This window comes from Cinclus cinclus, chromosome 10 (assembly GCF_963662255.1).
Source record: "Cinclus cinclus chromosome 10, bCinCin1.1, whole genome shotgun sequence".
NCBI lineage: Eukaryota > Metazoa > Chordata > Aves > Passeriformes > Cinclidae > Cinclus > Cinclus cinclus.
In genome coordinates, this window is record NC_085055.1 from 22,599,438 (window position 1) to 22,887,795 (window position 288,358).

Genomic DNA, 288,358 nt, shown 5'->3' on the forward strand with positions numbered 1-288,358 from the left:
GTCCAACTAGTTTCAAGGCAATAATTTCACACCACTTGGCTGAAGCAGAACTCCACAGATCATCAGTCAACAAGTGGAAAAATCACTTTTTTCTAAAATTAGTTTCTTTTCCACTAGTGAAGATACCATCAACCCCCCGTCACCAGATATTACTGGAGGCCTGTTTAGTGTAGAGGCCATGCACAGGAAGAGGTTTCATCACAGAACTCAACTCTCACGTTGATAAATTCTCATTTTCACTTAGCAGTGCTCACCAAGATTTGGATATACAACATTACGTGTAAATCCTGTGCATACATGTTCTTAATGGAGGCCACAGACATGGTCTGTGTGCAATAAATGTGTGTAATAAATGTGTTCAGTTGTAAAACAGCAAACAGAAAGCCCAAATTATCTCTGCCAGCCTGGACCTCACCCTGCAGGTACAGGGGCATCTCCCTGACCTACCTGAACCCTTCCCATCCTGTGGTGATTTTTCCTACGGTTCAACCAACAGAAAGATGCTCACATGAAATACTTCAGTTAAAGCCTGTCTGGCTTGGAGGTTTGTCTGTTAAGGCAGAGTGACTTACCTTGCAAAGCAGGATGTGAGCAGGGGTGTGTGTTTTATCACCAGCTGTTAAAACCAGCTGGGGCAGTGTTCTTTATCTTTTCCACAACCCATCCTTCCTCCAGGGAGAGATCTCCTGTTAATGGGCCACTGAGTCCCACTGCATGGCTGATAAAATTCCATCAGCCCATTGGGAGATGCTCCACCCAGGGGGAGGAGCCAAGCATTTCCTACCTAGATAAAATCTGAGATTTGGAACATCAGAGCAGCCTTTTTCCACTGGGTTCCAGAGGAAAACCAGACCCTTGTACATCATCACTGGACCTTCAGAGGAAAACTGCACCTTCTCCAGGAGCACTGCTCCAACAGAACCACATCTGTCACTGCAGGAGTGCAGCCACCATTTAAAATGGGACTGCTGCCAACACCCTGACTGACTGATGGGGTGTCAGCTTGGATTCTGACTCTGTCAGTGCTTTGGGATTGTTTTTTGTAATGGTGCATTTTTATTTTAATTTTTCCTAGTGAATAACTGTTATTCCTCTTCCCGTATCTTTGCCTGAGGGCTCCTTAATTTCAAAATAATAATAATTTGGAGGAGGGGGGGGTTTACATTTTCCATCTCAAGAGAGACTCCTGCCTTTCTTAGCAGACACTTGTCTTTCAAAGCAAGACAGCAGGTTAGGAAACTGCATGCAAGCCTCTCTGATCTGTAGGAATACCAGTTTCTGCAATCCCTCCTTGGCAAACAGAACGAGGAAGTGCAGCCTGGTCTGAGCACAGCTGGGCTCTCCACAGTCTTTAATAAAATCACTGCACCTCTGGTATCCCTGCAAATCTCAGCAGCGAACTTGTTTTTAGGTTTTTCAATCTAAGTCACATTTAAAGTGACAACCTCACCCATGAAGGTGCAAATTTTAAGAAGTCTAATCTTGCAAGGAGCAGTGCTGAGGCTCAATCAGGGTAAAGCCACCTCAAAGCAGTTTCACAGCAGCAGCTGTGCTGATATCAAAACACCCTACCCTGGTTATTCTGACACCCCAGCCTGGTGAGAATTCCACAGACTCTAAGATTCAGAGTTACTCAACACAAGCCTATTCCTCATGCAGTTAAGGCATTCCATATGGCGGCACACAATGATCTTGAAAAACCTGAATTATTAGCCTTCTAAAATAAAAATTGAATCCTGCTGCTCTAGACTGTTTCCATTCCAAAGGCAGTAGCCAAGCAGTGGCTTTGCTTGCATTCATATCCAAAATCAGTAGAAAATATCCGGGAAAAAAGATGCACAGTAAATTCCCTGAAAACTGGCTGCAGTTCAAACTTGTCTTTGTAATGCTGGCACCTTTATTATCCCTTAATATGGTGCAGGAAGTCCAAAGTCACATGTCTGGTCAGGCTCCTGTGGGCATCAGCATCTGAGGGAAGTCAGGGCATTGTGGGCACCAGAGAAAACCCCAGACTCCAGCTAAGAGAGAGGATTTGCTAATTCCAGCCTTTTCCCACCCATCAAAAATGGGCAAATTTCTTGCAAGTGCTGTAATCTTAATATGAGGTTTGGCTCCAGTGGCAGAAAAAGTGAACATAGGAGCCAAGTTTTCGAACCTAACCTGGAATATGGAACGTCCTGGAGATCTGCATCCCCTGCCTTGAGTGGTGCTCAAACAGCTGCTCTTGCCAGCCTAGGAAAGAATGTCTGTGAACTCTGATGTTCTATCCAGAGCTATGGACATATCCATGGTTTTGCACAGAGTGAAACCATTCCTGCAAATGTGAACAGCTTTTGGATCAGGACCCTAAATTCTAGGGAACATAGATGCTTGTGTCATACTGGTTAGGCTGAAAAGAGCTTCCTAAAAACAGTCTGTAAGACCTGACAATGTTCATGTGGTGTGCAAAGACAGCAACTTTTCCAACAGAGCTGTAGAGGACACCACCTGATCCTGCAGTGCCCTGTGCACAGGATCTGAGGCCCCTTTATGGAACTGACCCAAAGCTGAACTGTGTCTTTCTAAGCAGACCATGAAATCCAAACATTTTACTCAGGCTTTATGCCAGGTGCTCTGCTTTGTACATAAGCATCAGACCACACTGACCAAGTTTTTCAGACAGTCTCAATATATAGATGGATTCAGGATCTCATCCTCAGTTCTGACCTGCTCTCTCTTCCCTCCCTGACAGGCCAGGTTCCCATGGCTCTGTGCACCTGAGTACTTAAGGTGAAGCCTTAGGATTTTAGCTTTTATATTTTTCATATATTTGTAATCCTGAAGTTCTTTAGTGTGTAACTAAACTCCATACACAGTGTGAGCTGCTGCTTTCCCGTTCTGGTCAGACACAACAATTCCTCCCCAGGCCTGGCAATCAAGGACACCTCACTGCCTCAGGTCCTGAGAAATGTAAACAGAAGTGAGTTTGGGGGAGAGCAAACTTGGGGTAAATGACTTTATTACCTGAAGCTGTAATTGGAAGATTAACCCCCAATGTGCAAATGGACCAAACTTACAAAAGTGTGAAAACCTGTGACCCACTGTCCATTCTTGGGTGTAGCACCTGGGTTGGCTTCATTCACCCAAAATGTACCTGAAGACCCTTCAATAAATATAACTGCTTTTTATTCCCTTAATTTTGTCTGGCCTCAAAAAGGCATCACAGGAGCAGTGTCACAGTTGCTCAGCAGCTCACGGATGGGCAGACAGCCTTCCAGACATGTCACTTATCCCAGCTAGCTTTAAACACCCTTTTCCTTCTTCCTCCTCCCTCTTTTTTCAGAGGAGTGTTGTTTTTCTGCCTCTGGGGCTGAAGGGCAGGGAAGCAGTCATGCATGCTCACATCCAGCAGCTAACTGTGCGTGATTCCCTCTGGCAGTCCTGTCAGGACTGTGGTGTTTGTATCCATGAGATGTCACTCTGGGAAAGGTTCTTACACCTGTTCCAAGCCCCTTCAGAATTCATAACCAAGAAATACTCATTACAACCCCAAAGTCTTTTCATTCCAATTCTCATTCCTGGTTGATTTTTTTCTTTCTTTTTTTTTTTTTTTTGAGAGGAGCCCAAGATAAAAATCATCTGTGGTCTTTGACTGCAACACATGCATGTTTTCTGAAGAGTTCTGAAAAAAATGAAAACAATTTAAATTCCTGCAGCAAAATGCATCACCTCTCCCTGGCCTCAGAAAACAGAGCTTACCATGGTGTGTCTCAGACCAGCAGTCTACAAACTCCTCCTGTGGGAAATTCCCTGACCTGGAAAGGAGATTACTCCTTGGAGTTTCAACCAGAGGAGATAATTTTCCTTCTCACCAGCACACTTCTGAAGAGAGAAGCATGAGTAATTGTCCATCTCTCTTTTTCTTTTTAAGCATGCTTAGAGTTGAACAGAATGCTCTGAGGACTGAACACAAGCCCCTGTGTTTTCAATTCTAGCAACAAACAGCAGGCACTAATACTTCCTCAGGCCTTCCAAAATTACATTTGTGAGCCTTCAGCAGGAACAATCTCACATGAAGCTGGTGGAAATGCTCTCAAACTTATTCCACATTATAGCTTACCTGATCTACAGAGCAGGTAATGAGCCATAATTATATAATTATATATTCCACAAAACACATGAGCACTTGCTCAGTGCTGTGTATGGAAGTAGTTCCTACTCAGCTGTTTCACCTTTGAAAACAGGAACTGTCTAATCCTTATTTAAACTCTGACTTCCTTTCTCTGCCACAAGAGAGGCTCACTCTGCTTTTCAGAAAATTCACCTGTTTCCACAATTTCTGCATGAACTTCTCCCAGGAGAGTCAATCTGGACTGGAAATTCTTTCAATACTGCGTGCTGTGCCAAGTCTCAAACAGTAGACCAGGGGGTAATTAAAAGGAGCAGATAATTTTGACTGAAAGGCAAAAAACACAAGCTTTGAAGGGAGCAAGGAAGGAATAATTTGCAAGAAGCTGTGCTGTGATAACTCAAAATAAGCAGGTAACTTGCAGCAGGATAATGTGCTGTTGAATACACTGGTTACTGGACATGCTGGTTGCTGCAAAGTTTGTGTAGCAGAGCAGGTTCATGGCCAATCTCTAAGTTCTCCTCTTGCAATTGAAAAGAAACCCAGGTCTGGCTCCCCACTCCTTCAGTCAGCAGCCACAAATGACTACTGAAAACTGTCCATAGTTGCACATGGGCTTGAATTCTCCAATAAAAACAAGGAAGCAATCTACTTATCTGCAGCTTTACAATTAAAACTCTTGCTGTTGGGGCTGTCCCAACTTCTCAGTTTAATTTTGTAGTGGTTTCAAAGCAAAACCAGTGAGAGACGCCAAGTCAGAAATACAATTTAATAGGAAAAAGGAGAAAAATAAAATACATGCAATAGTACAAAAGAAAACCATGAACAAGAGTCAGAATACAACCTGACACCCTACTAGCTGGGGTGGTGGTAGCAGTCCAGATGAAGTGGTCTTGTTGAAGTAGTGATCCTGTAGAAAGGTCTGGTAGCTCTTGTCCTCTGGAACCCAGTGGAAAAAGGCTGCTCTGATGTTCCAAATCTCAGATTTTATCTAGGTAGGAAATGTTTGGCTCCTCCCCCTGGATGGAGCATCTCCCAATGGGCTGATGGAATTTTATCAGCCATGCAGTGGGACTCAGTGGCCCATTAACAGGAGATCTCTCCCTGGAGGAAGGGTGGGTTGTGGAAAAGATAAAGAACACTGCCCCAGCTGGTTTTAACAGCTGGTCATAGAATACACACTTTTGGGCACATCTTTACATTGTAACCTAGGACAGGTTTCTAGAGCTTCTCCTCTCCAGCTCTCCCACACCCACGCTGTCCTCTCTTACCCACATCAACAGGGAGAGCTGCAGCCCACAGCTCCCTCTGACTCCCACCTTCTCCTTCCTTCCCTTTCCTCAGCTCTTCCTCCTGTTCTGCATGAGGTTCCAACTTGTTTCCCTCAAACTGTCCCCTGCCACATCCCACCCTCTGCCCAGCTAACAACATGAACCTTCCTTGAAGTCACTCAGGTGTCCCAAGTTTCTACCAGCTTACTAAAATCACACCATAATGTTTATAAAACAGATAGCTGGATTTGGGGTAATTGTCCAACTATGCTATATCTGTTACCTTCAATTTCAGGATTTCAAAATTATGTAAAAATACAAAATTCAAATACCCACATTCTTCACCAGCCTTATAAGCTTTCAATCCTTAGGATATAGGAAATTTTCTGCTGCCTAAAGATCTGAAAAAACCCCCAATCTAAACCATCAAACCCCCCCAACTCCCTCAGATGAGAAAACCTCCTGCCAAATTGTTGCCAGCAGCAAAGTGAGAGGCAACATGAAATTTTTACACCATATTTGTGATCATTCCTCAGACCTAGCTTGCTCTAGCAGTGTTAAGAGGTCTGGATGCAAACCAAGGAAATGTTTAGGTTGTTAAAGTGGGTCAATGTTTTTGAACTGAACACAGGATAGGGAGATTAAGCGTTTGCAGGCTTGGAAGGAAGATTTCTCTCTGGAGAGCAGCTGCTACATAAAGTTGATTTCCAGTTCCCTCAGATATCCCACTTTTTTGAAAAATACTCCATCTATAAAATTAAAATCCTCCTCCAGTCCTACCAGAGCAAGCAGTGGACAGCCCCAGAGACAGAACCCTGGGTCTATCCAAGCAGTGTACCTGCTGATATTTACTATAACCTCCAATACTTGAGTTCAGCTCTCCCAACAACATCCAAGGAAAGTCCGGGCCATCCTCCCCCAGATTCTCCTATGACCTGAGAGCCCAGAGAGCCCAACCATACTCTTAGAATGGAGGAGTTTTTCCAAGTGAAAGCTCCCAATCCTCTCTCTATAAATCAGAACTCATAATTTTCTGGGTCTAATTGCCTATGAAACTCTGTAGTAGTTGAAAATCCTGAAGCTGTAATTTCAAATTTTTATTTGCATGGAATAAAGTATAACCCTGGGAAGTTTTTACTCAAAGAAAAGAAACTAGTTTTTCATACACCTATAAAACCTTTACCTTGTAATATGAGAATGTTTTGAGGGAAGAGGTAAAACAGTCCATCTGGAGATGATAATAAATCTGACAAGAGACAGAAATTGTAGGATTAAAGATAGAACTTCACTATATTAGGAAGAATGACTAATTAACTTGTGATTCATGCACCCTAATGGAGTTTGAGAGCCCCATCAGTGTCATCAAATCATTGTTCCCTCAAAATCATGGCTGACTGCCTGCTCTGTAGATGGAGAGGAAAACATGAATGGGTAACTGGGCATTTAAACAAAATGGCAATAATATTAAGGAGGAAATCTGCATTTTTACATGCCCCAGATGGGCCAATTTCAAAAATACTTTCAGGAAAATATTTTAAAGTTAGTAACTTTATTTTTTTTTCAGGGGGACCAAATATAAATCTGACAAGAGGCAGCTTTTATTTATTCTTAATGAGACAAGGCTGCAGGTCCTTACAGTGTTGATGGTGAGAAGCTCCTATCTTACTTTCCCATTAAAATCACAATGATGCCAGAGCCCAGGGGCAAGGCAAAACCAATTCTCCTTCCTCACGATCTGTGTTACAGGGCCCTGAGGCAGGGGCTCACTGTGTTCTGGGTTTTTATGACACAACCAGGGCACATTTGATGAACCAGGATACAAATCCTACAATGCTTCAAAATAACAGGATGAATGAAACCCTGCAGCATTTATTATGTTTCAATACCCCCAACAAGAAAGGTCTTTTTTGTGTTTTTTTTTTTTTTTTTTTGTTCAAGAGTAAAAGCTCTGTAGTGAGGGGAAACTGAACAGAGTTCTAAAACAAATGAAAAAAAAACCACACTGACCTCCTAGGTCGGTGTTCTAAGCACATTTCTCTGCAATTCATTTTTACAACACACCACCACTTAACAATATGAAGGACCTTAAATACGACAGGAAGAATAATTTGGCTCATGCTCAACATTTAAATGGAAGCTGCCAGGATGAGTCAGACGTGCTTGTGATTACCAAGGTGGCAGAGGGCTCGAGACAGAGTAGGGGAGAGGAGAGAAGGGCTGTTAATCAAGTCTCCATTTATTTTATCCTGGAGCATCTCCTCTGCCAGCACTTGGGTTCCATCCTACCCATAAAAAGTGGGACACAGTTTGGTGACTACCAGCTCATCTGTCTTTATCCCCTTATGCTCATCCTCTCCAACACTCACCATCCAATTTTCCAAACATTTCAGCATCATTCCAGTGACAAAAAATTGTGCCTTAATTACTGAAAATAGTATGTAAGTGAATATATGGAAGTGCAGAAAGCATCAGACAGCTTACAGGCAAAGTTTTTCCCATGAGGCGTCTGTGCTAGTAAAAAAGAAATTGAACATTAGTTGGAGAAGAAGGCTTGAGGGGAAAACACCACAGACAACTCGAAAACAGATTTTGGAGGGTGAGAAACACACCTAAGTGCTTTTAAGCACAAAAGGCTGTTCTGGACTATCTAAGAAAAGAATGATAGAGGCTGTAAGGAACAAACTACTTTCCACCTACCACCTTCCCATGCAAGAAGACAACTGCTTCACATCCTTTCATTGCCAGCTCCTGTGGGTTTGGCCAGCCCAGACCTGCAGGCCACCTTTACAAAAATGAAGAAGGATGACGAAACAAATGGTTTTCACAGATGCCACAGTATAACAAATAAAAAATTTTATAAAAAATAACCCGCAACCAAAAATGTAAGACAGCTAATGAGATTCCCAGACAGAGAGAAAACAAAAAAAGAGAAATATGCTGATATGGTTTGTAATTCTAGTCCAGACACAGATGTTACAGGCGCTGTGAATTGCAAGTGCCTCTACTTAAAAGAGTTCTTTTCTCTTGTCAAGATGAGTAAAATATACACAAAAGCAAGAAGAGGTCTAGAGCAGAAAGGCCCTAATAAGCAGTTGCTAACAAATGTCAGCTCACTTGATGAGGAGACAGCAAAGCCTGTTGGGTTGGCATGTGTCTTCCTTTCAAAGACAGGTGTCTGCTAGGGAAGGCAGGAGACTGCCTTGGAATGGAGAATGTAAACCCTCTCCCTCCAAATTAGTAAAATGTTGAAATTAAGGGGCTCTCAGGCAAAGATATGAGGATAGGAATAACAGTTCTTTAACAGTATGGATAACAAAACAACTATGTATAGCAACAACTATGGAGTTAATAGTAAACAGAACCAGGAACCCAGTGACAGTCCTCTCAGCTGCGGGCACTTTCCCTTGCAGTTACTGTCACAGCCAGAAGGGATGAGCAAAAATCTGGGATGTGTACAAGATGTATCAGGAGTTCTGTTGCAGTGGCTGCAGAACATCCTGGGAAGGCAGGAGGGTGTGGGTACCATGTAGAGAAACTCAAAACAAGAGCAAAAAACCAGCATTGGTCCAGCTCTGAGCAGGGCAGGGAGAGGTGAGCTCAGGTTTCCTGGAGCACAGGAGAAGATGGTGTCTTGGGTTGCAAAGCAGGATGTGAGCAGGGGTGTGTGTTTTATCACCATCTGTTAAAACCAGCTGGGGCAGTGCTCTTTATCTTTTCCACAACCCATCCTTCCTCCAGGGAATATCTCCTGTTAATGGGCCACTGAGTCCCACTGCATGGCTGATAAAATTCCATCAGCCCATTGGGAGATGCTCCACCCAGGGGGAGGAGCCAAACATTTCCTACCTAGATAAAATCTGAGATTTGGAACATCAGAGCAGCCTTTTTCCACTGGGTTCCAGAGGAAAACCAGACCCTTGTACATCATCACTGGACCTTCAGAGGAAAACTGCACCTTCTCCAGGAGCACTGCTCCAACAGAACCACATCTGTCACTGCAGGAGTGCAGCCACCATTCAATGGGATTGCTGCCAACACCCTGACTGACTGATGGGGTGTCAGCTTGGATTCTGACTCTGTCAATGTTTTGGGATTGTTTTTTGTAATGGTGCACTTTTGTTTTAATTTTTCCTAGTGAATAACTGTTATTCCTCTTCCCGTATCTTTGCCTGAGGGCTCCTTAATTTCAAAATAATAATAATTTGGAGGGAGAGGGTTTACATTTTCCATTTCAAGAGAGGCTTCTGCCTTTCTTAGCAGACACCTGTCATTCAAACCAGGACAGATGGTGACAGGTCCTTCAGGTGCTGGTGTTCTCCCTCAGTAAGCAACAGCCTGGATGTCCTTCTCTGCTGCTGAAGAGTGAGAGCAAAAAAATCCACAACTGCCCCAGCCTCGTCCTTTACCTGCTTCTAATATCTCAGAGTCTCTGTCCCTTTGAGAGAAACTCCCAATAACCAGAGGGGTTTCCCCTCCCCGCCATCTGAAGCACCCACCCATTTTAGCAACTCAATGGGAAAAAATTCCACAAGTAACAAGGAAAGAAAAATAAAGAAATCCCAACCCCCAACAGCATGCAAGCCAAAATCTTTATTTACTGCTGTAATTGTTCCTCCCCACACTGTTCCTGTGGGTTTATGGTTTGATTTTCCTGTGAAGTTGTTAAATGTAAAAATCGAGACACCATGCGCACATTTCCAGAGCTTGGTTGGCAGGCCAGCAGCCATCCCTGCTGGAGGACATTGCTGTCCCCAGAAAAACCCACACCCACAAAGCTCAGCTTGGCCAAAGTTTTTGTCCACTGAGGCTTATTCCTCTCTCGGTGTTCTGCCTTGGCAGAGCTAATCCTGGGTTTGTCCCCCATGGACAAGGCTCGTGCCTGTCAGAGCTTGTGGTGTAGCACATCAGGACAGAGATGGATAGGCACACAGACAGCAAAAATTACCTCTAAATTACCAAAGACACTGCAATGAAAACCCCAAAAAGCCTGCATATGTGCTCAGATTAAACACTGTTTCCAAAAGGTTATGATGTCTAGAAGGTTATGATGTCTAAGGGCAACATGGAACAACTATAGATGATGCCATGCCCATGGGAGCCAGGACTTCAGTTTTGCACTTTGCTTTGATAAGCATTTCCAGTGGAAAGAAAACAATAGTATTCAGAATAAACACATGAAAAGCTATGAGGAAGAGTTATGTTGAAGGCTCCCTTGATAACATCAGCTTAGGCTGCTCCTATCAAAATGTTTCTCCTCCACCAGGACCCCTGTTTCTATTTTCACCTCCAAAACAGCTGAATGTTGGTAATTTCAGCAGCTTCAGAAGGCCAGACTGTCCTCAAAACAGAACACCACATACCCTTAATTCTTTTCATGACTTGACACTTGATCTTGAGCAAAAATCTAACAAGCAGCAGATCCCTGATCCCAGAAGGTTGCACACCTCTCCCAGCAGCACATTTTTCCAAGACCTAGGTTCTCCAGCCAGAGAGCAAAGCCTTCATTAATTAACTCCAGTAGCAGCTTGGCTTTAGCATTTCCAGTAACACAAAAAGAATGATCATTCATTAACCCAGTAAAATTTAAAAGCCTAGATGAAGTTGTGGCTAATTGGCTTCAGTTTATAAATTCGCCCTTAGCACCAAAATATTTCATATTAAGGGAAGAAAGAACACATGATGAGTATAAACCAGTCCTGATGGGGGCTGCTGTAGTATGCAAAACATCTGAGCATTCACCAATTTGGCTGTGAGATCTATTTCACCAATCTTGTTCAGAAAACAATGTCTGGCACTAATAATCCAATCCCACAGAAAGGGCTCTACAGGAAAGTTATTTACCATCTCACAGACGCTGTATGATTTATGTGTGTTGTCACTGCCTGTGCCAGAAAACTGATGACTGATTGATTACCACATTCATTTGAGGATCAGGTATCCAACCTGAATTAACTAGATTAGGCCATGTGGAATTTCTTTACCATTTACAGCACAACTGAGTATAACATTTGGTTTAAGTCAATAAGGAACTTTTTAATGGAACCCAGTAATAACCAGAATATGTTAAAGCCACTTGAATTACATGGTTATTATTCATCACTGTTATTCATTGCACAAACATCTGAATTCCATGACCATAATCTGATAGAATGCATTAGTGGGGAAGAACAAAATAAATATATAAATAAGAGCTAGTTCATTAAACATTTGCAAAGCACTGCTACCCCTTATCCATTCCCAGCTCCTAGAGGATAGGTGTCCAACATTTCCCTCATGCTGTTAGCTGGATGTTGATTAAAAAGCATCTCAGTTCTGCAGCTCCTTGTACAAAGGTCACAAGAATCCTGACTGAGATACTGCATGACCTCCATCTCTGGCGACAAACCTTCTGTGAAGCAGGAAAAGGAGTGGGCCAGAGTAAGGCAGGGACATGAAAACACTCAGGAGTAAAAAAGCTTATGAGAAGAGCATCACCAGAGAGACCCAAGTGAGTAAATTCACATTAGACAAAGAATTTCTAAGTCCTGATAAACAGCAACACATACAAAAGCTCCTGCTTGTGCTACAGCATGATCTGGCCAATAAATAGAGACTTACTCCTTTTAGACTTGTAGACGTTTGCAAAATATGGATGTCTGCAAACTACGGATTCTTTTCCAAACCATTTACTCCCCAGATCAATTAAAGCAGGCAGGGCTTTGCAGCTTTCCCCACTTGAACCTCTGCTTTAGAAGATACGTAGCAATGACCTATTAAATACTGCTCAATTAATGAATAATTCATTGACTGCACCCCCTTTATTTGAAGTTTATGAAATAACTGCTATAGTAAAAATCAAACTGCTTTACTGTTAAATCCACAATATATTATTTTATGTATGAACGTGCCTTGGCTACCCCCTGCAGCAAAGATGAGCTGATATGCCCAAATCAGCAATGAGCATTTCCAACTGCAAGAAAGACCATTATTTTATCTGTGTATAAATTTATTTACATCCCTGGTCTAAGTGCCACTGAAGTACTGCATCATAAAATGTTACAAACTGCAAGTCCCATGACTCTCCTAAAATCTCTCCACTTCTGCAAAAATCCACAGAAACATGCAGTTGCCACTAAATACAAATTTAACAATGCAAGGACATACGTCCCTCTTTCTGCTCTGTGACACTGAGGAAGTTCAGCATCACAAGGACCCACACATGGATCCTCAGAAAGGCAAAAAGGGAGCCTGCACGACCCAAAGAGCAATGTGGAAAAGCTTTGGCATTGCAGTGTTAAAAGCATATTTGCTTCGCTTTTCCTTGTCCTCTAGATAGTGGCAAGAAAGGGGTTATTAAAGAGTTAAAGTAGCTCTGTGCAAGTTTGTGAGCCAGAGAAACAAAACACAACCTCTGACAAGATCTCAGCAGCACCTCCTCTGATACAGCAGAGTCGGGATCAGCTTCTCCATTCAGGAAGAGCAGGCTGACACCTGGGGCAGCAGAAGAGCCAGGGGCTGTTCATTGTTAGGGTAACAGCAGGATGCAAAGGAGGGCACTTCCAACTAACCCGAGGCAGCACATTCCCCACGGGCAGTTCTGGATAGTGTAAAATTACCAGGTTGAATAGAAACAGGAACATTTAGGACACAAGCATAAAGAAACTGAGTAGTCATCGGTGTAACCAAGAAAAATACAATCTGTAACTCTGGAGGTTATTCCCTCAGTAATTTCTCTGCTTCTTTTAACCCTCCTTTGAGCATCCATTCTGTTCCTTTCCCCTTCTGCAATAGCAAAAGCCTCCCTTCCACCTGCTGGCGAGCAAGCTATCCTCTCTCTTTGTCCCTCTTCTCCTTTTCCTGGAGGCTCCTAGCATGGAGAGAAGAACCATTTTAAAGGTGGTGTAGGAAGACCACTTGGAAATTAAAACATTTTACCTGCCCAGACTTCTTGTGGCAGAGCATCCTCCTGGCTTTCGGGAAGGTCAAGGAGAAAAACAGTGCTTTGAAACAGGAACAGCAGGGCTCCCACACAGCAAGATGAGCTGTGCCTGCACCTTGGCTGCCACTCTGTCCAGAGAAATTCCTGGTGTAGCTCAGCAGGACACGAGGGCTCCTGGGCACAGCCAGAGGGGCTGTCCCGAGGTCTCTGTCAGCTGAGCCCTCTTGGGATCACAGGTGTTCCCCTCACACCATCACTTACCTGAGTCCACCAGCAGCACCTGCATGGCCCCTCCTGCCTTCCAAGTTTGAGCTGTGGTGATGCTTTGGTAAAATCACAGCTTTGCTACTCGCTACACTTGTGTAAGTGTCTTGCTGCTCTCACACTTGTATCACTGTCTTAGGTTGCAATGCAGGATGTGAGCAGGGGTGTGTGTTTTATCACCAGCTGTTAAAACCAGCTGGGGCAGTGCTCTTTATCTTTTCCACAACCCACCCTTCCTCCAGGGAATATCTCCTGTTAATGGGCCACTGAGTCCCACTGCATGGCTGATAAAATTCCATCAGCCCATTGGGAGATGCTCCACCCAGGGGGAGGAGCCAAACATTTCCTACCTAGATAAAATCTGAGATTTGGAACATCAGGGCAGCCTTTTTCTACTGGATTCCAGAGGAAAACCAGACCCTTGTACATCATCACTGGACCTTCAGAGGAAAACTGCACCTTCTCCAGGAGCACTGCTCTAACAGAACCACATCTGTCACTGCAGGAGTGCAGCCACCATTTAATGGGACTGCTGCCAACACCCTGACTGACTGAGGGGGTGTCAGCTTGGATTCTGACTCTGTCAGTGCTTTGGGATTGTTTTTTGTAATGGTGCATTTTTATTTTAATTTTTCCTAGTGAATAACTGTTATTCCTCTTCCCATATCTTTGCCTGAGGGCTCCTTAATTTTAAAATTATTATAATTTGGAGGAGGGGGGGTTTACATTTTTCACTTCAAGAGCAGCTCCTGCCTTTCTTAGCAGTCCCCTGTCTTTCAAACCAAGACAATCACGATCCTCTAAGCCCTAACTTACAGTCACTCCACAAAACAGGTCCATAGCTCAGTTCAGTGACACACAACAAAGTACTTCTGAGCATGAAACAAAAAAAATCTGTTAATTATTCAGCAATATTTGGGGTAACAACCTCTGTTTATTACCTGCAAATGTGTTTATTGCAGTGACTCTGAAAAAGAGAACTAAAAAGACTGTACAGTATCAATGGTAATTTTAAGAAGATTATAGGTTTCATGAGGTTTAAGGGCTTTTTGCAATATTGGCTCAAATATAACAACAGGTATGACCAGACTGCAGTTTCTGCTTGAGTATTTCTTGCCCAGGAGTCTGTTTTTGTAGCAGAAAACAAATATTCTCCATCAACTGCACTGGCAGCTTTATCTCTCTGTAATAAACAGCCAAGACATATTACACTGAAACAGCATCCAAAGTCCAATGCAAGGACAACACGCACAACAGATGCTCAATCTTAGGGTTTATTTCATCTGCTAACACTGATCCTTGATCTAGACAAAACAATTAGATGAATTTTTTAAAACTTTATTTTTCTTGTGGAAGAAAAAACCTTTTAACACTTTCTGTAAGATGCTATAAATAAATATATAAAGCTTTAAGTGTTACTTGGCTCAATTTAAACAGTTGCCTTTTATTTTTTTGTTGTTTTTAAGTTCGTGAAGTGGGGGGGGGAAGTGCAAACCATACACATTCAGCCCAATGGAATGAGTCCAGCCACAACCACTTTCAGTGAAGCTGAATCTGTTTGATCTACAATATGGAGAATGGGAGGCAGGTGGGGGGACAGTTTTAATTTTTTACTCTCAGTCACACAAGCCCTAGAGGAACTGAGTTCCTTGGGAAGTAAAGCACACAAAATAGGGGAGAAGAATAAAAAGAAAATCCTGCCTGCATTGCCCTTTCCCTGCTCTGTGCAGACTGTGTAGCAGAAAGGAGAGACAATATACACAAAGTCCCAGATGAATAGAAATAACAATGAAAAACAAAATCTGATAGCTGTAGGGACGGTGAGAAATCCTCTGCCTGTGGCATGTTTGACTGGCAGACTACACATAAACACATAGGAATTTCACACTGAGAGAGAATGGGGATTTTTGTCTTCTCCTTGTGGGGGAAAAAAAAAGAGATTAAAAGGGGCAATAAAAATAAGTTAAAACATATTCCAATATGTACAAAACAAATCATGCTCAGTAAACGTTTTGAATATAAAATTATTCATTATAGTACAACTCTCTCAACCCGGTCTCCAGAATTGACACCTGGGGGAATCGAACAGGGAGGGGGAATTGTGGGGCTCTGAGGAGACAGACTCATTTGCAAATATTTTTTTTTCTTCAGCTTGCATGGCTATGAATTACAGAGCTGGGACAACACAGGCTTTAACACCCATGTGCTTATCAGGGCTGCATTCACCTTGGCAGAATTCTTGTGGATGGGGTAAAACAAACATCCATGGATAGCTGGGACTGTGTGCCCTGGTTCACCTGAGCTGCTGCTCACTGACCTGTGCTATAAAGGCTTGGAACACTCCTGATCAGGCAGTGGATCCCATGTTCACTACTGCCTCTGGAACAGGATCTGCTAATATTAGTGAAAGTGAAAACAAGAATAAAAAGAGAACGCAGCCAGTGCTGTGATTTGAATCCAGCAGGCAGCGTCAGCTGCATGCCAAGCTCTAGCTCTGGGAATAAGTATTAAGCACAGTTTGGGTGATGAATTCCTGTAGTGGTACCCCTTTTTCGTGATGACTGGAAAAGTCTGTGGGATAGGAGGGGGTCTGGGTAACTCTGAACACCAGTAAGACACTAGAGATGCTTTTAACCCCAAGATACGAAGCTGTGATGTTATCATCACCTCTGCAGCTGTTCACTGCTCTCTGTGAAGTGACTTGATTGGCTCAGAGGGAAAACTTCCTAATTGTACTGCCTTGGTCACACTCTCAGCAACTGCACTGCTCTTTGTTTGCTCTAGGACAGGACAGCCCTAGGAGAAAAAATCAAAACCTTATTGGGTTCTTTCTTATGCTGCTTTCATTGTCATCCCAGTTTTGTTAGCAAGTAAGGGACTGTGGGGTGCAAAAACATCAACTGAAGTGCTCCTCATTTATTCCAAAATGCTGGGCATAAAGGGAGAAATTCAGACAAGCCAGAAATTCACACTGATCCTATGCTGACTTTTTCTTTTTTTTCTTTTGTTTATGACTTTGAACCCTATGACAGCCTGGGCTGGCAGCCCTACCAGCCAATCCTGCATTTTGTGACCTGCACAGGGCACAAGGTAGCACCTCACTGTCTGGAAAACTTTGGATGAGGCAAACTCCTTCAACAGAGGATGAGACAAACCAGCAAGAAAATGTTTTCTTCAGCAACAACACCCACCAAGCAGTGAGGTTTACAGTGTTTAGGTGACTAAAAGCAAATTTACTTCTTAGCCCTAAGAAATCACGAAGTCCCTAAGAGACAAATCTAATCTTGCACCTGCCTGCACTGCTCCCAGCACTCTCTTAACCTGACCTGGATCATGATGCACAGACAGACCCCCCCCTGAAGAAACACTTCATGTACTGAAGGTCTTGGTGTGTCTGGAAGTCACAGGAAAAACATTTTGGAAGAAAGGGGCAGATACTGAACAAGAATCTACTATCTGGCCACTACTTCTGCCAGAGTGCCTTAAAGCTGTTGATCTCCATTCATTTTATAACTACACACACACTTTTCATGTTATTGTAGCATCAAAATATCAGTCCTAAAAAAGAAAAGAAATAGGACCACTTCAAAGTGTGGTAAATATAAATCACAAAACAACTACATTCACGTTATGTTAAAAAAGTTCCCTTGCACCCACTCAAGGAAGAAAATAGTGCCAGGTATGTCCTGCAACCCATGTTCTAGTACACAGCACTTGAAATAAATTAACACATGGCTTACAGCCAGAAGCAGACCAGCACAGCAGTCAGGGTGAGGAATGGCTTTTGGGTGATTCTGTTCATTTCCATTACTCAGAATGTGTTTCAAAGTGCCCTACACTTTTCATACCTTGGAGTACCCTTTTAGAGTCCATAAATTTGTTACTGCCAGTGTAGAGGTGGAAGAACTGAGGCATTTGCTGGGTGCAGGATTTTAATCTAGAAACTTCTGCCACAGTACTAAGTGAGGTCAGCCCTCCTTTTGTGGTTGAAATGAAACCGTTAACCAAAGACAATTTTCAATATAATTTCATTTCTTCTGCTCGTTACTGCAATACATTACAAAGAAAATGTTGGAACAAGGTCTTCTACTGGCATGCTTCTAAGGTCAAAGGCTGCTTCTGATTTTGACAACCCTGCAGACAGATTCATTAACATCCAGCTGGTTACTCAGAGCCTGTGACACAGGAGCAGCTCAGGAGACACAGCCTGATCACAATACTGGTCTGGATCACAGTCCCAGCAGTGCCACGCAAACAGGGATTAGCTACAGGAACCACTTGTGCCTTATGGATCCGTAACACAGGGCACACCCTGGAAAGCTTTTGGGGAAAGGTGGAAACTGTGCATGTAGAACAGCTGCTTTTTACATCTTGTGTGCTGGTTTTGTGGGTAAACAGCCTGCAAAGTTGCATTTTTAAAACGCAAATGCTTTCTCTAGTTACAGCAAAATTTAAAAGTACTGGCAACTAGCAGACATAGCTTCTTCTAGTCTTGGAATTCAGGGATGAGCAAATGGATTTGTAATACCTTCTCTGCCCCCAAGCCAACCACCAAACACTGCTTTATTTTGCTTCCCAGTTTTCATCCAGGAGGAAATGCTTATGGCCTCAAAGACATGGCCACCACCAGCACATCCTGGTACTAGCCAAATCTGTGGGTGACAATGTCCCGCTGTGCCTGCAGACAGGCCAGTGTGTGCTTGTGCACTCTGCAGCAGCAGGATGCAGACCTGACCAAAATCCACCTGAAACCAACAGGAGAGACATCCTCTGAGGCTGGTGGACTTTGGCTCAGGGCTGTGACAGAATTGTATTTGAGCCCTAAGTGCTCTTTGAATTTTCTCAAGTTTTCAGCTGTCTTTACTCTTCAGAAGAAAGTCTCAAAGAGCCATGTGTATCCCCCAGGAGAATAAAGAAGCCCCTCCTTTGCAAAACTCAGTCTGAACTTGAAACTGTTGGAAACAGAGCACAGAGGCAGAGAAAGAATTTAAATACAAACTAAGCAGCACATCAGTGGATTTGTGTGATGGGGGAAGGATGCTGTAAATGAAATGCTTAAGTTGAGTGCATCAGCTCTCTGCCTCTCCTCCAGTGATTTCAATGCCACATTTGATTTGCAGTTAACATGGCCTTTGAAAATCAAATCATATTCCATTTGGTTCAGCGTTTACCCTAAACAATAGCTGGTTCAGGTCTTACAGGCTGAGTAATAACAGAGGGAGACATGAACCAGGCAAAAACTACTTCATTTCCATGCTTCCAACCAAACAAAGAAGTGCTTGCAACAGCAAAAAAATAAGCCATATTTTAATTTGGCAAGTGGGAAGAGGAATTAGAGAAGTCATTGTTATTCCATGACTCAAAAGTCAGTAAGCAGAACCTGGTTAGACTGTCCCCACACTGGAGGATTAAACTTACATGAGGCCCTAAAAAACAGCATTGAAAGAATTCTGCTTTGAGAGTGGTCTGAGACTAAGAAAACACTATCCATGATTCCCCTTTCCAGTTTTATGAACACAGCTTGTTCATTTAAAGTAAGGGCTGCAGAACAGGCACCCTGCCAAAAGACAATGTGCACTGTCTCATAATTAATTCAGACCCGTAGTCAGAAATTTTCACAGCTCTGGAAGAGAGCCCCATCCTGTTCCCACTTAAATCAGTTCTAGTGACTTCATTGGAAGCAGGCTGATGCCCATTACCTCTTGATAAAAGCAAGTAAAAATAACCGAAATAATACAGATAGAGTAAGTCTGTATGCTTTTTCTGGGTCAGTATTTCACATAGCAACAAACAAAACAAAATCACCCCCTTGTCGCATTCCCATTAATGACTTATCATTTGCAGGGTCTGAACTTTGTGCAGATTTATGAAGGAGTATTTAAATTTTTCTTCCTTTGTTTGGTAGTATGTAGGATAGGATTTTCATGTGCTGTTAACACACTGTACTGATGGTGGGTTGAGGGGTAGTGGTGTAAGCAGACAGGATAACATGTGAATGCAGGTTTGAGTCTATGGTTGGCTTTTAACTTGTTTTGGGACCTGTCTGGGAAACAAACTTGGGAGTTTTGTGTATGAATTATGAATTCCCTATCGTTTTTGTGACGAAGCTGCATATGTATATGTGATGCATTTCCCAGGCCACAGTCCATTTGCTTTAATGTTTCTCATCCTCTGACTGGTTTTCTTTCTTTCTTTTTTTTTTTTTTTAATTTTTTTTTAATGGTGCTCTACTTACTGGCAGTGGCTGCCAGCTGAAATGTTGCGACTGCCTGTGTACTCAGATCCCAGCCTGACAGGATGGCCCATCCTCAATTTAGTCACCATTATCAGTTATTGACAAACAATGCAATTCCCATCCCACCTCCCCCATAAAAGAAAACCTCTGTTTCCTTGTTTTATTTCAATTATGCATGTTTAGATCATTACAGTCAGGGGATTAACAGATTTTAAAAATCCTACTTCTGCCATTTGTATTAAAATTGTGAGGATAAGAAACATTCTTCTGTATTTGGCCTTATGAGTGGGGTAACTCCATTTGTGCATTTTTTATCTCTGCATGAGAATGTTGACCATTTTTTATTTTTATGTATTTATTTTTCTTTTTTTAAGAATCTCATCGGTCTTGTAAGAAACAGTAAAAAGACCCTATGCTTAAGGAAGCAATCTATCTTCTGTTTTACAGACTTGTTTTTAAATAAAATATTTTTTGTTGTTTTGTTTTTTTTGGTTTTTTTTTTTTTTTTTTTTGTGATTTTACTTCCACGATCTCTTATACGGAAACCCTAGAATATCATTAATATAAAAGTCTGCTTAGGCTACCACTTCTCTATAATATGGCTCATGTAGTCCTCAGTGGGCAAACGTCCTTGCTCTTCGGTCTCTTCCTTGGGAAGCGCCTCGTTGGACCGGTGGAGAAGCCTCTCCTCCCGGTTCTTTATCCTCTGCTCCATCCTCTCCAGCTGCCGTTTGTACTGGTAGCGCTGTTGGAAGAGGTCCTTTGCATAGTCATAGAGCTGCATGTCCAAGTCATTGAGCTCCTCGATCCGGCGGATGGTGTCGTTGTCCACCTCCACCCCGCCCGCCCGCGTGCTGTTGTACTGCATGAAGGGCCGGATGAACTTCAGGTTAAAAGTCCTCTCAAACAGGTACTGAGTCTTTCTCTGGAACTCTGTCAGGCCGAAGAAGGCCATGTCTTTGAGGTTTTTTTTGGCGCTCTCCAGCAGGATCTGCGCTCGCTTGTTCTCCGGGATGAAGGACATGTTGTAGCAACCCACCAAGCTCAAGTCGGCCAACATCCTCACCTGGCGGTTGTTGGCCAAATTATAGGGACAATCCATGAACTCCTGCAGAGTGCAGCCCGACCAGTCCGTGCCCTCGTAGCACGAGGGCAGCTCTTCAGGAGTTGGTGTCCTGCCATCACACATGTGCAAGGAGGTCTTCCACGTAGCTCCTCGTTGGACATGACGCCACTCGCTGAGATAACGAGATACAGGGTCTCTCAGCAGCGTGATGTAGTAAAATTTTCTACAAGAAGAAGAGAAAACAGAATAAATATTCTGCTAGTAATGGGACAGATGCTTGGCAAGAAGAGATCTACTGCAGACAGTGAACAACTGGGAGTAAATCAACATTACATCGTCCATTCCACCATACTCGTGGGTTATTTTTTTCTTGCAACATCTCATACAAAGCAGTTTGTGCAAGATTAGACCCGTGTTTCTCCATCTCATTTTAGCCTTGCCAAGTAGCAGCACCTTCCACCAGGATGTCCATTCCCAGCAACAGACTACAAAGTCAGAACAAATCACCAGGACTGAACCTGTTTATTGACTTCAGAGAGCAACTGTGGCTCCTGGTACTGCCTGGCCTTTCCCACCAAGCACTGTGTGCCTGCTGTGCCAGCCAGGAGCTGCTCTGAAGGACAGCTCAGCAGCCTCTGTGCTTGTCAGCTGGGCCTATCACTTCCACTCCATGCAGATGCTGACCAGGACACCCACTGCTTGACTGATCCGTCTGCCAAGCTGAAATCTGGGAGCCTGCGGTGAGTAGCAGGACAAAACCACAGGAACGTAAATGAAAAACAATGGGAAATCAGGAATGCAATATGCTTTGCAGAAAAAGAGGGCTGAGATGACAACCAGAAATAGCAGCAATAGTTTATTCTCATTTCAGTCAACCTTGTTTTAAATCAAACAAACTTCAGACACACTTCTGGCGTGAGAATTTCCCTTCTATTTAGAAGGGAAAAGCGAGACAAGCAGGAAGAACACACATAATGACATGGGGCATCCTTGCTGTTCTAAGAATAGTGAAGTCCCCAACAATACAAGCTGTCCCTAGAACTGAAAACATGACAGCTATGACAGTCTCTAACAGACACCCTCTGTCTTCAGCCCATAAAGTTCTGGGACTGAAGAGATGGCAGTCTGCAATGAGGGAAATGAGTCTTTTCTTCACCAACTGCCAGCAGTGTGGGAATGAAGTGCCTTTGTGTTTCCAGAAGGAGGAAATACCTTCTCTAGCTCCTAAAGCTCTCGGAAGGAGGAAACACCTTTTCCAGCTCCTAAAGCTGGCACGTGCTTGCAGGGCGTGGGGCTGTGTGACACTGTGCACACCTGGCTTTGGCAGGGAACACACACGTGCAGCTGGAAGTGTTTCACACAGGGGTGGTGGAGGATTTATCTCCCCATCAGAAATGCACCTTCTGAATGCTGCTCATTGCCCTGCCAGCACTGCTCAGGAACACTGAATGGAATGGCCATTGAGATGGCAGTTTTTTGAGGAAAAAAGTAGTAGAAGTATTCTGTTCGGGCTAATTTTAGCAGATCTGTGTTTTCCCAGCTGTACCTTCAGTACTATTCCTCCTAGTAGTAACTTAAATTTCTGCAATAAGAGCTATATAATTTTAAAATAATACATCAAAGCCATTTCCCAGGAAGTCTCATGTTAAGTAATGTTTGCTTTCCTAATTCATTATAAACTTGCTGAAGGGCTGTTCCAAAGCAGTCAATTTTTCCCAACAATGGCAATAGGAGTCCACTCCAGCTCCAATTCCTCTCCTGCTTTCTGCCTTTATAACTACGGCTGGTAGAGACATTTGTTATTTTTGGAAACTATTCCATCTCTCTTCTATGGCAAAAGTATCTCTCTGACTAATAATACTGTCCAGTACTGTCTGTGTACAGGGAGAGGGGAGAAAAAGGGGAGCAGACACTTTCCTTCAGTCTACCTCTTTTTCATTCCTTTACCTTGGAGCCTGCATTGATTCCAGTACCCTGACTGAAAGGCAGCCATAATTCATACAGGCTGAGCTAAGAAACCTCCAATAGATGGGATAAAATAGGGCAGTGGAAAGAAAAGGAAAGCAGTGATGAATGCCAGATGTTCCATGACAGACATTGGTGCTAAACACTATCAGCAGTTTTTGACTTGTGAACTCCAGTGGACTTTTTATTTTCACCAATGTAATCCAAAGGTCGCATTTTTCACTGAGCAGGTCAAAGCCATTTATTATTTTGTGGCTACAGAAGCAACTACAGGGTTGCTTCTCCCTGATCCCTAGGATCAGGGACACATTTGTATGTGAGGTATACCCACAGACAAAGCAGGAGCTGATTCCTGTCCAAACATGCCACCTACACAGGTATGGATAGGGAAAAAAGGGAAGAATTAGTATCTGCATTTGGCAGACAGGGGAGCCACAAATGTTAAATGATGTGCATAAAATCAAACAGAAGTGTCAGAGCTGGCACGAATCTGACTCTGGCAAGCCTGAGTCCAGCTTATCTTTCTCTTTCTGTCTCTGTTTAAACTTTAGGAGACTGTTAGTAAATCAGATTAATAAATAACATTCAAAGCTTGTAGAGTCCATTGAAACAGAGACATTGAACAGGACATGGATTGGGAAAAGTTTAAAGAGCAGGTACTGCTTTCTTCACACCTGCACTGTAAGAGCTATTACCTTAGTGGAGGTAAATATTTTACCATGAGTGATCTTTCTGAAAGATCCATCTCAATGAATAGAAAGCACAGGAAAGTTACAATTATTGAAATTGTACTGAATCAAATTTGTTCCTTTCCAGGTCTGTCACACAGGAAAGTGAAGGAAAGAGCTTGTCTTCTAACTCAGAAATCAGATTTATCTTTGGAAACTGAAACCAGGCCCCTGGAAGTAGTTAAGGAAGCTGCCCCAATGGGGCATAAATAAAATAAAATAAAATAAAATAACCCTAAACCCCAAAACTAAACAGAGACTTTAAAGCAAAATAATAATTTCAACTGCCTAAGTTGAGATGCACCATTGACACAGTGAAAGTTATGCTCCCATGTTTGTATTTAGCTTTCTAGAAAGGCATTAGTTTCCAAGGAGCAGATTTCCCTCAGACCTCAGTACACCTTCCAAGAGACTGACACCTCAGGAGCCAGAGAGGTGAGCCACTTGGATATTAGAGGCACCCAAGGCACATAAGACACTGAAGTTTCTGTTCTTGTCCTTTAAGTTTAGAGAAGAATCAGGTAACTGTAAAGCATCATCAATTAGCAGGCAGAAAGCTGGGGGAATCTTTTCCAGCATGGCTGAAAACACAGGCAATGCCACTTGTCAACAGTGGCTTGAAATTCACGAGGAACCACATGACTAGTACTTTTTGTTCTTTGTCATCAGAGATAAAATAAACCCATAAACCCCATGCAGCTGTGAGTGCCCTTCATTCAGCATGGTGTCCCAGACAGCCACTTAATTTTAGAGTTCCTAAAGGCTCATTTCAGAAGTGTGGTCTTCTCCTAGCCCAGATGGTTCCACTCAATGCTGCCTCATAAAAAGCCCAAGCAGCCCTAGTTTGGTCATGCAGTGTCATATCTCACTGGCCTTTCTGCACTTAACAAGCTTGAGCAAGACAAATGGACACTGGAATCAGTAAGATTTTTCTTCCCACATGAAGCTGAGCAGAACAGCATTGCTGCTCCTGGAGGCTCCCCTTCTACACACCCATGGATGGGGCTGTGATCCCCAAGGGCACAAAGACAAGCAGAAGACAAAGCCACATCTCTGCCTTTTCTTGCATTACTGCTCCTGGCAGTCCCAACATGAAAATCCACCTGAAGCTCTCTGAGGTGTTTGCAGAGCTGACACTCAGACCTGCGTCCAAGGAAAGAACCCCGAGCATATTTATTAAACAGAATAGAATAAAAGAATGCTTTCGATCAAAAACCCTGTACCTGAACTGAAGTTTCAGGAAGAACAAAATCCAATATTAGAAAGGAAGGCCAATCTTGTGGCCATAATATACAAATGAATTCAGGAAACTTCACTTTAAGTGCCCATTCTGTGAAAATTAGCCTGCTTGCCCCAGACAAATCCCTCTCTCCCTGCCTCCGTTTCCCTTGTGTGAAGGGCTGACAATGTCTCCTTTGTCTGTTTTGGAAATTCAAAACACAACATCTTTTGGAGCCGGAGCCCTCTCCTTTGTGTGATTATGCAAAGCCCCTGTTTCAGCATGGATTGAGGTCAGAGGACAATGGTTAACTGGAGGCATATTTTCATGACACAGGCGTCAGAGGCACCACTGCCCTATAGGATTCCCACCCAGACCTCTCCTTCCCATTCTCACACAGCAGCACAAAGCAGCCTTAGTTTTGCCAGCAGAGTTCTGAGGTGATTTTTTTCAGCAGGGCCATGCTGCAAATGCAGTCACTGAGCAGCTTGGGGTTAAAAATAACCCTTTCTTTGCGTGGCTGAAGCTGCCATTTAGCAATATTCTGTCTAAATTCCTGTCAGCAGGTTCCTCAGCTAATGAAGGGGAAATGAAACCCTTCTTCCTCTAAAAACTCAATTCCTTCTTTTTAGCTGATAACCAGTCAAGATAATTCTGGTAAAGAGACAGGTTCTAAATATGATGCTATAATTTCTCTTCAGTTCATTTCTACTCTTTTCTACATGCCAGGGAATCCTTCTTACTGCTGCTGGTCTCTGAATTCTGCCAAGAACTGCTTATCTGACTGTGCAATTCCCTACTCTTTCCTGTGCTTAAATGATTCCTCCCACATGGCCATTTTTTTTATTTTTTTAATTTTTAATTTTTACAGGTTCCTTACTGAGCTTTCAAGCATTCCTCCCAGGAAAAGCAAAATATGTAACAAGTCCTTTCTGGCTACTGTGGTGGCCTTCCATCAGATAAAGAACAAAATACAGCTAGCCACTTGCAATCATAGATGCTTCATCTGCCTGCCACGAGGGGGAAGGGGAAGGAAGCTGCATGGGTCAGCTTCAGCCACATAACCCCAATCTGTCAAAGCAACATTCCTCCAGGCTACAATTTTTTCTACTGTTAAAAAAAAATAAATTAAAAAAATCATTCTATATCTTTGCTGAATTAACTGAGTTGGGGGGGGGGGGGGTCTGTCATCTTGCAATAATGAGGAGCACTGTGTTTTGTTTAAAGATGTGGTAATGTCAAATTTGTGGCTGATTTAAAGCATCCTTGTAAGTCAAGCCCACGTACTGTGCACTCCACAAATCCCTGGTGAGGGTCCTTATTCCATTTATGCTGGCTCTCACTGTAAGTAGTTTATCACTGAAACAACCACTGATTTTGCCTGCCAGCAGTGCAATGCACTCGTGCACCTTCCCTGCTCTCAGTCTGCAGGGACCAAGGGAAACAGAACCAGAGCACTCAGCACCCCCATTGCAGTCACCTAAACCCTCACTGGGCTGGAGCACTGAAGGGGATTGCCAGATAAGGCTTATCTCCACTGAAAATGAGCACAGTGTATCCTTAAGGAACAGGCCCTGCAAGGAATTACAGGTAAGTAATAAGTTCAGGTGAGTCAGGTGTCTCTAATGATGGATAACCTGAGAATGTGGCACGTGAAGGTTTATAAAGAATTGGTATTTTCATTAGAAAGTCATACTAAACGTTACCTACACATAGCAGGTGTACGAAGAACAGTTTCCCCCTTCTGCACAGACAATAAACTTCTGCTACGATGGCAAACTCTGGGTGACCCTCCAGCCCCCACTTGCTTCAGTAAAAGCTGCCTCCTGGCTTATTTACCAAACCCTACCATACCTACCACTTTTAAAGCCCAAACTTGCAAAGACTTCACATATTTCCCTGTTTTCCTCTACAGTCAGATTTCCTGCATAACAAGCACATTCTCAGTTAGAGATTGGAATTTAATATATGTACAATGATTGCTTCCTCTGGTAGCAAATAGCCCTAATTTTCTTCAGTCTATTTCCTCTCATCTGTTGTTCATTTAGGCTCTTCCTGCACTTCACACACAATAAACTCTTCAGTCCTTTAAAAGTCATAGAAACAGAAAGAAAACCCCAAACAAACAAACAAAACAAACCTATGTTTAAATAAAGATTGCAACACAAAACCCCCAAAAGCCAAGAAATAACAGCAAACCCAATCCTCCAGCTCTCAGGCTGGGTCAACACCTACACCAGTGATTTTCTTTGCCAGCAAAGGAGGGGGTGGCAGTGCTCAATTTGGGAACCAGGTTTGTTTTGCATAATTGTGTTTGCTTTGCCTGATGGTGTCTGCTCTTGGGACTTGGGTGTATTTAAAGAGAGGGCATTTGGAAATGCAACAACCCTCACACAGGCTCTGCTCACCCTCCAGATCCTCACTCTGGGAGTCATCCTGGGGGCTGATTTCACCGTGGGCCACTTCAGAGCCAGCCCTGAAGCAATGCTCAGGCTGCTCCAGGAGGTTGAGGCAGATGAGAAGAGCCACACCTCTCTCTTTTCACCCATGTATTTCATGAAATGTGGGCAGTTTGGAATGGTTTGCAGTCCTGGTGATGCAGCCTGTCCTCACGGTGTGATGGTACCACTTGCTGTGAAATATGTATTTTCAAGTTTATCTGCTCTTTGTACACAGGCTTTTGTTGCATTTTTATTTTCCATCCACCTGTGTCAAACTCCATACTCTATTAGTTTAGCTAAATACTATGATTTTTCTGTATGTACTAGGCTTGCATTAAGCAGAAGCAAAGCTGATTGTGGAGCGTAAATAATCTCCAACATGTCATTCTGAGCTTATTTAAAATACTGTAGTGCTAGAATTCAGAGAAAAGGGAAAATTTTACGTGAGCTCCTGTGTGTTGTACCTGTGTGCACCAAACACCACGGCTGTGAGCAAGCATAACAAAATCTGACAGCAGAAAAGGAGACTAAAGAGCAAGCAAGCAGCTGAGGCATTTCATGAGAGAAACACCCACCCCTCCATCCACTCAAAACAATCTTGAACAAGAGCTCCCTTCTGGTGTTCACAAGGCTGAGTCACGGCTTAAAAACACCAGAGACAGTCAAACACAACTGCAAGGCCTTCTCCAGACTGGGGGTGAAGAGAGCTGAAGACATGATACCCAGGAAAAGGTCAATCTGTGTGCTTGATCCAGCCACGCTGCAGCAGTACAGCCCTGATTTTGGGATGTGGAGGAGCAGCGATGCTGAGTGCCTGCAGCACAGTGTGAGCTGTCTCTATTTAAAGCTGACCTACAAAGAAAGGTAGATCTGCAAAGCAGGAGTTAGAATTGTATTGTGTGCATGTTCCTGTAACACAGATACTCCTCCTGAAATATACTGGTAAAGGCAGCAGGGCTGGAGGGGAGGCACAGAGGATGTAAGTCAGCCCCAAGGGCAGGGGGATGAGACCTGGTTTGTCACTAGGCTGGGAGGGCACATGGAGCCTTGTCACCCCTGTTGGGAGTGGCAGAGTGACCCAGGCTGTTCCACCCTGGTTGATATGTATGGTAATACAAGGGAGCATTTTCTGTCTGCAGTCAAATGGAGCATCAAGGGAGCCATGGCTGGGCATTCATTTCACTGAAACCATCAGAAATGGGGCACTTTCAGGACCTCTATCTCCATTTATCTCCATAAATGAAATTAAGTGCACTTCTACCTCAGATCTCAGTGCTGTGCAATGCTGGTACTCACTGTGTTCATACTACACTGCTACACACTCAGCCCCAGTTCAGATTTGTTGGCAATGTATTCATTTAGGCTTTTACCCAGGAAGAAAGTGTGGTTCTATCATCCTCGTGTCTCACAACTTTTTTATATCCAATTAGCAGAATAGACACAGATCGTGAGTTTTAACAACATCTCTGCTTTTCATAAAAAATGCACTGCTGTGTAAGCACCAGAATTTCCTGTTGAACTGTCTCTTTGCAAACAAGTTAATCTAAAAAAAGATACATGGCATGCTATGAACCTTAGGAGCGAACCGCCAGCTCATTTTTCAAAATGACAGATATGATGAAAATTGGACAAAAGCTTGGAAAAAACCATGGGGGTCAGGGTGAAGGGAGCAAATGGGGGTGGAGAGAAAGGCATTCCAGAGACCTCTGGAGCCTTGGGCTCCTCTAGGACCCATTAAAAGCTTATGTTACTCACACCATTTATAAACAAGCGCTTTCTTTTGCCATCATAACTTTCCTCATACAAGGAACTTAGGAAGTGTTGACTGCTGTCTTCTACTGAAGGGAGGCACCAAAAATGACAGCATGCTACAAATCAAATTCCTTTGATTTAGTACCTTTCTCGAGTTTTGGGAGGACTGTTGTGATTCCTAAGTGACCTCAGCAAACCCCCTAATCAATAGCACATTGGAATGCTGACAGATGGCAGAGGGAAGTTTCAGTGCCAGAGGGATTACATCAGTGCTGGCAGGGAACAGATGGCAGGAAGGTGGACTGCAACCTGTGCTTATTCTTCGCATTCCTTTGCTTCTATTATTGCCCCTGCTGTCAGCAAGGTAGGAGGTTTCAGGAGGGAAAAACATGGTTGTTCTCTGAAAGAAAAGAATTGACTCACTTCACTTACTGCTTCTGTCACAGAGACTTTCAGTTACATTGATTTTGGCATTATAAAACATAGAGAAGTCAGTAACACACTGCACCCATATTTACTATAAAATATTTGCTAGAAGGGTTCTATATACCTTTTTTTTTTTTTTTTTTTGACTATCTTCCTGTGTGTGGTCACATTAGAACTAAGCTAGTAACAAATTAGTCCCTGAAGAGCAATGACACATTTGCAGTGAGACACTGAACTTTTCGTCTCTGGGTCAGAGATCAAAGTCCACTGGACATGTAGCATAGGATAGCAGTTTTCACCCCACCAACAGATAAGTGGAAAGCATTTGGGGCCTCATTCCAGCTCCAGGGAATAAGTGCTGTCCCCTAACACACTCCAGTGCAGGCTGCCAAGTCAGGGAGCTTTCTGCTGTGTCAATGGGGTTGAGCTGCACTGGTTCTACACAGAGATCTGTGGAGCTTCATGCCTTGTCCTGGGAACAGAGAGAAGCCAGGCATTTAGCCTCCCCATGTGTCAAGATGGATGCAATGAATAAAACAAGTGAGCACTTTAATAAAGCATTATTTCTGCATCTGATGCCTACACACTTCAGGACACAGAAGAAAGAACGACCAGGATATTGCCAAACAGAAAAAAGAAAACCAGAAGCAGGTTGATACAGAGCAAAGGCAAAGCTGAAGTAACTATGCAGTACGTAAAGATATTTATTTGAAACAGCTGTAAATAAAGCAGATAGGCTAGAATTTGCATTTTCTTTGGAACTGCAAGTCAGCTTCTCTGGTGAATCACAGGAGCTCCACTGGCTGTAAGATTCAAAGAAGATTCAAGGAAAATGTAACAGCATGAGAGACAGGAAATATGGCTCCTTGAAGGAGATTAAGTTATAAAGAAACTATAGAGGAAGAATAAGGGAGCAAGAGTCCTCACAGGAGCAGATATTGATTGCTTATAGAGGACAAGCAAATTCCTTGGCAAAGGGAGGCAATATTTGTGTCAGGCAGCTGCAGCACAGCACCCCTGAGCTGCTCATTGATCAGTCCTGTTCCAATCAAAAATTGATGGACAGCCACTTTTACTGACCTTAGTGGGAAGATTCTGCAAACAGAATCGAGATGCAGAGGATTTTTAAACTGGACTGCCACGTCCTGAACATACAAGTAAACACTCTAACTTTCAGCCAGCCAGGGAACATCCAGAAACAAGGCATTCCAAGGAAGAAAACACAAACAGCAGCAGAACCCATCTCTGAAAGCAAGCCCAGTGCAAGGACTGGATTCCAAGGAGCTCTGCAAGCCACACATGGCAGCCAGGAAAAGGAAACAAAGCAATCAGCGTGAGCTGCATCCTGCCACACACCTCACAGCATCACCTAGGGGACTGCTCCTAATTCCATTTACCCAGCTCCTTCTTAAAATCGGTGCTGGGGGAGGTTCCCACATGGTTTTGTTTCTTGTGAATAGTCATACTAGTGGCTTACAAAAAGTACCCAACCTCCCTCTCCTCCCTTGCTCAGGAACAGCAGATGCTGTTAAGCAGCAAAAGATAATCCTCAAGAAAGCAGAGCTACTACTCAGTCACTTTAACATTTAAGGTCACTTGGAGTTGCCACTGTCTTACACTATTTTCCTAATTAATTGCACTGGAATGCACTTAAGTAAGCCCCAGATCAAAGAATCATATGCAGAGATTGAAATAAATCCTGTCTGTGTTGCTAATGCCTTGGAAATGGAGGACTTGCTAAGCATTCAAAATCCTGGGTTCTATGGCTCCAAACTACAGATAGTGTGAGATGCTTTCAAAAGAACAGATTTAAGGATGAAAAGGAAAAATTGTCTCGTAAAAGACAATTAAACAAAGGCAATTGTTCAACTAATTTAGTGTGAAGTTTGTCTATTTTAAGTTCCTTATTCTTCTCTTTCCTATCACCAGAAATCACAGTTCAGGAGTGCCAATTTTCATTACAGCAAAGCTTTTTCATCATTACAGATTTTTTTAAATGGGCTTTAATGAAGGGTTGAAATCTTTTCAAAGTTAATGATAAATAAAAATGACTGGGGCTGCATGTGTTACCAGTTGGTGCAATAAATCACTGTCTCTTCCTGCATGAGTCTCTTTCTCATGATCTAAAATAACATCAAAAAGCTTTGATTGATTTACAGTTTAGTAACCCAGCCATCATCGTCCATAATTCTGCAATAAACCACACCACTTAATGTAGCTGTTACAGATGTTCAGAAGTTCACTCCCTGCCTTTCAGGAGGAGATACTGGCACAGCAGCTGCAGACACCAAGATTAGCTGGGGAAGAAAAATTTGTCTTCGGCACAAGAAAACATCCCATTTTCCTCTAACAATAGCCTGTCTTTAAAGCTGAAAGACATGCTGCCAACCTTGATACATCCAGTTTCAATTATTAAACACCAAATATCTATATGCACACACCCACCCCCCTGCCAGCTGGCAGGAGTAACAAGCTGCCTGGCTTCTGTCTGAAACACAACATTTCCTGGGAAATCAAGACATAACTAAAAGCTGTGTGTAACAAACCCATCAAAGGGTGTGCAGTGAACAGCAGCTGATCTCAGGTCCTGCCAGCATCGAGAAGCCCAAGCTGTAGAGCACTCTGCACGTGGCACTGCCTCCAGCCAGTCCCATGGAAATAATTCCTGGGATTTTGCTCTTAAAATCACCCCCAGAGCCAGGCTGGGCAGGAGGCGCTCAGCCCCATGGAGAGAGGGATGCTCATTATGTTCTCTGTGCCCTGCCCCACAGCACCATGGGCATCATTATTCATTTTTCACAAATTATTGATCTGAAAACAGTAGGTTGATTCTCGGTCTGAACTGCTTTTGCTTGAGCCTGAAAACAATGCAGCATTAGCTGGCCTGCAATTCACACTTTTGTTAAAACCGCATCCTAAAGAAAAGGAGGATATGCAACATGCAAAGCACAAAGTGTGGGTATTTTATCCCAAACAGCACGAGTGCTCCCTGCCAGCCTCAGCAGCCACTGTTCATTTATAGCAGGCATACAGATATACCCAACAGGAATTGTCAAAATGATGGTCTAGCTACAGAAACAATTTCTCTAAGTGAATCACCATGCTGAGGAAGCTAACAAAGACTGCAAAATTCATTAGCTGAGCAGTGCTGGAAAGGGCTGCTCCAAATCCATCACTGGTTTGTCCTGACCAGCCAGCATCCTGTCTCTGACAATGACCTGTCCCTGGTGCTGCTCAGAGAGCTGCAAGAACAGCAAGGCTATTTCTAATAACAGGAATCCTCTTGCTTCCCCTCAGTTGCACTCATGGGAAGCACAAATCAGCCTCATGGTGTGGGACTTCAGATGGACATCTGAGTCTACAAAACTTCAGCAGCCTCAGGATTTCTCTGCTGGGTCATTCCTCAGACCTGTGCATTGTGAGGCTGAGAGAATTGTGGAATATCAAGTGGGTGTTTCACAGGGGCAGCACCCCTGCACTGTGAAGAAGGGATGTTTTGCCCTGACAAACCCTGGGCTCTTCTGAGGATGCTTAATGAATTCCTTACCCTGTGGTTAGCAGGAGCACTTGTGAATACCACAAAAGCAGCAATGTGTTGAACGTGACTTTAAAAATCTGATTTTTGATTAACAGATCCTTGAAATACTTTAATTTTTTTTTAAAATGCGGGCCAACATTATTCCATGTGAGGGACTCCAGAGGTGTTCCAGCTGGCTGAAAGGTGCTGCAGGCAACTTTAATTATGTGCTTAAAACGTATGCTGGCATCTCCCAAAGCACTGCTTTCTATTTGGGAAAACCTTGTGCCCAAAGAAAGCCACAGGGAGTGCACAGTGGGACTATTCCTGCTGCTGCTGCAGCCTGGGGATGCCCTACAGGGCAGGGCAGGGCAGGGCAGGGGGAACCCCGGCTGTGCCCCGTTCCCACTAGATGGCACCGGGCTGCCATGGAATGGCTCTGGCGGGGAGGGATGGCTCCTCTCACCAACACTGCCCTCCTCCTGGGGTTTGCCATGTCTTACACTGCCAGACCACAGGTGTCATTTAGCTGCTGGGAATCGGTCAGTGGGGCTGTTTCCCTCTCCACAGCGGCACTGGAGGCAGCGATGCCCGTGCGCAGTCACCTGGCTGGGTACCACTCGCATCCTCTGCTGCCATGAGCCAGCACAAGAGCATCCTCCTGAGGCAACCCTCTGCTCACAAAGCCTTCCTCCCTCCCTCCCGGAGGCTCTGACAGCACCTGCCCCGGGTATTTACATTTCCAGTGTCACAGCTATTCTCTGCTCCCAGCAGTGCTGCTCCCGCAGTGATGTGGCGCTGGAACACGCAGCACTGGGCTTTGCCTTGGGAGATTGCAATTCTGCACCTGCTGAGCCTTTTGCTTTACTCTCTGCTTTGGGCTCCACTGAGAAACACCACCTTTAAAAAAATTTGCATAGGCATTTTGTCCCTTATAAGCTTAGGTTACACGGAAGAGTTTTGCTGGCATAGCTCTACTGTGAGAAGTAAATAATAAAAGAACATTACCAGCCAAATAGCAATGCCAGCAAAAAAAGTTGTGGGTAGCAATATCTATGTGGTTGTGGGCATGGCTTATTCTGTCTGGGGAAATGGGCAAATTACGGAGCAGAGGATCCTTGCCAGTGTGAGTTCCTTCCCAAAAAAGGGTTTATCAGCACAGCTCCACTGAAATAACCACAGTTTGAATGAAGGCATGCACTTAGTCTCCCTGTAAAAACAATTATCATGGAGAGAAACTTTCTTGTGCTTGGTAAATTTTGAAGTAAGTGTGTGGCAATCCACATCCCTGGAGCATGCTGTGCTAAGCCTCTGCCCACTGGGATCTGCTGGGCTGGGGCCATTAGCTCTTTCAGAAACTCTGGCAAACTGCTGAGCTTGGAGAGGCTTTCAGATACCACCAACCTGGGGTGAATGAGAGCTGGTGATCTTGTTATATGAGGCTCCATATCCTACAGCTCCGAGTCATTCAATCCCCTGCCTGTCTCTTCACATAATAATTTATCTTTTCTTTGAATATTTTGCCAATGGGAGCTGGAAGGTAGCAGGCCCACTGCAATCCGTTTCTTTCAATACTCTGGGGGATCTCAGCTTGGTGTATTGCATTTTTTTCATCCTAAAGAGAGGATGTGAGCAAAAGCAAGAGATCTGGGAAGTTTTCAGCATCATGGAACTGCCAGCACTGCTTCCTTTGCCTGCTCCATTTAACCTGGTGATGTTTTTTATTATCAGTTAGCCCAAACACTAGAAACACTCTCAGTCACTGGTGGGACACAAATATTAGGCTTCAAACTTCCCTTGTTTATCTTTCCTAAAGCTGGGCTGATGCTTGTGTATCCTGTTATCCCAGTCAGCCTAGAGACAAGTGCCAGAGCTGGCATGAAAGGTATGTATCAGAGGTAAATTCCTCCCATGCTCGGGCTTGGTGTACCTGTTACTGCATGTGTGTGTGCTCCTTATGCCAGACACAACAAAGGGAGAAGCAGCTGTGGAGAGGGACAGAAGGGGGGACTACTAATGCAGAAAATTAATAGTGAAATAGTGAATACAGTGAAGATTCATAACGTTCATTCTGGGAAGACAAGGTGTACCTTCTGGAGAATTCTGCAAAGGGAGGAACAGTAGTGGCAGATTTGAAAATGATTAGGAAAAGAAAAAAAAAGGAAAAAGAAATCCAATCACATCCTCTATATTTAAAAATTAAAAAGACTACCAGATGCAATTACATTCATGATTAAAAGATCTAACAGAAGCATATTTAAATTCATTAACTTCGTCCACACTTTCCTACCTCAGGAGACCAGCTGCTCCTGGAATACAGGGCACCAAAATACAAACTACATCTTGCTTGCATTTGATCAAAACCTTTCCAAAGTTCCAGTGATCTGGCTGTTAACATCTCTTAGGTGATAATTAGGCTCTTGGGGCAGCAGACATTGTTTGGGAAAGAAAGTGCACAGTGGAAACACAAGTAATGGAGCTTCCTGCCTGTTGAGGCATCAGTTATTCCACTGTATAAAAAAAAGACACCAAGGGCAAAATGAGGCCATTTTCAAACAGAGCCTCATTTTTGCCTATGTATAGCAGCAATCAGCAGATGCTTTACCTCTGTGTAAACTGTTTACTTTAGGTTTTGCTCATTTCTTGCAACATATGTTTTAAGCAAGAGATTTCAGCCCTTGCACACTGCGGCTCACAAGCACGGCTCTCCTCTGGAAAGCAGATGCTGCATGGTTTTTCCATCATTCCTTGGCAGACGTTTGGTAGCAGGTACCAGCTGGGGCTGAGCAGGTACTTCTCCCAATTCCTGTTCTCTCAAGTCCTCTCTGCTCAGGGGTTGCTCCAGGTTGCACCTCTGGATGAGGTGCAGGGCATTTTCAGAGATACCATAAAGAGCCTCATGGGATGATGCCTGTTATCAAACCACGCACAGGTTTGTCTGTCTGTCCCAGGAGAACACTAAATTAACAGCAGAGGCACTGACTTACTTCCTTTCTGTTGCTGCCATGGAACCCATTTCCCTCTGATGGGACAGGAAGAGGCTTAATTAAAGACAACTGGGAATTTCTGTTTATGGTTGCATCTGACAGGTATCTGTCCTTCTCAAATCTCCCTCCAGGTGCTATGCCTGGTTTTGGTCTCCTCCATCCTGCAAAGCTCACCTCTCCTCTGGATAATGATCCTTCCTTCTCAAGAGATCCTTTAAACATTTTGGACAGCTGGAGTCTCTGCTGTCCTTCCTGCACAGCCAAGCACAAGAACATGAAAGGACAGAACTGCTCTTTCAGACAGGACAGCCATGCCTGAGTCTGAACTGTCACTTCAGACATTTTCAGGACCCACTTCAGGATTTTCCTCTTGTGAGTTAGTTATGCTGCGTGGCAGAGACCTCTGCACCGTGGAAGGGCTTGCTCCCCTTCCTCTGGGAAGTAGGGAGTGCCCCTGGGAATTTGCAGCATTGCTGAAGAACTGTAATCCACCCTGAAACCAGCAGATTCAGTCTCCAGTCTTTGATGTCATGTGGACATCAGTTCCTCACTGTCTGCAAATGTGCCTGAAGCACCCAGCACCTTCCCACATGGCCAAGGCAGCCCTGACCATGTGCAAGGAGCAGGAACAGTTTCCTGCTGTCTGTGTCTCTTCGTTCCAGTGAAGGCAGTGGAGTGTCCAGCAGTGCAATGTCCCACTCAACTTTAGACCTCCTTTGCCACAGAAGGACTGAAGAGAACTATTTCTTTTTGCCTCAAAAGCCAATAGAAGGCAGCTGACCTGCCTTGAAAAAAGTTTGAAACCCAAGGACGATTCAGGTATCAAAATCAGAGCTTCAGAATGTTCCCTTTTGGAGTGCTAGCCTGGAAGTATGCCACAGGTGAGAGCATGGAGGGGAGAGCTCCTGAGGGGATGGAGGAAGACATTCCTCCAAGACTGACCACATCACTCTGTGAACAAGCACATAGGGACAGAATTAATCAAAGAAAGTGTAACCTTAACCAAAAGCAAGGAAATAGTGGAAAAAAACATAGGGGAAAGCATGAGAAGCTGCAGACACTCAAACTCAGCTTTAAATTCTAAAACTGTTTCTGGTAATTCAACTCCAAACATGTGCTTCTGGATGTTTTTCTACCTCCTAAGTCTCAAATCTTTGTTCTGACACAGAGGAACTCCATTTTTTTCTTGTTATTTATGGGAACATGCATCATGCATATTACAGTGTGTTTCGAATGCACAGGAAAATTCCCCTTATTGCTGTATTTTTTGGGACAAGCCTTCATTCTGCTCCACAAGTCCAGAAAGTGCATGCTCAAGTCCATTACAATGTGAGATCACTTTCCTGAATGGGAGCCTGGAATTCAACCTGAGCTGAAGTTACTTACAGCAAAACTCCAACATATTTCATGCAATACCTGTGCTGTGCATGTAACCTTGAAAAGAATGATGATTTATTTTGTGAGGAATTTACATGAAAACATGAGTGTTTTTAACTCTTTCTAGAGCATTCAGCATCAGAGAAAATGGAGATTATTTCCACAGAAGAGCAAAATGCCTGTCATCTCCATGAACACACAGAACTTTACAGATGAGGTTTCTGGTGGCACTGAGAGGAATTGGGTGCCAAAGTTCCACACCCAGCATTGTGTCTCAATCTCATCATCAAGAAGCCTCTTATAAGGCTGCTATGAGCCTTGAGATAGGGAACTGAAAAAGATGGATGGCAGATTTATGAATCACATTCCCAATTTTTTTAACCCAAAGAATCCTCAATGCCTTTTGCTACCCTTTCCCCTCACAAGAATGTTACTGATTATCCTTGACAACTGATAGCTCCATATAAGCTTTCATCTGTCCCCAGTGAATACACTGGATTTTCTTTAACCACAAACTCTCATCTGTCTAAGCCTTCAGGAGTAGCAAAATGTTCTGGGAGAAAAACTCAGAATGATCCAGACAACAGGATGGGGAGGACAAGGAAGGAAGACAAGAAAAGAGGAGCTTGAGCTGAATTGTGATTATATTAGTTAAATTTAAATTAGATTAGATTAGATTTGTTAGATTAAATTTGCAAAACTATTTAAAACATTATCAGCCTTGAGTGAATCATCAGGTCAGTCTGGTGGTAAAACAAAGGGCTTCCCTTCTGAAGAGGGGAAATTAAAAATATTAGATATTTTCACTTTTAACACTAGTTTGTGCAGGAGGGGATAGGTTAGGCTGCAAATGACTCTCTTCAGGGTGAATATTTGGGTGAGGTTAGCTACATATGTCATCATCCAAAAGCTTTATTTTTAAAACTGTATTTACTATAATCTGACCTTTACTTTTTCTTTCTGTGGATAAGGTTTCCACGGGTCTTACTTAAAAACTGCACCGACTCCAAAGCGAGGAACTGTGATGATGAATTTTTCAAACGATTACCATGAACACAGGTGAATTACAAACACACCCAGCCTTTGTGCAGGCTGAAAGCTGAACACCTCAGAGGTCAGTTGTCACTTTTCATTGAATGAACATGCCCATAACTCTGACAGAGGAATTACTGGCATTACCAATGTTTTTCTGGGCACCAGGGCTGACCTCTCTTCTCCTTCCTGTGCTTGGCCTCTTGCACTCAGCTCAAGCTTTTCCTGCCACCATTGGTTTGCTGAAACCTTTCTCCCTGACTTAAGTCACAGCTAGTCTGTCCATTCCTCTGCCAAGTTTTCATTCCATTAGGGCACAATCCAAAGCTCACTGAACTCAGAGGAAAGATCTGTGTTCGCTCTTAGGGATTTTGGTTCATACTTCACCTGCCTGCCTGCCAAATGCTTTCCTTGAAGACAAAGCAAATGCTGTGTGTGAGTTCTCTTAGGAAAGAGTGACAGCTGCCAGGGGAGGAGGACACATGAGGAAACATGTGGAGAGAAGCCTGTGAAGAAACGCAGCCTGCAGATGACCCATGCTGGGAGCAGCAGTGACAAGAGCAGAGGAAAAGAGAAAACCAGTAAAAACTGTGGAAGAGGGTCAGACAAAAATGATTTCACCATTACACATCATACAAATTGATCCTACAGTTATAACACTTGATCCTGCCCTTTTATACCCAAACCCTTATTTAGAAGAATAATCTCTAGGTAAAGTAGGAACTTGGATCTCCATGTTATTTTAGGGCTAGGCCTTTTTCAGAAAGGGACAGCTAGGACCCCAGCAGGGTCCACTGTCCTGCAAAAAGGGCAGGAATTTTTAACTGAGAACACAAGGACCCTTTCCAGTCCATGTTAAAAGAAATCTTTTGAAAATCAGTTGGAGCTACTTTGTTTTCTGTAACCCTTAGGCTATGTCTGCACCATCAGATCCAGGAACTCTTATCCAGGTGGGATAACCAGTTTGTTCAGAGGTGCCCCAGCCAGGTACCCTGTTAGCAGGACAAAGGGATCAGGGTATAAGGAATTGCCACAAATCACACATATCTCATCCCCTGGACAGAAGCAGTGTCAAACATCCTTTGGAAGGACAATTTAAAGGAAAAAAAAATATATTGTCAAGCCTTGTTTAAGGAGCCAAACACCGTTTTCTCCCCAGAATGATGTCTTACCACAATGTCAACCTTCAGTGTCCAGTTGGTCACCTGGGACTCTGCTGATCTCATTGCCTTTGGCAGAAGCACTGCAGTCTCCCAGCTGTTCAGCAGCACCAAGAAAACCACACTTTCCCCTTGCTAATTCACTAAGAAGCTAAAAGGTAGAGAGTAAAAGCCTTAGCAGAAACTTCTCTCTGTTCAGCCTGTGCTCTCCCATGGAAGCAGCAGTCTGTCAATCCATTCTTGTGGCATTTTCTGGCTGTGATTCCCAGCTGTCCACATGTACATGCAAAGTGGGTTTTACACTCTTTGTGGCTAATGGTTATAAAGGCCAAAAATTCATGAATTGCCAGAGTCATGCATTCAGAAAATTTGACTCAGGCCCCTGGAAAACCACTGGATTGGCTGAAAAATTCCACCACATTAAGCTGAGCTCATTCTGCTTAACTGCAAGTACTCTGGCAGGGGAGCCCAGGATCCTACCAGCTCCAAGTCATTCACTCCAGTAACTCCAGGAAAGCTGTGGGATGAATTCTCTGCCAAAGCTCCTTCCTCCCAACAGCAATGCCTCTGCTCACCAGTGAGCAGTCTCAATTTCTGTTAGTTGTGGCCCAGTTCTGCTCTATTTTGGGACTTCTAGAAGCTGTTAAAAACTAATATCCTCTCACTCCCTCCTTCTAGAAACTCATTTATCACTCTGCCTCCAGCACAGCTACAGTTCTCTCTCTCAGCTGACAATTTCTCTCCTATGGTATGAATTTGGGGTGACCCTAAGGGGTTGTAAGCACATGGGTGCAGTGGACCAGATTACACAGTGGCAGGGAAAACCTTAAACAACTGGGATTGCTAGGCAGGGGGGAATTGTGCTAATTGGAAGGAAAAGGAACAGTAAACAGCTACAAACAAAAATGCAGAGGTCCTCAAGCAGAAGACTCCCCCCCCCCCATCCCCAGCAGTGGCAGAGCTCCCTGTGGTCTCTGACTCCTTGGAACAGAGCTATGAAATGCACTAATTCAGTGATAAATTCACTCTCAGAGTGTGTTCACTGTCATGCCTGCTGACTTGCAGATGTATCTCATGATAAGTATTTTTAAAGATAAGCAAATGCTAACTACAAGTAAGATCTGGAACTAAGAACAGGCACCTGGACAGGGAGCTAGTACAGGACAAAAGGAAGCTTTTCAAAACCATCCAACTAATTAGAGTAGGTTATTTCTGCATGTCAGCTAAAGTGACTGAGCTCTCCCATAAACAGCTCAACCAAGATACCTATTTACCTGTGTGCATGAGCACAAGGAGAAGCTTGGAGAGCCTCTTGCAGGGCCACTGCTTTCTAAGGTAGGATTCCAGTGAAGCAAACTGATTTCCCTCCCAATCTAACAGGGGCTTTTTCTCACTACCAGCACGAATCCCCATTCACTGATAACCCAGTGGCTCAAAATGTCATGGAGACAATTGCTCACAGGACTGTCATTAGGTATAAAACATTTGAATGCCTGAAACTCAGTCAATCACCAGCCTGCTCTGCCTCCAAGCACCAGGGCATGTCCATGGCTGTAGGCAGGAAGGGCTAGAGGTAGGAATGCCTCTGAACACAAATCTGCCTTATGCCAGTAGTAACTGGCAGCAGTACAAAGGCTGGTTTAAGTTTACAAGCTGTCAGGGGTACCTGTGGGCCAAAAAAGCACCAGGGGAACAGTGGCAGAGTGCAGAGAGACCCACTCCAGCTCCCTGAAAGTGCTAAACACAGACTCCAGGATGCAACAGGGCTCCCCTCTGCTGAGATGGAAACTCAGGGATCCATTGCACTGCTCTAAATTCCCCTTCCTAGCACCCATGAGAGTCCCAGTGAGCAGCATGAGACTGGTGTCTGCACCTGGAAGGGCATTGGAGGGTGCAAAACTCTGCAGCCCACCAGGTGCTGGACCATGGCGTGATGGAGAACACACTGACCACACCACAGACACCTCGGAGCCTCCCAGCCCATTCAAGACAATCAAGATTCCTTCTGCTTCTTGTTCACATTCTCACGCACAAAAAGCAAACAGACAAAGCCAAATTTTCCCTGCTTCTCATGTCATTACGGAAATTTTCCTTGCAGCTCACTAAATTTGTTCTCTCTCAGGTATGAGCACTCCCAGAAGCAGGTTGCCAGCAGCAAATTAGACAAGCTAAATTACTGGAAGTTTACCAAAGGAAAAGGAAATAAAGACTTCAAACACCTTCTAGATTTTTCTCTCCCTCAAATCAGTAGCTTGTTTATCCAAATAATAATAAAGCAGGCAGAAGGAAGTAATTAATGTCAAGCACAATTCTTTCCTGTTACTTTGAGGTACTAAAATCAAAACCAGAAAACCTGACCTTGAAACAACATACACACAAAAACACAAGAAAACTTTTATACGTATGATTTTCTAATTTGGGAATGTCCATGCACTATGTGAGCTGCTCAGCAAATTGAGCCAGGAAATACATTAACAGAAAGCTAATTTAGGGCAAACCTACTTTACCTCATGCTTGAAACTGCTCCACAAGGTTATTTCTCTGCAGCAAGGCAGAACAGTTTGGAGAGGAGGATGAGTGTGACAAGGAGAAGAGAGGAGATTTGCACTGCGGGTTTCTGGCTAAAATGGAAGGGAAGCTATTTCTGGTGAAGTGGACTCTCCCACACACATGGTTAATGGATAACTTGTGTAAGAAAAATATCTCCATCCCAAGGCAGACCCAATTATGTTCTGCATTAACTGAAACATATGGGAACATTTCAGTATAAACAAAACCTGCACTGTATGAGCTTTTTTCTATGAGCTTTCCAGTTCATTTAACCCTTGATATGATGCACATTCAGAACAGCCTTAGATTACTGGTGTAACGCTCTACTAAGTACATTTTGGCTCAGATAATGCAGATAATCTCCCAGCCTTTGCGGGACTGAGGGACTGCTTGGGGCTTTCAATCCCCTTCTTTGTGCCAATTCTGCAGCTGAAGGAGGTGGATGTTACAGTGGGCTTCCTGAGAGCACCAGGTTGAGCAAAAGGCAATGTTTTGAATAGAAAGATGGCAGCACCATGAAACCATCCATGAGAAAAATGTTATTCACATCAGCCTGATCTCCCAAATGGCTTGTCTGCTTCTCGAAATGCTGCCACTGGGTAATTCCTACATTCTCCTTCCCTTTCAGGACTGTGCCCTTTCACCTTCCAACTCTCTGCTGGTTACAAGAGTGAACACCAGGAGTCGTGGTGAATCAAGACGACTCAAGCCTGTGCTGAAGTGCACCTCGTGCACCTCTGGGGTTCCAGAACAGTGAGTCATTTGCTTGCCTTTTCATCTCCTTTCTCTCCTTGCCAAGACCTGCCCTGCTGAAATTATCAGCTGCTCCATCACCTTTTTCATCAGGTAAATGAGGAGCTATCAAGATTTAGACAATTGTCTTATGTTAACTAGTCAACTTATACTTCAATGCTAATGTTTACTATGTCAACTAGTTTGCTTTTCTCTTTGAGAGCTCACTGACATTAAATCAGTAAATGCACATCCAACCTCTCATATCCTCATGACTGCTAAACCAAGCAAACACCAGCAGCTTGGGTATAGCTCTAATGAAAAGATTTACTTTTATATTTTCATACAATGTGTGTGGCAGGAAAGAAGACTCAACAACCAAAGCAAAAAGGTCCTTCTGCCGTGGAAAACAAGGGGGATGAGATATCTCTTCAGTATCAAGTGACACACTGATGTTCATTTTCTGACCAAATCACTGTGAAACCAGGAACCTGTCCATCTCACTGTCATTCCTAGAAAGCAAAACCACAAAAGATTATCGCAATTTTCACTTCTGACTTACAGGGGTCGTTGGGTTTCTACAACTTTGCCTTTCCTTGAATTCAGCATGTATTATTGAAATAATCTTATTTCAATTGAACAATTGTCAGCAGTGCTCAACCTAGTACAATCCAGTGAGTTTTCTACAATCTTCAGCCCGTGTTTGTCCAGCTTCATCTGTCTTTAGTCAATTAGTCCACTGCCAGCCTGCTGTTCCCTTTCCAGACTGCAAATCAATGGCCCCTTAAGATTTTGGGTTGAACCCAACAAATTGTGCTCTACAAGCTTCTTCTGGGGGCCTGGTTTCCAGTCTTTTCCTTTCACATAATTTCCCAAGGAATCCTCCCCTATTTATTTTCTGCCTTCTCCAACTGTGGGTACCAGAGCTGAAGAGGGTGAGTGAATGCTACACCCAGAGCTGCAGGGATGTAGTCACAGTTCCTGGGTGGACACTTGTGGTTTACCTATAGCACCTCTCAAGAGGAGACCCATGGCTCCAGACCCCACTAATATCCCCTGGCCCCCTTCAGATGTTGTTAGGATAAGTGTCACGCTGCTGTCTGGGTATAAAAAGTGTTCATAAACCGATCCCATCTCAGCACACAGATTGACCTTCTCAGAAAGAGTATAAGTGAAGCAACCATAATGATGGAAATACTGACAGGGATATTCTGGACACATTTCACATTCTGCTACGCAGAGAAACAAGGACCTGAAATTGCTCAGGACTGAAAATGAGATGTTGCAGCATTTGGCTTCTGGATCAGGAATTCTAATCAGATGGAGGAGGGTAATGAACAAAACCTCATTATCATCTAGCAGCCACTAATGTGTGTCAGGAACTAGATGAATACAGGACTTTTCTGACTAGCAGTGGCATCTCCTATTTTATCAAGAGCTATGTTTATAAGAAGGTCTGGAAAAATGAGCCAAAATTCTGAAACCAAGTATTCCTTAGGTACAAAATTCTGGCAAATTGGCAAGTGTGGGGCGGCAACTTTTATTTTTAAAGTCACTTGCTCATAAACCAGATTAGAAAAAAACAGTGTGGGGAAGCAGTTAATGCTTAGTTGTCTGTGTGTAAATCATTTACTTGCCAGTCCAGAGGGCAAACACTCAGCGTGGAGGCCACGAGCAGCAGTTTCCCCCAAACCCATGGAGGGGCAGGTGTGACACTGAGTCAGCTGGGAGGTGCAGCACAGGAAGCTCCTGAGGAAACCTGGGGCACAGCCTCTGGTGCTGCTCCAGGTCAGGAAGTGCAGCAGCCCCCAGGCTTTTGCAACCATCAGCTTTGATAATTTTAATTTGGCTGGCTGGGAGGAGGGAAGGTCAGTACACTGCTGTCCCCCAAGCTACAGTCTCATAAAGATAACTGCACTCTCAGAGAGGACTTTCACTCCATAAACAAATGTTCTTGTCAAAGCTCTGTGACACAAAGGAGTGTGCCCATTTTCCCTCCAAGTGTGGACTGCTCTGGCAGTGCTGTGACACAGGCCAAGTCCCCTTCTCTCTCCCCTTGTGCTCTGCACTCACTGTTTCACTGCCTGAGAGGTTTTCACCATTTTTTTCCTAAATGTGTTTTTCTCTTTGGCTGTTTTTTCCTTCCTACATGAAGTGCAAGCCCAGTAATATTGAAGAAGATGACAACTGTCAGACCTACAGTGTTCAAGACAATGAAAATGCTGATGAAATTATTCTCCTTGTCCCCGATCTCCACTGCTGTCAGTTGTGGTCCTTTTTACACAGTTTGAGTTCACTTTCAAATGTGTCATCTTGGCTAAGGCAGGCTCTTTGGGCTCAGAATCACACCCAGACACCTTAAATCCTTGCATGCTAGAGCAGACTGCTGCTATGGAGAAGCCTTGACAGTTTACAGACAGAATTCCCCAAGTCCCACAGACACCCTTTGCACAAGGGTTAAGAGAGGAAGGGACTGTGCATTTCACTGCTCTGTCACATTTGGCAGCAATGACAAACCAAGAGAAAGAGAGTCAGGAAAGCCCCTGGGCATGAGTCCCGTTGCAAAATTTGCAGCAGAGGATGGCAATCGGAGAGAGAGTTTATGTGTCCTGTATAACTCTGCTGGAGCACTGGGAAGAGGAGCAGAACTCTTTCTAGGTATCAAAAATATTTTAAGAACCATCTCATAACCTTTTCTCTACACCAGTTAAACTTTCCTTGATGACCTTCTCCACTCCAGTCTGAAGCGTGGTGTAAATCACAGACATAAAATCACACAGAGTTCTGCATGAGCAAGCATTTCCACAACAAGTACAACTCCCTCCCTAGGTAACTGGGGATATTAAGAAGTTAAATCCTTCAAACCACTGTTGCGAACAGCAGCACTTGTAACCCCAGACTGGAATAATCTTGGACTCTGATCTACTCAAGCATCCTTGTCTAATAACTGCCTCAGGCTGTCAGGCTGAAAACCATGGAAAATAAAGCAGCATCACAATACAGAAAAAAAATTTTACTTGTGTCACTCCTGGGTAAGATCCTGCTCACCTTGAGCTGCCAGGTCAAACAGGCAGGTACAAAGAGCTGGGGGTATGGATAGCACCAGAGAAAGCAACCAGCAGTTGGTCTCTGAATGAAAACAATTCCTGCTCTCAGCACTTTTGTTTCAGAGTGTCACACCTGCCCTGTAAGCTGTGCTCCCCTGCTCAGTGGGGTGGGCTTGGCTGGAGGTGGGAGTCTGGCTCTGCCAGCCTTCACATCTACACTTACAGCCTGCTTCTGAGAAAAATGTACAGGATTCTTTTCTAGAGTATGCACAGGAAATCCCTGGATGGTGACATTTGGAAATGGGCTCAGGAGAGCCTGTTCTCTGCAGGTCTTGGAGCACACAGCCCTTTCTGGAAGCGAGCACGTTTCTGGAGAGCAGTGTAGGATAAGCAAGAGCCTCCAAAGCACAGGGATGCAACACATCAAATGGTCCCTAGAGAGCACAGGAAAACATCAGAGCAGCAGCTCGGAAACAAACAAGGAAAAATGAGGAATTTGGAGTAATAAATAATAATAAACTGAGGCCACACTCAAGGACAGATAAAAACTGGCCCTGCTTCCTGCTGGTGGCGAGCACGGTTCCCTGATCACACTGTTCCTCTTTAAAGCACACCACGAGCAGATTAAAACACCCCTTTGAGAGCAGCGGCCGTGGTTAGGATGTGCCTCACTGTCAGACAGGGACTTGCTGAGTGGGAAAGCTGGGCAAGGGTACACACAGGGCACAGGGACCCTGGGGACTGAGACTGCAGGACACCCCTTTGTGCTCCCATCCTCATGCTGAGTCCAGGACAGCACAGAAAAATTACAGCCTTTGGGGGCGATTTACCACGTGACAGGTGTAATATTCACAGACCTTCCTTCTGCTTTTCAACAGTGGCAACAGTTCAAGGAGACCCTTACAAATTCTTTTTTGTGCAGTGTCCTAAGTGCTGCAGCTATGCACACCCGCTCCTGATGGCATCTGGAAGTGTCAGCAACAGTCCCAGGGTTAAGTCCCTTCCCTTCTCACTGACAACAATAGTCCAAAGCTCCCCAGGAAATTCTTTGTTCCATATCCTCTACAGTGAAGCTGAATGAGACCCCAAGGCATCCCACAGTGATAATCCAGCCACATGTAACTTGTCTGAGGGCCTGTGAATTAACATTTGCAGTGACTGGGTGAGTAAAAACTTTCCTCTCAGCCACGTTTTGGCACTGTAACACTCATCAGAGCCTTGAGCACACCTACAGCTGCCACCACTGTGTCATGTTTATTATGGGTATTTTATTCTGTGCACACACTTTGGTAAAGATCCAGCATATGATTCCCCTACTCCTACCATGTTCTTCTGGTCTTCTATCAATTAGCTTTCTTGTAAAAACACCCCACCTCAAAGCCCATTATGATGGAGAAACCCCAACATTCCTAACAAGTTTTTAGTCTCTACTGGGCTTGAAGAACCATATCCTCAACAAAATCCAGGAACCTTCACACAGTTAATTTAATTTCTTGTGACACACTTGCAATTTCTGTCATTATGCCTCTGGCGCTGGCATCCAGCCGCAGTGGTGAGTCACTAAAAATTCCATTTCAAGGGTTAAATTTACATGTTTTACATAATGAGTACACACATTTTCCAGTTCCTACTAATTAAATTCATTGAGTCTTCTGTGACTCCACTGTCACTATGTAAATGAAGGCAACCCAACATTGTTGAGAGAGGCACAAGGCTACTGGGTCCAACCCTCTGTCAGTCAGGCTCTGGAACACAGCCAAGCCTTTGCAGGGCCGTGGAGATGACCCAGACAAAACAGCATGTACTTCTGGGAAGTGGGGGAAGTATAAAGTATGGAAAAATAATAGTCTTTTCCAGCTCTGTCGTAGACCAGGACTGTCTCTGCACAAGCTGGGAAGCATCAGGACTTCACTACTTGCCACTTGCTGGCTACATATAAAAGTGCTCATTAAAATAAAATTTCTCACTGCAGTTTCTGTTGCTTGTCTTCAGTGTAATTCTGTGCTTGGAAATTGTCAGAAAATACACGGTCCTGCCTTCCAGCATCTGCACATTTCTAAATTTCTCCTGCAAAACATTATTTTTCCTAAGCGTCCTGGTTCCAGAGGAACAGAAGGCACTGAAAAGGCATAAAAAGGCAGCAAGCTCTGGGAAGGACAGGCATGGAGATATTTCACCTCAGCCTTTGGCAGACTCCCAAGTGGCAGAAAATGCACTGCAAACCAAAGACATACTTGTACCAGAGCAATAGAAAGAAAACAGGGCCAGCTTTCTGGGACAGACAATGTCCCTGCCTGTCTCTGGACACCTCTCTCTGCATATTCTGCTCTTGACTGGCATCCCCTCTCTCTGCTGTCATTTAAACAGGCTGATATATGTGATCTTTAAATCACTGAGCCCCCTCTGAGCTCTCTGGAACTCCTTTGAGAAGGGTAACATCAAGTGGCTGTGTCTTGCTCCTGCAATCCTGGGCAGATTTGCTGTTTCAAGGCTGCTCTGATGCCCCCTCCAAGCTGGCAGAGCTGGGTGGCAGCAGGAGACAAAGCCCAGCTGGCACAGTGGCACCGTGTCCACCGTGCTGGAGGGCTGCCCAGGAAAACCCAGAGCATCCCTCCTTGAAGACAATGGTTAGTGAAGACAAAATAGGAAACGTTCTTCTTAACTGCAGTTCCTGCACTCCAAATGGCCTCCTCACCAACCTCCTCCCCAAAGAGATTTCAAGTTTTATTTCTGAAACATGTATAATACTGACTGAGGAAATAATAATCTTACCTTTAAAGTAATGAAGCAGACAGGATCACAGAGCGATATCAAAGCCACCAAAAGACAAATCCGGGTCAGATGGGAGAAGGAAAAGAAAAAGAGAGACAAAATACACAGTTAGATTTGTATTTCACTATGAGCACACCAGCTAAGCAGGAAAAAAAAAAGATAGACATTTAAATTCAACTTAGTTTGCTTTCTCTGATAAAGTAAAAACAACGGGACAAACGAAATAAGGTGACAAAAAGTGCCTTTGTCAGTGGATAAATATTTCAAAGATTTATGCAAATGATCTTCTACAAGCATTCCTTCATGACACTGATGTGTCATCAAAGGAATAACAGGAAGGTATTTTCTGTACTATGAAATTTAACACAGACACACACCATTCCACCAGAAGTCCTGGGTGCAGAGAGAGGGAAAAGGAAGGGTGTGCATCAATGGATCTGTCTGCACACACTCAGCAGCATTAAGCCCTTGGCAGATCTCCAGTTCCCAGTGGTTCCAGGCCACTGCATTTGCCATGTTATCCCAGAGCCCAGGGCAGAGTTCTAACATCCAGCCCCTCTTCCCTCTATTAGTAGGCTACTTCCAGCATAAACAATGGAAAAGGCTTTGGAGACCTGTTAACACTAAACCAAAAATCCATAAAACAACACAAGTTTGGTGCAATGAAGGTACAGAAAAGGCAAGGGAAGGATTACTTGCAAGAAAAGAAACAAAGACTGTTCTAAACCCAGAAAATCTGTGAATTTCCTGGGGAATTTATCAGCCTGAAAGGTTTCCAGTACTACTGAAGGAAGCAAGCAGGAAACAAGCTCAAGTCCTTTAACTGCCTCATCATCAGTGCTCCAACACTGTGGTAAAAGGTTTGACATGAGTGCCTCTGAATAAAGGAAAAAACCTAAGCAAATGGGAAATTCTTTCTCTCAACACCTGTGCCCACCCCACAATGCCTGCATATAAATGTAATGAATTTGGCGTGGCATGTTTGAATTATTCTTATAATTTTTTTCATTTTCAGTGATGAAATTTTTTTTTTTTTTAAATCCTAAAAGGAACCTTTTCTGGGAAAGTAAAATCAAGCTGGTTGAAATATTAAAACACTTTCAGTGTTTCTATTTTTTGAGCTGCAATGCTTGACCCTAAACGACACACAACAAAAGAGCTGTTCCTCCAGAGAAATTAAGGTCATAATGTAAGAGAAAAAGATTACAGACAAATACAGAAAACAACTGTAAATGTGCTGGGGTAGTACAGCAAATGTGTCTGCCATGGTGGCTGGAGGAAGACGTGCACTCCCTGCTCATCCCAGCCTTGAAGGGATGTAGGGAGACCCTTGGTCCAGCTGGGTCAGGTTGCTGGCTGCAGCTCCCAGGGCAGGAATTCCCTGTGCCAGCAATGAGCCTCTCCTCTCCTCTCCTCTCCTCTCCTCTCCTCTCCTCTCCTCTCCTCTCCTCTCCTCTCCTCTCCTCTCCTCTCCTCTCCTCTCCTCTCCTCTCCTCTCCTCTCCTCTCCTCTCCTCTCCTCTCCTCTCCTCTCCTCTCCTCTCCTCTCCTCTCCTCTCCTCTCCTCTCCTCTCCTCTCCTCTCCTCTCCTCTCCTCTCCTCTCCTCTCCTCTCCTCTCCCACACATGTGGGCAGGCAGCAGATGAGTTTCAGAGATGATGCTCACTCTCACCCAGTGTGAGGCTGGGAGGAAAACCAGAGCCTTCTGCCAAAGCATTTCTGCCAGAGTATTCTTCCATCCACCTTTTTTCTGTTTATGAAAAAAGACAGGAGGAAATGAAATCTTGGATAAAGTCACTGTGCTGAAGGACCCAACAGGGTGGAGAGAACAGAGCTCTAAATGAATTCCAGTTATGATCTCACCCCTCAGTAACTACTGAGCAAAGATGAATGAGAAATGAGCAAGGGCACGAGTAATGAGACATGCATTTCATACGGTCACAGAAGTAAGTGGGAACATGAACTGTGTCTGACTTTCTCCCCAAAACCTTCACAGGCTGGCTGTTACTGCCTTGACACTCGTCCATGTACTGAATTCGCTCAGAGAATTCAATCTTTGACAAGGATACAGTGAGAATGGAGGAAAGTGGTTGGAAAAAAAAAAAACAAAACAAACCACAGCAATTCTCAGAGCCCTGTAAGGCAGGAGAGCCCAAAGGGTCTGGGGTTTGAACAGAGTTGGTCTGACAGCTCCTCCCTCCCACTGAGATCTGTCCCCAGGTAGTTTCTTGTCTCTGGGCTGGGGGAAAACCAGCTGGTGTCTGAAAGGGATGGGGAGTTCTGTAAGAACTTCTTTCACAAGTTTATTTATCTTTCCTTCTGTCTCAGCAGAGCCCTGTAGCTCAACTTCCCCATGAGGAGCTGGAATGAACTACGGAGCACACGTCCTGTGCTGTGGAGCCTGGAACAGAGCACAGGAATCAAGGAAGTTTACTCTCTCAAAGATACTCTGATGCTTGGAGGTACAATACTGAGGCTGCTCTACAGAATCAGCAGAGCCCTACACAACTAACTCCACAAAAAGATCCCATATGTAATGTTTTGTGTGTCTCCAGTTTTGCTTCCAGCTGTGGGAGATGCTGCACTATTGAAAGATTACACATAAAGGCAAAATGGAATTGCTAGTCTTTATTCCCAGGCCAAGCACTAAACGAGCTCTGTGAACATGGATGCTTATAAAGGCAACACCATCTGTGAGAACACCTTGACACTTCAGAGCATCTCCTACTGCAGGGTCAGAGGAACCTTGCTGTACCATCCATAAAAACACCCTGCAGGATCCTTGAGATACTGGCAAAGACCAGCAATTCCACGAGTCAGGCAGGGGAGCTGAAGCCTGAGAGAGGCTGATCACTAATTAAAGCGACCCAGGAAGGAGGTGGATGCAGCAAAGCCCTCAGCAGGCTCCTGGGCCAGCTGGGGCTGATGCCATGAGCCAGGCAGGGAAGGGCAGTCGGGCTGTGGCAAGGGGCTGGGGAAGGAGGGAAGAGTGACACATGGTGACAGCTGAGACCTGGCACCGGGAGCACCCTGCTGCCTGTGTCCCCACCATCTCCAGCTTCCTCGGGCTGCTCCCACCTTTGTGACCATGGGCAGCAGAGACTGGGGAGCCAGGAGCCCTTGGGACAGGGGTGCTGCTCTCAGTGCATCCTTGCTGCTGTCTGGATCACCCCGTACCAGCTGTAAAGGAGTAGGAAACAATAATCCTGGCCATTAAGGAGCTCAGTTCAAGCTGTATTTTAAGCATCATCACTGTTCCTCTGGTGCTGCCACACGAGCCAGCACAGCTATTTATACCCCAGCCTTGATCCCAAGAGCACTGCAGCATGGCCATAAAGACTGCTGAGGTATCAGAGGGATTTGTAACTTTATTTTATCTCAAATGGCATGGTACTGATGGAAATACGTTCTGTTACTGGAGATGAGCTGAAGATAATGTGGTTTGTATGGAATTGGACATGCACTCTGTCTCCAGTGCTTGCTCTTAAACAAGAAAGCATTGCTCTCTGTCTGCTGCACTTCACTCCCTGCTGAGCCCAGGGCAAATTCCAGTCATTCCAAAGCTCCAGACAGTTTTAAGGGTCTAAGATGCAAGCACATCAAAACTCAGTTTTCCTTTTAATTTATTTCCTTTTATCTTGTGCTGATGGTCACAGTGTCTCCTATCAGCAAAAATAAGAGCATCACCCACTAAATCTCTTTCCAGAGGTCAACATGAGAGCACAGAACAATTGTCTAGGGAGAGTAAGATTATTTGCTTAATTCAAAACCACTTTTTTTTTTTCATTAGCTGGCAGAGAAAGGGAAGGAAGTAGGAAAATCAATAAATATAATAACTTTACTAATAATCACATAGGAAACAGTTGAAGTTAAATAAATGAAGTTTAATAATGATTTTTTAATTACAGGGGCTTTCATTTCACTTTTCAAATGGATCTTAAAAACCTTGCCCTTGGAAGCCTGACTGTATTTATGAAACAATGAATAATTCAACACAGCTGCAGTCGACACTTTACACACCACTGATGGTAATAGCATTGCTGTGATCAATCTGCAGAATGCCTTTCTTTAAAGTTCCTACATCTGGCTGTTAATACAGCTCTGAGTCACAATGCCTTTTGCAGTCCCTAATTTTGTGAAGACATGCACGGAAGCTGAACTGAACAACTTCCTAAGCTTCTGTGTGCCAGCTTACAAAGGCTGGATTGCTCCATGAGACATTTCGTTCAGGGCTGGAGTTGGAAGCATCAAAGAGTGGGATTGGAAATTAGAGCAGGATGGATCCTGGTTCTTGGCTTTGGGCAGGAAGAGGAGAATGCTCAGGAATGTGCCTGCAGGACAAAACTGCTCCGATGTGCCCTGGCACGCCAGCTGAACAAGCCAGACTTTTGTCTCTCTCCCAGGACAATAATTTCTGGAATCTTACCAATCTTACAAAACTGTTTTTAAGGTCTGAACAGCAGAGTGAAGCAAGAGGAGCTCCCTGCTCGATTATCATACCACAAGCCTGCCCCAGCCCCTTTTCCTGGAATACCCCTCCATCACCAATGCACTGAAGCATTGCTTGTATTCAGCAAGGACCAAGCTGCACGTTGCTGAAGTGAGCTCTTCACAGACTGGTGGGGCTGCCAGTAAGGTACCAGGGATGTACAACATCCCTTAAACATAAAGGAGATGGAAGGACTACCACTAAAAACAGCAACAACAAAGCAACCTCCAAAAAACCAACGACAAAGACATTCAGATTTCTGAAGGAAGTTTTCCCATGAGTGACAGAGCTCTCAGTATGTTTGATGACAGTAATACTGGATACAGCTTGAAAGTTCTGCCTTAACCAGAAGCAGTGACCTGAGAGTGTACTGTCTGTACTTCATGCTTTTGTTTTTAAGTGACCGCAAAATTATTAAGAAATTGTGTCATGTTGCATATTAATCCAGTTTTTCAGATGGGGGACTTTTAACTCAGTCATAGGGACAAATTCAAGCCACTTGAATAATTTATGCACTTCATTTTATGGACATTTGGAACCTGAGGAGTTTACAGTGCTCTGTGAACAGCCATGTGGTTGAATAACTTCATTCATATGATGTGATTCACTGGCAAGTTCGTGTTGTAAAATGTGCTCGTTCATTTTGACTGGCATGATTGGGGTGCCTTGCCATAGACATGGGGGGGAAATAGGGTGTGACTGTATTTCCTGGGGTTCAGAAAACTACTGACAGCTTATTAAAAAAACTCTGTTTTTTTTCTCATTCCCCTTTGGAATGAAGCTTGACTCCAGATGTTGCTTGCTATGCAGCAGCACCAGAAGCAGTGCTGTCTGTACATCATTTTGTGAGTTGCTTCCATAACCACATCCCACAAGTACCAGGTGAGGAGGAGTTCAGATTTCTTCCAGAACCCGCTTGTGGGAAATCCAACAAGTCTTCAATTTTGCTCAAATTCAGTTACTCATTCCTTTGAACTTACTTTCTTGACAACTGATCAGAAAGGCCCTTCAAAACAACTTGTACACTTAACTTTCAATCAAAATTTTAAAAGACATCTAGATCATGGTTAGGAAATATTCCAACAGTAACAGCCTTTTCATTTGGGGCTAATCCTAGGGAAAAGCCCTAGGTCTCTTGGGAGATTTCAGGTTTTACTGATCTTTTGAAAATTTAGAAATTTTATTGTAATTCATAAAACACACTTTGGATGCTTGTGCTCTCATTTACCTGTCAAACTCAACAGAGAAGTAATGCTAAAGCTTACCAGGCAGGTGAAAATATATCCTGAACACCTATAGGAGAGAAATTTGTGGTGAGTCTTTTAGGCATGCTACAGGGAGATGAGTATGGGCTTTGCAGTGGATCTGTCAAGAGTCCCTGTGCAGACTCAAGAGGTTTCTGTAATGCTTCCCTGTAAGGAGCTCAGAGGTATCTACTGATACAGAGAGAGGAGAGGTTGTGCCTTGTGCCAGTGATGGAAGGATCCATCACCAACTCCAGCAGGGCAGCAGGAAGAAGAACAGACTGTTCTTCTCACAAACATTTGGGATTTAACTGTTTCTGTCACTTTTTGTCTCATGCCAAATGGGATTTCCTCTGTTACAGGGCATGAATAGAGTATTGGTTCTAAAGTTTGGCACATAACTGCAAAAAATGGTTGGAAATGCTCTATTGTTTTCCTTTCAAAATTAAAAAAGAACCAACAAAAAAAGACCAAGAAAGGGGGATTTAAAAATGAACCCTGCTTTAGGGGCTGGCCTTCCGTGTCTCCTGTGTGAAGTCACCCTTAACTCCAGGGAATGCTTGCAAAGCCTGGGAGACCACAGAATTCTGCCACCAGCTGGGGATCTTATTGTTACAGTTTGGCCAGAGTGTATGGATGAAACCTACCTTAAAGGCTAATAAAAGAGACAACTCCATAAGCAGCCTTCCATGCTGATGATGCCACGTGAGTTTTGGTGCAGCTCTCCCCCCAAGAGCCAGTCCAGCAGCCTCTTCCAGCCAGGGTTTTAGCCCTGCAAACTGTGCTATTCCATTGCTAAGTTGTTTACCCTGGGCACAGAGCTGACATCCTACTGTGTTTTAGACAGACCCATGTATTAAACAAACCTTACTAACACATCCATGAAGTCACTTGAGACTTCATGAGTGCAAAGCTCTATCACTTACTAAGCCAGCACTCACTTTACAGGGGTGCAAATTTCTCTAAAATTGCCTTTAGATGAGAACAGAGTTTTGAAAAACTACTGCTTGGGAGGCAAGCTTTGGTTCTGCAGCACCAGCTTCTCTGATTTTTCTCAGCCAAAGGAAACAAAAAGCAGAAAAATCTTGACTGAACAGATTTTGTTTTGTTTCTTTTTTTCCTCTTTCCTTCAAAAGAATTGCTGATGTCAAAAAATGTCAAAACACAATTAGGGAGGCCTTTCCCCCCTACTGTACACTTTCTGACAGCATTGAATAATTACCTTCCAAATTAGTATCAGAATGATAATAAATAAATGGGGGGGAATAAAAAGGGCTAATGCTCAGTTTGAGCTTCATGTGCACTGATTCTGGCAGGTCTTCCACACATGCTCTGGCCCCTTCCTGAGAGGATGGACTGTTCACTTGAGGTCTCATGGAATTTTGGTGTTTCAGGAGAGCGCATCATTACATAAATGAATTATATATACACATCATTATATAAATGAATGCTGAAGCAATCTGCACACAGCAAGTCTGATACTACAAAGCCCTTGTATTTTGAGAAATAGGAAGACAGACATTGTCTTTAAGAGAAGTCTGCAGCTTTCAGCCCAAGGTAGCGCTGCCAGTGCAGCAAAGATCAAACACAAACCTCACTTTTTGCCTTTTGTCAGGACTCTGATGACAGCCACCAACACAGGGAGTTCTGCCATAAAACAGGGTTTCAAGAAAAGCTAAAATAAATAAGCTTTCTGACAAGAATTGGGGGTTGGAGCATGGTGGGATTGACATGGCTTTGCCAACGTGGCATAGAATAAGAAACTGCATTTTGAAAATATTGACCTCTCTTCAAAGAGAGCTGTGTAATGTTCTTCTGGGTTCAGCACCATTGCTGAGAGTCAGGCCAAAGCATTCTGCATCCCACCTGAGTGAGAGAAAAAGAAGCTGGCTTCCACCTACTTTTGTTCTTCTCACCTGCAGTCTTAAGCTCCTGCAGACAGCTGCAGTGAGCACCCACTCAAGGGACTAATTTCTGGCAGGCAAGAACTCAGCACTGAGCTACTTTCCAGCTATCCTCCTCTCCCTACCTGGAATAATTCTGCAGCACGTCCTCTGGGCTAGCAGAGCTTATCCCATCTCATGCATCTCCCTGGGCTGGCAGCAGTTGAAACTGGTATTTACAGACCTTATAAAGCAAGCACCTCCTTGTCCATCCAGGGTGCCATATAAATCCAAACAATCACTTCACTTGATGCAACTTGGTCTTCTGTTGCTAAGTGGAAATGTTAGGGAGAAAATGGGGGAGAAAAAAGGCTGTTTTTTTAAACACTCTCCAAATTGCCTGGGTCTGCAGGGTGGCATGTAGCTTTCTCTTTGGGAATCTTTCTTTTTATGAGACTTAAGGTCATGAATTTGGTCCTCACACAGAGTACCACTTGTAAGGGGTTAGCTGCATCACCTAATTAGTGGCTTGTCTTCTTTTTCTTCTGCTTTCACTCAGAGCCAGGATTAAAGCATGGAGCAGATGAATTTCTCATTTGGGCTTGGTTATTCATTAAATCTTATCTGAAGTACAGAGAGTTCTGCAACACCTCTAGCTACCATCTAAAAGCGAGCAAAATGGAGGTGAATCTGGCTAGTTACAAGGTCTTTAAAAGCTCAACAGTCCAATAGAGAATTAACACTTACATTATTTACACTTTTGACCCAATAACCAAACTACTGTGACCCACATTGCGGGATTTTCTATCCAACCAGAAACCACTACCTGAAATCATGAAGAAGAAGGAAGAAGACAGAAAGGAGACAACACCCAAAACCCTCCATCTTGTCCCATACCTATTACTAGATTCCAAAAAACCTAAATTCCAAACTCTTCACCATGTGAAATCACCCACTTCTATTTAACTGCACACCTGTGATTTTAGCTTCATCACTCAAATTTGGAAGATTTCTTCAAGGCCTCAGGTCAAAAGCAGTGTTCTCCAGGGGGTCAGTGCCAGAAAGCACAGAAAGCTCAAAACTCCCAGGCTTCTGGGATCCAACATTCTTCAACACTTACAGCTCCATCATTCCCAAAGGCATTAGACCCCTTCTATATCAGTCTCTGAAATCCTAGTTAGAGGACAGGAACCTACCAAAGGCAGAGCAAACAAAGTGTGCAGCTGGAGGGCAGAGGGGCAGAAGAGCATCCCCCAAATTGCCTTCCCTGCTGCTGCAGCCTCTGCTGCTTCTCAGAGGGCAGGGCTGAGCTCACAGCACAGGTGATGACAGCACTGCTGCTGGTAACAGATTTGGGATTAAGGAGCTTTGTCACTTAGCTCTCAAAACCTCTTAACTGAACAAATCAGGGAATAGATAAAATCTGATCAGCTGGATGGGTCTATCCATACCACTGGGGACAGCAGTGCATGGGCAGGGTCTGGAGTTTTTTCTCTCAGGTTACTCAACTGCATCAATTTCATTGAGGATTTAAGCAGATCAGATCCCCCCACTGTCTCCTCCTTGCACATCCATGTACAGCAGTGCCAGGCCAAGCATGGAATGAGCCAGGAGCCTCCACCTACAGACACACCTGTACAATTGCGTACACAAAGGCCCAAATTCTAAAAAAGTTCCTTCTGCTCCATAAGGGGAGTCCAAGGTGAAAGTGCAATTTCAGCAGCTGAGATATAAGGAAAAACTCTACAGTGGTACTGTTTAAATAGCCTCCAATTAGAAATGCTACTATAAACATACATACTAGCTGCTGATTCATGGGTGTGTTTCAACTAATTCAACTTAGTTTGCTGGAACTCAGTGTAACTCCCCTCTGTGTACAATAAAGAATGATACAAGCACTACTTCTTACATGTGAACTCAGTGTAGTCAATAATTAACTAAATATATACCTTTCTATATTTAATTTTTTTTTATATGTATATATTTTTCTCCCATCCTTCATTTGTAAAATACTTGTGAATGCAAGTTTCATCCACAGAAGAAGAAAGGAGACAGAAGAAATGCCCCGGCAGAAGAAGGTGACAGAGCTGTGACCTGCAGTTCAGAGTTTCTTCAAGCTCCTTCTTTAGTCAGTTCAGCTGCCAGTGCTGAAACACTTGCCCATCTCCAGAGCTCCAACCCAGCCTCAACCTACACTCCCAGGGTTTCTTCTCTTTTCCATAAGGAAGGCAGGAGCTTTTTCCTCAGAGTGAAAAATCTCTGTGCTGAAGATTTCAGATAAATGCAAAAGGCAGGAAATATAGATTGGCCCGCTGAGGCAACAAAGCAAAGTTTGGGCTATGTCCTGACAATGTGCTTAGGAATGATCCCTGATGAAGTGACAAACACCCAAGTGGAATTTCAAAAAACCCCTAATGGCTCAAATTTTTGGCAGTTTCATCACTAACTGGTTCATGCAGAAAGGTAAAATCAAATAATTTTTAGAGACAGAGGACACAGAAGTTGTTTAGCTGCCTGATGTGATGTGCTGAAATGTGCTTAACCACTCAGAGCATTCAGATTTGGGATTGTTCTGGGATCTGCAACTGCATTCTTCCCTCTTTGACAATCTATGGTCACATTATGCTTTATTCCAGTTCAGGACTCTTTCAGAGACATCCCACTCTTCCATGTGTTGTGGGGCTGGCAGACAGCCCCCAAACCTGCTGTGGAATGCAGTGCAGCAGAAGTGGCCAACACACACCCCAGGAGGAGAGAGACAAAGACCTGAGGATTTTCAAAAGACCTTTGGAGGTAATTTAGGGCATACATATAAAAATTAGACCATGTACAAGTGAGGCTGTGCTCAGAGCTGAAGCAGAAAGAAATAACAGAAAGAAAAGGTCAAAGCTACCCAGTACTTTATGACCTCACTTAGAATCATGTTTTCTTATGCACCAGAACATACTGAACCTGCAAGGGACTCCCAAACCCACATTCTTGAAGAACTTCCTATTTTTTTTTGCCATAGGTCTTCCTTCCATTTGTCACCTTCTGTCCCTCTGCAGTGGGCAGTGAGAGGAGATGAATGTGCTACATTACATCTTTTTCTTTTCCTTAGAGACACTTTTGGGGTTAGCGAATGATGACAGTAAAAATATATGGAAAGAAATAGTGATCTGCTGGCACCAAAACATGAATTTTCTGGCAAGCTTTGATGAAAAATAATAAGAAATACATGCAGTCATGGTCATATCAGCCAGTATTGAGTCTCTTGGACTAGTTACCAGAGGAAATCATGCCCTGGAATGCAGGCTGCTCTGCCAGAAGCATTATTTCTTTCTGGAATTCAGTTTTTCAACCCAAGAAACAACCACTTTCTGTCTAAACTGAAAATACCAGACAAGAATGTCACATTTTAAGCATGTACTGAAATCTGAGTGAAAAGGGAAACAAAAAACCCTTCTGCCCCTTTACCTAGCTCTGTCACTTAATTCAAATACTCCTTTCAGGCCATAAAGACCAACACTTTGAGAGATCTGGCTGGCTTCCAGCATGACAGAAGTCAGACACAGCCTATTCTGCTCCACGTTTCCTTTAAAAGGAGGGATCTTCTGGAATGGCACCAGTGGGGGACACAACAAAAAAAAAGAATGTCAGTGGATAAGAACTAGTGTATCGTTTTGGTGATGGTAGAACACAGGAAAATGAGTGAATGCTGGTGATGATGGACTTCTTAAAAACAAGAAAAAATTGGTAAACTGGCTGGGAATCACACTGCAAACAACTGCAAGCTGTTTCTGGTCACCTAGGCAGGAAAATCAAGCCCGAAGATTTACCAGGTTATTCTGCATCTCTTTGCTTGAATGGGAGTAAACTCCCAGGTCAGAGAATGAGCGAGCTAAGAAGCAAAGCAGACAGAAACCAGGTGGCTGCAGGATGTGCCAGTCCCTGTGCAAAAGTGAATGTGCTTTAATTGCTGCCTTACTGAGACATTTCTGTTGTCCCACACCTGAGAGAAAGCTCCTAGAACACGAATAGAGTGGGGACATCACTGATATGAGCTCTACATTTGTTTCCTTTGGATGTTATTTGTTATGTGTTTCCTTTGGATGAAGCTGCTGCATGCAAGCAAAGCTGTTCAGTGAGGATGCAATATTTGGAGACTGTCAGGGAAGGACTGAGAGCACGGGGCATAGCTGAGTTACACTTGTTTAGGCTGAATACAGGGATGAGAGGGCAGCAGTGACTCTGCAGGGAAATACTGCAGGAATATCCCTGCTGGAGCAGTTTGTTGGGGGGACATGCTGTGGGAGCTGAGGCCAGAGAGGGTTTTGGGCTTCCACAAAGGTGGCTGGAGAGAACAGAGAGAACACGAGGAAATTTTCAGCTTTTTTGTGGGGAAGTGAAAGCAAGTGAAAAATGAGAGTGGTGGCAGGACAGCCTGATGGGTGTGCTCTGCCTTCAGCTACTGCAGAACTCGGAGCTTTATCAGGTAAATCAAGGGAGAGTGAAGCCACAACTAAATGGGACTTCATTTGTGGCTGTGCCTTTGGAGGGACAGGCCATCCTTTACATTTACCTCTCTGTATTACAACGAAGCACCAGACAAGAGCACTTGATCTTCACTTGGGCCAGCAGGAGCCTTTTTGCACTAACTGGTATGTCAGAAATGTCCTGCCTTTGATACTGGAAGGGCAGTGATTCCCTTGCAGCAAATATGCAAATATTTCATGGAGGTCATGTGTCCAGAACAGGGAGATAGGAAAGGAGAAAAGGGAGACAGCAGCAATCTTGCTTCTCTGTGCCTTGCTGTGTTCACAGTCCAGGAGAACTGATACCTGAACCACTGAGAGGAGCCTCGCTCCTCTTGGGACTGCAGCAACCATCTTCACATGGAAACCAGCTAACAGCATGCTACATGTCAAAGAGCTGATCACCAACTGCTTCACTTGCCGACCTTTAATCTAATTTCTTTATGATTATCTTTCCAAAAATTGGATCCAGCTGTTCAGCAGTCTTCACTGGGAGGTGAATGAATATGCTGAGCTTGCAGAACAAAAGTTGAGCTTCAAAAAACTTCTGGGTTCATTTTTAATGAAATGTTTTAAATTATTTGCTTTTAACTATCTTGCAAGCTTCAGAAGTAGCCCTGGCATCCTTTTATCTTGCTTACTTGATATTTTTCCTTAAAATAAACTCAAAATTCTTGTATTAAAATGCATCATATTGTTACCCTTTTAGCCCAACCAGTATGCAAAATTCAAAGCCCTCCTGTCTTGTTTCCATGAAAAATTGGTATGGCTGCAATATTCTTTTTGTAAGTAAGGGAGGACTGCATGAGAATCCACAAAAAGTAATCTTTTTTCTCCCTTCTGAACATACAAGAGGTAAAAAGAAGGACTGAAACTACTCCTGGAGGCTGGGAGGGTGTTAGGGGCAGGTACCCTACACACCTGACATATTCCTGGCCATCCTGAGCACCACTTCTAACCACTGCTAGGAGAAGATGGATGTGGCCTGATTCAGTGTAGCTGTTCTCCACCTTTCCACACCTCCCCTTTCTCCAGCCCTGCCCTGGTGCTCCTCAGGATTACACTTAACCCCTTTTCTCCCTCCCTTTCCTTCATGGCTGCTCTCACAGAAGGAGCCCAAGAGAACCTGAGAACTCTCTAACACAGTGACCCTGCCTGGCTAAGGAACATCCACAGAAAACATTTGGGACTTAGCTTTGGCTCTGACTTTCCTTGCCAGGCTGCAATGCTGGCAGCATCTTCTGGTATGAAATTGTTACCAAGAAAAGAGCATTTAAACGGCTTCACTATTTTACCCTCAACATAGAATGTTTACTATATATATATATATATGTATATTTATATATAGATGCTTGCCAGGTCTGTGTCTGAGGGCTAATTTTATCTCCCACCACTGTCATATATTTTTTTTTCCCAGGAAAAAGGGAATGCAGCAGTGTAACCACGTGCCTGTTGAACATTTTACTCCTTGACAAATACTGCATGGCTTCCTCCACACCCAGGTGTTTCTGTTTGGAGAACATCTCACCTTAACACACAGCACAGCACAGCAAGAGCATTTTGGAACATGTCAGAAAGAAGCTTCTGTCCCCAGACCAGCTGATACCTTCATCAGTGTGCTTTATCTTGCTCCTGACTTAATGAGCAGCTTCCACCTGTGAATACTCAAGTTGCACAATTCTAGTGGCCAAAACTTTACCAGAAGGGTCTAATTATCCATCTATTTACTATTGTTATTGTACCCTCTTTCCTTCACAGACAAATTGTTTGGGTGACCTGTGATTATACACCTTTGGAACAACCCTGCTTTAATTCTATATTCTCCTTCTCTTTTGCATCCCTATTTGTGAAATTCACGGGGAACTCTTATGGGTGGAGACAAACTTTTACATGAGGAGCATCACTCCCTCACTCGCCTTCAGGACTGGCACCAGGCACAGCACCACAGATGGCTGTGCTGCCTGTTCTCTCAGGCCAGTTTTTTTTCTCTGGCTGTCTTGCTGGCCTTATGAAACCATTTGGCCAAAGAAATCAGCAGCAGTTCTAATTGATGCTCATCCGTGTCACTTTTGCATTTTCCAGCACTGTGCATTTGCACGTGGACCTTTGTGGCAGGTTTATTACTACCCATGTTTATGTCCTAGGCAAATGCCAGCAGGAGAAGCGTGCTCCTGCTTCAGTCCCTACTGGCCAACTTCTTGCCAAAACAGTTTTGCAGGATCTGAATGCCTTTGGGTCAGCTCCACAGTCCTTTGGGGCAAGGCAGTTCTCCTGTCTGTTTATCCCTTAACTAAACACTGGCAATCACAAAAAGGACACACCATCTTTCTGCAGGAAGAAGTAAACTGACCTTCAACCTGGCTTTGCCCTTTGCTCTGTAAAATAATATAAAAAAAAAAGTAAGAAAAAATATGTACTTGGTGCACAGCTCCAGTGAATTTTCAGCAAATCTAGAGCTGCAGTGCACGAGTGGACCCAGTTTATTACAACTCTGGCATTTTTACATCGGTTTACTATCAACAGGAAGCAAACTGTTTGAGAAATGCCAGACAAATGGCTCTGTGAAATCCTGCAGCCTCCTAAGAAATGCTTTTAAGCAGCTAAACTGGGGAAATCTCTCAGATAAAACTAAGCAATAGCTTGCAGTCAGGATGTGCTGACAGAAGGAGAGAGCGTTGTTTCAGCCACAAGAAAATCCACTCTGCCATCAAGTTAAAGCTGCAGTTGGCTAATTATGAATCCAGATAACAATCGTAAGAGAAAGTGGGAGAGAATGTTCCCCGTGAGTTGTAAAATGCATTTATCCTGCACAGAGCCCCTGTAGGCACACAGACCTGCATAGGAACAGCTCATTCCCAGCTCAGGCTCTGGGGCTAGGGTTCCTCTGCTGCTTGCCCACCCCTACCTTGTGCCCCCTCAAAATCACTGCTCAGGGGTACAAGCTTTCATCTCCAAAACCAAGATGAGAGTGGGAATTCAGCCTGTCCCAAGAAAAGGCCCAGCTCAAAAGCCACCTTTAGATAATTGCCTCTGGGAGGTAAGCACTCATGCTCAGACCACAGGGGTCACGTTTTGCTGGGAATACACAACACATGGGGGATGCATAACACTCTGATGGATCTCATACACACAGACATACAGTTCTTCACCAAGACTGCCAAAATCACATTTTTGTAACTTCTTTCATCTTTGGCTTGGACTGCTCGGTAGCAGCCACGGGGAAGGGTGAGCTTTAAAATACTGCAAAGATTTGCAGTGGAAAGGTATAGTTAACCTAGCCATAGTTAACTATTGCTACTATGCTATGGTAACTGCATTTCTTTCTTGCAAATGGAGAAGTCCAATTTAAAATGCTTGTGTACATAATATTCTCCTTCCCAGGAATATTCACCAACTGGTGTGACAGCACTCAGCATTGCAAATTAATAAGGGCTAGCCTCCAGTCATCCAGTGTAATTGCTGGACACTGTGGTAGTATAAACATTGGCAAGGACATCATAGGTGGAAAAAGCCTTCTCATATATAAGGCTTACCAAGGTCTCACTCTAAACTGACATTTAGCTCGTTCATAATGGCAATAAAGAGCTTCACGAGCAATATGTATTTCAAGAGCAGCTCTGGTACTCAAGAGTAGGCGCACGGATTTAGAAAGATATAATTTACACTTTGATTCCGAGTACATGCAACACTCACTGTACAAAAGAGTTGGCTTGTCCTCTATAAATATTTTTGAGGTGACATCAAAGGCCAACTGGAATCTCTTCTGTGGAAAATACTCAAACTCTAGGATTACACACGTGGAGAGAGAGACTCAACTCGGGGGCAAGCTAATGAAGAGCCACACTCTCCTCCCAAGGTCACAGCCCCACGTTCAGCCTCAATAGATCTTCCTACCTAGACATTGATCAGGGCCTGACATGAACTGGGGCACTCCTAATCCAGTGCCTAGGCAACAGATATCTATGTTAAAAAACAAACCCTGACAACTTGGTGGACAGCGACTGCCAAAGGCAGGGCAGAGGCAGAGGAATGAGGACATGAGAATTAACGACCACTTTGACCTACATGCATCCTCATCATTGGAATAGCTCAGCTAATGTTCTTAAAAGGCTTTCTTCACTTCTAAAGAGGAAACTCACTGCTTGGGGACTGCAGGGAAAACTGTTCTTATCTCCATCATGAGTGTAAATGGTGAAGAGGGAGCCCGTGCACCAGCGTTCTCAAGGCACCACTTCTCTGCTGTGCTGCATTCCAGTGGAAGAATGATCTACATTTATTTTGGCAGCAAGGTCAACTGAAGCAGCTCCTGCCATCCATCCTTGCCCTGCACAGTTCTTCTCCACCCCCAAAGCATTCACTTCAGCAGTGTCAGAACAACTGCTTCACGGGGATGAAACTTGGGCTTGATCAAGCAACTGAGACAAGTTAAAAATAACCCAGCAAGGAAGGGAGCCCTGCCTGCTCTTCCAGCCCAGTGCAGCCAGCAGCTGTGGGAGGCAGGGAGGGCAGCAAAGGAACTGTTAGCCCTCGAAGCCACCAATAATTAGATTTTCAAACCATGCCCTAATTGGATCCTCACATCCTCCAGCCTTGTGGAATTACACTATTTTTTTGCCTCATTTTATACATTAAGAAAATAATGAGTTAGTTGCTAACCAGAAGAGAACTCCAAAAAAACATCATATGAAACTCCAGCCTCCTTACCACCAGGTTTTGGGGTTTTCAGAGTCAGAAAAACTGGGTCTCTCTCCTCCTTGCAATTCAGCTGCACCTTCCCCACACAATTTTTCCATGGGTCCAACCAAATACATGGACAATGACATGCTAAATATTCACCAAGCAAATGCAGAATTTCCACCAAGACCACTCTCAACCTGCTACAGTATTACAGTCCCTTTTCTAGATTAAGAAACAGGCTCAGAATTCTTAAACAGACACCCAAGAGACTCTGTTGAACGGAGAAGACTCAGAAATACCACAACATGGAGTTGCACGGAGCATCTCAACACAGAAAGAGCCTGGTCAACTTCCAGGGTTACACACCAAAGGCAGTCATCTACCCAACCTGTATTTATTTCTGCTGTGCAATCCTGTGCAGGGCAAGGCAAGACCCAGTGACAGGACAGTCTGCTGTGGGCAAGTATCCAGCCAGCAGCCAAAGTGACCACTGGTAGGACCCTGGGAACCCCCACTGTCAAAAGCTTTAAGAAGAAGTTAGCTGAAGATGTGTCATGAGCAGTTTATTTTGAATGGATCCTGCTTGGGGGCATCAGAATGGAGCAGACCTCCTGTCCTTCCTAGGCTGATCTTCTGGAATTCTGATGAAAGCAGAGAGAGTGGGATTCCGATCCTGATTCTGATCCTGTCTCTGACACCGGCTTTTCATTCATCCTTGCAGCTACACCATTAGCTCCTCAGAATGCTGTCCTTGCCATAACACTGGGATTAAAGCACTTTCTAATTAATATGAGTATATAAAGTGCATAGCAACACAGACAGAAATACATACACGATGTGTATCTCTAGCTCAGTTTGTATTTTTAACCATTTGTCTACAGAACATGCATGCATTGCTTCTAAAATGTCATTCCAGAGAAGCATGAAAACAGCAGATGAGAAAGAAAATGGAAAAGCATTAAGGCTAAGGATGCAATAACAATAATTCCATAGCCTGTACTTAGAAGTGCTATTTTTGTAGCAGAGGCGCTCCACCTTGGACTAGCAAAACTTTCCTGAGGACACAAGTGAGTTATTAGATCTCCTGACACCAGAACTAACAATCCACTGCCGTGGCACACTGGAACCCGTGTATTCCAAAACATCACACCTACCAGGAGTACTCCCTTTCGTGCCAGGTTGTGCCAAAATGATGACAGGACGAGCTCTAAGATAAAGGAATATTTCCAGCTCATGCCATACTGAGAGGCTGTATGAGAGGAACAGAGTTACGTGACAAAACTTCTGTGTCAAGGCCCCAGAAGGCAAAGAAGCTGCACTTTAAAGGATGCTTTTCAATTAATGCCTGAGCAGAGCAGGCATTTAAACTTCATTAGAGCACTCCAAGGAACAGGAACAGAGAACACAGAAGAATCCTTCTTGGCTTATCTGTTCAGCTGCCATTTCAGCGTGCCAGCAGCTGGACTATGCTACACAGTCTTGCATCTTACACAGAAAATGCAGTTTACTAAATACATTCTACAGGAACACAATGCAGGATTCATACATAACAACCAGCCTCCACTTCTACAAACACAGGGCAGGCAAACTTAGCTGCTGCTTGTTGAATCACGCTGACTGTAGCTCAGAATCTGCCTCTGCTCTTAGCAGAGGATGCACACACAGACATTGCAGGCACATTCATCGGGGCCAGCTGAGCTTGCTGCTGTCCTGCATGCATCTACATACATTAGCTGTGGCCATGCAATAGCTGAATAGTTCAGACTAACAGCACACACTACACAAGCACGTTCCTGCACAGATTAGATGTCTGTTCTTGAGAAATGACAGGAAACGACTGGGGAAAATTTATGAAAACTGAAATAATCACCGTGCAAATCACCAAAGTGGGTTTGAGATGCAAAGGGATTTAATTCATCAATTTGCACAGATTAAGCAAAACTGAAATTCACTGCATTAAGAGCTCCTATTTATTTCTTAAAACCTTTCTTGGCAGGGATCCATTAGGTACTTGTAAAAGATTAGAATTATTGGTGTTTGATGGGCTCTCCTAAAAGGAACAGAGGGAGAAAATCGCAGACTGGATTCATTAGGATCATCTTCTGCTAACTCCTGTATTTTACAAAAATACACTTTACAAAGCATAAATAGATGACAAATTGCCTATCACCTAGCATGATTCCCGGCCATCTGCACTCTCTGTGAGCACATTTTTCCAGGCAGACCACCTGCACTCCACAAGTGTTCCTCCCTACTCCTGTTGACACATCCCATAGGCTGAAAGATCCATTTTACAGACAACTTAGTTTTGTTCTGCCACATGAAAACACTCAGCAACTCCTCCATTGCTGAAAATCAGCATTTCAGACCACCAAGCTGGCTCCCTTCTTCTTTTCAGCACTGTAAGTGGGCTGACTTCAGTCAAGATGCAGGACAGTTCTCCTGGCTGCCTTGCAAACCTTCCTCATGAGCATCTGTCAGCACAACCCCAAAAAATCAGCAAATCTTCCCTGCTCTTCTCACCCCAGACCCTGCTCCCCTCCTCCCAGATATCCCTCGTTCCCACTTCTAGGGAAGAACCACAAACATTCCAGCCAGCATGATTTACAAGCTAGGACCTCATCTCAGGTTTTTATTGGGTGAGAGATTAGCACCCTGGCCCATTTCATTAACTGTGCATCAGCAGCCCCAATCTGGTGATTGACTGAAGTGATGTGATTTGTGAGGCTGGTGGGAAGAAATGCTTATTTTGACCTTGTAGTCCAAAAAAAAGAACAAAACCAGCAATTTCTAAGGCAGTTCTACAACAAAAGGACATACCCAGAATAGACAAAGCAGTATTTTGTGATTTTCGAGGTAATTAGTTTTCAAAATTATGTTTATGCAGACCTCCTATGTTTTATACTTTAAAAATGTCCTTTAACTTGCCTTCAGTGTTGCTTCTGCACTAGAATATACACTTGAGAAATAATCAGAATCAAAGTGCCTCATCCTGCAAAACCTGATTTTGAGCCACCTGCTTGACTTCAACACATATGGGACTGAGTCTGAGACTGGGGTCACTGATTATTCCAGGAAAGTGGTCCCAAGTCTAGTTTCTCATTGTGTTTTTTCTTTCCCTTAATCTGTTGGTCAGCCTGAAAAATGGTTTGAATTGTTGTACCCCCTTAAAGGATTTATCTTTTTTCCCCCCCAGATTTTGTTTTCAAAGAATCTGAGTGCTTCATAAGAAACATTCCAGATGAGGGTGAAAGACATCACAGATTTTGAAGTTCTCCTGCCAACAGAAAGATTTTAAGCGTTAGCCCAGCCTATCTCTGCTGCATTATCACTGCACTGCTTATTGCAGCTCCTACAGGCACTAAAAGAGAAATGGCTAAAACCCTGTGTCAGAAAAAACGAATTTGTCATGAGCAGCCTTAGCCACAGCCACGTGGCCATTTAATTCTAGTGTTTTGTGAAAATGAACTGTATACTGACACTTCCTGCTTGTTTTATAATTTACATCAGGTGCTAATAGTGACTAAAGTAGAACTAAAATAAGGGATGGGATAAAAGGTGGCCCACTAAGAGGAGATTTGGCTGTGAGGCAGAAGCAGTCAGCAGTAATCAGCTGAGGAATTGCACATCTCTGCAATCTGCTGCACTGCTGGAGGCTCAAACCTCTTCTACACACTAAAAAGGTTTCCAGCCTTGCCATCCATCTTTTAAGATCAGTCAATAGCATGAAGGAATCTTGCATGATTTGCCAAAGTGTTCTCTTTCTTACCTTGAGACCTTCCAAAGAGACCACATGGGGCTTGTGCTTTGTAGGATAAATAAACAAAGCTTAAATGCTATGGAGTTCTGAGATTTTCTTATTTTGCTAAGTTTTTCCTCCTGCTTCCTATGTATAATACAGATTTATGCCTTGCTTACTTTGAAAGGTCGTGCTAACGCCAAAAATTACCACAGCACATGAATCAAGAGAATGAAAGCTGTGTAACAGAGAAGACATTTCAATTTAGAGTCCTTAAAAGCTCTAGTATTTAGTTTAAAATTCCAACAGTTAATGAGCAATTTTTGAGAAGGGATGTCCTTGTCAGGAATTCAATAGCTCTACTCTTTCAATTATCAAGTAAAATCACACTCATGCTTGAATACCTAGGAGCAAGAATGGGTACAAGCCACGAGCACAAGAACATCCTTTGAAAAGGTCACTTTTAAAAGACATTGCAATACAAGGCAGCTGTGTTACCTCCCCCAAGAGCCTGACATGTTTTCAGTCCTTTTAAACATAATTCTGGGGAAATGAACAGGCTTCATTTTTCTCCTTGGCTTCGCAGAGACCTTAGCCCTTGGAACACAGGCACTCCTGTTTTTCGGCACCCACATTTTGACATTTATTCTAAATACCTGTGCTGGGAGCACAGGTACAGCCTCCCTGGCCAGTCAAAGGAGAGAAAAGCTCCCCTGGAAGGTGATAAAAGCACATCAAGCAGAAGCCTCTCTCTCTCAGATAACAATATAAAGAGCCTGAAGTTCAGTACTGAGCTGCTGTTATAGCTGTGATGGTCTGAAGTTGCACATTTGCTCTGATTTAGAGTGAATTAGTAGGAATATACACCCCTGTGCTTAAGCACCTTCAAACCCAAGGCCCTTTCTGGAAAATGCTAGACTAAATTCAGCTATGGTTTACAAATTATGCTTATATATACATAGGTACAGCCTGTGTGTGTGTGTGTTTGGAAGTTTTCACCCTTTCATTTGCTCCTGAGTGTAACCAAAGGCACCATAGGGCAGGGAGCTGCATGGGGAGGGAACAACTCACTGCTGCACTTTCTTCTCCTCTGGATCTAGACTTATGGCAAGGAAACAAAAACATATCTTTTGTTAGAAACAGATAACAGTGAGTAGTTTGGGAGGTGCTGTGTTTTTGTGTTTTTTTTTTTTTTTTGATTGTTTGTTTGTTTCCTTTTGGATTTTTTTTCCCATTTCGGTTATTATCTGTATTTTGGAGTTTATTTCTTCAAACTGTCACAATAGATAGCATTTGAGACACAGAGGGGAAAAAAAACCCACAGTATTTTGAAACTAAACAGCTTTAGGAAAAGCTACAGTCACAAGGATAAGTGGTACTAATAAGATGACAGCTTGGAAAGAAAAAAGCACAGGACTGAAACTGTGATTCACATTGGTCTGAGACTTCAGACAGCAGCACCATCGTTCTGTTTCCAAAGGATACTCCCAAGAAGCTGCCCTTACTGCTCTGAGTGACAACAGGAAAGACAGAAACAGATGATGGGGAGAGGTTAGACTGTGCTATGATAATGTATTGATCCAGCACATAAGCTGGGTAAGGTTGTTTTTACTCATCTTGGAAAAGTTGAAAAGAATGAAAACTTTGCAAAGGTTTTATGGGATAGAGAACCCTGTCACTGTTATGTCTCTGCAAGCTCACTTGAGGCTTTCCACTCTGAACTATGGGACAAAATGACCTAATTAAAAAAAATAAACCAGTGGAAAACAATGCCCAAAGGAACAAAGCCAAAGTATGTTCATTAGCCAAGTGTGTCCAGCTCCAGTTTATATAGTGCCATATCCTGGGGAAACCAGCTGCTGGCTGCACAGGGCTCTCAGGTGCACACAAGGAGCTGGCAGATCTTCCCCTCACTTCTCAGGAAGGAGGAATCAAAGCCCCACATGTATTTGCTGTTGCTTTCCCAATCTGTGACGTGCAAACTGGGGAAGGGGGGCCTTGCCAGGAACCAGCTGCTGCTGCTTCTCTGTGCTGTAAAAGAAAGCATGTGTGTTCCTGCATGTGTGTGTGCATGGGCTTGGACAGAGAGGGAGGATGAAGTAATGATTCCCACCCTCAACCCAGGCCAATTAACATTCCCTTGGAGGTTTTTAATTAAAGCCAATGTCTGCCCAACAAAGAGGGTGAGTCTGGGAGGTTGACATCTCATCTCCTCAAAAAACACACACAGACACACCTCCCAGATAAAGGCTATTTATTATCTGCTCAAGAGACTTTCTGGGATCCATTCCCCTCTTTTGGCCTCACTGTGGCCAAAGCGTCCCTTTCTTATCTGCCTGACAGGTCTATACAATACTTAATTGACTTGCCTGGGGTCTTGGGTTTTCTTTAGGGAAAGCAGAGCTTTGGGGTGGTTGATGGAGAGAGATCCCATCCTTTTGGCTTTTAATGAAAAGAATCACATAATAATGCCATCCATTTGCAACCATGACCCCCTAGAAGATACTGTGTGGATAACTGTTTTCCTCCCAGTAGGAGCTGGGAAAAACACAGTGCTGAATTCTCAAATACTTTGGCTTTTGTTCCCCTAACACTGCAAAAATACAGCATACAGGAGATGGAACTTCCCTTATGCTGAAGCTGGATTTTGCAAACACCAAAACCTTCCAAAAAGTCAGTCTTGCTCAGATGCAGGCATGGCTGACAGCAAACACACTTTTGAAGTTTGACACAAACTTCACAGAAGTTTGAGAAGAGGCAGCTATTGCTGATATCACCTTCAGCTGAAGGTGCCTGAGCTGAGTATAATGAATGTTCACAGACCCACTGGAATGAACACAAGAGCACTCAGTCCCAAGCCATGGCAGCACTGCCCTTACTAATGCTCTGGGGAGATGCAACTCCTGCCAAAGGAGCTTGGGATTCACTCAGTTTTTCCAGAGCAGCACTGGATGGCAGCATGGACCCTGTGAGCATGTTCTGATGGCAGGAGCTGAGCCACCCGAAGAGCCCCTGGCTGCCAGCAGGACCCATCCCACCCTGGCACATGAGGTCTTGCCCTCTCCTCCTGCACCAGCACCCAGCTGATGTCCCCTTGAGCCAAGCCAGCACATCGAGATTTTATGAGCAAACCCACATCAAGTCAGGGAGCAATCTGCACCCTCACTGTTTTCTCAACTGTTTGCCCCCAGTTTAGTGGGGCAAACCCACTCACTGAGATGCCAACCACACCCCTAAGTCAGTGCAAAGGAACAGGCATGCACAGAGTGGGGAATGGAAGACAAGAAAGCCACATCTGCCCCTTGGACAGCAAGTCATTAGCTGCCACTTCAGCTCAGACATTCTGAAGTGACCAAATCCCTCACTAAGTGGTGCCAAGCAGCTTGCCCACAGCAGACTGATCCAAAACTTTGCCATAAATGTAGTCTCAGTAACTGCAGATGAGAATATGCATTTATAAAACAACCAAGGCTGGCCCGTGTGGTCCCTGGCTCCCCCTGCTCCCCATCCTTCCAGCAGAGCAGGGCAGCAGCCAGGACACACTGCTCCTGCCCTGTGCTTGTAGCCCTGACCAGGGCCAGGGCAGGGGAGAAGTGAGGAGATGATGGAGTTTGCATCCCTTGCTTTTTTTTTGGCTGCTGCTGTAGCCAGACATTGGTGAACTCACTGCACCTGGTGAAATCTGATTGCTGAAAATTTGCTTCTCTTGAAGATGAAGAAGATGATGAAGAAGAAGATGAAGAAAAGAAGAAAAAGGGGAAGGAGGAGGAGGAGGAGGCTGATGATGATGATGATGATGATGATACTAGCCCTGCTGGAAGTGGGGGCAGCCCACCTCACCCACATATTGCCCCAAGAAATTATTTTGTCTTTCAATCTGTGGTTGTAAACTTCAATTTTCCCTACAGGATCCGTGTGGAAATGGTGCATCAGAGGAACAGTTCTTGAGGAGGGAGGGCTTGAAGGAACCTTCCCCTTCTTGCCCCTCATGGCTTTAGGGCAGCACTTTGGAGAAGCTGCTGACAGCACAGGGAATGAGCCACGTGTTGAGGTGACAGCAGAGCACTTGCCATATGTGAACTGATTCATGAGCCTTTAATACACCCTCGGGCTGGGTGAGGTCTGTACACACTGCTAGCTGTGTGGAATGAAATCCCAGAAATTCTCAGTAGAAACCAAGGAAAACTAGGATTCTTCTAACTACTTGTAGCCCAGAGAAGTGGTCAGTGATAGTTTGTACTGGGAGTAAGAAATTGTTCTCATGACTTGCATTCAGTAAATACGCTTAGTGTCTAGTTGCTGCATTAAAATAAATGTTCATAATTAGATAACAGAAAGGAGAAAACAGAGAGAGACAGGAACTCTGCATGCATGCTAGGGAAGCACCCAGATAATGTAATAAATCCAAGAGGAAATCTGCAGTTAAGAATGAGGACATTCCATTTATCTAACGACAGCTTCGTATCTCTTCTACCTTGCATTCTGAAATTAAAAGATGCTGCTTCCGCATCCCACCAGAGCTTCCCTTGCTGCTCTCACACAGCAATGTAATTCCATACCCCAGAACTGTGTCCCAAGCTCACAGCTGTACACTGTGTGCATACACCAACCAGTCTGCTCCCAACGTTTTAAATATATAGCAGGGGCTTTCTAAAGGTCCCTGTCCTCACACAGCATCTTGAACATACATAAAGTGTACTGAGATTCTCAGGTGAAAGTGTAAAAATGCAAAGACTAATAATTACAAGCAAAGTTCAAGTCCGTTTCAGCAGATAAATGCATCATATATTCTATGTTTATATATTAATGTATGATAATTAAATCCCTGCAGCACTAATGCTGGCTTGGCCTGGAACCAAAGCAGCTGTCTTGGGGGATTCTCTGCATGGTACTCCCTCTTAAATACACTAGAAGCAGACACTTATCCACTTTTAGGCCTTTTATAACGTTTGCATGGACAAAAATAGAGAAAGAAGCAAAGACGGGAGGCATGGGGAGAAAAGAATAAAAACAAAAAGAAGAAATGCAGGCTGGAAGTCAGGAGAAGCGAGTTTCCCGCAGCAGAGCTCCGGGGGTGCTTTCTGAGGCTCTCAATGGGGATTCAGAGAGCTGACACTTACTGCAGGAAAGCAGGCTAAAGAGATTATCCAAGTTTGCAATTGTATATTGGTTTGGTTATTTTACATGCGGCCTCTGAAGTCCATTTCTATTGCAGACAGAGCTAAAAAGCTCGGCTTTGTTTGCTCCCCCTCCGAAACGGGGATGTGGGGAGGCAGCTTTTATCAATGTTGCCGTGCAAAAAAGTTCGTAATCTCTCTAAAGTCCAGCCTTACTTTTCTTTGTCCCTTGGCCTTTGTCTGCTGGCATTTCGAATCGACAAATTCCAAAATGGTTTCCAATGTACACTTTAATGGGGACACTTTAATCTGACACTGCACTAGCAAAGAGTCCTGTTATTCAGCCTCTCAAACTGCACCTTGACTCGAGCCAAGGAAACTGCAAGGAGCCAGGCACAGTGAAAGCAAATATTTTGAAGAAGAACAAAATTATCTATGCAGAAAACACAGCAATTGAATGATTAGTAATGTATTTGGAGCTCTGCATCAAGCAATATATGCAGCACTGTATTCATAAACGTTTCGGAAAGAAAGGAAACTTGAGACCAAAAGTGTTGAAGTTCTCAAAAATAACGTTAACCATTGGTTTGCCTGTTACAAATAACTAAAAATTAAGTTCAAGAAAATAAGTCAGACAGAAAGAGTCTCATTATTAGGGGTGCAGATGAGAACTGCCTTCTCCCAAAAGATTTCTGTGTCAGAGAAACATCCTCTCTTGCCGTCTGAAAGACTGAAGTGCTGCTGCATGAAGTACAACAAAGGGACATCCCCACTGCTATTACCTTGTCTTCAGAGGGACCAGACCTCCCTTTATCCTGGTGTCATGGTTCTGTGGGTAAGTTCACCCCCCTGATTGTGTACCTTGTGGTTAAACCAGTTTATTTGGAAGAGTTCACCATTTCTAAAACTTCTCTCCTGTGACCACTTCCACCTCTCCCTGACCTACTTCTCCTAAAGGTTTCAATTTATGATATATAAAAATAACTTCCTTATAAAGCATCCAAAACCCTACTAAAGGGTCTACAACCTTTACTGGCATTACTAAAAGCTCTCTGGATTTTGTACCAGCCTTCCTGGCTCTGCAGGCTGGCTCTGGCTCCATCCCTCTGTGCAGAACAGAAGATAACAATTTGTTGCTAAATGTCAGCATTATTTTTCAAACCATTTAGGGCAGTCAAATAATTTTCAAGTATGTGAAGTAGCAGTATCGGGGCAAGGGATTTCATGAACTATCCTGTCACATTGTTTTATATAAATGGATTAAATTATTGCAAGCTGACTCTGTCAGTGAGTTATTGCTCTCCAAGCTTCATCCATATGTGTAACAGAGCACAGGAAGACACAGAGAGATTGAGGTCTCATTGAATAAACAAGAATAAGCAGAAACCCCAAAGCTCTCGGTGTCTGTGGATGGCTATTTACAACCCTGCATACTGAAGCAGCCATGAAAGATCCACCTGATACTTGGGAAGTTGGACACAGTCCCAGGTGCAACACAAACAGTGCCCACCCAGAACAGGTGAGGTGATGATTTCATCTCAGCTCTTGGGGAAGATCACTTTTCCAAATCTTGCCACACAGAAAAATCAATCCACAGGCCACAACCCTTAAAGAAACTGGGGTTCATAGGTTCTGCTGCTCACAAAGTGACTTCTGTGCAAAGGCAATAGTCTGGGACAAAGCTTTTTTTTTCTCACACAACATCCCCTAGATGCTGCCACTGGCAGCTTCTGCTGAAAATGGCAGTGCTTCATTGCATCTCCTTCACCACACAGGAAAAAACATTGACTTCCACTGAAGTCACTGTTTGTGGAATCTGAATTCCCTTTGCCTAGCACACACTATAGATTAGGCAGAGTGACAGTATGGTGTATCAAACTAAAGCCAACTAAACTAGCACAGCTCGTTTCTTTTTGTATCTTTTACAATAGCGGCAGCTAAAAATAAATGTCAGCTACTGACATACCAAGCACTAATCAGAGTCCACCCTTTTTTACTTCAGGAGAACTTACAGTATTCGGTTTGCTTTTTGTCAGAAAATTTCCAATCTCACATCTTACATCTGCTAAGGTTAATAAATCTCAGCGTGTCATCCTGTTCTGCTCCTTATTCCTCCTTTTCTCTCTGTGCTCACGCATGTTTGGAGAGCTGTGCCACTGTTATTTATGACACTCCCAACCCTCTTGTCTGTTCAGACATTTTTATGGCTCGTGGCCACATTCCAAAGCACAGCGTTAAGGGGCTTAATGGCTGTGGCAGAAAACTTTTCAGGTATTACACAAGTGTCAGCCTAATATTTTAATCATGCTGTGCTTCAGGTACAACACTTTGCCCTCGGGGGACTGTCGGGTTACAGCACACTGATATATGTTTCAACAACTCTTTGCCTCAGGAGGGCTTAATCAAAATTTATAGTGGGGCAGTGCGTTCTGTTCAAGGGCATGAGCAGGCACGATTCTTGCACTTTGATCTGCATCATGGTTCCTGGCTTGCAGTTGGCTTTTTCTGCATGGAAACAGTTAATACACCTGAGTGAGCAGTGGTTTAAGAGCTGGCTCCCATTCCCAGCACTCCTTAATAAAGAGTATTTTTTGATCTGCTTGCAGCTGGGGTGACATGGATGAGGCTGTCCTTGAGAAGGGTGTGAGATCTTGAGATTCTCCTTGTGCTGGGAGTGCTGTGAGAGGAGCAGAGGAGTGATGGGGAACGAGGCACAGACACCCATCACTGGCAGAGGGATGTGCTTTTCTGAGAGCTCCCCACTTAGGTGACTCTGCACGTGTCTCCAGCATTTTATAAGACATTAAAACAGAAGTAGGTGGGATTATAAACCTGACAGCTCACACAGAAACACAAGCCACAGCCTGAGCAGGATGCCCTAGAGCTGCAGGCAAGGCCCTGACTTGACCCTTTCAGTGCCATTTGGCCATTTCCAAGCTCTGGTGCCAGAGAGTTTACAAAAAGTGTCTTTTGAAAGGCAACTGAGACTGCAGAAAGCCTTGAGGCACGGACACATACCCAGCCAGTGTCACTTCTCAGCTCTGAAGGCACGGCTCGAATTATAACAATCATCTTTTAACTGATGGGGGCTGTTCCCCAGAAGTCCCAAAAACACCTCACAGGCATTTCCCCTGCCATCTGCCCAGCCCACCACACTACATAATTATGCTCTGCTCAAAGGTTGGCCCCAATTGTGCAGAGGTGAGGCATGAAAAGGAGGATTAACTCTCCTGACTCGAAAGCTTTGTAGGAAGGACTGATCCAAGGTCAGGCACACACATCTCTTTCCCACAATGCCCAATGGAAAAAAAATGAACTGCAGATTAAGAGAATGGCCAACAGCGTGGCTGTTGTTATTACTTTTTTCAACCTTCTAAAAACAAAACCTGCACAAAAATTAAAATAAAGTATGCAAGCAGGAAAGAAATGTCTCCAGACATTTGGAATTGACCACATGCTTCAGTATCTGAACTGGGACTGGCTCAGAGGAGAAGCCTGAGTACAAAACACCCTAAGAGAGAAGACAAGCATGCTCAGACAGGCCCCATTTGGAGAAGACCTTTCCCAAAACTAGTTCCTGGGGCTACATTTAACACAAATATAATGACAAAAACTTTTATCCACAAAGCTGTTTTCTGCCTCAGGCTGCTAACACACCTGCCTACGAGCTGCTGTGACTATCAAAGCTGGAACCTGCCACTCTTTCTACTGTAGAGCCCAGTGCAAATTCACATTTCTTAAGAGTATTTCAGATACAGGCTCATTTCTAAATATGAGCAACATACCACTAACTTCAAAACTAAATTAATACACACTACAGTAGAAAATAAACAAAATCAAAAGGGCTCTGTTTAAATGTTACAGAACAAAAGGGTACCAGTTTTACCTGTCTTCTACTTTTACCAGCCTTCAGATTGAAAAATCACTACAAGAATATAGTACTGATTGCTCTTGGCCCCTTGTGTCCCAGCATGCCAGCCTCCAACTGCAGCTGCTGATCTCACACTTGGAGTAGAAAGTCTGACAGTGGATTTGGACAGAACAAAAATTACTGGACATTTTCTGATGTGGTTATCCAGCTCCCAGCACAGTGAGAGTCTTCTGCTCCCTGAGCTCCTGTGCAGCACTGCAGTGGGAACATGGGCAGCAGAGCTGAAGCCAGTGTTGGACACACAGCTCATGTACACTCACATCTCACTCCTGATCCAGAACCTCCCACAGTACAAAATGAATATGGAAAAAAAAACCTAAAAAAATTAAAAAAAAAAGGTCACGTGCTCTCTGCATTTGTGACACTAGGGATGTGCAATGAATGCTCCAGACCAAACCAATATTCCTCAATGAGAAGGAGGAGCTGGAGGCAATGATTGAGAAAGAAGGAAGCATCCAAACCAGCACTTCTTGCTGGGAAACTGCATGGCACCAAGGCAGCATTCAGCACAGCTTGAGTGCAACCACCACTCTGATTCCGAACGGGACAGAAAAAGACCTGGTCTTTGAGGGGAACACAAAGAAACACCTCCAGCCTTGGTGGGACAGAAAAAGGACTGTTCAGCCCCCAAAACAACAGCAGAGACAGGCCACTGAGGAGTGCTGCTCTCTGCAATGTTCCTAGCTCTTACAAAAAACTGCAGGAAATAGAAAGTAATTCTTAGAGCACAAAGACTTAGAGAAATGCAGTGTGGCAAGCCCAGCCTCCCTCCCCTGCAGAAAGCTGCCTGCTGTTCTCAGGCTCAGCTCAGATATGCCCTTCCCTGTGCTGCCTCTCAGATGAGACACTTCTGCCACCATCATCCTGATGCAGAGAAACTATCTCTGCCAGCAAATTGACAGAGAATTTCAGTCTTAATAATCATCCTGCCCTGCACTTCAGCCTGATCCACATCCCAGAAGCAAGATTAATCCACTAAGCCTCTCAGCTCCTAGAAACGATACTTACAGGCAAACAACTATCCCCACTCATTCTCTCACTCAGATGATAATCAGAAAAATGTCAGTATTTGGCTCACTATGACAAGCTGATTTGAAACCTCCTAAGGAGACAAGCTTGTTGGCTCTGGGATAACCCTGCTTGTCCCTTTAGCCTGGCAGCCTGGGGAAGAAGAACCTTCCAACCTTTTCCAATCTTAACAGCTCTGTTTCTGTGGTCTGTGGAAGGGTTAAAGCAAGCTGGTTACACAAACGCTGATCACTGCACATCCCAGCATGGCAGGTACCTCCATGGAAGGGCCAGCAATCACCCAGCTCTTTCCTTCTCCCAGACAGAACAATCACAGGTACTGCTCCACTTGACTTCAGTGTTTCCATCCTATTAATGCATTCTTCTGATTTGCAAAGTGACAAGTAGATATGAAGAATTTATGGACATCTTGGCAGCTTGGTGAACCAGAATCCATATTTACAATCAAGTCTGAGGTTGATGGCTTGTTAGGAACCAGCTCAAGCTACCCTTACAAAGAGATGAATACCTCTGAAGCTTTATCTTGTCACACCTTAGTTTAGAAAGAGTATTTTGTTTAGTCTTTGCAAGGATAAGAAAACAAGTGAATAAAGACATGAAACAACATAGTCACAGCATTTAAGAAAGAACTGGCTACCAGCTTTTTCTTTTTTTTCTTCCTTTTAATTCTCCATTTTGAGGCAATTGAGCTTTATCCTATGAACTTCAACTTTTTCATTCTTTAGCGTTTAAACCATTTGAACAATGAAGCTTATTTTTAATATATTTATAATAAAATATTCAAGCTGTTACAGGGAGCTAGTAAGCCATACATTTTTTTTTATATGTGGATAATATGCAAAATTTCTGGTGAAAGAAAATTGTCTTTCAGTATTTTATTTTCCCTTGGAACCAAAAGGGCTGGAGAAAGACAAGACAGGCAATAAAATATACGAAATGCACAGTTTGTGATAGTGTGTGGCTGCTTCACATTAAGAAGAGTTTAATTAGATCAGCAATATAAAGGAGGTGGCAGTGGAAATTGCAAATACTTATGCAGAAAGGAGAAATAACTTGTCCAGCCCTGCCATGCACTCAGCAGGCCCCAAGGCTGTACAGCTAGAACAGATGGCCAAAGAGTTATGTCCTCTTAAATCTTAGTAAATCTTCCTCCAGCTTTGGATTCAAATGCATGGCAAAACAGGCCAAAGCAAACCCTGCATTTCTGGGAGGGAAGGTGAAGTTAAAAGGTACAGGTAACTCAGTAATTTTGTTCTAGAGTCAAGAGTTTTCCAGATTTTTGCCCACTGAGGAAGGTTCATCATGACATTGTCTTAGGAGATTTGGCACATATGCCAGCTCTGGAGGAAGCTGTGTCCTCCATTTGACAGGTATAATGAGAAGCCCTAGGAAGAAACTGCAGGCACCTCATTGCAGCAAAATGAAAATGAAAGTGGATGTACATAGGAACGATGGGACCAGGAGAAGAATTTACTGCTAATGTTTAATTACCTCACAGCTAAGCAGATTGGGAAAGCCACACAGATATAACAGGTCTTCATCTAAATGACTGCAAAAGGAAACACTTTTCTTTCAGCAGCTTCATGTTTTGTTCTTGCTCTTTTGGCAAAATGCTTAAAATTTTTAGGGATTGACTGTACATGATCTGAAGGTCCCAGAGCATACAAGCCAGGCAGGTCATTCAAGAAAACTGTGAACTTGCAATTTTTTCTCATTTATTTCTTTGTACATTGCTCTGAGAAGCCCTGATTACTTCAACACCTTCCTAAATCATGGTCTCTGACATCTTTTGCAAACTCACACCCACATTTTGTAGTCTCAACAATAATCCATTCTGCAGTGAACCGGGTAGTTTCTAACACATTCTCCCACTCCAGCTGGGCTCTTTTAAAGATAAGGAATCATTCAAAGGGCTTTGCTGTAACTAATCCTTCTACCCTTCAAACAATAAAAATCAGCAAGCTCAATAAAACTAATGGTAAAAAACCATAAGCCTGGAACAACTGAGTTAAACAGAAGATTTTAGAACAAACCTTCAGCCCTCCAGTGCTGAAATCCAACTACACAGGAGGGCTCCTTTTTCCTCCTTGCTTTTCTGAAGGCTTTCTTGATAAAGTTCTGTGACAGGACTAATTCTGTGTAGCCAGAATGCGCTAATTGAAATGCAACCCATCATTTCCTTCTAGGTGATTTGTTCTTAATATCTGTTCTGCATCAGGGTTTTGATACTTAGATGCACCCACTGTGCCATTGGGAAGGAGGAAAAAACCCTCCTAGCTGTAGCAGAGACCATGAAAAGCAGAGAAATCAAAGGGGAAAGGAGACAGAAGGCTTTCTCTCTTTAGTCAGGGCTGCTCCTTATTCCCCATGACTCTCCAAAGCTGGGCCAGCACAGACAAGCTGGCACTTGGTGCCCTGAAGAAACAGGCTGGCAGTTTGGCATGAGGTTTGAAAGACAGCCTGGGTTTGGATCCCATCCTTGCTCTCCAGCTGACACCTGACTTTGGACAGAGCTCAACAGGAAGCAAGGCATATGGAAAAAAAGCCTTGTCTAGGGAACAATGAGAAGCTAATAGAGAAACCTAAATGAGACATGACTCAATTAATGAGAGCTGATGGGGCTAATGACTAAACAGATGGTATTCCTAAAAAAAGATGAGGGAGAGGAAATATAGCTGTGATAATGGACCTGCTGTAGTGTGGATGGCAACTCTAATGCTGTCTCTTGCAGAGCATTGAAAGCTCTGAGAAAAAGGAGAGCTCTTTGCCTCAGCTGCAATACAGAACAACCTGAAAAAGGAAGCTTACCTTGATTAAGGCACCTCATCCCTCCTTCCTGCAGGTGGAACATGATTTTATTTAAAAAGTCTTCTACTACAGCCCCCAACAGGCAGGCAAAATTTGGTGTTACTAGCATATTTTCTGTCTCTCCATACACCCACCCTTTGTTTTTGACAGACTACAGTAGAAAAGTCAAAGTCTTTCAAAGTCAGAAGTGCTTAGAGCCGAGACATGGCTCTAACTAAAGGAGCTTCTAATTGCAAAGCACTACAGAGTGCTGCTGTCAGCATCTTCCTGCAGTGGTCACTCAAGGACAGACAGACAGACTGATCTCTCCTGAGACACTCCTGTACATTACTGGAGCAGCCCTGAGAAGGTTTGACTGGATTTGATCCCACTTAATGCCGTAACTCTGCAGAGATTACAGGTCAGATGTTATGGGCCACTGGACTGTCAAGGTAAGTCAACATTAGGGCAAGGAGCAGCTTCTGTCCCTTTTGATGATCTGTCAAATACAATTATATTTGTGACAATTTATCATAGGCCTAAGAAACTGTAATGAGCTCAGCCTTACAAATCTGACCCAAACACACTTCCAGTTCCAGCCAGCAGCCTCCTTTCACGTGTTGCCCATGTGCTCACTCACCAGCCCCTCTGTGATGGAGCTGCTGTGATCAATGCATGCAGTTCCTGCTGATTAAATATGCCACTGTAGCATGTCTGCTCTGATCACAGCTTTTACAACAATGGGCCCCTCTCTGGTGTTTGCCAGCAGGAGGGAGGAGGGAAGGTTCATGCTGCCCAGTGATGTGCTATGACTGACAGGAGTGTCTGCTCTGGGATGGACTTTGGATTTCCTCCCTCTATCCCGACACAGCACACAGCTGCCTCCTCCCACCACAATGCAGCCAGCATTGCAGCCACTCACATCTCCTCAGGCTTTTGCATTTAGAAACAAGCTAGATGGCAAAAAAACCCAAAAAAACACAAAACAAAACACAAAACAAAGAAAACCAAAAACCCAACAGAAACAAACAAACAAAAAACCCCAACAAAAACAACAAAAAAAATTTAAATGAAGTTACTACTCCTGAACATACAAAAACACTTTCCTAAAAAGGGTAGTGTCCTGTGCATCCATTTTCCTATTTATGTGCACCTCTGAATTTGATAGTCTAACGTCCCTTCTCACACAGGCCTTGATGCTGCCATTGGAGGGCACCTTGCTCTGACCCTCAGCAACCCATGAGAGCCTGGCCACAGAAGAATCACCAGCACCAGTAAACCTGCCCATTCGATCAGGTTTTTCTTCCACAAGAGGAAAGGCAGCAACAGTTACCTGTAAGTTCCAGCTACCAAGTGCAGGATATCTCTATCTCCTCAACAGGGGTGTATTAGGATGTTTGGGATTTATAGTTGAGCCATAAAATAACATCTTTTCAAGGAATATTTGAACAGCTGCCATCCATCCTGATTTCTAAATGCAATTGTCTTGATATGCCTGGTGACTTGAGACAGCTTGTGATAGGAAACTCTCCTGAACACAAATGGCCTCACCAACTGCCAATAACGTAGTGGACACAGTAATGAACTATTTTATGATTAAAATGGGGAAAGGAGTTGCTCCTCAGGGATGATTCTGGGATGAATCTGTCAGGTGACAGCAGCGAGATTCTGCTCTCCTGGCTCTCCTCAGCTCTGACTGCTGGGATGAAGCTAAGGGGAGGTCAGCATGCAGATTCTGCCACTGTCCAGACTGGACTTTTAGCCTTCTATTTCCAGAAGGAAGGAAGGAAGGAAGGAAGGAAGGGAAAGAAAGAAAGGAAAGAAAGGAAAGAAAGGAAAGAAAGGAAAGAAAGGAAGAAAGGAAGAAAGAAAGAAAGAAAGAAAGAAAGAGAGAAAGAAAGAAAGAGAGAAAGAGAGAAAGAAAGAAAGAAAGAAAGAAAGAAAGAAAGAAAGAAAGAAAGAAAGAAAGAAAGAAAGAAAGAAGGAAAGAAAGAAAGAAAGAAAGAAAGAAAGAAAGAAAGAAAGAAAAAGCAGCACGAGTACATCTAGGTTTGAGTTCTTTCTGACAAAATAACATTAAACATGATCATTCAATTCAGAAAGATTCAGGGACCGATGTAGATGCAATTTAGGAAAGCCAAATAAAATTAATTCTCTACTTCTGTTCGATATCTGATTTTGAGTGAGTGCCAAAAGCCAATGAGGCTGACTTGCATGACCATTTCCACTGACTGTGGCAGCAAGGAGCATTGTCCATCTGCCTCCCAGGGAAAGAATGTATCCACAGAAGTTAAAAATGAGTGTTTGTGGGGAAGGACCGGAAAAGAAACCTCTCAGAAATCAGACTGAAATTACACACAATAACGAACGATCAATTATTGTTTCAGTCTTAGCTATATTAAATAATGAAATACCCAAAAAATATAAATAATTAAAAACGTTATAAATAAAGAATAAAAAATAAATAATAGCAATGATTTAAGCAAAAGAAATTATATAAACATTCAAAACTCTATAAAAATAGAATATTTTGTTTCTTTGTTCAGACTACAGAACAAAACAAAGAGAATCCTAGGCAAAAAGCATAGAGAGGGAATTCTTGGACAGAGGCATAGAATTAAACTGAACATACTGGCACAGCATCAACACATCTTTCAGAGAAAGCCTGACAGTCCTGCACAATAAATCTGCTCCCTCATCATTACAAGCCTGTCTGCAAGAACACTCTCCACTAAAAGCACTGCTACAGCAAAGTTCTATTTATAGAAATCCTTGTGGCAATTCCCTACTTCTCCTCCTTCCTACCCCTTGTCAACAATCACAATCATTATCTCTCTTAAAATCTTATCTATCTTAAAACGAAGGTGAAGCTTGTGCTTCCCTATTTTAAGAAATGCTATGTATTACACAGAAGGACCAACCAAAACATACTTAACTAGTGATATTCATGCTTAATTTGCATCAAGTCAGTTCATGTGCATGATTATTTTGGTTTTGCCCCTCCCCTCCTGTGATTATATCCCTCCTGGAGCAGAACCAGCTCCATGGCTTCTTGTGATGCTCTGGGGAGAGCACATGCAGGTGCCTGTCATGCCATGAGTGTGTGTTCAGGTGTGTTTTAAGGCAGAGACTTTTTGAGGGACTCATCCCACACCCCTGACTGATAATTGCAATGTGTGTTCCTCTTTCATGCAGGTACAGGTACAGCAAAGACAACAGCAGCACAAGATCATCCCCCCAACTTCACTTGTGCTGATGAAAGCCTGCCCATTCTTTGCAGCTGTATTAATCCAACAAAAATACTAACTATCCCTACAATCCTTTTTTCTTTTAAATCTTTTGATCATTATGGCCATAATATTCTCACTGCTACAACTGATCCTGTCTCACCAAGGGAAGAGTGGTTTGTGTTCTTTATTTGTTCCCTTCTTGATCTCTGAGCTAGAGCAGCAGTCAGGAGTGTGGCAGGTGGCAGGGGAGCTGCATGTGATTCCCCCATTTACTACAAAATGGAGAACTTCTTCTTCAGTGTCTTTTTAATGAGCAGTGAATCACCCAGCAGTGAGGCTGTGTGCGTGCAGTGAGAGTCTCTGCCTTCCCCCTTTATTCTCCTGTTTTCAAAATCACAGATTCTTCTTTGCAGTCATATTCTCCACATGTGGATTGAGTTTCTGGGCCAGGACTGCCTGCATTTGAGGATTACAAAGAAAAGCAGGGCAGGGACTCTGTTGTGGTGGTTCTGACCCTTAGGCACAGGTTATTCCATTGCTGGGCAAGAAAAAGTGGAAGCAGAATACTCATTATTTTGCTCTGGGGAATTTACACTTCTGAACAAAGATTCTGCTGACACACACAGGTTGCTAAGCTTTCTGTTTACTGGGTGCAGCTCCAGCTTTAGCACTCCAACAAAAGCAGCTGCATCCAAACATCTTTAGATGCTGTTTCCTCTAATCATTCCATCCTGGATGAGTGCTGTCCCCCTGCTTCCCAGTAGATCCAGGGACCTTAGAAGTCATCACAAACAGCATCACAAGTCCAGGGCTAAAGAAACCCAACCTGAGCAGTGAGGGAGCAGTATCTTGGTCAGCCAAAGGGCAACCCAACAACCAGAAGCCTTTGTGAGAACAGGGAATGAATGAGGGGGTTTAAAGGGAAGTAAAGCATCAGTACTTTGGGATAAACAAGGGAATAGCTTCACTACCTATGTATGCCTCCTGATTAAATTTTCTACTCTACTATTTCAACTCAATTGGTATTCTCATTGTTCTGTGGATTAATTAAAATGCAAAGAATACCCCTTACAAATATTTAAAACACGTGATGTTTCAACTTCCTCTGATACAGGCAGGTATCTGCTTTTCCCTTAGAGCTACACTTTCAGTCTGGTACTTTTGTTAAGTAACTCACATCCAGGAACACCAAGTTTCACTGTAAACAGCAGGAATGAGGTAGAAGCACTTTCCACATGGGCTCCAGCTGCAGCCTCAGTGTGTTCTTAGGACAGGGATTACAAAGACCTGCCAGGTGAGTTCTGCATTATTAAAAGGAAATTTGCCAAATGCCAAGTAGACCGGCTCTCAATGACTTTTTTCCATCCATCTTCAGTGTTGTTTAACCTCAGATTTGTAAATTAGCAAAAAACTTTTGTGTTTTTAAGAGTTTTCAATTATTAAATAATAACTAAAGAAACCACAGAGACAGGCAGGCGAGACTCACAATGAAACTCCAGCACCTTCTGGAGTGTGAACACTGCCTTGGGGAGCACTGCTGTTACTATAATGTGGATTTAGTCTCCATTTATAAACAAGGCTGAACAATCACTAGCGCAAAATTTCCTCTTGTCATGACAGTTAACAGAAAACAAACTATCATGAAGGAATGAGATGTCCCTGGATACTGATTATGCACACAATGACATCCATTTGGGTTTTGTTTTGGAGTTTGAATGCAAAATTGTTAAACAATACTGATGCTTTTCAGTAACCCCCTGGCAAGCGCTTTGCAATTTCTTATCTTTCTTACAGTAAATGAGACTACTCAAAATTACCTGTTTGGGGTTTTTTAACCAAGTGACAGTATTTGCTACTACTCCTTATAGATGATAGAATCTGAAAAGTAATTTCTTCCACTTTCTTGACTCCTTATGGGAAAATTGTCCTTTTGTGCTTGTACTCAGCAAAGCACTCAGCCTCAGTCCAGCTGTAACTGACACAGAAGCCTCCAGCTGGGAAATCCTATAATACAAATTTTCACTTACAGCTTCAAACACTGGTTTAATAAGCATGGATTTAAAACAGGAACTCAGAAAATGAAGAAACATACTCAAAACAACAACATACAGGATTAATGAACATGAAAATGCTTCCCTGTTGAATTTCTTTTGATGCTCAGCAGTAGCTTATTTGCAATCAGAAAGAAAGGTGCTACAGATGATATTACACCTTCCTCTACTTATTATATCTGTATTTTCTATACAAATAAGAAAGTAATATTAACCTTCCCCCCTTTTTTTCTTTTTAATTTCAAGATAATATTCTTTTCATTTAGTTCTTTAATCCCCAAAAAGTTTTTGCATTGTTTTAAAGATGGGGGGAAGCAGAAGTCACATTTGTACTGCCAGCAATCACTGTAACAGGCTATTTAGCCAAAGCTGGGGGGATGTAAGTCAGGAGAGCTGCCAGACCTGGCAGCCCCACTACCTGTGGCAGGTTCCTGACCCCCAGCACTGCTCCTCCTGCTGCAGCTCTCTCCACTCCCAGGAAAGGTGAGATAAGCTGAAACAAACCTAACCCTGCAAGGTTTGAATGAAACATCAATTAAAAAAAACCCCAAAAAACAAAACAAAAAAAAACCAAAACAGGGCTGTGTTTTAATCTCTACAAGTATTTCAAAGCCTGGGGAAGAAAATAGAAATAAATCAGAATCCCAGGCTGTAAAACCTGTTAAGGTAATGAAGGATTAAGCCCATTAATACAGGCAGGCTGCCCCCAGCTCCTTGGCACAGCCCCACTCTGCTGTGTCAATGCCCATCTCCAAGGGGCAGCAGATGGGAAAGTGGAATGATAAGACCAGCTAATGCTGCCTCCCTCACAAAAATGGCACTATTTTAACATGGAAGGCTGACTTTTTGTGCTTAATCTCCAGCCGATTTTATTTCCTGAAGAGTTCCTTTGAGAGAGGTGGTTAATGAGAAAGGAGCTATAGAAATGAAGAATGCAGCTGATTGCATACGCAAATCAGCGTGTGCATTTTCTTTGGGGAGGGGGATTTGCAGATGAATGGGTTAATGATAAAAGCCATTGCTGGCTTTTTATGTTTTTTTTGTTTTTTTTCCCTCCTCTCCCAAGCTCCACAGCTGAGCAGGATGGGATGTGAGAGGGGGAAGGATGGTTAGGGACAGAGAGAGATTAAAAAGTACAAAGCCATTTTGACTGCTTAAAAATATTTTCTGGCAAGTCTGATAGCACCGGTTGTGGGAGGACCTGCCTTCAGGCAGGAGCACCTGCTTCAGATGTGACTTCCAGACAAGCTTTTTCCTCCAACTTTTCATTGTTTGAAAATGTGACAAAGAGCAAGAGAGGAGCGTGCCAGCGGAGGGGACCGAGCAGTTATTCTTGTGGTCTGCTAATGGGAAGGATACCTGCGTTGGGAAAGGCTAGAAAGGAATCAAGAAACAGAGAAACAAACAGAGAAATTGGAAAAGCAGGAGCCTGAGCCCTCCAGAAGCACTTTCCTTTTCTGCGGTATCTTTGGAAGCTGCTGCTAAGGCATAGTGAAAAGGGTTTTTTGTCAGAAGCCCTCCCTGCAGATGTCTTCTGATCGCTTTGGAGGTATTTCAGCCCCTAATACAGCTGTCACTTTTTCCCCACCGCCCTAAGAAAAAAAAAAAAAAAAAAAAAAAGGGGGGGGAATCTCATAGCAATAAATTTCTGCCTAAGGGAGCGAGCTGCCGCTGGCAGCCACCCACTGGGGACTTTGGCTTGCCCAGGACACCCCGCTGGCTGAGAGAGGGGCCCCGGGCTTTAAACTGCTTTTTAAAAACTGCTTTCACATCACGTTAACACCCTGCCTGGCAGGAGCAGGATGGAGAATCCAGGGCTGTCTGATGCCCTGAGCTACCCGGAGCTGCTGCTCTCTCCCACCCTCGGGCTCCCCTGCCTGGCTCCCCACAAGTGGAAATGAGCAATAATTCTCTCTCCATGCAAATGCCAGCGAGAGGGAGGCAGAAAGCACCTTACCCTCACCCCTCCTCTACCTCTCCTTCCCTTGGAGAATCCAAGCACATAATAGTGAAAGCCAAGGCCCATCTGTGGCTTCTGAGCAGACTTTGTCCCAGTTACTTAGGCTCATCTCTAAGCCTGCTTTAGGCTCCCTGCAGTTTAATGCATCTTTAAGAATTGTCGTTCTATCACTCCCTTGCTCTGCCGCCTCCGTGCTCCCTCCCCTGTTCCAGTCCCGCCCGCTCGCAGCCTCCCTTTCCCCCCAGTTAAAAATTCTTCACATCTAAACGTCTGCATTTTCACCAGTCAGCTCAGAAACAGGCCCTCCCCCCTCTCCTTCACATCCATCCTCCTGCTGAACAGAAACTGGGCTGGAGGAGCTCTTTTCACGCATTATTTATTTAAAAGCTCTCGCTTACATTTCGTATGGAGCCCTCAGTGTGCCTTGGGACAGCCTGGCAATGCTCACAAAACCAACACCTTAACGTTATCAATGCATTTGAACATCTTCGAAATTCAATTCTTCTACTTTTACTCTCTCACCTCATGCTGCAAAGAATTGTAAGGAAAATGAAAAAGCAAATTTTCTTGAGGATTATTAACTTCACTTTTTTTTTCGCCCCAGTGGTGGCTAGGGAATATTGAAGGTTCAATCATTTTTAAAAGCACCTAACACATGAAATTAGTGAGAGCTGCTGTCTGGGCTCAGCACCTCTGAAGAGCAGGCACAAGTTCATCATGAAGAAAATCCCTGCATTCCCTTTGTCTGGAACTATGAGCATTTATTTGTAGCATCCTAGCAGCAAGACAGACAAAACCCTGCCACAAATGGAATATATTATGCCCATGCCATTGGTCCCTGATGGGGGCAGGGACAAAGCTGGTCCATGGCTGAGATGAGGCTCGTTCCTTTGTTCTGCCCTGCCTAGAGCAGGGCACGGAGTCCTTGAACAGTGAGCTCAGGTTTTACTGGACAAACCTGTGCTTGTTCAAGGACCTAAACCATCAGTGATCCCCAGAGTTTCAGGCTCAGTTCCTCAGGGAACTGGAAGGCACTGGGGCAGCCTGGAGATAGCTCTGCACCTGAGGCAGGTGTGTCACAGCAGAGTATGGCTACCTGCACCTACAGCTGAAGAGAGAACTTTCAGTCCTAGGCTCCTAAACAGACAAGGCAGAAAGAGGAGAAGAAGAAAAACAGCACGTTAAGGATTAAGAGTCTTCCTGAAAGTCATGGCAAAGCAGGGGTAGGGCAGGGAATGAAAGTCCCAGTCCAGTTTTTGAAGATTTTCTTTCCAATCAGGATCACCTCAGTTTCAGTGGAGGGAGAGTGGGAGGGCTCCAGCACAAAGACAGATCCTTCAAGGGCAAAAGCTCCATGCTATGTGAAAAAGTCTTATTTCTTCACATTAGAAATCTGTGAGGGAAAATACCTTTCTCCAAGGCATGAAAATCGTTTGAGCTGTTAATTGAATGGCAGATCCACTTAATTCTGAAAGCTGGAGAGCCACCTACCTGACCACTACCCCTGATCTTCCCTCTCTCACATGGAGTCAGACCTCTGATTTCAAGACCTCTTAAGTGACAGTTGCCATGAGCATGGAATTAATGATGGGAGTAGATTTCCTAACTAAACATCACAGGGTCCGTTCCAAAGTTGGAGAGTGCAGCAGAGCAGAAAAGATGCTCACAACCTAACCTTAGGATTCACTTCAACTCCTAACAAGCAGGAAAAGAAACCAAGTCATTTGCCTCCTTCCCTCCTGCTGCCCAGCTGCCTGCCTGGCACTGACACAAAGCACCAGCAACTCTGACAAGTCCTAAGCAAATCCCAGACTGCATTTCTCTACTTCCTCAGCACTGTGGTTTTGACAAAGTTCCCATGACACTGGCACGACACATTTGCAAAAACCCCAGCACAGCATATTCCTCGACACAAATGAAAAATGTATATGAAAAAAATTGTAATGGATATGCAGATCAGAGAGAATGACTCTGCACTGGCACAGAACAGCACAGCTTCCTCTGGATTCACTGACAATGCTGCTTGATGCATGGGAGAAACTCCTCTGGATTTGCTCAATAGACTCGATGCTTAAGTTCTAAGACCTCTTCGTATTCAGGATAGATATGAGCAAAAGGATATTATTCTGAAAATACACCCATTTGTAACGTTTCTTGCACACGGAACGGGGCTGACAAAAAATGGGATGATCGATACCTACTTGGAGAGAATTGGGGAAAATTTATTTTGTGCTGTTATGGAGGGAGAGAGGGAACCTGTGCAAGAGTCTGTATGCTCCCTCTCAGAACATGCAAAAACAATGATCTATTTTCTGTCTCACACTTCAGAGCTGACTGAAAAGCAAGTAAGAAATAACAAATTACCAGCAGTGTTACCGCTGCTTTGAAAACATATAAAATTAGCTGCTCTTCACAGTCCACACATATTTGGTATTGCAAATATATGACATACACTTAAGCTGTAAGAGGGGAAGCTGTCTGAGGCTGCAGTTTCTGGCATGGGGCAGTGTGACAGATTCTCTGAACAGCATTTAGGGGCTCAGTTTCCCCACACAAACCTTTCCCATGATGAGCACAGTCATAAAGCACCAAATCATCACTGTGGTATAAAAGAGCTTGTTTCATAAAAATTTAAGGGCTGATGGCAATTCACATCAGCAATGATCTGGTTTTATTCTGTCTGCAGTCTAATGAGGATTACAGGATTACCTACCTGTACAAGTGATTAGTCAATATAAATATAAGACTGCAGACCTTAAATGAGGCTAAAAGGTACACAAAGTAAGGCTCTCAAGACCTAAGTCACAAAGTTCACTTCAATGACTTGAGAAAATTTCATCTACTGGTATCTATGTGCTCACAGTGTCCATAACAACTGTGGAGTGAAGCAGGTGGGAAGTGCACTAAGAGGCAGGAATTAATAGGTTTAGCAAGGATTAATAGCCAGACTGACATTGAGAGGCTGGGGTTTGTGACCAGCACTGTACCATCCTACACTCAGTGTCACAAAGACCTCCAGAAACATGGATGAATAAGCAATTCAGCCTAAATTCAGGCCATGCACATGTGCCAGGTGTCTGCTGGCAGAGGCCTGTGTGAAGGTGGGAAAGGTGGGGCTGTGCAGGGCAGGGCTGTGCCAGCTGAAGCCCCTCTGTGCAGACATGTTTATCCTGGCAGCACATGCTTTTGGCTGCAAAGTTCATTTCATGTGAGTGCTCCACTCCAGGCAGAAATGTTAGTGAAACAGCACGATGCTGCTCTGCCAGTGCAGCCAATTCCACAGCAGGAGCACTTCATCTGTAGGGTGGCTTTTCCCCTGAAAAAGCACTTTCAGTGTAGTTCTCCTAGCAAATCTCAGGTTAACCTCAGCATTGACTCCAGCTTTCACCCAGCACTTTGAACTTGAATTTGTAAAGGTAAAAAAAGCTCCTTTAAAACAAACCACCTCAACCAAGTCTGCCTTCAGGTCAAGCTCTGTATCTTGGACTGATGCTCAGCAGCTGTGTGATGTAATTAGTACTCAGTGCTCAGACACACGAAGTGACAAACTAAAACCTGAACCCCTGAGTACCTGTAAGGATGGACTGCTGTCAAGACATCAAACCTCCTTTCCAGATGAGAGTATCTGGGCAAGCACTGAACCACACCACTGTGCTGCCTTGGCCAGTGCTAATTATAATCATACTTCTAGTTCCCCACCCTAAAAGAAGGCAGTTTAGGTGACAGAATGTATTACAGTTGACACTGAAATGCAATGTATTAAACCCCCAATTCTCTAGAAAATAAAATTACAGGATCTCTAAATAATGTATATCAGCTGCTAACCCTTTGAAATGGGAGGCAATCTTCAGTGCAGCCTCAGGATGGAGACAGAAGGAGCAACTTCTGAAGACAGACTCTCTGTGGGCTGCTCTGAACACTGTTCCTGTCTCATTACCTCTCCCAGATTGAAGGGAAGAATCCAATTGGCCATCAATTAGGAAGAGTTCCCACTGAACCTGCAGAAACTCAAATTCACTGTTAGCTCATTAAATGTGCTAGCATTTGTAAAGGTTCAAATGGGCTTTTCAGGCTTCAGCCCAGCAAGAGAGCTATTCCTGTTGCTTGTTAGATAATTGTCAATTAATGAATTTAAATGCTATGTGGCAGTTTAAATGAGAAACTAACAGCTCTTCACAATCTAATAAAAATCAGATGAAATTAAGTTAAATCAAAATGTTTTACACAGCATCCCAAATAAGTGACACTTAGGAAAGCATGTGTATAAAAATGTATGATTTCAGAGTCTCTGAGCGGTGCCACTTCATGGCTGTATCCACCAAGAAAGGGAATGAGATGCCATGCTACATTTCCAAGTGGCAATGCATCCAGGAAGACGTTATAAACCTCTGGTACCTCCTTTATCTTGTTCTTACAGACTGTTTCAAGGGCTTGAAGAGTTACAGCCAAATAATTTACAACCCAAATCGCATGCAAGCTTCCCAACATTGTTTTTCTTCTCGTTCTCACAAAACATTACTAACAAGAGGCATTTAGGCAGAACTAGTCAGCCCAGGGCTGTACCCACCACACATCACTCTTCCATGATCCCATGATCACTTCCCCTACCTGTAGACACCTAAATGCCAAAGCAGGAGTAAGATGTACAGCACAGGGAAAAACAGACTGGGGTGTTAATTTAGGAAATCAGCATCTTTGTGAAGAGAAGACAGGTAAACATTTTGCCTGGGCCACTGGCAAAATACACACACACACACACACACACCTTCCCCAAGTGAATCAAGGGCTCAGAGTTCTGCAGCAGAATGTGCTGCAGGTCCACTGTGCATAATCTCCATCCCTTCTGCCCTCTCAGCTACCTGGAGGATGCTGCTAGGGGTCAAGAGCTGTCTGCTCACCCCAGCAGACCCCCTCCCACACCAAGAGGGGTGAATTCTGTACATCCCAGACACTCTTCATGCTGAATTTACTACCTGGCAATCAAAAAGGAAAGGGCTAGATAGTGGGCAAAGCATAGTAAAAGACAGAGATGGAGCCAAAGGGGGAGGAGGGAGAATGTACACGGGCTTCCACTACTTCAAAAAAGTTAGATCTAATAGATTTTAGATTTTTTACTGCTTTTAGGAAATTGGAAGGATCAGCAGAGCAGCACATTTGGCTTAAAGAAACAGAAAAACAGAAGGGCAGCTACGGCATTCTGTGATAACTTAAAAGAACCCGCACCAAAATGGTTAGATAATTTAGCTCGTAAAGATACAAGAAAATAATGTAAAAAATGGATCTAGTTTATGAAAAACTAGATCAGTTCCAGTCTCTGAATCACACTTTATTCTAAAGGTGAACTGAGTAATCAAATCAGACTGCAAGCTTATCAGAAGTTCAGTAGTTTCCTTCACATTGCCTGTGCTCCTGCAGAATATTACCTATTACTTGTAATTTTGAAGAGAAAATATCCTGTGATGAGAGAAGCTGTCTCAGAAACCAGCTCCAGAAATGTCAGTGGCCGAGAACTAGAACCACTGAACTTCTGCCTAAGCAGATGTGGATAAAAATTCAGCAATGCTGTCCTCAATGGTTTTAACTGCTAGAGAGGAGACCAAAGGATGTCTGCCCCCACCAGTTATGTAATCAAGTTTGAAGACCACCAGTCAGTGTTCCTGTCTGGAGCACCATGAGATGCCACATCAGCAGCGTCCTGGAGAGATGGCTTGGCAGAGAGGACAGGCACTATTCCAAACTCTCACCCAGCTTTTCCTGGTTTCACCACCCCAGGGAGATGCCTCTACCTAACAAGAACAGCTCTGTGGTTGCCAGTTTTCAACTACTACTGTCCTCCAGGACCCCAGGCATGTCTGTCACCTTAAGCAAATAACTGCATGTTCCAGCAGTCTCCTCTGCTTCAAAACCTGTAAAAACTCCAGTGCTCTACCTGCTGGACTCGAAATGAAGATGTATGATTCAAGTCCCAACAGTCAGTCAGGAGCTCTAGCAGCAGGCTCTAATGGTTTATTGTCTCCCTGTCTGCCTGGAAGCTGGAGTCAGAACATCTGATTTTTTACTGACCTGCTACGTGCAAAGCACACTCCTTCACTGTCCAGTCATTTCTCCTTCTGCCTCTGGCCTGGTTTTTTTTGGTTTGCACTGGAGGTTGGTTCTGCAGAGAAGTCTCCTGGTGCATCCAGCCACCAGGACCACCTTTTATCTGGACTGGGGCTGTTCCTGCCAGTCTCAGTGTAACAGCAGGGACACCGTGCAGAAGGTGCAGCATTATGGAGCAAATTCCACCAGCTATCTTAGACAGCAATGTAGGCACCAGATGACTGATGGAAAGTTACTAAAAAACTTCACAAGGTAGCAGGACAAAGGACTCTGAAATATCTTCTTCTGCACAACCTGCAGCTTAGCAGTGGGGAAAGGAGTGAATTAATTACAGGAGCTCATTTGATTTCTAGTGTTTAACATGCAGCAGCTCTTCAGTCTGGACTTCTTGCCTACAATACCTAGGATTGCCAAGCAGTCTCTCACCCATGTGTTGGCTAAGCCTAAGACAGCTTGCTTTCCCAGATCAGCAGGTGCACTGAGCCCACAGTAATCAGAAGAGCTTTGGGGTGTGCCCCCCAAACCCCCTAAAGCTACTGCTCCATAATGGGGCTCTTCACATTGTACCTTCTGCTTCCTTACAGACAGCTGTTCCCTTCTGCTATTACCAATATTATTAGCACTGAAACTTTACTGTGCTGTGCAGTTTACAAGCAGATCAATACACCATTTTCTCTCCCACTAGAGCACCATGTTGTTTATCCTCTGCCTTTAATGCACTGTTTGACTTCAGAGGCAGGGAAAGCTCAAGAACTCCAGACTCAGGGCAAAAAGCTCAAGAATCCACTTGATGGAAACTGTTCTTTCAGTGGAGTGAGTTCCTGATTTCCTCTCAAGGAACCCCCTGGCAGGCTGGAGTGGGGCTGGCAGCAGCTGTACCTGTGCTGCAGGGATAGCAGAGAGCACAGAGCCTGCTGAGGTGACTCAGCACACTCACTCACAGCTCCACTGCACTAATCCTGCCATCTGTTCTTACAAAAACGTGAACGTGCTTATTGTGGGAAGGTCTTGATTTTAATGCTGGCTGAGTAGCTGAGTGCTGTGACCTGGGACGAGCTGTGTGACTGATGCAGGTGACAGGGCTGTGCAGCTGGCACGGGGCCCCTCTCAGAAACAGCTGCTGAGATAAGGCTGTCAGCCCAATATGACTAAAAAATAAATAAATCAAGGAACCAGAAGCTCTTCCATATACTCTTCCCCAGTCAAGTGTACATTATTAAAAACAAGGTTGCCAACTCTTTTAGGATGGCCACAGAGGAAATGCTGTGGTATTTTCAAACCCCAGTTTGTTAATCCTTTTAGTCCCAGCAATAAATATGCAATCCACAGGACAAAGCCCCAAAAGACCATTCGTGCACAGATACATCCCACAGCCACAGTGACTTGCAAGCAGAAGCTCACAATCCAACATAGCTCAAAGCTAAGCCTAAGGGTATGGCTAAGAAACCCCAAAGTGAAATGCTTGCTTTCAAGTTCACTTTTTTTCCCTACCTGAGTAGATTTTCATCCTGTTAATTGAAACCTGTGACTAGAAACTTGTATTTCCTTACTACACATGAAGCTGACTATTAGTTTGTGTCCCCTCCTAATGGCAATAAAGGTTGTGGAATGCTGGTGCCTCGTGACTGGCATTATAAATGTCAAATCAGACAATGTAAGCTGAAATTACACTGTGATTTCATACTCAGCTTTAACAGTGACAGATAATTCCCCATGCAGGATGTCTTACACTATTTACCATTTTGTATCACATTTTCTTCTTGATATTGTTGGACATACAGATACAGAGCCTTCAATGGGACTTCCTCCTGCTGTCAGCAGTAATGCCAAAATTTTCCTGAAAGTTACTTGAGTTAATTACAGTTCTGTTGCAAATACTTCATGAAAGTAATTTTGTTTAGCCTTTGCAACAAAAACCCAGCTAAATATTCTGTGAGCTGCCTTTGTTATTGCCCTCCAGCAGGTAAATGCTGAGAGAAACAGATGTGGCTTATGCTTGGTCAGAACATTTCTGTAAGAAGCTTAAGTCAGGAGTTCCTTAAAGAGCTGAACTGGCCCTACACAAGAAAGCATTTGACCTTATCAATGATGTCAAGGATTCACTGAAAGATTAAAGAAAACAATAGGTCTAATAGGTTCAGGCAAAGGCTTCTGTGCCCATGATCAAATCAGACAAACTCTGATGCAAAAAACTCCCTGTCGAGTAGGACCACGAAATTCCACTTTACCTAAGAACTTTAAAAAAAATTAACTCACGTCCCCATGTTTTTTTACTAATTAAGATACTTTTCAGGGAAGAAATGAGACTGAAAATCAGAAAGTCCAACAATTAATTTTCATGTTGCTCAATGGCACCTGCATATCATTATGTGAACTGAAGAGATTTCTGCAGTACCCAGACGTGCTGTACCTTTACTTTTTTCATCTTGAAAAATGTATAATTACCAGTCTTTACAGAACAACCAGACAGCAAAATTCAACAAGGTAACTCACTGGGTGGCTTTACAATTTTTTTTTTTAAATAATTTTCATTCTTTATCTATGGATTCAAACATTATAAAAGCAATTAAGCTAAGTAATAGAGACTCAGATGTACTGAGAGTCACATTTCCTTCTAAGAATCCCAGTGAGATCAGTTTCACCACCCTTAAAACACATAGAATGTTTGCTAGTTTATATCTGCTAATCAAGTTCCTTTCTTCATCAAATTACTTACTTGTATTAGGTTGGAAAGACAAAATAACTCCTCAAGGCAGGAAAATACTCATAAGATGCTAGATGGGAGAAGGAGGAAAAATAAGAATAAAATGTATCTGGGACTGGAGCAAGACAAGCCAGTCACATTCCTGTCAACCTGTGGCTATAAGAGCCTGGGAAAATTGCAGCACTGTCGTTGGGGACAATTTTCCTGATCATGATGGCTGTAACAAGGAAAGAAAGAGAGGTTTTACAGGGAGCTGGGAAATAAAATGAGGTGTAGGTGTAGATGGGTAAAATCAGCTCTGTGCACGAATTTTGAGAGTGGGTCAGTACTTGGCCTTGCACCCCTCTAACACCCCAGGAGCAGAGGGGTCCTTCATCTCCTGACTTGTCTGGCATCTCCCCAGAGACATTCTCCCCAGGGGAAGAATACAAGGGCTGGAGATGCACTATCACAACTATTTAAATCTTGGAGAATTTTAACTAATGGGTGTTATTTTCTCTAAGTTAGTACAGTTTATCTCAGCTGATGTCAGGGAGGTTATCCTGGTAAAAAAGGGTGAGATGCTGAGTTTTACTCTGAGGGCTTACACTGCTCACCTGTTCTCTCTGGACATTTGAGTTCTAAGAAACTCTACAGATTTTGAGTTGCTGTTTTCTTCTTTTTCTTTGATCTTTGGAAAGGTGGATTACTTTTTTGCTTGTCTGACTGGACCATCTGCTGATATTGCAGAAGGACATGTGTTGGTATTAATAAACTCTCTATATTCATGTAATAATTTTGCATGGGGACCCAGCTGAATTTGTTCTCAGTATGATGCTGTCAGCCACTGATATTCAGAGGGGAAAGCTCATAAATACTTTTCTGAGTCTAGCTAATGATTTTTTTTTTCTCCCCCATTTTCAATCAGAATAATTGCCGTGGTTTTGCCTGGGAAATAACGACTTGCAAAAATGCACTCAAGAGGGATGTAGGAGAATTAAACAATGCCAGATGTGAATGCCTTGTTTTAGCCAATGAACTGCTAGGCACTTCCCAACCTCAGTAACTATCTTCAGGACAACAAAACCCACAGGATGAAGGAAAAATTACATTCTGCATTTCTGAGAGACACACGTATGCAAACCAATATCCGTGCCCCATTCATTGAGGCAAATCTGAAGAGCTCTTGCTTTCTTCTCTTAAAATCTTCTGTTCCTCTAGACCCAAGGCCAGCTCAAGCCTCTCCAAAAAATAATTAAAACCATAAATCATTTTGGAGTCAAAACAGAAATGGCAGGTAAAAAAGAGGTGAAACTGTTATCTCCACCTATTTTTAATTCAGAAGAACTGAAAAACAACAGAATAAGATATGGCAAAACTTTTCATCATCCAGACTCAGCTTCACTGAGGCTCATTTTGGCTTTTGGGTTGTCCATCTGTATAAGCATATACCTATAAATAAAGCAAGGGTGACATCTGTATCCCTCCTAAAGGGATATCAGCTGGATTCCTAGGGTACCAAAGTGTGCTGTGACTGAATTTTGCAAGCTGTACCTGACCAATGCACTGACATTGGTCACTCCCCCAGCAAAGATGTGGCTGCAGCTGCTTTTCCTCCCAGCATCACCATCAGGATAAAAGGACCAAAGCAAACTGGGAGCAAGGCATGTTGCTCTACAGGCTGTGTCCACTGCCAGGCACACCTGGCCTTGCACAGAGCCACAGGGGTCTCCAGGGAAGCAAATAAAAACCCTTCTCTGACCTTCAGGCATCTTAACATTCCATTTCTTTGTCCCTTTACCTTGTACCAACACAAGCTTTAGAAGCCCCCATGCTTCTACCTCCTGAGAGTTCTTTTATTTCTGCTGGGTGCAGTCAAGTTAAATACCAAAATAAAAGCAGGGAACAGTAACTACAGAGGTGATACAACAGCATGAAGCCAGTTTAGTCATTCTTATCTCCTTGTGATCAAAATCATAGCTCTGTATCCGTTTGCAGCAATGCCATAAGACATGAAAAAAAACGAGGAGTAACTCTGCCAATACATTTTCAGGCAATTTCATGTTAAGGATAAGGCAATTCAATTTACAGAAGTAAATCTTTTTAGCTATGTTGGTATTTTGAATGCAAAGCTACAAACCAAAACATATTAAGAAAGAGTTACTGTTGTATAATTAATGTTCCAAAGAAGAAAAATATTTATGCTAAGGGATGACGCTAACTGCATTCCCACTTGAGTATGTTATGGTACAATATTTAATTACATGCTTGCATTTCTCAAACATCTATTAAAACCTATCTTCTGCTAGACATGATGCATGTGTATTATTGGGCTGAACAACATGATAATACATCAAAAGAAATGGCAAGAATTGTTTTCCAGTTATCACAACAGAAAGTCAATTCCCTTCCACCTCAGACTTGCAGCCTAACTGAAGAACCATGGCAGTCCTCCCTCCCACACAGGCCAGCTTTGAGCAGGAATGCCTTAACCTGAGGGATATTTTCAGAATACTACAAGCAACAGAAAAAAACCCAAAACAACAAGTAAAATAATGCAACTACAAAACAACTTTCACCAAGAAAACTTGCTACTGACACAGCTGTATCACAGCTGCAGCGAAGGCAGGGATTCACACACCACTTTGAAGTACACACAAGGAAATGCAGGAGTCTCTGTACTGGATATTTGCTTCCTCTTCACTCCTCACACAACTCCAGACACTCCAGCTGACTACACTTCATTCATTCGAGAGTACATGCAACCTTCAGCTGAGCTTTCAGACATACCCAGCTTTAGTAAACCATGAATTTGGGCTGAGTTTTCTTATGAAAGGCAGTGAAATAGCTCTGCAGGACTATTTAGCATTTATGTGAGCCCTCACGCACAGTTACACGAGTATATCAAAGTTTAGTGTCTAAACCAGCAAGGGTAATATTTCACTTCAAAGAGGTGTTGGTACCTTTGCTAAGGCTTTAACCCCAGCTGGTGACACTGCTCTGTCACTGTGGGCACTGCAGGATGAGCCTCAGCAAGGTGACACACCAGGGGCTGGGAAAGCTGGGATGCTCACATCAAAAAAAAAAAAAAAAAAAAAAAAAAAACCAAAAAAACTGAAACGTAAAAGTATGAGGTGGAGAACACGTTTGCCACATTTTTGTTCTCCTATGTTAAATTTCACTCATATCTGCAGGATTCACATATGCTGTTTGCATCCTCCTAAAATCTGACTTGATTTTGTCCACCATGAGATTTCTGCTTGTCTCAGGATCTCCAACTTCTTTCTTACTGCTAAGCTGGGAAAAGTTTGCTTTGGTTTGCCATGTCTCAGTATAAGGTGTGTTACAATACCAGAGACTGAGGAGTGTTCAGGAACTGAAGAAAAGGAAGGCAGGGAAAATTTCAAGGCTATTAAACTATTTGAGAATCAGTGGATTTCTAGTGAGGCAAAAAGAGAACCTGTTTGCATTTTTTTTTTTTAAATGGAAAAATTTGTTGTGAATAGGGACTGTTCCTTCTAAACAGAACTTGTATGTATTTAAACCTCCCCATCACAGCTGACTACACCCCAAGTGCACAGTTTGCCAAAAATGGTTGACAAAATGTTTGGAAATCTTCCACTTCATGTCTCATTCAACCCCCACCAATGAATTCTTACTCTGACATCGACCAAAAGTAAAAGTGTTCCTTTCAAATCTGCTACCTTCCCAAATTCCCAAATACACACACATTTTGTAAAACAAATAATGGTATGGTTAAGAATTCTGCTACTTTCTCATTCCTGCACTTAAATAAATCTTATCTTTACCATTTCTCTGAAGAAGCCTTTGCTGAACACAGTCTTTTCAAGGATACACCTCTCAACTACAGCATTCAAAGCCTGGTCTTTTGTTTGCAAGAAGAATTTGGAAAAAACCCAAAACCCACAACAAAAAAAGCTACCATGTTGCCGTTGTGACTTGGTACACAGCAGGCAAAGCTGCATGTGAGAGGAGCTTCCTTTTGAGTGCAAATCCAGTGGTTTAATTTCCCAGCTTTTCTGTAACACCACAAACACATCCACAGCCAGTCCTGCGACACGTGCGTGTCACCCATCTGCAGCTACATTTCAAAATACCACTTTTTGCAACCAAACTGGATGTTCTCAGGAAAGGACAGACATTATTTTTGCAATAAGTCATTTCAAAATGATGACCAATGATTGTTTTTCCATAAGGAAAGTAAAGGCCAGCTATTTGTGCTCGAGAACACGCCTGGCACTGGAGGATTTAACTCGAGGGCCCACAATATCCTCATGTACTGGGAAGGACAGCAGGTAGATGCTCCTAAGAGATTTAATTCTAATGCTGCCTAAGCCACTCACAGTCAGCAAGATTTTGGCATAGACACAGATTCCAACTGTTCTATGTAACTAAACAAACCCAGAAAGAGCATTCACTGCTGGCAAGCCTGGAAAAGAGCATGTGAAAACCAGGGAGAAGGAAAGGAAGGATATCTCACACAGCCCTGAGCAGTGCCTTTGGGAGGAGAAGGAGACAAATCTCCCTCTTCCCCAGACGAGGAATCACTGCTTTGAATTTTCCAGCACCAACTACAATTTCACTGGATAACTATCACTTACACTGAAATAGTTTCAAGGAGAGCTACATCAAAGGAACCTGCACACCAGTGCACAATATTTATTTGCCCTCTGGGAGAAAGCCAGCATTGGTAGGTGAGCACAGGGAGTGCAGTGCTGGGAACTTAAAGGAATGTGGGACTTGGGGAAGGAAGTAATACACTGCTGTAAGCAGTGTTTAAATACTTAGGTCAGAAACATATTCTGTCCCACATTTGTCTGGTAAGTTTAATTTTCACTCTCCTTGTCCTACTTCTGCGATGCTCAGGAAACCACTAAACTGAAAATAATTGGAAGCTGGAGAACTATTAAGGGGAAATATCACATTTGCTTGCCCTGTTTTAATCATCCTGGAGCTATCAGACTAGATGGATTTTTCTCCTGCTCCAGTACAGCTGCTCTTATTCTTTTTTTCTTTCAAAAAGGGTAACATCCCATATGAACACAATTTAAGGTCAATATACACTTGTGGAATTGTTTCAAGATTACATATGCATGTGTGCACACAAGCTTCCAAAGCTGGATGGCTTCAAACTCTGCTTACATAGCTACAGCTCAGACCTAAGGCTCCATATTGTGGTACATGCAATATTGATGGTATTTTGTTACATTTCAAATTTTAAAGCTGTAACACACAGCTTTTAAAGCATATAGTTTGCATGAGTGCTTTTACAATTGCAATTACCCTTTGCTTTGGAGTTCACTTACGCAGCGAAACAGCTTTTCAAAAAAAGGGCAATTTCAGGTGTTATGGCTATTGCAGCATCATTTTGCAGTACTGCATTAACCAAACACATTTAAAACAAGATTTAATCCAATTAAAAAAAAAAGATATGGCTGGTGAACGAGTAGCAGCACAAAGACAGCTACTCTGCCTCAGCAGCATCAGCAGAGTCACAGATACTGAGGGGAGGAAAGAGGCAGGGAACACCAGGCTGGCAATGGGACTGAATTTTCAGCAGTTGCTTGCAATTTATTGTGGAAATAAACTGCAGCACTGGCAAGAGCAGTGTGTGGGAGATACCTGCAACACCCTGCAGGTAATGCAGCCATCAGCAGGGAGCTCCAGAGCACGGCCCAAAGCTCCAAGAGGGAGCTCAGGGCACGCAGGTGGTGGGAGAACTTCAGGCTGTCCTGTGCTGCTGAACTCAGGGGCACCACTCCAGGCTGCAGGCTCCTCTCTAAAAGCTCCTTTTGCAGATCTCACAAACCCCTTTGTCTCTCCACACATCTTCAAAGAAGTTTTCCAAGACTCCAGAAATTAAATATTTCTTATTCCCTGTTACGTAGTTGATCATTAGAGGAGGGCTGGGGGAGAGGATTTGGGACAGGTTTTGTGTTTCAACAGATTTAACACATTACAGCAAACTGCTCAGCAAACGCTTTGTGGGAGTGGACAGAGAGTTTTGGAGCTCAAAGCTGTTCTGATTAAACGTACTGGTAGGTTTTCTTACATTTAAAATCCCACTCCCACTTTGAACTACACTTTGAAATGATTTGGTGATTTCCTATGGAGATCTGCTTCACTGAGGGAAAGCAAAGAGTTTCCTCATAGAGAGTTCTGAATTCCAGTGCTTTTCATTGCAACACTGGCACAAAGTGGGAAGTTAACAATTTCACAGGCAAGAGACTTGTGTTGCCTCACTTCACACTGTTTCTGGGTTAAATGGGAAACTTGGGTTTGGATATTATTTTCTTTTTGTGAAATGGCTCATTTTTTTGGGGACATGTATTTATAGAGCATTTGGGACCTTACCACAACTATTTCTCCTCTTTGCAACACACTACTCCAAAGTCACTTGTAATAGAGCTTACAATGGGGGAGAAAGGCAAAGAAGAAAGAAATATTCATATTTTTTATAAAAAAAGATTTTACACTTACCTATATTTTTCAGTTCATAAATGAAGAGAAGAAGAACAGAAAATCCAACGAAAGAGAAAATATGGAAGAGAAAAAAAAAAAAGACACACCATTAATTTAGAAAAGGAGGTTTATATAACACAGACAGCTTGGTGCTATAAGAGCACAGACCTGAAGATCTTGCCCACTGTTTCTCCACAAACCAGAACACATACACTGGATCTCAGAAGATATAAACTCATGGCAGAATTCCCCTTCAAGGTTGGGACAGAGAGTTTATTTTATGGATGAGGACTCAATTTGTTGAAACGAGCTTAAATTGTGGAGTGTGGCAGTTTCTTTATTACAGCACGAAAGCCTGGTCAATGAATTTACTTTCCTGAATACACTTCAGAAGATGCAGTGTACTGAAGATGATGAGATTTTTGGCGTGTCTTTTTGTATGTTCTAGTGATTTTAAGAAAAAAAAAAAAAGGCAGAACAAAACACTTTGGCAGGAAAAAGCCCTGCTTTTCATCTCTGAAGAGGGCCCTTACTTCTTTGTGTAAAGGTCTCTATGCTCAGAGAGAATTAACCCTTATTCACTTATTTACCAACAGAGCTCTTTCGAGGATTCTCAAGTTCAGTGTACTTCTTCTCTTTCCACAAGATGAATTTTAAAAGCACTGAAGAAAACCAGGCAGACAGGACTGTCTTTTTTAGAAAATCCTCCTTTCCCTGCCTTCACCCCACCCTCTCACCATAACCCAGGAGAAGGCTGAGATGAAAGCCTGCACCTTAGCTAAGGCTGTGTGTGCAGGAGTGAGGCTGAGTTTCAGTTCCTGCACTGCACACAAAGAGAAGCCATTAGAAGCCCCAGGGTTACAGGGAAAGGCACTGACAGGTTCCTTTTAATTAGGCTGAAAACTAACTTGGTGAGAATGGCTTGTCTGTATCAATAGCTCTAATTGACTGTTCTGAAGACAGACAGAGCAAATAAAGCAGGGGGTAATTATTGTCTGTGACAATTTGATTGACAAGCTTGTCCCCTGGAGGAGAATCCAGGGAGCCCATTGTCTAGCAGAGCCCCCAAAATAAAGCTCTGGCTTTCAGAAGGCTCCATTAAAAAGCCCAGTGAAGGCCTGGGAGATTTGGCATTTGTTTAATGGGCTAAGAGCCACTGCAGCCAGGGAGGCTCAGGTGTGCTCACTGGGGAGGGGAAAAAGGAGCAGAGGTGTGGTTAAGCCCTGGGCAAGAGGAGGGAAAGGACATCAGGTGAGGAAGGTGCTGCTCACTCTCCCTGCAATACACTCAGCAATTCAGGGAGGCAGATTTTCAATTCAGCATTGTGAAAAACGAGGTTCACTTTCCTGGTGGATTTCAAAGGTTTTCTAAAAGACAGTAGGAGACAAATAATAAACCAAAAGGTTTTAGGGCCAGGTGCTTGGCATTCAGCCAAGAGCATCCCTGCTGGTTTGGAGACACCCCTTAAATTTTTCAGCCCGTTGCATATTCATAGACCCATCATACATTTTCTAGCTTTTCTATAAACTATTTTCCATATTCCAGAAACTGTTTTACACGGCCACTCCTTGAGTTTGCCTTTTTAGAGCATGTGTGTTTCTTGGCTGTGGTTTTAATTTCTTTTAATTTCTTTTAATTTCTTTTAATTTCTTTTTTCTTATCAGTCTTAATTTGAGTTGTGGTCTTCAGTTTCTGCAGATGATCAGTGCTGGTAACTGGTTTATCAGTAGTAGGTGTCTTTACTGGGTGTTATTCAAGCAGGTAGGTAGTTTACTTACTACAAAGACACTTTATCAACCTATGTTACTCCTAAAGAAAACTGTATTTTAAAAACCATTTCAACCCCACACATAAAGTGTCCACCCTAATATTTGTGAGAAGCCAATAGCATCAGAAGTATTTATAACAAGCATCATGGCATTAAGAGAGAGCACTGCTTGAATCAGCCAGGAATACACAGGAAACAATTGAGAGGGATGATGATGATGATGATGATGATGATGTCCAGTCTAACACAGCACACATGGAAGAGCTGCTACCCGTGCTTGTTTCCCAGACCACCAAGAACAACCCAAATAAATTCAAGCCATGCTTTTAAGCACCTTCTGAGACTTTTTCAGCAGAAGCTAAAAGCTCCCCAAAGCACTGTGCTACCTGCCAGGCAGCCCAGAGCAAAGGTGAGGGCCCCCCAAAGACAAAGAGAAGCTGGCAGGACAGAAATAGGAGGGAGAAAGCAGCAATTAGAGACAAGCCTGGCAGGTCACTTGGAAAGAATTAATACAGACACCTCAGGGCTGCCCACTTGCTCACCCACTTTCAAATTTCTTTCACTTCTAAAGAAACATCACTAATGGAAAGCTTCTCTGCCAACTGCTGACCCCACTTGTTTTCTCCCTGTGAAGACTGTCTGAATGTGTGTGTTTAGGGAACAACAGTGAAAATGAAGAGTCAGTGTTACTGGACTTATGAACTTAACTTTGAATTTTCAAACTATTTAACCAATTACTTGGATTCTTATAGAAACTTGTAATTTCCCCCTCGTTTTATTTTTTAATGTCAAGACAATCTCCTTAGAAATTCCAAGCCGCTTTGCTAAGAATATTCCTGTTCTCCACATTAGTGAAAAAATAAATAAAAAAAAAAATATTTGGGCATTTTTATTCGAGAATGACCCTTTAAACCACCAGGTTGTTCTTCCACCCAGAATCACAGAGCACAGCAAAGTCCCAACTTGGAGTAGCAGTCTGCTGCCAGGGGCCCTCAGGCACATGGGATGGGGCCAAACCTCACTCAAGAGGAACAAAAGAGACAAAAAAGGAAGAAAACATCAGTTCCAGCCTGTCACTGCGTGTGACAGCAGCAGCCAGGCTACAAACAGTGTTTGCTACAGGCAGGTAGGACACACTCACAGAGAGAGGCAGTGCCTTTGAGAGCTTACAATTCCAATGGCTGAGACAAAGGATGAATGGAAAACTGAGCTGACAGGGGCTGCCCAAAAGCTCAAAAGCAGGCCAGGGACAAATGTTGTGAAAGCCCCAAGATGTCCTGACCTCAGGCTCAGTGTCTGACCACCGAGGGGCAAGCAGTCTATCAAATGTCACATGCCAGGTAACTTCCATTCTGTGAAGGGAAAATAAAACATGAGGCAGGGCCAGGGCACAGCTCAGGCTCTGCAAGGGTTCAGCTGTGGGAGCTGTATCCTCTGGTACACACAAACAAGGCTTTTTTTGTGCCAGACAGTCTGCCTCCTGACTGTCTTTACAAAAAGTAATGCCACAGGACAGCAGACTGTGTTCCAGTCTCCCAGGTGGTGGTCCCAGAAGAGTTAAAAATTACTGAGTCATGAACACAGGTCTGTTTATAAAGTTCAATCTACTGTTCTGCCTGGAAGGTCAAAGACATTACTTCAAGAACTGAAACTGTACTTAGAGGTCATTGCCCCGGCACAAATTGCAGCAGCACAACCACATAAACCACAAAATCTCCAGAGACATTGCTGGAGAAGTCAAAGGGTAAGAGAACATTGCAGCCTGGACCTTGAGAAACAGAGAAACCCTGAGGCATCCCAGGTCTTGGCTGTGGAGAGTATCCCTAATCTGCAGAGTATAGGCTGAACTCAAAGAGCAATTAAACTTTGAGTTACACAATGTATTTTAAGTTCAAAGAATCATCAAATGGTTTGGGTTGGAAGAGACCTTAAAGATGATCTTATTCCACCCTCTGCCATGGACAGGGAACACCTTCCACTGTCCCAGGCTGCTCCAAGCCCTGTCCAGCCTGGCCTTGGACACCTCCAGGGACCCAGGGGCAGCCACAGCTTCTCTGGGCACCCTGTGCCAGGGCCTCACCACCCTCACAGGGAACAATTCCCTCCCAATATCCCATCTAACCCTGACCTCTCTAAGTTAAAAGCTATTCCTCCTTGTCCTGTCACTCCAGACCCCCATCCAAAGTCTCTCCCCAGCTCTTTTGGAGTTTCTTTAGGCACTGGAAGGGGCTCTAAGGTCTCCCTGGAGCCTTCTCTTCTCCAGGCTGAAAACCCCCCAGCTCATCAGAGAGCTGGGGAAAGGATGAGCTCCTGCTCTGGAGAAAGGAAGAGGTATTTTCCAGAGTTGATCAGGCAAAATTTATCTATCAAAGCAAGCCAGTGAGCACTGGAACTTGCAAAGTTTGATTTCCCAGGGCTTGGGGTTTGATTATCCCATGTCTAACAAAAGTAGGAGCTCTACTCAGAGCTTCTCTAGAAGCAGAGGCATGTGTCCCATGTGGGTTCATTAATGTCTAATAATGCAGCTGAGCTTACCCCTAAACCTGCCCTGAAGCAGGGAATTAATTTGTGTGTGTCTCTCTGCTTTGCCTGGCCACCTATTTTCACTGAACTTCCCAGCTGAAATTGCTTAGTGAATTCAAAAGCTTTTACAACAGGAGTGACAAGCATGAAATTAGATGATACAATCATACACACCTCATTCCCTTCAGAAAGCAGGTTAAAAGTCATTTAGGATGCTTTTCAGCACAGAACTCTTAATGGCTGACCACTTCAGAACGAAGGTTTTTATTATGTTTTTCTGTGCTGTGATGCTAAATAGGAATAACTGAGGGACCAGGGACTGAAATGGAGCACAGGCAGTGGATGCCTGGGCCTGTGGCTGACCCAGGCACAAAACATTTCCAGTATGAAGACCACACTAATTGGACCCACACTTCACCACGAGCAAAGCAAGGCATGGCAGCTCTTCCCCCTGCCACCAAAGCCACCAGGAAATTCTTGCTTCCTTGGCTGTTTCTAAAAGGACACTACTAATGACTACTGCTAATTTGTATTGTAAACAGCTTTTCTCAGACCTAGGGAAGTCTAGATGACTCTGCTCCTAACTGGGACCCAATTATTCCTCCAGGTCTTGTGCTGTGCTGCAGGTTTCCAAGTGTGGCACAAGGATTGACCCTACAAATGAAGAGTCACCACTGCCTTGCATGTGCTTTATGCTTGGAATCCATTTGTGGTTTTTAGCTGCTGGCACCATTAGGGGAGATGCTGTTCTCAATTAAAACCAGCCCATTGCTTCCCTAGGCTTAATTAGAAGCAGGGCTTACATTCTGGCACCACCAGTATTTTCTTTTCAATTAATGGATTTAACAGGCAGCAGATGCCAGTGTCTTCCTTTGTCCCCTCTCCCACCCTAGCAGGCATCCCACCCCTATTTTAAAATCATCCACAATGATTTTAAAGAGACAGCTAATTCAGATACTGCTTCTAAAACTGTGAATAGCTGTAAAAAAACCCAAATAAGTCAGTGAGAAAGCCCATAGTAATCTTCCATCTTCTCTATATTTTAAAGCAGGTGAGAAATGCTGAGCAAAAAGGAGAATGGTGAATTAAATAACAGTGCAAGCCATGATGGTCTAGGACTAACCTTCTTGTGTGACTTCCATTAAGTCCAATGGTAAGGCTGCAAAAAGACTGCAGTAATTTTCCCCCATAAAATAATTAACTCACTTCAACTTTCTCGCACTATTTCATAAGTTCCATTGATAATAAATTGTATTGATCACAAGTTACTCCTACTGGAAACTGTAAATTTCTAATGAAATGTGGCATTGATTTTTTATTACATAGGGACATTTAGTTACATATAATTACTAATATGTTGCTGTATTAACATATAGTAACAATTATAGGTCACAGCCTTTACGCCAGTGAGATTATTGCCTGTGTTTTAACACTGTTGCCTGCTTTCATTAAACTTTGTAGACCTTCCTCTCTTTATTTAAATGGCTGCTCCTCTTTGGCTGGAATTTGCCAGGCCTCTCTGCTCCAGGTACTTTGGTCAGGGGTTCAACAGAAGTACAGCACACTCACATAAATTTAGTTAAAAACAGCACTGGGGGAATCACTTACAGCTCAGGATGAAAGCACTCTGTCCTGGTCCCATGGGGGACTCCAAGGAGGCTTCAAACCCATCTGATAACAATGCTGCCTTTCTGGCAGGCCTGGGCAGGAGGGTGTTCCAGGGGCATGGAAGAATCACATGTAAAATCCTGCCTCAAGTCTATCAGATACAACTTCCTTTCCAACCTCAAGGGCTAATCGCCGTGGGATTAAAGGATGATTTCATGGAACAGTCTGATAGCTGTCCTAGTCCTGTTTTGCTCCTTGCCCTGTACGTAAGGTAAGGGGAAAAGCCTTTTCCTCACCCCTTGTAAGTAAGGAGGAACAGAATGCCACAGCAAAAAACACCAAAATCCACACATTGAACTGCAGTGCCCTAAACCAGGAGTTCCATTTTACAACAGTGACCCACCACTACTTCACAAAGCAATCCTGAAACCCAACCATATTTAATGCTTGAGAACATCTGTCTGTCCCAAATGCCATGACACATTTTGTGATGTGGAGATCCTTCTTTTACTGAGATTGCTGAGCACCCACCTCTGCACTGGTGCCCATCCACCAGTTGCTGTCCCCAAGAGTCTGCTGCACCTGGCAATAAATGGCAACATCTGGCAATATCTGACAGCTTAGCCGACCTTGTTTGGCATCCTGAACATCTAAAACCTTCAAAATCTCACCAATTTAATTTCTGAGCACTGTAGTACAGAAGGTCCAGCGTCCCCCTTCTCATGTCTTGCAACCCAGGCCAGTACTGGTGTTCATTTCACGGCACAGAGCCAGGAAAGAATAATTTGCTTTCTTTTAGTCTAACAAAACTAACTTGCCTTTCTATTAAGCAGCTGTGTCAGATCATGTTTAAGAGAAACTGCCCTTAATTAATTTGATAAGATTAAATTTAATTTAGAAAAAGCATAGGAGCTGCCCAAGGGAAAATCTTCCTCCCCACTCCATAACACAAACTGGTTCCAATTTCATATTCCTTATTGTGGAAACTGTGAATGTGATAGATTGGGTCATTCATGGCATTAAAGAAGGGAAATAACATAATTTTTAATGACATCAAAATTATTACTCTTATTCCAGGAAAGCAGGGAACAACTGGGAAAAGAATAACCAAACAGAAGGGCAAGGGGAAGGCAAAGAGGGGAGTTTTTCATAAGGTAGGTCCACTTTTTGGAAACTGAAATTAGTCTGGGACAGTTTCCTAAAATAAATGTTTGTTTACATCAGAACTGTGCCCTTTTAATGCTTTCTTACATTTCTTCTACATTTATTTTTTTTTACTGAAAAGAAAACAAAGTATGTAATTACATTCCCTGTATAAGCAAACCAAAACAAATATATAAAAGAGCATTTCTCACAGAGAGAGAAAGAGAGAAGAGTCCACAGCTGTCCCACCCAAGTTTTAGACATTTAGCTGAGGTGACTGACTTGGAAAGTTGCTAGACACCTGAAATCTGAAGCACATTCTGGGAGGCATCATTGTGGTTCTGCGGACCACACTCACAACCTGCGCAGAGAACACCTCTCACCAAGGACAGCCAGGACAAAGTTCTCCAATTAACCTGGATGGAGCTCAGCTCAGGGCACTGCACAGACAGAACAGTGCTCTAATCTGGCCACGAAGGTGACTACAAAGACTGGATTTTGGTTCTCCCACCCAACTACTCCCATTAATTTCCTACCACTTGTATGATAGAAATCCAATTGTATCAGTTCTGCTTGCTGCGGCAACACTAGAAAAGTCTTTAAGCATGATTAATGCTGATAGGAAATACATAGAGTGTTTGATTTGCCTGTTTTTAATGATCCCTTTTCATGCCTCATTCTTCCAAGCTCTTTAAAACTCCTTTTCCACATTGGAAGACTAAGAAAGAAATGGGATTTGCAGAAAGCTTCCTGACCAGCACACCAGGAGTCAAATGAGGCAATTAAACTGAAAGAGCCCACCTTGAAGGAGACAGTAAAAGCTGACATGTACAAGATTTAAGAGAACTGAGGAAGAAGAGGAACTTCTTTGACACCAGGCTGGAGAAGATGGATTCTGTCCAGGAAATCACACTACATCATCTTATGGTAAGTCTGGCTCAGGCATCCTAACTCAAGGATTTATATCTGATGCAATCCATTTTGCATATGCTAGCTTGATTTAGGAAATGCAGCTCTGTCTAGATGAGAGCTACTTATATTTTTTCTGATGTTTTTCTTGACATCCCTTAAGAGCCCCTGTTCCAGAGCTGTCTGATGTGCCCAGGTGCTACAAGAGCTCCTGTTAGTTGCAGCTCAGCCTCAAAGCCAAAGGCTTCATTTAAAGTCCCCTCCAAGGGCTCATCTGCCAGAATCATGAGAGAAAGGTCTTGAGAAAAAAACCCTTTGGTAAAAAATCCACTTCACCAGGCCAAAGTGACTTCTGTGTGAGATGAAAAGTGTTCACTCGAGCATTTTAGGTTTTGTTTGACACGGACCTTACCTTGACCATCACTGTTAGCACAGATTGGGAACAGCTCAGCAGTTCTCTCCAGCCTCTGTTTTTCCCAGTGGCTGGTTTCATGGCAAACAGCCTTTCTCCCACCTTTCTGTCTCTACTATAGGCAAGCAAGCAGGGATGGACACAGATCCTACACAGATTTTTTTTTGGAGGGGGAGGATGTAAAATAACATTGAGGAGAAAGGTAAAAGGGGGGCCACAACAATGCAACCATCTGGTGAAAGAGCATGTAGATGAAAGCACATGTTAATTTGGATAGAATTATGGTCTTTTCATTTATTAAAAATCACTCCAGCTCCCTTGGATTATTGTGAATGAAAGATCAGGGCACAACTCATATATGCTTCCCCTACTCACAAAAAAAAGTAAAAATGCATAGATCTAGCTGAGAAGCAGGAAAGCCCCACTGCAGCACCAGTCAGAGACTGCAAAGGGAGCTTACACAGAAACTGGCTCATTACACACCTGCTAATTCTGGGTATTGTGCATTGAGCAGTTTCTGGCTTTTATAGCCTATCCCCTTTGCTGTTTGTACAGGCCTTTATGCACCAGGGAAACAGGTTTTAAGGTGGGAAATTAGGTACAAAACCATAAACACTAACAAACAGAAGGTGTACAAGAGATTTGAGACAGACTTCTTGTTGCTCCTTTAAAATATTGATGGGAAGGATAAGGAGCTTTGGGATTTGAGCAACATTAGACTGTCCTGCACTGAGCTAATAACAAATTTCCTGTTGTAGTTCTCATCTCAGTGACAGTAAGTCAACTCAATTTCTTAGCTTAAACAGCACTTTGTGGGATCCAGTGTTTATATGCTCTTCATACAAAGAAACTAAAAGAAAAATGAATGCATGCAGTGAAATATAGGACTGCTCAAATATTATGTTTTATATATATACTTCAAAGATCTTAAACATTCAGTGTTTGCTCCTAGGAGTAGCTGAATTTGAAAATAAGAAAAGACACATTACAAATTGCTGATAATTGTGGCATCACTTTATCAAATGCTAAACATTCCTGGCTGAGACACTGCCTCTTCTTTGACACAGATCTAGCAGCAGGGAGCTCTTGTAATAATACAAAAATACAGCCCAACTGCATTTCTGAGATGGAAATACACCATACATCCCCTTGCCACCCCAGGGAAATGCATTTGGCAGCTGACTCCTGCAGCTTGCCATTAAAAGAAAGGCCAAACATGTGGGAGCAGGCAGGAGAGCTCTTCCTGGAGGGAGCAATTTCTTTCTCCTGTTCATGATCCCAGAATTACATTGCTCTCATTGAGTTCATTCATAGCTTAAAATAAGCACCTCACTGCAGTGCCCAGCATATGAAGAGTGGTTCAATTTCAACTAGTTCCTCTGGAAATGCTCAAAAAACACACACCAAAGAAAACTTCCAGACATCTCCCAAGCAGACTGGGTGAGTCTGTTCTTAACCCTCACCTTTCTGTAGCAGAAAAAGTAATTCTTTGTTCCCACTGGCTGATTTAAACTGGAGTACTTAAAGAACTACTGAATCATCATGAAAATCTTAGAAAACATGACCTCCTCAATGTACAGATAAGAGAATGTTCTTTGATGTTTCAGCTGATTAAATAACTGTCATCAAAAGCTTGTCCTGCTTTCCCATGCAGATCAGTCAGGGCAACAAAAGCTATTACCTGTCTGTGGAACTATTACACCCCTAGACTTTCATCACTGCTGCTATTTCAATATATTGTCTTCCAGCTGCCTAAAAAAAGGCATTTGAGTGAATGCAGACTAATCTAATACATCATCTGTCTGCTTCTCAGTTGTAAAAAAATTTCACTGCAATATTAGACCAAGTCTGCAGTGTGGCCATTTATTGTGCCCTGACCAAAGAGCAGGAATGCAGTATGTGCTCCAACCTCCTCACAAACACCAGTGAATCTAATTCTCAGAAAAGAGGCAACATTTAACTGCTTAGGATATAGGAAATGGGTGATTAAAAAAAAAACCAAACAAATAAACCAAAACAGAACCCCTCTGGACTAGGTGTTCAAAACAAGACAGTAGCCAAAAGCTCTTGTACAGTTCTGAAAGACAAAATTTTGTTTTTCTAACTAAATCCAAGTGTGGCTTTAATATACTCTGCTTCTGATCATCTCCTTTGTCCTCTGCCTCACATTCAGAATTGACCTTGACCCTAAGACAAGTATACCAATTTATGTGAAGTTCATTACCTCATGTTTTATACAGTCATGATTTTCATACAGAACTCAAACTTGCACTTGATTATTAACTTCCTGTTATAGCTGATATTAGTTATTCTGAGAAAAATAAGTAGCAAAAGCAAATATAACAAAGCTTACACTTTTGAAAAGTTTCGATTTTTGGAAAAAACGAAGCAAAAAACTCCAACAAAGCAGCAGAGCAGTGAAGTGAAGCAATGTGCTTTAGCATATCCATCCACTTAGAAACTGAAGAGCTGCATTTTCAAAAGAAAAGGCCATATCAGCAAGTTTCTCCCAGGCTTTTAAAAGACAACATCCATCTTGCCTATCCAATAATGCAAGTGCTCCTCTCAAAGGGCCATGCCCTGGCATGAAACAAATAGGGGTGCACTTCTCAGCACAGCCCTTGCAGCTGTATTGCCATGTTGTAACAGAGAGCACCCCGAGGCAGGTGAGCAGTGCACCTGGCTGAAGTCTGCTGGGAATCTAAGGTTTGGATTTTTAAGTTCAAAGCTAGGCCAGGCAGCTGCTGGTTTTGTTCCTTCTCTAAGGTTGGTAGCAATTCCTTCTAAGATTCAATCAGGAGTGATACACGCTCTGGCCACGACTGGAGCGTCATCCCGGATTAAAAATGTGGTTAGTGCTCTGGGTAACCATCCTGAGCTGTTCATGTTCTTCTGCAGTTGGGCACACGGAGTAATGAGAATGTAACATGTGAAAATTGTCACCCCCATCAAGTTAAGTGGGTGCTTGTTTCGGCAGGACAGATTGAACAGGCTATGACCAAAAAAAAAAAAAAAACAAACCAAAAAGCTCCAAATTTTTGATCAGTAATTGAGCTCTCACAGTTTAGCAGTTAGCCAGCAAAAAGGTTTTGCAAAAAATACTCTGAAACCTGTGCAAAACAAGGTCACATGTTAAACTAAAGGCTAAATGAGTTTCTGTTGTGTCTCTCCCATTACACATCTGTCCCTACAGTACAGAAAGTATTATTTGTATCAGTTGGGCCTTATGCATCCAGTGGGAGAGCTATTAAGAAATTCACTGATTTCATTGTCAGGCTGTTTCACTTCCTTCCTCCTCCTATCCTCTCCAGCTTACACCTTCCTTCATTTCCTGTTCCAGCTCTATAAATCACTCTCCTTCTTGTATATCTATGTTTGCCTTGAATCTGCATTCCTCTCAGCCACTAATTTTTAAATTAGCAAGTAAAACCATAGGATTTCTCTGGCAAGAGTTACTCTATGTAAACTCTGGCTGTTGACTGTTTGTGGTTGTTCTGCTCATTCAGGACCAAACTGCTGGCAGTAAATGCACCACATCCAGCTCTACGTGTTCCTTCCCTCAAAACCAGAGCAGTGTCATCCTCCAGGTTCCTCAAGCCAAGTCAAACCAAAAAATGCATCCTTTGTGTGACTAACTAGAGGCCAAACCTGTGGAGATCCAGCAACCTGCACAGAGAAATTTTTCTGCAACTTCCCCTTTACCATGCAGGTGAAATAGTTTTTTTGATTATTGAATAAAATAGCCAGATTTCAGTCCACTGTGGGATAGATACTCCTTACATGAAGAACCATTTGAGCTCTGTGGCAACCTGTGAAGTGTGACTAGTTTATCAGAGAGGATTCTCTGCAGAAGGTAGATATGATTAAATTAATAGAAGATATTCCAGGGTGGAGACCTGCAGAAGGGAAGCAGACAGCAGATCTTGTTCCAGGTAAATTCAAACTCCACTCTACCACCCCTCGTGCTCACAGCTCAGGATGTGTTCCCTGACTGGGGCAGGTACACCTGGGAGAAAACTCTCCTGCAAAAGATTTGGCATTGCCCCTGAGACACAGAGTGGTCTGACAGTGAAGATCACTACAGGAGCTTGTTTCTCACCATCCCCCCTTACATCCCTTGAGAAAGCTGGGAAACACAAAAGATAGGCATAACTGCTGCCAAAACTGCTCTTTGGAGGAATCATACATATGCTTTATTAGCCCCTCACACAAGGACAAAGCAGACAAACTGAATTTCATTTGGTTTTCATTTGAAGCCTTAGATTTCAAGCACTTTTCTTCATGTTGTTCCAACCGACCTGGACACTTTTGTATTTGTAGTGGAATTTAGGTGGAGTCCAAAGATAAAGTTCTCTTTGGTTTCCTGCTTCCTGTTCCTGTGATACTTAAGATTGGTGAGTACAGAGGATCTTTGTGATAATCTTAACAAACTGTATGACAGACTTTAGATAGTAAGCAAATACAAATGTGTATATCATCATCTGCTTCTATTTAACAGCTGCAATTCATACATATTCTTTGGGTTTAAACCCCACAGTATTTTACACTAAACAGTATTAGTTGTATGGCAGATAAATAAACACAAAAAGAGACAATTTATCTACATTTCCAATGAAAAGTTCATGGAGTCTCTGCTATGAGGCCATTGAAATAACACACAATTACAAATGAGAAGATACTGTCCTCAAGTAAGCAATGGAAAGCATAAACAGGAGAGAAAAAAGCCTTGAATGATCCTTCCACATCACAGAAATGATCCTGGGCTCAAGCCCTGTAGTCTCCTGCTAAGTGACACAATTCCCATGGGATTCAACAGCACTCTGCCTGGCATTTGAGGATCTGGAAGTGGGGGAATAAGCAGCATATCTTTACTTTCAACCAACCAACACAGAAAGCCTTCCAACAGGAAAATTAAGCAGGGATCTTCAGGAAAAGAGCTGGCTAAACAAAAACTCCCCAAGATTTGATGTCTCAAAAACACATGACTAGCAGACAAGCACTGAAATGCCCACAAGGACCTGTGACTCCTGAGTTCTGCTGTGATGGATCAGCCTTCCAGAAACAAAATCTGGACAACATAATGGGCAGCACTGGGCTCAGTTTGCACAGACAGAGTGAACTGATAGCAGTTAAAACTGAAAGTGCTACACTGGCTAAGTCAGTCCTCCAGATGATTACTGGGGACATCATCTACAAACCCAAAACATCTAGAAAAGACCAATGAGAAAGACAAAATTCTTTTTGGTCAAGACCTGCAACCTATATAAACTAATGCTGCCAATAACATATCACAAAATTCCTTCCCCAAAAGGGCTGTCCCAGCACTGGCTCAGCCACCCAAGGCAGTGGTGGAGTGCCCATCCCTGGAGGGATTTAAAAGCTGTGTGGATGTGGCACTTGGGGACATGGCAGTGCTGGGTTAATGGCTGGACTTGATGACCTTGGCAATCTTTCCCAACCTAATGATTCTGTGATTCTACAGCAACAAAGCAGAGCAGGTTGTGCCTTTACATGTACAATCACACAGGTCAGGAAAAAGCATGGGAAATATCACAGGAACAATTGAGATTAAGAAGGGTTTACCACACCCAAACCCTCTCTGTTATCTATTGCACAGGCAGGGTAAAAGGGATCAGTTTTGTGTGTGGAGTTATTGCAAAAATTATGCACTCAAAAGGTTTTTTTGAAGGAAGCATTTATTTCAATTAATAAGAGACACAAAGAGTAATAACTAATTTACTGTCTCAGAATACTAGGACAGAGGAAGGATTTGACTATTTAAGCAGAACTACTTCTACAAAGAAGAAAAATCCAGTTCAGAGAAGTGACAGGCATCTTCTCTGCACTTTCTCATGAAGTGAACTACCCCACAGAATCACGGTGAGCAAATGTATGACACCTTCACAGACATGACCATAATTTGTCGAAACAGTATTTTTGCCAAATTTTGTGCATGGGAAGTTTCTCAGTGTGCAAGAGTAGAACCTGGCCCACCTCATTTGACTGAGCTGGGACTGACTGCTCCAGTACAAAAGTTCCAAGATACCTTGACTAAGGCCAAAAGGGAGCTGCTGAAATTCAATAAAGAGCAAGTAATGAGAGTCCCTTCATATAACCTTTGAAAAAGGACAATCCAACTACCTGCAGGCAGTTCTCTGTGGCTCCCAAAGGAGACAAGTGTGTGTTTTCACTCTGACAACCTGCCCATCTCCTCTGAGTGCCCAGCAGGGTTACAGTGCTCAGCTCTGCTTCTCCTCCTTAAATGAGGAAAGCAGTCCAGAATCGGTGTGAGATGAGAATCTGTGTGTTGAAACTGCCTAAAGGTTATCACAGATATTTGGAAGAATTGGCCAGATTCTAACCATCTGTCACACTACAGACAAGCACTTTTCTTTTTTAAAGAAATACAGTCTTGAGATAGTAGCTTCTACTGGTCCCTGACAGGCAAGCACTGATAATGACCTTGCTCTACCACTGGGTTGCCACTCAAAACCATCACGTGGAGGAAGATGGAATAGTTCACTTGATATTTATTAGCATCAGATTACTATATAAATTAAGAAATTACCTGCAGCCAAAATATGATTCTCTACATGTAAGATATCTCCTGTAAATGCACTGTGATGTCAACAGAAATACTGGCTGCATGAATGTAACCAAATTATTACTAAATATGCTTCCTGACAGGATGGGGAAAAGGAATAAATTCCAGGCCACAGCTCAGAGGCTCCTTGGTTTAAAAGAAGTCAGTAGCTGCCAAGAACTCTGCCTGTCTTGCCCTGTCAAGGATTTTTCACCACTTCTGAGAGCCATGGGTAGGATCTTGCTGCCCAGTTCAGTACCCAGACAGCAGTAAAAGCTTGGAGGAGGGGGCTGCTGGTCTTTGGGACATATTTACACAGTGACTTTTGTTCCACAGGCTCTTCGGGAAACATCTATTGAAGTAAGGTCATAGATTTACCACTAGTATGCCTCAGGGGGTGATACAGGGCACACATTACATGTAAATCCTCAAGACTATAGCCCTAAACTACAGTGTTCATATGGAATTATTTTTCCTTAATGTTTTTACTATAGGAAAAAAGAAATATTGCATGAACAGTAGCTTATTTCAGGCCTGACCTTGAAAAGACCTTTTTCTCTGGCTATAGGGATATCCCTTCAAAGATTAGCAGACTGATCCAACTCTGAAACTGCCTCTCACTAGCCACTGTGAATTCCTATTTTCATGAGTAATGTATTTCTCATGAAGATGAGACTGTTTTTCAGAACAATGCTATTAACAGACATCCTTTTGCTTGGTTTTTGTTTGTGTGTGTGTTTTCTTTTTTCTTTTTTTTTTTTTTTTTTGCTATCCTTAATGTTAACAAACCTAATTTCAAAGCATTAGGGTATATTGTCTTCATAGCACAAAACTGACAGATGTTTCACATGTTAGAAATAAACCTCAATGATATTCCTGTGCTGCCTTCAATGAGTTTTGTATTTTATTTTTCATAGCAGGAGAAAATACAGGGTTGAGGTGCAGGTTTGGAGGATTCAGCACAGTTGTTTATTTTCTGCAGCCTCTACAAGGTTTATCTGCCTGAGCTGGGACTGCTGCAAATGCAGTGGATCAGCAAAAAGGAGCTGCACAGACACGTGTGACATGATGCGACATCCAAAGTGACTTGACATTACCAAACACCTGCTAGCTCTGAAAAGTGAGTAAAACCAAATGAAAAACTTTCATCTGCGTGCCTGCAGATGTGATGGGTGATGAGTGGAAGGTGTCCCAGGCCATGGCAGGAGGCTGGGAATGAGGTGATATTCAAAATTCTGTGGTTCTGTGATGCTCTTGGGCAGAAAACAAGCATGAACATGCTGTGCCTTCCAACAACACTCACCCTGCAACTCTTGTTAGCCTGCAAATCCTTTGTCCAGCAGAAGCAGCTCAAAAACTGCTCTTCCAAAACCTCACTAGAACACTCACCTTTGAAACCTATGGAATTTTGTTCCATCTGTTGGAAATTATGCAACCTCTAAAATGTTTTTTAACTAACTTTGGTCAAGTGTTTGTTTGCCTTTGCCCAGGGCGAAAGGAATTGAAGGAAAGGAAAGGACTTTCCAAAGGACTCTGTTTGACCAGTCAAAGCCTGAGGACCTTAACATCAACAGGTTGGGAGTAGCCAGAGGAAACACAGCAGATAAGTGACCATTAACAAACATTAATGAACATCAACCCCAAGCTCATCTCCTGCTTTGCCAGGTCTGAGAAAAGACTGATAAGAGAACTGAAGAATGAGGACTGAACGAGCACCTAAGGTGAAGGAATCAATAGCCAATAGGAGATCAATACTGAGAACTGTGTAATTTAAGACCAACGAACTCGAGAATTTCTTTGGGGTTTGTCTGTATAAATATGTGAAAAAATCTAGTAAAGAGCCACGTGTTATGGAATGATTTACACTCCTCAACCCAGGCAATGTGTGGATTAAATGATTTCTACTGCATTTCCTGGCCAGAACAACATCCTGGCCAGAATAAAGCGATGCCTTAATTCTCTGACACTGAAAAGATGTTGGAGAGCTTTTGTTTTTCCTGCATTTTCCGGTGACGCATCAAACTAAAGACATACAATTTTAAAAGTTACAAAACCCAGTGGATTTCCCCAGAGAACCCAAATCCCAGCATGCTTATTATCAAGCCACAATGGAAAAACTAGTACCATTATGAAAATTTATGGTGAATTTTCATTTACCTTGGAAAGACCACGAACTAGCTCCACTTTGCAATGCAAGTCCTGACGAGGTTATTCCTTGCCAACATGAAGCTTGACACCAACTGCTCATGCCAGTCTGTCCCTAATCTCCACTTGCATAAATACCCAGATAATGCTATTTCTACTATTAATAATGATAATAAAAATACCTCCCCCACATCAGACCCGGTGAGAAATCACAGTCTGAAAGCATTTCAAAGGCTGTCAACCATGAAAATCAATCAGTGCTGACAACCTCAGCCGAATCAGGGCTCATGGAGGCAGTTTCCAGCATTACTGGAGAGCTGCCAGCCTAATCCTCTCACTGTAAATACAGAGCTGGAGCGCCTCTGACAAGGGAAAATGAGCAGATTACATTGGGAGGTAACAAGCTTGAACTGCACCATGTCATGAATGGTGGGGTAGAAGGGAGAAATCAGCCTCCCTTTGTATTCCCAAACGATTTGTTTTGTACCAATCCTTTGAGTAAATATTCTGGCAAGAGAAGTTACTCCTACACACATTACTACAGCCTTACTCTGAAAGTAAGGTGGTGGCTGGAGGAGGTAAATTCTTTTGCCTTGTCCAACAGAAAATAAGCCATCGGCAAGTTCTCAGCTTCCCTCAACTTCACAAAACCAGCCTGATCTCTGCACTTCTGAAAAACGAGGTTCACTTTCCTGGTGGATTTTAAAAGGTTTAATAAAAGACAGTAAGAGACAAATAATAAACCAGAAGTTTATAATGGTCAAGCGCTTGGCATTCAGCCAAGAGCATCCCTGCTGGTTTGGAGACACCCCTTAAATTTCTCAGCCCGTTGCATATTCATAGACCCATCATACATTTTCAAACTTCTTACAAATTATTTTCCATACTCAAGAAACTGTTTTACATGGCCACTCCTTGAGTTTGCCTTTTTAGAGCATGTGTGTTTCTTGGCTGTGGTTTTAATTTATTTTTTAAAATTAGTGGTTATTTGGGTTGCGGTCTTCAATTTTTACAGACAATTGGTGCTGGTAACTGGTTTATCAGTAGTTGGTGTCTTTATTGGGTGTTTTTCAATCAGGTAGGTAGTTTATTTACTACAAAGACACTTTATCAGCCAATGTTTCTCCTAAAGAAAAAGATATCTTAATAACTCCTAAAGAAAAATATATCTTAAAAATAATTTCAACACCACACACAGTATCCACCCTAATATTTGCAAAAAGCCAATACCATAATATTTATTTGTAACACACTCAACAGCCACCAAAAACCAGGTTTTCTCCGTGCTCCAAGAACGGAACAGTACAGCTGGGGGCTGCAGGTTCTGCTGCCTTCTCTGACAAAGGCTGCTGAGCATCCTCTGGGCTCTCACCTGGGCCATGCAGGAACCAGGAATTAAAGGGAGGAGATGGGCACTGAAATGCACTTGCAATCAAACTGAGCTTTCCATACACCAGGTGCTCTTAAATGAAACTGGCACTAAGCCCCGTCTGTTCACCCCTGTGCTACTCACTCCTTGGAAACTGAAGAGAAACTAAATCAAAATGCAACAGGGAAAAGAGCACTGATGATTCACGGATTTGTATCATTCCTTATACCCCATCCAGAAGTGCTTAAGCATTTCTTGACCCTGTGGCTTTACCAGCACTAAAACCAGAGTCACTCAGCACTCTCACCAACACTCACACAGGATTTTGGGCAGCTGTTCTCTGAGAACCAGCCCACCAGCCAGGAACAAACATTTTACAAAGCTTCCTCCTTGCTTTTAGGGCTTCAGTGACAGCAATCCCTGCAGAGCTCTGGGTGCTACTGATGGACCCATGCCTGTGTGCAGGTGTGTCCCAGACAGTGCAGAAATGAAGGAAATATCAAAATCCTCCAGCGCTGCCCGAGTTTTGGTCTTTGCTGCTGGGCACCACAGCTTTATGTTTTCAATGGTTGTATTTTTTAAAAACTTCATGCTCCTGAACAAAGAAGTGAACTCTTCAAAACGCTGCTTTACATGTCAGTGCTCACCCAACAGCTGTTACAGACAATATTCATGCCTTATTATTATTCATGAATCTTCAACTGAACAATTTTTTTTTGTTTCCACAAACGTTAGGGAAATGGCTCCTTTCTCCAGAGCTGAAAGGGTGTTTGTGTAAGAACAAGAATCCCCATTATTACCTTGATGGTCATTATTCTCAGTTGTTCATTTCCTCCCTTTAGAAATTTAAATCATGCCATCAGAACAGAGCACCACCACCACCACCTGACTTGTAGGACACTCACTCACTTCCAATTCCCAAGAGAAATAATTCAAATAGGCTATTTTGAAGAGAAATAATTCAAATAGGCTATTTTGAAATAACTGTTTATCCAAACTACTCTGTGAATCAATGTCATGTTTGCTGAAATCAGAAGTAAAATGGCTTGGAAAACAGCTCTGTCCACAGCGAACACTGGCATTATTATTTACTCATAAACTACTGATCAGCTTTATTTCTGAACAGCTCTGCACAACCAGCCAGCATGTGTGTGGCTACTGGGGGTGAAATTAAGAGGATCATAAACTCCTTAGAAGACTGAGAAAATCCCAAAACTTTTAGCTGTAAGTATTTGCTGTTTTACTAAACCTTTAGTGAACATTATCCATCTTAGGGAGTTTAAATTTCGTGGAGTATTTTCTGATCCAAGTTGGCATTCTCCAATCTACTTATGTGGCAAATGGATTCATGTGATGTACAAACAGCAGATAAAGTACAGGCAACCTGTGAAGCATCAGTAGGAGAAATAGATATTTCTCACCTCTTCTTTAGACTTGTTTTCATGCTTGATAAACTAAAAGATTCCCTATTTGAAAATAGCATTTGAGCAACAAAGTTAATCCTTTCTCTGCCTCCATGCCTGGAAAATAATATTACAACTCATTCTGGAGCTGAAAAGAGGTAGATAGGGAAGAAATTCTCCACTGTGAGGGTTGGGGGGCCCTGGTACAGGCTGCCCATAGAAGCTGTGGCTGTCCCATCCCTGGAAGTGCCCAAGGCCAGGTTGGACAGGGCTTGGAGCAACCTGGGCTAGTGGAGGGTGTCCCTGGTCACGGCAGGGATGGAACAGGATGGGCTTTAAGGCCCCTTCCCACCCAAACCACACAGTGAATACTGAGAGTCTCACCTGTGCTGTTGGGTAACAAACAACAAAAAGTTCTAAGCAAAAAGTGCAGATCCAGAAGAAAATCCGTCTCAAAATCAGGTTTCAGTGGGTGGAGAAGAGGAAGGACAACAGTTTTACACACAGATAACAAATGGTTGCTTTTCTTAGGAGCACAAAGGCTCAACAAAACTGCGCACAGGGCTGGGCTGGGGTCTGTCCCAGACAACACATTCCCAACCAACATGAAAATACGTGATTAGTAAACACCAAGTTCAAAGTGAAGTGTATCAGTGTATCAAGACAAGAAAGACAGAGTATTTCAAAGAGTTGAAGAAAGACCTTGCTACACCTGTGAGGAACAAAACGGCAGATGAAACCTAGGCAGAAATATATTAAATCAGGCACTCAGAGTGTAATTCTAACTGAACACACGCAGTGATGGGCTATAAATTGGTCATTTCAGAATCCAGCTTTGGGAGTTAGCAACACTGCTGAATAAAAACTCCAGCTCAGTGCTCCCTAACTGTCTAAAAGCAAGGAGAGTGACAAGAACCAAGAACAGAAAAGCAAATATGAGATTGGCAAGCATGATGGATGTACAGACAGAACAAGATTGTGTTTTCCTACCATATGAAAAAGGATGCACCTGAACCAGAAAAAAAAAAACCTTCAGCCTGAAATAGAGATGATTAAGCAGACACATGGACAAGGGTGACACAGAGCAGATTCCTGGAGATCAGGTGTCCAATGTACCTTCTGGGACAGGAATGGGGGCAGCACATGAAACTTGGAGGTGGCCAGTTCACAAGGGGCCAAGGAAGTGGTTTTCACTCAGTATTGAGTTCAGACTGTGAAACTCATCTTCACAGAAAGCTAGAAATGCTAAGAGGAACACAGGTTCAGAAAGAAACTGGAAAAATGAATGGAAGTAATAGCTGAAGATGTCACCTCTGACTCAAGGAAGTCCTTGAGGGTGGAACATCACCATGGTAATTGTACTCTTGTGCTATCCTGGTGCTATTCTGCAGAATTTCAGTGTAGCTGCTGTTGGATATGAGAGCGAGGTGGACTCTTGTGGTCTGACATGATACATCATTCTTTAAAATAATAAATAACCACCCCCACAAACCAAACAGAACTTAGTCAAATCAGATTTAAATTGGGTTTCAGTACAGTATCTGTGTACCATTGAAGAACCCATTCAGTGGAGCTGGTGTAGGAAAGGGCCTTTAAGAAGTAAAAACAAAAGTATGACAGGTCCTTCCAACACGCTTATATATCCGTTCTGTTGTGTTTGTACACAGAAAGGACCTTACTTTCAGAATGCTCTTACATTATGAAAAGTAAGAAAAATCACAACATAAACCTAGAGAAGAAAAAATCTATATTCCCCCACACTCTAAATTAAGTCCATTTAATAGCTAAAATGGTATTTCCAGAATAAGCTGTCTGAAGAATTTAGTGGCTTTGGTTAGCTGGCTGAAAAATCAGGATTCTTAATACATGTAGGAGACTTCAAGCACAGTTTTACTGTTCTTTACTCTGTGACCTGATAATTTCCAATAAGCTGTCACCCACCTTTACTTTGCACTATCCCTTCATTAGTCATACCATCAAGATACAAGCTTCTTCAGGCTGGAAAATCCTTCCCTTCTTATGGTGATAACCTGAACAATACTCCCAACCACAGCCCAACACAAGCTTGTAATGAAAGGATTTCCCCATGTCTGCAAGTGCAAATGGCAATGGTGAAAGGGAATTCAGAATGAAAAGGCCAACCCCTGGGACATTGGTGGTAGAAATGACAAAGGAAGTCAAGTACTAGAAATCAGAAAAAATACCTCAGTGATTCAGAGAAAATACACAATGTAAAAAAATTGGGGAACCCCATCCCATCAAGGGCATGAGTCAACTGTGTGCACTGGGAAGCTCTGAATTCCCCACAGGATTTGAGCTGCCATTCATACCCTGAAGAGATTTCCAAGAACCACTTAAACCCCACCACAGGGAGCAGAACACAAAGAGGGAGAAAAAGGAACACCCTGAAACTCTTCCAGGTCCCAACTGCAGGCTGTCACCCACCTGAAGAGTGGGAACAGGGAAAGGGGACAGGGCAGGGAAAGGGGACAGGGAAGGGAATGGGGACAGGGCAGGGAATGGGGACAGGGCAGGAAATGGGGACAGGGCAGGGAAAGGGGACAGGGCAGGGAAAGGGGACAGGGCAGGGAATGGGGACAGGGCAGGGAATGGGGACAGGGCAGGAAATGGGGACAGGGCAGGGAAAGGGGACAGGGCAGGGAAAGGGGACAGGGAAGGGAATGGGGACAGGGCAGGGAAAGGGGACAGGGAAGGGAATGGGGACAGGGCAGGGAAAGGGGACAGGGCAGGGAAAGGGGACAGGGCAGGAAATGGGGACAGGGAAGGGAATGGGGACAGGGAAGGGAATGGGGACAAGGAAGGGAATGGGGACAGGGCAGGGAAAGGGGACAGGGCAGGGAAAGGGGACAGGGCAGGAAATGGGGACAGGGAAGGGAATGGGGACAAGGAAGGGAATGGGGACAGGGCAGGGAAAGGGGACAGGGCAGGGAATGGGGACAGGGCAGGGAATGGGGACAGGGCAGGGAATGGGGACAGGGCAGGGAAAGGGGACAGGAAAGGGAATGGGGACAGGGCAGGAAATGGGGACAGGGCAGGGAAAGGGGACAGGGCAGGGAATGGGGACAGGGCAGGGAAAGGGGACAGGGCAGGAAATGGGGACAGGGAAGGGAAAGGGGACAGGGCAGGGAATGGGGACAGGGCAGGGAAAGGGGACAGGGCAGGGAAAGGGGACAGGGCAGGAAATGGGGACAGGGCAGGAAATGGGGACAGGGCAGGGAATGGGGACAGGGCAGGGAATGGGGACAGGGAAGGGAAAGGGGACAGGGCAGGGAATGGGGACAGGGCAGGGAAAGGGGACAGGGCAGGGAATGGGGACAGGGAAGGGAAAGGGGACAGGGCAGGCAGACACAGGGGACACTGAGGCCCCATCAGGGCCAGGCTGGCTGGGGCAGGGCTCAGAGCCAGCTGCAGAGCAGGAGCTGTCAGCTGGAGCTTGCTGCTCCCCATTCATCATCTGGTGCAAACCTGGCCTTCAGCAGAGCCCCTGGCAGGAGAGCCAGCATCTCATAAACCCTGACAGCCTGGAAGTGAGGCAGCCTCCTGCCTGCCCCACTCCCTGGCTTTGAAATGTGGGGTAAAGGTTGGGGGAGAACAAAGAGACACTGATGATTGATAGCAACTTAATATCTTTATGCAGCTTTATCAGGCTTTTTAACTAATGACTTAAGCAACTTCACCTCTACAAAATCAATCATCATGTCATAAAAGTCTGAAACACTACAAAATGAAGTGCCTGCCCCAGGGATATAGAGCATGTGTCTTATTTAAAGTGAATCTAATTCTTCTGGGGCTCCCTGGATGTCACTTTTTGCTTTTGTGTCCCTTGGAGATATTCAGAGATAGAGAGAGACACAGCAGGAGAACCCAAAATTAGTGCCTTCCCTTAAAGGAATAATTCAAGTCATATTTAGTCCTCATCACTCAAAGATATAGAACTGAAAGACACTGAAGCTGGCTGTCCATTGTTGAGAAATAGCTAGGAAATTTAAAGAAAATGACTGGTGGCAGGAAAGAGAAAGCCCCAATTAAAAAAAAGTAAGTTCCTAATTCAGGACTTGGCAGCTCTCTTCCCTTAGCAGAAAGTGGAAAAGAAAAAAAGATACTATCCCTCTCTCTTCTGTACACAAAAAGGAAAACAAAACCTTCTACATTTAGCCTCTCATTTTCTGAAGCCTCTTCCTGCTGGCAGAAGAGCTGAGCAAGGGCTCTGAGGAGCACATGGCCCTTTGCCTGCTCCGTGTGCAGGTACAGCTCTCTGTCCCTGTGTCACTCCTGCTGTCCCTGCACCAATGAACCCACTCACTCATGCCTTTCCTCCCCCTCTTCCCACTTAGGCAAAAACATTCTTCTAATTTAGGAAAAGGAAGATTTTTCTCAAATTGGGTCAGACGCCTAAAAGTGATCAAGGCTCAACTTCCTGAGCAACTTAAAAAAAACCCAAAAAACAACATCATATTCTCGTTCAAGCTTTTGTAACCCTTGACTGGATATTTATGTGACAATTACTTCAACTGCCAAGTTCAGTGTCACACACAGCCAGGTGAGATCGTGAGAGCTTTTCTCTACAGACAGGAGATATTTGTACAGTGCTTTGAGTTTTAAAGTGTTTCTATTTCGATCCTGTTTGTAACCATACTAACCTTTTAACAGCAGGGCTCCTGCCAAGCATGAATTACTTGCCAGATTTTTTCTTTTTTTAAAAAAAACCCCTCGAATCTGATAAAAGCCCTGGATTCTTTTTCTCCTGCTTTCATACAGTATATAATTCCACCCTCTCCCTGTTCATAAACTTTACAGGAACTGTATTTAGACAAAATCTCAACTGGCATATTTTCCATACACTTCATGGAAATATTCCTAATCACTTTTCCAAGCAGCTGAAGACGTGCTTTTATCTCGTCATGAAGTCACAAAGTTTAATTTGCAACATCACAGTTGCTTCTATGGCAACAGATGGTGACATCAAACACAGGATCATGACTTCACTATAGGATCAAGAAGGATTAGCTTTGCACTGAGGAAGTTAAGATCTAATGCAAACAAACAGCTACAACAATTGCAAAGAGAATTTACAGTATGATAGTTTACTCCCTGTGTAAATGTTCTTCTTGTTTACTCCAGAAGGAAAATCCCTTTAAATCAACCAGCTGTTTGTAAATTAAGCACAAATGGATTAGCTTTAAAACAAGCTCAAGGGTTTAAGATGGGGTTTGCACATGTACCCAGTTATGACTGCACTAGGGCCTATGGAGAAAAGAAGCCAAAATTACAATATCATTCCCTCACCATAACCTCAAGGGTTTTCACTTATGAGTGCAGCATACCTGCATGTGATTTTGACTGAAACATCAGCTTTGAGCACTGCTTGTTACCCATGAAAGCCTTGTGGGGGCAGTTATTTAATTACCTGATATATTATCTTTCTTAATACAATTCTTCAGTGGATGAATTCCCTGCCCTTTCACCTTTCCATTACGAAACCAGGACCAAACAGAGGGGTCCTAGCTTGAAAGGCCCCTCTAGAGACATTATTTATTACCAGTGTCCCTAGCTAGAGCCAGCCCTGGGTGGGACAGCACGTGCAATCAAAGAATCAGCTTCCCCTGAGGAAAAATGCAGAGATGGATCTTTCCAGGATACAGCTGAGTCTGATGGTGGGATGTGGAAATCCACATTCTGCAGCTGTTGCAAAGATTCTCACAGGTGGGAGAAGAGACAAAAGCCTTAAAGCAGCAGCACAGGGGGAAGCTCCACCTTTCCAAGAAACTGAACCAATTCTGCTTCTCTTTGCCAGGTTCCTGGGGCAGCCTGTGTACTACACACACACACACACACACACACTGAGCTGTCAAAGTGCCCAGGCACTGACACACATTTTTTCCACTGCAGTAGATTCCAAGTCTTTCAACGAGTGGCATTTAGCTTTCTGAGAAGCATTCACAGGAATTCTGCTGGACCACAGCATCGTCTGTGTCTCCACAGACTGTTGTTACTCTGAAATGGTGCCTGCTTGGACAGCTTTGCTGTAAGTTGGGCACTGTGAGCATCCCCACCATGGCAGGGCCCTGCCTGGACAGAAGCACCATCCCAGGATGCAAAAGGTGACCTTTGATTCCACACCAAGTCACTCTCACACCTCTTTGCTGAGATGCCAACCAGGGTAGGAAATTCTATTCCACTATCAGAGTTTTCTTTTCTGCAGACAGACCTATTAGACTACAGTCCTGTTGCATAAAGCAGATTATGTTGATTAGCAGAGCCCTTAGTGAAGGGAGGGTTTTGAGCAGTTCTCTGCAGAATTCAGAATTCTCTGCAGACAACAGCTGAAGCACACAGGAGGGCAGGAGAGTTATTTTAGACCTCCCCATCTATTTCATAGGTTTGCAAATGCTCTCTGTTATTGCTAGAGGACTCAGCAGGCTTTGTTGGGCAATCCTTATTAGTGTTAGTAAGGATTAGCTTACAGAAGGGTACTCACCTAGGTAAATACATTCATTTTGCACAATTAACATAATATCAAAGTAGATCGGGAAAGCAATAGCATGAGGGGAACTTTGGAGACTGATGCAGTGGGACACATCTGTTAGATTCACTACCAGGCACATTTAGTTTGAGGTAACAGATTTTTTGACCTTCTTCCACATGTACTTATGTGAGAATGAGAAATACTTCAGACTGTGTTTGTCACCTCCACTTTTCTTTTCCTGTTGCATCTCATTTCCAACCAGCTTCCCTTGCATTCCTATTGAACCCAGCTCCTACCTCAATAACACTATCAGATTCTGTCTCCTTCCCAAATACTCTTGAGAAAGTCAAAAGCTTCTCATTCCTAAAAACCTGTTAGCCATAACTAAAAGCATCCTTACCTCAAAAGAGTTATAATTCAGTGGAAGAAAAGACTGACTAGAGAGAAAGGCAGAAAACCTACTACCTCAATGCTGCAGACATTTGAGAAGCCATTCTGAATCTCAGCAGCCTGGAGGAAAGCATGGTGATAATACACCCTGTCCCCTGCTCTTTGCCTGCTCAGCTGTTAAACACGGAGCTCACTCTGTGATACACAAATACCCTTTTGGGCAGACTGCTCTGCCCAAAGAACTCAGCAATTCCTCTGCCAGTGATGGGCAGACCCACAAAGCTGAGCAATGGGGCAAAGCTGAGCAAAGCTGAGCTTCCATCTAACATTGCCCTGGGGACCAGAAACATCAGAGAGACTCCAGAAGCACAGGTGCTTCACTGGTGTGAAGGGAGAAAACAGGAGGAGGTCTAAGGGTTTGGATCTTTTAGCATTTAGCCCAGGCAGCAGGAGGAACATCCATGAGCACACAGGTAACAGAAGCTGAAGGCACCTACAGAAAGAGCCAACTTGCAGAAAAATATTTTGCAACATCCGTGAGATCTAGAACATTAAAACTAACATATCAGTGTTCCCCAAATGATGAACAGGTGCTGGGATGAGCTGTGTGTAGGAATCCCCAGTCCAATCCATCTCTAGGTGTGAAGAGGAGGAGGAGGATTGCTCATTCCCCACCAAACAGCAGAAAAATGACAGTTCCTGCATAGAAAGTGAGAAGGGTTGAAGGGGGAGAAGGTTGAAACTGTTCTGGGGGAGGTTTCAGAAGAACCTGCTAAAGCCCCTTCCTAACAGAAACCAGGCCTGAGCTGTTAGAGGAGAGAGTCCAGCACTTCACCTGTGAGGATGATACTGATGAGGAATGGTCACTTGCAATACTGCTTTAGCCATGTTTTAACACACACTCATAAAAAATATTAGAAGGGTTTGTGGCCTTTGATCTTGCTAAAAAGACATGCTTAAGATCCACTTTTTTTTTTTTTTTCTCCCCAAAATGGCTCTTAAAATGCAGGTGCCTGCGTTTGACCCAATTCTACTCACTGTTCCCAAAAGAGCAATGTTGTCTCTGAGTCCTGACCAGGAGATGAACCCAGTGCTGAGGCTCGATGGATCCACCTTGTACAATGCTGTCCATTCAAGCATGACCTCCAGAGGCTCACATCCCCATTCATATTTCATATTCTGCAGATGCTTCCCCCTCCCACTTTTGCTGCCTGGTTTTAATGCACCACTGGTCTCTGTACAACCCCCACTTAAATATATCTTACTTTTTGTTGTAAGCAAGCAACAAGGTGAAAAGCAAAACTGAAAGGCCTGACAGTCCCAGCTTCCCACTAACATGCTCCCTTGTTTATGTCAAAAATCAGGGGCTGCAGGTGACAAGAAAGCAGCAGAGAGTGGAGAGTGCACAGAATAATTTAAGAAGTAGAAGTGACATGAGAGCCTTCAGCAAGCCAGAGCTGATGTTTGTCAGGCTGGGAGGGTGGGACTGCATTAAGCTACATTTCATTAAGAAAATACTCAGAAACTATTAAGGGGTCCCATGTGGCTGCTTCAGCACATTTAATTTAATGTCTTTCCTCTCCAGTGACCAATCCACCCCCCACCTTCTTACAAACGATGACTTGTGGGTCTTAACCTAACAAGTGAAGATATGTTTGACCCATTAGGCACCCTGCTTAAAGGCCTTTGTTAACCTTTAGTGCACAGCTCAAGCCATGGTTTTACACTGAGGCTCCAGATCACAGGGGCAGATGGTGCCATAAAAAACCACCTCCCCCTACCCTATTTATCCAACTTCTGTTCTCTAACTGACATTCACTCTGCATGCACCATTTCCTAGGCATCACAGACCTGGAGCTGGGGCAGTGGGTATCTGAAATGCTGGGCATGGGCAGTGCCTTGGGCAGGGTGTGTGCTTGAAGCTGCTGCTCCTGACAAGAATGTCCCAAACATCTAAACCCACACTCCAAATTCAAAAGCCTCTTTGAATATGTAAAAACTCCACTAATATTTGGGGAATTAGAAAAGAAGCAAAAGACAGAAAGTATTTCATCTTGATACTACTGTGCCTATGTCTGTTTTATTTTTTTAAGCTTCCTATTCTCATTGCCCAGATCCAGTTTCCCCATCCAGTGTATGTATTTTCCCCTTTTGGAAAGAACTGCAGGGAAGACAATGAATCATGTTGGCTACAAAAGAGGATTTCCTACCAAGCTGCAAAGTTCATAACCTTCAAAATTCATCTTATACTCCAAAATGACTCAAAAATAAAGCCTTCAGACTTAAGGAATGGAGAAAAACAATCCAAACACAAGGAAGACTCTTTTTTAACATTACTTTTCCAAAAGAAGCTGGAAAGCTGAAGAGAGGAAAAAGCCCCACAAACCTCAGGCATTCAGTCCTGAGGAAGTGTCAAGAGGCAACATACATGTGGATTAATAATAATAATTAATGAACAATCTTGTTAGGTATCCTGTCTCACAGACAATGAGCAAAATCCTTAGGGAAAAGGTTTCCAAAGTCTGGTTTGTTTAATTTTCCGAAGGAAAAGAGGAAGATTAGTGTTGTGACTTGCTGGTAAAACACCTAAATTAGAGAGCAAAGTTAATTTCATTGCTGCTTAGGATCAGCAGAACATCACTCCTCCCTTTGTGCTGTGGCTGCAAAGCTCAGAGCGTGGGGAGCGTCTGATAAAGGGCTGGAAAAGCTCCTGGCCCAGCAGAGTCTCACTTGCTGAGCTCTAATACCATGACATGTACAGCAATGAGTTTTTATTGATTTTGCATTTGGACCTGCCTCAAACACTTAGGCCATCTCTCTATAGGAAAAAAAAAAGTTATGTGGGACTGTAGGAAGGACAAATCTGGTGCTAGATGTAACAGCAACTGAACAAATAGTATTTCAAATCTTCAAACTAAATTTAAATTCTTTATCTAAATATTGGGAAAAAACTATAGAAAAGGTAAAATATTCAGAACCAAAAGAAAGCATTGCTACTGAAACAGAGAAAGAGCTACTGAGAAGAGACATTGGCTAAAATTTTCAGTTTAATCTGTTCCAAGAAACAATCTTTTTCTGACCACTCTCTGTACCCACAGTCAGTTCTGCTGGGCTGTGGGTATGGTCTGGATGCTTCACATGGGAATACCCAGCTCAGCCAGCATGGGAAACCCATCCTGTGATCATCCCTGCACACTTCCCAGCACAGGCATGGCCACCAAGGGCTCTGCAAGTGTCCTGGAGGAAGTGGGCACTGCAGCCTTCCCCCTGTGCCTGTCTCCAAACACAGCCCGGAGGGAAAGCCTCGACTCCTTCCCTGGTCAGGTCACATGCTGCAGAAACCTGGCAGCATCGCTGCCAAAAAATCTCAGTGGTCAGACTGCCCAAGGAGCAGCCCACAGACTGCAAGCAGTGCCAGCAGCTAATGGAATCTGTGCCAGGGCTGTGATGTGCCCTTGCTGTGCCCCAGAGCGTGGAATAACCCATCCATGGAGCCTGTCAGCAGTGGAATGCAGGGACCAGGGGCTGCCCACAGCAGCCCAGGCAGAGCCCACGGAACCGCACAGCCTCAAGCAAAGCAGAATTTCCTGTGCATCTAGAGCAGGCTCCAGCCTGAGCACTCAAGTCCCAGACTGCCAGCCTAAGAGTCTCTTCCGAAGCACAAAAATCAGTGGTGATTGCCCGGGCTGAAAAACGCAACAGCTCATCAGGAGCAGAGTGAGGCACTCTGTGGAAACCCATCACATTACCAGGCAGCTAAATGCCCACAGCTGGGCAGACATAGCCACGGATCCTGCTCATGCCATGACTGCCAGCAGCCCTGCCCTGCCCCTGGCTCCCCCAGACCTGCAGGGTTGGCAGAGCCAGCCTGGATGCCGTGGATGCAGATGCAGAGCAATGGCAGAGTGCTCCTCTGGAAGGCTCAGAGCCAGGAGAGATTAATTCCCACAATGACAGCGCAATCAGCAGCAGAGACATCATCATCTCTGCCTCTCTTCTGCACACAATTTATAAAATCCAGGGCAAGATATTTAACAGTTCCTGGGCTCAAAGGGCCGTAAGATTTGTGGTGAAACTGGAACGACAAGCAATGCTGCCTGGGGCTGTGATTTACCTGACTGCTGCTGGCACTGGGCAAGTGACCCAAAGTGGAGTGTGTGCACTTGGCTTCGCTGCACAGGGAGTTGGGAAGTACAAAGGTCTGAAACAGGTCATAGTCAGCATCTGTATTTTTCAAGAGTCATTATTTGTGAACATGATTTTACCTTTTCTATTAAAGCAATCTTTTCCACCCTTTTTGCTGTACATATTTTTAGTTCATATGAACTTGTGATGGGAAATTCAATAATTTGTGAGGTGGTAATATATAGAGAACATGCTCCAGGCTGCTAATAGCTTATTAATAGAGCAAAAATTGCTTCAGCTTAGAGTACATAAGCATGCTGCCTTAATTGCAAATCAAAATGTCTATCACACTATGTGGCAGTTGAAGGGAAATACGTGTCCTGAAATCTTGGTTTTCTTTGCATCTCTTATCAGCTTGCTGAAGTGTCATGATAATCCACAGAAGGAGTCATGCAACAGTGGGGAAATTCAGTGAGAAGGTTTTAAAGAAAAGCTAACATACTAATATCATAGTCCTGCCTCTATTATGCCAGGTAAGCTGGATACTTGGAGCCCCTGGAAAGGTGTTCTATGCTAAACAAGTATTTGACATTTTCCCTGACCTGCAAAAATTAAGAACAAAATAAAATAAATAGATGGATTTGAATCACAGCTAATTAAGTTCACCAGAACTGTGTTTTAAGACCCTGAAGAGACCCAGCCGACAAGACAGATTCAACTGCAACTAAAACTTTATTGAATTACACATTTTCCCAGACAGTCTATAAACTGTGAGCAAATTTCCCCCTGCCCCCCCCCACCTGCCCTAGCAACCTATTTCAGTTCACCACTTCTTCTAGTACAAGCACGAGCTCCTTGGCTGAAATTTAGGACACAGAACATATTACATAGAACAGCAACAGCATGCAACAGCATACATGCAACAGCAGCCCCTCAGAGCAGCAGCAAAAGCTGCAGTGACTGAGCTGACAGCTGCTGCTGGCAGGGGATGGTCTGCATGCTACCTCTCCCCCTAATCCCAGCCCTTGCCTGCTTGTCTCTTTTTGAATGAGATGACAAGTTTAAATAGAGACAGTCATTAATTACATGGTTTGAAGCTAGCTCAACATAGGAGCTAAAATAATCAAGACTTTTCAGCACTTGTACAGCACAAATGATGCACAGCCCCCTTCAGAGCTGTCTCCTGCCCAAATGTTCCTTGTCTTTGTCTCTGCAACCCTGAGCAGGGTTAGGAGGGTCCAGGACAGGTTGAGGCACAAGAGCTCTGACACTGGGCAGCGTGGTTGATGGATAAAGAGGTTGATGACCTCTTTATCCTGGTCCCTCACCAGACTGGTGCCCAGCTCCTCAGAACTGATCCACACAAGGGACAGGCAGCAATGGGCTGGTTCAGTTCTTCTGAAAGGGATTATCTTCAAGAACCTGGAGTAGCTTCTGCTCTTCCTGACTACCTTGTTCACAGGAGTTACAGATCTTCCTCTCTGGCAATGACTCCTAGACCATGGATATTCAATGTAGCTGCCACAGAGCAGAGTGTGTCAAATGACAGAAGGTGGCAGTGCTGGATGGATCCCCCTTCTCTCACAGTCACCCCCCATCCCTCCCTGCAAAGCAGCTTCTGGGAGAAGGCCTCCAAAAAGACTTTCCAAAAGAGCACACAACATCAGGTATGTTGACTTCTGTCAAGAGAATCCAGGCAATGAAATATGTGGAGCAATGAAACATGTGGGGACACAAATTCACCATGCTGTGCCACCCTGGCTATAGCTGGGCAACGTGGCACTGTGGGAATTGGACAGCTCAAAAGAATGAGCTGAATCTGTGCCACTGCAGGGGTGGGAAATGGCAGGATGGCAAGTGGCACAGCTCTTGGCTCTGCTGAAGCCAGCAGGGTCCCTGCAGCAGCACTGCACAAACGTGTGGGGTTAGTGATTCCTTTCTCCACGTACAGGGTGGAGCACAACTGGCAAACTTCATGTGCTGGAGACAAAATTCTTCTGCTTTTGCTGTTTCTCTGAGCACAGCAAGGCAGATGTGGTTAGTGCTACTCCTAAAATCCCTAGTTGATGTTGGGTCCCAGAAGCCTGGGATTTTTGAGCTTTCTGTGCTTTCTGGCACTGACGCCCTGGAGAACACTGCTTTTGACCTGAGGCCTTGGAGAAGGCTTCCAAATTTGAGTGATGGAGTTAAAATCATGAGTGCATAGTTAAATAGAAGTGTGTGATTTCACACGGTGAAGGGTTTGGAATTTGAGGTTTTTATAATATAGTAATAGGTATGGGACAAGATGGAGGATTTTGGGTGGTGTCTCTTTCAGTGCTCATCTTCCTTCTTCGTGATTTCAGGTTGTAGTTTCTGTTTGGACAGTGCTGCACTGAGGGTCATGGGAATTTAGTCATTGGGTTAAAAGTATAAATAATGTAGGTGTTAATTCTCTATTGGACTGTTTAGCTTTAAGAAACCTTGTAGCAGCTGGATCTGCCTCCATTTTTCCTCGCTTCTAGCGGGTGGCTGGAAGTGTTGGTGAACTCTCTGTATTTTTGATAAGATTTAATAAACAACCAAGCCCGAACATGAGACGATCTGTTTCCCTCATGTATGTTTTAATCCTGGCTCTGAGTGAAGGCAGAAGAGACTCCAGACAAACCACTAATTAACTGGTTACAAGTGGTGCCCCGTGTGAGGACCACTGATAGAAGCTGGGACAACTACCTCTGAGAAGAACCACAGCAGTGGTCACAAAGCTGCTGCAGTCACTTGTTCCTCTGCAGGCAGCTAGCTCGTGTGTGCTTTCCCAGCTGAACCAGTACAGAGAGGCAGAGCGTTCCATTTTCCCCCAGAGCAGAACTGCCCTGCTCTGCCCTCTGCCCCAGCCCGGTGCCCACGCCAGCACAGGCACGTGAGGACACGTCAGGGGTGCAGGAAGAACCTTGTCACCCCTCCAGCTCTGGGCACCCCGACCATGTGCTGCAGCGAGCAGCCACTCCGCTGATGGGCTGGGGTTTCTGCAGTGGGAATTCTAAGCTGCTCCGTCCTGCTCTGCCCATGGAGACAACGCTCACACTCAGGAGCCTGGCCCCTGGGCAATATTTTCTGTTTCAGTCCTTGATTCCCCACCTTGCAGCCTGACAGAAGTTAGCAGGATAACTAACTGGCTCTGCTGTGCACAAAAGCTCTGAATGTTAAATCCACAAAGTATCTGTTTCCTACACAGGAAATCTAACAAGTAGGCTGCCCTCTATACTTTCTCTTTTGTCAAGCATATGGGCTCCCACATTATGCATGCAGGCTTTGTATAGCTGCATGTTTCTCACACATAAATACTCACGAAGGAGAGACAGTCCATGCATCTTTATTCTGCAATTCAAATTATGCCTCATTTTTATCAGTGGAAATCCACTGTGCTTTAGTGAAGGCAGCAGCTACTCTATTACATCATGCAAGAGTAAAATGCTGCCCTGGAATATCTGTATCCCTACATTCTGTATTTTTCTAACAAAAGGAATCCATGAAAAAGTCACACAGTGGTGACAATTAAAGCTTCTCTCACCAGCAGATTACAAGGACACAAGTCAGCCCCCCAACCATGGAAAGTGCTTCACTTGTCTCAGTCACTTGGCTATATCAACACTTTCAATAGATGCCAGCATAGTCTCTATGTCTAGATGTGTTGAAAATATAAAAAACCCACCTCATTTTGAATTTAAAAAAATTGTCTCTGTCTAATGATGTTTTAGAGTCAATATCACATCGTAGCAGCTCTGCTGCTCAATAGGTAAATTATTTGTCTGCATTTACAGTGATACACATTTATCACTTCCAATGTATATGAATGTATTTCCTAAAAGGGGGAGATTTTTCAAGTAGCCCTTCAAAGAAGGCCTTGTGAGCCACTGTTTGTTTTTAACACTGACATTTCTTGCAGAAAAAATCTCCAGCTCCTATTGAGCTTGCAAGTGCTGTAGACTCTGAATACACATCAAGGTGCTCTATGGAAGAACTGCATCTTTGATTTGCAGGCACAAGAAAGGGGAAAACGACAGAAGTGGAATACTAGGTAAGAGAATAAATCTAGGTGATCAGCAGTCACTTAGGGAACATCACAAAACTTTTCTCATCAGATGTTGGTGTGGCAGCCCTGTGTGGTAGCACTGATTTTACCCTGAGTGTTTACCTGGAGACTGCCCTGGCCCCAGCAGGGAGCTGGGGCATCACAGAGAGCCTGAGAGGTCACTCTGCTCCCCAAATCTGGAGCTGAAGGATCCCAGAGGGTGCAGCCTCACAGCTCAGCCCGCGGAACAGTGATGTGACAGATGGCAAAAAAAAATGCTGTCCCAATGCAGGGCAAACAGTCACAAATGCCACGTGGTGTACTGAAGGGGAGAGGATAAAAAAATCCCACAACAAAACAACACTCCTTTAGAGCACATACACTTACCTAAACCATGTCAAAGCAGGAAACACGTGCAGGTCAGAAGACATCAAGGAAACATGAAAAAAGAAAAAAAAAAAAAAGGAGCAAATTAGTTGCAATTCCCATTGGCTTGATGGTAGGAGCTAAGAGCACCCCACAAAATCAGACCCAACCTTGATTAGAGCAAGCAAAGTTTATCAGCCTAGTTCTACTCCAGTGCTGCCTTTTTGCTGTCTGTTAGTTCAGCAGTAGTGTGATGTATGCAGATGAAAAAACAGAATTAAAACTAAATCCTTAGTGCACAATGGATGGAACACAGCTCCACCTGCAAGGCTCTCCCACCTACAGCTGCTTGTGACTCAGCACAGGTGGCTTGGGCACACAAAGTCCTGACTTTCCCTTCAGATCTCACTGACTTTGGTCAAGCACTTTCAGGAGCCTGATTCCTATTGAGTCCATTGACTCTTAGCTGTGCTAAGTCTGGAGCAAATTGTAAGAGCAGACAATCATCAGGGACAAAAATTGCTTTAGGAGAAAAGGAAAATAAAAGACAGGAATATGCGTAATTTTCAAAAAAACACAGCTCTTTTGCATGGTTGGGTTTTTTCCCTTATTGAGGCTCCTGTTACAATTATATTTACTTGATACAATATAACTTTGTTTTCTCACTCCACGACAGAATTCTTAATTCTTAACGAAGAATTTGTGTGAGAGCATTCAGCTCTGACTTCCACTAGCTGCAGTAACCACAAGCTACATTTCTGTTGCAAATGACATCAACAGGTAATAGCACATGCTTTATTAACATTGACTACAAACATTTAACAACAAATTCCACTTTCTGCTTTCTTTCCTTAAATCATGGATGGACATTTCTGCCAACAAATGACCATACCATTGCATCCCAATGTTTTCTTTCCCAGAGTCTTTCATTGTTGTCTTGATTCCTGCCAAAGCTTACTATGATTTAATCTTGAGGTTTGCCATTGCTTTTATACAAAACTTCCTCGTTACCTCTCTGTTAGATCAAACTAATTTATCCTCATTTAAAAATAGCCACCACCTCTCAGGGCATTCCTCCAGCCCTTGTGTGAGCAGAAGAGGACCATCAGCTTTCTATTTTGTCCATTCTCAGAGCTGGGGCAGCAGCTGATGGAATTATGAGCAAAATACAAACCAAACAACAGTAAGTAAATCCTTTGCAGTATAGAAACAGCCACCTACACAAAGCTCTGCCTGGACAGGCACACTGATGGCAGGCTGGGCAAATTCAAAGAAAAATCCACTGAGAATTACTAAATGCAAGTAGGAACTGCACCTAGGTCAGGAAATTTCTTGTCTTTACTCAGGCGAAGGAGCATACACCCCTGCCTTGTTTAAATTATCTGTAGCTCTTTCTGACCAGCACTGAAGACACTGTGTAAAGGTGAGCCTTTAATGTGACCCAGGTCAGTGATATCCTGGCACTCCAAGGTTGAAGCCTGGCTGTTCTCCAGCCTCTCTGTGGCTAGAAATCAGGGCAGGGGCTCATAAGGACAAAAGGTGCTAAGGAAAAGAAAATGGAAGGAAAAAAAATATTAGGGAGGAGAGTAGAACAGCTCCCCTTACTCCATGAGATAGAACTGGAGAAAAAGTGCAACCAACCAACCAATCCAAAAGCTATTAAATAAACTCTCTGCACGTTTGGCTTAATCAGTAACATTTGAATTGTAAAGGAGAGATAATCCAGAACTCAGAGTAGGAAGCTTCCTCTGTGTAACCACAACGAGGACTGGAGCCATGGGTCAGGTTGAGCTCCAATGGCAGGGGCAGGAGTGAACCCTCAGTGCTCCATCCCACAGCCCCACACTGGCCAGGCAAGGGCACTGCCTTCCCAAAACAGCATTTTTGCACAACACAGACTATGTCCTCTGGGACCAGAGGTTTAAAATCAACCAAGCAAATGATGACCCTCTACTCCCCAGTCTGGAGGGCTTCCTTCCCTCCTCCCATCATTCTGTGTCACTCTGTGCTGGCTAAACCAGCATTTTCTTTGGGTTTTTCCTCATTTGAACATAATTTACAAATGAACATGAGCAGCTCTTCCTGACAGGCCAGGCTAGGCAAAGTGCAGATGCTCCTTCAGCACTGCCTGGTCTTTATTAGCAATAACATTTTAGTCACTGGATGGTTCTGCTGACAGAACTCAGCCCTGATTCAGGGCTCCAGACCCACTGCCTCGTTAATGAGGATAAATGCATCTTTATCTTTACAAGCAAGGGCTTCTGCAGGATTTGAGCTGCAGAGATATAAAGAAGAAGAACTGTTGCTGGCTGCTTTCTGCAGTGTGTTAGAGACACCCACATACAGTCCCACAGCCAGACTGTAATAGGAATTAAGACTGGACTCGTGTGGCACTGCCAGGGAAATCATGCCAGCTCTCCAAGGCTGACAGATGCAGCAGGAGCAGCAAGGGAGCAAAAAGGAGACAAAGCTAGTGGCAAGATGAAGAGATAACAAAATTAAACATCTGCAATGTGAACTTCTCCCTAGCTCAGAATCAGACTAATATTTACAGCATGGCACAAAATGAACACAATATGATTTTAACTCCATTTAAATCCCTCTATTTGTTTTTAGCTTTTAAAATCCTAATTCTCACTTCCATGAGGACAAACGAGTCCTCACACACAGGGCAGGTATCAGCCAACTACACCATAAGGGAACAAAGCCCACTTAGCATCCTCCACTACAAGGAATTTGCTATGGAAAATAAATAAAAAGGCAATGTTTTCTGCATAGCTGGGCCTTGGCTGGCTGTGGCAAGACAGCAGAATTCCTTGTTTCAGCATTTACGTAGGGTTTTAGTTCAAAGCCTTGGGCATAAGAGTGACCGAGAAAAACAGCTCAAATAATTTTGTAGCTCAGACTCAAACAGTATCATCACTTGGCATTTCTACTAAGTGTCCCTGCTTTTTTGGAGACATCTAAAACGCTCCATGGACAGGGATGAACAGAGCAGAATAGGAAATGCTCTGGGTAGGATCTCACATGGCCTGGGGTGCAGATGCAGAGCTCAGTGCAAGGCCAGCTGGCACAGGGACCTGCTGAGACCTTATCCCAGCAACCCTTGTGCAAGCTGAAAAGATGAAAACCAATTCCACTCAAAACACATTTTTCAAAAGCCTTGATGACTCTTACTGCTCTCTGGAATAAGCTAGCATTTCAGTGAAATAAAACCACATGGTAAATGCTATGAGGTGTTTTTATTTTTTTATTTTTTTTTTTTTTTTTAGATTAGTCTTATGAAGGTTTGTGTGGAATGAAATTAGACTGATTTCTCTTAATTGTCACTGAAGATTTTTCTGTTCCTGTATGAAGTGGGCTGATTTTATATTGGACATTGATGAAACTACAGTTTTCTTCCCTACACACATTTAAAAAGCATTCAGTATTCTTCTTCGGGAGCTCCCTATTTAGTGAACTGAAAAACAGTGATGTCTCCAAACAAGTTAGCTTTTCAGGCAGTAAAAGCGATACCTTTATGCTGGAATATTTGTTTTACTGAACACTGAATAGTATTTTTCAGAACTGAGAAGAAAATCTAAGGATTCATCACATTTAAGTGACACATCAACCATTCCATACAGTCTTTGAAACCCACAGGCAGTTTTGGGACATTGGGATTTAATTTGTTTTCCTCAAACAAAGCAAGCACGGATATAAACCTGCTCTTACTGAAATCAGTAGCTCTGACTTCAGTGACAGCAGAATTAGATCAACATCCTGCACTTTTTGGGATCCCACCTGCATTCAGTGCAGCACAGCTTTTGAGAAGCAGGACAGAGCACGGCTCTTAAAGGGTTACTTCATTACAGAGATGTTTACTTTATAAATCAAAAAATATTTGTATTATTTTTTCCAACTCTTCCTGTGAAGTGTTCTTCTTCCTTCCAGGTGTATATTTGTATTAGGGGAATAGTTTTTGTTTGTATATTTTGGGTTTTTTTCTTCATTTTGTTTTGAGAAAGGGTTTACTTTGACTGAAAAGTGGCACAAAGAGGCAAATGCATCCCTGTGAAGTTGAGAATATGCTGGATAATGAAACACAAAGGCTCCCAGACCCCTGTCCTGTTGTACAGCTACTGTACCATTTCACCTCCTGGGCCTTTTTCCTTCTGATCCGTGATTACAGGAATCTGAAAACAGGAACTGCCTGTAAACATATGATGCTCAACAGAAAAAAAAAAAAAAAACCACTCATATTTATGCCACTTTGTTCCACAAAATTACAGTGATTTTGCAGATTTCACTCAGCATTTTTTCTCAGAATCTCTCTGACTACAGCAGCTCTGATTTGGCACAGCCAGAGTGAACACACACTCGAGAAACCAAAACACTGCCTTGTTTCAGAGAATTTGTCACTGTCCATGAAATCATAATCTCAGCTCAAGGGCAAGTAAAGCTGTGTGTTACACATGCTCTTCTCTAGTTTGGAATGGGTGAAGCTGAGCTCTCAGCAGAGGTCCAGAAGCCCTGTCTGGGCTCACACCACCTCACCTGCCTGGCACCAGCAGCTTAAAAGCTCAGCATGGTCACTCCTCATGCCAGCCCTTCCCTCTGAGCTGCCTGTGCCATACCTGCTGATGAACAACAGGACCCACTGGGGGGAAAAAAAACCAAACAAACAATTAACCTGCTGAAGAAAAGATGATCTGAGTCTACTCGCTCTTCCCTGCAGCTAAAAGTTACCTGCATGCCAAGTACACGTGTGTGGCATCTTGGCACAATTGTCAGAACAAAGAAATCAGAGCTGAGAGTCTTTCCCACTAATGGCTTGTCCAGTTACTCACAGCTCTCACTCTCCTTGTGGTTGCAAAGCAGCTTGAACCCCAGCTTGGTTTCTTCCCCAACCCTATGAACTACATTAAAATAAAGCTTTTCTTTTTTTTCTGTTTGATGACTTCAAAAGAAAGAAGAGTCTTCGTCAACAAATGGGTGTCAGCTCCTGAAAAGTGTTCTGCCTGTGATTACAAAAACATTTGCAAAGTCTTCCATTTCTAGAGTCTTTCAAAAAGTCTGCTTGAGTTTTCCTCCCTGGCCTGAGTCCTCACAATACAAACTCTTTTGGTTATGAAACCTGTATTCAGACACAGACAAGAGAAAAAGAAGCACAGAAGGTTTAGAGATCAGTAGGTATGGAAATCTCAACTTTCATATCCTGATACTTGCACTCAGGTCTAAAACTCAGAGAGGGAGAAGAGACTTAACATTACCAGTGCACAACTTCCTCAGGTTCTCCTAGGCTGCACTCTCATTTGTGCCTAGGAATTAGAGAAATACCAGACAGTCACAAGTCCTCTTGTATCTTGCCAGAGTGAGAACCAAGAATTTTATCACTTGTATTAAAAAAGTAAACATTCTGCCCCCTTCTCTTTCCACAATAAACTACTCCAGCCCTGACATATGAGAAGCCTTTACTCAGAACACACTTTCCTGGTAAAAACAAAAATCCACAAGGACTGCAGTGACACGGTTAGCACTTGATCCTGCAGCAGAGAAGGGTCTGGTGGCCAAATGACACCACCCCAAGATGGAGTATGTCAAAGCAGCTCACTGCTCTCGTGCCTCAAATCCCACCAGAAATCCACACTCTTTGGATGGCTGCTCCACTTGAGCCACTTATGATGTCAGGAAAGGGCAAGAGGGAGATAAAAACCAAAATCCTCTTGGGAGTCACTCTGCTCACAGGAGACATCATTGCTGGGAGAGAAGCTGGAAGCTTGAGGGACCACAACACACTGAAGGAACAGGCAGGACAGTTCAGCTGAAGTCAGCATCCAGTGGTCTGTCTGTAAAGATGAACTGCAGTCCCAAGGAGGTTTTCTGTTCAGACTGAGCACAGCCCTGGCCCAATTTAGTGTGTCTATCAGCTCTGCCCAGGGAGCAGGACAACGAAGGGACAGAAGAACAGCAGGGACAGAAAAAGAACAGGGACAGAAATGTTCAAGCAAAGGTGAAAACACTAAGCATCTGAGCTGGTTTTGAGTTAAGTTTTCTGCAGTGGTTTGTATGGCACTGTGCTCTGCATCTGTGCTGGAAACGGTGTTGACAATCCAAGGATGTTTTTGCAATTGCTGAGCAGTGCTTCCACGGAGTCAAGGCTTTTTCTGCTCCTCACCCCAGCAGTGAGGAGACTGGGGGTGCACAAGGAGCCAGGAGAGGACACAGCCAGGACAGCTGACCCACATGGCATCGTGTCCAGCATGGAGAAGTGCAATGTGATGGCATTTGTCCTCCCAAGCCACTGTCACATGTGATGAAGCCCTGCTCTCCTGGAGATGGCTGAACTCCTGCCTGCTGATAAGGGGTCAGTGTATTCCTTGTTTTCCTCTGCTTTGTGCATGTGGCTCTGGCCTCACCTATTGAACTGCGCTCACCTCAACCCGTGACTTTCTCACTTCTGATTCTCTCCCCCATCAGTGGGGAGTGAGCGAGCACCAGTGTGGGGCTCAGCTTCTGCTGGGCTTAAACCACAGCAGAGCCCTCGTGGGGTGAGGCACAGCTATGGGGAAAAGGGGAACACACAGCCCTTCGTGAATAACCCACAAAGACACCAATACCTGCAGTACAAGAAGGCAAGAAAACAGACACAGAACCAAACCAACACATGGATACCTGGGAATAAGAAAAGACTCCACTGTTTCTTTCATGTGTGTATAAAGAAGTCTAAGCAGCCCTCAGACCTTCTGTGAATACACTCCTGCCTGGGTGGCAGGAGCAGCACAGTTATGTAAGGTACACGTGGTTTTCAGATCCCAAACAATACTTTTATGCCAAAGTGATACATAGGCCAGCTACTGTCAGAAATGAAAATGCTGCTCATGAAGGTATTGTCCTGTGCATCAGCAACAAAAGGAATAAAACAATCTTACAATATTTTCCCTAGGGCTGGGAAAAAAAACTCCAGCCAACTGTTCTCTGCACCGTGGTAAACTCATTTTGATTCATACTGATAGAGTGAAACATAACATGCCTCCAGCTGAACTCACTACAAGCTTAAGGGACACCTCTCTTATCCTTGGGCCAACAGTGACAAATAGGATACTTAGAGGTCCACATCTATATCTCAGCCCACTTATTTCAGCAAGTTTTATCAGAACACAGCAATGGTTATGGAAGCCCATCTTTGCCTGTTGGAGTATAATTTTAACACCTCCTAAAATTTACAAAGGCACTTCCACCAGCCTGTCTAAACCATCCCAAGCCCAGCTGTTCAGTACAGAGGCTTGCCAACTGTCTGTAAAGAGCAGCACATCTTTATGTTACTGCATAAACAAAGCGACATCAATTTTTCTGAACATCGGTACAAGTCACTACATCTTATTTCAGCAGGGCTCAAAGCAGCAGCAAAATGACAGCTGCCATCTCTGTTGTGAAAAAGCACTCCAAGAGAAAAATTATGCCTTGATTTTGGGAATTGTAGGTGTACACAGCATCCGTTTCCTTCTCAGCAATCCAGCCCTTTTAGGTTCTGTTAGGGTAAGTCTAAGCACTCTCCCCTGTACAAGCAAAAAAAGATTTAGATTTGGAGGTGCAGTTTGCTGCAAGATCAGGCTGCAGGCAGAGACATATTTGTGCAAAGAATAAATTTCCATTAACCCGCTCTTGGGGTTTTGTTTGTTTGTTTAAGCCTGACATTTATTAGGCTTGAAAAAGTATGTGTTTGTGGTGTAGGTGTACCAGTGGTATAAGCAGCTTCGAAACACATACAGTTCTTTGACAACTGGAATGAGCAGAGAGGCATTTCACCCCCTGGGATCTCACTTGCTGAATTTAACTCTAGGAAGCTCCCATGTTTTGACCTTGCTTCCCAGCCCTTCAGGTTGCTGTCAGAGGGAAACAATGCTTTCCCCAGCCCAGCAGCTGCAGGCATTCCTGCACACCCTCTCCATACGCCACTGTGGGACACAATCCATCACCACTGAGCTTTGGATCCCAGCACACAGAAAAATTATCTGCAACTGGAGGCTGCAGAATAAACATTCTCCCAGGTGTGGACATTTTTCCTAGGGAATCTTGACTGACGATTTTTTGTCCTTCTAGGAAGGAGCTGAGATGGATACAGGGGAGCTACGTCATGGCTAGAAATGGGAGAAGTTTCCAGGTGCTGGCCACAGTGCAGGAGGTGAAGGGCACGGTGATCCTGGGTCTGTTCTCCATGCCCTGCTCAGCAGCAGGGCTGGGGGGACAGAGCTTGGCTCTAAGTGAAATGAGGATTTCACAAGCCCCCAGACACAGCACAGCTTCCCTCCCCTTTTCCTTCCTGACCAGCCAGAAAAGGCAGACATTTAATATCCAGGCTCATTACTCGTCCTAATGAAATGTCAGCAGCAAACACACAGGTGTTTAACTGCTGCTGGAATGCCTGCAGATGCCAGCAATCCCTCAGGCAGGGAACCATCCCAGTCAACAGCCTCGGAAAGGTCTCAAAGGCAGGGCAAGGTCCTAGGAGACCTCTGACCTTCGTTTGCCTCGCTCAAGGAGCTTGAGCTCTTCCTCCCTTTGCTTTCCCAAGCCCCCAGTGCATTCTCTGCTCCTCCTCAGCCCTCTCTGCCAATGCAGCCTCTCAAGGGCTCTCCTGCCTCATTCAAAACGAGTGCAAATGTGTGACCTGAGGGAGCCCTGAGTGGGACTCAACAAAGGCAAAGTCACAAACAGCTCCACGCTCCTGAATGGAGACACAGCTCTGCCTCTCTCCCTCTCCTGCTCTCCCCAGCATCCCCCAGAGAGGCTGAGACCTTCATCTGCATTACAAGCCCCGAGCTGGCTAGAAGCATCCTTCTTCCCAGTGTTCAGGGCAGTGGGTGTGATTTATGAGTGTGCTGGCTGTGGGTTGGGAGCCACAGAGCTGGCTGCAGGCGACGAAACCGTGCAGGAACTCGCTGACAGGAATCCAGTGGGAAAGGACGCACCAAAACCAGGAATAGAAAAAGGGCAAACAAAGAGGAGACCAGTGGACTAATTTAAGCAGGCTCCTTCCACTTGCAGCTTAGAAACTACAGATAGAAACACTGTTTATATATTTTTATATATATATATATTCTACCTAGCTTGTCTTTCCTGAAAAAGGGAATGGGGGTAGGGAAAGGACAGATTTTCTGCACAGTTGTTGTATTTTACTCCTGCTCTAAGTCACACACCTAAAAAAAAAGCCCACAGGCACTTGGACAGCTGGAGGCTGCCATTGCAACTGTGCAACGTTGTTAGAAAGCAGGACAAAAAGGATGGGAAAATAAAAAGCAACATTTCCAATAAAGCAGCCAGAGCCACAGGGGGTTTTTTTGTTCTGGCATCAGCTGCAAGCACACAAGTATTTGGCAAGTCCCATCCTGCTCCTTGGTTGCTGCAAAATCACTCCAGCTTTTGGTACAACTGGCAGCATCTGAGCTGAGCTCGACCAGAAAGAACACAGCAGGGCACAGAAAGAGCTTGTTAACCTGCACTTACCTGGCTTGGCTCAAATAAATTCTCTGTAAAAACCACATTAAAATGTAACCACTAGCTGACAGATCTGTTGTTTATTTCAACAACACCTGCAGCTCTATCTTGGACTGTCAGAGAAAATACTATAGATAAAGCCATGAATTTCAGTTTCTGCTCATTTATGTCTGACTGAAAAATTCTCTAGTTGTCTTCAAAGTGTTTGAGCTCACCCAAAAAGTGAGATGAGGAATTGCAGCTGCTTATGAAACCAACTGACCTTTTTCCAAAATAGAGGGAAGCCAATACCTATAAATTCACAAATCTTGTGCTCACTAATCACAAGAATCAAGGGCTCACTTTGGAATAAACACACAATCAAACCAGAAGAAAAAGAGTTTATGAAAAGGCTGTGATACAAGACATTTAAAAACATGTATGTCAATAAAACCCCTTTTGGTTCACATGGGCTTGGGTTTTTTGTTCAAGATTTGATTGGAATTTTTTTACCTCATTCATGGTGCACAGTAAAGTAACCAGCTTCTCTCCATACAAAAACGTTCTCTGGGTCTACTTCAAGTTGTGTTGACTTTGGACCCCAACTTTTCTTCACTCTCTTCTACCAGAGAGCCTCATGTCAAAGACACTGTGAAATCCTTACTGACACTTCTCTTTCCCCACAACCAGAATAACACTGCTGCTGCTGGAGCCAGGATCTAAAGTAAAAAATAAAATAAATCTTTGCCAAACTTGGAAACACGGGATGAATAATGAGGGATTGCTCCACACTCACATCCATCTCAGAGCTCCCTGGTGCTCTGGAGGACAAACACTGCCCACTTCCCATGGGGATGGGATGAGGAGCAGCACCCAGTCCTGGAATGGGCAGAGATCAGGATCTCAGAACACACCTTTGTTTTGTCCTCGAAAACCGTTCCTGCAGACACCGGGAAGTTCAAATAACTCCCCTGCAGCTCACACACCTGAGCTGCCCAGGTGTGAGCACTCTCTCTGCTCCAGGTGCCCAGCACACACAGAGGCTCTGCAGGCTGTCAAACTGCTGTTTATACAAATAAAGAAACGAATTCTCACAGCAATGCTCACTTTTTTTGCAAATTCAAATCTATTTGGGCAACAGCCCCAAGAACAACTGAGGATTATAGTAAAACCACTCCAGTAATGCCAGGGCTTCCAGTCACATGCCCCCTGTGACAACTTAATAAACAGTTCAGTTACGTGGGTCAGGTTGTTCTATTCTCTTCACAAGACCTATATCAGGACTGAGCTGTGTACACAGCTGCTGGGCACAGGATTTCCCAAGTAGATGGGGGTGTCAGAACGGTTTATAAATTCTCCCCTCCTCTCCTATTAATTCTCTCTACAACTCCTTTTTTACCTTTTAATTTCACCACCGTAGTCATTCACTGGCAGGCAGAAGTTGGCTCAGTAAATTGTTCTCAGCTAAAAATACTAACCTTTCAAAAAAAAATGTGAGTTAATTCCACATCAGTCCTGAAATTCCCTCGAGTTTTTGAGAGGCCAGGGCAGCACCAGGCAAAGCAGGGAAGAAAAAGGCTTACACATTCCTGGCTAAGAATACTTTCCCTTCCTCCTTCCAGCCCCCAGCACTGAAAACTCTCTGTATTTCAGGAGCAGAGGTAGTAGAATAATTAGAAGGTGGACAGTGATGAGAACTGCACTTAGAAAATCCAGTCTGGCCCTTCCAACTTCTTTTGGAATCAGGAGCACAAGGTGACAAAGGACAGTGAGCAGAAACACCAGGCAGTTAAGCTCCCAGACTGTACTGCATAGTTAAGCCATCCCATATGCAAGCAAAGCTACAGAAATATGTTAAGTGCATAAAGAGGAAGTTTTTGCTTCTCTAGTGAGCTGCTTTTCTTTTTTAATGTAAGTATGAAGAGCATAACAGGCTAGCTGTTCACTCCGTTTGCTTTTATTTCAGATATTCAAGTAGTTCAATGTATCACTCACCAAACTCTGCTATGAAATGCTAAATGAATTTCTACAGCAGAGAGTAGCAGGTGGCTGTGTTGAGATGTGCACACTGCAGAGCTACACAAAGTTCATTTTTCACATCTGAGGTTTCACACTAATGAAGAAAACAGGATGTGGTTACCTACAGCTGAAGCCAGCAGCAATCCACTTCAAGGTGAAAAGTTTGAGTTTCTAAATGTAAAGAGCATTTCAGACCATTTTTATACTTTAATTCTACAAAAGACACCAAAACAAAGACTGCAGCAGCACTTACAGCTGTGAGCATTTAGCCCTTGTGCGTCTAACGATCATTTATTTGTTTCCATTGCTGTTTAGAGCAGCACCTTGTCTTCACATGATTTAAACAGACAGCAAGTGGAGAAAATACAGATCTAAACCACGGCTTTGACCACCAGCAGCCTTCTTCCATAGCACTGTGCAAGCCAGGGAATTTGGGAAGTCTGCAGGGCTTGTGCCACAGCTCACCACTTACAGAGCATCCAGCAAGACCCTGCTGCCACGTGCCCATCAACCTAAGGAACAACCTCCCCAAAAATGCAGCTTGTGACTCCCTGCTTTACCATAAATACCCCAAAGCCACAGCTCCTGAGCCAGCTCTCAGTCTGAGGGAGGGATGTGCTGCAGGACTCTTGGGCAAACTCATCTTTTTCCCCTCATTTAGATTTTGTTTCTTGGCCTGAGGCTGTCCGAGAGGGCTCCCAGTCTCTAACACAGGTCTCCCTTCTCCTTCTGCCTTTCTGTGGGTACCATGAAATCACACTTGCTAAAGCAAAACCTCACAGCCTCCTAAAAATGTACCTCAGAGCCGTTTTCCCTCTTTGCCATGTACCAGGATGCATCACTTTCCAAGAATATCCTTTACCAGCATTTCACAAGTCCTCAAGCAAGCCCAGTTCAGCTCTGACACAAAATGTCCACTTTGTGCCTCATGTAAATCCCAGCTGGGCATTGGATGGCACCACACATTTCCTTCTGTGTCTTTATTTATAACTTTGAAAGTTAAAACTAATTTTCTCAGAGACCCACAACATGACTGAAAAAGCAGATCATGTGCAGTGGGAGAACATCCCTCATGGTCTTGCCCCCTCTCTTAGCACGTATTATGGGATTCATATTAATTTCCCTGGTAACACAATATTGACCTTGTTTCAACAAGGTCAAAAATTCCCTACACAGACTTAGCCATTGTTTTCCATTCCAGTAGCTGCATCACTGTTCTCCCAAATAATGGCATCTACTGAACAGACTGAAACATCAGATCATGGGGTCATTTTGAAAGTTGGCTCACACATTTTAAGAGACAGAGCTCAAAGATACTCAGTTTAGGCATGAGAACTGAGATAGGAACTGAAATTACCAGGAGCAAAAATTTATGTATTAGGGAAAAGAGAGTACAAAAGTGCTGTTAACCCCATCTCTGTATCCTGTTTCTTAATTCCTGCAGGAAAATGAGACTCTTTTTTAAGAGTCTAATTAGTCTATCTTTTTTTTAAAGATACTGATGGTGATGTCTCTGCACTGACAATTGGCACAACTCTTCAAACCTAAGGAAGGAAATAGTTATGGCCTGAATAAATAGGAAAGAAAGAAGGTTAGCAAAGAATTTCAGATGACATTTCTATCAATTCTAGCCAGCAGGTGCTGCTCTGGCAATAGGAAGTTAAGAGTTACAAAAGCCTCATAAAAACAACTGCACCACATGAAGACAAAGAAACATCATATGGATGCAGAAAAATGAACAATTAAGACTACAACTGTTACGTGGAGAAGAAAACCATGAGTATTTCAGCCCTGTTATTATTGATGCTGCATGCCACAGCTACAGCCTGTTCTGTATCATTACATCCTCACTGGCTAATTTCACAAATAACATCCTATAAACAACATGTTGACTTCAAACCATTGTTATCTTTTCCCCTCCCATTCTCTGATATTTGACACTGCAATTGTTCCAAGAACATTTGAAACATCAGGAACTAAATAATAAAGGAGTTTCTTGCCCCACTCCAGTGTAAAAGCAGCCCAAACTTGCTGTAAGTGGAGGAGAAAATAAGAAAATAATGAAGATTTTTAGATTTAACCAAAAAAAAGTAAAAAAACCAAAACAAAACAAAACAAAAAAAAAAACACCAAAAACCCCCTGAATCATTGCTCAACATTTGCCTCACCCCCTCACTTCTGTAACCTCTCCTCTTTCTAAACCACTTCCAGTCCAGAGGGGAAACATAAGGGGCTTTCTAATCATGGAATATTTATGGACCTGGAGACCTGGGAGCCTTGAAAATAAGGAAGATTCATGCATAATACAGGGACAGGACTTGATGTATGAAAGGACAAATTTACCACACTGGCAAAATGAACTAAGAAGCATAAAACCCACTGGAAAAAAACCCCCATGGCTCACAAGTCATGAATACTGGACAAGAACCAAATACCAGAAGTAGTAACCAGCCTACACTGGACACAGTAAAAACATTTCCTGTAACAATTTATTAGCTGATAAATGATCAAGTGAATTAAATTAACCTTTTCCCACCAGCAGTTAACTGAAAAGTACCCTCCCCTCTTAATTACAAGGAGATTAGGAGAAACTAAAAAATAATTGCAAGTAATTTATACAATGGGAGAGCCCTCAAATCTTCAGTGTTACATACAACATAAAACAGATCAATCACTAGGCACTGCTGTCTACCTTGGAATAATGAATGATACAGAACCTGACCCAGTGACTGTCAAAAAGCCAAAACAAAGGTGCTCACACCATTCTTTCCTCTCCCTGGGTGGCTGTTTGCTCATTCCTGCTCATTCTTTATCAGCACAATTCCAGTCTTATAATGAGAAGGTATAAAAGCAATACCTTTTTTTTTTAACTCCAGCAAATAAGAAAATGATAAATTTCAAACAGAACAGGGGTGTTGCAGACATGAGGACTGTGTCCTACAGACAGAAGTATAATGCTGTATTACAGACCAACCACAGGAAAAAAGAACAGATGTGAAGGGATCATGCCTTCCTTTAGCAGCTCTGAAACAGAGAAGGAAAATCTGCTCCTTCTCTACAAAACAAAAATAAAAAAACAACACCTTCTTCACATCCCAAACTCTTTTTGTCTGCTGATTGTGGAGGTCCAAAATGAAGAAGCTAAAGACTTACAATGACATAAATCCCCACATGACCATAATATATGCAAAAAACCTCTTCACTGTGTGAATATGACCTGATGCACTTCCCCATTGCCTTCAAACAACCATTACAGTACCACACGTCCTTTCCTAAGTAGTTTCCAACTTTTGCAGGGTTTCGTGGGGAAGGTTTGTAGAAAACCTAGGTATAGAAGCAGGTGTGGCATTTCACCTTTTCCAGTTTGTACCATTTCCTTAAGCAGCTCCTAATGGACAGAAGGACTTTTTACTTTTTTTAAGCAATAGGCAAGCTACAGCTATAAAAGCTGAAGGCAAGCTTGTTCAAACTCACTTGGCCTGGGTCTTTCACTGCCCCCTAAGAAACAGGCCACGATAAATGAATGAATAGTGAATGATACAGAACCTGACCCAGTGAATGCCAAAAAGCCAAAACAAAGGTGCTCACACCATTCTTTCCTCTCCCTGAGTGGCTGTTTGCTCATTCCTGCTCATTCTTTATCAGCACAATTCCAGTCTCATAATGAGAAGGTATAAAAGCAATACCTTTTTTTTTTTTTCCTAACTCCAGCAAGTAAGGAGCTGAGAAAACAAAGGCTGGAAGAGTCTTAGGGCAAAGTTTTGCAGAGATTCACGACTGCAGGTGCAAGGGGAAATTGCAGAGTCCCCATTGTGGCTCCTTCCCTCAATTTCCAGGTTCTGTGGCAGCTCCAGAGTGAGCAGGATGGGCTGCTCCCCATGGTTCATGCCTGGTGCTGAGCTCTGTTTGGCTTTACTAGAAGGCAAGGAAGTACAATGTTCATAAAACACCCTGTTACCAGCCCTGGGCAGACAGAGTGGGGTTTTTTTCTACTTTGTTCTTGCTTTTTTGCAGCTCTGAAGCAGCACTGAGGATATGAAGAGAACGTCATCGTTTCAACTTCCTCTGAGAAATAAAATTAGAATGTGCCCTTCAATTCTCTTTGAAAAGCATCTGAGTTAAGAAACTCTTTTATCAGGATTAGAGGTGAGGCTGAAAGCAAATGGTCTCTCTTAGCTAGCAAAAAAAAAGCATTCCATTTCTCAACCTCCCCACCCCCTGGGCCAAGAGTTTCATGCATATTTGACATGTTTTCCATCTAGACAGCAATACAGTATTTCTACCCAGTTTCTTTCTTAAGTGACTCAAGTGCACAGTGTTTCTTCCTGAAATTTATTTTTTAATTGTACCTGAATACTCTTGGGATTTTTATCTTGACTTCACATTTTCTAATTTGCTTAAAAAATGGAAAATGGGTATATGTTATGCTGTTTGCAGTAAACTAGAAAGTGTTTATGGGGTTGTTATTTAATATTTTGGATTTTCATTACTCTTACAGTAGAACCTAGAGGTTTTTAAACAAAACCTGCTGTTCTGCCATGTTAGGACATAGATAAAGCAAAGGCTCATCCTGGCTCAAGGCACCTAGAGTACTTATAAAAATCCCAAAAGAAACAGAGGGTAAGAGTGAACAGACACATGCTAGCATGAAAAACACAGAAAGAGGGTGAAGTTGTTTGCCCAGTGCTATGAGAAGTCAGGGGAGGAGAGATGGAGTAAAATGCAACGTGCATCACTCTGAACTTGCACTGTGATTTCAAACAACCTTAACTGGGGTCCTAGTTACAACCAACTTTGGGGGTACAGTGCAAAAATTCCCCCCAGAGAATCTATAATGCAATTAAAAAAACCCCTTTTTAATAGCTGTAATTACCCACAGATCAACCGTAGCAGATTTTTGCAGTGTTTAATCATTTCAATACTTCTGAATTTTTGGGTAAAAAAGCATTCAAGCAACTTAAGACTCAAAAGAATTTCTTGAGGAAAGAGAAGTGAATGCTGACTTCCAGAGGCTTTTCCACTAGTCAAAAATGAACGCATTAATTATAAAAAGCATTGTGTTTTTATTTTCCTTTTGAAAGTCAGAATGTTTGTGTTGTGCTTGCAACGATTGCTGTTGGACAATGAAATGCAAAGTTAAGTTACAGAATGTGTGTGGTAATGACAGCAAACACAGAGCTAAGTGCAATGAAAGCAACTTCAATAATTGCTTAGAAAAGGGTAAAGTAGGCAGAAAAATGCTTGTTTGATCATTTCCACGGCGATGTTTGTTTTCAAATTGTCATCTTCTCCTCTGCCTAAAGTTAAAAAAGTTAAACTCCCACAGTTTCAACATAAGAATGTTTTCAGTGTCTTGTTTTATTTCTCCTCTAAATAAATCTGTATTTCTCTATAATATTTTTGTAGAAATTGATAGAAACATAGGAGAAGTAACAAAGTGCAATTCCAGACCTGTTTATTTTTAACCAAGACTGGTGGTCCAGAGGTTGCCAAGTGCCTGTGAGTGCACAGTGGTCACCTCCTCCTCCTCCTCAGCTGCTCTTTTTACTCTCCATTGTCACAGCTGAGTGTGACTGCTTAAAAACCACTGTGAAAAAAGCAGCATGGTATATTTTAACACAGATTTAAAGAAGGCACCTGGAATTACTATTTACCCTGCCCCTCCACCAAATTTTAGGATAAAAACTGACTCAAAGTGTAACTCCATCTAACAGTGAAGTTTCCCAAAGACATTCAAATGAAAAAATAATCCAGAACTGAAGAAACAAAGCACAGAAGTCGAAAACCAAATTATATCCCTTGAAAATGTACTCCCCAATCACATAAAAATCCCTTATGTTCACACTGTCATAGCTGTGGAGCTCACAGGGACACCAAATGGTAGATCAGGATGGTACAACATAAATAATACCACTCCCAGCAGGTGCCAATTCATCCCATTTCTTTTTCTCCCCCAGGTGAACATCCAGAAGGCTCCACCAAATCTCCAGAGAGCTTCTGGCAATATTTGGCTTCTGCACAGGGAGGCTTGGGAAGGAAACAGTTTGTACCCTTGCAAACAGGCAAATGCAAGGGAACAGTTTTACAAAGATGACAAATCATGCACAGATACAAATGGAGCTGTTCACACCAGTCCCACCTCTCTTGTTTTTCTCATGTCTTTTATCCCTCTGTCCCATCTTTCTCCAAGAAGGATTTTGGATCCTGCTCTCAGCAACTTTTCAAGGGAACTGTAACAGGTGCAGACTGCAAGCAACAAGTGTATTTTCCTGATCAACATCAGTCAGATGTATTAATTGGGTGCTTTGGCTTTACATTTTCAAATCGTGTACAGGAGCTCCTGCAACAGTCCCACTGCTGTTTGAATTAGTGACCTTGTGTCTAAGAAAGGTGGCCTCCCTTTTCCACACTTCATTTGTCTGTGAGAGCTGGAGTGTTCTGGTCTCAGATTTCTTTTTGCCTATCCATTTAGCACTGCTGTCCTTCCTTATTACAGTAATCAGGAAACCTGCTGTCACAAGCAACCACTGTTCTCATCAACAGCCTGACACCTTCTCTTCCCTAGAAGGTGCCACAAACCCTTTCAAATGATTTGGGTTTTCCCACCTTGCTTACTTTACACTCTCAAAAATAGATCTGCATTAACAGATTTCAGAAATAATTACATTAAAGACAGAGGTAGCAGAAACAGGAGGAAGAATGTCACAGACTCCTGAGGAGTCTTTCACCTAAATTAATGAAGTTGAAGAAATTCCAGCCAACATATTTCATGACAAACTTCCCCCCAACATTTTTGCAAAGCCTATGCATTTATATCCAAGTAGCATCTACTCATATTCTACACCTATTGCACAATTATGTTAATATACATAATGTATACACACGAGCACAGCAGGAGCACTTAAGATATGTTTCTATTTGCAGAGGAATTCATTATGGGAAGGAAACAGAAGGCTTTTCTCTGCAAGGAAATCTGTCCCAATGGATGTAGGAGTTGGGTTTCTCTCCCTTCTCCCCTTATTTTGCTATTACTCATTAAATGGATAATTTCCTTTTATAAATAAAGGAGTCCATATAATAAGTAGGCGTGTTCAGACAGATCATTAATGAAATAAACTTAAACCCAGGGCTCCCAAGAGCCAACCCCTTCTGAGCTGGACTGCAGGAGCACCCAGCCCCTCTCTGACAGACCTTGAGAGTGCCTGGCCAGCCTCTTTTAAATACCTTATAGGCAGAGTGATGGTTTCAGCAGAAGCTGCTTACATGTGGTTTAGAGAACATAAATCTTTCCCATTTCCCTGTTATATATGGAGATCTCCAACGAGATCCAAAAATATTCCCTCTACAGTTTACCTTGATTGTTTTTCATGGAAGCTTACCACAGACAGATTTTGACAACAGCAATTCCTTAGAAATCCATTTTTGTTCCTGAAGCATCAAGCTCCCTAAGAGTAAGACAAAAACTTCAGCCAGCTTACAATATCTGGCTTTTTGTATAAACAATCAGGTGAGAGTTAAGACACTGGCCAGTAAGAATTAAACAAAAACAGGTAACCTGGCACTTGCAGAAGTGTTCATAAAACACAGCTCATCATTGGGGTGTCTCCTGTATTGAAAACATACTCTATTTGGAATCACCTGCTAAGTTTCAATATTCTCATATTTATTATTCTTTATTCAGCATTGCCAGAATCCATACTGTTGCTCCACAAAACATGCTTTGATTTACTTTCCAAAATGAAGTAAGAATTAAACCATTCCAGTGTTCCAAGGTACTCAGAAATCACCAAATCAGGTGAGAAAAGTGCCTGAAGAAGTACATTTAAAATACACAGGGAGAGTATATGCTCTCTGCTGGGGAAGCTATCACAAAATACAGCACTGTATTTGTATACACAAATACATATATATATATATTTTACACGATACATACATATTTTGCATACACAAATTTCAGCTTTTGTTTGTCTTTAACCTGTGAAGTGGTTAAGTGCTGGCCAGGCACCCACAACAGCTCTCACTCACCCTCCCCTGCCACAGCTGGACAGAAGAGAGAAAATCTAACCAAGAGTTCATGAGTTGAGATAAGGATTGGGAAAAAACACTCCAAGGGCGAAGCAGACTCGTCTCAGAGATATAAAGTAAATTTATTACTACCAGGGTCAGAGCAGGAAAGCTGAGAAGTAAAATAAGCCTTCCAAAACACCTTCTTCCCCCCCAACCCCTCTGTCCTTCCCACTGGAAGTGCAGGGGAAAGGGCCTGGGGGTTTTGGTCAGTTGGCACCTGAGGTTTCTCTCACTGCTCAGAGAGAGGAGCCCTTCTCCTCCGGGGTTCCTCCCAGGAGAGACAGTTCCCTGTGAACTCCTCCAGTGGTTCCCACATCACAAGCAGCAGTTCTCCCAACACTGCAGTGGTGTGGGTCACTCTTCCATGGGCTGCACTCCTCCAAGGACAGGCTGCTCCAGCCTGGGGACAGGACCCTTCTCTCCACCAGGTCTCCCACTGGATCACAGCATCCTCCAGGATTCCCCTGCTCTGGCATGGACACCTTCCCCATGGGGTGGATCTCTACATCCCTGTGGATCCCCATGGGCTGGGGGTGGATCTCTGCATCCCTGTGGATCCCCATGGGCTGGGGATGGATCTCTGCATTCCCCGTGGATCCCCATGGGCTCTGGGTGGATCTCTGCATTCCCCGTGGATCCCCATGGGCTGGGGGTGGATCTCTGCATCCCCCATGGATCCCCATGGGCTGGGGGTGGATCTCTGCATCCCCCATGGATCCCCATGGGCTGGGGGTGGATCTCTGCATTCCCCGTGGATCCCCATGGGCTGGGGGTGGATCTCTGCATCCCTGTGGATCCCCATGGGTTGTGGGTGGATCTCTGCATCCCTGTGGATCCCCATGGGCTGGGGGTGGATCTCTGCATCCCTGTGGATCCCCATGGGCTCTGGGTGGATCTCTGCATCCCTGTGGATCCCCATGGGCTGGGGGTGGATCTCTGCATCCCTGTGGATCCCCATGGGTTGTGGGTGGATCTCTGCATCCCCGTGGATCCCCATGGGCTGGGGGTGGATCTCTGCATCCCTGTGGATCCCCATGGGCTGGGGGTGGATCTCTGCATCCCTGTGGATCCCCATGGGTTGTGGGTGGATCTCTGCATCCCCGTGGATCCCCATGGGCTCTGGGTGGATCTCTGCATCCCCGTGGATCCCCATGGGCTGCAGGGGCACAGCTGCCTCACCGTGGTCTCACCACAGCCTGCAGAGCAATCTCAGCTCTGGTACCCGGAGCACCTCCTGCCCCTCCTTCCCCACTGACCCTGCTGTCTCCACATTGTTTCCCTCACACCTTCTCACCTCCTCCTCTTCTCTGGCTGGAATTAAAACTGTGCCACAAACTTTGTTTTGATTTCTTAAATCTCTTATGACAGAGGTGTTACCAAGCTCTCTGACTGGCCCAGCTTTGGCCAGCAGCCTGTCCATCTTCAGAGCCATCAGGTCTGGCTCTGCCAGTCATGGTAGAAGCTTCCAGCAGCTTCTCACAGAAGCCACCTCCATGGCCCCCCTGGCTGCCAAGAACCAGGCCACACAAAACCAATACAACCTGGAATTATCCTCTCAGAAATTGCTATTACAAACTTCCAGCTGTTCCCAGCTCAAAGCAAGAAGGGCAGATTGCACTCGGCCCCTCCAGAAGGGTAGGGGAGCTCTGGAGTGACTCACATGCAGCTTGGGTAGTTTTAACTCCATTATCTCTTTCTTTAGGGTCTTATCACTAATTCCTTTTTATTCCACACGTACATCCACTTTCCCACCAAGACGGAGTGCAGATAATTGCAATCCAATCAGGGCTTTGATTTTTTCTTTAAATGACTACCAAGTGCAAGTGCTGGAGTTCATCTCCTGAGACAGGCAGAGGGAAGGGCTCAGCCCATGGTGGCCAGGTGCTCTCTCTTGCCAAAATCTTTGGGTAGAGGCATAGATGCATATACAAATTCTTTTCCCTCTTTTACTGTGAATGGAATCTTAGACATTTTTTAAAAAACCCAATTCTTAGTTGCAGTTAAGAGTAATGAAATCTTCCACCTTTAGCAGCAAACACCCCAAGATGAAGGCTCCACTGTAATTTTGGCCTGAGTTCTTCAAAGATATCTTCATTGCTCTCCTGCAGCCTGAAATGGCATGTAGGACTGGGTCCAGTAAGGCTATGTTCCTTCTCCAGAAGGCAGCTGACAATGCCTGCATGAAACAATGAACCCTATTTACCCAAAAGGTCTGTAAGAGCTTTAAGCTCTACACAGGGAACACTTCTGGCTAGAGAAGTGGAGGACCACACCTCACATCCATGGAGTGTACCTGGGCAGGAGCTCAAGGGGTTAATCCTCCCAGCAAAGCACCAAAACCAAGCCAAGAAAAGTTAAGGCCCAAAAGTTCTTCTAGAAGGAGAAGGCAGTATTTTTCCTTTTCTAAATACATTCCTTGGGAATTATCCTTAAAAATATTTTCTATTTCTAGGAACAAGGAAGGGCTGCATGTGTCCATCTTCATCCTCACAACTTACTATTCACTAAGCTAAAATTTCTGAAAATCACCATCCTCAGGACAGGAGGGTGGGGGGATGTGCAGACACGAAACAATGCACAGTTCACAGTCACAAATATAATTATTTTCCTAATTACTCTTCTTCCCCTGCCCTGAGGATGAATAACTCAATTTAGTGGCCCATTAAGCCTCTATATATAAATAAAGGAGGAGCTGCTAACTTCTGATCCTGGTTAAAAACAGCTCTCAAAGTTCTGCACAGAAAAAAAGCTGGGTGCTCATTGCAGAGCTACTGCTACAATTCCAAACATCTTCACTTGCTTGTATTAGATCTATAGATATGTTTCTTACAGCCCAACTATTTTTCTACACAGTATTTTGGCTCTATCTTTCACATTGACATAATTTACACAGCAGTTCTAGCAGAAGGAAGGAGGCCTTCCTACCTGCACCCACAGTGCACAGCAGTATGCAAGATTAACTCAAAATCTTATTTTTAGAGTCTAATTCTTAGGGAGAAACAATATCATTCTCTCTGTTTTTACTTTCCTTTCACGCTTGGCTGGCATGAACTCATTTGTTAATAATGCCCATCTGCGACGGTCCATTTTGATATTCATAAATTTCACGGCAGATTACAGGCTTTTAGAGAGCTCCCCAAACATCAGCTCCCTCACATAGAGAAGCTTCACCCACACCCCACCATTCCCTGAGCCCTGGCAGCAGATAAAGCTGCAGCAGGTGGAATTCTTTTACATCTGTGTGTCCCACGCAGGAAGGAGCAGCCCTGACCCCACAGCCACAGGGAAGATGACAGTCCACAGCTAAACCAAAGGTGAAAAATCAGCTCCTGATTTCTGTGGGAAAGCAGCTCCATGGAAATTAGGGGAAAACAAAGATGCAGAACCATCAGTCTCCTACCTCCCAGCATCTCCAGATCCAACAAGCAGCAGATTTCGACAGAATGAGAAGAGGAACGGGGATCCACGGGGATGCAGGGATCCACCCAGAGCCCATGGGGATCCATGGGGGATGCAGAGATCCACCCATAGCCCATGGGGATCCACGGGGATGCAGAGATCCACCCCCAGCCCATGGGGATCCACAGGGATGCAGAGATCCACCCACAACCCATGGGGATCCATGGGGGATGCAGAGATCCACCCATAGCCCATGGGGATCCACAGGGATGCAGAGATCCACCCAGAGCCCATGGGGATCCACGGGGGATGCAGAGATCCACCCCCAGCCCATGGGGATCCACGGGGATGCAGAGATCCACCCCCAGCCCATGGGGATCCATGGGGGATGCAGAGATCCACCCAGAGCCCATGGGGATCCATGGGGGATGCAGAGATCCACCCCCAGCCCATGGGGATCCACAGGGATGCAGAGATCCACCCCCAGCCCATGGGGATCCACGGGGATGCAGAGATCCACCCAGAGCCCATGGGGATCCACGGGGAATGCAGAGATCCACCCCCAGCCCATGGGGATCCACAGGGATGCAGAGATCCACCCACAAGCCTATGGGGGAAAAAAATCACATAGGAGCTGGCAAATTAGGAACTCTGAAGGAATGGAAACTTTGTAGAAGGGAATTTTAGGGTTTTCAAATTGCCATTTGTGCATGCCATAGCTCAGCTACTGCAACAGATTATCTGATCAACAAAGAAGGGACAACAATGGAAAATCTATTAGCTGGTGGCTGTGGAGCATCACAGGTCCATTAGAGATTGACTGATTAGCCTGTCGGGGGATAGTCAGACTTTCTCAAATCTGGTTTTCAATAAACTGTTAAAAGTCAATATGACACAGAGTGAAAATTCAATTCAGGGTAACAAAGAAAAAATAGGCAATTATTCTTTTACAGCACGGTAGATCCTTCCAGGTCTCCTTCAACAACAGATTAAGCACTCTAATAGATTATTTATATTTAGATTAACAACAAAGATAATCTGGGAAAAAAACAAAAAAGCACCAAAAGAAAAATTTTACATGCCAAAAACTCACAGAGTTTGAAATACTAAACTACAAACAAAAGGCGCTCATACTACAGATTCTCTGTGGAAGACCAAAAAGATGTCAGACTCAGCAGAAAAAAATACTTTGTATAAATATAGGTGTTTTAGACCACATACCAATTTAAAATTGCAGAATTTAAACTGTGGAAGGCAGCAATCAATATAGTATCAGTGCTCTGGATACAAAATAAAACCAAGCCAGACAAAGCCAGGCTTTACAGACATTGCTGGGTTTGCCAGCTCAGTTTTGCTACAGTAAGCAACTGGGTGCAGGTGAAAAAGGTAAAGCAAACTTTAAAGGCTGTAGATTTCCTGGGAAGATTGGTAACAACAGCAAAGAGCACATCCAAGGAGTTTGTTTGGCCTTGCACTAACTCCTTTATACTGCTTTTGAATAATCAGCTGTGTTAGTGGTCTTGAGACACACCAACTCTACAGCACTTCAAAACATGGGTATAGGATGAGAAGAACCCCCAAAATCTGCATTTCATCCATACTTCAACATTATACTTCAGTCTTTCTCAGCTGCTTGAGGAAGGCATTTGTGGCACCTTGTGCAGAAATCAAAAGTTATTTGGATTAGAGAAAATCTATTGGAATCAACTGCTGTCAGAGATACTGTCTGAAAGTCTGGTCCCCGAACACTTGTGTAGGTACAACCAGGACACTGGTGATGTGGCATGACATAAAAACAAAGTACAAGAAGAAAGTAAATAAATCGATTAATGAATATATGTAGCAGTGCTTGGTCTGCAGTTAAAGCAAAGTGTAAACTGGAAAGAAGGAGTTCTTGGTAACAGCATCATTCTAACTGCAGAGACCTCACTGTGAGCTGTAAAATCTACTTATGCTTTGAGATGAGGTGCAGGTGCTCTGTGCCAGACAACATGAGGCACCACAGATGCCAAAATAAGGTGGTACCTTATTTAAAGGCAGCTCAGCTTTGGATGAGCAGATGGGACGGTGCTGGCTGTACTCATGGACCTGCAGCCTGTGCTTGACCACAGCATTTCTCTTCACCCTGCACACCTGAGGGGCTGTCAGTGGAAACAGCAGAGAAAAGGAGGAGGAATACTGAATGCCAGCCCACAACTTGCATATTGTGCAACTTCTACTGTATCACCTCTGTCACAGAAGAAACTGCTTATCATTGGCATGCTAAAGATTAACACACCTTAAAGACTCATCCCACCTGAAAGCAATGTCAGAACGTAATTAGAGAGAAAATGTAAGCAAATGAAGAAAAGAATCCAATAGTGGTTATAGGTAGTGCCATGATTTCAGTGGACTAAAATGGACAACACACAATTTAAGACCACATCAACATTACCTTGAGGGCCTGAAATCCTTCCAGCTCTGTGATCTCAGTGACAGATGTAAGGTCTGCATGGCTTCTTGCTGATGTCTCAGGAACTGAGCTCTTTAAATATCTGGTTTGGGCGTTTTTTTGGGTTTGTTGTTTTTTTTTTTTTTTTTTTTTTTTAAGAAAAAAATCCAGTGAAAAGCAAACTAACACAAATACTTGTTTTCTAAGCTGAAAGACCATAGGGCTCCTCCTCTTCTCCCAACATTTTAAATCAGATGGCGAAACAACAGGGCTGCAAGGCAAAAGCCTTCCAAAAGGAACTCCCTGTCAAAAAGGGTCTATTCCAAATTCTTCAAATCAGATTTACTTCAGGATAGGAACTGATTTCTAACACCATGCCACAAACTAATGGGTTGATGAAAAAAAGCCAAACTAAGCATTTTCAGCCCAGGTTTGGTCCACCTTATTGTGGTATGCTTTATTCTGAACCACTTCTCCGAGTGAGAACTCTGTAGAGTCTGTGCAGCCACAGTCACCCCTTGTCTAGGGAAAGGCACAAAGGAGTCTGCAGTGTGGGGACAGCACATGATGATGCACTCGAGCAGTCAGAATTTCACTGCCTCATCTCCTGGCAGCACTTTTTGAGACTGAGATTGCACAGGGTGATGCACATTCCTGTCTTACACCTTCCCCTGGGTGGGGGAAAAGTGATCAGGGAAAGAATCAAACCCGGCAGACAGCAGAACTTCATAGTGAGATAGGCACGGCCAAACCAAAATCAAATAAAAAGAAGAGCTGATAAAACACAGGGCCTGGGATAACCCTTGCAGCACTGAAGGGGAAGTTCAGTCACCAGAAGCTCAATAATTAATTTAAAAATGTGAAACACAGTTTCAGAAGCAAATCTTTACGACCCCAATCCTGTAGGCTGTGTGCAGCTGTACAAATCTACTTAAACTGCCAAACCCAAGAAGCTGAGCAGCAATCTGAAATTGCAGCACTCGGACTCCCACAGCAACTAGAGATAAGGAAGACTGGGAACTGCATCATTTTGGTGTTTGCTAATCAATTCCCCCTCTCCCCTTTCCCCCAAAACCCAGTTTAAATTACATGATGTTTATCCTAGTTGGATACTTTATTTATTTAAGACAGGGATTTGCCATCTGGTTAGCAATCAAATAAGCTATCCAGACTGAAATCAGCAATGATCACGTTTTCCCCCTGTAAAATGCTATTTCTTCAGAGCATGCACACGGTGCTGGGTGTGGGGGGCTCCAGGGGAGAGGACAGGCAACCAAAATAAACTTCACCAAAGCAAAAAAAAATTCAAAAAAAACACAAAAAAACAAAACAAACAACAAAAAAAAAAACAAAACAAAAAAACTACCCAGAATGAACCAGTTCTGCCCATTCTGGCCACCATTATCTTCATGATCTTTTCCAACATTTCCAAACGTGCAACAACCAGGCAGTAATTGCATTTCTACCTGCACAGGATGAGCAGGGAGGCAGACTGAATAATAATCAAACTGCTCACAATAAGAAGTGACAAAATGCATTAACCCATAACCCAATCTCAGGTAAGTACTGAAGGCTTGGGTTAGTAAATATAAATACAAGACAGGAAATAAAATTTGAATCCATTGAGGAATTATCACTTCTCTGCTCAAATTTATTCCCAAGAGAAAGCAAATGCATCAAAAGCTGTAGGGTGAAGGACACATTTGTTTTTCTTCACTTTAAAACTGTTACTTAAACGTAAAAGCTTTCTACTTTGAGTAAGGCATTAACAATTAACAACAACAACAAAAAAAAATCTAACAAACTGTGTTCCTTTCTCAACACATATTCTATTTCAAGGGTTCCCATAATGACTTTTTGTTGCTTTTTAAGAAGGGCACAGACTGATTACTTTTGTTTTGGTGATTATTCACCAAAAAGAAGAGACACAGGCTACATAAACTTTGGCTCAGATACCATAAAACTCAAACAAAATTAGCTTTACTTCACGCCTGCCAGCAGAAGAAGCAAAGACAGATTTAAAATGCATTATTTATTCTCAGTTTCCTGCTCCACACAGGCAGATCTCAGCTGTCCAACCCCATCTAAAGCAGGGAGCCTTGGGCACACTGGGTGGATTGTCCTGTCTGGGGCACCCCCACACCTGCAGAGAACAGCAGGAGCATCCTCTCATCCTCTCATCCTTCCCCCACCCTGCTGCAAGCCTGGGAACAGATACAGACAATGGGACTTGCCCAACTGGGACACCCACAAAGCTTATCTGGGGACAAATTCAACTGCACTAAATCAAATCCACACACCTCCCATTTTATGATTCAGAAATCTTAACTTGAACAAGTCTGCTATATTTTTTTTGAACTTAGTACTTTAAAAAGAGAGACTTCTTTCCTCAGGGAAAGATTTTTCAACAATCTGGTATTTTTCACTTGAGCACTGCATGTTTTCAGAGTCCATTGCCATTGTTTACTTCCCTTAAAATTATTACCAGGCTCATAGATGCGATAGCTGGATGTTTTTCTAACACACTTTTCCTCTTTTTTGCGGGTTCTTTTACAATTCCTTGGCTCTGAACACTCTTAGAGCTGTCACAAATTAAGCTGATCATAGCATCTCCCGTTTCCAACAAGAGGACAACCCCGTTCTCATTAAAATTAACAGGAGCTTTACCACTCATGGCAATGCAAGTAGGATCATGCACTCAACCTCTGTAACAAAAGTAAATAAACATTTTCATGTCTGAATTGGTAAATACTGAAATAATAGCTTTCTTCTCCTTCTAGTAACAGCAGAAAAAACCCACCCCCAAGTATAATTGCAATTCTGCTGCTGTGTGAAGGAAGGAAAACAAGACCCAGTGAAGGTTTTTATTACATTTGCTGTTTGCAGAAAGGATGAATGATCCCTTGGTGTCTTCCTACTCCATTTTGAAGAGGTGCCCAGCTCTGGCTGGACATCCATGAAACTCATTTACTGTGGACTATACTCCCCCAGATCCTACCCATGCAACACAGGCATCAAGGGCAAAATAAATGGACTTCAATGGCCTCTACAATTAGCACATAAAAGCAGTTATGTTATACAGTATTTTGCTGCGTAACAATAAAAGCTTCATTCCTTAGGAAAACGGGAAGAGGAGACAGCCCATGCACTGCAGTGTTACTTCCTATGGATTTAGAGGATACAAGACCTGGGGAGCCCCACTGCTCACCCCATCAGGGATGCTGCTGCAGAGGAGCTCTTGGCTGCTACAGGACCTCACTGCCCCCATCTTCAGCTCTAAGTCCTCAGCTCAGCACTCAGGGAAACCTTGGTTAAGGATGGGATATTGACATCAATTTATGGCAGCTCAGGAAATAGCTGTTTTTCTCTTTTCTTACTTATCCATTTTCTTTTTTTTTTTTTGAAGCGTCACCTGTTCAGCTACAGACAGAAACATCCAGTAAGCAGAGTGTTAAAGAGGAAAGCAGAAAACCAACCCATCTATAAAACAGGCCAATGTAAATCCACTCAGCTGTTCCATAAAAGCAGACTTTTTTCTTTACATTAACAACAGGAGAGAATCTGAGGTCAAGTAACGACTCTGATTGGAAGGAAGGGTTTAAATTCTTCTGTGCCTTCAGTTGTATTTAGTATCTGATGAAGGTGACTCTGCATTGTCCTAGTGCCACCCACCTCTAGGACCTTCCCCTATACCCAAGGTAAGGGAAGGATTTGGTTTAGACTGCAAGGAGATCTGACCTTTGCTTCTTTACAGGTGTTCTGTAACCTGGAAAAAGAACCAATGGCACTAACACAATACTAATAAAACAACAGGCTCTTATGACTCACCATCTCAAGATCACCATCACAGACTTTCTGATCTTGAGACACCCTTCTCTTAGCAAGACTCCTTCTCAACAAATTGCACAACGTGACAAAAGGATGTGCTTGAAATAAACCAGCCAGGTGTGGTGAGAACACCAGGCAGCCTCTGGGTTCAAGGCACAAGGACCACTGCTCCTTCTTGCAGCCATTTCAGGTTTGTCTGAGGCCACAACTTTTTCAGAGCAGATAGTCACTGATCATAATGGCTGGCTGTCTCATAACTAAAGGATCCGCTTGTGGAGCTAGTTCTAGTTAATTAAAGTGGTAAGGAGCCAGTTGGGATTTTTTAAAATCAATGTAGGTCTCTTATTAACTTGAGTCTCTTTGCAAAGCACTGCTAAAAAAACAGGAAGCGATGTCTAAAACTGCCTTCAGCCCATTATTTTTCACTTCCAAGGAAATCCGTTTCCAGTCCAGCCAGGAAGACTCATCACAGAATTACAGCAGGCAGTGAACTACCAAAACAGGTTAATGCAGTGCTCAGAGCCAGGTACCTAACCCAGGGGAAAAACTGGCAACAAGAAAAAGTCAGGACAACAAAATACAGAAAATCTCAAGTCACAAGTCCAGCACAATTCTTTACTATGAAACACACACACAAAAAAAAGAAAAATAATCCAAGAAACATCAGTGGAATAATCAGGTGCTGAAGAGAAAACTTCCTGCGTAAGCAAAATCTCACTGCTCCATCATTTGATATACTGCAAATGAACAAAGAAATCAAAGAAGGACCCTGGAATTTACCCCCACTTGTTCTGCTACGTGCATTCACTCTTACTGATAAGCAGGTGATACAGAGTTAAAACATCTTATTTTTACATGCTATAATGTCTGAGGCAAAAAGGACCCTTTAGCTGTAACTGCATTTCTCAGCTTTTATGAGTTGACATCAAGCTTTTTACATCACTTCTGGTGCAAGCATCTAATGCTAGCTCCTGAAACAGACACTGCAAAATATATTGTTTCCTCCCCCAAAAAGAATTACTATTTTCACCCATGCCACTATGTACCTGCTAACACACATCAGGTAAATCACTGGCACAAATTGTTTCTTTCTGTTTCTGTAAATGTGTGGCATTTATCTCCCTTCCTTAAAGCTGAGCACTGACCACACAAACGATTAAGCCAGTTTTTTTTCTAAGCACCATACACTCTACTAAAGAGCAAAGAACTCATTTCCTTCATCCAGGTACACAGCACAGCCTCCTTTTTTTTTTTTTTTTTTTTTTTGTTTTCCCCCCCCCAGGAGCTGCTCTGCTAACAGGATTCAGAGAGAGAAGAAGCTACACAGAGTTCTCCCAAGAGCACAATGGGGCACAAATGTGAGGAACCATAATTATAATTTTTCATCAAGTTTTCAACAGCCAGCTGGCATGTGGAAGCTTGATTTTCTTCAAAAGCCTGCATTTCTTCCTGTCCTGGTGAATATTTAACAATCTTCTGTGATACTGGGTTAAGAAATCATGCATGGTATGTTGGTTTAATGGTGTTTTTGGCATGTCATACTCAATCTCCCACAGAAGCCACTCCAGTCAGGTGGGAACAGTGGGGGGAGTGCTGATGGGTAGAAGCATTTTTCTGCATTTTTCATTTTATTTTTAATCATTATTTATTTATTTTTTATTCAGGTATTCTTCATTTGACTGCTTTATCAAACTCCAGGCCTTTCCCCAAGGAGTAGAGATGAGAGCTGAAGTTCAGGCTAAGGAATAATGGCTATCCATCAATAAAATTAAAAAAGCAAAGAAAAAGCTGGGGTCCTACAGTGAGCTTCACTCTCTGTTTGTATTTACTTAACTGACAGGACTTAGGGTTTTGGTTTTAGTGTCCTCTACCCCTTCATTTCCCTTGTATCAAAGTCTCACATTTGGGGGAGGTGGTTCATGGCACATTCCTGTGTTCAGTTCACAGAATCACAGAATTTCCTGAGTTGGAAGGGACCCACAAGGATCATCAAGTCCAACTCCTAAGTGAACGGTATTTTTGGCACCATTCTTTAACCAATTCAAAAGGTTCTATCATCACAATTCACTAAATAATAAGAAACCATGCTAGTGCAGCCAATCACAAAATTTTACTGTACAGAAAATCAACGTGTAAGCATCCACAGTGCCCTGAACCTTACAATACCCAGTTCATGACACCCCACAACATCTGTGCACAAGCACCTTAGCCATCATTAAAGTGTAGTAACTCAGAGAGATCCAAGATACAATTTGACTATTTGACGAACAATAAGCACTATTTTCACTGTTATAAAGGAGACAGACCCCACTCACCTCAAAGATGAGCAGCAGTCAGGGGCAGCACAAAAAGATTGTCTCGTTCCCTTGCAAAACAAGGCACTGCACGACTGATTCCCCACCTCAATTCCCTGGATTAAATTACTTCTGCAGCTTCATGTGTATTTTCCACATCTCACACTCCAGACAGTAATGAAATGGCTGCAGACCGTCCACCCTTATGGCTCTCTCACTATGACCACCAAACTTTACAAGGAAATGAAGAAGAACCTTGAACTTCCCAAGTTCACTCACCAAGAGGAAGCAGGACGGTGTCACCTCCTTTAAGGCCCCCAGGCTTGCCACCATGCCCCCAATTCCAAATTCCTTCCAATTCACACTGGTGCTTCCCTCTGTGTAACACACGTTAAAGCACAACTGCAGCAGAATAAGCTGTGCAATGATAGCATAACGCTGCTGATAGGATATAAAAATTAAAACCAGGCTTTAAATGTATCATATGCCACATGAACTATATCAACTATATCTATCCAGGACCTGTTTTTCCTCCAAAGAGTGAACTTCAATTAGTCGTTCCAGTTTTTCTGCAAACATAGTTAAACCAATCCCTTCATGCTGGGAATGGGAAATTAAAGGATTAAGAATGAAAATTTTATAACAGATGGGAAGTTTGTTAAGAAATACATCAATTGTGTGTGCAGGGTAGCTTTATCAAATTGGTCTTACTTCACTGTGTTCTCCTTCCCTACTCATATAATTACAAACACCACAAAGTAGGCATTAAAACTTTATAAAGTAAATTCAAAGCAAAACCAACACAAAAAATTTCCACACGTCACTATAAAAACTTCAACCAGTCCAAGAGCATTTTTATAAATACTATTTTTAGTGCCTGGATGTTCTTACCCCTCCCACCCTAGTCTGGCATGACTTTCCTCTTCTAGAGCAAAACCTACCTCATGTACTTCTTTATAATGACATTTGCTGATTTCAAGTAAAATCTCCATTAAACCCTGTTTCAAACAGACTTACCTATCCAGTGTCAGGGTCTACACAAACTTAGAGCACTCAGGTTTAAAACCCTTACAGGAGAGGATTGAAATCAAGCAGCAGAAGAAAACATAAGCCAGGAAAACCCTACATGAGATTCTGAGAGCTCTCCCTGCCCCACAGCTCCAAACTACTTTGACAGAAACAAGAAGTTTAGCTTAGGGGCTGTACCTATTCTCTCTCTTCTGTTTCTCTTTTATTCTCATCTCCTGTGTATGCAGGAAGAACTGGAAAATATCTCATATGGAATTGATAATGGATCTACTGGAATTCAAATATTTATCAAAGGGGAATCAGTCATGCAGGGCTTTTTCCTGCCAGCAATCATATATTCCCAGCATGGGTAACACTTTCACATATACATAAAGCCACATATCATTCCTGCTTCTGCTTGGAAAAGTATTGAACTTTTAACAGCTATGAAAAAAAAAACCAAACATACAGTGCATCAGAATCCACCCAAACACTCAGACTTCCATGCTGAATTTTTAATTTAAAAATACTGTTCACATAGTTCAAGACATGCATGTGCAGTAGTATCTGCAGATTTAAAATCTCTTTCAGTACTCGTGTAAATCATGTAAGATATTAGCAGCTATAAGCACTAAGGCTGCAAAGCCAATTTCCATTAGTTCTGGTTCTGACCAAGCCACTCCATGGAAATATTCCAATTGTTTGTACCACTTAAATTATCTCAGTCAGACACCTAAATGTGTTTGTTATACACCCCATTTCAGCATGTGGTGTCATGCTACAACAACACGTCAGTTCTTACAGGGGGAAATGGTTTATCAGTAACTATTTCTCTCAGCACGGAACAAGCAAGAGTGGAAAGCGCAAACCAATTTAATTTAACAGGAGGGATTCCTACCATGGCACACAGTTGTCCATTAACAGAACAAACCCCTGCCTCCCTCCCTTTCTCCAGTTGGCAATTGCAGCAAATCTTCCATGAAAATACATTTCCTGTAATGTTCTGGTCATGGTCGGCAAGAGCTGCAAACCATTTCCATAAAGCCACCATGTGGAAAATTGCCTCGGCTGTTAGAATGGACTAATGCAAAGGAATTTTTTTCTTAATGTTGAAGGCATCAATCCTTTTTTTAAAAAACCACCACCTTGCAGGACATCAGCTGATCACCCAGCAGCTGTAAGGCAGAGCTCTCAAACTGAACAGGAAGAAATAAAGGGCCTTTCATCCAAATACCACTTGCAGACCACTAACCCAGCAAACAGAACGAGAAGAGAAGCCTGAAGGGACTTCTCAATGGCAACTCTGTTTTCACCAAAGTGGAATCTCATGCTGCACCTGCTAATCAAGAAGCCCCCATAGCATTATTCAGCCCCTAAATAGTTAAACCCTGAGCCTGCAGACAAGAGGATGTATCACAAGGCAAGTGAGTGTGGTAAAGAAGATGCTGTAAAGTTTTCAGGGCTAGAATCCCATTCCCCAGTACTGCTGTCACCTGGTGCAACTTATTCTTTAATTCCCAGGGACTCACAGAGATCCCCCTTTACTCACTCTGGCCTTCGGGGCTGATCCAGCCCATAATTCCTTCTTACCTACACCTGCCTCTGTTTCTCCTACACTGTTTTTGCACAGATGAGCAGAACACATCTCTCGTGCTCTCTGAGCTCCTCAGCTGTGCTGGACCAAGGATGAGACACAGATGTGGTGCACAGGGTGAACGCCTGCATTCATTTACTGCCTGGAAACTCTCACTGCTCAAAGCACGTTACACGGAGTTGAAGGAGCTTTAGATTCTCTCCCTGACTCTGGAAGAGCCCCGGAACTTCAGGGTGCTACAGGACCAGAAACTATGGAATGAAATTGCCTGATCTGGAGAAATCTAGATAGATTTTATAGAAACACCTGTAAGATAAGACACAGGCAGAGGAGGCACCTCTTTTTGGAGAGACACTCAACATGCAAGACTTCAGTGGCACTGACTGATCTCAAACCAGTTCTTAAACTGATAAATGTAAACTTGAAGGCAGACCCTGCACAGACTCCTGCTTATACTTTACAAACGACACAACCAAATTATCTGCAAAAAAATTAAACTTGGTTACATTATTTTTGCGCATTAAAAAGAAAACAAAGTGTTACTATGGTATCATTTGTATAAAAAAGCTCACAAAAAAGCTTATGCCAAGAACCATGACATGCAGGACAGGAGTGGTGCCACCGGAACTTTTGCAAGACTGTCAAGTGAGAGAAAAACTAAGAAAATCATTCAGGAAATTCACTATAACAAAATCAAGAAACTGAAATCTCTGGACATGCACAGCTTGCAATGGATCCACTGGATGTTTGAGAACTTTTCCAAATCAGGCCAAAAGGTGTTTGTAGTCAGGGATTATTACAGATATAATAAAAATAAGGACATTTACGAAGATAAAAGGTTTGTTTCAGAAGTCCAAAGCTTTGCAATACTAAAATAAACCAGAAAAATGGTCCTAGAAATCTCTAACTGCCAGGTGCTATTATAGTAGTAGGCCAATTTTGGACCACTGTACAAGAAGGAAAGGTAAAGAACACTGTAAAGCCTTAAGAAAGGGTCACTAAAGCAAAGGAGAGAAGATTTTTAGGATTAAATCTCTATGATTAAAATAACTGATAAAGCATAGAGAGATATGTTTGTGAGCATGAAAGTTGTCTGAAATTTAAATATTGTTGCGATGCATTCCTTGACTACAAAATTCTGATAGCTGTGTTTCCAGGCTCAAAGCTGTGCCTAAGGCAATAGATACACAAATGCAGCAACAGGTTTCCCAGTTTTGTCCTTGCAGGCCCCACATGAACAGAAAAGCTATCTTGCAATGTGCTCTTCTGTCTCTTCAAACTTCACTCTTTTTCTCTTCTGGAAGAAGAATCCCATCATATTATAAAGGTTTGGGTTTTTTTTTCAATCCTGAGGGGCAGCAATGGAAAAGGAACAACCTCACAAGGTAAGAAACAGGAATAGAGGAACACTGTATGACTATTGTACATGCCATCAGAAGGGTGCAGTGTTTTGCTACCCTATGTGCATAAGAGAAGCACACATTTCAGAGTACAGAAAATGCAATTAAAGGGGTGCATGAGAAAATCCACATAATGCTGATTTCTTCCTGTATAATCCCGTTTTCTATTTATCATATCTGCTCTGCAAAAAATTTAGTTTGTGCAGGGTCAGTGAGCAGCTGAAGTATCTTGAAAGAGAAGTCTAACCTTTCCTAATCACCTGTGCTTCCTGCAACCACTCCATTAGCCCTTGCCCTGATTTATGATTCCCACACTGTCCCTGGGATTAAAAGCATGATGGTTTGTTTGCATTTCTACTTAGGATGATTATCTTCTGCCCTTTCTCCAACTTCAGCCTGCAGATGACAGGTCCAAGGGTCCAATACTCATTTCCAAAATCAGGATGCTGCCCTGCAGCACTGCTCCCCTCCTGCCCAGCACACAGAGAATGAGCACTCTGTATCTGCTGGGAGTTTCAGCACTGATCACTGGGTTTTGCTGTAGCTACAAAAAAGTTTCAATTTCTTCTCTGTCTAGACTTGAAAACATGAAGTCTCCAGAAATACTAGTTAGACTGAAATGAGAAAAAAAAAAATCATGTTTTGATTCGGGTCCCTCTAAACTCCAACCTGAAAATTGTCAAGGGTTTTTGCCTGACTGACAAGGCAGCTGCTGGGTACTTTTGAGAAGGATGCCTTCCAGTCCTGCTGGCAACTCCTGTCTGGTCAGACAGGTACTTCAGTAGCACAGAGGCAGACAGAGAGAAAGTACAGCTTGATGGAAATGAGTTCCCCTGATGTTTGCAAGGGAGAATAGCCACGGCAACAATACGTAGGTTCAACCTAAAAAATAATGCTCATGTTGTGTCAGAGACGTGGCTGGCCAAGGAACTCACACACATCCCAACAACTAAGCAACACAATGGATTTACTGCTGTGAAAACAAAAGCCAGAGCCAGGTGCCATAACCATGATGCCTTGAGAGGCTGGACAGAGTTAAACGAATAAAGCAAGGATTTCTTAAAAGGCTTTCAAAGCAGTACAAGAACCTGGCCAAGGCTACACCCAAGATGGACCCAGGGTCAGGAGTTTTCACACTTTTATAAGTTTTGGTCCATTTCCATACTGGGAAATAATTGTCCAATTATCCATAATTGTCCAATTCCAGCTCCAGGTTCTGCAGTCCCATCCTCCAAGATTCTCTCCTCAATTCTCTGCTGTTTGCACTTTTTGGGGCTGAAGCTGCAGCGGTGTCCTTGGTTGTGGGGTTGGAAAAGGATTGTTTTGTGTGACTGAGCTGTGAGCAGAACTTGGAACACTTTGTATGGAGTTCAGAGTTGCAGACTAATGCAGGACAGAATCTGGAAAATACAAAAGCTAAACCTTAAGGCATCAACCAAGCCCAGCAGCTGAGTTCACTATGGCATGTTTATTGAGCATAAAACACACTTCTGGCAGGCTAGAAGAACAGTGGAGTGGCTACTGGCTGGTTGTTATTTTATCATCATCTTCTTTGTAGCTCTGTAGGGGTGTAACTGCTGCTGCACAGCTGGAAAACACCATTGTGTCCACAGAGGAAGGTGATGGTTATCAAATGGATGATGCACACCTCAAAGCAGAGTGCACTCTCCAGGCAGGCAGGCAGCTGTGGGTCCTGAATGAGTAACCTCATCTATGTTAAGTGCCAACATTTGTTGCAAGAATTTGTAGGGCCTCAAAGAACCTCGTGTGCACCTATTTTTGGACAGTCAAAAAGAGAATTCCACAAATGAAAAATTAATATAAATCTGACTGATTCTTGGCAAACTGTTGTAATGCTGAGTAACCCAGTAAAAATGTGTATTTTCTTGCTCAGGCATGTCTACCAGCTCGTGTCTACAAACTGGCTTGATATCATCTGCTGAAGGTAACAAGAAAAGTGACACACCAACAGTGTTAGCAGCTTGGCTAAACCAACAAAGGGATCTTTCATCACCTCTGGAATCACACAATCTTTTTCTTATTAGAGAAGGTGTCAGTACTAATAACTTCACAAGGAGGTGTTTTAGCAAGAAGCCTCAACCATTTTTACTGTGCTTCATCACCTTCTCATCCCACCAACTTTTGCTTTTCATTTTTCACCCCCCAAGACAACAAAGAGACTAAAATGAATTTTCCCTTCCTTTCAGAAAAATTGGCAACAATCCTTTTTTATCATCATGGTGTGCCAAAACAACAACACATCTCCCATGACCATTGTTTTTCTCTCTCACAACTGGATTATTACTGCGTGGCACATCAAATGTTAGAAAAAAACACCATGGTTAGTACCTGCCATGTTCCAGGATGCTTTTCCCTTGCATTAAAAGAATATTATAAACTTTAGTTTGTACTGCCTAAATAATTTTTTCTGCAGGCACTGAACTCTCATATATTTGTAACTCATGGCATTTCATGAACTTGTGAAATCTTCTGCGTTTCTTTCTGAAGCAGAAAACAGTAATTTCAGCAGAAATATGAATTTCATTATGTTTGACTGACAAGCTCAGGCCACATAACTGACTTAACATACATAAGGCAAGCTCCCTTTCCCTTTGATTTATGAGTCTCCACTAGAGTTTGTTTTTTTTTTCTGCAGGAACAGAAGCAGAGTATATTTATATAACTATTCTATTCCCCCTCTCTTTAATCTGAAACCTTTATATAGGACATCTGTTGCTGCAAGAGCAACTGGAAATTACTGTGCTGTAGTAATAGACTTCATGGCAGTCTAATACAGCTACCAAAAATCCAGCCCTTCACAGGCAGGAGTTCTGAAAACCACCACCTCTGAAAAGGCACTGACAATTGCAATAACACTATCTTCTGTGTTGACCTGCTACTAAATCATACCAACTCTTTTATTTTGTTTCAAAGTAACTGCCAGAAAGAAAAAAATTTTGTTGTGCTTTTCAGCTGTCTGCACATTATTTCAACTTCGTATTTCTTGTTAGGTGATTTAATTTTAGACCTCCCTTTTCATGAAAGGATCCACATCTAACACAGAGCTCTATCCCCCACTTCAGTTCTAACCCCAAATATATCATCATTTACTTCTGCTCATACCTTACACGCAGCGCTCCAGCAGTCCACTAAAAAAATCACTTCAAAAAGCTAACAAATCTAACCACGGGAACCACACAACAGTGGAGCAATAACCTACAGCAGAATGCCTTAAACACACCCACCCAAGCAGCAGCAATTTTATCGCACAGCTTTTCATGCTACCAGAGGCTTTGTGAGGAAGCTGACTCAACAGCCAGGGACTGAAGAGTGAGGAACACCAAACATGAAATTTCCACTTCCTCTGCACATGCTTTCAGCATAGGAAAGGACACAGCCACCAAAAGAACAAGCTCTGCCCACCTTTGGTTTATGAAATGGGCTCTGACGTAATAAAAGAGACCTCCAAAGCCCTCAAACCAAGCCTGCACACCTGGGGTGACACTGGTCACCTGGGACACGGCACCGCTAACGCAACTCAAACTGCATCACGCCTTCGACACGTTAGCCCAAAGACACATTGAACAGGAATTGTTAAATGCCTCTGATTTTTCACATACCAACCTGAAAAAATCAATGAAATGGCAATTGCCAATGTTTCACGGATGCAAAAAATAGGTTTTGTACCTCTGGGGTGAGGAAACACAATGGTAGTTGTAAAGGGTTTTACTGTATAACATTGAACTGACTTATTAAGATAATAAGTTGTTTTTCCAATCACCCTTCAATTAAAACAAACAAAATTAATCACTGAGCCTTTCCATCCCAATGCAGCTGTATGGCACACTCACATTTTGCAGTTTTTTTAGGTGGTGAATCAGTGGGAAATTAAGAATGTGTCCCTTGTAAACTTCCTCTTCTCTCACCTCCCAGCTCCTCCCCACCTCCCTTAGAAATAACCATGGATAGAAATGTTCTCACCAGATCAGTACACACACTCTTCATCTATCTCTTTAAAATGCTTTGCTTTAGAGTTCCTGGGTGACTTCTCTTTAGTACAAAGTGTTCCCCAGTGCCCACAGGCACAGAGGAGTGAAAGAACAGATGAAGAAATGCCAACTTTTGGTTGTGAGCTGTAAACCACCTGTTTCCAATGGTTCTGTTTACTCTGGACATCCTCCACTTCTTACCCCAACTCATTTCATACTTCATTCTCAAAATTCCTATTCCAAAAAGAGGACAGTCACAGTTCACAGTCTGTACTCACTGCCTTACATTGACCATCACTGAACCGGAAGAATCCACCCAAAACACAGATATTTAAAAAAAAAAATAAATAAATATTCAACAGTGTCAAGCATAAAGGCTTTGATAGGGACATACAGGGCCAAGATCACTGAAATGCACAGCAGCTTCATTTCAAAGTGCTCTTCTCTCTTTAGCAGCTGATGTATTTGTCAGGACAACAAAATGAAGCAAAATAAATTAAAATAGCCTTTGCAGATGCACCAGTGACTCAGCTACAGCTCAAACACTTTAGGTACAAACTGAAATCACTAACCTAATTATAAAGCAGAAATAATGCCTACCTCTCTTCTTCCCATCTTCCCCAGCAGTCTGGGAATGAAAAAGCCAGAAAGCACTTTTCTCCTTGATGCTTTTGCTACAGAAAATCAAATGTCTTAAGAACAAAGGTCTGCAGGGAAGTTGCAGCAGGCAAAGAAGAATCACCTGTGAGCTCCTTACCCTGGCATTTCACTGATGAGCCCCCAATCTTTCCCATTAGCATCACTCACTGCTGAGAGGGCACCTGCCAAAAACCTCAAGGGTTTAGCAGGGATTGAAATAGGGAAGACACTGGTCCTGCTCTCTTCTGAGAATTCTACATAAAAATAAGTAATTTACTCTTTCACATGCAAAGTTAAATGACAAAAGATACCAGACAATAAGTAATGGCAACTTCAGACTGCAAAAATGAAAAGGAAATTAAGGCAAGGAAAAAGAAGAAAAAAGAATGACCAATGTATCTGGAATATTCAATTCTTAAGGGCTCTGAGATACTCAGCACATTTTTCAAGGCAAGAAAAAAATATGAGCTTAAGGTGATTTTAGTGGCATAAGTCTAGCCTATTCTCAGCAGTAATACTGCTGAAAAACAGCACCACACCAGGTTAAAGAGCATATTTAATCATATTCTGCAAAGAGCAAGGAAAATACAGGAAAAACACAAATTAAATTGTTCCTTGCAACACACTACTAATGTATCTGTTTTCAAACTGAAGATAGTTCAGGATGCTCAGAAAAGTAAGCACACAACAAGTCCAAGAGAATTTTAACCCATTGTTCCCAATTATTATATTGAAAAAAGGGCCAGTAAGTAATAGTCCCTCTTGGGCTTATTTTCAAGAAACTTTTGCTTTACTGCCATTATAAAATGGTACTTCTTAGTTCTACCATTTTCTTTTTAGAAATCTGATTTGTGTACTTTCTAAGAAACCAAGATGAAACACATTGAATTTTAATATTACATGCAAAGTTTCAGAAAGAAATAGGACCAAACTTAATCCCTCTAAGATTAAAGATCTGTCTGAGCCTCAGTCACTGAACATCTATAGCACACTACAAAAGATGAGGAAGCTGCTCATTTCCCATTAAAAATGATTTTATATGTGTGCATAGAATATAACGTGCCTATTTTTATTGCTATGAAATATAAATAAACGTAGTAGATTTTTACTGTCTATTTGTATTGACCACTGGATGTCATAAAAAACTTTTTTTAGGCACGGCTTTGGAAGAATTAGTGGCTTGGCAGGTCACAAACTTCATCTCAGTAAATTACCTGTGAGAAAAGCAGCTCTTCAGCCACCAGTGCTGGTTTGTCAAGTTTGCACAAAATGAAAGTTATTTCCAAAACTAGTATCAAAATACAAGTAGTGAAATAGTGAGAAAAACCAGGAATTATCCTTCCTGGTCCTGGAGCGATGCCCCTCAAGAGCCTTGCAAAATAACATTTTTGAGAGTGAAGTTACAACCGGCAGCAAGAGAAGTATTTGAGAGCAGGACAGCGGCACCGAGAAGTGAAATTGGTAACCCAGGTAAGGAGAGAAACAACCTTCAAGGGAAGACAGGAGCAAGGACCGGGCTCTCAGCGGTGGGGTCTGGGGGAGGAACTCCATGCACGGCTCCTGCCGAGCTTGGGGCGTACCTGTGCTGTTTGCAGGCAGGGTTCAAACAGCCCTTACTCAAACTCGGCGCCAGCTCTGCGCTGCCCGTGCCTTAGCAGGGGAGCAAAGCACACAGAAACGCTGGCAAGTGCTTGAGAGAGCCCTTGAAGCAGTTCAGCCTTTGGGCTCTGAAGGACAGCTGACGTGGGCAGGGAGCTCAGCAGAAACTCAGGAGTGTGCTCACAGCACTGGTGATGCTTTCTGCACCTAGCTTGGACTGGGCTTAGAGGAGAGCACGTGGAAAATCTTCAGAACAACATCCTTACACACACATCTGCACAGACACCAGGACTCGGGGCGCTCACTGTAAGGAGCGTTGCAAATGCTTAATTTCCGTGCGGTGCGCTCCGCAGAACGCACAAATCCCTGGGGAAAAGGCAGTGTGCTGCATGCCACAGTAGACTGCTGGGTTGAAAATGGTACTCTGTTTGGTTTCCACCTCCGTGCTCCCATTCAGCAAACGCTGTTCTCTTAAAACATCAGTGTGCAGGGCAAGAGACAGCAATAGGCACAAGCCAGAGATTTGCTGTCCACACGCGATGGAAGCTCAAGCACCTCGCCAGAGTTCCTTGCCAGCATAATTAAATTGTGCCATTATAGATTCTTCAGGCAAGGTTTCTATTAAAGCATTTCCCACCCCATTTCCTGCCAAAATTCAACAATGCAAGTCCACATTCATACATGTTTTGTGGCACGGCATACAACTTTTCATTCTCTCTTTTTTTTTTTTTTTTAGTGATGCTGCTGCTTAAGGCAAGTGTTTAGCACTGGAATGACCAAGCATAACTTTAACATCTGTTCTCTGAAGGAGGGGCAAGCAAAACAAAAGAATAAACCACACTCTTGCATTCCATCCCTTTATATTTCTCAAATAAAAAATAAATAAAAAAAAAAAGAGCAGGAATCCTTCTTGCTGTTGAGGGCATCACTTCCTTCAGTCAAAAATCCAATCTACAGCAAACCAAACTCCTAAAGTCTGATGGACATCTTTGCTGTTTCTTGCCAAAGACTCATTGCACAAGTATAGAGGTGTAAGAGCTGCTGAACCTGATGACATTACACCTTTTGCCTGTATACCATAAAAATCACAGGGCCTGAAAAGCTCAGAAATTGGGCAGCAGTCTGCTCATAGACAGCAACTCCCAAAGATCAAGCAGCGGCAATGCTTGTCCCCAAAGCCATTGATCCAATCCTGCTTTTTCAGAACCTCTGCCATGTGTGTGGCACCTGACAAAGCTTCCCAAAGCCTAAACCTCCCACATCTCTCTGTTCATGGAAACCAAAAGCTGGGTGTGGTCTAGTCCAACCCAGAAAACAACCTGTCTTGAGGCTGCACCCTGCACATCAGCTGAATAGCTGTGCACTCTCACTGGAGGCATGCCAGCAAGCCTGAAGCCAGCAAAGGATTGAAGGTAAATGGAGGCTCCTGGCCAGTGAGCTAAGGTACCTCCCAGTGTCCTCTTTATGCCTTCCTTTCCAGCAGGATGCAACTGGATACAGCACATAATGCCAGGCTGTGTAGCCATCCCAGCCCAGAAAAGGATTAATAGCACCAAAAACTCTGTCTTGTTGCCAGTGAAACCAACTGTGCTGAGCTACACGTCTGCATGGACAGCACAATCTTTCCTGCTGTCAGACATGAGTCCTTTTTTGTCCACTCCAGATTAGATCAATAACACAAAACATCTTCAGTATGACACCTTATCCCCACTTCAGCTCTGAGCTCTCAGGAGAGAGCTGCAAACGAAGACCTTTAGTTAGTGTACCTCTCCTGAGACTGTTACTCATGATTGAATTTCATTACTGAAGTGTTGAAACTAAATCCAGCCTTTTTTCAGAAGTGGCTCAGAGTCCTATGACAGGTTCACTTAATTCTGTGGCTTTCAGAATGAATTCCATCTTTCTCAGATTGAGAGTTAGTGAGTGCTGGCATCTGCAATTCCTTTTTTCCTTATGTAGAAGAACAGATATAAAGAGGTAAGGGATCATGACACCAAATGGTTAAGAAAAAAAAAATTGAGAAATTGTAATTGCTCCTGTGTGTGTGAAAAAGAGAGTTAATGCACAGAGGATGGAGCCATACTCCAAACAGCTCATTCTTGAGACACCTCCCTTCTCCCAAGCAGAGAGAACTCTGATAAGCTATAGGAGGAATGAAAACTACAAAACTACACAAATGCTGAGAAAGCTGAACTCCATATTTAAAGCCCAGATCCATGTTTCTTTCTGGTACTAACACTGTGTCTCTTTCTGCCTTCCTGCCTACAAACACCTGGGGGAAAACTGCTCCTGTCTCCTGGACTAGCTTACAATTCACTGTCTTTATAAAAACTTCTTCAGAACTGTAGAGTGACATTAAAAAGGAAAGGAAGAACAAGAATCCCCAGTATCTTCCCTAGGTACTGAAATGATGGCCACTGTGACAATGTCCAAAAGTCTAATTTTAAAGGCCAGGTTTCTCCATGTTGTGTGCCTTTGAAACAACTTTTCTAACCTGAGTAAGTGGAACATTTTTGGTCCCTGTGTCCAAGGAGCACTTATATGTAAGTTTGGATAGTCCTTGAATCACACAACTAAAGTGAGATGATTCATGGATGTCAGGACTGCAGTTTTGACACTGCTCTAAATATGCTTCAAGATCAGTGCCATGTTCTGTACCTGTGTCCCATTGTACCACCACTCTGATATTTCCAAGGAGCAGAGGAGCACTCTGGCATGCCAGAGAGGCCACCTGGAGAAATCAGGAACCATCAGTGGAAGTGTTAGAACATCACCAATAACGGCCATTTGCAGAGCTCAGTTCCTCCATTTCATTCTATCTTACTTGCTCAAGTAAGGCTTCAAAAGAAACAGGGGTCTGCTTGATGCCATATGGACAATCACACTTTAGAGAGAACATCTGTTACCCAAGAGCAGCACAGAAAATGCTGACCAGGGGATGTGAGCTTTTAGCATGTTAAGCATTGATCCTGTGACCCTGGGGGTGAAAGCTCCAGGTATCTCCTTACCTGACCTCAAAGCACTTGGTCCCACCTCCATCTCTAACCAGGCAGAGAATTAAAAGAGCCATCTGCATGCTGATGCTCCCCCTGCCCCTCTTGTGATGCCATCAGCAGTGTGCTGAACAGAAGGAAGAATGAATTGCTCAAAACTTGCCTGTAGCTCTTCCATACAGGCTTGGAGGTGTGATTTAAAAGCATGGATTAAAAGCACATGAACTTTTTTATAGAGCTTAGAGGGAGCTAAAACAACCAGGCCTTTGTTTCAACTTGCATCATCAAGCAGAGTGGAAAATAAAAAAGGAATTATGTGACATGCAGAATAGTCCCAGCTTTAGTCACAGTCAAATTCCTTATAACTGGGAAGGGGGAAGAAAAGCCAATGACCAGAATGAATCAGTGTAACCAGCTCCTCTTCTGAACTCCCTCACTGCTATAAAACAGCTGCTGAACTATTTTCTGGAGCAAGAGGCCTGTGCTCTTAATTGCAGAAGTACACTAGGATTCCAAGAGTTCCTGCTCACACCCAGGAGCTGGATTTGTTAAAGGAAGGACTATTTGTGCTTTATCCTGTGGAAGTTGTTAACGCCCAGTTGTTTCCCCCTCGTATTCACTGACCCCAGACAGACCACTTCACATGAAAAAGAGTTTTTCTCAAAACAGGAATACTACACCAGTATGCACAATACAGTAAATCCTGAAGCATCCAAGAACTTTGTAACTGACACCTCTGGAATTTGCCAGTACTGGTTCCTGTCTGTACCGTGTTGGGTGTTTTTTGCACATTCTACATCATGATCTGCAGAAAAACTCAGCATGTCATGGGTCATACAGATAGACCATCCAGCTTGAGTTTAATGCATCTGTTTTAACTTGGTTTAATTTAAATTTCACAAACATCCCAACACGAGTGCAGATTCCCATGAAAAGGAGTAAAATGCCACATAAATTCCTTGGTGTGCAAGTAATTCTACTTATTTCCATATGAGAAAACTGTTCTCAGATCCTTTCTGCACCAGGCAGAAGAGTCTCTAAATCTTGCTTACCCACAACAGTAAAGTTGACAAATATAACTGTTCTTTTTGTTCTCAGGAGCAGTTATTTCCAGATTTGGGATTGGCTGGGCTTCAATCCAGAAAACAGATTTTCATGACAGTCCCCAAATAACTCCAGACCTTCAGAAGAATCAGGAAATATCCTAATTAGGAAAGGGGTCAATTCATCCTGCCTGAAGTATTTGGCAGACCAAGCATCCCACGTCTCCAGAATGTTCAAAGAATCCATCCTTCAATTTCTGTGAGGTTTCCAGCTGAGTGATATCCTGACAAGCAGAGCTTCATCATGGTTAACCACGATCCATGCAGCAGTCAGGACACACTGTTGATCATCCAGCACATTTTATAAATTGCAGCTGCACCCCTCCTGCTGTGATTTCTATTGTCATTACAGTCCAACTACACCTCAAGTGTTAAATCATCCCCCTCCAACACCAGCTAGAGCACAAGGAAGAAAATGCTCTCCCCAAAAAGACCTTCTGACAGAAAGCCTTAGGGGAAAGTAATTTCCAAATGGAAGCAGTCACACTGTAGACAGCCTGCAGAATGACTGACTTCTGCATTTGTTCGAAGGTATTTAGAAAACTGATTTGGAAGATCTTTACCCCTAGTGTCTGACTGAATGACAGGAAATTTCAGTTACCTGGTTACACAGCCCAGTGAAAGCTCACCCCTCAGCAGGAAAGTCCATCATGCCGTCCATGCTTGTGGTGAGGCACAAGCCACTGGTGTAAGCACATGGGTGAGCACTCAGCAAACACATATTGTCACAGATTTGGTGTCCTGGCACGTCCCATGGTGAACAACCGAACCTTTGCATCTGTTTCTGCATTTATAAAAAGGACAAATAATATCCCCCCTCAGAATGGCACAAGGATTACCAGTTACACTGCAGAGGAATTTGAAGAAACACAGTATATCCACATTCACATTCATCCCAGAAACACAGTATATCCACTTTCACACCCCGTGAATATGGTCCTCAAGACCAACAGCTCTTACACACCTTTACCAGGTAATGGCTTTTCATCTGTGGTTTCAAGACTGGCAAATCAAGACCAAGACAGAAACATTTCCCCATTTCTTGTGTAGGCAGCATATTTCAAAAGAGCTCCGAGGCGACACCACTTAACAAACAATAAAAAACAACTATTGTTGAAATACTTCAGGTCAGATGGCAAGGAGCGCTTTCCCCGAGTATGAAAATCAGGCAAAGCTCTCTGCTGCCTTTCAGAGATGATACCTGGGCTATTCACCAGCTCACAGGTATAGCAAGAGTCTTCCCTTCCTGTGCACCAGAGGAGTTTGCTGGTGGTGCTGCATCCGTCACAGGCTGCAGTGCTGGCTCAGTCCCAGGGGAGATGCTCTCTGATCAGCTCTGGTGACAGAAGGTGGAGCAGTGCCTGGCTCCCCCACACACCACCAGAGGAGCAACCCCTGCACTGGTGAGCTCATCTGTCTGGAAAGAACACAAACCCTCATGTACAGGGATCACCTTGCTGGGCAAAACGTGTGGACATCCCAGTTTTGGGACTGTCAAACCGATGTGAAACTTGCCTGGGCAAGCTGGGACAGACAGGCTGAGAACAGTCTCTGCTCACCTCCCTGAAGAACATAACAAGGTGGGCAGCAATCCAGATTTTGTAAAGTCCAGCTTCTACACCCCTGGCTGGGATGGAAATGGGATGGAAATGGGATGGACGATTCCCTGTTTGCCTTCCAGGCAGTGAAATCCTATTAAACACAACTGTTTCCACCAGCCCATTTCAGACAGAACAATTGTGTTACTCCTGCTGACAGCCACTGTTACACACACTGCAGGAACATCTCAGCCAGCCACGGGAATGTTTCTTCCCAGCCACTGCTGTCTTAGGCAGGTTAACACTGAGATAAGAACTGCTGGCACGAGCACAGTCCAGAAGAATCCTCAGTAACGTTTCTGAGAAAGGGATGTCCAAGGAAGACCTGTGCCCCCCACACTGTGCTGATCACACAGGATCAGCTTCCCAAGGACACTCCAAGGAACGTGCACAACTTCTGTATCACAAGTTCATCCATTTCCAGGTACCGATCCTGATTTTTGAGACCTCCCTTGATCTTTAATTGCATTTTTCAGGAAAGACACCTCTTTTTCATACACTGCTGTTGAGAGAAGATGCTACAAGCAGCTTGTCACTATCTGTGGGCAAATCCACGACCTCTTCAGTCATCTCAAGGCAGCTAACACTAAAGAAAAAAGTTGGAAAATTACACAGAACCTGCCAAATTATTCTTAGGAGGAGTTGTCTAAATCATATTTTAAAAAACGTTCTTTGCAGATAGCAGTTAAAAGATCTAAATATATTCTAGAAGTGAGGGACAAATGTCTTTAAAATTCTCTAAGCTAGCTGTCTCACAAACTGTATTGATTCACACTAGACTTTTCAAGTATTCTTCTTGCATGCTGTAGTCTAATATTATTTCTTTAAAGAATTGCACACAGTCTTGGCAGCAAATCCTGAGGCAAGGAAATTAGGTGCAAAGGAAGGCAAGAAATTGAAACTATGTCTTCACTAAGATCAAAGACTTTATAGTTACTTTAAAAAAAAGCTTTTTTGGCAACTAACAAACCATCTAATACCTGAAAATCCTAGTCAACACAAGTTATGTTTGATTCCTTCTTATTCCCTTCTTATCTCTTTTTTTTTTTGTTGTATCCCAAACCTCAGATGTTCCTTTTACACCCAAAAGTTAAGTACAGCTCCTCCTGTCATTGAATAATCCCCTGAAAGTCCCTTTTTGTCCTCATGGACATACAATACAACCAGTGTTCATACCCATACAATTGTGGCAGCAGTTTTTCAGTCCCTTCTTGACACACCCAAGTCACACACAGGAAATCACCTACAGCCAGCCCTGTGTTAATAGAAACAGTCAGTGACAGGGTTATTTTTTAAATTCAAACTCATGTATCATTCAGTGATTTCTGTTTCACCATTTCAATATTTGAAGTGTCATTTTTTCCTAAAAAACAGAAAATGAAGCTCATATAAACTGCTGGCACACTGTCTGCTTGGAGCCTGACTGGATTCTGAACAGTCAGGGCTGAAAACTGGGAACTGTGAAGTGGAACTGCTGAAAATAGCAATTGGCTACTTCTGAGTTTCTATAAGGTATGTGTTTGCTATGTATGATTAGCTCCATAAACAGGTGTCAGCTTCATCCAATTTAGTCAAAGTCATGAAAACAGCCCTTTCTGAGTTAGAAGGCAGTAGAATCTCACTAAAGATACTTAAGTATTGAATGCATTAAATGTGACCATTCAGATTAACAGTTGTTTCTGATGTTGGCAAAGTTATATGTTATATATATACTATATGTATACAGTTGTATGGCAAAAAAACTTTCTGACCTATTACAAAAGGGGCTCTTCAAAACTCAGAACAAAAAGAGCAACCCCTCAGTAAAAATCTGGTAACTTATGAGAGTGAGAAGGGTTAGGCAGTAAGAGATCTTTGAAGGGAAAGAAGACTTAATTTATCAAGCTCAGAAACATAGATTGAAGCAATCAAGGTGCAAGATGATAACCTGCAAGAAAGTATCAGTTCAGGGAATGGAAAATAAAATTGCTCAGATATTATAAAGAAAGAACACATTGCTCAGAAAAAGCCTATTTGCAAAGTACAAGAAAAAGAGCAGAATTAAATGCTGGGCCCAAATAATGGCTTTTAAAAAAGAAGGGCAATATTGAGCCATTAGCGTTCAGTATAGTATTACATTTCAAAATCAAAGCCACGGGTAGGGGCAGTCAGAGACATGATACATGTAACACAATATGGTTGTTAAAAATACAGCATCTTACCACACTGCCTTTGAAACCCAGGCTAAGGCTCCACTGGAGTCAGGTTATGTACACACACAAAGATGGTGTCACTTTTAAACACATTTGTGAATATAGCCAAATAAATAAAACTTCAGTGGGAAAAAGATATACTTCAGATTATTGATTTTGGATATGGTGCAAATAATACCATCAGCCAGAGGAGTACAACCAATGAGGGAAAATTCACTCAGGTGCTCAGAACAAGAAATTTCAGTTTTGCCCCCATGAAGAAATGTCAAGGCATTTCCTTACCTGAGAGGGCTCCTATGCATTTATAGATCTCTTTTCTGAGCAGTATACCACAGATGAAGTATTCCCATTAATGGGGGTTCAATCTAAATGACCCCTGCTGTACTCGCTCCAGCAGCCAGAATAAATCTGCTCAATCTTCTTCCTTGCACAACGACCTGTACCACATCTGTATTTTCTCTTCCAAAGGCCTAAAAACAGGAACAGTTTGGAAGAGAAGGGGAAGGGGAGCAGGGGAAGGGGAGCAGGGGAAGGGGAGCAGGGGAAGGGGAGCAGGGGAAGGGGAGCAGGGGAAGGGGTAATCCTTTCTTTTGTGATTTAAGCCATGTGAACAGAAGGGATGGTTTACTAATTATAGTTGTACTCAGTGACTCCTGTTCTGCTTGTACTTTTGTCTATCTCCACCAGGAAAGCAAAACCTGTCAGGAAACTGGTGAGTCAGCATGCTGCTCCTGTTTGTCTTAGCTGGGAGGCATTGATTTTTTCCCTGATGCTTTGATACAGGGTCACAGGTATCCTAACTAAAATCTTTACTGAGAGCAAGGGGGTCATGGCAGCAAGAGCTGTTAGTTTCAACAAAAAAAAGTCAATTCTATTTGTACAGTATTTACTTGGATGTTTAAATTTTCTGAGAGAGTTCAGAGGAAAAAATACAAACCCCACTTTTCTATTTAAGCTGTTTAAGATTAAAAAGAGAGAAAGGAATGACCAGTGTGACACTTTTCACAAAATCTTTCAAAAGTTGCTGAGTATTTCACTGCAATCAGGTATCTTACATGTGTGTATAATTAACATGATAACTAAGGCTAAAATGTAGAGACACTCAAATATATGGAAAAAGCAGCACTTTTAAATCTTTAGCACTTGTCCAGAAACAAGGTCCCTTTTAATACATCTGAAATTAGTCCAAAGTCACCGTGCATTTTCAAACTCTAAGCAATGCTGTTTGGCAGAAAAATCTCAAATCATCTTGTCAGTACTTGATAATTAACATGAAGAAAAAGGAAACTTGGTCTGTTTTAAAAACAAAAATGCAATAGGATGGAGATTAGTTATGAAATAAAACACAGAGTCACACCATAAAAAGTTAATTGCAAATAACTGTTTTCTTGTTTAAATTGGCAGGAAACTCTGAAATATTTCCTCTAGAAAAACACAGGTGAGCTACAATGTAGAATTTACCACTAAAAGGCTGGAAGGGGGGGAAAACCAGAGCCATGCAGTGACAAGTGAAGAAACCAGTTGCTTCTGAAAAGAGATAAACTGATGGGGCAGGAAAGTCTGTACACTAACATGGAAATCTGAGAATTATGGTCAAAGCCTGCTTTAAGACAGACCCCTGAAGAGTCTTGAGGTTGAGATGAAGGCACAGACCTGAAGTCTGAAATTATTACCACACCAGGTGCTATTTACTATGAATTTTAAGAGGCTTTGAGATACTCAGGTGAAAGAGTGATATAATTCACACTGCTAAGAAGTTCAGGTTACAGCTGAAGGTGGACAATGGGACCTTCTTAACCCTTTGTGGATGCACCACTGAAAAGGAGATCAAAAATATCTCATGTCCTTAGCCTTATCCAGCAGTTTGTAGGGATGAAACACATCCAGAATAGTGCATTGTCCTCCTGAGGCTAAGCACACAAATGACACAGACTTACACCATTTAATAAATGTAGAAACAACTAAAGCCTGTTAAGCATACGTGGTGCTTTCCATTTGATTTTTCATTTGGAAACCCTTTTCCCACAGTCAGGAGATGCCAGGCTCCCCCTGACATGCCCAGGGAAACAGCTCCTCCTCCTCCTCTGGCAGAAACACCCAGGACAGTCTGAAGCATCCTCTTCAGATCTCAGACTTGACACACTACAGTACAGGGGTGTTCAAGGCTCTTTGTGCCTTTGTGACAATCATCTCCAAAGGACTCTTCAGAGAGATTCTCAAGTCTGCATTTCCTGCAGAGTACTCTGTTACAGAAACAGAAGGGGGAACAAAACTACATCAAACAGTGAGTACAGAAGCTGTGTCACCTCAGGTATATGTTGCTGGGTATATTTACTTTCCTCATCGTTCCACTTCACTTCCTTTAGAAAAAGCAGAGGGTGATTTTTTTTTGCTTGTTTGTTTGCTTTTAAGGTCAGCCATCATTGGCAAAACAAGTAAATTTCTAATGGGCTACTTCAGCTCCCTGTTCTTCCTGTACTTTGTTTATTCTCCAAACACAGTAACATCTCAGTTTATGAAGGTCTTTCCTTCTGATGTATCATTTCCTTCTGTCCACACCAAGCAAAATTTCATCAAAAAATCTTGACTTGGCAGCTATCACAATTGTGATTATTAGGACTTAAAGACCATGCTTCATCTTTGCTTGTCAAAGCACAATTTCAGTCAACAACAGAAAATTCCTCTCTGTTCTAGTGCTTTGTGGAAATACAAGCATAAACAAAGCTTTGTGGAATTACACTATTACTCTGGCTTTCTAAAGCAAGCATAATCCCAATTGTTCACTGACAAAATATTACCCATTTCAAGCATTACTACCACAAATTTGGTGAAATTGCTTCCAAATAGTTGGAAGCTTAAAATAAGGAGACATAAACCAGAGACTTTTGTTCTCTGACTGGCTGAAGGCAATTGTCCACACTGTTTTCCCACTTCCCAAGATTTACAAAAGCCATAATCTGTAAAAGAGAGCAGGATGTACAGTAGGGAGACTCTGAATGGATGTCATACTTACTATAAGCTAAGCAAATTTAAAATCATGCATGTTCTTCATTATGGGTCAAAGTAACCAGAAGAGCCCAGCCACAGCCCATCTTAATTAGCTTTATCTTGATTCTTCTGGGGCTCTGCTTTTCAGTGCTGTGAGTAACATCTGGGGCAGGAACACACTGGCAAGGAGTCACCAAGGGTTCTGGTGCCAGCCACAAGTGTGGGCACTGTGGACAAATGTGACTCAGGTAAGGCACATCAGTCTCACCTATGAAACGAGCTCATGAGGAAGTTTTGCATAACTCCAGGCCTGCATGTCCCAATTTACTTTCTATTAAATGGGTCCCAGGTTACACTGCTCCAGTTTCTACACCAGGCAGCCAAAAGCTTCTGCTTGACTGCTGGACAAACCCAATAAGCCTAACCCCCCCCCAAATCAGTGAGGGAAGAGGAGGATGATCTCCTCTTCCTTCCTAGAAGGAGCAGAGGCCCAGGGAAAGGGCAGCATTGCAATGATCTCCAGCTGTAATTTAATCTTCCCTAGCAGTGCTTTCTCAAGGGGTAACAGGAGAACTCGTCCAGTTCACCTTCTAACATCACATTCTAATATCTAATATCCAACTGAAGACCTTCCCCAGCCTCCTGCAGGGAAGAGTCCTCACCACACTCCCCCAGGCACGTCACTCCAGGTAATTCCACCAGGCAACATCAACTTCACATGCTTGCAGATCACACACTGTTCTTCACCTAAAGCCCCTAGAGCACTGATAAAATCCAGATTCCTTTCAGCACAGATTTCTTCCGAGGTGCAGCATAGAGCTGACACAATGGCATTGCCTTGTATTTCTCTGTCAGTGCTCTCCATCTCACACTCACAAAGCAGGACCCTGAAAATTGGGCTCAGCATTGCTTTGGCCAAAAAAAGGTCACATAACGTGTTACACCCCCTAATAGCTAAGTAATTAACCCACAAAATGCTTGCTTGCACCAGCACCATCAGCTGTGCATCTACAGAGGACCAGTCTTCAATGACTGTCCTCGTAATGGGAGCATCTAGCAAATCATCCAGTTCAGTTCAAGCCACCTCTTCTAAAGAAATTGTAAAAAAAATAAAAATAAAAGGAATAAAACAGATGAGGAAATAAAAGTAAAAACAAAAACAACATATAAAAGGGAAGAGGTGATTATCCAAGGGTTTAGTTCAAATACTGTACTTTTATTGGTAGAGCAGGAAATGATAACCCAAAAAAGGCAAAATCTAAGGTCTAGGCAGAGTGTTTGCAAACTTCTAAGCAAGAAAAACAAAATTACTATGTTATGATGCAACTATTGTTTAAAGATTAATGAAAAACAGCAAACAGCCAAACACCTCATTCTGAAAAATCAGGTCAGTACAAATACACACACATCCTTTTGCTTTGTCAACAATAGCAAAAAAAAACCCAGTAAGAGCAATTAAACCTGGCATACCAGCCAAAAGTCTCAAGCTTAGATTAATACAGTACCTCAAACCTAAGGCAGCTATTTGAAGAATTCCAATTTTCAGCTACTTTTGGTAACTGTGAAATTTGAAGATTTACACTACAAAACTACCTGGCCCTTTAGAATTGTTTGACTGTGAAGCCTGGCTTCGTGGGTGAGCACAACCAGGTGCAAGAAGTTTCCTATCAGACTCGTAGGATTTAAAATACTCCACATGCTAGAAGGTTTGAGAAATGAACCAGGCTACTGAGAATAGCTTTACATTGTTATTTCTCCACTGGTCTTTGCAATAAACAAGTCTGAGTTGAACTGGGGAGTGAAAAAAAGTGCCCCTTGCTCCCTGCAGACAGTAATACCTGCAGACAGGTATTACTCAACCCACAACACACACAGATCCAAAGAAGAATGACAAGCCCAAGCTTTTAAGAAGTGCTAATATTATAAAAATGATTTGGTAAAGCTCTTCATTCTCAAACAGTTGGTTTCTTGACAATGTGTCTCTACATCTCCTAAGCACACATATAATAAAAACCCCACCAAGAACAGATCCCTGCAATGGGACAAATATGTAGTTGGAAAAGTGTGAAAGTTCACACTTCAGAAAAATCAAACTAACAAACTGCTGAGCCCTGTTAATTGTTTCTTTAAAAAAACCCCAACCCAAAACATAAGCTGTAAATAGCTAATCAGAGACATTCTTGACTGATCTGCATAACAGCAGGTTTTACTGACCTGCCATGGATTTCTTACATAAAGTATGTGGATTACAATTTTTTTTTTCTTGCTACACGTATGAAACCTTGAGAAAAAAATTACTGAAATCAGAAGCATGCACACACTTTTGTCATTTTTGTCCACAGATAAACCCAGAAACCAAACTTCTATGACAGAAACCCATACAGAAAGCCAAGGCTAAGCTCATGTCTTGAGGCAGCTCATTAAAAAATTAATTTTAAAAAATCTACACAATGCTTGCAACAGCCTAACAGAAGGTAGAGCTGGGGGAGTCAGCAATGCCCAACCAACACTCTCCCAGCAAGGGAGCTTCCAGAAATGCAGTTTTAAAGGAGCTGTGTGCCTTGAACCCTCTCCACGTGAATAATGCAGCTCCAGGAAAACGCCAGCTCCAATGTTCTTGTTGACATGAGGCAGCAGAAAAGTAACAAAGCCTGGGTTGTCTGGGGTTTATTCAGGGCTTTTTTGGGGGAACAGGCAGGAGGGGAGACACAGAATTATTTTGGTGTAATATATTTGTTTTATTGCTTCTGCAGAATATTAGAGTCAAGCTCACACACCTGAAGTGTCCTCCAAGTACAGGTACCTCCCAACCCCTGCAAGGGCTTGTCACCCTTGGACAAACAAGTCACTAGTGGGTCAGTTCACAGATTTTTCAATTAAAAGAGTTGAAATGAGTTTGTTTTTTTTTTTTTTTTCTCTTCAGAATCAACTGAAGAGATTTGGTCTCTTAAGTGAAACAAATTGGAGGGAGCAGTTCAGTTTCTGCTTAGTTTCTGCTTGCTGAAGTATCAGCATGGTGACTCAAGGAATGCATCCTAATATTACTTATTAAAAAAAACCAAAAACACATCTTTTGCAGCCATTATTTATGCCCAACAGCACAAGGAGCAATCAGGCCTCCATTCCCCAAATCTTGGAATCTGCCCTCTACTAAAGCCATGAAGAGAGCTGCAGCTAATTGACTTAACTGATAAACACAGCCAACTTCAGAGTTCCTTGGAGTCCCAAGCTTCACAACCCCCCAAACAAATCAATCTTTCTTTTACTGGCTGTGTATAAAACATAACATTTCCTTCAAGAAGTCCAGAATACAAAATTTTTTTGAATACAGAACAGGAAAGCCACCAGGAGGGGGTGGGAAGGGGGTGAGAACCAGGGTGCTGACCCATTAGTTAACACACCCATCCCTAACACTGCATCAGTGCAGGGAAAGGAAGAAAGGAAGAAAGGAAGAAAGGAAGAAAGGAAGAAAGGAAGAAAGGAAGAAAGGAAGAAAGGAAGAAAGGAAGAAAGGAAGAAAGGAAGAAAGGAAGAAAGGAAGAAAGGAAGAAAGGAAGAAAGGAAGAAAGGAAGAAAGGAAGAAAGGAAGAAAGGAAGAAAGGAAGAAAGGAAGAAATGCAGCCTTTGGCAATCTTGGGCTCCTAATCATTGAGTCCAACACAGAACAACTGAACAATGAAGAAAGTTGAATTGCATTGCAAATTTATGATCCATGCCCAGGTTATGGAATGTGGTGCAATAGGGCACTGGGCAGCAACAGAACTGCATTCCTTACAAAGGGAACAGCTTGAACCTCATGATTTGTGCATGTGGGCAAAACTGAGTGACCTTCATGCTTTCCAGCATTCACTAGAAGGAAGATTTATTTGTAGTCACAAGTCAGCTGTTTTGTTTTTGGGGACAAACATATATTTGGAAGAGCAAAGGTTTAAAATTTGTATTAAGCAGCAAATGCAGAAGCCAATACCGTAGCTTTAAAAGCTGAATTTGACGACCAGACTCCAAAATCCAGACTGGATAATATTAGAATCTGACAGAATGGTTGTTTGCTGCTCATTTTTCTGTTTCCTTTGAGAGAGATTTGTACATAGTTCAGTTCCATTAGAAAACAGGAGCCTTCCTAGAATATACCTTACCCAGAAAGATGTCTAGTTTCAACATAAGAGATCCAACACCCACAGTGGACAAATAAAGTGATACTGCTCTTACTATAATGGACATAATACAAGACTATCTGTATTTTAACAAAGAAAACACATCTAATTCTTATTTTAAGCAAGCATTGCCCGTCTCTTACTTGCAATTTTGTTAGGCATGAAATAAAACACATTTTAGATAAGGTGCCAACTGAACTGGACTGCAGTACAATAGAGCTGGGTCCTAGGACAGTATTACTGAAATAGCCAGCAGCTGGTTGCACTGAAACCATGCCCAGGATACAGTAAATTCTGGGTTTTGCTTAACAGACAGTCATAAAACATAGATTATCAACAGCTTCCACATCACGGTCCTTGAACTCCCAGACACGAAATTCTAACTTAGATTTAAAGGAAGTGAAGAGACAACATTGGGCACAACTATTTCATGATATGCAGAGACATGAGGGAATGGGACGGGATTAATGATTCTTCCTGCACATCCAAAAACCAAGACAATTAAGAAGCGTGCAGAAGCATACAGCTCCTGATGCTCCAAAACAAATGGCAATGAAAATCTTATTTACAAGCATGTGAGATGAAGCAATAGAATTGATTCTCAACTTCTTATGAGTTGCTGTAAGGAATTTAATTGCTGCCTCACAACCTGATGTGCCCCTTTCTCAAGGTGCCTGTACAAAAAACTCAGCTGCTGAACAGAAGAAAGTTGAATACTGAACACATAACACTTCTAATACAAAATTGCCAACGGAAGCACACAAGGCTCTGAGACAATTCATAAACCCACACAGGTCTTCATATAAGGTAAATGGTTTGCTAACCAAGTGCCAAGGTTCACAAAACAGGTAAATTTTCTTCCATTTTTTTAAAATCAGATTTGAACTCCGCGCGCTTTTCCTAACAACACTTCACTAAAATCTCAGCAGCAACCCAGATGTGCAGAGGATATTTTACTCAGACGCGTTCCCAAACACCTTATTAATAAGAGAGCACAGGAAAGCCTCAACCCTTCAGTCACAGACTTTGGGTCATCAGCAGGCTGAGCATACTTGGATGACTAACACTGAAACGGGCTGAAAACAGCAGCGATCATGACAGAGACAATAAAGAACCCCAGAAATCCAACCTGGCTCCAAGGAAAGAAAAAACATTAGGAATGGCTTTTAAAAAACATAGGGAAAACACAGTTATGATGCCCAAATATAATTTCTTAATCCATTTTTCATTAAAGGGATTATATATGATAGTAACAATGTATAAATGAAGTATATGGCATAAGCAAATATTAGCATAAGATCTTGGGCATCTTAAAGAACGAAAGTTGAAGGCAAACAGATTACACAGTGTAATAGAACAACTAATACGTCAAAGGAATGCGCATCGTGTTAAAAAATTGTAATAATTAAAAAAACTGCCTTGTCAAATAAAAGACAGCAGTCTATTGAGCTGAAAGAATACAATCTTTTGGATATCTTAATATACGCCACTGTCATTACTAGAGTGCTTAGACAGAAAATTCCTCTGATGCTTATAATTCATGGAGAGACCAAGGCAGGGAAATGATGGGCTAACAGGGCAGAAATACACTGGATTTTCCACATGGGTGCACTGAGGGTGCTTCAGGATGGCTCTCCCTCTCTCCTGGTGCACACAGGAAGGACACCCAGGGAACACCTACAAGGCAGCTGCTTTCCCCAAAAGAGTTCACCTCAGGTCTCCCATCGGGATCAACAACAAGGAACACAAAAAAAAAAAAAAAAAAGAGAGAGTGTTTAAGGAGTGTTTTCTGTAATGTGCAAAAAACCGTGTGCAGTCTGGAGGAGTAAACCAGGGAGGGAAGAGTGAGCGCTGCTGGGCTCGTGTGCCTCTCCTCGGCTGCACGGGAGAACAATTTCAGCTGGAGGAAAAGGCGTGCACGGGTTAGGGAAAAGCTGCCTACAAAGACAAGCTTGAGACTAGGGCTAGGGTATAATGGGTTCTTAAAAGCAAGCGATGTCCGAGGTAAAGGCTAAATGTTTAACAGAGAGCGTCAACAGCACAAAGACGCTCTCGGTAAGAGGTCAGAGGCTGCTAGAGCAGAAGACCACGGGCTTGAGGGTGCAGTGTACGAGGTGCGTGGGAGGGAAAGAGCAGGAAATTTACAGGAGGAAGATGCAGGGCACAGCCCGGAGGACGGGAGGGGAGGACGAGCCGAACCATCCGAGGGAAGGTTGGGGCAGGTTGAGGCACGGCACACCGGCAGCGTGCCGCAGCATGGCATGGCAGGGGGCTCGGCAGGGGAAGGGGCGGGCAGGGCACGGCAAGGGGCCGGGAGCACCGGGACCTACCGGGGAGTCTTGGCTGCGGCGCTCTCCCGGCGGTCCAGCACCCCGGGCACGCAGTTGGTGAGCTCGGTCCAGTCGGCGTGCAGCCCGCAGCTCCAGCCCGTGGAGAAGCGGGAGAAGAGCCAGGTCTCCCTGCGGTTCGGCCGGTAGCAGGTGCATTTCTTCTGCCCGGGCCGGCAGTCGCAGGGCACCTCCAGCCGCACGTTCTGCACCAGGTGGCGGCCGAAGGTGGTGCCGCCGGTCTTCTGGATGTGCAGAAAGACGATCACGTCCTCGCCCTTCATGTCGAACGCGAGCTCCCGCTCCAGCTCCCGCACGGGGAAGTAGTACTTCTTCACGTAGTGCGGGTCCGGCGTGGGAAAGAGGTCCAGCTCCTCCGAGTAGGAGCGGCCGCTGGGGGAACCCAGGCTCAGCCCCGGCCCCACGTACTGGTACAGGATAAGCATGAAGCACACCGAGACGGCCACGATCAGCAAGAACTTGCTGGTCCTCTCAACCATGGTCCTTCCCGCACGCTTCATGTGTCACCATCTCCCGGAGCTGCCGGCGCTGGGCAGACTGCGGCGGGGCCGGGGGGCGGGCGGCGGAGCTCCGGCGTCCGTGCCAGCCGCCTCCCCCCGCTGCTCCCCGGAGCGGAGCCTTCCCCGGGGGCGCCGGGCCGCTCCCTGGGTCGCCTCGGCCGGCTCGCCGCCGTCCCCGCCCGCCCCGCCGCAGGCAGCGCCGGGAGCGGGGCAGGGGCAGCCCGCAGCCAGCCGCTCCGGAGGCGCAGCGGCAAACTTGGGAGAGAGAGAGAGAGAGAGGGGGGCAGGAGGGGGGGGGCGGAGAGGCAGCGAAAAGCAAGATCCAGCCTTCCTCCCGCCCTCCCTTCTCCGCGTTTCAGGAAGCCACCCCCATTCTGGCGCTGCCTCCGCCGTGCCCCAGCCCCCGCGGCACCGGCGCGGCTGTGCCCGCCCCCGCCGCCGGCTGGGCTGGGCTGGGCTGGGCTGGGCTGGGCTGGGCTCGGCTCGGCTCGGCTCGGCTCGGCCGGGCCGGCAGCGAGCGCTTCCTGGCCGCGCCGCCCCGCCCGGCATGCACAGCGCCGCCCGCACCGCCCCGCGCCCGCGGCCACGGCCCCGCTCCGCTCCCGGCCCCGCCCGGGCCCCGCTCCGGGCCCCGCTCCGGGCACCGCTCCCGGCACCGCTCCCGGCCCTGCTCCGCTCTGAGCCCCGCTCTGCTACGGACATCGCTCCGGGCATCCCTGTGCTCCTGGGCACCTCTCCGCTCCGAGCCCGGCTTTGCTCCGGGCATCGCTCTGCTCCTGGGCATCGCTGCCCGGCCCCGCTCCCCCACCGAAATCACCACCACTGCGGACCTAGGTGGGCTGCGCCTCCCCGGAGCACTCGGCTCTTAGCAGCTCCTTTATGTGCCGCCTTAAAATTAATCCCGAAAAGCAAAGCTCGGCGCTCTTTTCCGGGGGCTGGATTCCTGCTCCCGCTTTGAGGCATTATTAGTAACGTGAACGTTTGCATGGGAATAGGAGCGGGTCCTGCCGCGTGTGTGCGCCCGCTGCGGCCGCACATGGGCCACCGCCAGCCTCTGGTTGCTATGTCGCAACTGGCTAGAAGAGGAAAAGAGGAAAAATGCTCCGGTCGCACAGAGGGTGATGATGGCTGTGAGCTAGAAGAAGCCTGGGCGCACCATCAGCCACAGAATGTGTAAATAACAATAACAATAGCTATAATAATGATAATAACAATAAGTGAAGCTGACGCAAAAATCATCAGGAGTTATAGCAAACTTTCCCAGCGAAATGCTTTGTGCTGCTCAGTCAGGCGGACTCCAGCAGCCGGGCTTCTGCAGGGTTGGTTTGTAATCTTGAGCCTCCCAAAACGAAGCAAACCTCTGGGAACGCCAGGAAGTTCCCGGCACGGAGCCGGCTTACATCGATCTCCCGTGCAGGGCAGCACTTAGCAGGGGAAGATGCTGCTGCGAGGATCGGGACTATGCGGGCCCGCAGAGCCCGGCAGGGGTGCTTGGAGCATCCCTTCCCGAGCGCTTGGAGCATCCCCTCCCGGAGCGCTTGGAGCATCCCTTCCCGAGCGCTTGGAGCATCCCTTCCCGGAGCGCTTGGAGCATCCCCTCCCGGAGCGCTTGGAGCATCCCCTTCCCGAGCGCTTGGAGCATCCCCTTCCCGAGCTCTTGGAGCATCCCCTTCCCGAGCGCTTGGAGCATCCCCTTCCCGAGCGCTTGGAGCATCCCCTTCCCGAGCGCTTGGAGCATCCCCTTCCCGAGCTCTTGGAGCATCCCCTTCCCGAGCGCTTGGAGCATCCCCTTCCCGAGCGCTTGGAGCATCCCCTTCCCGAGCGCTTGGAGCATCCCCTCCCGGAGCGCTTGGAGCATCCCCTTCCCGAGCGCTTGGAGCATCCCCTTCCCGAGCGCTTGGAGCATCCCCTTGCCGGAGCGGTGAGCGGCAGGCAGGACCCACGGCTCGTCTGTGAGCCCGGGACCGAAAGCCAGGCGGGGATCACTGCCACCAAGTATCCAGGGAACCCCTGGAAAGCACCATTTGGTGCCTCTCTGGCTGTAAACGGAGGATGAAACATGGCCCCGTGTCAAAGAGTGAGGCTAAAGTGTAGCGGCAGTCGTGCTGCCACCTCATCGAGTTATTGTCTGTGCAGAATTAATTATGTGGGCAATTGTTAATTTCTAGCCAAAAAAAAGAAGTCTAACTGAAGTGCCCTGTTCTCCCGTTGTACTGCTGTTGGAGAAAGTTTCCTTAGATTTCTGACGCTTTTTAAAATTAGAAGTTGCAACTAGATTTTAGTGCTCCAGCCCTGAAATATTCTGTCAGGCTACATTTTTTAAATCCAAGTTTTAGGTTACATTTTAATCCAAATCTGGTTACATTTTAATCCAAATGCTTTATCTAAATGTAAAGGAATTCATGCTGATGGGTCATTGTTAAACACTGGGTCAAATTTACAACAGCCAAGGAGGAAATGAGATCCTGGATTTTCATTGGAACACCCTGACAGATAAATCTGCTATATTTTGAGATGGCTGCATTACTCACAAGTTATGGAGCCCCAGTGAGTTATGCAGTTCTTCCCAAACAAGTAACAATAAAATGTTTATAGCACCCAAAAGCATCATATGTTGTGTTCAAACCATTCATTCAGTTTGATATTTTCCTCTTAAAAGTCTGCTTCTGATTCTCCTCTTCTCATGTAGGTTAGTTACTCCAGAAACAATGATGTCATTCTTATGCACAGAGTTCAGCTACACTGAGAAGCATAGCACAAACCTAATTCACAGGTTTGAAGTTTCTATTATGATTTGGGAACTATGGGCATACACATGATGTTTACATACACGGTTGCACTGTACATTGCCACATAAAAAACACAGAGCAGACTTTTTGATTGCAATGTGTTTGCCTACAGATCTGAACATGTAAGTATTTAGAAATGCCAGAACTGTGGGCAAATCAGCCATTGGATTATTTTCAGTTACATGAACAATTGTTAATGAATTGTTTTAAACTCTGAAGTATAAAGTATTTGCCCTTTTCACTGGTTATACAGATGGAGATATTTTGTTTGGAGATTTATATTTGTGGTAAATATAGTGCCTGTTAGTTTGTGAAAGAACATACTAAAATTCAATCCATGTAAGATAAACAGACCACAAAGGAAAATACAGAGTTATAGCTGAAAATGTGCTGGTTTTTACTGCATCCCCTTCATCTGAAAGTGGGGGCTTGAGGAGCATGCTGGAAGCACAGGGAAGGCCTCTACCCTTCTGATTTACACTTACATGGTTACCTGCCATCCTGCCTTGGAGACACTGCAAAACCAAAACTCTGGGGTCAATGCTTTTATTTTTATGAAGTGCTTTGTAATCCTTCCCTGATAATTCTACATGCTGCTCTGAAATGCTGCTATTTTAAAGGTTCTTACAGGTGTGACTCGCCTAAAATGATCACTTAAGCAAATACTTAATCTCTACTTATACTCAAAATTCCACTGAAGACAACGATAGAATAGTTTTTCACTGCATGAGGAGTTAAACATCAGGTACCACATCAGTACCAGTTTATATTTTATGTAGATTAGCATGTTTCTTGGACAAGAGAAGATCCAAGTAGAGTTGGAATAACAAGACTGACACTTTCCCTGGCTCCTGCATTGAAATCAGCAACGAGATGAAAGAGATGAGAAATCTGACAAATGCAAGTTGTTCCTGCTGCCTCCTTTTAGGTCCTGTAACTCTCTGAGTTTACCTTCAGCATGAGTTTAGCCATTATCCATCTTTCCAAGCTGAATCTTCCACTCTGAGGCCAGACCTCCCTAGGCTTTTATCTGGAATTCACCACTCTCTGTCTGACTAGCTCCAGAGGCAAAGCTCTGTTTCCTGTGAAGCAGAGAGACTGACAGTCTGCAATCATTGAGATGCCTAAAATCGAAATATTTATGTAAAAAGCATTTTAGAGGGGGGAGGTTGTTTTTTTTTATCTCTAACCTGTTGACTAGAGAAGCTGGATTTCAGATTTCCTCTCCACATTCTCCTATGCAAATGCCAATAGAAGTAGTCCACCCCCCTCCCCCAAGCCCGTTGGAAAAGTTATCTGACATTTTATCTGTCCATCTAATCCTTTGCATCCTTCCACTTCCCTCCTTCCTTTCAGTCTGAGCAGAACCCTCTTATACAAGTAAACTGAAATATTATGTTTGACACTTTTGTAGGAATCCAGTTGATCTTGGAGGATAAGCTGCACTGCTTTTCAGTGATTTTCATGTGGCTAAGTTCCTTCAGGTACATTTGAAAGGTGTTTTTGTACACTCCCCAACACTAATGTGTGTTTGTGAAGGAACTGACTTTGAATTCTCACCACAGAATAATTCAGGCTGAGGTCAGGCTTATACTAGCTAAGTTACCTATCTTGGTCTACACTCAGCCCCTTCCCTGGCTTTCCTAGCTAGGTATGCCAGCAGTTTTGATTTATTCATGGTAAAACCTTGCTAGGAGTCAGGTACAAGGATTAGAAATCTTAGAGATAACAATAGACACAAAGTTTCAACAAGCAGTTGAAAAGTGCTTTATCATTGCTTGCTGCTGGCTATAAGATGCCTAAATATTTATGCAAAATCTACTCAAATATTCTAATCAAATCAAATAAAATATTAACATGTGAGTTAACACTGGCATGAGGACAAACTCGGGTGTCATCAGAGTACAGCTTATTACAGGAAATCTGCCGTGAGAAAACAAGGGTAAGGAAAGTGTAAACCACACCACCTCTGCCACCAAATCCTCAACAAAATACTCTTTGCAAAGCTTAATAAGTTGTGGTTTTACTGGGCAAGGGAAGTCTGAAGGCTTCTTGACTCAGAAGATACAATAGTTTCCTGTGAACTAGTAGAACTTAGTTAATCAAAACATCACCAAAAAAATCCTCTCCAAACACTTGCAAGCCCTAAGAAATACCTCAAGAAATAAAGTTCTACTACTCACCGTTAAGACAAAAAAAGCTTGTGTTTGCTTTATTTCTGGAGGATGAACTTCCTATTAACCCAAGTAGGTTGAAACAAACCACTTGTTACCCCAATTTAGCTGTTTGGGTTTATAACCCAGCTCCTTTAGGAAGAGTGGGCATGTGATACTCATTTGTCTTGCTGATGCATGTACACAATATACTGAATGAATGGTGAGGAGTCATGAATCACTGCAGCCCTTCACCTGTATTACTGACATTCAGACCTACAGCAAAGTGTAGAACTCTTGCTTTTCTGGTATAAAATGGTTTTGATTCTCCACAGCTGTTGCAGCATCAGAGGCAGTTACCAGTCCTGCAGATTAGTACAGAGTGGCAGCACTCACACATAATTTTCCTGTGATACTTGTACTCCAAGCTGGAAACCTGTAGCAGTTTGTAAAGTCCAGTGTAAATACTCTGTGGCTCCACTGCTAATGTTGTAGATTGGTCACAACCCCACAGAGCTCTCACAGCCAGCCAGGTGATCACTGATCCCTGAGTACATCATGGTTCCACTTTATTAAGGGAAGCAGGTATTGAATGATGCCAAAATCTGTTAGACTCAGCAAACCTGGTTCTGATTTCAGGCTCTTGCACTGCTTTTGGGGACCACTGGAAAATTCTGCTGTTTGAAAGGTACCAAAGACAGTCTTAGAAGCCCTGGCAGAAACCAAAACAGTGAAGACACTAACAGCTGTCCTAAACAAAGGAAAGTGCAACTTCATCACTTTTATCAGCTACAGAGATCAAATCTGTGTTTTCAAGCCACCTTCACAGACCATGTATTTATGACATAGTCCTGCTCCCTCTTCTCACATGGATGCTGTGTATCTATGCACATGTGGATGTCAGCTTATGACTGGTAGGACAGAGCCAGTTACTTAATAACTGTATTTTCTCTCTTGCAAAGGGAAGATGATTGAATCAGACCCACTGAAAAAGCCTTCATGTGCAGCTCAGTGCTCTGAGACCTCATGTGATAAGCACCAGTGGAACTTCTCAAAGCCACAAGTGTGTGTTGCAGTGACTGTGGATGCCAGACCTGAATGCCTGACGTGGGAAAGACCTGAACTGATCTCCCAAATGTACAAATGCCTACACGTTTAAGCAGGAAGCTGGGACTGCAGCTGAAGCATATATAGTTTCTAAGGTATTAATCCTTGTAAGGAAGGAGTTTGTGGGTCCACAGAGAAAGCACAAGGTGCCAGCTGTTCCCCATTCAAACTCTTCTTTTCCCCCTATTTTTACTACAACAGCTGCAAGATGGTGCTGTCTGGGCTTGATGGAAAGGGCAGGGCTATTTGGCAGTGGCATATTATTAGCATTATTCCCCATTCGTTCATGGGTATTAAATAAATGTAAAGGGAGCTTGGCTTCTACAAGATTTCACTTCCCCCAAGTCTCTCTCATGCAGCAGCTGTCCACTGGGACATGCCTGTTAGCAAGGAACAAGTGTAGCCCTTTCAGCCTTGCTCTGTGAAACTCCTCAGAACACAACTCCCTGGCTCCTGGCAGGGACATCAGTGTGATGTGTTTGGAAAACACCAAGATACTCTCCTCGTGGAAGGCTGGCAGCAAAGTTTTTGGATGTCTCCACACGTGTAACGTGTATCTCTACAGTCAGAAAATGGTGCTGGAATAGTTTCTGTACAACAGCTTAGGAACTTTCTGCAGGGACTTGAAGCTTAAGACTGGCTTGTGCCCAAGCTGGCTGCCACAGGTTTTTTGTATAACAAATATTAATCTAAATATTATTGGAAATACAATTGTTTTATCCTTATGCTCTTCAGCAAATCCTGCAATGCACGAGGAAGATCCTTGTCTCTTTGCCATTGGGACTTACATAAACGTATAGATGTCCTGTGAGCACATGCACTGTGTTTTAATGATTTATACCATCATTTCCTTGATCTCTGTAAAAAAGAAAAAAACAACAAAAAAACCTTTTGTAAAAAAACCCAGTTTGGAAATTGCGTTCTAAAGCATATGTGCTTAAGAGAATTTTGACTTTCCATATCTGTGTGATTCTCTGGGGAAGAAAAATTAGAACCTGCATTCATCCTGCCTTGCTGATTAATAGTGAACAGACAAAGCAGGGATGCTAAAGTTCATGAGAAGGGAGTTATACACTAAAAAAAACCCCAAAAAACGACTAATCCCTTTCCCATTTAAAACTCAAATTAAGAAGTTATGTAACAAAGTCAATAAGCTGAAAGCTATAAAATAAACTAGCTATATAGCAATTATGCTTAGAAATGTGCAGTTAAACTGGAAATGTGCACGATTCAGTTCTTAGGAGGCTTTTATACGGAAGTCAACTGCCTGAAAAGTACCAGGAAGTTGAAGTGCACTGTTGAACTGTTTTAACTGTATTTTTTTAGAAAAGAATCTGACTGGCAAAGCCAAACTGTGAATAATCACAGCCTCTGCCTTTTGTTCACAGCATCAGCTCCTTCAGTTATGTTGCTTCTGCAAGCAATGGAGCAGAGGAGCTGTAGAGATGACCAGTGAAAGTTTGAATACTTTCTCACCAAATAAAACCCAGTGGTTTAAAAATCCCATAAAGTGAAAAAAACCCAAACAACAACTGTGGAAATACTGCCCCCTTCTCTCTTCCCCCTTTCATTTTTGCAGTATTTGAAGCACTGTAAAATCATTTCAGAGGCAAAGCAAGAGGAAGAAGCTGACATTCCAGCTGCCTCTCTGTAGTAGGAGCTGCCAGAACCAAGAGAGGGAGAATTTTCTTGCCCTGTTGCCCACCCACCAGGCCATGGGTCTGGGCACTTCCAGACCTGTGGATGATGTGAACAGAAGGGATTTTCCACAATTGGTTTTATCACAGGCATTGTGATTATCAGCATCTTATCGAAACTGTCCTTATAAGTGATACCAAATCGACACTTGAGAGCACAAGGAAAAGGAATCTCATGGAAATTTCAACACTAAAATGAAATCCACAACATTTATAATTAAGGGAAAACTACTGCAAAAGGAGTCCTGGAGGATGAACATTTTTACGCCACAGCAACAAGAAAATTGGGAGAAAAGGTTGAAATGCCACGAGGCAAACACATTCTTGATCACAGTGAAAACAGAGGGGCCTGGGTAGAGCATTTGGGCTGTAAGGCATCATTTGGGCTGCAAGGCATCATTTGGGTTGCTTGCCCAGGCTGAATTTCACCTTCTTTTCTGGGCTGTTCTGTCAGAAGTGGCACGTCAGCCCCTTTTTGACCCTTGCCACAGGGTGACCCAAAACAATACCTAGTGGTGACTTAAAATTGCACCAGAAGAAGGAGTGACCAGCTCCAGAGAGGATCATCAGCTAAGCCTGATATGGGGGCACAGAGAAAATAAATGTAGGCCCAGCAGTTTCTGCTCTGAGAGCTTATGTATTTTAAGCTTGATCTACTTAAGGCATTATGCATAGTATGTGAATCTCTTAATTCTTTTTCTTGATTTCTAAACTGAGCATCAGTGATAGCTGGTGGCACAGACTTGCCTGCCTCTTCAATATTGATATAAAGTCCTAGAAATTGGCTTAATATGTACAGATGAAGTACACTGGTATTACAGTCAGTTGGGATTAAGGACTCATAAGAACAATAAGAGGAAAAACCAAATAAATTTGAGCCTACTCATCCATACATAGCAGAAATAGAGAACTAAACTTAAAAAAAAAAAATTATATATATGATTTAATTTTGGTGTAAACACAGAAGTCCCAACTACCCTGTCACCAAGTCTCACAAGCCAGGTAAACATAAAACTCTATATGGTTAAAGAACAGCAGAGTTACACTGATCTTGTGCTGACTTTTTCCTAAATTTCATTCCTAGGCACTGACAATTTCAATGATTCCTTGTCTCTGTCACTACACTTCATCCAGCTTGGACTTCCATTTATGTCTTCTGCAATAAAAAAAACCAAAAACAAAATGAAACAAAACAAAACCAAAACCAAACCAAACCAAACCAAACCAAACCAAACCAAACAAACAAAAAAAAAAACAACCAAAAAACCCCACCAAAAATCTGCCTTGTTCTCCTGTCAGGAGGGAGAGAGGTTATGGTCAACAACTGTTCACATGCAGAATTCCAAGAGAGAGTTCCACAAAATTCCCTGGGAGGATGCAGTGTACTTTATTGTACTACATTCTAACCACTGGATGATGCTGAGTGGAAACAGGAGGAATTCCAAGAATTCTTTATCACTGATAATAAAATAGGACCTAAGCAAGACCAGCCAGTTCTGACAGATTTGGCATGTTCTAAAGCAAAACACAGAACACATACATGCTGCTGTAGGAAGCCCAGCAACCTATTTCTTTTAAAATATGTCACACAGGAAAGGAAAGAAACTGGATATATCGACAGCAACTTTCCCTTAATTTCAGAAGTTTGAGTCTCTCCCTCTGATTCACTTATTACACATTAAAAACACTTGAAGTTTTAATATCACCAAGGCCTTTTCTTTTAATTCACCATTTTATCTGACTTCTTTTTTTCCTTCAAGTTGGCCAAGTTTTGTTTATCAGCAATTGCTACCTTACTTAGCCTGCAGAGAGGATTGAAATATAACAGAGGGCACCTTGCTGAGGCTTTGTCACAGACAGGTCTGTAAAAAACAGGTCTGTACCAATGATACAGAATTTCACGTGCTGCTGGAATGCAAAATCCTTGCCTCTGCCCTCTCCCAGGTGGAGCTGATGTGCCTGTACTGTGATGAAACCTGGCTCTAATGTTGCTATCCCTGAATGAAAAGTATTAATTTGGAATTTCTTCCTGCTTGGAAAACTGTTAGAGGAATATTTTTAGTTAAAAAATGGAAAAGGTTGAATGTGGGACATTATTTATAAGAATAATGATGATCTCAGTTTCCTAGATTTGATGAAAAGTTTCATGATAAGGCTGCTTACTGAAGCCAGAGGTGAGAGGTAATTTTTCCTGGCTCAGACACGAGTGTTTGTTTCACAGAACAAACTCAAGGGAAAGCTGTACTGTCTAAGAAATGGAAGAAAAATTTCTCTCTCCAGCCAGAATTTTAAACAAATCCACATATCTGTCATGCTGGTAACCTTTTGAAAACAGCTTTTGAGAACACTAAGATAAGAATCTCTGAACAGAAACAGACTGTTTAATACTATTTTTACAGTGGAAATAGCCTGAAAAAAATGAGTTCACACGGGCTGGATATTGCTTAAAATAAAGCTATTATTCTTTCTAGTTTGTGCTTTGCAATGTAGTGAAATGCATTATAATGGTTCCCAGGGTGGACACTGTTCTACAATGAAAATTATTTATTTTGGAATAATGAGTTTGCTTCAAATGTAATGTGGGTTCTTTTAGTGTAACACACACACAGAGCTGATTTTCCAGAGCAGCGTCCATACAGAGAACTATTGTGGAATTCCTACTGTGGTCATTCACTACCTAATGGAGACATGCTGTAAGCTTGTGGAAGGGATTATGGAAGTGCTTTCTTTTGAGGGAGAGCCACACTGTATGAGTGACACACAGCTTCTGTTGTAAGAAATACAGCCCAGAATCTTGGGGCTTTGTATCAATGTTAAACTATCGCATCATTTCAGGGCAGATGTGCCAGTTAGGTAGATACTTGCATTATTAAACAACAGGAAAATTATTGTTGAAAAGTAAAAGCCAAGTTGAGTAATTGTAATGCATTGGAGAATTTTAATTCAGAGTTTCCTCTGCTCCTGCTGCTAGGTTAAGAGGGGGCATTTTCTTTACAGAAGAAGGTGTAGGAGGGAAGGTGTTTAAACTTTGTCCCCGACAGAGAAATGGAAGCTGGTAAAATGTATGTTATATTGAGACAAAAGCTGTAACAAGGCAGTACAAGTCCATGGCATCCCTTGCAGGAATACACAAATCTTGCTGATAACTACAGCATCCCTTGCTTCCACCTCTGAAAAGGATCCCAATGTCCCAGGTAAAGCAGAAACCAAAAGAAGTTATGAGCACTTCATTATTGTTCTTTGGACAATATAGCCAAATATACTAGAAAAAAATTCCACACCATTCCTGGAGATAAATCCTGGAGAAGGTTTTGCGTTGATTATGCAGAAACTCAAGTAAAATGGGGTTAGCACTTTACTCTTCATAGTTTCAAGGAGCAAACAACTGCCTGCTGATAAGGTCAATCCTCTGTCAAGCATTTGTTGCCACTGGACTGGCAAGAATTCCTTTAAATAACTTCAAGAGAGTCAAAAATTTCACGTGCAAAATTGCAGAAACAATATGGCAAAGGAACATGTATCAGCAGACTGAGTTTGTTTGGATATTCTGATCTGCAGAGAAGGAAAATCTTTGTTCCCACAGCTTTTTCTGGTTGTTAGCACAGCAGCTGTAAGCCCTGGACTGCCAGTGACTTGTGGCTTTGGCAAATACAGCCTGTGACAAAGATGCTCAACTCTAGAAAAAGTAGCTAAAAGTGCACCTATTCCAGCAGCAGAGCAGTCCAGTAAATGGAAACCAGCAAAATGAGTGTGGTTTCTTTGCTAAGAATATTGGTTTTACCACAAAAATGCCACCTTTGCTGGCACTCATGAGACACAGTGGGAGCCTGACAATTGGGGTGTCTCTGGCTTGAGCTCAGGGTGGGTTTTTTGGCAGGGAAGATGTGCTATTTTGTGGTGCCCTTGCACTGCTGAGCTGCACAATGCTCTGGAGGGCAAGGGCAAAATGGGAAAAGCAAAATACTCTTTCATTATTTCCCTGCTTAGGTTCCTCAAGATTACTTTCCACAAACAACTGTCATTTTGGGCAAGGGGCTGGTGCAAGGAATGCCCACCCCTGAGTGGGAGGAATAGCAGTGATGGTTTCCATGCACAGCTGGCCCACTGCTCCCTGAGATTTTAAAGGGTATGAGCTGAACTGTAAGAACTTACAGAATGGTAAACTGGCAGTGATTTAACTTTCCCTGTTATGTCAGCTATAATTTACAATGATTCAGATAACTGGGCTTTCCTGCACTGGAGTGCAGCAGGCACCTCAGTAGAAAAGATAATGTGGGCAAGCTGAGAGTAGAAATTATCAGACCTCTCCCTATATAGGCCACCCCTAAGAATTATAGACCCCCAAAATCCTAAAATGTGCAGTGATTTGTCTCTGGGAAAAAGAATTCAGAGACAACTTTTGTGGCATGCAGGAGAAAAGAGGTGGAAAGAAAAATGAGAACCATCCTCCCACTTCAGACAATCTGGAGAGAAGAAGAAACAGGGTCTTGGTTCTGGACATTAACCTCTGTGAGAAGAACAACTTGTGCCTGTTCTGTGCCACTTTATCTTTCCCCAGACCAAGATGAGCGTTATGATGCTCTGCAACACATTTCCCTTTGCCCAGTACTGCTGAGGGAGATAGCTGTACATGAAACCATAAAAAAGATCTTGCTATAGATCCACATTGAAGACAATTCTCAGCAGTAAACTGCACTGTATGTTTAAAAAAAAAACAACAAAACAACCTACAGGTTAAGTCATGTGGATACAGGAACATATTGGGGGCGCTGATAGGAGAGTGTGCAACCACTCTCTCTAAGATTTTTTGATCTCCCAGATCCACAATCTGGGCTCCTGAGCACACAGATCTATTTATCAGTGCCTTATGCCTTTGGATAAAGAATGATAATCACAGTGACAGGGAAGTTTGAGGAAGCATCATGGCCAGAAATCATTTGAACTAAAGCCATAACACAGTGTACTGCCACCTCCTGTATGATTTCTTTGCAATGTGGGGTTGATAATCACTGGACCTTGTGCTCTTAAGTTTACTAGCTTGGTAAATGTTATGAGCCATGTGTTTTACCTACAGTATTTAGTTCAAACAATTTCCTAAGTCCCAGAATTTGTGCCATCTTGCCTAAAGTTCTGCACAAAGCACAATCCTGTGCTCCTTACACCATGTAGATGAAAAATGCAGACACATTACACGACTGTGGCTTAGCTTTAGACACTCAAATATCCAGTCTTGATATCCATATTCATATAATATCCATATTCATATTCCATATCCATATTCTATTCATATTTACTTTTGTTTTCTTACAGAGGCTATAATGGGAGAGAAAAAGGGAATGATTAATTGGTATTTATTTTTTTCCCTGTAGACAACTACCTCTAAACAGACAAATCTGTTACAGTAGTAAAAAATATGTAAGAAACATTCAAATTTGAGTTCATCCCATCTTTTGAGTTGACAACAATGTAATTCACTGAAGATGGAGACAGTAGAGGAGTCTTGGGTGTCTTTTGAAGAGAATTAAATCTGGTCAAAATGGAGTTATGGCTGTTCCAGAACCTAAACTGAACACACATGAAATTTAGGCTGTAACAAGGCTAAACCATTAGAGGTAAATGCTCTCTGATCTGGTGTTCTTGAAGGCAAACTTATTTTTTCTGTGTCTAATTTGAGGTGCAGAAAGCTTGTGTCTCCTTTCAGTTCTTAAGATTATCATACCAACCATCTTTTTTTTTTCCCTAAAAAAGGAAAATGAAGCTATCCTAAATTAACAGATCAGTGTGACTACAGTCACCAAAAAAAAAAAAATTAAGCTGCTTGGCATTCATATAGTTTCAGCAAATTTATTAACTGAGTTTTTATTATTCTTTCTTTAGAAGTAATTGTGTTTCACTCCTTAAAACATCATCATTCTTTGGTGTTGTTCTAAACTCTTTTCAATTCTATCTCTCAAAACCACAATTTTCTTTTGCTATCTAGAATTATGTATCACAACTACCGTAAGTAACAGTGCATCCTGTTGATAATTAGTTGATCTCATGAATCAGTTAATATCTGAATATTCTCATTTTCTCAGAGGCTCATGTGATTTTTGACACTGGTCTGAGTCACTGAAGCCAGTTTTTGTGTTACTTACTTTTAATGTTCTGCCTTGTGTTTCATTCAAGCTATAGATCCTCCTGTCACAGATCTCAGATAAAGATGTAATGCTGATACTAGAAGTGTCAACTTAATTATCTCAAAATATTATGTAATATTTTAAAAACTGAGCTCTTAACAAGCTGTTTTTGGGACTCATCACACTGGATTTTTGGGCCTTTAAACCTTCTTCAGTTGCTGGAGGTTGTGCCACTGGGCTCTTCCATAAACCTTGTTGAGCATCCTGGGCACCACTCTTTTTCTTACCCTTACTGAAGTAGGACCCTGCTGCCAAAGGGGTGCTCTGAAGTAGCTTGAAAACTCCATTTCCTGAGGCTGCAACCCTGTGAGCACTTCGGATTTTCTTTTAATCTCTTCAGGGATATGTGGCCATCAAAGAAAAAGGGCACTCAAAATTTGAGAGGGCTCCAAAATACCACCATGTTTACTTATTTAAATATGTGCACCTACTTGTCACTCGGTTCTTGTGTTCATTTACACATGGCTACTTCCTTCCTGCTCTTCAGTATTACCAATCAGGAGCCTGCTGGAAAGGTGCATTGCATCTTTTTTTCAATAATGGAAACTCCTCCTTTTCCCTATGCCACCAACTTTATAGAGATTTTTTTGCTAATCAAATTGTATTTATTTACCACAAATATATAACTCTTACATCCTTTCTTTTCACCCAGATTTGCTGTGTCTGTACCCAATCGTTTCACTTCCAGTTCTCTATGGTTATGTCTTGGTTTGAAAGACAGGTGTTTATCAAGAAAGGCAGAAGCCTCTCTTGAAAAGGACAACGTAACCCCCCCTCCCTCCAAATTGTTATAATTCTGAAATTAAGGCGCTTTCAGGCAAAGATATGGGAAGAGGAATAAACAGGTCCTTGCTGGGAAAATTAAAATAAAAATACAGTAATAAAAAATAAAAAATCCAAACCCAAAGCACTGACAGAATCAGAATCCAAGCTGACACCCCATCAGTCAGTCAGGGTGTTGGCAGCAGTCCCATTTTAAATGGTGGCTGCACTCCTGCAGTGACAGATGTGGTTCTGTTGGAGCAGTGCTCCTGGAGAAGGTGCAGTTTTCCTCTGAAGGTCCAGTGATGATGTACAAGGGTCTGGTTTTCCTCTGGAACCCAGTGGAAAAAGGCTGCTCTGATGTTCCAAATCTCAGATTTTATCTAGGTAGGAAATGTTTGGCTCCTCCCCCTGGGTGGAGCATCTCCCAATGGGCTGATGGAATTTTATCAGCCATGCAGTGGGACTCAGTGGCCCATTAACAGGAGATAGCTCCCTGGAGGAAGGATGGGTTGTGGAAAAGATAAAGAACACTGCCCCAGCTGGTTTTAACAGCTGGTGATAAAACACACACCCCTGCTCTCATCCTGCATTGCAACCCAAGACAGGTTACAGTGCCCAGACAACATTTCAGCCTTGCTTTGATTTGTTGATTTTCCAACCTCCCTCCTCCATGTTGCACTCCCTCCATTCTTGCATCTGACTGCTGCAGCTCAGCCTCAGCCATCCCTTGCTCACTTGGAAAGGCAATCAGTTCCAGGCTGGCCTTTTAGCAGCGCTTTGATGGATGGAATATGACTTGTATTTCACACTTAATGCAATTTGGGAGACAGCAGTTTGAGATACTAGAAAACTTGGCAATAAAATGCCAGTTAGGTGTGACTTAACACAGACTATTAACAAAGCGTTTGAAATACCCAATGTTCTCCCCCCATACCTTGTTATTGAATTGTATCCATTTAGTCCCATTATGCCCTCCTGATAAAGAGATTATTCAGTCCTTTGCTTCCTTGTTCACTCCATGTTTGTTTACAGGCTCTTCTTAGCTCCTCACTGCTGTGACCAGCTGCTCTGATACCAAACCCAGCTCATTTAAAGCAGATTCTGAAATATCTGTACTGTACCACAACAGCTGTGAATAAAACTGAGGTGTAGCTTTTGATGATAAAATTTCCAACTGGATATTGTATAAAAATTGAAACAAGCATAGTGAAATACTGGAGCAGGCTGGTGATTGTGGACTCTCCATCCTTGGAGGTACAGAAAACATGACTGGGCTGACACTGAACAAACAGCCCTACCTGTGAGGTTGGCCCTGCTTTGGGCACAAGGCTGAACTGAATGAATGTCTGGAGGTCCCCTCCAGAATAAATTGCATTATTCTATTGTTAAAATAGACACAAGCCCATAAATTTTTTTTGCATATATATAATAATAATAATAATAATGATAATTTATATTACTGATTGATTGATTGATTGATTGTTTGATTTGCCTATATTTAAAAAATATTTTCAAATAAAATAGTCTAGAGTAGGAGAGATTTAGTCCCTCTGACTAGACAGCCAGTGTAAGCATGCTGCTCTGGAATTTCTATTTTGACTGTACCATAAACTTAGGTGTCTGAACAGAGATGCTGCCAACTGCTGCTGAGATACATGAACAACACAAAACAGATAAAGAAATTACCTTTCCCACACATTAAACAGTTATACTTTAGACTGTGTCCTAACTCCAGCAGTTTAAAATTTTACCTGATGCTTTAACTTCCTGAAGTACACCTGTAACCAAGCCCCTTTACGTGGCATATAGAAAAGGCCCTTCAGAAGATACAAGAAACTGAAAGGCATGTCCAAGGTGTTTCTCAGCAGCAAGCAAAATAAAATCCTTGTTCTGCATTTTTGACTGCAGTGCACTGTACACAGAGGGTACTTGGGACAGGTACTGGCACTGTGGCCTTGTGGACTTTACAGAGCAAAAGCACAAAGCAAGTGGTAGTTGTACACTCTGACTGAGGAACCAAGGCACAGGGATGTGGTCCTTGCTGCTATTAGCCAATTTTGGATTCCCTCCTATTTTCTCCAATGCTTTTTTCCCATTTCCTTGTCCAAAAGATACTCCTGCTGAAAAATTTAAATGACAACACAGAATCCTTTTTTAATTGGTTTTTTTTTTTTTTTTGAGGAGCAAACTTCTCTTTCACACCTGGCACAGCCTCTAATATCAATTATTGCTGCCATAAAGAAGGCGGTAACAGTCTTCATTTCTTCATTTATGGGAGATTTGTTGATTTAATGTCAGTTTTGAATGCACAGAATTTCCTTATCCATAATCCATGGTTGAGGATTCCCTAATCCCTTCCCTTCCCTTCCCTTCCCTTCCCTTCCCTTCCCTTCCCTTCCCTTCCCTTCCCTTCCCTTCCCTTCCCTTCCCTTCCCTTCCCTTCCCTTCCCTTCCCTTCCCTTCCCTTCCCTTCCCTTCCCTTCCCTTCCCTTCCCTTCCCTTCCCTTCCCTTCCCTTCCCTTCCCTTCCCTTCCCTTCCCTTCCCTTCCCTTCCCTTCCCTTCCCTTCCCTTCCCTTCCCTTCCCTTCCCTTCCCTTCCCTTCCCACATAAAGAATGCTGCCATAAAACTCCAGCTGGAGTGATAAATGGTCTAAAGGTGCTCATTGATTATGTCAATACACAGATGATGAAATCTGAGGAAGGAAGAGGACAGGTGCTTACTTGTCAAAAAGTTGAAACTTAAAAATACCAGGAATAAATTGAGAAGTAATCTCAATTTGCCCACTTTTTCTGCTGTGAAGGATACAATATTGAATTATATCACATTTATGTATTTTTTACTTTACGTGTATTTTTTAGTTTACACATGTATTTTGTACTTTAAAAGGGAACAGTTCTAGCCCCAAGGGTCTAAGCAGAAAAATGAAATTAAATCACGCAATGGCTGAGTAGGTTCATGCAGCTGTTTACAACTGTCAGCCTCCTGTCCCAAATATCTTCCATTTGTTTCTGGACATCATGGCCATGGTATGAGTTGTAAATATGCACCAGATAAGTTTTACTTCCTCTTGGTGTAAGTTTGCAAGTTTAGCAACTACAAATACTACACTACTGATCAAAAATGCCTGAAATAATACAGATTCTGGGCCCAAAGATATAACACAGAAATTTGTTAAATCAAAAATGCAATTGAAGGATACACATTTTTGCACCTGGAGCTCATAAATTCTGGCACGTTAGACAGACTTTTACTAGGAAAACTTTGGAGAATTTGGATATTTCAACACATCATAAATCTTAAAGAATTACAAATCCTATATCATGTATATATACATATATCAATACTGTGACTATTTGTATTTTGACTTAAGACATATTAATAATGATAAGTATGATTAAAATCTACATATTAACAAAGATTTCTAAAAGCTGTTCTTGAGATGAGCACATTTATGAAAAAGTAAACTGTCTGGAAAATATTCACACTGTCCCTGAAACAGTCAATAAATAAGTGTAATAAAAAAAAGAGAAGAGCATACTGTAATTCTGAGTACAGCAAAAGCACTGGAATTCTGAAACTTGGTGACATTTTTGCCATGAGCAACTCATTTAACCTCTCTCTCTCCCTCCTTTGTTTTCCTGTTAGTAAAACAGGAATTGCTTACTTCAAAAACACGCTGCAAGCATTATAAAGAAGAAATGTTATCAAAATTACTAAGGTAGGTAAAGTCCTGTCAGTTTATAGCAAACCATCCTCACAGCGAGGGGTGCTGTGATAAGCTGGCAATTGTGAAATTGAAGATTCAGCATTGTTAATATAGTGAGATTAGAAAGGTCTTAGCACTGCAAGCTGGCATTATTTTCATATTTGGCATCAGGGGAAATTGCCCCCATAGCACACCTGCCTGGCTGAATATTGATTTGGCTTCTCTGATTACAAATGGAATGTAAACTGATTAGAAAGCAATTAGGAGTGAATCAATATGAACAGGGTTTTTCCTCTTCTTTCTTCTTGGCCAGCTAGCTTGCTGTGATGTGCATGAATTTGACTGTTCCTTTGCCACTGACTGGCTAAAGGCAGGCAACAAGACAATAAATTATCATTGCTGATTCAACTGTGAACTGTGAAAATAAAATACTTTATTCATTCTGTTCCTCAAGGATAAGAACCTCTGCCATGTTTAGTGGCTTTAAAAAGGAATAAGAAAAAAACTTGGGTATGGCTTCTTAAGGAAATACTCCCTTACTACCTCTGACCTTTGTACAGTCCTCTTGAAGCTGCACGGAAAATAAAGTCTCTTGTTGGTGCCTTTAGTTGCTCACTTAAATACTAATGTAACAGTCTAAAGGAAAAGTTGCCATGGATTCACAGTAATTGCCTGACCTGAAAAAGAGTCCAATAATGATGAAGGCTAAAATAAGTTTTGCTTTTAAATTTGTCACCAGGAACTAATGGTTAGTGCTATTCCATTCACAGTTTGCATGTACTCCTGTGCCACACGAAAATTCTGCTGGAGAAATAACAACATTTTTTTTTTGTACTGTGAGTACAAAATTACCACAGTCTGGGTCTGCACAGATTTGTACACTGTGTTCCTTAATTCACCCCCTACTCTGCTGAGCTCCCATGTTTTTACCACCCTCCCAATGCTCACTGCCTCCCCCACATCCTGGATCTGCAAGTTATACAACACTCAAGCTATTCCAGGGGTGACTCATCATCTCTAGACACTAAATATATCAGAATAGATAAGAATGCGTGTGCGTATATGCATATATAACTGTATATATCAGAATATTTAATACCCTATTTAAGAATCTTCATATATTGGGAGAGTAAAATTCAGCCTACCCAGCTTTCTCACAGAAGTTGGTAGCTTGTTTCTTTCCTATATACACATGAAGATTTTTCAAAAAAAAGCATGGGAACTTCATGCCTTTGGAAACATTGCTCACTCCCAAAAATTACAGGACAGCAACAGAGGCAAGGAGAAACAACCCAGTGTTAAAACCCTGCTTGAGGTACTTCTGTAACACAGGTGGTTTATTCTGAGCTATGTCACAAATCTGCACAAACTCGTCAGGTACAACAGGATGCTGCTGCTTAGCACTGGGCCATAAATGCTCTGTGCCCTTACCTGGATATTTAGCACTGATATTCCCTTTGCTTGAAGGGCCCCTAAGTTACAGTGCTGCAACTTGGGTGAGGAGAAGCAGCTGAAATCCTAAAATGAAGGAGCTGATAACAACCAGCTCACCATCCTTTCCCTTCCTTTGCTATAATGCCCATGTTATTTCATTAGAGGTATCTTGCAAGGAGAGCTGGATAGTTCTCATAATGTCAAGGACCAAAGGAGAACTTCAGAGGGCCAGTAAGATGAGTAATTCTGTCTTTCTTGTTCAGAAGAATTGAAAAAAAGAAATTAAAAAATTGGCACGCTTCTTCACTAGACACAAGCATCTGGAGGTTTTACAGAGTCCACTGCTTTGTCCCTCGATTATGGGAAAAACCACCATCTTACATCTAGTGGATTTAAAGCCTAAACGCCTGTTACATCAACTCTCTGCTTGCCATTAATCAGCTTTTTTTACCTGCATTTTCTCTATAAGTTCAGAACAGCTTTGAGATGCTGTGGTAGTTTTGGGAAGCTAACAGTCCAAGCTGGTACCCTCCCTCAGGGAGCTGGACAATAAGCCAGGCTGTGGCCTCCAACAGGTCACACGTTCTCCTGTGCTGTCAAGGGAGAGGGCTCTCAAGCTTCACATTTGACAATGGAAGTAGCTGAAGAGTTAAAGTACTTAAGAAATACTGTTTTTGTTATATACCACTAATACTTGTGCTGTCACGAAAGACATTTCTTCCTGTTTGACTGAAGAAGCATTTGTTGCATGTGAAACTTAGATTTGTGATATCCTTGGTTGTTTGCTGGTTCCTAAGCTTTGTGAGGGATATAAATACAAAACTGCTACTTAGTAAACTTGAACAGTTCTTAAGACAGAGCATTTTCTTGTGATACAGACAAGGGTCTGTATTCCCTTTACCACTTTTGATTAACATTTATTCATTCTGCCTCCATGTAATGTAATCCTCCTAAAGCTACCAGCTCAGGCTTTCTAGATCATCTCCCTATGTATACCACTGCTTTATTTTCCTTTGATTTTTATTTTCTAAAACAAACATCTCTGAACTACAGTCTTGATCACTGCTGAGAGTCACTTGCAGAATAAATTTGGGCTACGCTACCATTTCCTAAACCACTGCTTTTCTTTTGTTGCAGGAAAGTGAGAGAGCATTGAACTCAAATTATACAAAACAGTATGTGGACAAGAAAGGCCAAGATTTGTTGAAGTTCCAGTACACCAAGCCACAACTGGAAAACATTTTTTGGATTAATGCTGCTGCAATTCTCCCAGGGCATGCAGCCCTGAAGAAAGGGAAAGAACATGGCCAAGAAAAAGCAGCATTCCTGGTGTAGCAAATAACTTAGGATAGAAGCTCACAGAAAATGAGGGGGAAAGAGGCACAGTGGGAAAAGGAAGAGACAGGAAACATTAACATTTTTGCAATTTAGGTGGATTAGACCATTACTTTAAAGATTTAATTTTTCCACTGATCACAGAGAAAAATGGAAGCTATTTTGACTGAAAGAAAACACAGTTACATAACTAATTTCTACTTAAGTATAATGGTAGTGCTGCAGTGCCTTCCATAAATAAAGTATTCTCCAATTAAACAGAGACATTTCATTCCCTCTTCCACCAAACACTGAATAGAAAGAAAAGATCACTTGTCCTCTTCTAACCTAGACTTAGATCTAAAGTTTATATGTAACCTAAAACCCTAAATCAATATAATGCAATCAGAAAGTGCTGACACAGAACACTGGCATGAAAAACTTCTCTTGGCCTTTTGGATTGTCCAAATTTAAAGGCAACAGATGACACATTCTTTCCTTTATAATAAATACCTGTTTTTTTGACTGATTTTCAACCTGTATGGAAGTATTCTTCCTGGGTCATGCAGTTTGTTCCTCAATTACAGGTCCATTGGTTTGGTGACTGTGAATATTTAGACATAAAAGCATAGGGGCAAAATAGAAAAACCTCACTATCTTAACTTTTATTTCTACAAAGGAGCTCAGGCAGGCAGGCACCTTTTCCAAATTCATTTAATTGTGGTGCAGGTCCTGCTCAATTACAGCGTGGTTCTAGGGTTCTTCCAGAATTTACTTTTTGCCAAAAATGTCACTGAAGTGGTAAAAGGCAAACTAGAATAAACACACTCATGAGATACTTTTTCATTGCTAGTTAGATGAATAATCAAGCTTTCATTTTTTCTGAAATGAAATAATTTTTCCTTTCAGGTCAGTTCTCAGAACGGTGTCGTGTATTTGTGATATATCCACTGGTCATACTGCCATCTGCTCATCCTGGTTTCCAGAATTTAAGACGTGGTGTTTGTTGAAAGGGTTTTAACCAGAACTGAACAGGCACCCTGAAGTGAGCACAGTGAATATTTCAGCATTCTGGGTTTGCTGCTCTGCACCTTCAGCCACTTCTGGAGAGTCTTCTAAGTAACAACCACCTCTTCAGGAAAGACTTCATGGAGCATATGGAACCTGTAATGCTCTGATGGATTTGTGTAAAAGCACAATATTGCCCTTAAACATTTCTTGGTAGATTTCCATCTTCATACCTTGAATATTTGTTGGAGGTGTAGGAGCAGAGGCAGAATACAGAAGTGGTAATATAAGTGTGTGAAGGAGCAAGGGGAGCTGAAAGTTTCAAAAAGTGATGCCTCTCTTTCAAATGATTGAGTATGCAAAATGTGTCCTGCAATTTTGCTAAATTTAGCTTGTTTCTTAAATTTTATTTAATAGCAATCCTTAGAGAGGACTTCACATGTGAACCATTAACAAGGAATTTCTCAATATATGAGGAACTAAGACTTGCTTTGGTGTATCTACATCTCCTTTCACTTTGTGAACATTAATTTTTCACAAATCATACTAATTGATAATCTTTATATTCAAGTTTCATGTGTGCCGCAGTGAAATATACAACTCCTTTATGGAAAACAAAATGAACAATGAAACCCAAATAGAAAACATATCAGTAAGAACAAACAGAACCAAAAGTCATGATCCCAAATCCTCCCCGGGACAGTGAACTGTACAACTACAGATGTCAAGGAATTCCTGGGTGATGTTTGCAACTCTGCCTATATTATTATTGAGAAAATGCCTTTGGTTTGTTAACGGGATCAGCTTTATGAGATATGGTATGAGCCCTACTACAAAGGGCTGCTATAAGATATCATATTGGAAAAATTAGATCCATGCATGAAAAAAAACTATCTTGGCCCTAGTTCAGCAGCCTTGAACCTCTGGTGACAGCCACTATGGAGCAGTACTTGCTTTCTTGTGGAAGGGATTTGGGTTTTCAAGCTCTTCAGGGTGTTCTCATCCATGAGATTGCCTCACTGCTGAATTTTGAAGCTTTCTTGGGCAGAAACACTGAACTGCACACTCCATTTGCAGATCGACTTCTGTCCTAATACTGGGATTACTTCCATAGCTGTACACAGAATAGAAACATTTAACATTTGGTCCCATTCTCTCTCCTTCCGAAGCACTCAGCTTCTTTGATGGCAGTTCTGTATATCTGCATGATCCCTGCAGACACGTTGAAGAACTGTTTGTGAATCCCAGGATGGGATTTAGCATTAAGAGACAAATAGCTTTTTGTGTCCAGAGCAGTAAAAATTGGCAGCAGGCAATGTGTGAGGAGCCAAGAAAATAAATGCTTCATGGCCACCTATTCTTCCTCTCCTCCTTATCTTAAAGACTTTCAAGGACTTTGGAGGCTCTGCTGTTTAAATGATTAGCTACAAGTCCCAAATTCAGCATCTGAGGCAGAAAATATTCCAGTTGCTTCCATGCTCTTGCTTCACTCAAATAGGTCTTGTATTTGCTTGAGAGGTGCTCACCAAATCATATCACTCCCTTAGCTAACCATACATGACACAGTATGTGTGAAATGCCCTGCTATATGTCAGGATGTGTGGCTAACATGGTCTCTTTAACTTCTGCAATCTCTCAGTGTCTAAGTAGAGGTGGAAGTTCATGAACTGCTCTAGCCTTTCAAAGCTGCAGCATAAACTCATACTGTTCCTGGGCAGCAGCTACTCTGTGCAGCCTGAAAATGTTCAGGGCAAACAGACAGGCAAAAAGACACTATAATATCTTAAGCAAATTCTAGCTTAGGAAAATGCACTTGGCACGCCTCCATTTTTCTTCCCAGAGCTGAAGGTATCCGTATTCCTTGGCCTGTTCCATGAGATGCTGAACTGAGGCACAGGTGACTGCCTCATCCCCAGACAGCTTTGGAGGGGCTGAACACTGTTTGTCATCTGTGCCCCGAGCCAAAGATCAAAGTTACCATGCATTTCATTCATGCTGCACAGAAATAATTCTGCAAACTTAAAAAGAGGCAAGCTAGGAAGAATTACTGGAGTGATTTAACACAGCCACAGGAATGGCCATTGCTGCTGCCAGTTACAGTCCTGAGAGGGAAGAGTCCACATCTACCACACTCTTCAAACCTTACTTTGCTTTTGAAATTCGTAGTCTCAGAAACTCTTCACTGCCCTCAGCTGAGAAGACAATTGAGCCGTGGCATTTTGGAAAAGATCTCAACATTCTGGCTCCCTCCTCCGCAGTGCTGTTGCCCGTGCACAGGTAGGAGTTGTGCCTGCCAGGTGGGCAGGAGCACTGCCTGAGGCATCTGGTCATCCTGGAGGCCTGGTCATGCATTTCCCTCTTGACTGGAGGCAACAATTGTGCTTTTGGATGGTTTTGGCATGTTTCTGCTCTTTCCATAGCACTTGGAGTAGGCTGCTCTCTGGCTGTTCCACAGCACCTAATCCAATCTAATGTGCTATTTAAACACAGATCCTTGAGCTGAAAGGAGTATCTTCCCCTAATGTACCAAGGGAGCCGTGCAAGAGGAAAACGTACATGCAAGGAACTTTTCTTTACCCTGCACACACAGAGCCTTCCCTACCCCGGTGCTTTTCTCAGGCATCCCTGCTTCCACTGCCTCTGGAACCAGCCTGGAGCCAAGGCACTGGGGCATCTGGGGAGCCCATTGTCCCAGCTCCTCCCGGTGGTGGAGGGGAAGAGCACAAGGCCACTTCCTTCCAATGTCTACATTCTCTCCGAGGAGAACATCATCAAATGATGATGATTCATCATTCATTCATTCTCTCCATGAACTTTTCTGGACAGTATCTATCTCAAACGCCCCAGCTGCCCCTTCCCCAGACCCCTCTGACTGAAGCCTCGGAGTAGCAAAGGAGATGCTCAAGAGAGAGACCTGTAAAACCTCCAATACCTGTGCATTCCACCACAGCCTGTCCAATCTTATTTGGCACTGACCACAGTGGTCTCTGATGCTGCACACTGGAAAGGACCACCCAGCCTCCCCTGTCACCTGCTACATGCTCTTGGCAATATCTTGCAGGAAAGGAAAATGAAAATACTTCAGCAGTGTTGGATGGTGTGCTGCCCGAGGAATACCGAGCTGGAAGCAGCTGTGCTGGAAGGTACCATCTGCACTTGCAATACAGCTCTTTTATTTTCAAATGCCTAGATGTAGAGGAAAGGTCCCTCCTCCAAAGCAATGAATATTTATTTGAGAAGTCTGCTGACAGAAAATCCTTCCACCGAGGGCAGAATCTTTGCAGCCAGCAAATTTTGCAGCAATTAAGTGACCACACTGTGCCCCACATATTTTTCCTATATAAAATCATCCTTTCCATCTCTACAAAGTGCAGTGTTTCTGCCAACCATTCAGCCTCATGCTGCTGCAATACAAAAGTGAAACCACGACCGTATGGAAGAGGTAGGTGATTTCTGAGAGGTTTCTGATGAAAAAGCAATAATCCAATTAAAAAGACCAGTGGTTCATGTGTGGTTAAGGATATTCCCAAACTTAGTGTCCTTTGACTTCTTTTGGCTGTCATATTTGGCAAGTACAAAACAAAATCAAGCCCTTCATCCAGGCTAATGGTTTTAGCAGGCAAAAGCTGAAAAGCATCTGCCACCTTCTCTGTGGGACTCCCAGCACAGACCACAAAACTTCTCAGCCCAGCCCCACTCAGAGGCTTGCAATATCAGTCTCAGAGGCTGAAAGGGACCTTGCATAGGGAAATGTTGCAATTAGCAATAGAAAACCCTCATAGAGACGATGGCTCTAAGCAAATTTCTCAAGTTCTGATTCAAACTCACTGGCAGCCTCACCTGAAGTACAAATAACACCATCTACTTTTGCCTTGACCTGCCTAACCCAGCATCTGAATTTGTTAGGAATTGATGCCATCAAGTTCCCATACAGGATACCTTAGAGTGGGGTTATAAAGTTGATGAGAGGAAAAAAGGGTTTTCTTTACAGGAATTTGGAAAGATTCCTGTTAACTCATCATGCTGTGTTTACAAATGTCTTATCCCACGACTGAGGAGGGGCAAGAAGGGCACTAGCAGTAAATCCACATGACAGTGTGTATAGTGGGAGCCAGCCTCGTCTTCATATCTGGTGCTATGATGTCTGTGCAGCCAAGGGAAACTGAACTGCTTTTTCCTTCTTCCTTGAATTCTAGGGCATGGATGAATTATTTCCTAGAGTGTGAGGGTAGCTTTTCTGGAACTATTAGTGTTGCAGCATTTCAAAGAAGCAATCCCTTTAGTTAGAGATGCTTATTTCAACATCCCACTAAGGCTGCTGGGGCTGGCACCCACCTTTCTTCTTGCTTGGTTGAGACAGGAGGGAGAAAGAAAATAAAGGAGAAAAGGAGCGAGGTGAGGCAAGCAAGAGACAGAAGGATATTTTTACAGTGATGCTGTATTCATGATCAATGGATTCTCCATTACAAGCTTGACTTGTAGATTTGTGTTATCTCCTCCTCCAGCTGCACTGTTCTGCACCACGGACATGAATCTAAACGTGTCAGCTGACCAGAGCTGGGGACTGCTATTCCAACCAAATGCCTTCAAAAGGAAAAGGCAGGTTGTAGCACTGGCCAGGGCCTGCAGACAGCACAGAGGTGGTGTGAAGGTTCTGTCCTTGTTCACTGCGAGCACATCTCCTCAGCTCCTGCTGCTCCTGACACTGGTGGTGTGCACCTGAGCACTGTGCTCAGCAGAGAATAAACAGACCTTTCCTGGCATCATGGGGGCGGTGATGAATTGTCATGAGGATGTGGGGAAAACGTATTTCAAACCAAGTTTTGAAGAGTTTGGAAAAGGCTGAAGTGGGAGGCACATCCTGTTCCTATCACCTGAGAAGAGAGGGCTCTCTCCTGAACACATTTCTGCTGTGAGGCAGGGGACCCTGCAAACCTTGGGGGAGCAGTGAAAAACAAACGCCACGTTCACAACAACTTTGCAAAATTGCAAAATATCAGAGACACTGAACGGTGGATGTAAAAAGGTGAGAACACCACAGTGGCACCAGTAAGGTGGGGAAAAGGTTGGGCTTTTTTCCTTCAGATCTTTCTTTACCTATTCCTTACTGTTTTCCTGCATAGGTTTCATAATCCTGCTTGGCCTTTGTGTACAGAGCCCTAGCCTCAGAAATTTCTTGAGAGAAGGGAAGCTGTTACTCTCCATCAGTTTTGCTGAAATCACAGTAATGTTGCAATGATCTTGGAAAAATTTCTATATTCTCCCTGTAAAAAGTGGCTGAACATAACACGGGGTAGGCTTTTTTTATTTTTCTTTTATTTTTAAGAAAATGTAAACATCCTTCTAACTGTGCCCACTTTATACTTTACATCAGAGTATTTCCTGAGGCTCTTGCCAGCTTTTCTTTTATTTCATTATTCCTTCTGTCAATAAATCATCACAAATCTAATTTCCATTTGTAAGTCCATTACTGCAGCCATTAAAGGGTACCTACTACTGCATTTCTAATAATACTGTGTCTTTTTTGTGGAAGATGTTTCCACTTAATTTTGAAAACATCTGCCCAGACCTTGAAAGCTTATCTGACTTAGAGGATGCCAGTGATTGGTGTCCTGGCAGAGGGGCTTGCTTGCCCTGTCATTCCTTCATTAAGGCACTGGAGGCATTTTATGTGCCAACAAGAATGGAAAAGCAATTAAAAGAAATAGCAAGGGTAGAGAAGTGAAAAAAAAAAGAGATAGAAAATTACACTAGACAAGGGTAAAATTATTTCCTTTTCCATATACAGACTATGTTTTGCTAAAAATACAAGTTCAAATTCCAAGTCAATTGCCCAGTAGCTAAAGAAGGTGCGAAGAGAGAAAATGCAAGTAGAAGAAACTTGATCATCAAACATGATCATCATCAAAGCTGATTGTACTGATTGCATCTTCATTTCAGGTTCTGTGAGATGATGCAGCACACTTGGAATGCATCTCCTGTGGATGAGATCTCCTCATAGGGTTGATTCATAATAATCCTGTAACTACCAAACCCCCAAGTTCAGTGCTTGAATAAATTAGATTATCCAATCTATCTTCAGGACTAAAATCTCCCAGCAGCAATGATCCAAAAGCACAAACAAAATGCAATTTCTTAAATATTACAGAATCATCTTCCAGTTAGCCCTGTAATCTTTACCAAGTAAGAAAATGTTGCAACATGTTTGGAAGATTTTCTGGTACAACATTTTCTAATGGTAAGTCCAAATCATATGCCTACAGAGCTTAGCTTTAAACTTAGTTACTAGCTAGACAAAATTTACTTGAGCTTCAAATGCAAAGTTGGATCCCATGTACCATCAAAAAGCCCAGCTCTACCCTCAGCAATCAGTACAGCAAGAGAAAAACAGAGAAAATATTAATCCTATTTATTTCTCATGCTACTGACTTTTCTTTTTTGTCTTGACAAAATATGGTGATCTTGGAGAACCTGAAACTAATCTCAAAATACAACCAGGTAATCCTTTGAATTCTTTCTTTAAGGTGAACTTCTCCGAGATACAACATTCTCTGTCCTGCTTAATTCTGCAAATTTCAGAGTGACTTCACTTGCTTAAAACTGTTCAATTGCTGTTGAAAAGAATCACAGAATTATTTGGGTTGATAAAGACCTCTAAGATTATTGAGTCCAGCAGTTATCCCAGCAGTGCCATGTCTGTCACTAAACCATCCCCCCAAGTGATCTACACACCTTTTAAATCCCCCTGGGGATGGTGACTCCACCACTGCCCTGGGCAGCTTGTTTCAATGCCTGACCATCCTTTCAGTGAAGAAATTTGTCCTAATATCCAATCTAAATGTCCCCTGGGGCAACTTGAGGTTGTTTCCCCTTGCCTCATCACTTATTTGAGAAAAGAGTCTGAGTGTCCCCTCACTACAGCCTACTTTCAGGCAAATGTAGGAGAATGAGAAGGTTTTCCCAAACCTTTTGGTGAGGCTAAACAGCTTCAAGATACCCCCTTAGCACCTCCTCACCAGACTTGCTCTTTAGGACTTTCATTAGAATAGATCTGATGCCCTTCTCTTACTTTACACCATAAGAAGAACATCCTTGGGACATTGAAAACTGAACTTAGAAAAAAGCTCAGGCCTGTGGAGCAGAAACACAAGGTTTTAATTGTGGTACATGTTACTAAAGCCACTCCAGGTATCAGCATCTTTCTGTGTCTCAGTTATTAGATACCTATATTTTATACTGCAGACTGATGTGCCATTTGTTTACTGGTGAGTTTAGGGTGCAGGTATCTCCAGCACAGTCCAGACATGACACCTATTAGCATATTCCATGCTGGAGATCTGCCCAGAGTGGGGTCAATGCTGTCTCCTGCACTTGACAAGGACCACACTGCTGAGCTTATTTGTACCTAATGGCAAACTGGCTTCCAGGTTATAAATGGGCACTGAGAACCAACAAATTAGGGAAAAATTCTGCTATTTCTGCTCCTCTCCTCTCCTCTCCTCTCCTCTCCTCTCCTCTCCTCTCCTCTCCTCTCCTCTCCTCTCCTCTCCTCTCCTCTCCTCTCCTCTCCTCTCCTCTCCTCTCCTCTCCTCTCCTCTCCTCTCCTCTCCTCTCCTCTCCTCTCCTCTCCTCTCCTCTCCTCTCCTCTCCTCTCCTCTCCTCTCCTCTCCTCTCCTCTCCATACAAGAAATAAGTTTGAAGTATCAAGGCTCCATTGCCCCTTCCTTAACTAGTTTTGTATGCCTGTTTTACAGGGCAATTATTTGAGGTCCTGTGATTTCCATGTCCCAACCTTGGCAACAAGAGCATAAGCCCTAACAGAAGGGTTTTAGTACAATTGTCCACTACAACTGAGATTTAAAACTATGATGGCACAAAACACTTTCCATAGAACTTTCCATTAAGCTTACCACATCATGCTTATGTCCAGATCCCCTTCAGTGACCAATGTCACAAAGAAACGGCCCAAAGAAAGCAAATTGTGTGTTCAAGTGCAGTAAAACTGCCAAGTTTGCTCTTCCTGGGTAAAAGGAGCTCTCTCACAGCTAGGCTGTGCTTTGACAGGACTCACAAAGACCCAACCAAAGGTAGCTGAGTACAAGTTGTTTATAATGATAAATTATCCTAGATGGTAAAAGGATAAATATTGCTGCATAGGTCCTTTGTACTAGCCCCACTTAGCCAACTAATTCCTATTTAAAAAATGTGTCTCAGTCAGGAAACAAGAACTGTAGCATTTTTATAACCAAGAGGAAGTTATCCTAATCCTTCACTCACTCTCAGTGAAGAGAGAAGGAATTCAGGGCAGGGTACCTTTCCAGGTACACTGTCTGGTCTTTTCTCCCATCTACTTTCTCTGCTTCTTGCTCCACTGCTGCTAGACTTCCACACCCATTTTACTTCATGGTCCTCATGCTGCTCGACCTTCCTCATTCCTTGCTGTTAACTCTTTCTCACGGCAATCCCTAGCTGTTGCTTTTCAGTTTTTCACCTATCTTCAGCTGTTTAACTCTGCTTTGCTGAATAGGTTATTGGTAAAAGAGTTTTCCCCCTAAAGCTGAAACACTAGATTTTTTCCTGAATACAACCTATTTGGTGAATGCAAACAATAGAGAGGATTCAAGTCTCTCAAAACTCTACACTGTGGGGGGAGAAGGGATGGGAAAAATTCTGGCTTTTTTCCCATTAACATAGGAAACATAATATCCTCCTTCAGTAACCACAGCAATGCTGCAAGCCTTTGCTGCTGGTTCAGCATGCAAGTGTAAATAAACACAATTGATAGAGTTACAGTACGGATATTATAGGGTAATCTAGGTAAATATGATAACAAAATATTTATATTGAGTGTTTATACTACCCTGCAATATCCTTGGAAAAATCCTTTGCCTGTTTTTTTTCGGATGTTCCAGTGGTGGCACATGCCTGGTAGTGCTACAACCTTCCATGTGCTCTGTGTGTTCAGCTGCATCCCCTGGCCCAGGGCATCAGGAACCAGGCTGTGGAAATACAGCAGCTCCTCCCCTGCCTGTCACTACATCACATCCTTGTGCTCTTCCACACAGCTACAAGCATGGCTGGAAATTACTCTTCCAGCAGGGTAACTTAAGAGTGCACTGGAAAAATAATTTAAATTCCCCTCCAGGCTCAGTGACATGAAAATGCCTTTGTTGGTTGTTGTCCTAAGTAAGGATATCAGTGGCTGAAATGCTGTCCCAGAATGCTGAAGGTTTCTTGGGGCTGGGCTGATGTTGGTGTCAGAGATGCAGAGACACAGAGATGCAGAGATCAGAGATGCAGAGGCAGGAGATGCAGAGATGAGAGATGCAGAGATGCAGAGGCAGGAGATGCAGAGATGCAGAGATGCAGAGATGCAGAGATGAGAGATGCAGAGATGAGAGATGCAGAGATGCAGAGGCAGGAGATGCAGAGATGCAGAGATCAGAGATGCAGAGATGCAAAGATGAGAGATGCAGAGATGCAGAGATGCAGAGATCAGAGATGCAGAGATCAGAGATGCAGAGATCAGAGATGCAGAGATGAGAGATTCAGAGATGAGAGATGAGAGATGAGAGATGCAGAGGCAGGAGATGGCAGCAGAGAGCCCCGGCGGGAGCGGTGCAGCCCCGGCACCTCCGCGGGGTTTTGGTGCCTTTGGGTTTTAAACCTGATGGGAGAAACAAGCTCAGAGTTGTGAAAAACGAGGTTCACTTTCCTGGTGGATTTAAAAAGGTTTAATAAAAGACAGTAAGAGACAAACAATAAAGCAAAAGGTTATAATGGCCGGGTGCTTGGCATTCAGCCAAGAGCATCCCTGCTGGTTGGGACATACCCCTTAAATTTATCAGCCCGTTGTATTATTCATAGACCTGTAATGCATATTCAAACTTTTTACAAACTGTCCTCCATATTCCAAGAACCGTTTTACATGGCTACTTCTTGGGTCTGCCTTCTTGGAACATGTGTGTTTTTTGGCTGTGGTTTTAATTTATTTTTCTTATCAATCTTAATTTGGGCTGTGGTCTTCAGTTTCTGCAGATGATCAGTGCTGGTAACTGGTTTATCAGTAGTAGGTGTCTTTACTGGGTGTTTTTCAATCAGGTAGGTAGTTTACTTACTACAAAGACACTTTATCAGCCAATGCTATTTCTAAAGAAAACTGTATCTTAAAAACCATTTCAACACCACACATACAGTGTCCACCCTAATATTTGTGAAAAGCCAATACCATAATAAGTATTTATAACAGAGAAATAAGAAAACAGTCTCACCTCATTAAATGGCCTGTAAACACACTGGCAGTCACTCCTGGATGCACAAACTTCACTTTACTTCTTGTGTTTCTTCAAAGAGTTCAATCTGTACTCAAGCTTTGGTTTGTAGAAGCTCTTTCTTTTGAGAAGATCCAGCATCAAAAAGGTTAATTCTGTCAAACATCATCCCTGTGAATTGGTAAGAGTGCAGGTTCCAGAGGTTTCTGTAAGATGCAGATGAGGTGAATATTCCAGTTAAGATAGTGTCTCATAAATTCTTTCTTCACAAGACTCCTCTTGGGAATTGCAACCCTATTTAATCTTGTACAGTCCAGTCATCAAGTACGAGATTCTGAAATCTAGCAAAAACTTAGCCTAAAACTAATACCTCAAAGTCATATGTGTAAAGTAATATAAAGTGAAGAGTTGCAAACTTTGTAGAAATCAACCTATTATAAAGCCAGGATAAATATCAATCCTTTCTGCAAGTCTTTAAGCAAGCACAGCTGTTTTTGTCCTTTTTTTTCCCTATATTCAGTGATACTTTAATATCCTTGACTTGTCATTAAGTATCACATAAGTCACTGTTTGATTTATGAGGTATAAAAAAGTGTTTATTAATGGTATTGTAGGGGTTTCCCAATAAATATAACAGCGTGGTGCCTGGAAAAGGAAACCAAACCTCATTCACACTCCTGGGTGAGAGTTACCAATACCTTTAACCCTCACATTGGGCAAAAGTGATTAATTCCTTTAGTGACCAGGTGATTTGGGGGTCAAACCAATTAGCAGATAAGCTTTTATTTAAAGGGAGGCTTGAAGGTTCTTGTGAAAGAGAAGATACAGTTTTTTCTGCCAGTTACTGCAGTGTGTTTGAGAGCAGTCCCATCGTTAGGAATGTGCTGCACTGGGGCTGGGCAGTGTGTGCTTCCAGTTCTGCTCCTGTTATCACAAAAAAGGGCTCCTCTCTTCATGTGGCTCTGCCAGGCCAGTCACCACAGCCTTAAAAGGGACTGAGTGTCACTCAGTGTTAGGATCCTGGTAACTGGACAGACTAAGACTGAAAAAACAAGACACAGTAATGGTTGGAAACGTAGAGATAACCAGAGTATGGACAGAAACACAAAATTCTTTTTACAAAACCCCCTCGAACCTCATCTCGCAGGCAAACATCCACTGAGGGGTGTTTGTACACATACAATTAGTGCTTCCTACCCAGGAAAGCATTACTGAGAAAGGCACAAGGAGCAGATCAGCAAAAGCTTCTGGAGAAGCAGCTCACCATTTCCCACAGCATGTTGTAATGTGCTTTAGTTCATCTGATCTAGCTTGTTGCCTCTCAATGGATGTGCTTTGTTTGCTTTAATTGCCTCCACAAATTGTCAAGATGTTAAATACAATTTTTTAGCCTGGTTTCTACAGGTTACCTTGTCCAAAAAGGACTTTGCTTGCTGTCTCTCCTCCTGAAAACCTCTTCTTGATTTATTCTGAAAACATTGGTCAGAAAGCTAAAAATACCTGCAAGATCGTTAGCAAGGGAGTTTCAATTGTAAAAAGGGCAACAACATATTTAGAATTGAAAATTATCTCACACATTCAGGAACCATGAAATCAAAAGTTGGACAACCTGCCTAAAACTCAGTTACCAGCCTAGAACACAATTTTAATTTGCATGTTCTAATCCTCCTGAAGAGAGGGTTTTAATAGCCTAATAAGCTGTATTCCAGCTCAGTGACTTCTGAGTGACTTTCAAAGGGATTACACAGAAGAGCTGAACTATATTTTAGTAATTTTAGCACCAGGTCACAAACTTCACTTTACTTCTTGGGTTTCTTCAAAGAGCTCAATCTATACTCAAGCTTTGGTTTCTAGAAGCTCTTTCCAGGCTTGCTTAGAGTTATTATTATTTTCCCTGGATAAAATAGCTTGGGATTCACAGGACAATGTGCAACCATTACCACACACAATGCCTACTGTATGTGGTTTAATTTCAGGTTTTTATTACCAGAGTGTCCCATCTATTTTGTGTAGGCATTCCCAGTTCCTTGTGCACAGCCTGCAGACTGTACAAGCTCTGACCCAGAACAAAGGATTTGTGGTCAGCCAGAATCCCAACAAGCAATTACACTGATTTCACTATTTAGTAAATAACTATTTCAAAATTATTGCAATTGCATCTGGATCTTTTTAGTCTTTTGCCATCACAGAGGAAAACCATGTTATTTGAAATCACACCTGAGCTGTCCATACATCACTCATCTGTTCCTGACAAAGCAGGAGCACGGCCCATAGAAGCAGGAATCCTTACACAGCTCTTCCTGTGTCTGCACCTCACTCTTGCAAGTCTTTGCTCTTCATCCACACTTTCTATTATAATAGAGATAGAAAATGAATCAGATTAACAGTAATTTCGCAGTTCTGGAACAATTCTTGAATTATTTGGGAGATATTCCTTGATGCCAAGAGCTAGGGCATAATTGCATTAACTTTTTTTTAATGTATATTTTCAGCATTTGTAGTTTTGGGAAAGAGGTTGAAGTTTTCATGCAGAATAATTTAAAAGTCAGGCAAATAAATCGCTTATTTGAAATCTTGAATTTCTGAAACCATCTCAAGATATTCAAAGAACTTTCCAAGAAATACAATAAGGCCTTTAGGTGAAAGATGGCCTTTGGAAAAATTATAGGGCTTTGCCAAAATTATTTCAAAGTCAACACATGATGCACAAAAATTATACTTGTTTCATCTCTTTCTGCTGTGAAAAGGCCTCTTTCAATTCTTTTCAGTGGGTGTGCTGCACACCTTGAAGCTCAGCTTTCACCACAAGCATTGCATTGTACACCTGTCACTCATTTGACCATCTATTCTAATTTTTGTTATATCAGCACTTTGTGATGCTAATGAAATTAAATTTACATATCTCACAGTACTTACATTTATTCTTTCATATGACAGTAATTCACCCTTCTGCATGAATTAAGTCCTGTCTGCCTGTGTTTTTTTTTCAAAATTTTTCTTCTTCAGCTCTTTGTTGAAACAGCCTTAAACAAGGCCTTGAAGTACTATCATGAGATTTCATACTACAGGCTGCAAAGATTATTTTCATAATTTGAATAATCAACACCCTTATCTATTTGTCAATTGAGATACTATGAGCAATTCCCTCCCGCAGTTCTGACTAGAATAATGTTTTTAAAAAGTGATGGAATGAGGAAAAGCTGTTTAATTTCATCTAGTTTCATCACAAAATATTTAGCTTTTCTTGATTCTGACAGAAAACACAGCATCCTAAAAGCTGGCCCTGGTAGAGGCTGAGGAATGAGTGGAGTTTGGTTCATTCTAATGCTGTGTGCAGTTTTCCAAAAGCTTCAGGGTGTGCTGAGGAAAGTGTGATGCTGCCCTTGCAGCAGAGACCCTGAGGTTCATGGTGTTAATGACTTTTCCTTGGTATGGTCAAATAGTTTTGCATGTTTAAGCAGCCGGATACTTCTCTCAAGCTCATGTGAGGGGAAATGACACAAGAAGTAAAAAAATAAAAAAAAAATAAAAAAAAAAAAAATCCCCAGGAAATGCTTTTCCGGTATATGTCAGTGTTGGAAGGTGAATTTTATCTCCACTTGCTGTCTTGTCTAAAGCTGGCATTCTCTCCTTTGATGAGCAAATGGTACTTGCACTATTTCATCCAGTTATTTCATCCAAACACTAAAGCATCAAAGCTGGAGCTGTGACTCTTCAGCACGATGAACAGGAAAGCAACGGAGAGAAAAATCCTGTAGATATGGTGTAGGTGTGCTCTACATGTGCTCAAAATTTAATGTGGTTGCATTTTCAGGTTGTCTCCATCTCAAATTTTGCAATCCAGAGCAGGTGCTCCTTTGGAAAGATAATAGAATATCAGATTAAAGCTGTTGGTAAACTGCTGCTGTTACAAATAATTTAAGTTATTAAAAGTTTGCCTCTATATGCAAGTCATTAGAAGCAGCACTTCTTACCAAGAGAACAGAATATTTAATTATAAACTGATACCTCAGACCAGCTTAAGGCTACATACATCAATGCACTGGTGAACAAACAGCTTGTGCATTGGACAGGATTGTTGGTTTTCACCATTTTACACTCGAATTGTGTAGGAATTAGGATGAATACTAGACCATTTCAACATGGGATGGGCCAGGAAAAATGCCAGAAACAGTGCAGATACAGAGACAGAAAGAATGTGTGTGAATCAGCACCACCAATACCCAGCAGGAGAAATGACCATAACATCTGAAGTGACTCATGAGATTTCACAGCAGATACTCACAGTGAAACTTTAGAAAGACTTCAAGATGTACCTACTTTGATCTCCTTCAAAAAGGTTTTCTTATAAGGTATTAAAAGGTTAATGATACTTTATAGCAGAAACTGAAATATCTGTGCAATGGAACTTGTCATTGGCATACTCTTTGACATCTTAAGTTGCAGTTAAGCAAAGTGTGAAACAATATATTGCACTATGCAAAAATTTCTTTCCTGTGTTTCTGTCTCAGTTGAGATTACTGAATATTGTTATAGATTTGTAGGGGGAAAAAAGGCAAATTGCAAACAAGTATCACTCAACTTTTATCATTAAATACTAAATCTACTAATTCTAAAAGGCTGTATAAAACTAATGAATCTTCTCACAACAATTACACCTCAATCTCTTTTGGACAAGGAGAGATAGGTGTCCAAAGGTGTGGATTGCTTTTCAGCTCGTTGTGCTCCCGTGTGCTGTAACTCCCATTGACCACAGAGAGGCTGACAAATTATGTGCTACCTCTGCTGGCTGCCTTCAAATTCACATTTAAAAATCAGTTTCACAAGATTTTTACAAAATCTGTTGCAAGTTTGCAATACTTGTAGTAATAGCCTAACTCTGTAGCATCCTTTTTCTTTCTTAGAATCTGTGGAATGTTTTTGCTATCAAAATATAAAAAAGGAAATGACAGAAAGGACTAGTTTCATAATTCTGTTTTGGCTGATTCTGTATTCCTATTATTACTTGCTATACTGGTTTTTAAAATTCCTCCATCCCACATTATAAGTGAAAAAACACTAGAATCTAAATTTTTCCTGACTTTCTTTTGTCATTTTGTTCCATTTTAGTTTTGCTTAAATACTTCTAACTCCCAATCAGAACCTAATTTTTTATGAGAAAGTCATACTAATGTCAATGAGCTTTATATCAAATATATCATGCTAAGAAAGCAACTAAAGAACTAAAGGTTTTGCTCTATTTTTTAAATGAAATGTCAAGTAGTTTTCCGCTGATTTAAAAATTCTAGTGTTGCACTCGTGCCATGGGTTCCTGTTTGTTTAAAGCAGCTGTAAACCCATGCTTTTAAAGAAAAATACCCCACTGAGTTCCCCAAATCAACAGACTTCATGTTGGAATAGGCTTTGAACAAAGGCCTTCTCATTTGAGAAGTTGACATAATTCAGAAGCTGACATAATTCAGATGTTGAAGAGTTTGCAGCCAGAGCAAGCTGACCTTGTTTGCTGGCAGAGCCTGAGAAGAATTGCCTTAAAGAACAAAAGTAGGAGTGTTTATGCCTCTGCCTCACTTCTTGCAGCAGACTGGGAAGTGGACATTGGTATTAGGAAATAGATTGGCCAACATCCCACTCATCCCTTCTATTTTTCATGGGCTTGAAGTACAATTTAAATACAACTCCCTCCCCTTTTTGAAAGGTTCAGTTGAACAACGTGTATATACACGTATTCCAAAACACTCCTCGGAACTATTTCCTAACAACATCTGACACAGATGTGTGTCAACCATCAAGAAAGTATCAGTAAAAAAGCTGCCAACACTAACAAAAAAAGGTCAGGGTTCAACTCACAGCTCCCCAGAGCAGCCACAAACCTCAGACACAGTTGGTGTGCACACGTGGTGTGCTGCGGCTGCCATCCCTGCCTCGCTCTGCCAGGCTCCTGAAAGTGTCCCTGGAAAGAAGTCCTACTTCAAGCTAGTACAGAGGACTGAGTAGTGAGAGCAGAAACTAAGTAGTGAGAGCTTAGTCATCTTGCAGATGAGCTGGAAATAATTCCCAGCTCATTCAGGTCTCTTTTCTTTGTCCAGCACCCTAAGGAACCCGCTTGTTTCCTTTTAAAAGCAAACTGGGACTTTCTTTTTTTCTCCTCCTCCCCCCCCCTCCCCAACATTGCCCTCAATCTGGTCATTGCCTCAGACTGACTTTGACACAAAATTTGTTGCAGACATTAGCTGATGGCCATGGATATTGTGCTGTATATCACAATACAGAGGTTTTGGGTGCCTCAGTGACTGGTAGAAGCTCTAATGACTAAACCACAGGTTTTGCTGCCTCTTGGGATTTTAAACACTTGTTTCCAAAATTACTTGCAGCTAGAATTCCTGGTGACAGTTACAGCCCTGGGGGCAATTCAGTGCACCAGGAAACCTCTAGGTGAAGAGATGGATGTGTGACAAGCAAATCACTTCCTTGCTCTGCAAATACAGTTTCACGCCAGTCACTTTAATACAATAGTGTGTAGGTGGCATTTGGCTTGCAAGGATCTCATCACCAAGGAAATAAATTTCTGTGTAGTGCATAGCCTCCTATAAATAGTGGAAACTACACAAAGTGTTTGTGTTATCACTGCCTTCTGTTGGGTATACTGTTGGATATGCAAAACCAATTCTTTCCTGTTCAAATACATTATTCAGCCTGTTCTTCACCTTTTCACAGCCAAGAAAGGCCCTTTCAGCCCTTTGCAGCAATGAAGCATTAAACTACTTCAGTAGTTTAAAATGGCCACTGAGTTAGGTCTGTGGGTCTTCCCAAAGGGTTTTGTTGCATAAGAGCCAAAACGAACCATTGGGAGCCCAAACAATTCTTTTACTCTGTCTGCAAAGTGTCTGACACAATAGGCTTGTCCACAGGGAAGATTCTAGATACTGCAGTAAAATAAATGTTAGAGCCAATGCAATTTTAAGACCAGTAGAGATCCATTAGTATAAAAGCAGCTGCAAAATCAGATTCTGATTCTGCCAAAAGTGCAGTGAAGACATCACATGCTGGGATCAACAGTCTTCTGAAAATGGAGCTATTACTCTGGATTTTGGAGCAGTTCTCTGACTGATGGAAGCCTTAGGACAAGTAATCTGCCTTACAAAAGACACTGGTAGCCTCCACAAAATATTGTGAGGGAAAAACTCATTCAAGAGTCTAAATTTGTCACCTGAAGGTTGACTTCATTGCTTAGCAACATAAACTAAATTTGTCTAGCCAGATTTCTCACAGTTAGATATTTCAACAACAGCATCGAAGCAATCTCAAAGAAGAACATTCATTTTGGGATTGCAGCAATCACGAGATCAGAGCTTTTAGAGTTTGCCAGCACATACTTTGCCTTGTTGAGCCTTGCTATTCAATTAGAAGATGCCATTTCAAACACTGAGAAAGAAGCCTGGTGGTAGCAGTGATGTTATTATGGCTGAATATTCATGTTGTTAGAACATGATAGACCAGGCTTCACAATTATTAAAGCAATTTGAAAAGGCCTTTGGTCAGCTGGCAGCAGCAGAGCTGCTAGGGTGGGTGAAGGAGACAGAGGTCTTGGAACAAGAGGTGCTGCTGCATGTTTAGACTCCAGCCTGGTTTTGAGGCCAAAGACTCATTTACAGCAGGAGCTGTATATGGCTGGATTCCAAATAGTTGCAGGTACTGTTGGATGCACCTTTCTCACTCTTTCTCTGTACAACAAAAGCACCATGTGATAATATTGGACCTGGCCTGTATCTTCCAATCCTGCTCCTAATGAGGATGCTGGCATAAAAAGAAAGAAATGCTATCATCCCTATACCATCCACCTTTCCCCGAGTCCCAGGAGGACTTATGGCCTGATTCCTGAACCTCTCTTTTCATTTTTCTTTGCATCAGAGCCAAGTCAGAACCTTTAGAAAGAATGTTAAACAAAAATGAAAACCCAAGGGTAATTTCTACTTTGACCACGTGTACCCTGTCCTTACACACAGCTGTATTAAATTAGATTTCTGCCTTGTGAAAATACTTCTCAGAGCATGGTCCATCTCTTGGAATGAAAGCAGTTATCAGAAGCCCTCCCTGCATTTGCAGTGAAGCTCTTTGGGCACATTTTGGTGATGCTGCTCGGGTGGTGAGACCACCAGAATCACCCTGAGGCAGCCTGGTGTGATGGAACAAACCATGCTTTGTTGGGTTTTAGTGCTCAGATGAACCACACAATTATCAAATTAACACTTCATTCACTTTGTTTTATTGAACCTAAATCATACCATATTTTACAGTTCCACAGGACTTGATCTTAAGAGTAAATTACGGAAGAGTAGTTTAATGAAATTCTGTGTTGGCTAAGAAAATATAACCTGGTTTTGCCAATTAAAAGATTTGCAGGTTCAACAGAGTTTCATTAGTTCAGTGTACAAAGTCAGCATGGTAGCTGAGATAATTTAAGGATTCAATGTGTAGAGAACTAAAAAAAAATTGTTTCTAGGGCAGTGAGGTGGCATTCTTATGCTTCTCTTTTGCTTTCTGCATGAAATCACTGGATCCTTTGCAGCAAACCTTAAAATGGATTAAAGCCCAAAAATTAATTAAAAACTAAAAATACAGTGGATAGCAGAATCAAATGCAAAATTCTAAACAAACACAATTAATTTTGGAATGATAATATCCATTAAGAAACCAAAGACTGCTAAATGCATCAACAAAACTGCATTTGGTATTCCTGTTTTTTACTAAGATTTAGAGTTGAAAAGGCTGAATTAACAGGTTAAAACCAGCAACAGTTGTAAAATTCTCTATAGTTAAAACAACTGGTTTTAGTAGTGTATCTCAGTTGCAGTGAAATTCATGGCCTTGTAGTGAAGGCAGAATTAAAGAAGACATCCTCTATGTCCCTATCACACCAAATCACTTTTAGCTGCTGCTGGGGGCCCTGCTTAGCTGGAAATATTTTATATATTTATACATATATATATATATGTATATTGTGTAAAATATAATTGTTTATATATTTATACTGTAAAATATATTTTTATAAATTTACAGTGTGAAATATATTATCTATATCAATATAATCTATCTATCTATCTATCTATATATAGATGTACCTCCAGATATAAAGTGTAATATACTACAAAGTTTACCCCAAGATTTTAATTTGTATTTAGACACCTCACCTTGTTTGAGTCACAAGCTTTGTTGTCAAGGGACAAAGGCATAACTTTACAAACACTCCAATATATGGGTTTATATTCTTTGGTAAATGAGAAAGCAGAAAATCAATTTTCTAAAATATTTTGTTAATACACAGGTATTTTTGTTTTTGTGCCTGGCTAATCTTATTAAGCAGAATGATAAGTGTTTCTAGGAAACATGGACCACTGGCACGTGGCAAACCTCTGTGCACACTTTGCACACACTTTACAAAATTTGGATTGCTAACTAATTCCCCAATATTGCTGAAGAAGTGATTGTCACTGTCCAAAGGCCAGGAGCTGTGTTTTCCTCATTTATGCTGTATAGACATATACAGCAAGTTTTCCAAGTGTGATTTCACCAAGGATTAGTTTTATCCTTGCAATTATATAGTAGAAACCACTTAGACTTCGCAATAAATGTTAATTAGCATGATTCTGGGGCAAACACTAGGACTAAAGAGAGCCAGCTCTCAGCTGATATGGACACCTTGGAGCTACGCTGTCATCAGCTGAAGTTCTGATCTTGAATCCAAAGAGGGACAGATACAGCAAAACAGCAAGTGACTTCGTACAGATGCGTTCTACTTTTCCAATACTTACAAACCGGAAAATATTTCCTTAGCGTGTGTAAACCCCATGACTATTAATGACGTAAATCTTTTAAATCTGCAAACTGCAGCAGTGGAGCAGGGGGCTGCAGTGCCAGTCCTTGTGCTGTAAGCACCTGTGACTCCTCACCTCCCTTCATGGCTCAGTCAGTGGCACACTCCACAAGAGAAGCTTTACCCTTTTCTCCCCAGTGTGCAGCCCAGAAAGATTCTTAGCTACAAATTTTTTGAAGTTATCCAAAATGTTGACTTAACAAAGATTTTATCAGCTTTGCCTTAATTGCTAGAAGGGAATAACCAGTGATAAAAATCATGGGCCTTATTAATATATAAATAAATTATGATAGCAGTTTTTCTGTCTCCAGGAGGTTGGCTGAAAAATGGCTTGTCATGGTTGGGTGGCATTTGCTTTTCTGTCTGTCAATATTTGGAGGATTTTATTGCTTTGCAGTGCCAAGTTTAAAATGGCTAATGGAAATACTAAAATGGAATTAATCTAACTGAATAAAACTGGTTCTCTGTGTGTTATTCCCTTGACAATAACTTAATGTGACTTCTGAAACAAAGCTATGGTGGGAAAATGGGTTATATTTAAATTTGTGTGTTGTTCATTTACTTACTCTCAGGAACTTTCTTTGCCAGCAGTGGCAAGACATGACAACTATACCTCAAATATTTATACAGGACAGAAGGTTAGAAGTGGTCAGAGGGTTTCCAGGTCCACTGACTTACCAAATGTATTTTTGGCAAACCCCAATCACACAGTGGTAGCTAATTACCCTCATCAGTAAAGCACTGCAGTGCCACAGGTCAGAACTACAGAGTTTGGCCAGTCTGACAGGGGTGGCCTAACATAAAAATTACACACCTCTAGCTGGAACTGCAGTGTTTAACTCAACTCCAGGGGTCAACAGAAGACATGTGCCAAAAAAGAGCCCTGTTGCTAAGTTAGCTTTGCTGCCTGCAGTGGCAGCACCTTTTTGTCATCTGTGGGCTGGACACATTTTCTGAGGAGCTCTCCATCATACCTAGGATAGCTGCTGTTCAGAGACATCAATGACAAGAATATTTCCAGTCTGTTCGTGACAGAATCATAGAATAAAGTAAATAATCTCCCTCTATAATTCCCATAACACCATTTTTAAACTTTATACACTGACTCCTATCTTTTGCAGAAGAGTTTAATGAGTTACTTTCAATAAAGAAATGCACACTTCCACTTTGGAAAGCAGGAAACAGAAGATGCAGGAAATGAAACAAAACTCTGAAAACAGTACAGGCACTAACTGCTGAAAGAGAGCTGAACTGAAGAACCAGCAAGGCATCAGAAGTTGAGGAGCACAAAAGATGATCTCATTGTCAAAGCAGCAACCACTCCAGCCAGGATTTGGGAGCTGTGGGAGGCAGGCAGAGATGCCTCAGGTATCATCTGCAGGTGAGCTCCTGTTCCATGCACGCCCAGGGGTGCAGCTCCAGTGGATCACAGAGCGGCTCCCAGCAAAGCTCTCTTGCAGTTGTGAGCACAGATTTTTAAGTAGCGTCCAAGGCAGAAACAAGACACACAAATAATGCATACAAAACTTGGAGATGACAACAAGCTGTCCATTTTAGGCTCTGAAAACACAGCAGGTGTTTCATAACTACACTGAGAGAAAAGGGAATGGGAAGAAACTACGGCACAAATGTTTTGAGTTCACCCAGCTTGCTCTTGGCTACACATTCCTTACAATTCTCTGACATTTACTTCCTACCTGCAGATTCCACTTGGACTAGTGGCAGCTTTGTCATTAAACTGAGCTCAGACTCAGTCCTATTACAAACACACCACAAGTGTGGGACTTTTTAGTACCTTGGAAAGATTCATGACAATTCCTCCTTCCCTTCCAATAGCCTGTATGAAGTCTCAGTCACTTCTTCATTTTAATCTTTTGAGATGTCACCATCAGCATGTCCAAATCCTACCTGTCACTGCAGGGAGCCTCTGGCAGCTCTCCAGATACATCCTTAGTCCACAAGAAACAGATGCAATCCCCTTGTTTCTAATTTATTACAGAGTATCACCCATGACATCCAAGTCACCCAAAAGGAATGCAGCTGGGATTGAAAGGCAGAGTTTCTGTGAGCCATGCCCCACCTTCTGGCTTCTTAGCAGCCTCTTTTTTCAAATGCCTCAACTCGTCCAAAGTCCTTTATCGCTCATTGGTAAAACTGCCATTAAGACAAATTGTCACTGTTTCTCTTATTTTATGTCTACAGAGCCATGCTGTCTTCTGCCGTCTTCATCTTCAATGGAACCTTTCCCACTCTTCCCTTAAAATTTTTTCTGAGCACCAGAGCCCAGCCGGCAGACACACTGGAGGGATTCAAGCACCGTGTCTCGTTCCAAAAGAGATGGAACAAGAAGGCTGGAGGTGACTCACTGTGAGATAAAATGCATAATAATTTTTTAATAATAACATTATAATAACATTTTGTCTCTTGGGATAGTCGTGGTGCCCATCCATGACCTCACATCAGAAAAAGGCAAAGTCAGTCAGCTCAGTCATTGCTCCAGGGCATCAAACAATCCAGAACCGTGTGGATTTCAAGTTGTAGCAAATACCAGTGGTGGCTTTGAGGACTACAGCCCAAGACTTCAATTTCATTGCGGTAAAAAGATCACGGATGCAAGAAGTCACAATGCTCACCCATAACCAGAAGCCTTGAAACTTTTAATGCCAATTCACAGTTGGTAAGGGTAACAAAATCCTTAACCTGACTCTACTTTATAATTGGTTCCAAAAATAAGCCATTCATGGACCAAATTATCTTTTGAGCAATAAATATTCTTCTGACCAAGTCTCGCTGGCAGCAACAGAGCAGTAGCTGGGTAATCTGCCAGGAGCGGACTTAGTAATACCACACCAGACTCGATCTTCATCCCAACTTCTTTTAGACCTGGAATTGATATGCAAAAAGATTTCATCTGCCCTGTCCCATGTAAAACTCGACATTCAAGACCACAAAAGGCAACTGCTTAGAAGTTACACAAATTCACTTGACCTCTGAATTAAATGCAAGTACTATTGTTGGGTTTTGTCCCTAATCCTTGAGCGTCTCCTGGCAGCATCAGCTTCTCCTGTCACTCAGCTTTCAGGGATATTTGGTTGTTAGTCTACATGCAGCAACGCTTTCTCATAAGACACATCTTTAACTGAAGATTATCTCTAGAATTACAGATGTGGCTTTAAAGAAAAAGTCATGAATTCTGGCACTTCCATCTAGGACGCTGGACAGACACAGTGCCAAAAATGTCATGGCATATCATGTAATACAACTCCAATTAAATGGTATAAAGATATCATCATGACAAGAAATATAAGGATCTTTAATAAGTTAACATTGAGCCATGCCTCTTCAAGTCTGCAGTTACAAAATAAAGAAGTTACAGGAGTCTTGAGACTACAGAAAAATTTATACATGGGGTGCGGCCTTGCATTCCAAAATGATTTTTCCACAAACTGAAGAAAAACATGTTGACAGCAACTATTTGTAATCCATCAGTAAATCAATTTTTCTCTATGGACTCCTGGGTTGTAATGAACTTGTTCATTCTGAGTGCTCTGGTCTTACAGATTGAAACATGAATCTTGTTGTTGTGGTGTGGTTTTGTTGTTGTTGTGGTATAGTTTATGCATAGGGAAGTATAATTTTGTGGGAACTAGCTTTATCCATATATAAAAAAAAAAAAAGGAAGAAAAAGATTTGAGTCCTTGCTCAGGACTGGAGTTTGCTGTATATTAGGTTGTGGTTGAAGCAGCTCTTAAATCTAGGAGTTTTATATGGGCTCTTCAAACCATAAAAATACTACTACGATTTCTTTTAAAATTATTCAGTGCAGGAAGTTTTCATTTTGATGGGACAGCATCATTGCTGCTGAATTGGTTTGGCTGAATGTATTGCACTGAACTGTAGACCTTTAAATTGATTTCTCTTCACTTTAATAAAATTCTCTGATGTTAAAATGAGTTTATTACATTTATGTATTTATTGGCCAGGTAAGATCAATAATAAAGGTAGGATCTGTAAAAGTTGGTGAGTTTGCACCTGGAATTTAAAAGGAATTAAAAATTTAGCTGCACATGAAAGTCCACGTTCCTGCTTATGGGGTGGCCTGTGGTTCACACATTCCTTCTTGCAGAAACCCTTCCAAATATTTTTTGGATATGCAGCTACCATGAAGGTGATTTAATGGTGTTCTTATTTCCAGGGGATTTGACTCTGCAGCTCGTACCTGGAACATTTCCTAACCTGTCACTATAAATCTGGGAGTCTCACTCCCTCCCATCACCACAGAGGAGAGGTGCTGAGAGCAGCTCACTGTCATTCCCCTGCTTTACCCATCACCACAAGTGCTGCTTCTGTGGTTCCATTACCAGCTCATCCTTACTCTTCTTGTTGCTCTGCTGTCAAATTGAGAATCTCATGGCTGACACTGCTGAGTGATCTCCTTGTCTGCCCAGCCATTCCTTGACAGCTCTGATGCTGCTGCACTTGCTCCTGCAGACTGGGGCAGGGAAACTTGCCCACACCCTTGAGGATTCCTCAAGTTTTTTCCCTGCTTGTGGACTTGCAAGCAATTCCATCATGCGCTCTTGTTTTGTTACTGCTGTGCCACAATTTTTTTATTTTTTTGAACTTCTGGAGGTTTATCATCCCTGCCAAGGAAATAGCAGCTGAACTTCATCTCCCAACTCTCCAAATGCTTTGCTGGGTTGGAAGAGAGAGGAGGGAGCAGTGAGCAGAGGGCCAAGAGAAGGACAAGAGGGCAATAAGTTGGATTCTGTGGCAATCTCTTTCAGGTTGATGCAGTGCCTGAATCAGAGAGTATCTGAACCAGGAAGGGATTTCTGTTCCAGGCACCTGAAACGGGATCCTCTGCAGTAAAAATCTCCACAAACTCTTAGGAAACTGAGCAGTGGCTGAAGATAAACTGTGGCCAAGAGATGTGTGCCTTACAAAACCATTTCAGGAAGTAGTCGAAAATGTTCTTGATGCTCTTTTGTAGTGGTATTCCATTTTTATGCTCCAGAGCAGATAAAAACTGTGACAGAAACCAGCTCCTGGATTAGGGTAGCTGAAGAAAGGCTTAGTGTGGCAAAGTGATGAGTGCCCTAAAATGCAGTTCTACAGTAACTGAGGCTGGGACATGATTAGAGCAATTTGTTTTTCTTTTGAAGTTGCTTTTTTTTTGCATCAATTCCTTAAGGTATCACTTTTACCTTAGCCCAGTGATTTCCTACAAGCAGAAATTTTGCAGTTTCACACATGAACATGGTTAAAACCAGAAAGGCTGCCAGTGCCTCTGAGAGAAGCACAAACAGTGAAGAAGGGAATGGAGGAAAATGTTTACCTGTGCTTCTTCCAGCCCTATACAGCTGCAAAGCTGCAACACCTAATTTGCACCAACAAAGATTGCAATGCTTAAACTAGTAGAAGACTTTAGATTTCCCTGATTTAAATGTACAGGAGTTCATAAAGAACTAGGAATTAATTCTGCCTCATCATAACATTCATCTGATCTTTCCAATACTCTAATTCAAACTCAGTTCAGAAAGTTATCATTATATTTATATATATATATAAACATTATATTTACATATATTGTATATTATATTATAGATATATTATCATAATATAATTATATTTGCATGTCTAGCAAATATCACTTTGATGTGTACTATCAAAATCTGTCACTTTTTGATAAAGATGCTTTAAATCTTCTATGTGCTTAGTCCTTCCGTTCATCACTAAGTGGAGTAGTAAGAGATCTGGAGTGTGCTATAGTTAAGATCTGTTCTGAGGCATAAACTATGTAAAATTGAACACACAAAAATAGCATTTTTAACATGGGAATGAGGTGTCCTGAATGCCCAAAGTTTATTGCCAGGAGCTTTTTCTAAGAGGCAACCCAAATACCTGGAGAATCATATATACTGTCGAATTACAGTTAACCATCTTGCTTTGTTTACACTTCAGATGTTGCTGTTGAACTCTCCTCCAGGCATGAAAGATGTTGAAATTTTAACAAAGGCGAAAGCAATATGTGTGCAGTTTGCAAAATGATTTAATTACTGCGCAGTTGGTTGGCAAGAGGGATGCTGAAAGCCAAACAACTAAGTTGCAATCAGTGGTGTGCGTGTGCAAAACTACATTTTAAGGAAAGGAAAATAAAAAATGGTTGTTGCAAATACTAGACATGAAAAATGACCAGAGAGCTGAAAGCTGACGCCAGGATTTCTGAAGATATTTAGGTAATAAATTGGTCATATATGACCAAGATCAACTTTCTATCAAGTTCTAAATTACTACATATTGTTTCATTACTCTTTTAATGTTTTGATCTTTGTGGTAAAATAACTTATTAATTTTGTTTGCTTTCCCCTCTTCCTTTAGATTGAGAAACAAAATTCAGATTTTCTGACTTACAGTAAATAGTGGGGAGGAGGATCAACGTGACGATTTTATTGCTGCCAAACTGGCACATCACTTCTTTGGGAAGGTATTTGCTCATCTCATCAGCTATCTTGTGTACTAATTAAACCAATGGATTATTAGCTGGGGAGAAATCTTCAAAGCTGTTTTTGGAAAGCTGGAGGCACTTTGCAGAATCAAAAATGCAAACAGCTTGATGGTTAACAGGAACTAATTAAATGCACAAGGGATGTTACAGCACTGCCTGTGGGTTATTACAAACCTTTCCCCCTCCCACCCCAAAACAGGTCTGTTAGGGGCACTACTCTGAGTAACCCTGGAACACCTACCTTTAACATCCTGCTGGCTTGTTCTTTGGAGAAGCTCATTCTTTATTGACATTTTTGTTTGCTTTGTGTATTTTACCTTGCATGCAGTGTGGATGCCACAGCCCAGCTGAACATTGCTCACAGAGTCACCTGCCAAGTCACTCGTGCAATGTGCACATAAGCAACAATTACACTCCCCAATATCACATAAAAAAAAAAAAAAACACCTTGGGAAAGCCTGATTAAACCTGAAAAGAGAAATCCTACCCAGAGCAAGTTATTTCTATCCAAGCAAGTGTACAAGCAGTCTGATCCCATGATGATAAAACTTGTGAAAATATTTAGTAATATCAGAACTTAACTGAAGTGTCTGAGACAGTAAGTACCTGCACATTCTAGCAAGATACAAATAACTGAACAATTTAATCGCTACAAGTTTATCAAATTTGTACTTAAGGGTGACCCATTCTGTGCAGGTGCAATAAAATCACCTTCACCTTTTCAACTTTCCACTGGAAAAACAGGAAAATCTGAGAAACAGAGAAACCAGGAAAATTTGCTAAACTGTGGTTCTGCTCTCACTCTTCCTCAGGGAAAAACTAAATGACACAGGCTTATTTTTAGTAGGTGTGTATAGACCAGAAGCTTTAATGGTGTGAGAAACTGTGTGCAAGGAGGCTGACTACTAGTTCAGATGGATGAACTTCATGTTTTCAGCTAGGAACAAAGTGGAATTTTAGTTAGTGCTGACAGTTGAGTTGGAGCTGGTTATTCTCCAAAAAAAATGAATTTGAGCCAAGTATTTGAGGGTATTCAGCAGTTTACTCTGATTTTTCCAGCCTTGTTTATGAATAATGGCAGGACTCCAGTTTTTATGAATTAAAAAACAAACAAATAAACAAAAAACCTCCCGTAAAAGTGGCTAAATTGGATTCTATCTGCCATTTGGTAGAAATACAAAGATGATGTGAATGCTATTAATGGATTTTAACTTTGACATTTTGGGCCTTGTTAGCAAATCCCACCCATCTAAAATATTCTTCTTAATCACATCACTAGCATGCAGAACCTCCATATAAATGATCACTCTTTCAGGAACTTACCATATTTCAGAGGAAATTTTGGCAGAAGAATAAGTACTGCAGGGTGGGTTTTTCCATTACTGTGGTCCTTGTAAAGAATAAAGCTTACTGAAAGCTGTTCCTTCTGTTGAGATGTTAGGTCACAGTTTGCTCTTTCTAAAGTCAAAACAAGAGTAAAACATAAGAAGTCCTCTACCCAAAACCTAAACCCATAATTTAGCACATTTCTGAAGTTTCCTCTATAGGTGTGCTGTGTGACTTGAGATTCCTTAACCTACCCAGTTTGACTGATACCCCATAGGAGTTTCAGCATTCCCAGGATCAGGATCCTTTTTCCCAACAAAGTGACTGTGGGAATGGAGAATTGTGTTTCTTGCATTGTCCAGCATCACTTCTACAAGCTGGGACTTCCCAGCTGTGGACTGATTTTTTTTGTTGCTCACCTCTGATTCACTCAGCTACATATATGCCCAAACCCATATTTTGTACTATTAAAGGGTCTACCAGAATGAGAAACACTTAGCTCCAAGAAAATTCAGAATTTCTCACAGAAATCACTGTGAGTGAGACATTTGCTGTTGATCTGTCTGTAAAAAAACAAGTCTTTGACCTCTGTCCCATCCATTAATAACAACAGGGTGGTCAGATTCCCAGGAGCCTGCATGCTCCTCCCTAATCCCACATTGGTCCATGATAATTCCAGATCTCTAAGCACACAGGATGAAGCTCTTGGATTCCTGGACTCACTAAAACTGATTTTACTCGCGAGGAAATGCCAGCATCTGGCCAAACAAGACAGCAGTATTATATTGTTGAAATACTGAAAGAAATTCACTTTCCCTTGTGCAGGGGCAGAAATTACTGAGGAGGGAAGGAACCCCCAAAAAATTGCTTCTTACTGATGTCAGAGCAGCTTTACCTACTATACAGTCCTTTCTAAGAAAAAGTTAGAGGTCTGCCTGGGTGCCTTACCTGAGAAAAAGCAAACTGCATATCTCAGAGCAAAAACCAGAATGGTTACACTGGCAATGCTCCCAGAGGAGACAATGTGTCTGGCAGAACCAGTGCAATGACTGTGGGGTTAAATTGTGATTTAGGGACCACCCTTACTGTGAAAATTTACCCTGGAAGGGGAAAGGCAGACCACTGCTCTAATGCTGTGGTGCTGGGCTCTGTTAAATTCTCCTCATTTGAGCGGTGGTGCACTGTCTGATGAGACTGTGCTAGATAAAAATTTATTTCCAGCACAAAAATCTTTGGCTGGCTGCAGAGGAGTGCTGCCATGTCTGCTCCAGAGCAAGAACTATCTGTGACATGCTGAAGAATGCTGCTGAACGAGGGATTGAGAAAAAAACTTGCATTGCTATCATTACCTTTCTTATTAGGAAATGAAAGCTGCACATAAAACGAAAAGAATCAGCGTAGGATGGCACTGACATGGGTACTGATTATGGAAACAGACACAAGCAGATATCTTCCTTCATCCTCAGGCTTCAAAAGCCATTTCTCAGTTCACAAATCCCTGTTGGTGTTTGGCACTTCCACTGTTCAGGCACTGAATAAATGCCAGGCCAAAGAAAAGCAGGAAAAAGGATTAGTACTGTTTATGGTCAGAAAAGTGTTTAATGTTAAGCAGCAATATTTTTTTTCCCTTCCCCATTTTGTAAGAAATGAAACTCTTTATGGATGCCTTGTTTCTTTAGGCCGGTAGCATTAGAAAAAAAATGGATTTTTAATTAAAAGCCTTCCTCATGTTCTCTGACAGTAACCAAGAAAACAAGTTCAGGCCATTTTCTCAAGCACTTAGGCTGTAGAAGCTGCTGGAAGAGAAGCTTTCAGCAAAAAAAGCAATATGCAGTATCCTTCAGACTCCATTAGCCAAACAAATGCTTTTTCTAACCCTGTTATTTAAGAAATTCCTACATTAGATACACATTAAGGCACTGATGCCCATGACAGAACACAAAGGTGCCCCTTCTGCTTGAATCATGAATTAAATTAAAACAAAAGCAAGTATTTCTAAGCAGTATTAGCATAATAAATTGCAAAAGACAGAGAATACACAGCAGAGAGGACTAAATAAAATACTCTGTTCATTATGGGGTGTTATTATGAAAAGTGCTGTTCTTCTGAGATATTTTTCTACCCTGATGAGAAGAGTGGGGTGTTTAACAAGTGCTTTGTCCTACAAAGGAAAGGACAAACAATGTGCATCTAAGAAACCGCCTTCATTTTTAAATTTCTATGTTCAAGATCACAAAAAAAAGAAAACCCATAAACCCACAGCACTGCTTAATTACCCTTACGTCTTAACATTTTTATAGGAGATTACTTTGCATTGACTGCAAGATGAGAACATGCAGGTACTGGCAAACGGTGGCACAAACCACCCAAACTTCCAAACTTTGATTATTTATGCAACTTCTTATTACTTCATTGTGGCACTTGAGGCTTTGGGAAGAGGAATCCAAGTGCCAACTCCTATGAAATCCCTTCTCTTCACTGTTCTTCTTCTCTTCAACAAAGCTTCCTGAAGAACGTATTTTTTTTTTTTAGGAAGGCCTAGTACAAAGAAAGTTAATTTTCAACTTAATTTTCAAATTAAAGTTTGAATTAAAGTTTGATTTGAATTAAAGTTTAATTTATTTCTTCCTGATAGGTTTTACTTATCAGTGTTCTTGCTCCAGCAGCTTCTGTGCTTTATGGCATCATATATATTTCTGTATTGTAATAAACCACTGTTCATGGTTTATAAGAGAATATGGAGTTAAGGATTAGCTGGTAAATGTTACTGCTGTCCCAGACATCTTTCAGTGCCCCATGACAATTTGGTATAATCTTTCCTCTCCCATCTGTCTGATTTTCATGGGGATTTTTGATTTTAATTCACATGGGAGTCACTTTTTATTATTTTCTGGGATTTGTAGATATCAAAATTGGACTTTATTTATTTATTTATTTATTTTTTGTTTTGTTTTGTTTTTTTGCTTGTTTGTTTTTGTTGGGTGTAGCATTCAGGATGCTTTAACCCATTTTGGACACTTGCTGACCAGAATTCCTCATGTGCTGGGCTGAACTGGTGTGTCATTATTCACACAGAAACAAGCAATGATCAGTGCCACAGTTCTGCTTTTTCATCAAGCTTCAGCCCCACACAAGTGTGTGTGTACAGTGACATGAGGAGGACATAAGAAAATGTCTGTAAATTCAGAATATCCCAGGTAGGAAGGGACCCACCAGGGTCATTCTAATCCAATTCCTACCCTGGCACTGGACAACCCCCAGAACCCCACCAGGCCTGAGAACATTGTCCAAATGCTCCTTGAACTCTGGAAATTGTTTGCAGATTGTTTTAACACCTGCCTCAGTGAATGATTTATTTCTCATTGCTTTTGCTTGCACAACAAACAACCTGGAAAAAATTTTACAGGGTCCTTCTAGTCAGCTGGATTTTAATGTGTTCTTTAGAGCATAGGAAGCCCCAGGTGAGCTGAACTGAAGGGAAGGAAAAACTGAATTGAACACCTTTCAAAAGCTCTTTGTCAATCCAAGTGTCGTGAATGATGATTCATTTACTTCCACTGACCTATGCAATATTTATTGTGCAGGTGAGTGAAAGTTTTATTTAAATTTTATACGAGACGCGACTCTCTTTTTCTGAAAGGAGGAGGAAAAGCTGAAGACAGTGCTAAAGTAATTTCTCTAGAAGATTCTCATCTCTGGTTACTCAGACTCCTGCTTCTCTTGCTGAGTTCATGGCTCCAGTTGTTTATGACCCTCTACTCTTTCAAGGGGAACTCCACCAACAGTGTTCTCATCTTTGCCTTCCTGTTCTTCCATACAGAACTTACAGAACTCATGTTTACCTGCCCAAACTTCCAGCTCCTGCTTTGAACTCCCCTGAACTGTCCTCTTTGTTTTTATATGTCCCCAAATTAGTTTCTCATAAGTAGTTCATCCCCTAAAGCTATACAAGAGTCCATGGACCACAAAATGCAGCTACATTCACTTGACAGTTATGCCTAATTTCCTGGATGTCTTGGGCATTGTTTAAAAATCCTTTGCTTTAAAGAAACAGACTTTGAAATATCCTTGCTTTTTTTTCCCCCTAATATTTTCTCTTGAGTTTTTTGCAGTATGAAGTTGTGGGGTTCTGAAGAAGCAGAAGGGTTTGGTAGATATGGTTTATCTGTAATTCACCTCCAGTGAGTTTCCTGACTTTGTTTCTCAAAACGTATTTGGAAAAGCATGAAAATTAAGTTCTTATTAAACTATCAGGCGTATTTTTCTACTCTCTGTTCCTCACAAGAAATACAGAAATGCAAATAGTTCTAAGTTGAAAGGTTAGTTACTTTGCCATGAAGCAATATCTGTAATTCAGGTACTGGAAGCATCACAATGGAGTACACAGGAATGGCTCATTGTTCTCTAAATCAGAAATATCTTGGATCAAAATATCACTCACCATATGCAAGATGCACTGGATTACTGCTAAATATAGGCACAGCTGCAGAATAAATATAAGGGGGAAATGGTATTTAAAAAACATTTTTTTTCTTGTAGCTGGTATTTTAGCTATATCTGACCTGTATTTCTACATGTTTCCCAAAAATACTTGATTTACTAAAATTCAGTGTTGTTAATTAGATATAAGGAAATAGAGCAGGCTACTTAAAGCATTTTAACTTAGATTTTTTTTTTTTTAATATGGAATAAGGGCAACTTGTGATATTTTCTGTGTTTTTACAGTATATGTTAGAGAGGCCTTTGTGGACTACAGTAATCCTTTTTTCTATTAGCTATGTACCTTCAAAGTTCACTCTGGCATTTCTCATACACTTGGCAACACAGGGTCAGGAAAGGAGGCACAAACTTCAATGGAGAGCTGCATGAATTCTCATTCAAAGCATATTCAATCTCTGGAGCATTTACCCAGTGTGACATAGCTATCTTAAAGGAATATGGGTTTTCAGCAACAGTTTTACACAAAACCATTTTCCTGTGTTTCTACAGCTAAGGTGTCCTCTGGAACAGTCTGGCTCACCCTGCCTGTGTGGTCAGTGTGTATTAACCTTCCAAAAACCCACTCCAAAACATTTTTTTGCCTCCTGCTTCAGTGTATTAACCCCCAAAAGCAGCAGCAGCCTGTGGCTCAGACATTAATTATGTAGCTGCAATTAGAGAACTGGCAGGTGTAGTGCACAGCTGTAAGGTAGAGAAGATACAGACCACGGCATTTTAAGTGTCCAGGTGTCAGAGTAGGGATTTCTGTGTTATGTAAAAGACATTTAAAATGATTTTGCTCCAACGTTTGCACTGAAGAGCTATCACCTTCCTTATAACATTTAACTGGACTTCAAACAGCACAACTGGAGTTTTCTTGCTATTTTCACCCCCTAGTCTCCTCAATTATTATTATTGAATTATTTTTCAAATGGGGTTGAGCTATTTTCAAGACCAAGCTGGTTCTATGTTTATCTAGTATTAAACACTTAACTATCCTTCCCCAAGAAGGCAATAGAGCTTCTTTGCCTTAGGGCTCTGAACCAAAGGGCATCTTCCCACTCTTTTTTTCACAGACCCTGCAGTCTGAAGGGCGTCCTTCATAGTCCTGAGACTGCTAAACTCTTACCCAGGGGCCAGACAAAGTAGGTATGTCAGAAATCAGAAAATTACACACATTCCCCTCTTCTAAGGTCAGCAGGGGAAGTGGGACCCTTCACTCTTGGTCAGGGAGGATCCAGAAGGATGGAACCTCACAGCCACAGCAGCACAGAGCTGGAGTAGGAGAGGTGGAATTCTGTAAATCAGCTGCTAAGAAAGGTTGAGCTGCTGCTCCTTTGCAGGGGTCTCTGGTGTGTCTGGACTCCATCATGACTGCAAGAGGGGTGGGAGAGGGAAACAGCAGAGAGGATGGATCTGAATAATACAACTTTGGCAAAAGACGTGGAAATAAGAGGTACAAAGATCACAAGGGCTTTCTCAGCTTAGAGCTAGAGGCCCCACAATGCAGTCCTGTCTTCCAGAAAGGTTTTATTCTGTGTAAAAGGATATCACCGTGCTTCATAGGAATAGCTCAGTGCATTCTCCAAAGCCAGGAGTTTCAGTTCTCCATTTGGCATCGCTCTGACACTTCAGGGCCAACTTCACTTGCAGGTATCCAGTCTGACACAGTGAGTAGACCTCTCATGCAGTTACCGAGAGCATTACTATTTTAAGTTGAAATATTTAATCCAGCTGAAAATATGCATGTGGGACGGATATTTTAAAATCCAATTTAACCGTCAGTAGTTTGCAACCTGTGGAGCTGCACACTTCATGATGAGAAAGTGGGAAGATTCACAGCTCCCCATCAAAAGACACACTGCACTCAATCTGCAGAGAATGAGAAAATGGGCTTTTAAAAAGTAATCTAAAATAGTTCCCCTCACAAGAGCAAGTGAAATCATTAATATTTCCAGTCCTTATTTTAATATGCTTTTCTTCCTGTAAGCCTAGGACAGATGGATGTAAATGTTCATTTTGTATGATCTCAGACAATCCTGAAGCAGGTTAAGTTACACCATCTCAGGCTCCAACCTACATCAGCTGTAGCAAACTACAAACACAAAGGCAGAAGTGAGCTGAAGAAGTGCTATAAAATGTCTCTATACCCATTGCATGGGGGAACTTAACACCAGTTTAATTCAGGATGTTTTTCAGCTTGTTCTCAAGTCCTCTAACTTATCTCAAATTATTAGCAAACTCCTTACACTGAACCAAACAATGGAAGCTTGCATAAAAGTACTGCTTTTAAAGTATGGGGCCTAGCAGTATTAAGTTTTCTTTGTGGCGTTACATCCTTTAAATTTAATAGTGTGGTTAAAGCATCCTCAGCAAAGACCAGCTGTAACTTCCATAAAATGCTCCCAAGAGAGACTTGGCTCAGTACTTCACCATTTGAAATTACATTGGGTTCCACTGGCTGGGGCAGGAATTGGGAGAAAGAATAGAACCTTAATTTCAGCACAGACTTTGCCAGCACAGGAAGGTCTCTTGAATGATGTGATCACTAATATGTTGGGAATGTACCAAACCAGCTGCTGCCCAGCTAGGATTGAGCTGGGGACTTAGAGTTGTGATTAAAAGCAGTAAATACCTTTCCTTAGCATTTTTCTTAAATTCTAATTCCGTTAGAAGGTATTTTGGAGAAAGGAAGAGACTGGAAAACTCATTTGTAGCACAACAGTACATTGAAATAGGAAACAAATGTTCACCTTTTCTCAAGTATATGTAGAAGGTAAACGTAGTTACCTGGGATAGTTCTCTGTGGAAGATTATCTACTTGATAGAAGAAAAAACATCTTTCACAGTTAGTTGCCCAGGAGAGACAGATGCAAAGATCTGTTTATTATGTTGGAATCTTTACATAATGCATAATCTTCAATACCTCCATGCAAATGGAATCCCGTTTTAAGAAATGAGTATTCATGGGCTGTGTTTTCTCAATAAAATCACCTCCTTTCTTCCTGCTTGGTAACTCATTTCTCTGCAACTCGATGAGCCTGGGTAATCTTTCAGTCTTTTGGGAATTGTGCTATGCAGTAGAAGTGGCAACCAGCCATTCCATATGGTTTTCATCCCCTTCAGTCTAAAGGATCTTCTCTCTCCTATATGTGACCACCTAAAAGAGCAGAAATAGAACTTTTTATAGCACAGATATGAAGCTGCAATATGACTAATATGTGAAAGGGAGGGAGAAGAATGTAGGAGCCATACAGACCATTTGTTTTTATTTTAAGAGTCCATGTTGTTTCTTTTAGATTCCATATAAAGCAGTTACAATTATTCAGTGTCTTGGTTTTGGTCTGATCAGAAGATCAGCCTGCCTGGTTCTCATTCTTCTGGGTGGTCTCCCCAGCCAAGTCCCCCAAAACCACAAGTTCATAATAAATATTTAGGCATTTCCTAGATGCTTTACAAACAACTTCTCCAGTTAGTATAATCCTATAGTAATTCCTACAGGCTGCCCAGGGAGTTCATGGAGTCTCTCTCTGTGGAGACAATCAACAACCCACCTGGACGTGTTCCAGTGCAATGTGCTCCAGGTGACCCTGCCTCGGCAGGTGGTTGGACTAGAAGATATGCAGAGATCCCTTCCAACATCCCTAAATACTCTGGGATTCTGTGAAAAAAACATTTAATGCTAGTATTTAGCATATAGCACATCAACACATCTTTTCCAGTTTCCTGATTTATGGGTGTGTCCTGTGTGGAACAGTTTTGGAGGCAACTTTTCAGTCAGGAATGCCCCAATTTTTCAGGCTGTGAGAATTCCTCCTATCTGTCACCCAGCACCTGTACTGCTGATATGCTGTCAGCAAGAGGGACTGCATTTTTTAAAACCAACTTCTGAAAACACATGGTCCATCTTTCATTCCAAAGTACATTCAGAAAAGTCAATTAAGAACTGACTTCACAACAGAGCTCCTAAGAGACCCTTGCATATCCTCTATTGCCATGAATGAAATCCAGGGTTCAAGGTTTTCAACTTCAATAGACTGCAGCCTTTCCATTCCAGCCAAGTCAGTGGGAAATAGAAGCCCACCTCAACAAATTAGACATGTCATAGTTGATCCCATGTGTTTTGCTGGTAACATTTTGCTTTGAAAGTATAAGGTGAGTGTTAGGCAAGGATTTATTTGCTAAAAGCCAGTTCATTAAGTACATGAGGTTTTTCCTAGCTATGTTTTAGAGGTCCTGTAATTGGGTATATTTAAGTGAAGGTTAAAACACTAAAAAAAACCCATAATCTTTTGTGAGAAATTAGGAATCATAATTTCTAAGCTCTTAAGGTAACATTCTAAAAATATGTATTTATTTCTGAGTGCTAGTAGGAAGATTTCCATGACCTTGTTCTTGTCAGCATGCTATTTAGAAATAAAATCCTGATTTGCAAAGTGTCAGATAAACACAGCTGTGCACATGATTGCAGACTGCATGCACAACTTAGTTTACTGGGCCAAATCAGCCCACAGCTGTACTTGCAGTCGAGGTCTCCAGTCAGCAGAGGATTTACAAGGTTTAAAAGCTGCCCCCATGCACACATTCAGCATACTTGAGAGGACCCTACACAAAGCTGTAGGGTCTGCTGCATCTCAGATGTTTGATCCCAGTCGTGGTGGGATCTGAAGGTATCACTGGGTTTCTGCTCCAGGTCACCTGGTGTGCCAAATACCAGGTTTGCCTTCCCTTCTTTTTAGGGTATTCATCTCGGTAGGGAAAAAAGCTCAGCAATGAGTTATCTTCCTGCATTTACACACAGCTTCACATCCCACTCGAACATCAATCTATTTTAGCAGCTTAATATCTGCACACTTGATGTGCAGAAGAAACCAGTGCAACCTTAGTTCTGAGTCTGCAGCCATCTTTAGAGCAATGTGCCACATGTTTTTGAGCCAAACAGGAGTCAGACAACACAAAAATGTTGTGACACCTCAATATTTTTTTTTGTATGGAGGAAGGTTTTCCAGCACAGCTGAATATCATGGAAGAAAACATTAAGATACTTGTGGGACCTGATGCTGCCTCACTAGGTTATTTGCTAGACTACCCCTCTCTGTGTGAAACCCATAGGCAGCTCCCCAAAGCAGTAAACCAGTTGGCTAAACTAGGTCCTTGTGGTTCTGATTATTTTCCTGTACCTGCTGAAATCCCAGATGTCACCAGGGAAAAAGAGAGATCTTTCTTGGTAACACATGCATAACCAAGCTGAAAGAATTCACCATGTACACCATCCCCACACTCATTGCATTTCTAGGCTCTGCATTACAGAAAAGTTAGTTCTGCTTTATTGTTTCCTGTCAATCATTTCAAAATGAACAGAAATCAACAGGAATGTGATGAATTTGGGAAGTCCTACCTGCTACTCTGACATAACTGTTAGTCAAAAATACCTACTGCTCTGATTTAAGTGTTAACTTCAAATTTCTCTTCTGCAGAGCTAGGAATGAGCAGCTCCTAAAGAAAGGTGATTAAGGATACTTTGAAAGGTGCTTGTGCTCCTTCAGGAAGGGTGGTAGCTGAAGGTACAGCCTAATGCTTACAGAAAATGAATATGCCTTCATTCAGCAGCAGTTTGACTCTAAAAGTCGTAAGTGAACACAGCTGAAAGACAGAGTCAGATAAAGTACTTTCATGCAGAATTTTTAATCAAAGAGACATGTGATAGTTTCATAGGTTTTGAGGTTGAAATGAGCCGATAAATCTAACAACCTCCTGAAACACAGGTCCTCTCACACATTCTTGTATTCAGTGTAGGAATTCAGTATATTCAGCCAGTTCTCAGCAGACTGCCAAGTTCCCAGCACAAGGAGTGAGCAGAAGAGGCCAAGGTTGGACACTGGGTGTACTGGGTGTTGGAGCAGGGTGTACTAAGAGCGTCCATATCTTTCCAATCAGTATCCTGGCACCTTTATAGCAGAGACTCTCCTACCTTCAAGTGGGAAAAAAAAGAATTGCTTCCTGATGGCAAATTGAATTAAAGGCGTGATCTTAAAGAATCACGAGGATGTGCCAAGCAGGCACGTAAGCAAGACTAATGAGTATGGTCCAGGTCTCTGTTTATAGGTCTTTTACTGTACACACTTCTTCAGGATTATCTACTCCAGCCCTTGGGTTAGAGGAAAACTTGGTCTCTCCTGCAGACTCTTAAGCATCCTTGCTGTATTGTTTTGCACCAAGAGCTATATTCTAGTTCTGTTTTCCTCTGAGACCATAACTACAGTTCACTATGGTCTTCAGGGAAATTAAAGAAAATTAAAGGAAACCATGTTTTACAGGAAAGTACAGATAGTACAGAGACAGCTGAATTTATCAATTGTGAAGGAAGAACATGCTAGTTGAACCAGGCTGCTAAAAGGTTTCGTTTGAAGGTGTCTAAAGGTTGGGTGTCCAGTTTCTGATCACTTGATAATTAAGTTACCAGGCAGGCACTCTTTAAGAAAAAATGGAAAAAAATTTGCTCTGCCAGCTGTTGTTCCCACCTATCTGTCAGCAAGTCTGCATACAACAACAACAATGTGCACACAAAACTGATTCTTCTCTTCTCTTCTCTTCTCTTCTCTTCTCTTCTCTTCTCTTCTCTTCTCTTCTCTTCTCTTCTCTTCTCTTCTCTTCTCTTCTCTTCTCTTCTCTTCTCTTCTCTTCTCTTCTCTTCTCTTCTCTTCTCTTCTCTTCTCTTCTCTTCTCTTCTCTTCTCTTCTCTTCTCTTCTCTTCTCCTGAATCTTAATTTCGTCTACATTTAAATAGTTTCCAAAAGAGTATATACCTCACTGAACCGTTTTCATGAAGTTAGGGCAAAAATCTTTTATGCGCCCCATGAAAAGGGAAACAGATTCTTCAAGGTGTTTCTAATGAAGAGCCATAAAAAGTAAGTTCTTCTCTCGTTTATATCTCTCCCAAAGTTTCTACTTTGGAAAACTGTTAAAATATAACAACTATAATTGCAGGCCAGATAGAGAGACTTCTTGATGTTTAGTAAAAATGGAGAAAGGTCTTTGCATGCAGAAACTGCCAAATTGGGCATGTGATCTCAGATCAGGAATCATGTTGTGTGTTGGATCCCAGAGAACTGGGATTTTTGAGCTTTCTGTGCTCTCTTGCACTGACTCCACTGGAGAACACTGCTTTTGACCTGAGGCCTTGGAGAAGGATTCCAGATTTGAGTGATGGAGTTAAAATCACAGGTGTGTAATTGAAATAGGAGTGTGTGCTTTCACATGGTGAAGAGTTTTAAATTTGAGGTTTTTTTAATATAGCAATAGGTATGGGACAAGATGGAGGATTTTGGGTGCTGTCTCCTGGTGATTTTCTTCTTCTTCATGATTTCAGGTAGTGGTTTTTGGTTGGACAGTGCTGCACTGCAGGTCACAGGGGTTTGTTTATTGGGTCAAAAGAATAAACAATATAGGTGTTAGCTTTAGCTTTAAAAGACCTTGTAACTAGGTAGATTCACCTCCATTTTGCTCACTTTTAGCTGGTAGCTAGAGGTGTTACAGAACTCTCTGTACTTTACATAAGATTTATTAAACAACCAAGCCCAAACATGAGAAAATTCATCTCCTTCGTGTTTTTTAATGCTGGCTCTGAGTGAGGACAGAAGAAACTGCAGACAAGCCATTAATTAAGTGGTGCTAATCCTACCCTTACAGCTGTGTTTCTCTTCAATTTTTAGAGTCCTAAAGAAAAAGTTATACCAAGGATATCTTTCAGTGATGTCCTTCACTGGAGATCAGCAAGGAGCAGCTTCTCGCTTTGCTTGTGGAGGAGAAGTGGCAGCACCAAAGGAGCTCACCCCAACAGCAGGTTAGCTTACAGCTGCTCTGACACACTGCTGTCTCAATGCTTCTTCTGCGTGCATGCAACTAAAAAGTCTTTGAAGGTCCCAGAAACAGCCACGTGAACAAACAGGTCTCAGAGCCAGGGTGTGAGTGTTCTGGGGGCAGAAGAGTTGAATTGCCAGGAGCACAGAGTGAAGGTTGGCTGCTGTCCCTGTCACAGCTGCACCACCTCTGCTGCCCAGCCCTTCAGCACAGGGCCTGGGAATGCACAGGAATTGTAGATTTGAGCACAGCACAATAAAAATATTGTCCCAGGTCCCACGGGGCAGCAGAATTTCAGAGTATGCTAGATGCACAGCTTGAGGAGACAGTAATGCTGGCCAGTCAATTGGGTAGAGTGCATCTTCTCTGTCAAATTTTAGGCTAACAATTAGGAAAAATACAGATTTTGGAGTTACATGGCAGATCTCTATCAATTTCAAACAGTAATTACTCTATGGGAGATCAAATGAATATTTATTTCTATCCAGGCTATGTATTATAGTGCAGAAACAAGGGAAAGCTGAAGTTATTAATAAAATAGCAAGTTCCAGAGATCTGTATTCAGCAGGAAAAAAAAATAAGCATTTTAGGCTTTAGTTATTATTTAAGGAATTCTAAGACCATCTATGAATTGAATGCCAAACAGATTCACAGTTCAACCTTGGTTTGCAGTTCATGGAGGAAGCTCTGTTGGGGGACAGCTGTAAAATTGATTATTTTTAGAGAACTTAGAGCTACAGGAGAAACTGGTCAGGGGATTTCTGGTGCATACTCTGATGGCATATACACAGTTTAATTACTCCCAGGTGACCCAGTTTATAGTCATCTAATTCAGAAAATATTTTCATTTTACAACAGGAATATTTGTAACCTGCTAGTACTTTTTTTTCTTCCAAGAAGACAGGATTTCAGATAAACAAGTAGCTCTGTTCTCTTCCTTCCAAGTCTTGGTAAAAACATTTCAATCCTCTTCAATCTTCTTCAGGTCATACTTTGGATGTAGGTGAAGGAGGGTATGAGTGCTGCTCACAGCAGGATCTAGAACAGTCTAGCAGACCAAAGTCACTCATAAGAAAAATGAATCTGTTTTATAGTCTTGAAACTGAGACACACAGAAAAAAATCCCTTAAACCACACACACACATACACACAAAAAAATCTACAAAACCAGAAAAACCCCAAACAATCAAACCCTAAGAATGACAAGACTAATTTGCTTTTGCACTAAGGGCAAATCTGGCTTTTGGACAAGAATTGCACTAAATGTATTCAGAAAGCTTTGTTTTTACAAAAAAAAAGAAGGTACCACTGTTCATCACTCTTACTGAGTTGCTGTAAATACTGACAGCTGGATTTAGAAACTTGAACTAACGTGAACCTTAAAGTTCCTTCACTGGATGAGGGTTCACAAAAATATTTCTAAACAAGGACCCCAGTGCCAAATTTGTGGCTTTTGTACCATACAGTTGGTGAGTGAGAAATTCCCCGTGTGCACTTATAGTGGAAATCTATCCTGTTTAGTATGGTAGCCAGATTTTTAACAACGTTTAAGCATGTTCAGGTAGGCTTCTACCTGAACATGTTTAACACATTCATGAACATTTCCCAGGCTGCCAAAGACTCTAATTCTATAGAAGCAGTAATAAGAAATATGTGGGGAGAAAGTCTGTGTCCATTTGATTAATCTATAACAAAAACCAGACACTCTAAAATAAACACACTGTGTTGAATTGGTGTCCATCAGCCCTGGCAGCTCCAGAAATGAAAGGCTTTGGGTCTTGCACTATTACAGAAAACTTTTTCCCTTAAAAAAGTACCCAAGAGTTCACAGTAAGAGGAAAGGCTGTGCTAGGCAGCTGTGCTTTTGCTGCTCAAGAATTCCCTGCTATTTCAAGGAAACTGCTGTTGCCCCTTCCTGGATAATGATAATTGTTTGAAACACTATGCTATGAAGACATTGAAATGAGAAAATCTGTAATTCTTCTCAATCGGCAGTTTACTACAAAAAAACGTGTTTTGCAAATCCCAAGACAACATTCCACAGAAATCTGTCCAAAAACCCTTACAGAGGTAGAAAGCACTGCAGAGCTGTTCCTTAATCTGTGGATACCTGTACACTTCAAGCTGATCTGGAGGGGCAGGGTGGAGAAAGGAGGATCTGCTCTACTTGCTTTGCATAATCAAAGAACCACCTAATTCCTTGAAAAGAACTTGATGTTTTCAAAGTTAGTGGGTGATTAAGCTATGTAGCCCCTTATTAAATTTGGGAAAATATTAAATCTCCGTCCAAGACTTTGGCAGATGGTGGAGCCACATTGTTTAAAGGTGAATTTACAAGGGGCTTGGTTGGGGACTTGGGTAGCCCTTTGCTCTAACTGCTTCCAACCTTTGTCACTGTAGATACAGATAAGGGCATGACCAAAGGGACAAAAAATGGCCAAATTGTTACAGGTCTTCAGGCAGGTCAGAGCCAAGGAGCCTGAGATCAGTGACCCAAGGGCCAGTGCAGAGCAGCTCTCTTCCATTACTGTCACAATCAGAAAAGGCCTGAAAATCATCTTTATGCCCTCCAACTGTTTACTTAGTGACTAGAGACAGCACAACTTCATTTTCAAAATGGCCAGAAGGGTCTCAGGCTGCAGGCGGCTGGAAAATATGGTAGAAATATTTTACTGGGACACTGACAGAACTCAAGTGGGAGGCATTCCTTGTGGGACAGATTCACCGCCATGCAAAATTTCCCTGAAGCAGCACAACAAATTAATGTCTTAATGAGCTTCAGAAAGCTCAAAAACCTGGTAATGGCTATTCAATGACTATTCATTTGGTAATTCTGAGTGTGTTCAATACCCACTGCTCTGTTTTGTTTTTTGTTTGTTTGGTTTTTTTTTTTAATAGAGTAAAAAAGCCTACATTCAAAAAATTTGAAAAAGAATTTGTGTTTTTTGGAAGGTGGAATGCAACTCAAACTTGCTGCAGTATGTCAGAATCAAGAGTGGATAACACAAGCGAAATCCAGAGCACATGAAAATATTGTTGCAACATATTTGAAAACCAGTCAGCTAAAGTGATATAGTAAACAGTGCAGTAAATTTGGTGTGTTTCTGTTCGAAGGCCCTGGACAAATGGAGAACACTACTAATACATCTCTTTATTGACTCTCAAATTCATTGCTTTCCATTTAGACGTCCCATCACAAGAATGAAATCTCAATTGTCTTAAAATCCATTTCCACTATTTCCTTTAAGGAAATGCTATTGAATCAGAACTGTAACACTAGATCTAATTAATTGGGACTTTTTGCCAGCAGAAATACCAAGACAGCTGATACTTTGATTTTTGGTTGTCTGTCCCCTAAGACTATTCAGTAGGTATGAAACTTAATCACTTTATAAAAATTCCATTATTCTCTGAAAGAAATGCACAAAATTAATCTTTATGCTGTGACTTCACTTCGTTTATCCCCTGGCTCTGTTATTGCTCATAAGGATGAAGTATCATTGCAGTTTTTGCACATAGTGCTCGCCTGGCATTTAAAAATATTGTTAAGAGGAAGCCCAAACACACTGTGATAATTATATCCTTGTATTGTTTAGCTGTGTACATAGTGTTTTGCAAATGTGTATGTAGAACATGTTGAATTTTGTTTCAGTGCCACAATGGAAGTTTGGGCAGCAGAACTGGCTACGTCACCGACACGGTACTGAAATAATTCACTTTAACCTCCCTCAAAAGTCAACAGTTATCCAGCTGACTTTATCATCGTTTCCTAAATTTACCTTTTGCATCCTAGGCAGGGATGGTTGTTTGATGTCCTAATTCAGAAGGGTGTTTCAGCCATGGTTTCAAGTATCCCTCTTAACCCTAAGAGCTGGCTGGGCACATCCCTAAGCACTTTCCTGAGCAGAGGTCTGCTTCTGCCTCTCGAGAAAAAGCAGCAGAGGGCAAATCCTGCAAGGGATGTGCCATGGCTCACTCAAGGGTCTTGTAGTGGTACCAGCACCAGGGTAAGTGCTGGCCCTTCTGCTGCTGCTAAAGGACAAGTGGAAATTAGCTGTGAGCACGGTGCTGCTGACAGGGAAATTCAGATGAACCTGACAGCACAAGGCCAGAGTTAAATTGGGGTGGCTATTTGGTACTGCCTACTGCTGCAGGGAGACAGTCCCTGCAGGTCATTTGCGTTTCTTTCCTGTCTCCAGGTACTGGATAGCATCCCTTTTATATTATCCTCTCCATCGAAGGTAAATCAAACAGAACTGAAATAAGTTTTCCATGCAAAAGGAGGTGTTTTTCAGAATCTGAGCATGGGGCAGCTGTTGGATGGTGTGGGGGAGGAGTTACTTTAGAGCACTTCCACTGACCTGTCCATTTTGGGGATTTTTGTCATGAAGCCTGCCTGGGTCTAGGCACTCCCCCAGTCCTCATCAGAGACCAACTTCTGATTTATGTGCACCACACAGGATCACTTTTAACATTAAACTAGCTAAGGCTTGTAGATGTTTCACTTCAAACTGGAACATTTCTGCCAGATTTCTTACCAAGGTAAAGCAGATTTCCAGCAGTACTTCCAGCTCCACCTTCCTTTTGAAACTCTGCTTCCTTTCCCCCTTTCTGACCCCTTCTCCTGACTTTGCACAGTGTTAGAGGTAGATCATGTAAGTATCTAGGTAGGGTATTTTATCAGCCCTTTTAGCTACTTAAATACTGCAGTGAAGCTGTATCAGAACCTGACATCAGGTCATGCATCTATTTATGTAAGTGCATTCAGAATTCTTGTTTCCTAGGTTTCAGTCATTATACCTCAACCCAGAATCTAGCCCCAAAAGGCACATCCTCTCATCTGAGCTTAAATAAAAAAGAGCCAATGTGTTTGTGCAGGTAACTTCTAATAGTTTTGTCTTATAATTAAAGCTTATTGGAATACTTTACAAATAAAGTTTGAAATAAATGAGACCCTACTGGTATTACCTAGATAGATGCAATATTTTAAACCATTTCAACAAGTTCCAAAATTAATTTTCAATATCTCCAATGTTTAACAATCTTCAGACATAACTAGTCTATGAGAAAAGTCAGCAAATAAAATGGCTTTGAGTAAATGATACATACCTAACTTGCCAAAATTAAAATCAAGGAACCTCCTTTGTTACGAAGTTTTCCTATCAGATGGGGGAATTTGCATCCATTCCAAATAATATTAAAGCTTTAAAATTATTCTTCTTTGAGTATAAAATAAAACCATCTCTCTAGTAAATAGGGCTGTTCATGTTTTGTCAAGAATGCAGATCATGAATCCCTTCACAAAACACCAGTTCTGTAATTTTCTCAATAGTTTCCCTGCAAGATTACAATATTTAGTTCTGAAATTAAAATTTAAGCCAGTGACACTCATTTCTTGACAAGTATTACTTAAAAAGAGGTAATTCTCAAATCTATGCCAATATAATGGCATCAGCTTCAGTAATCAAGCTTGTTACTGGATTGATAAACAAATCTTGTCCAATTCATGAGTTCTGCATCATTTGGAGTCCCCACAGCTGTTTCAAACGTGAGTGACGTTGTCCTGTTAAAATCTCTGCATCTTTTCTCCATTATATTTAGAAAGCAATAGAAGTAAAAGCAAGAGGAGACAAAATCACAGGGGATAAACCATCCTACTGATATCCATTAGGAAGTACTTTGGCATGCCTGAACATCTCCTTGCCATTGCTGGAATCCTCTCTGACCAACATTTTCAAGTGCACAGCCACCAGTCAGGTGTGAGGATACTGAATCAGTTTAATTAATGCATTAACAAGTGGTCAGGGGAAACACCACAGGCACATTTAGCTTCACCTTGGAGGATTCACCAAGAATCTTTCTACAGCTACACAAGAATTTTCAGTACATCAAAGCTTTCCTTGGGTAATGTTTAAACACCTAAACCCCACTGCTAACCACCTTATCTGATGCCTTCAAATATGCAGAATGCACTGCAGATCACACAGTAATCTTATGTGATTCCTCCAAATATGCAGAATACACTGCAGGTCACAGTAATCTTATGTGATTCCTCCAAATATGCAGAATGCACTGCAGATCACACAGTAATCTTATGTGATTCCTCCAAATATGCAGAATGCACTGCAGATCACAGTAATCTTATCTGATTCCTCCAAATATGCAGAATGCACTGCAGATCACAGTAATTACACAGTAAAGAGACACGAGTGGCAAGTGGTTTACAGTCTTGCACTTTCTTTGACCAGATCTGTCGATATTCTTAGAAAATAAGTCAGTTCCTGGTACACCACCTTTGGTTATACCCTCTGTGAATGTTCCAGGTCTAAACTGGTGCTCTGAGGGGAATGTCCTCACTCAGTAGGAAACTAAGCTGCCATTTAGTGCTGCCTGGTCTGAATGACCAATCTCATATTGGAAACAAGATATGTAAAGCCTGACAGTCAATTTTACCTGCTGCTTTATGTGATAAGGCAACACTCTGCATAGTAGTAGTGATTTCAGTTTTCTTATTACCTCCTGGGCAAGCTTTGCACAGTGTCAGGTTTTGTGATCATTTTCATTGCAACTATGTAGTGTTTTTCTGCTTCGACACTGCATTGGTCTGTGCTTTTTTATAATACACAATGTAATTTTCATATTTACTTCAACTTTACAATAACAGTACCAAATACTGCAGGATGCAAGCATTCGTTAAACATTTTAACACCATTTTTCAGCCTTTTTGAGTTATTGCCCTTGACTCTTCAGAAAATCCTGTGTTCCTAGAAACCACAGTATCTAGAATCAACCTTAAAAAGCATTATATTTCTTATCTTTCCAAACATTCAATACCAAATACAGTAGTAGTGCCTGTGGTTCAGCCTCACAGGAGCTCCCCTGCAGGAAAACCTCTTTTTCTAATTCAAGCTTCAGGCGCAAGATAATTTTTTTGGCTCATCATTATTGACCGTAGGCTCAATCTGCTTAAGGGAATCATTTATCACCACACTTTGATTTCCAGGTGCATAAGACAGACGAGCTAATTATGCTGGTAACTTACAACAGTCTTGGCTACTTGCACTGGAGCGACACCAAAAATGTGGTGGACCACAGTGTGAAAAAGCTGGCTTTGTGCAGAAATACTTAACATGCTCTCTGCATCCCACTATCCTTCACCTGGAATAATTCGTCTGACTCAAGCAGTTCTGTGCATGTGCTGATGCAGCCTGGCTCACTGGTACCATGGAAATTTATCCCTGCTAAGGCTCTGACACAGTAACTTCTGTATCAGGAATCAACAGTGTGTGTTTTCTCATCCTGTAATAAATCCAATGTGTTGTGATTCGCAGTTACAAGAAAAATGCTGAGAGGGGTGTTTAGCCTGATTCTTGCATCCAAGTTATATTCAGGGCAAAACTAAAAATATGCATTGAGAAAACACTCAGTCAGCTGCTCCCAGGAACAACAGCTGGTAACAATCCTTTAGCTCTTTTCCTCTCTGAATAGACAGTGAAACCTGGGGCATCATCATAAGCAGCTGTTCACCCTTTGGGAGTTCCCTCACACTGGCAGGAGGTCTGAGCTCTGTGTTTCAGGTGGCTTTGTGACCCTTTGGACAGATCTAAGACAGAACTAAGTTGCACAAGTCAGGATAGATCTGGTGTGGTTTGGATCCACAGCTTGCTCCTCCATGTCTGGATGAGATCAGTGACTTCATCTAGGCACGACTCAGTGAAGTCTCCCTTCCTCTGCTGTCCTTCTTTACCTGCATCTCTGCCCCCTTCTCAGCGCCGCGTTACAAGAACAGCAAGGTTACCAAATTTAGCCTCAGAAATAACAACAACAAACCCAAAACAACCCCAAAAACCCACCAAAAAACCCCAAAGGAACAAAACCCACAGAACTCCAGCAGGTTCTCAGGTATGGAAAATCCAGTTCAGTTACATTTGGCAAAGACCTTATCTTTAATTGCTCACAACAGGAAATTTCAGCAGTAATAAGCAATTCTGTCAGGCTCAGTAACAGCACTGTGCACATGCACACATTCACATCTATTTTCATGCTGTGCACAGATTTCCTGCACAATAGACTAATACCAGTTTTCCCATGCTTCACAGCTTGGTTTTGATTGGTTAAGGAAAAGTGGATAAAATACCAGTGTTGAATATTTATTTGCTAGCATATTTCATTTCAGTGGTTAAGGGGAATAGCGTACAGTTACTTAGAAAACATTTTCTTCCAATTGCTCCTCAAATGGTCTGATGTCATCCAGAGTATTTGTGTCTACAATGAATAACACATTAAGAAAGGGTATTTTTCACAGATAAAATAAGGAAGTAATTTTAACTCCATATCACCACTGTTTCAGATTCAGAGTCAAGTTTTTATATTGTTGGTTGTCTGGGATTTTTTTTTTTCCTTGAGCTATTAAAGCATGAACAAGACAAAAGAAAAATGTGTGTTGCAAGATGACAATACACTGAGTTCAGTTTAATCAGTCTAAAAGTTTGTGAATTGAAAACTGTGCACTCCTGGTAAGCTCCTAAGAATTGGCTGTAGGGGGTTCTAGGCATGGAGTCTGTGCATGAAATCCTGTAACCCATAAAATCTCTCTACTCATGCAAAGCATGGCTGTACCTGGTTATTGCTGCAAACCCAGGACACGTATTTGACCTTCCTGTTTCTGAAGCATGCTCTGAAAAGAGCTATTTTCCTTATGAAATAATTCATAAGCTGTTTTAAGGAGCCTTTCTGATAAGGGCTTTTCCTTTACAGGGAAACTGTTCATTTAGGTTTGACCTGCAAGTGACATGTTGTTCAGAATGAAAAAAAAAAGATTAAACCCCACATTTCTCAGCTTATGCTTAGTATTTTAATTCCTATTCTTTTTTGGATCTACTTCTGGAGAGCTGGAGGTTGCAAGGTGTGTGGGCTGGCCACTTTTAAAGGTACTCCTTGGAGTGGTAATGAGCATTTGATTTACAAGTTCTTTGAATAAAACAGTTTATTAATCCAGACTGGCTCTGGATCAGCCAGAGACTTTCTGTGTTTTAATGAACACCTGAATTCTTTGCAGCCATCCCACTAACAGCAGAGTCTGAGGTGCTTGGGCCCTACATTCACAATACAGAGCTTTGCAAAGTGTTTTCCTTCAGAGCAAAAACCCTTCCTGGAAATTCAAACCATATAAAACAATTATAGCTCACTCTGATTTTTATTTTACCATTTTAGCTTGGACAGCCCCAGACTGTCCATCAGAAGGGTGATATGAAGCTCAGACTAAATGAATGAAGGAGGACAGAGGCTATACCTCTTTATGATGGTCTCAGAGTAAGAAACTGCAATCTGTACCTTTCCTACTCTAATGTGATGCAGCTTAATTTTTTTATTGTCTTCATTTCTTGCCATCTCTGTCATGAACATAGATGTTCCTGAATATTTTGTCCATTTTCCAGTCAGCAAATCCTAAATAAACCGATACCTCATGAGTAAGTTTCAACATCTGAATGTATTCAACAAAGGCATCCAAATTAATACAACATTTAGACACATTTAAATCCTGCAACTGAATGTGGTCACATTCACCAAAACGAATAAGGTGACCAAATCAGGATTCCAAAATTTTTCACATATCAAGGGCAGTAGGGATCTTGTTCATTCTTTGAACACTCAGTTATTTTAGTTATCAGGTGATGGGTTTTATAACTAATATCCGAGGAGGTGCATATAAGGCAGCAGAAAATTTTATAACTTTGATATGAAAGCAATCAAACCATGTAAGCAAGCAGGAATATCCTGGCTGCAGAGGAATAAATTGTGCAGAATAGACTACAGCCCCAAACATATGATACACAAGAAACCTTAATTTAGATGCTAATTAACCCAAATGTAAGAATTACAGGGTTAATTAAGCAACATATCCCTCCCACAATTTTATCTGCTGCAGACACAGGTGAGAGGAGAAGGATCTCACCATTTGATTGAATTAGCCACAAGCCATAGCGGGAAGTTATGATAAACATTTTTGGAAAGCATTTAATTATGAGCCCTAAGTAGGATGGATTCTGCATTTAGATTACATCCATTTTTATTATTGGACATGAAATATCAAATGATCAAGAAAATAGCCACTTCAACAGCTATGTAATAAATGTTTCTGCTGCAGCATAGTTGTTAAACCAAAACATGTATTTCTAATCAATTTACTGGTAACCAGCATGCAGAAAACTCATTAAGTTTAAATTAAATCCTTATTTCAAGCACAGTGTGACCACTGTTGGTACAGCGGCTTGTTACATGGTAATTTTCTTTTCAAGCCCTGTTCTTACTTTTCCTGGTCTGTGACACCACCCCAGCTCCCTGTAACACAATATTCTCTGCTTAGGCTGGGTGATGGTAAGAGAAGCAGAAAAGATTCTTAACTAGACTAAGTTTATTCTTAGGGAACTGGGAGAATTCTGTGACGTTTCTGAACAATCTTCCTTATTTGAGTATTGATTCTGCAAGGACCATCAAGAGCTTCTTTGATTTAGAGCACCTAAGGACACTCCTTCCCTAACAAGCCAGCTTGCAGGAAGATTTGTTGAGAGCAGACCTCAGGCATGTCCTTCCAGAGGGCAAATCCCCATTTTTACCAGCTGAGGAGTACAAATGTAAAGCAGCCAGGTATGAAACCTTCCCCTCCACCTAAACATGAAACAACTAATTAGAATAATGACTAGAAAATATTGTCTTTGCAGCCTTTAGCCATGTCCTGCTTACAGAGGCTCGGCACATCATGACTGTGATTCCTCAAGTTCTTTGTGTGGGGTTCGTTTCTCCTGCTGGTAAATGAAGTTATTTTCTTCAGCTATTTTGTTCCAAAGATTCAGCAAAAAAAAGCATCCTGACAGAGAATTCCAAACAACAACTCATGACTCACAAATTAAACTATTTTATAAGCACTGTAGATCCCATGAGGAAAAAACCATCCTGTTAAGAATATTCAGAGTGATGCACAGGGCTTTCAGATTAGTTGTACTTTAATATTTAGGTGGTAAATGCTGAATTTGGTCTATTAATGCTTTACCAGATGGCAGAGACCTAAACTCAGGATGATGCACGGGGGGTTTTACAGAAAGTCAAAGAGTTTACCTGATCAAGGAAATTTCTAAGTTGCAAGCCAGCTCAAGGATTCCAGGACATGAATTCTATGAAGTAGCATTTGTTCATCATGGGTTCCAAATCCAAACATTTAACAGGATACCATGCCACCATATTGAACAAAAGCAGCCAAGACAGGAAAAAAAATAAAATTTTATTTTCCAAATCCACTAGACATTTTTCTAAACTGTTTTTTTAACCAGTCAGTTATCTTCATAAATTTAAGCTGGAAAATGTATTATCGTGACAGTAGAAATTCTAATTTAGTTTCCTGTTCTTTCTGGAGGTGCCATGTTGTGCAGAAAGGACCTAACAATAGTTTTACTTCTATCTCATGGAACAGTTGCTTCAGTAGTTTGCCCTGAGTTTAAATCCAAGACCACTGCTGTTTCTAGAGAACACTCTTATTTGAGAGAGTTTATATTGCAGATCCCCAAAGAAACCCAGATTAATATCTTTACAACTTAATGCACAAGCTACCACAAACTGTCGCACTTAAAGTCAGTCTAGAAGAGGTAATGACAGGAAAATAGTGAATTAAAAACCCTTATCCATTTGATAAAAGAGCAGGGTAGAGAGATGTCTTACATCAGGGCAAAAGGAGAGTCAGGGCACAGCAACTAAACTTCTCACGGTGTTGTTCTCTCAACATTTCTGAGTTTGTAAACATTTATCTGCTCATTTTACAGGGTTCAATCACTTCTCAGAGCTCTCCCACAAGCCAGTCATTTTAATGTTAACCAAATATTGAACTCACTGCAAGTCAATAAAAAGTTTATTGACTAAAATATTCAGTCTATAAACGTGCACATTTAGAGGGCTTCTGTTGTAAAAGAGTGACAAAGTAGAAAGAGGAAATTAGCAGATCTGAAAAAATGAGTAACTCTCTGACATTATAGTTAGTAGAATGCACACTATTAAGCATAGTATTTATATTTACTGGAATAAATCTTATCTACTATCAAAATAGAATATGGAAAAATGTATATTTAGAAAGGCACAAAAGGCTCTACTCTGCAGTTCTTAGAAAGAATTGGTTTTTTGGGTCTTATTGGCCTCAAGTTGGCTCACCTGCAACTTTAATATCATTCTTATCACACTGCAGAGGGGACGGCTCTGTCAGCAGCAAAATTCTGCATCTCTTGATATTTCACCTCTAAGGATGAAATGTAAGAAACCAAGGAATGCTTCTGCCTCTGTTTAATTTGTAAGAAAGAATGGTGTAGAGAAATTCCATAGTCTCTAAGATCATACAAGGCATGTCCACCAATATCTGTTTATGTTCCATCAACCACTTGCACTTCTTTTTGAGTATACTTTTCCCATTTTTAAGCTTATAAGGCTCTATCTGATTGTTTCAGGAAGCCACAGATATCTCAGTGTGGTTACAAAAATGTAGAGAAGCATTGATTGTTCAAGTTTTGTGGTCATTTCAAAACATCATTTTGCAGTGGTATTTAGCTATTTGTGTTTGCTTTATCTAGTAATTTCAGATTCCTTTCCTTCCCAAAGCCACAGGTATTGATGAAAAATAACTTAAAGAAATATTTGGCAAATTTATAATGGATATGAACCATCTGTAATAAAGGGGAGACGTAAGTTGGTGTTTGGAGTACTAGACAGCATGAACCCTACTATGGAGAAAACAGAAGTCAATTGAGAATTAAAATCTTTTTAGAAGCAGCTTAATTCACTTGTGATAGCTCCATAACAATTATTAAATCTTCATTTGCAATGTAGATTTCCATGCCTACTGAGAAGTTGTGTAGATTCTATATGCCATGCTGGAATCAATACAACATTCTGTGACAGTGAGTCACTTCTTCTTCTTACAAACATAATTCCTCAGGGTTCTGGCATCTTCCAGGCATACAATGGATTCCATTAAAACACAGATTCATGTTTTTCTTTGTCAGAGTACTCCAGATCTATTCCAATGTGGCAAAACCCCAATAATTAGTCTTACAGCCCAAGAATGGCTTAACCTAAACTGTGAAACTGGCTGCTGTTCATGGAATGAAGATGATGAATCCTTTAATTATCCACATAAATGGTCCATGTTCTGTTACAGAACATTCAGGATGAAGGTAATATTCTCAATTACATAAAGGCTTGATCCTGGCTGTAGATTTTTTAAATAATGAAGCCAAACAGCTGCAAAGTCCAAGACCAAATAGTGCTTGTTGGGGTCAGGAGCCACTGGGTGAACGGCAGCACAGTGTTAGCAAAATGAGAATGGCCTCATTATGATCTTCAAAGATCACAAATCCCAAACATTGAACAAAAAAAACAAAAAGAAAAACCCAAAAGATTTCTTCATCTGATAAGCGTGTGTTATCAGTGTTCCTTATGGAGTCAATGAAGTTTAATGTCAAAAGGATAACTAAATACAGTAACTGGGAACTGTGGCTTTGTATTTCTGGATATAAGTTTAATAATGAATCTTAAAAATAATTTTATCAGTTATACACACGATTAAAATAGCTCCAGCTTTATAATACTGATGAGATAATTAAAGTAATTAGAAATTACACCTACTTGAGCAGTCAGTTAGTAAAAGCAGCTTTAATCACCATCAAAACCTTTTCTTCCCTGAAGGAAGATTTTTTTTTTTTCCATATTACAGATTTTTGGTAGCCTCTCATTCATTTTCTTCAGATAGTGATTAGAATAAGTCTTGTCAGTGGTTGGAAAGAACACATTAGGAATGATTTTATACAGAAAAAAAAATAATCAATATCCCATTCCTAGCATTCAGAACTCTTTTTAGCTGACCTTTTTTTCCCCCCCAAAATGATGTCCCTTGTTTCTCAGAAAAGCTCTCTTTACAGAAACATCTGTCTTAAACAAAACATTTGCTTTTATACTTAGAGTAAAGGTGTGAATTTTATAATACAGAACACTACAAGCCAGTTTAACAGAATTTGTTATTTGTAATTTGTGCTCTGCTAGTGACAAAGGCTTAGCTAATATTGCTGCAAACAAACCTCCTGAACACTCCTTTCTCAAGAGTGATCTTCTTTTCTTACCAATATAATAAAGGCATGCAAGGAATATAAGACAACTCGAAAATTCTGATGTCTGAAAAATTCCAGGAGTGCAATAAATAAGGTGGGCTGGATGGAAGAGCAGACCAGCTTTTGATGCAGTTCTCAGATCAAAGGCTAATATTTCATGTTCTACTCCACAGTTCAAAATAATCCCATTCCCCTTTCTTTCAATTTTACCATTCTTTAAGATGTCAGCTTCTTGCATATTTTTAAAAAATTATTTTTAAGTTTTACTTTTGGACCAGAAAAAGAGTTTGGCAATACTTACAAGATAGTTAAAAATAAAGGTGCCCGTCATGTTACATTGTATCTGTACTGATTACAAGCAGCCTTGCCCAATATTTAATGAGCAGTTAAGAAATATATTTAAAACAGGTTTTATTGTATTAAGTTTGGGAGCACTGAATCTAGCTCTGCCACACCCCAATATCCAAGCAATCTCCATTAAAAGGCTTAAAATTTGGCCAAGATTTCTGTAAGGCAAAGCCCAGAGAAGGCAGCATCCATCCACAAAGTTGCTTCAGCATCAGTTTGACTTTTCTTGCCACAGATAACCAGTTGTCTTTGAAGCTGATTTGATTTGGACAGGAGTTCAAGAAAAATGTGCCTTGATTATTGATAACTGTTAACTACCAGCAATTTTCTTTATCCTTAAAGCAAGTTTTTCCATATTAGAATGCTGTATCAAAATGTCCCCTGAATCTATTAAGGAAAATCACTATTAAGGCCATGCCACTTCTAAGTATTTTTCCTTGAACTTTCCCATGTAAATGATTAAAACAAGGCCTTATCTTTTCAAGCATGTAAGTTCTTACTAAGAAAAGTTTAACAAGAAGTGTGTTTTACATTATATAGAGGTGATACAAGGAAGATGGAATGCTCACTGAGGTTATACCACAATGGAACTGCAGTGTGAAGACGAGCAATTCAGAAATTCAGATCCCATTAGGGATAAGAAATCAGGCTCCTATTCCTAATAGCTTCTGTCTGAATTTAAAATAATCATATCATATGTTAGCACAGTAGAAGACATGTCCTTTAGCTGAGACAAATGTTTTAAAACCAGATGAAATGCAGCTAAGTATAGATTCACCAAACCCAGTTTTAGCCTCTTTTAAAAGTGCTAGAAAATTCCTTTTGAAAAATACCTTAACAAAGCAAAGCATTTGCTTAAGACTAGCTCATTCTAAAATGCTACAATTTCAGCTGAATTAGTGTTTCAATAGCAATGAATTTTCAAGATGGATCTACCAATCAAAATATGAAAGCAGGCTTTTTTGCTGTTGTTTGCTTTTTTCCCCCCCTCCCTACAGACCTACGAATCACTTCATTCATCAGCAGAACAGGAGGAAATCTAAACTTTGGCAAAAGTAGCATTGGGGTGGAGTACATCAAAATTCCTGTTTTTTAGTAGGACCACTGCATACAGCCTTCTACTGTCACTTCCATAGCTTTGGGGAAACATTCTGGGTGAGGCATAGACCTCTAGTTCTCCCAGTAAAATCCCTGCTATGGCTTTCTGAAATCCAAAATAAAGTACATTTACTGTTTTGTACAGAATGCATTCTGTCCTCACCAATGGGTTTTTCATTTTACCTTCTTACAGGTGCACCTGAGGCATGGCAATACAGCAACAGACAGAAAAAAAATACCATCAGATTATGAAATTCTCACAAAAAGTACTGCAAAAGTTCTAGTTGCTGTGAGCCATGCAGGTTTTAGGAGAAGGGGCTCAACTATTCCTGACTTACAGAAGCTCTTGATTATTGCCTTGATTAGGAGGGGGTGAGAAGGAAATGAACAATTTACCACAAACAACAAGTATACCAAATATGAGCCTTTATTGAAGAAGGGATTCTGAAAGAGTGATCTTAAGCTCTTGGTGCTAAATTAGAGTTCAGGTTTAAGAAGATAAGATAATCTTCCTGTGTTTCCTTTTTAATGAATGGAAAACCAAAACGTTTTTCTCGGAGTTGCTTTGAACCCTTCCTTGCCCCACAACCACTTCTTCCCAGAAGGATTCTGAATTTCTCCACTGGCTGTACAGGGCAGATGCATATTCAAACATCAGCTGCAAAATACCAGAGGTGAGGTCCACAAGGGGTTTTGGAGACAATGATCTCCAACTCTGCAGCCATGAAATGTTTCATTCAAAACAGAGCAAAGTGATCATCGGGAGGAAACCAGAATTTTCCAGGCTATCTATTCCATCCCCTGTTTAAGAAAGACTTTGACGTTGGGACACGTATCTAGATGCAAGTCATGGTTAAAAGAGTTCAGTTTTCTTTCATGGCATCACTTTATTATAAGCAACATTGAATTTTGAGTAGAAAGGCATGATGGCAAACCAGATCTGGGGAGGAAATTTCATCTTAATCTTACAGAAGATTAAGAAGACTTTACATGCTACTTTCCCCGTACTTGTATCAGACTCAAAGAAAGCTGTTGCTTTTCTCTCAAAAGAATCAGGCAGCCAGAGAGGTCTAAAACAAACAGAATGTCCAAAGCAGTTAAGATGACATCGCCAGAATAAATTTACTTCTGAGATGCAGGAATCTTAAAACTTGGATGTCAGCTTAATACAACTGCTAGTCTTTGGGGAGATTTTATATTTGTATAAACATGCATAGATATATTTTTAAATGAAAATCTTTTCAGTAGTAGAAGGAGTTATCACCTGTAAAGCAAAAAAGACTTACAGAACAGAGGCCCTACATTGTGCAGGTTTGCCTTGATCACAAAAAAGTTTATTCAGTGATTATCACCTGTGCGGACAACCACCCCTAATTTCTGAAAGCTAGACCAGGTTTCAGATGGACAGTGCAGTGAAAATCAGCAAGATGATGAGATGTTACACACTTAACTAAGCTCAAAGCACCAATTTACTACTGCTTGCATCAGAAGTTGTTCAAGAAAAATGGGGTACTTAAATTAGATGGCACTCCTCAACCAAGAGCATTTAATTTCTGGCTCTCTCTGATCTGAGAGATTGCATTTTTGGAATGTAAATTTTGCATAAGAAGTTCAATGGAAAGATCATGTGTCTTTTTTTCTGCGTACCTCTAAGCTGTGACAGCCAGGAATGGCTTGTATTTGAGTGGGAAAAGCTACAGGAAGAAAGACTCAGCTGACTTGGGCTGTACTATCAGAGGGATTTAAAAACAGTCCCACAATTTTTGGGAACTGGTGAAGGAATTAGAGGAATGGAAGTCCTTTAATCTGCAAGGGGCTCAGTCACAATAGGTTGATGATATTCTGGTAGCCACCAGAACTAAAGAGCAGTGCTGAGACCTAACCCTTGAATTGTTGAACTTTAGGATTAAATGGGTACAGTGCACAAAGGAAGAACACCCAAATGATGAAGAAGACTGTGACCTTTTTGGGTTTTGAAATTGTCTGAGGTCAAATGAAACAAAGTACAGAAAGAATAAAAAGCTGTCTGCCAAATCCCAGAGCAACAAACCGTAAGGGAATTGTGTGCTTTTCTTGGAATGGTCGGGTGGTGGACCGGTAATTGTGGATTGCCAGCCCGACCTTCATGTGGGCTTTTAAAATCTGCCCAGAAAGATTTTGTTAAATGGATTGGTCGTCTTTGGGCTGTGTTCAAACACCTTAAGAAAACACTAATGAGGGCTTCAGAGGGCTTCAGACTTGCCAGATTGCAGGAGATCTTTTGAATTATTCCCCTAAAAGTGACAAAATACTGCCTTGGGAGTTCCAGCACTATTCCCAGGGGAACAGAGGTGAGCCAGGCACACCTTTATCAGCCTGATGATGTGAGCTGAGGGTGGCTGAGCTGCTCGTGGGCAGTCACAGCCATGCTGCTGCTGACTCAGGAACCTCCTAAATTGACTCTGGGACAAAGCACGGCGGTCTCTGTATTGCACATGGCACAGACAGGCTTGGAGCAAAAGGGGGGTGCTGGCTGTCTCCCAGTCAGTGCTGAAGTACCAAGTGGTGCTAATGGAACAGGAAGACATTGCCCTCAAAACCACCTCTGTTGCTGATCCTGTTATGTTTCTGTTGGCCACCAAAATGGAAAATACTCCAGAACACGACCGGCTTCAAATGGTGTAAGAAGTTTATTCGAGCTGACTGGGTTTAAGAGACAGCCTGACAGAGAACCCAGGCTGGGAACTATATACAGACAGAAGTAGCTTTGTTTGCAGTGGAAAACACATGTCAGGATATGTGCTAACAACCCAGAGCCAGGTAATTGAATTTAAGTTTCTAATGCCAAACGTTTCAGCACAGAAACCCAAACTGGTTGCTTTCACACGAGCATTGGAACTGAGTGAAAGGAACAAAGTCAACATCTGGACAGATTCTGAATTTGCTTTTGGCATAGTGTGAATCCTAAGGGGCAATTTGGAAGGAGGGTCGTTTGTTATCAATACATGTTGATCAAACATGGGACACAAATATTACATTTGCTGGGAGCAGTACAAAACCCAGCTGAAGTTGCAGTTATGCATTGTAGAACACACCAGACAAAAGAGGGCCAAAATGAGAAAATTACTTGGCCCACAGGGTGTCTAAAGAGGCTGCAGAAAAAGGCATCCATGCTTTGCTCCCACAATGAGAGGTCAGCCTACCAGATATTAAGCCACAATACAGTGCAAAAGATTGCCAGTTAATTGAAGCATTAGAAGGGAGATTTCAGCCCTGTGGATGGACAGTCACACCTAATGGACAAGTAATAACTCCTGAAGCAATTATGAGAGAAATAGTAGACAGAGGACACCAGTCTACATACTGGAGTGCAGAAAAATTGTTAAAACACCTAAGAAAACCAGTAATTAGCTCCAAGATGAGTGAGGTTGTATATTCAAACACTTAAAATCATGGCATGTGTAAAAGAAATAACCCAAATACTGGAAATAAAGTGGTAATAGGGGCTACCAAATCTGGTAACTCTCTGTAAGATTAGCAACAAATTGACTTTACAGAACTTCTGCATAAAGACAGCTATAAATATATTTTAGCCTGGCTGATCTTGGTGTCACTTGGGGCTTTGGTGGCTACTGTGCCCTGAGGGGCCCATGTCCTCATGCTGGCCAGGTGACAGAAAAAATAGGTGATATTCCCCTGAGCATCTTCGTTACAGGCAGGATAACAAGGAGCTGTGGCTGAAGCTCTGTAGTGTTTGGTGCTTTCCAAACACAGTGCTTGATGCCTTCCAGCTTTTCCACCCTTGTGAAAGCAGTAAGTGATCCACACCTAGCAATGAGTGACTCCTAATGTCAAAGTTACTCCTTCCCAGGTGGGAAAGGAAGTTACAACGATGAAGAGCTGCCATTGTTTTGACTTATTTGGAGGTCTGAGCATTCAGGTTGTGCTTGGACCAGAGTTCCTAAGCTTGTGTTGCTCAGATCATGAGGAAGAGGACACAGTTGCAGCTGTGTGACTAAAAGGATGTGGTACTTGCAGGGTATTTCAGCCGATGCCCTCCAGAAAGGGAAGAAATAAAACCTTAGATGAGCAATTATATATAAACCAGATGATAAGGATGTTTTTACGTAGCACTAATCTAAAGTCCTTGAGGGGTAAAGGTAAGTTGGACTGTCTTCTGAAGTGCCATTATTAAACATGGGATAAATGGACTAAACCACAGTTGCTACTGTATGATTTGACTGTATTCCAGTATGTCACACAAATAAGACATTTATATATTTCCACTTAATGTTGTGGGCGTAGTTTTGCTGCTATTTTTTTTTATTTTGTATGCAGATGGAGTTTATAGAGCATGTTTATTATTCTGCTGGTGTGGTGACTAGTTAGGAAGCTGGTCTTCATGTTTTATTCCTGGTCTTGCAAACTGCTGAGAATGCTAAATCTAATAAAGCATGCACAGAGTTCACTGATTTACCCATCTGGCCACGGTTTTGTGTGCATTTTTGTGTGCATTTGTAGAGTGTGCTGAACTGAAATTGCAGTACTGGATAATTCACACAGAAACACAGCTCTTAGAAAATCAGTAGAAAATGTTGACCACTGCTACTCATCATTCCTGGAGGAGGTACTGAACATTTTCAGTTACATCAGCTGGGTGATTTTAATATCAGCATCAAGGGTATTAATATCAAACGATGTAGTTTTGCTACTGTGAACAATATGATCATTTAAGTTAATCAGGGAGATCTTTACTCCTTCTGCACCAAAGAGCATCGTAATCATATCCAGAGCTATGCTTCTTTTATATGTTCTTGTTCATGGATATTCTGCCTGGAAAACTAATGGATATGAGTTTCTGCAGTGCAACTTGCATTTTTCTGGCAAATTCCAATTTTCATAACGTAGAAATATAAAGATAATAGTGCATGTTTGGTAATGAAAACAATTACATTCAGAATACAAAAATTATGATCTAAACCTGAGATAAGAAAGAAATGGGTTGAAGGTTAGGGTGGAGGGAAAGGTCTCCCTTATCTAAGAGTGCATTAGATTTTTGAATGCCTGTGGTTCAGAAGGTAGAACAGCTCAGACCAAAGCAAATTTGAAAAGCTCAGAAGTTTATTAAAAGGGTGTGAGCTATACTTGGGTTTTACTGAATTACTGAATGACTACAGAATGGGTAAATGATTAGTGAATGTGTCAGAAAGGTGTGGGGGGCCTAGCAAGGAAGAGGTTTCCTGCATTTATTATAATATATTCATGCAATTTTAGAAACTCAATACCTCTGCTCACAAATGTGCAGTAGTATAGTCTCAATATATTATAAAGAGGGATTAGTTTGCATCCCTTTGAAAAGCATAGTTTGTGTTGATTTAGAAGTCCTACACATGTAAAAAATCCTGCAATGGTTATCAGGTGACAGCTATTACTTGGTGCTGTTGCATGTAGAACAACTATTTCTAAAATTTTGAGTTATTCTGGTTATGTGATGTATGTGACTGCCTGTGTTACACTTTACCTTATGAGCAGTGGTTAAAAGATTGCACTCTTGCAGTAACTACGAACACACAAGGCTTACAAATGCAGCTTTTTGTAGTCATTTTTTTCCAGATAATGAAGAATAATTTCAGTGTTTCTTTTCATAAAAGGAAAAAGTGCTAACAGTCCTTTGTTCTATGCCTTTGGTATGAGTGAAGGAATTCAGTAATGCATAAAAGAATTTCCCTTTTTTATTGTCACTTTATTAGCTGATTTGCTCAAATGTGAGAATTAATAGCAATTCAGCTGCATGGTGTTAATGGCCTAATCACTAATTCGCGTGGAAGTTACTCTAATAATAATTAGAAGGAGATCATTTTTTATTAATGTGGGGGCGGTGAGCATGACTTTAAAATAATAATCCAATTAACATGCATTGAATGGAAATTTTATAGTTTTCATAGCATGAGTGGCTGCTGCTGTGATTTGAAAATATTATTTCTTGTTATCAACCTGAAACTGTGGTGTTTTAAAGAGCAAGGCAATGAATCATATCAGGTGTCAGGAGTTAATTGTACTGAGCTGGGGGCAGGAAATGGGAACCAGCACTGAGTGGCCTTGGTGACAAATTCCTGCAGGGCTTCTTTTTTCTCTTTGGAGGCTACAGAAAGGTATTTACAGGGGAAAGAATCATCTCCCCGAGTGTCAGACACAGGAACCACTGATTAGGGCAGAAGGGAAGAGTAATTGGTGAATTAGAAACTTTATGTTGATAATTTGGTAAAAGAGCTTGTGCTCCCTTCCAGAGCAAGCTTGATTAAAGGGGAGCTGTGAGAGGACTCTGGAGCAGGCTGGCCAATTTGGGAAAGGAAAAGTTACTTTTCCTAGCTAGTTCAACATTATGTTTATAACTTGAGTGGATAGTCAAGGCAATTAGAAAGATTCTATTGTTGTGCTGGTGTTACAGGATTTTCTGATACTGCATTCGACGTAAGAAGCAAAAATATAAGACCTTTTTTTGTTGTTGCTGTTAACTGGATGATTGCAGGTAAATAAAATAGAAGTTTCTGGGTTAATCATTCAATGAAATAATGATATGATGGCAGGCTTGCAGCTGGATTTGCTGGCAGCAGAGGTCCAAGCTCTAGAGGTGACCATGCTGTTCCATTCTTGAGCAGTTTTATGCTGGTACGACACTGTTAACTAGATGGGTGAGTTGCTGTTGTACTACTGAAAGTAGTATAGAATTTCTCTTGCATCATTCCTGATTTTCTGTTATTTATTTAAAGGGAAAAAACCTTTATTTAGATGGAAAAAAAAAAAAGACTTTAAAATCAATGGTCTTTTTCTAAAGTTATGTTTTGTGATATTTACAGTTGTGAGCGTGCTGTAGAGAATACCAACATTTCCTTAGGTGTAGATATTGATGCTTTCAGCTGACTGTTCAGGGAGGGAAGGTGTGATGTGCCTTTAGCATCACTGTACATAACAGACTGTTCAGAGTGGTCATAACTCAACAGGAGACAGTCTTGTGTGAATCTAGCCAAATCTAGAAGTTCATTGTTTCCAGCTACCCTGTGCCCAGATGTGTGCTGAATTCCTTTGGTCAGGACACCTTTGAGTAAAAGAGGTCATACCTGCACATACTTTGTGCCAGCTGGGAGGATAAATATTACCCTGTTAGTGTGGTTTGATGTGTCTTGCAATGACAAGTGTCACATTTGATATGGTCATAGTAAGCCACGAGGGCCAACCAGCTTGTAATCTGTATTTTCTGTGTGGTACTACTCTAGATTTCATCTGAGGGATTTTGTGTGAGAGAAGCTTACGCATACATGTGTCCTTAGGTTAATGTGTTGTGTTAATGCTGCTGTAATTCAGTAACAAGGTCTGGGAGCAGCTTTCTCTGCCTGTACAGGACTTGGAACAGGAAGGACACTGGAAAAGAGACAAAGAATCCCTCTTAGAAGTCTGTAAAATTACCTCACGGAACTTGTTTGAAGTGGGGTGAAGAACTGCAGTGTGTGTACATATAAAAAAAAAAAAAACCTTGGAGAAAAGCAGAGAAAAATGGTAGTGAGAAGGATGAGAAGTTCTAGACAAGAGACGTCTTATCCACTATAGAAAATATATTTGCAAACAGAATTTAGTTGTGTTAGTGGCCGGCAGTCACAGAAGAATGATCAGACTCAGGATCATTAAAATAAATGCTAGTAAGAATCTGGCCAGAAAACAAGACTTATCCAACCCAAAGCAGACAAGGACAGAGCCAACATTTGGACTCTCCAGGGAAGTGGTGTATTATGCTAAAAATAAAAATAAATTACCTGTGTGACAAGTCTGATAAGGAACTAGATATACTAACCTGGCAGGGCTCTGAAAGTAGCACGTCAAATTTGGAAAGCCTTCCCAACACACTTTGTGCTGAAAAGAATATTGGACTATGCAATGTTTCTCCAAATTCCACATTGCACCAAGGCTAGTGGGTTTATTCCTGAAGAAAGAGGAAATATTGACATAAACTAAACAGTGAAGAGTCAAGGGTGACAGTGATCAACAAAGAGCTCTCCATCTGTATTTCTACACAAGGGCAGTGGTGGATCCCAGGTGAAATATTTCTAAATATTTGTATCAGACCATTTGGGTAGTGAAAGAAGTTAAAAAATAATAATGCTTAATGTTTCTCATTCAAGAGTTCAGTGGTGATACTCAGGTGTCTTGCTGTTGACCTAGGAACGGTGTGACTTTTTTACCTCTTCTGTCTTTGAGAACAGAAGAGAGGAGACTTCTCTGCTTGAACTATCTCACTTCTGGAGAAAAGCTCTTGAGATAAGAGGCTCATCTGCATCAATCCCAAGGGTTTCATATTAGGCTGAATAGAGATACTGTATCCTGCTCAGCTGAAACAGATAAAAGCAGTATTCCTCCTGTTCTATTTATCATACCTTTGGCATGCTCCATGAATGAAGGAGTGAAAACCCTTTTGGTTCCTAGTTTATTGATATTTGCAGCAGCAGAAGCAAGTACATACTGGAACTGTGTAGAGTTCCTGGAGGATTTTTAGGTGAACCTGTTGTGAGAGTAATCACCCACATTTCCTCCTCAAATAATCTCTCATCTAATTGCAGCTAGATCCTGAAGTACTTGCTAAAGGCTGGGAAAAAAAAGGAGAAATAACTGTTATATGTTGGCCTCTCTGTTGTTCAGTTAGCCTTTGAAAATTGTGTGTAGTGTCCAAGTCAGAGCCCAGGTGACTTTGCAAGCAGCCATCCATACCCACCTCTTGCACAAAAACACAGCCTTAAGGTAAGGCTCTGGTGTATTTGTGCTGAAGTCTTAGGGAGGTTCTTTGGGAGACTCAGTTTTCACTGCTAGATTTAATGTGGAAAGCTCCCAGCTTATATATCAATTTATGGATGTTAACTCTGGTGATTTTGGTGATTTAGACCAAGCTCCATAGGACCATGGTAAAAGACTAATTTCTTCAATCTACTCGTCAGGATTGAATATGCAGAGATGATATTTAGGCAGTCATGGAAGAGGAAGAAAAGTAAGTCTTTGATATTCACAACCTTTTACGACAACACATTTTAGTGAGGTTATAAATAGTTTCAAAAAGCACTTTCTGAATTTTTAAGCCTTCTGTGATAATAGATAAAATGCCTAGAGTAAAATTAGAAAAAACTAGTTGTGCCTTGTTGAAGCTGTTGATGGTGTAAAATTCTCATATCCTTTTCCCTCTAGATGATATGTTTCTAGTCTATAATCTAGCCTCATGCAGGAATTGATACATATCTTTCATTCTTGTTGCCTTTCCTGTGCTGGCTTAGTTCCCTTACACTCATTTTGAAATAAGGAGAACTGGAAAGGCTCAAGATAAGATTTGCTCCATGAATTTATACAGGAAATATAACACTCTATTCTTAGTAACTCTTTATTCCTCACAGCATTTTTCAGATCACTTCTGAATACTTTGAATAATGCATGCTCCAACACAGGTCCATCAGGGACCACACTAGTGAACTTCTTTTATCATGAAAAAATGCTTTCCTTCCCACTTTGTTGTTTATCTTTCAGTGGGTTATTAATGCTTGAAGGCTGATGCCTTTTATTTGTAACACCTATACTTCTCTAAGAGCCTTTGAGATATCTTGACAAAACTCTTTGAAAAGTTGAGTTTCCTTTCACCCCTGTCCACAGCTGTCCTACTCCCTTAAAAAGTCCCAATAAACTTTGTTTCCTTTGGCAGTTGTGCCTTTTTTTTTTTTCACAGTTGTTTTAGCCAAGATATCTGACATAATGCAGAATTACTACATAAAGGTTTATGGTGTCATTGTTTGGCATAGTTGATAGGGTGGGGAGTGTTACCTTTAGAACTACATATCTACCAAAAGTAACCAGAACACAACAGATCCATGTTCCTTTTACCCCTTATCACTGATTTGCAGTGTTGGTTCATCCAGCACCTTTACTTGGGACATCTCACAAGTCATATCATGTGCTTTTTCCTTCCACCTGTGAGGCACCCGAGCCATTCAAGGAAGGTATTTTTTTGTGGGCTTCTCTATAGTTACCCAAGTTCTTGTCATCTACCAGCTGCCTTGCTGTAACGTTCCTGGTGTAGCCCCCAAAGAGCTTTTGAGGAGCACTGTAATGCTAAAGAAACATCTTCTCTCACAGTGGTATGTTCTATGCAAACTGAATAAATAACCAGAGTTCATTCAAAGGTATTAGAGAAAGTCTTGTCTTGGGTGCTGTCAGCAGAATGTGAAGCCATAGGTAATGGTTACACCTAGCCTTAACAAAAACCTTTCCCTTTATTGAGTGACATACTCAATTTGTTATACCAACAGAATCCCAAGACCTGAAAACTCTTCACTCTTAGCAGCAGTACCCAGTTGTGCACCTAACTCTTTATAGCTTGTCATTTTAAGTTGGCTGTTGAAGAATGGATCTGACCCTCAACATCAGCCTTCAGCTGCAAGTTTAAATTCAGTCTAAATGTCTGAGTAAGACAACTGGATGCAGAAAGCAAGGTATTTGAGGCTCACTTTCAAATTGTTGTAACCTTATTATTGCTCTGTGGATATTTATCCCTTCGTTCATCACTTCCTGGTGGTACTGGCTCAGTAGTAGATGTAGTTCCATATCAGACGTGCCACACAGATGATGTCTTTTTATTTTTGGCATAAGGCAACTTTTCCCTGGAGAGTCTGAGATCTGGCTCTGTCCTTGTCTGCTTTGGGTTGGATAAGTTTTGTTTTCTGGTCAGATTCTTACTAGCATTTATCTTAATTACCAAACCACCTTCACATCCTGAGTCTGGTGATTCTTCCCTAAGAGACAGTGGCCAGAGGACTGAGCTTACCTGCTTGCTGTGTTTCTTGAATTTTCTGTCATGTAACTGGCCAGAGCTCTGGTGGCTTCCCTCACTCATCTCATGAGGACATGCCACACTGTGGCATCGCCTTGTCACATG

The 288,358-nt window shown here is 42.4% G+C and overlaps 1 protein-coding gene across 1 annotated transcript; it reads right to left on the bottom strand.

Annotated features, from left to right (window-relative positions):
* Positions 1-19,336: 19,336 nt before the first annotated feature.
* Positions 19,337-199,363, bottom strand: HS6ST1 (heparan sulfate 6-O-sulfotransferase 1). Its single transcript, XM_062498997.1, has 2 exons — positions 198,846-199,363; positions 19,337-21,085 (listed from the first exon to the last, which is right to left on the bottom strand). The coding sequence occupies exons 1-2, from the start codon at positions 199,361-199,363 to the stop codon at positions 20,377-20,379; spliced, it is 1,227 nt and encodes a 408-aa protein (XP_062354981.1). The 3' UTR covers positions 19,337-20,376.
* Between the last annotated feature and the right edge of the window lie 88,995 nt (positions 199,364-288,358).

What these genes read in the sequence shown, in the direction of transcription:
- HS6ST1 (XM_062498997.1), bottom strand. Translation starts at nt 199,363, where the DNA reads ATGAAGCGTGCGGGAAGGACCATGGTTGAGAGGACCAGCAAGTTCTTG. An exon ending in GCCGCAGCCAAGACTCCCCG is followed by an intron (nt 21,086 to 198,845) that starts GTAGGTCCCGGT and finishes TTCTTCTTGTAG; the next exon opens with AAAATTTTACTACATCACGC.